General features: G+C 52.4%; 1 protein-coding gene across 10 annotated transcripts; it reads left to right on the forward strand.

Annotated features, from left to right (window-relative positions):
• The first annotated feature begins 3,363 nt into the window (after nt 1–3,363).
• LOC140384430 (cadherin-related family member 5-like) lies at nt 3,364–176,362 on the forward strand. 10 transcript variants are annotated; one of them, XM_072466118.1, is made up of 18 exons: nt 3,365–3,641; nt 3,729–3,901; nt 45,793–45,843; nt 47,147–47,236; nt 62,690–62,776; nt 62,884–62,994; nt 65,608–65,778; nt 65,866–65,956; nt 80,639–80,736; nt 82,697–82,903; nt 104,487–104,606; nt 117,288–117,360; nt 132,305–132,478; nt 145,702–145,983; nt 150,744–151,028; nt 165,545–165,826; nt 169,786–169,967; nt 174,305–176,362. In XM_072466118.1, exons 1-18 carry the CDS (start codon nt 3,539–3,541, stop codon nt 174,794–174,796), a joined length of 3,072 nt encoding a protein of 1,023 aa, XP_072322219.1. In that variant the 5' UTR covers nt 3,365–3,538; the 3' UTR covers nt 174,797–176,362. The 10 variants fall into 10 exon arrangements, with proteins under 10 accessions (XP_072322222.1, XP_072322219.1, XP_072322221.1 ...); XM_072466121.1 differs by lacking the exon at nt 165,545–165,826 and having other exon boundaries at nt 3,364–3,641; XM_072466120.1 differs by lacking the exon at nt 145,702–145,983.
• The last annotated feature ends 111,996 nt before the right edge of the window (nt 176,363–288,358 follow it).

Genomic DNA, 288,358 nt, shown 5'->3' on the forward strand with positions numbered 1-288,358 from the left:
CGCCCGCGGATTGGTGGACCCCGATCGCGGGCCAGGCCACCGTGGGGCCGCCCCCCGGGGTCAGATCTCCTCGCGCCCCCCCCGAGGCCTCCGCCGGCCACCCGCAGAGTCAGATCCCATCAGTAAGGACCTTGTTTGATTTACGCCGGCGGGACTGGCCGAAAACGGGTGGCCACTCGACCCATCGCGGAGCGGAGAATCGGTGGGGGGGGGGGCCCACTGCCACCAGCCCCCGACCAACGCAACGCGATTCCTGCCCCCGCAGAAAAACCGGCGCCGGAGAATCCGGCAACTGGCGTCTGGGATTCACGCCGCGCCCCGGCGATTCTCCGGCCCGGCGGGGGGTCGGAGAATCCTGCCCAGGATCCCGTAATTCTGGCCAGCGGGAAAAGCTTTGCCGGAGTCGCCCACCGCTGTACTTCATCTCAGAATGGGAGAATTCCGCTTATAGATCCCGCAGGAATGAGGGTTCACACTACCTGCGTACTTCGATGGGTAGTTTATCTGATCCAACATGTGCGTGAAAGGAGCTTTCTGCTGACTATGGGATGTATTGTGAGAGCAAGCATTAGGAGAATACGGAACCCATGGACTGTGTAAAATCCACATTTTGAGATTTCAAGCACATGGTGCTGCCTTTTGATATGTAGACCCAGAAGAGTTAGGGAGCTTGTCAGGAGAAATCTTCCTTTAGTCAAAGGTTTTAGTCCTCTTTGGGTTACAGACTGACTTGCAGATGCAACACAGGCAGAAAGGAGAAGAAGAGAGGGAGGTTGAAGAACTGTGGAAGACTGAACGAGGACAAGAAGGTTATTTAGCCCACTGAGCCTATTGCACCATTCAGTGAGATCATGGCTGATCTGCAACACATCTCCAGATCCTAGCCTTTGGCCCACGTCACTACGTATCTTTGAACAACAAAAATCTATCAATCTAACGATTACATTTTACAATTGACCTTGCATGAAATGCCTCTTGCAGGGGAGAATTTCAAGCTCCCACACTTGGGGTGAAATCTTCCAGTCCCACTGACGCCGCACTCGCGCCATGGGTTTCCCGGCAGCGTGAAGTGGATTTCGTGGGAAATCACGCCAAAAAAGCCCACCGACGAGAAACATGCTGCAAGGAGGCAGCAGAGAATCTCGCCTTTGGTGCCCAGAGGCATTGCCATCAATGAACCAGCACTATCAACATCCTGGGGGTTACCAATGACCAGAAACTGAACTGGACCAGCCATATAAATACTGTGGCTACAAGAGCAGGTCAGTGGCTGGGAATCCTGCAGTGAGCAACTCATCTCCGGACTCCCCAAAGCTTGTCCAACCTTTACAAGGCACAAGTCAGGAGTGTAATGGAATACTCTCCACTTGCCTGGATGAGGGCAACTCCAACACTCAAGAAGCTCAACACCATCCAGGACAAAGTAGCCTTCTTTATTGGCACCCCTACCACAAACATTCATTTCCTCCAGCACCGACGCACAGTGGCAGCCGTGTGTAAGATCTGCAAGAGGCACCGCAGGAACTCACCAAGACTCTTTAGGCAGCACCTTCCAAACCCATGACCACTACCACCTAGAAGGACAAAGACAGCTCACCACACCTTCCTGGGTACTAGGGATTGGTAATAAATGCTGGCCTAGTCAGTAAAGCCCGCATCCGTGGAATGAATAAAACAACATTTCTAATTTCACTCCTGATGGGTCTGGTTCTAATTCTTAGACCAGAAGCCTAGTCCTAGATACCTAGTCAGCAGAAATAATTTCTCTTTATCTACCCAATTTGGAAGAGGTGACACCTTAACAATCCTAGCAATCGATTGAAAGACAGATTGCTGGACTGTTTTCAGGCTTTGAAAGCCCCTTTGAGCATTGGTATCCCCAGCCATAATGGCAGCAGTCTGAGCTCGCATATCAACAAGTTCAGCTTTCATCAAAACAAGCATGACTCTGATAACTGTGACACCAGGCGACTTCTACTTGTTCTGCAGTGGAAGCCAAGGCAGTGACCATAGAGACTGCTTCATGGTTGGGTCCTCAAGTGCTGTAATGGAGTTGATGGCACTTCCTTGTTGGAAAGGATAGGCTTCAAGCACAGCTCCAAACTTGGTGTCTAAGTTCATACCTGAAACTTCTAGCTCTAATTTTTAGGCAAGAACCCTAGTCCTAGATTCCTCAATCAGCAGAAATAGTTTATCTCTACCTACCCGATTTGGAAGAAGTGGAGAAGGAACAAAGAAGACCTGTGCCAGATTGGGGTCAGTTTTTAAAAATTAATGCATGGGATCTGGACATCCTGGCAAGACCAGCATTTTGCTTTCAAGAAGATGACGATGAGCTGATTACTCGAACCGCTGCAGCCTGTGTGGTGTAGGCACACTCACAGTGCTCTTCGGGAGGGGTTCCAGGATACAGTCAGTGACAGTAAAGGGAATATTTTCAAGTTAAAATGGGAGCGGCTATGGGTTAGGAAGATGCTGTCCTTTATGCTTTTTAACAGTGACAACTGGCTCTGTGACAGGCCTGCCAGTATACCCAGCGTCCCAGGGTGCGTGCCTTTTCCTTTACAACTCCTCATTCAAGTCTTCATCTAAGACCCCCTTGCTGCAGGATTTGCTGTGCTCTCAACCTCTGATGAATTAACAGATGAATCATTGTTTCCTGTAGGCCTGGCTGCAGCCTGCTACAGCCTAGTGACTCACTAAGTTCCACTCTAACTCTATACTACCCTCTCACATTCACAACGATAGCTGAACTAGAGGGGAATGCCAGAACAAGTCATTGAGATTCATCATGGCATGTCCAGAACCCTTCTTCATGAGGCTGCACGAGCCCTCCAGATGGCAGTTCTTGGGCAAGCGAAAGTGGAAAGGTGCCCATTTGTGAGGCTCTCCAAATCCCCCAGCCTGCAAAAAGGCGACTGGTGTTCCCAAAACACGTGGCTAAGGCATCCTCGCTCTTGGTAAATATCACAGGCAGTGGGAGTTGGTCCTTAAGTGGCTAACTATGGGTCGCCTGCCAACCCTCTCCCAGGGAAGGTTTGGGGTAAAAATTCTCCCCATGGAAACAGTATACACTGCACAAGTTTGAGGTCAATCAAGGGAGAAGATCCCACTTTTGGTGAGATATTCGTTGCTTTGACCAGAGGAATTTGTCGGGAATATATCAGGAAATGTGGCTTTCAGATTAGGCAACTGTTCGAGAAGTGTTTCTCTCTGGAAGAGAGGCTGAATCTCATTACCCTTTAACCGGCAGCCGGTGTTGTGTTAAAGAGGAATGCAGAACACGTAATCAGCTTTTATGACTTTCCAAGGTGGGGATTTGACTGTGACTGGATAAGAGGTTGAGAGTAATAAAGTGATAAGTACATGAAGCAAAGGTTGGGACAACAAGGAGATTAGCACCAATACCCGCTTCCCTCCCAACATTTGGATTCAGGTTGTTCCCAAGGCACTATCAGTAACAAGCAGTTGAGGCTGGGTGGGTTTGGGTTCAGTGACTGGGACTGTTGACCCTTTACGTTCTGGTGCTGGCGAGACAATGGATTCAAGCCTCACATTGTCTGTTCCTCGCAATGTGCTGTTCATTTTGTTGGCAGCCCTTCAGCTGAATAGTGCTGCGGAAGTATGCTCCTTCGAACGAGGTAAGCTGTACTTTTCACAAAACATGCGACCAACTGTTTTGTTTGTACGTTATTTGTACTAAAAAGGTTATTTCTCTCTTCCTTTAGCTTGTTGTGTTCCAGAAAAACATGTACGCGTGGATGAGAATAACCGAGTGGGCTTTGTCGTCAGTACTATAACCATAAATCAGGAACCTGTTCGAATATCAAATCCAGCTAATACACCAGATGTTGCTGTAGTCGGACAGTCTTTGCTTCTCACAAAATCAATTGATTTTGAGGTAAGTATCTGACAGTAAAAAGCCATTTGTTTTGGCGGAACCATTCTTGCCCCTGAGTGAGACGATGCAGAGCTCGAAACACAATCCAGACAACCCAAACAGACGAAAACTCCAGACAGTCCCATAGAACCAGGGGTCCAGGCAGTGTGAGAGAGAAAGGAGTTCCAGACAGTCTCATGGTGACAGAAGTTCCTGACAGGAGTTCCAGACAGTCTGAGAGAGGCGGGTGTTCCAGACAGTCTCAGGGAGACAGGGGTTCCAGACAACGTGAGAGTGACAGGAGTTCCAGACAGTCTGAGAGAGGCAGGAGTTCCAGAGAGTCTCGGGGAGACAGGAGTTCCAGACAGTCTGAGGGAGACAGGAGTTCCAGACAGTCTCAGGGAGTCAGGTGTTCCAGACAGTCTTGGGAAGACAGGAGTTCCAGACACTTTTGGGAAGACAGGAGTTCCAGACAGCCTCAGGGAGACCGGGGTTCCAGACAACCTGAGAGTGACAGGAGTTCCAGACAGACTGAGAGAGGTGGGCGTTCCAGACAGTCTCAGGGAGACAGGAGTTCCAGACAGTCTGAGGGAGACAGGAGTTCCAGAGAGTCTCGGGGAGACAGGAGATCCAGACAGTCTCAGGGAGACAGGAGTTCCAGACAGTCTCAGGGAGACAGGAGGTCCAGACAGTCGCAGGGAGACAGGAGTTCCAGACAGTCTGAGGGAGACAGGAGTTCCAGACAGACTGAGGGAGACAGGAGTTCCAGACAGACTCAGGGAGACCGGGGTTCCAGACAACCTGAGAGTGACAGGAGTTCCAGACAGACTGAGAGAGGCGGGAGTTCCAGACAGTCTCAGGGGGACAGGAGTTCCAGACAGTCTCAGGGAGACAGGAGTTCCAGAGAGTCTCGGGGAGACAGGAGTTCCAGACAGTCTGAGGGAGACAGGAGTTCCAGACAGTCTCAGGGAGTCAGGTGTTCCAGACAGTCTTGGGAAGACAGGAGTTCCAGACACTTTTGGGAAGACAGGAGTTCCAGACAGCCTCAGGGAGGCAGGAGTTCCAGACAGCCTCTGGGAGACAGGAGTTCCAGACAGACTGAGAGAGGCGGGAGTTCCAGACAGTCTCAGGGAGACAGGGGTTCCAGACTGTCTCGGGGAGACATGAGTTCCAGACAGTCTCGGGCAGACAGGAGTTCCAGACAGTCTCAGGGGGACAGGAGTTCCAGACAGTCTCAGGGAGACAGGAGTTCCAGACAGTCTCGGGGAGACAGGAGTTCCAGACAGACTGAGAGAGGCGGGAGTTCCAGACAGTCTCAGGGGGACAGGAGTTCCAGACAGTCTCAGGGAGACAGGAGTTCCAGACAGTCTCGGGGAGACAGGAGTTCCAGACAGTCTCGGGGAGACAGGAGTTCCAGACAGTCTCGGGGAGACAGGAGTTCCAGACAGTCTCGGGGAGACAGGAGTTCCAGACAGTCTGAGGGAGACAGGGGTTCCAGACTGTCTCGGGGAGACATGAGTTCCAGACAGTCTCGGGCAGACAGGAGTTCCAGACAGTCTTGGGGAGACAGGAGTTCCAGACAGTCTGAGGGAGACAGGAGTTCCAGACAGTCTCAGGGAGACAGGGGTTCCAGACAGTCTGAGAGAGACAGGAGTTCCAGACAGTCTCAGGGAGACAGGAGTTCCAGACAGTCTCGGGGAGACAGGGGTTCCAGACAGTCTGAGAGAGACAGGAGTTCCAGACAGTCTCAGGGGGACAGGAGTTCCAGACAGTCTCAGGGAGACAGGAGTTCCAGACAGTCTCGGGGAGACAGGGGTTCCAGACAGTCTGAGAGAGACAGGAGTTCCAGACAGTCTCGGGGAGACAGGAGTTCCAGACAGTCTCGGGGAGACAGGAGTTCCAGACTGTCTCAGGGAGACAGGAGTTCCAGACAGTCTCGGGGAGACAGGAGTTCCAGACAGTCTGAGAGAGGCAGGAGTTCCAGACAGTCTCGGGGAGACAGGAGTTCCAGACTGTCTCAGGGAGACAGGAGTTCCAGACAGTCTCGGGGAGACAGGAGTTCCAGACAGTCTCGGAGAGACAGGAGTCCCAGACAGTCTCAGGGAGACAGGAGTTCCAGACAGTCTCGGGGAGACAGGAGTTCCAGACAGTCTCGGGGAGACAGGAGTTCCAGACAGTCTCGGGGAGATAGGAGTTCCAGACAGTCTCGGGGAGACAGGAGTTCCAGACTGTCTCAGGGAGACAGGGGTTCCAGACAGTCTCGGGGAGACAGGAGTTCCAGACAGTCTCAGGGAGACAGGAGTTCCAGACTGTCTCAGGGAGACAGGGGTTCCAGACAGTCTCGGGGAGACAGGAGTTCCAGACAGTCTCAGGGAGACAGGAGCTCCAGACCATCTCAGGGAGACAGAAGTTCCAGACAGTCTCGGGGAGACAGGAGTTCCAGACCATCTCAGGGAGACAGGAGTTCCAGACAGTCTCGGGGAGACAGGAGTTCCAGACAGTCTCGGGGAGACAGGAGTTCCAGACCATCTCGGGGAGACAGGAGTTCCAGACCATCTCAGGGAGACAGGAGTTCCAGACCATCTCAGTGAGACAGGAGTTCCAGACAGACTGAGGGAGACAGGAGGTCCAGACAGTCGCAGGTAGACAGGAGTTCCAGACAGTCTGAGGGAGACAGGAGTTCCAGACAGACTGAGGGAGACAGGAGTTCCAGACAGTCTCAGGGAGACAGGAGTTCCAGACAGTCTCAGGGAGACAGGGGTTCCAGACAACCTGAGAGAGGCGGGAGTTCCAGACAGTCTCAGGGGGACAGGAGTTCCAGACAGTCTCAGGGAGACAGGAGTTCCAGACAGTCTCGGGGAGACAGGAGTTCCAGACAGTCTCATGGAGACAGGAGTTCCAGACAGTCTCGGGGAGACAGGAGTTCCAGACAGTCTCGGGGAGACAGGAGTTCCAGACAGTCTGAGGGAGACAGGGGTTCCAGACTGTCTCGGGGAGACAGGAGTTCCAGACAGTCTCGGGGAGACAGGAGTTCCAGACAGTCTTGGGGAGACAGGAGTTCCAGACAGTCTGAGGGAGACAGGAGTTCCAGACAGTCTCAGGGAGACAGGGGTTCCAGACAGTCTGAGAGAGACAGGAGTTCCAGACAGTCTCGGGGAGACAGGAGTTCCAGACAGTCTTGGGGAGACAGGGGTTCCAGACAGTCTGAGAGAGACAGGAGTTCCAGACTGTCTCGGGGAGACAGGAGTTCCAGACATGTCTGAGAGAGACAGGGGTTCCAGAGAGTCTCGGGGAGACAGGAGTTCCAGACAGTCTCAGGGGGACAGGAGTTCCAGACAGTCTCAGGGAGACAGGAGTTCCAGACAGTCTCGGGGAGACAGGGGTTCCAGACAGTCTGAGAGAGACAGGAGTTCCAGACAGTCTCGGGGAGACAGGAGTTCCAGACAGTCTCGGGGAGACAGGAGTTCCAGACAGTCTCGGGGAGACAGGAGTTCCAGACTGTCTCAGGGAGACAGGAGTTCCAGACAGTCTCGGGGAGACAGGAGTTCCAGACAGTCTGAGAGAGACAGGAGTTCCAGACAGTCTGAGAGATACAGGAGTTCCAGACAGTCTCGGGGAGACAGGAGTTCCAGACTGTCTCAGGGAGACAGGAGTTCCAGACAGTCTCGGGGAGACAGGAGTTCCAGACAGTCTCGGAGAGACAGGAGTTCCAGACAGTCTCAGGGAGACAGGAGTTCCAGACAGTCTCGGGGAGACAGGAGTTCCAGACAGTCTCGGGGAGACAGGAGTTCCAGACAGTCTCGGGGAGACAGGAGTTCCAGACAGTCTCGGGGAGACAGGAGTTCCAGACTGTCTCAGGGAGACAGGGGTTCCAGACAGTCTCGGGGAGACAGGAGTTCCAGACAGTCTCAGGGAGACAGGAATTCCAGACAGTCTCGGGGAGACAGGAGTTCCAGACAGTCTCGGGGAGACAGGAATTCCAGACAGTCTCGGGGAGACAGGAGTTCCAGACTGTCTCAGGGAGACAGGGGTTCCAGACAGTCTCGGGGAGACAGGAGTTCCAGACAGTCTCAGGGAGACAGGAGTTCCAGACAGTCTAAGAGAGACAGGAGTTCCAGACTGTCTCAGGGAGACAGGGGTTCCAGACAGTCTCAGGGAGACAGGGGTTCCAGACAGTCTCGGGGAGACAGGAGTTCCAGACTGTCTCAGGGAGACAGGGGTTCCAGACAGTCTCGGGGAGACAGGAGTTCCAGACAGTCTCAGGGAGACAGGAGTTCCAGACAGTCTAAGAGAGACAGGAGTTCCAGACTGTCTCAGGGAGACAGGGGTTCCAGACAGTCTCAGGGAGACAGGGGTTCCAGACAGTCTCAGGGAGACAGGAGTTCCAGACAGTCTCAGGGAGACAGGGGTTCCAGACCATCTCAGGGAGACAGGAGTTCCAGACAGACTGAGGGAGACAGGAGTTCCAGACAGTCTTGGGGAGACAGGAGTTCCAGACCATCTCAGGGAGACAGGAGTTCCAGACAGTCTCGGGGAGACAGGGGTTCCAGACCATCTCAGGGAGACAGGAGTTCCAGACAGTCTCGGGGAGACAGGAGTTCCAGACCATCTCAGGGAGACAGGAGTTCCAGACAGTCTCAGGGATACAGGAGTTCCAGACCAGCTCAGGGAGACAGGAGTTCCAGACCATCTCAGTGAGACAGGAGTTCCAGACAGACTGAGGGAGACAGGAGTTCCAGACAGACTGAGGGAGACAGGAGTTCCAGACAGTCTAAGAGAGACAGGAGTTCGAGACCATCTCAGGGCGACAGGAGTTCCAGACAGACTGAGGGAGACAGGAGTTCCAGACAGTCAAAGAGAGACAGGAGTTCCAGACAGTCTCGGGGAGACAGGAGTTCCAGACAGTCTCGGGGAGACAGGAGTTCCAGACAGTCTCGGGGAGACAGGAGTTCCAGACAGTCTGAGGGAGACAGGAGTTCCAGACAGTTTCGGGGAGACAAGGGTTCCAGACAGTCTGAGAGAGACAGGAGTTCCAGACCATCTCAGGGAGACAGGAGTTCCAGACAGTCTGAGAGAGACAGGAGTTCCAGACAGTCTCGGGGAGACAGGAGTTCCAGACAGTCTCGGGGAGACAGGAGTTCCAGACAGTCTGAGGGAGACAGGAGTTCCAGTCAGTCTCAGGGAGACAGGAGTTCCAGACAGTCTAAGAGAGACTGGAGTTCCAGACAGTCTAAGAGAGACTGGAGTTCCAGACAGTCTCGGGGAGACAGGAGTTCCAGACAGTCTCGGGGAGACAGGAGTTCCAGACAGTCTCGGGGAGACAGGAGTTCCAGACAGTCTCAGGGAGACAGGAGTTCCAGACAGTCTAAGAGAGACTGGAGTTCCAGACAGTCTCGGGGAGACAGGAGTTCCAGACAGTCTCGGGGAGACAGGGGTTCCAGACAGTCTCGGGGAGACAGGAGTTCCAGACAGTCTCGGGGAGACAGGAGTTCCAGACAGTCTTAGGGAGACAGGAGTTCCAGACAGTCTCGGGGAGACAGGAGTTCCAGACAGTCTCGGGGAGACAGGAGTTCCAGGCAGTCTCGGGGAGACAGGAGTTCCAGACAGTCTAAGAGAGACAGGAGTTCCAGACAGTCTCGGGGAGACAGGAGTTCCAGACCATCTCAGGGAGACAGGAGTTCCAGACAGTCTGAGGGAGACAGGAGTTCCAGACAGTTTCGGGGAGACAGGAGTTCCAGACAGTCTAAGAGAGACAGGAGTTCCAGACAGTCTGAGGGAGACAGGAGTTCCAGACAGTTTCGGGGAGACAGGGGTTCCAGACAGTCTGAGAGAGACAGGAGTTCCAGACCATCTCAGGGAGACAGGAGTTCCAGACAGTCTGAGAGAGACAGGAGTTCCAGACAGTCTCGGGGAGACAGGAGTTCCAGACAGTCTCAGGGAGACAGGAGTTCCAGACCAGCTCAGGGAGACAGGAGTTCCAGATCATCTCAGTGAGACAGGAGTTCCAGACAGACTGAGGGAGACAGGAGTTCCAGACAGACTGAGGGAGACAGGAGTTCCAGACAGTCTAAGAGAGACAGGAGTTCCAGACAGTCTCGGGGAGACAGGAGTTCCAGACAGTCTCGGGGAGACAGGAGTTCCAGACAGTCTCGGGGAGACAGGAGTTCCAGACAGTCTGAGGGAGACAGGAGTTCCAGACAGTTTCGGGGAGACAAGGGTTCCAGACAGTCTGAGAGAGACAGGAGTTCCAGACCATCTCAGGGAGACAGGAGTTCCAGACAGTCTGAGAGAGACAGGAGTTCCAGACAGTCTCGGGGAGACAGGAGTTCCAGACAGTCTCGGGGAGACAGGAGTTCCAGACAGTCTGAGGGAGACAGGAGTTCCAGACAGTTTCGGGGAGACAGGGGTTCCAGACAGTCTCGGGGAGACAGGAGTTCCAGACCGTCTGAGGGAGACAGGAGTTCCAGACAGTCTCGGGGAGACAGGAGTTCCAGACAGTCTCAGGGAGACAGGAGTTCCAGACAGTCTAAGAGAGACAGGAGTTCCAGACAGTCTCGGGGAGACAGAAGTTCCAGGCAGTCTCGGGGAGACAGGAGTTCCAGACAGTCTCGGGGAGACAGGAGTTCCAGACAGTCTCGGGGAGACAGGAGTTCCAGACAGTCTCGGGGAGACAGGAGTTCCAGACAGTCTCGGGGAGACAGGAGTTCCAGACAGTCTTAGGGAGACAGGAGTTCCAGACAGTCTCGGGGAGACAGGAGTTCCAGACAGTCTCGGGGAGACAGGAGTTCCAGACAGTCTCGGGGAGACAGGAGTTCCAGACAGTCTCAGGGAGACAGGAGTTCCAGACAGTCTCGGGGAGACAGGAGTTCCAGACTGTCTCAGGGAGACAGGAGTTCCAGACAGTCTGAGAGAGGCAGGAGTTCCAGACAGTCACAGGGAGACAGGCGTTCCAGACTGTCTCAGGGAGACAGGGGTTCCAGAGAGTCTCGGGGAGACAGGAGATCCAGACAGTCTCGGGGAGACAGGAGTTCCAGACAGTCTCAGGGAGACAGGAGTTCCAGACAGTCTCAGGGAGACAGGAGTTCCAGACAGTCTGAGAGAGGCAGGAGTTCCAGACAGTCTCAGGGAGACAGGAGTTCCAGACAGTCTCAGGGAGACAGGAGTTCCAGACAGTCTCAGGGAGACAGGAGTTCCAGACAGTCTGAGAGAGACAGGAGTTCCAGACAGTCTCAGGGAGACAGGAGTTCCAGACAGTCTCAGGGAGACAGGAGTTCCAGACAGTCTCAGGGAGACAGGAGTTCCAGACAGTCTGAGAGAGGCAGGAGTTCCAGACAGTCTCAGGGAGACAGGAGTTCCAGACAGTCTCAGGGAGACAGGAGTTCCAGACAGTCTGAGAGAGACAGGAGTTCCAGACAGTCTCGGAGAGACAGGAGTTCCAGACAGTCTCAGGGAGACAGGAGTTCCAGACAGTCTGAGGGAGACAGGAGTTCCAGACAGTCTGAGGGAGACAGGAGTTCCAGACAGTCTCAGGGAGACAGGAGTTCCAGACAGTCTCAGGGAGACAGGAGTTCCAGACAGTCTGAGAGAGACAGGAGTTCCAGACAGTCTCGGAGAGACAGGAGTTCCAGACAGTCTGAGAGAGACAGGAGTTCCAGACAGTCTCAGGGAGACAGGAGTTCCAGACAGTCTCAGGGAGACAGGAGTTCCAGACAGTCTCAGGGAGACAGGAGTTACAGACAGTCTCGGGGAGACAGGAGTTCCAGACAGTCTCAGGGAGACAGGAGTTCCAGACAGTCTCAGGGAGACAGGAGTTACAGACAGTCTCGGGGAGACAGGAGTTCCAGACAGTCTCGGGGAGACAGGAGTTCCAGACAGTCTCGGGGAGACAGGAGTTCCAGACAGTCTCAGGGAGACAGGAGTTCCAGACAGTCTCAGGGAGACAGGAGTTCCAGACCATCTCAGGGAGACAGGAGTTCCAGACAGTCTCAGGGAGACAGGAGTTCCAGACAGTCTCAGGGAGACAGGAGTTCCAGACAGTCTCAGGGAGACAGGAGTTCCAGACAGTCTCAGGGAGACAGGGGTTCCAGACCATCTCGGGGAGACAGGAGTTCCAGACAGACTGAGGGAGACAGGAGTTCCAGACAGTTTCGGGGAGACAGGAGTTCCAGACAGTCTCGGGGAGACAGGAGTTCCAGGCAGTCTCGGGGAGACAGGAGTTCCAGACAGTCTAAGAGAGACAGGAGTTCCAGACAGTCTCGGGGAGACAGGAGTTCCAGACCATCTCAGGGAGACAGGAGTTCCAGACAGTCTGAGGGAGACAGGAGTTCCAGACAGTTTCGGGGAGACAGGAGTTCCAGACAGTCTAAGAGAGACAGGAGTTCCAGACAGTCTGAGGGAGACAGGAGTTCCAGACAGTTTCGGGGAGACAGGGGTTCCAGACAGTCTGAGAGAGACAGGAGTTCCAGACCATCTCAGGGAGACAGGAGTTCCAGACAGTCTGAGAGAGACAGGAGTTCCAGACAGTCTCGGGGAGACAGGAGTTCCAGACAGTCTCGGGGAGACAGGAGTTCCAGACAGTCTCGGGGAGACAGGAGTTCCAGACAGTTTCGGGGAGACAGGGGTTCCAGACAGTCTCGGGGAGACAGGAGTTCCAGACAGTCTGAGGGAGACAGGAGTTCCAGACAGTCTCGGGGAGACAGGAGTTCCAGACAGTCTCAGGGAGACAGGAGTTCCAGACAGTCTAAGAGAGACAGGAGTTCCAGACAGTCTCGGGGAGACAGGAGTTCCAGACAGTCTAAGAGAGACTGGAGTTCCAGACAGTCTCGGGGAGACAGGAGTTCCAGACAGTCTCGGGGAGACAGGAGTTCCAGACAGTCTCGGGGAGACAGGAGTTCCAGACAGTCTCGGGGAGACAGGAGTTCCAGACAGTCTCTTGGGAGAGAGGAGTTCCAGACAGTCTCGGGGAGACAGGAGTTCCAACAGTCTCGGGGAGACAGGAGTTCCAGACAGTCTCAGGGAGACAGGAGTTCCAGACAACCTGAAAGTGACCGGAGTTCCAGACAGTCTGAGAGAGGCAGGAGTTCCAGACAGTCACAGGGAGACAGGAGTTCCGGACTGTCTCAGGGAGACAGGGGTTCCAGAGAGTCTCGGGGAGACAGGCGTTCCAGACAGTCTCAGGGAGACAGGAGTTCCAGACAGTCTCAGGGAGACAGCAGTTCCAGACAGTCAGGGAGAGGCAGGAGTTCCAGACAGACTCAGGGAGACAGGAGTTCCCGACAGTCTCAGGGAGACAGGAGTTCCAGACAGTCTAAGAGAGACAGGAGTTCCAGACAGTCTCGGGGAGACAGGAGTTCCAGACCATCTCAGGGAGACAGGAGTTCCAGACAGTCTCAGGGAGACAGGAGTTCCAGACAGTCTCAGGGAGACAGGAGTTCCAGACAGTCTCAGGGAGACAGGAGTTCCAGACAGTCTCAGGGAGACAGGAGTTCCAGACAGTCTCAGGGAGACAGGAGTTCCAGACAGTCTAAGATAGACAGGAGTTCCAGACAGTCTCGGGGAGACAGGAGTTCCAGACAGTCTCAGGGAGACAGGAGATCCAGACAGTCTCAGGGAGACAGGAGTTCCAGACAGACTGAGGGAGACAGGAGTTCCAGACAGTCTCGGGGAGACAGGAGTTCCAGACAGACTGAGGGAGACAGGAGTTCCAGACAGTCTCGGGGAGACAGGAGTTCCAGACAGTCTCGGGGAGACAGGAGTTCCAGACAGTCTAAGAGAGACAGGAGTTCCAGACAGTCTCGGGGAGACAGGAGTTCCAGACAGTCTAAGAGAGACAGGAGTTCCAGACAGTCTCAGGGAGACAGGAGTTCCAGACAGTCTGAGAGAGACAGGAGTTCCAGACAGTCTCGGGGAGACAGGAGTTCCAGACAGTCTCGGGGAGACAGGAGTTCCAGACAGTCTCGGGGAGACAGGAGTTCCAGACAGTCTCGGGGAGACAGGAGTTCCAGACAGTCTCGGGAAGACAGGAGTTCCAGACAGTCTGAGAGAGACAGGAGTTCCAGACAGTCTAAGAGAGACAGGAGTTCCAGACAGTCTCGGGGAGACAGGGGTTCCAGACAGTCTCGGGGAGACAGGAGTTCCAGACAATCTGAGAGAGACAGGAGTTCCAGACAGTCTAAGAGAGACAGGAGTTCCAGACAGTCTGAGAGATACAGGATTTCCAGACACTCTCAGGGAGACAGGAGTACCAGACAGTCTAAGAGAGACAGGAGTTCCAGACAGTCTGAGGGAGACAGGAATTCCAGACAGTCTCAGGGAGACAGGAGTTCCCGACAGTCTCAGGGAGACAGGAGTTCCAGACAGTCTAAGAGAGACAGGAGTTCCAGACAGTCTCGGGGAGACAGGAGTTCCAGACCATCTCAGGGAGACAGGAGTTCCAGACAGTCTCAGGGAGACAGGAGTTCCAGACAGTCTCAGGGAGACAGGAGTTCCAGACAGTCTCAGGGAGACAGGAGGTCCAGACAGTCTCAGGGAGACAGGAGTTCCAGACAGTCTAAGAGAGACAGGAGTTCCAGACAGTCTCGGGGAGACAGGAGTTCCAGACAGTCTCAGGGAGACAGGAGTTCCAGACAGTCTCAGGGAGACAGGAGTTCCAGACAGTCTCAGGGAGACAGGGGTTCCAGACCATCTCAGGGAGACAGGAGTTCCAGACAGACTGAGGGAGACAGGAGTTCCAGACAGTCTCGGGGAGACAGGAGTTCCAGACAGTCTCGGGGAGACAGGAGTTCCAGACAGTCTAAGAGAGACAGGAGTTCCAGACAGTCTCGGGGAGACAGGAGTTCCAGACAGTCTAAGAGAGACAGGAGTTCCAGACAGTCTCAGGGAGACAGGAGTTCCAGACAGTCTGAGAGAGACAGGAGTTCCAGACAGTCTCGGGGAGACAGGAGTTCCAGACAGTCTCGGGGAGACAGGAGTTCCAGACAGTCTCGGGGAGACAGGAGTTCCAGACAGTCTCGGGAAGACAGGAGTTCCAGACAGTCTCGGGGAGACAGGAGTTCCAGACAGTCTCGGGAAGACAGGAGTTCCAGACAGTCTGAGAGAGACAGGAGTTCCAGACAGTCTAAGAGAGACAGGAGTTCCAGACAGTCTCGGGGAGACAGGGGTTCCAGACAGTCTCGGGGAGACAGGAGTTCCAGACAATCTGAGAGAGACAGGAGTTCCAGACAGTCTGAGAGAGACAGGAGTTCCAGACAGTCTCAGGGAGACAGGAGTTCCAGACAGTCTAAGAGAGACAGGAGTTCCAGACAGTCTGAGAGATACAGGATTTCCAGACACTCTCAGGGAGACAGGAGTACCAGACAGTCTAAGAGAGACAGGAGTTCCAGACAGTCTGAGGGAGACAGGAATTCCAGACAGTCTCGGGGAGACAGGAGTTCCAGACAGTCTCGGGGCGACAGGAGTTCCAGACAGTCTCGGGGAGACAGGAGTTCCAGACAGTCTCAGGGAGACATGAGTTCCAGACAGTCTCGGGAAGACAGGAGTTCCAGACAATCTCAAGGAGAAAGGAGTTCCAGACAGTCTCGGGGAGACAGGCGTTCCAGACAGTCTGAGAGAGGCGGGAGTTCCAGACAGTCACAGGGAGACAGGCGTTCCAGACAACCTGAGAGTGACAGGAGTTCCGAGAGTCTCGGGGAGACAGGAGTTCCAGACAGTCTGAGAGAGGCGGGAGTTCCAGACAGTCACAGGGAGACAGGCGTTCCAGACAGTATCAGGGAGACAGGAGTTCCAGACAGTCTCAGGGAGACAGGAGTTCCAGACAGTCTGAGGGAGACAGGGGTTCCAGACAGTCTCAGGTAGACAGGAGTTCCAGACTGTCTCGGGTAGACAGGAGTTCCAGACAGTCTCAGGGAGACAGGAGTTCCAGACAGTCTCGGGGCGACAGGAGTTCCAGACAGTCTCGGGGAGACAGGGTTCCAGACAGTCTCGGGTAGACAGAAGTTCCAGACAGTCTCGGGTAGACAGGAGTTCCAGACAGTCTCAGGGAGACAGGGGTTCCAGACAGTCTCGGGTAGACAGGAGTTCCAGACAGTCTCGGGTAGACAGGAGTTCCAGACAGTCTCAGGGAGACAGGAGTTCCAGACCGTCTCAGGGAGACAGGAGTTCCAGACAGTCTCAGGGAGACAGGAGTTCCAGACAGTCTGAGGGAGACAGGGGTTCCAGACAGTCTCAGGGAGAAAGGAGTTCCAGACAGTCTTGGGGAGACAGGAGTTCCAGACAGTCTCGGGGAGACAGGAGTTCCAGACAGTCTAAGAGAGACAGGAGTTCCAGACAGTCTAAGAGAGACAGGAGTTCCAGACAGTCTCAGGGAGACATGAGTTCCAGACAGTCTCGGGAAGACAGGAGTTCCAGACAGTCTCAGGGAGACAGGAGTTCCAGACAGTCTGAGGGAGACAGGGGTTCCAGACAGTCTCAGGGAGAAAGGAGTTCCAGACAGTCTTGGGGAGACAGGAGTTCCAGACAGTCTCGGGGAGACAGGAGTTCCAGACAGTCTAAGAGAGACAGGAGTTCCAGACAGTCTAAGAGAGACAGGAGTTCCAGACAGTCTCGGGGAGACAGGAGTTCCAGACAGTCTCGGGGAGACAGGAGTTCCAGACAGTCTCGGGGAGACAGTAGTTCCAGACAGTCACAGGGAGACAGGAGTTCCAGACAGTCTCAGGGAGACAGGAGTTCCAGACAGTCTCGGGGAGACAGGAGTTCCAGACAGTCACAGGGAGACAGGAGTTCCAGACAGTCTCGGGGAGACAGGAGTTCCAGACAGTCTCGGGTAGACAGGAGGTCCAGACAGTCTCGGGGAGACAGGAGTTCCAGACAGTCTCGGGGAGACAGGAGTTCCAGACAGTCTTGGTAGACAGGAGTTCCGGACAGTCTCGGGGAGACAGGAGTTCCAGACAGTCTGAGGGAGACAGGAGTTCCAGACAGTCTGAGAGAGACAGGAGTTCCAGACAGTCTGAGAGAGACAGGAGTTCCAGACAGTCTCAGGGAGACAGGGGTTCCAGACAGTCTGAGAGAGACAGGAGTTCCAGACAGTCTCAGGGAGACAGGTGTTCCAGACAGTCTCGGGGAGACAGGAGTTCCAGACAGTCTTGGGTAGACAGGAGTTCCGGACAGTCTCGGGGAGACAGGAGTTCCAGACAGTCTGAGGGAGACAGGAGTTCCAGACAGTCTCAGTGAGACAGTAGTTCCAGACAGTCTGAGAGAGACAGGAGTTCCAGACAGTCTCAGGGAGACAGGAGTTCCAGACAGTCTGAGAGAGACAGGAGTTCCAGACAGTCTCAGGGAGACAGGTGTTCCAGACAGTCTCGGGGAGACAGGAGGTCCAGACAGTCTCGGGGAGACAGGAGTTCCAGACAGTCTTGGGTAGACAGGAATTCCGGACAGTCTCGGGGAGACAGGAGTTCCAGACAGTCTCGGGGAGACAGGAGTTCCAGACAGTGTGAGGGAGACAGGAGTTCCAGACAGTCTGAGAGAGACAAGAGTTCCAGACAGTCTCAGGGAGACAGGAGTTCCAGACAGTCTGAGAGAGACAGGAGTTCCAGACAGTCTCAGGGAGACAGGTGTTCCAGACAGTCTCGGGGAGACAGGAGTTCCAGACAGTCTCAGGGAGACAGGAGTTCCAGACAGTCTCAGGGAGACAGTAGTTCCAGACAGTCTCGGGGAGACAGGAGTTCCAGACAGTCTCGGGGAGACAGGAGTTCCAGACAGTCTCGGGGAGACAGGAGTTCCAGACAGTCACAGGGAGACAGGAGTTCCAGACAGTCTCAGGGAGACAGGAGTTCCAGACAGTCTCGGGTAGACAGGAGTTCCAGACAGTCTCGGGGAGACAGGAGTTCCAGACAGTCTCGGGGAGACAGGAGTTCCAGACAGTCTCGGGTAGACAGGAGTTCCAGACAGTCTCAGGGAGACAGGAGTTCCAGACAGTCTCAGGGAGACAGGAGTTCCAGACAGTCTCGGGGAGACAGGAGTTCCAGACAGTCTCGGGGAAACAGGAGTTCCAGACATTCTCAGGGAGACAGGAGTTCCAGACAGTCTCGGGGAGACAGGAGTTCCAGACAGTCTCGGGGAAACAGGAGTTCCAGACATTCTCGGGGAGACAGGAGTTCCAGGCAGTCTCAGGGAGACAGGAGTTCCAGACAGCCTCGGAGAGACAGGAGTTCCAGACAGGCTCAGGGAGACAGGAGTTCCAGACTGTCTCAGGGAGACAGGAGTTCCAGACAGTCTGAGTGAGACAGGAGTTCCAGACAGTCTCAGGGAGACAGGAGTTCCAGACAGTCTCAGGGAGACAGGAGTTCCAGACAGTCTCGGGGAGACAGGAGTTCCAGACAGTCTGAGAGAGACAGGAGTGCCAGACAGTCTCGGGGAGACAGGGGTTCCAGACAGTCTCGGGGAGACAGGAGTTCCAGACAGTCTGAGAGAGACAGGAGTTCCAGGCAGTCTCGGGGAGACAGGGGTTCCAGACAGTCTCAGGGAGACAGGAGTTCCAGACTGCCTCGGGGAGACAGGAGTTCCAGACAGTCTGAGAGAGACAGGAGTTCCAGACAGTCTCGGGGAGACAGGAGTTCCAGACTGCCTCAGGGAGACAGTAGTTCCAGGCAGTCTCGGGGAGACAGGAGTTCCAGACAGTCTCGGGGAGACAGGAGTTTCAGACAGTCTCGGGGAGACAGGGGTTCCAGACAGTCTCAGGGAGACAGGAGTTCCAGGCATTCTCGGGGAGACAGGATTTCCAGACAGACTCGGGGAGACAGGGGTTCCAGACAGTCTGAGAGAGACAGGAGCTCCAGACAGGCTCAGGGAGACAGGAGTTCCAGACAGTCTCAGGGAGACAGGAGTTCCAGACAGTCTCGGGGAGACAGGAGTTCCAGACAGTCTCAGGGAGACAGGAGTTCCAGACAGTCTGAGAGAGACGGTGGGCAGCACGGTAGCACAAGTGGATAGCACTGTGGCTTCACAGCGCCAGGGTCCCAGGTTCGATTCCCCGCTGGGTCACTGTCTGTGCGGAGTCTGCACGTTCTCCCCGTGTCTGCGTGGGTTTCCTCCGGGTGCTCCGGTTTCCTCCCACAGTCCAAAGACGTGCAGGTTAGGTGGATTGGCCATGCTAAAAAAAAAATTGCCCGTAGTGTCCATAAGGGTTGGGAGGGGTTATTGGGTTGCGGGGATAGGGTGGAAGTGAGGGATTAATGTGGGTCGGTGCAGACTCGATGGGCCGAATGGCCTCCTTCTGCACTGTATGTTCTATGTAATCTATGTAATCTATGAGACAGGAGTTCCAGACAGTCTCAGGGAGACAGGAGTTCCAGACAGTCTGAGAGAGACAGGAGTTCCAGACTGCCTCAGGGAGATAGGAGTTCCAGACAGTCTCGGGGAGACAGGAGTTCCAGGCAGTCTCGGGGAGACAGGAGTTCCAGACAGTCTCGGGGAGACAGGAGTTCCAGACAGTCTCGGGGAGACAGTAGTTCCAGACAGTCTCAGGGAGACAGGGGTTCCAGTCAGTCTGAGAGAGACAGGAGCTCCAGACAGGCTCAGGGAGACAGGAGTTCCAGACAGTCTCGGGAAGACAGAGGTTCCAGACAGTCTCAAGGAGAAAGGAGTTCCAGACAGTCACAGGGAGACAGGCGTTCCAGACAGTCTGAGAGAGGCGGGAGTTCCAGACAGTCACAGGGAGACAGGCGTTCCAGACAACCTGAGAGTGTCAGGAGTTCCAGACAGTCTGAGAGAGGCGGGAGTTCCAGAGAGTCTTGGGGAGACAGGAGTTCCAGACAGTCTGAGAGAGGCGGGAGTTCCAGACAGTCACAGGGAGACAGGCGTTCCAGACAATCTGAGGGAGACAGGAGTTCCAGACTGTCCCAAGGAGAAAGGAGTTCCAGACAGTCATAGGGAGACAGGCATTCCAGACAATCTGAGGGAGACAGGAGTTCCAGACAGTCTGAGAGAGACAGGAGTTCCAGACAGTCTCGGGGAGACAGGAGTTCCAGACAGTCTCAGGGAGACAGGAGTTCCAGACAGTCTCAGGGAGTCAGGAGTTCCAGACAGTCTTGGGGCGACAGTAGTTCCAGACAGTCTGCGAGAGACAGGCGTTCCAGACAGTCTCAGGGAGACAGGATTTCCAGACAATCTTAAAGAGGCTTGTTCTCACTGGAACGAAGGAGGTTGAGGGGAGACCTGATAGAGGTCTACAAAACTATGAGGGGCATAGACAGAGTGGATAGTCAGAGGCTTTTTCCCAGGGTAGAGGGGTCAATTACTGGGGGGCATAGGTTTAAGGTGAGAGGGGCAAGGTTTAGAGTAGATGTACGAGGCAAGTTTTTTACGCAGAGGGTAGTGGGTGCCTGGAACTCGCTACCGGAGGAGGTGGTGGACGCAGGGACGATAGGGACATTTAAGGGGCATCTTGACAAATACATGAATAGGATGGGAATAGAGGGAGACGGACCCAGGAAGTGTAGAAGATTGTAGTTTAGTCGGGCAGCATGGTCGGCACGGGCTTGGAGGGCCGAAGGGCCTGTTCCTGTGCTGTACATTTCTTTGTTCTTTGAGGCAGGTGTTCCAGACAGTCTTGGGGAGACAGGAGTTCCAGACTGTCTCAGGGAGACAGGAGTTCCAGACAGTCTAAGAGAGACAGGAGTTCCAGACAGTCTCAGGGGGACAGGAGTTCCAGACAGTCTAAGAGAGACAGGAGTTCCAGACAGTCTCAGGGGGACAGGAGTTCCAGACAGTCTGAGAGAGACAGGAGTTCCAGACAGTCTCGGGGAGACAGGAGTTCCAGACAGTCTCAGGGGGACAGGAGTTCCAGACAGTCTCGGGGAGTCAGGAGTCCAGACAGTCTCAAGGACAAAAGGAGTTCCAGACAGTCACAGGGAGACAGGCGTTCCAGACAATCTGAGGGAGACAGGAGTTCCAGACAGTTTCAAGGGGAAAGAAGTTCCAGACAGTCACAGGGAGACAGGCGTTCCAGACAATCTGAGGGAGACAGGAGTTCCAGACAGTCTGAGAGAGACAGGAGTTCCAGACAGTCTCGGGGAGACAGGAGTTCCAGACAGTCTCAGGGGGACAGGGGTTCCAGACAGTCTCGGGGAGTCAGGAGTCCAGACAGTCTCAAGGACAAAAGGAGTTCCAGACAGTCACAGGGAGACAGGCGTTCCAGACAATCTGAGGGAGACAGGAGTTCCAGACAGTTTCAAGGGGAAAGAAGTTCCAGACAGTCACAGGGAGACAGGCGTTCCAGACAATCTGAGGGAGACAGGAGTTCCAGACAGTTTCTAGGGGAAAGAAGTTCCAGACAGTCACAGGGAGACAGGCGTTCCAGACAATCTGAGGGAGGCAGGAGTTCCAGACAGTCTCAGGGAGACAGGAGTTCCAAACAGTCTGAGAGAGACAGGCTTTCCAGTAAATCTGAGGGAGACAGGAGTTCCAGACAGTCTCGGGGAGACAGGAGTTCCAGACAGTCTCGGGGAGACAGGAGTTCCAGACAGTCTCAGGGAGACAAGAGTTCCAGACTGCCTCAGGGAGACAGGAGTTCCAGACAGTCTCGGGGAGACAGGAGTTCCAGACAGTCTCGGGGAGACAGGAGTTCCAGACAGTCTCAGGGAGACAAGAGTTCCAGACAGTCTCAGGGAGACAGGAGTTCTAGATAGTCTTGGGGAGACAGGAGTTCCAGACAGTCTCAGGGAGACAGGAGTTCCAGACAGTCTCAGGGAGACAGGAGTTCCAGACAGTCTCGGGTAGACAGGAGTTCCAAACAGTTTGAGAGAGACAGGCTTTCCAGAAAATCTGAGGGCGACAGGAGTTCCAGACAGTCTCAGGGAGACAGGAGTTCCAGACAGTCTCAGGGAGACAGGAGTTCCAAACAGTCTGAGAGAGACAGGAGTTCCAGACAGTCTCAGGGAGACAGGAGTTCCAGACAGTCTCAGGGAGACAGGAGTTCCAGACAGTCTGAGAGAGACAGGTGTTCCAGACAGTCTGAGAGAGACAGGAGTTCCAAACAGTCTTGGGGAGATGGGGCCTCAAGTCAATCCAACGGCGAACGGGGCTCCAGACTGTACCAGGTAGACTGGGCCTCCAGATTATGCTGGCCAGTGAATTCTGGGTTTGTACCCAAAGGGCTGCCTATATGATACCACTGACCCCCTCTGGGGTTTGGTTCCCCCTGCACTGGCAGACTCGCCTAAAGGTGGTGTGTATCGATGATGTGAAGGTGACAGGTAATCGGATGTCAGAGTTACGACGCAGAATTTTCCCAAGTCCCCACTAGCAGGTTTAATGGCAGGCCTGGGGGCAGTATAAGGCTGGAGACCCAGAAATTGGTTTCACACCTGGATCTCTCACAAGTGCCTGCCATAGTGGGTCCGCAATCCTGCCAGCGGCCAGCGTGAAATTAATTTGCATCCTGTTAATAGAATGCAGATGGAGGCTCACCTGCAATTGCCCACCCATTTAAAAAACATTTTTAGAGTATCGAATTTGTTTTCCAATTATGGGGCAATCTAGTGTGGCCAATCCACCTACCCTTGGGTTGTGGGGGTGAGACCCACACAGTCACGGGGAGAATGTGCAAACTCCACACAGACAGAACCCCAGGGCAGGGATCAAACACGTGGGGCGTCATTCTCCGACCCCCCGCCGGGTTGGAGAATCGCCGGGGGCTGCCGTGAATCCCGCCCCCGCCGGTTGCCGAAGTCTCCGGTACCGGATATTCGGCGGGGGCGGGAATCGTGCCGCGCCGGTTGGCGGGCCCCGCCGCTCGATTCTCCGGCCCGGATGGGCCGAAGTCCCGCCGATAAATTGCCTGTCCAGCCGGTGTGGATTAAACCACCTTTTGAACAGCGGGACAAGGCGGCGTGGGCGGGCTCCGGGGTCCTGGGGGGGAGGGCGCGGGGCGATCTGGCCCCGGGGGGGTGCCCCCACGGTGTCCTGGCCCGCGATCGGGGCCCACCGATCCGCGGGCGGGCCTGTGCCGTGGGGGCACTCTTTCCCTTCCGCCTTCGCCACGGTCTCCACCATGGCGGAGGCGGAAGAGACTTCCTCCACTGCGCATGTGTGGGAAACTGTCAGCGGCCGCTGACGCTCCCGCGCATGCGCCGCCTGGGGATGTCATTTCCCCACCAGCTGGCGGGGCAACAAAGGCCGTTTCCGCCAGCTGGCGGGGCGGAAATTCCTCCGGCGTCGGCCTAGCCCCTCAATGTTGGGGCTCGGCCCCCAAAGATGCGGAGCATTCCGCACCTTTGGGGCGGCGCGATGCCCGTCTGATTGGCGCCGTTTTGGGCGCCAGTTGGCGGAGATCGCGCCGTTTCGGGAGAATTTCGCCCCAAGTCCTCGGCGCCATGAGGTAGCAGTGCTAACCACTGTAATCTCTCACCCATGCCCGATTTTCCATGACACACGCGGGAAAACACACCAACACGAAACATGTTTGGAGAAATGTGGAGTTCAGATGTCGCGAATCACCTGAACAAAACCTGGGGTTTCCTCCTGAATTCAGGATGGAGGTAAATGGCAATCCCAGCCCCTGCAACACCACAGCTTTCGGTGGTGCTGCTGACCGCCAGCTGAACAGGATTCTATGGCGGGCAATCAGGGAGGCACAGGCAAGGGCTTCCACCCTCCTCCCCAGGAATAGATCTGGCTGGTCTGATACCGCGAAGACCACCACTTTCGGGCATGACTCCATCCTCATCCCCACCACTTTGGACATTGCCGCGAAGAAGGCTGGGACAAGACCAGAACATGTGGGCGTGGTTGGCCGAGCCTCCTTGGCACCGCTCACATCTATCCTCCACCTCCGGGCAGTCTACTCATACGGGTTCTTGTTAAGTGGGCTCTGTGTACCACTTTTAGTTGTGTCAGGCTGAGCCTTGTGCACGTGGAGGTGGAATTGACCCTATGCAGTGCTTCGCTCCAGAGTCCCCACCCTATCTCAATCCCCAGGTCCTCCTCCCATTTCCTTGTTGCATCCAGTACGATGTCGGCCCTTTCTACCAGTCGGTCGTACATGTCGCTACAGTTCCCTTTATCTAGGATGCTTGCGTCCAGTAACTCCCCGGAGGGAGGTCCCCGTGCAGGAGGCCTCTTCCGCGCGCACCCACTCGGCTTCTGGCTCCTTGATCCATCCCCTTATTCGCTCGGCCTTCGGCGCCCAGTGGTAGAATTGTAGGTTTGAGTGGGCTAGCCCCCCCCGGATTTTGTTTTTTGTCGGACCTTCTTTGGGATCCTAGCATTCTTCCCCTCCATACGAACACCATGATTAGTTTGGCTAGTGCTTTGAAAAAGGCCTTGGGGATGTAGATCGGAATGGATCTAAGCAGGAATAGGTACCTGGGCAGCACGTTCATTTTTATTATCTGGACTCTCCCCGCGAGGGAGAGTGGGAGTGCGTTCCATCTTTACAGGTCCTTTTTTACTTCCTCTGTCAGACTGGTGAGGTTCCATTTGTGGATCCCTTTCCAGTCATGGGCTATTTGGATCCCCAGGTAACGGAATTTGTGTCGGGCTTGTTTAAACGGCAGTCCCGTTAGTGTTGCCCCCCCCCCTTGTGTACCGGGAAGATCTTGCTTTTGCTCATGTCTGGTGCCCCTGTGCAGCTGGAAGTATTGGGAGTTGGTGTTATTGGTCCGTACGCTCGCCATGGGAGCATTGTATAGGAGCTTTACCGAGAAGGTGAACCCTGTTCCAAGCCCGAACCGCTCCAGTACCTCTATGAGGTATTTCCATTCGACCCTGTCGAAGGCCTTTTCTGCATCTTGGGAGACGTTCACCTCTGGTGTTCTCTCCCCGGGGGGGATCATTATCACGTTCAGCAGGCGCCTGATGTTCGAGGTAAGCTGTCTACCTTTGACAAAGCCCGTCTGGTCCTCTGCGACCACCTCAGGTACACAGCCTTCTAGCCTTTTGGCCAGGATTTTGGCCAGTATTTTGGCGTCTGCATTCAGCAGTGAGATGGGTCTGTATGATCCACATTCCGTTGGGTCTTTACCTTTCTTAGGTATCAGCATGATTGAGGCCTGGGTCTGTGCTAGCGTGGGCGGCAGTGTGCCCCTCGCTAGCGAGTCTGTGAACACCTCCCGCAGGTGCGGGGCCAGTGCTGTCGCAAATTTTTTGTTGAAGTCCGCCAGGAACCCCTCTGGTCCCGGGCCTTCCCCACCTGCATGGAGCTAATGCATGATCTCTCCCAGTGCTAGTGGTGCTTCCAGGCCCTGTTTTCTGCCCTCCCCCACAACTGGTATGTCCAGTCCATCAAGGAACCGTTTCATCCAGGCCTCCCTGATTGACTCCCCGATTGGGGGCTCTTTGGTAGAAGGCCTTGAAGGTTTTGTTAATTTTTTCCGGTTCTGTTTCTAGCATGCCTCTGGTATCCCTGATTTGTACAATTTCTCTGGTGGCTGCCTGCTTTCTCAGCTGGTGTGCCAACAGACGGCTGGCTTTGTCTCCGTGTTCATATAGGGTCCCACGATTCTGGCGGAGTTGGTGCACTGCTTTCGTGGTAGATAGCAGATCAAAGTTCCTTTGTAGCTCTTTCCTCTCCGCCAGGAGCTCTACGGTTTGGGCCTCGGAGTATTTACGGTTCTACCTCCAGTATGGCGTCGACCAGCTGCTGCCTAGCCGCCCTTTCCACCCTATCTCTTCGAGCTTTGAAAGCGATAATTTCCCCTCTAACTGCTGCCTTTAGCGCTTCCCAGAACGTGGAGAGTGAGACCTCCCCGTTCTGGTTGTTCTCCGTGTACTCTGCTACGGCTCGTGATATCTTTTCATTGAAGGCCTTGTCTGCTAGAAGGGAAATGTCCAACTGCCATGTGGGGCGATGGGCCCTGCTCGTCTCCAGCCTCACGTCCATGTAGTGTGGAGCATGGTCTGATATCACAATTGCGGAATATTCCACTTTGACTATCCCCGGAAGCACCATTTGCCCCACCACAAAGAAGTCAATTCTGGTGTATACGTTGTGTACTGGGGAGAAGAAGAAGAATTCCTTCTCCCCTGGGTGGGTGAACATCCAGGGGTCCACCGCTCCCAAATGTTCCATAAAGTGACCGAGTTCCGTTGCCATGCTTGAAGTTTCCCCCGTTTTGGAGCTTGATCTGTCTGTCTTTGGGTCCTGTACACAGTTGAAGTCCCCCCCCCCATGATTAGTCGGTGCGTTGCTTTGTCGGGGATTTATGCCATGGTCTTTTTGATGAAGCTCGTGTCGTCCCAGTTGGGTGCGTACACGTTAACTAGTACTGCCGGTGCCCCATCCAGGGCCCCCCGCTGACCATGACATACCGTCCCCCTGGGTCCGTAACCGTCTTTGTCGCACTAAACATCGTCCTCTTGGCGATCAATATCGCCACCCCCCTGGCCCTTGTCCCATAGCAGGAATGGTAGGTCTGTCCCACCCAGCCCTTTTTTACCCGCAGTCGGTCCTGTTCTCTCAGGTGTGTCTCTTGGAGGAAGACTATGTCGGCCCTCATATTTCTTAGGTGGGTGAGGACTCTGGATCTTTTCACTGGGCCGTTGAGTCCCCTTACGTTCCAGATGACTATCCTGGTGGGGGGCTTCTGCCCCCTCGCTCCTGTGGGATTAACCATACTTACCTGGTGGATGCGCCCCTTCCCTCTGGGGTTTCCCTTTGTTAAGGGGGCGTCCAGGATGGCCGCTGTCACTCCTCTCTCTTAGACTGTCTGGAACTCCTTGTCCAGGGGGCACCTGACATGGCTACCCACTGTGTGTCCGCCACGTGGGTAGCCCCTGCACTCTGGAGTCTCCCTTCGCCCAGAGACCATACTGGGTGGATGCTTGCAGCAATTCCTTGTTCCGAGCCTTTGGTTGTGGCACTTTGTAGCTCCATTGTTATTCTCTTTCTAGCCTTGTTTGTCGCTCCTTCCCTATCCCCCCCCCCCCCCTCCGGTCCCTCCCTTCCCCCCCTTTTTCTCCCCTTTTCCGGATACCTTTCTTTTGTCCCTCTTTCCCCTGCTCCTACTCCCGTTTGCTCTCCCGTCTCTGTTGAGTGGTTTCCCCACCCCCCCTGCCAGGCCCTGCTTTGTTGCATGCCTCCGGCGCTAGCTTTCCTGCTACTGTGGTGGCCCCCCTCTCGGGAGTTACTGTCTCGTTTCTCCCTCGCCCGACCTCTACGGTTTTCTGCCTGCTCTTCCCCTATCCTACCCTTCATTCCTCTTGCTTGCTCTCCCTTCTCCGCTACTCTTGTTCCCTTGTGCTGGGGCCTGGTCTCCCACCTGAAGTGGTCCCTTGGGTAATGGTTTGTACATAAGAACATAAGAACTAGGAGCAGGAGTAGGCCATCTGGCCCCTCGAGCCTGCTCCGCCATTTAATGAGATCATGGCTGATCTTTTGTGGACTCAGCTCCACTTTCCGGCCCGAACACCATAACCCTTAATCCCTTTATTCTTCAAAAAACTATCTATCTTTATCTTAAAAACATTTAATGAAGGAGCCTCAACTGCTTCACTGGGCAAGGAATTCCATAGATTCACAACCCTTTGAGTGAAGAAGTTCCTCTTGAATTCAGTCCTAAATCTACTTCCCCTTATTTTGAGGCTATGCCCCCTAGTTCTGCTTTCACCCGCCAGTGGAAACAATCTGCCCGCATCGATCCTATCTATTCCCTTCATAATTTCTCTGTTTCCATAAGATTCCCCCTCATCCTTTTAAATTCCAACGAGTACAGTCCCAGTCTACTCAACCTCTCCTCGTAATCCAACCCCTTCAGCTCTGGGATTAACCTAGTGAATCTCCTCTGCACACCCTCCAGTGCCAGTACGTCCTTTCTCAGGTAAGGAGACCAAAACTGAACATAATATTCCAGGTGTGGCCTCACTAACACCTTATACAATTGCAGCATAACCTCCTTAGTCTTAAACTCCATCACTCTAGCAATGAAGGACAAAATTCCATTTGCCTTCTTAATCACCTGTTGCACCTGTAAACCAACTTTTTGCGACTCATGCGCTAGCACACCCAGGTCTCTCTGCACAGCAGCATGTTTTAATATTTTATCATTTAAATAATAATCCCTTTTGCTCTTATTCCTACCAAAATGGATAACCTCACATTTGTCAACATTGTATTCCATCTGCCAGACCCTAGCCCATTCACTTAACCAATCCAAAATCCCTCTGCAGACTTCCAGTATCCTCTACACTTTTTGCTTTACCACTCATCTTAGTGTCGTCTGCAAACTTGGACACATTGCCATTGGTCCCCAACTCCAAATCATCTAAGTAAATTGTGAACAATTGTGGGCCCAACACTGATCCCTGAGGCACACCACTAGTTACTGATTGCTTTTTGTTCAGGGTGCACTTGCCGTGGCGGGGTGTGGGGGGGCCTTGCGTTGCGTTGCCTCATCCCTCCCCCCTCTCCATTGGCGTGCTGTTGCTCCTTGCCATGGGCCCATTATTTCTACCCTTGCTGTCGGCTTTCCAGCCCGTGTTCCTCAACAAACTTGTTTGATTCGGAGGGGGCTGTGAAGAAGTACTCTCTTTCTTGGTATGTGACCCAGAGTTTCGCTGGGTACAGCATACCAAAACGTACGTCGTTCTTGTGAAGAGCAGCTTTCGCTCTATTGAATTCGGCCCGTCTCCTGGCTAGGTCTGCCCCAATGTCCTCGTACACTCTAATGAAGTGTCATTCCCATTCAGGTTCTGTTTTGCCTGGCCCAGCGCAGGATTGTTCCCCTCTCTTGGTACCGGTGCAATTTAGCTATAACTGCCTCGGATGATCCCCTGCCTTGGGCTTCAGGCGCAGCGACCGGTGTGCTCTGTTCATTTCTGGTGGGTTGGGGAAAGTTTTCCTCCCCACTAAGTTACCCAGCATCTCAGCCACGTAGGCCGTGGGGTTTCTCCCCTCGATCCACTCTGGTAGGCCAACTATCCTGACATTTTGCCTTCTCGAGCGGTTTTCCTCGTCGTCCACTCTGCCCTTCAAGCTCCCCTGCATTGTGACCAGTCTCGCCACCTCCTTCTCCAGGGCCGTGATCCGGTCATTCTTGTCAGTCGCGGCTTTTTCCAGCTCCTTAATGGTCGCCTCTTGGGCTTCCAGTTTCTCCCCTTCGGCTTCCAGTCTCTCCTCTGCTCTACCCAGGGCAAGCTGCACCTCCGTCAGGGCCTTGGCCATTGCTGCCTGCACTGCAGCCTCTATGTCTGCTCTGGTCCCTGCCTTGTTTTCCTGCTGAGGTGCCCTCAGCGCCTCGGTGGAATACTTAATCTTTAATGCCACCAGGCAGTCAAATATATAATGCACTTCCTTGAAAAGACTTTTAAAATAAGCAAATACGCTGACTCAGGATGGCTGCCACAGGCCACCTGACCCATCTGAGGTGAAGTCTTAAACATTACAGGCCTTTTTGGTTTGCTGAAGAAATAGTGTCTGGAGGTTGATGAAGATGGATTTTCAGTATTTTAGCGCGCTTCTCTTGCTTCATTCCAGTCACGTTGCAGTCAAACACCTGGGGCAGGATTCTCCGTTGTCTGACGCTGAAATCGGGAACGACGCGGGTTTGTTGCGATGCTCTGCCCCCTCCAAATCAGCGCCATCGAGCTGCGCGCCGTGTGCAGTCGCAACCCTCTTTGAGTATCATTATCGGGTCCAACCGCGATGCTCCGCCTCCAGTTGGCTGAGTTCCCAACGGTGCGAGCCACGTGTGGTGTCAGTGGTCGTGAGCCTGGCTTGGCAGCTGCGCAGAGAGAGAGAGGGCGTGCGGACAGTGTCCAGCACTGCCATACACTGCCAAGAGCCGTGCCGGTGGCCGGGGGGCGGGGGGGCTTCTGCTAGGGCTGGGGGGAGTAGTGAGGGGTGGTCAGGTGGTGGGGTGGATGATTACACTGTCCAGCACACCGGTGCCATCTTTTCCAGTACGATCAGTGCATGTCTGGGGGGGGGGTAGGTGTACGTGCGGCTGCAGCTTGTCAGCCCTGCTCATGTCCAACACGGACCCAGCATTTCTCCACCATTTTTCATGCATTCCGTGGGTGTTTCTCGTGGCGTCAGTGCTAGCCCCGCACCGGTAGCAGAATCGGTGCAGGTGTGGCGCCCATTATTCCATCACGAAACACCATGGGTCCTCCTTTGGCGTCGGCACTAAGACGCAGGAACGGAGAATCCAGCCCCTGAAAATTTGGTTTGATTTTTCAAATACATAGGTAATCTGAATTATTTGCTACCGATGGATGTTAGAGTATTGTTCCTTTTCTGGTCTCGATCGCTTTCCCCACTGCTCCCCAAAATGTGTCTTCTTGAATGCCCTTATCTGAAAACCTAGTTTCTGTCATGTGACAAAAGTGTCGTTTTTTTCATTGTCCTCAAAAGTATCCACTGATGACTTGGCTGTTATCAAACAACTGCTCCGAGTTTCACCTGTTCACACATCAGTTTGATAGAACAGGGTTTTTTCACCCCTGTTCTTTGGAATTCCACTCCAAAGCTGAGATGTCTTTCAGTAGTATTGTGAACTAGTTCAGTTAACTATTTTGATAAGGGCAGTCATTAATTACGGGGAAGGTCTGTTGCATTTCAGTGATTTCTCAATGAGATATCCCAAACATTTATTTGTAGTTTAATGTTGCGTCCAGATATGAAAGCTAGTTCCAGGCCCTTGTGCAGTTCCATGTATATAATCAGAAAAGAAAAGGTTACCTGACCTCACAACCTGATTTCGTTTTTTAAAAAGTGTCCAATTCCCATTTTGTTTGAAGATAAATGTGTGCATTTTTAATTTATGCTCCATAAATCCATAAATCTACGTTGTGTGAGCATATTAAGAACATAAGAACTAGGAGCAGGAGAAGGCCTTCTGGCCTTCGAACCTGCTCCACCATTCAATGGGATAATGGCTGATCTTTTGTGGACTCAGCTCCACTTCCCTGCCTGTGCTGGCGCTGGAGGGTGTGCAGCGTAGCTGGTGGTGTCCCTCAGGGATCAGTGTTGAGCCCACAATTGTGGTGAACCACTGTAATAGGAGATGTAAGGTAGGACCTGCACTACAGGTTCGCCGGTAGCTCCTGCCGGCTGGCTCCGCCCACGGAGAACTGTATAAATATGCATGACCTTGTGGCACCATCGATAACTCACAAGGCGGGACGTAGTGAACTCAATCGAGGCTTTATTGAGCAGACTTGTTCCCCAGCTGCTCAGTTACAGAATGCGGCTGCTGGGAGAACCTGGATTCTTATACCCACCTTTCTGGGTGGAGCCCAGTAGGCGGCAGATCCAATCAGAACCCAGTATCTATCCACCAATAGCCTCTCGGCATCATGGTGTACCGTATTACCCCTAATACATACCACCACATTCACCCCTTGTTAAAAAGGAACCCGGCGGGGTGTTGGGTCATATGGTGGTAGGGGTTTATAGGGTCGGTATTGTGCCTTAACCATTAACTATGTACAATAATGCCGCTTTTACTGGGCCACTGAATTATTTACATTACTTAAACCGATGAGTCGATGAGTCGAGTGGGTGCCCTGGTTGTCCTTTCCGATCGTCTCAGCCCGGGTGGTGGTGGTGGTGCTGGCTCGGGTCCTGTCGTCTCTGGGAGCGTTGCGTTGTCCGTCCCTGTTTCCTTACACCTGGGCGGGCCTGGGAGGAGAACCGATCCCCCCGGGAAGGGAGTGGCTGTGGGATGCACCGGCGGGAGTGATGGGGTGGTGATTGGTGTTGGGGGGGTGTGGGGAGCTCCGGCGGGCGGCAGGTCCTGCAGGGAGACCGTGTCCTGTCGGCCGTCGGGGTACGCCACGTAGGCGTACTGCAGGTTTGCGTGGAGGAGATGCACCCTTTCCACCAACGGGTCTGATTTGTGCGCCCGCACATGTTTCCGGAGCAGGATGGGTCCCGGGGCTGCCAGCCAGGTCGGAAGTGACGTTCCAGAGGAGGACTTCCTAGGGAAAACAAGGAGGCGCTCGTGAGGCGTTCGGTTAGTCGTGGTGCACAGCAGGGACCGGATAGAGTGAAGGGCATCCGGGAGGACTTCCTGCCAGCGGGAAATTGGGAGACTCCTAGACCGTAGATGGCTAGACGGTCGGTGGTAAACATGCATTTTTCCCTGTTGTAGGTGAGGTTGAGGGCGTTGGCGGTCTGGAGGAATTTGCGAAGGTTGGCGTCGTGGTCCTGCTGGTCGTGGCCGCAGATGGTGAAGTTGTCAAGGTACGGGAATGTGGCCTGTAAACCGTGCTGGTCAACCATTCGGTCCATCTCCCGTTGGAAGACCGAGACTCCGTTCGTGACGCCAAATGGAACCTTTAAAAAGTGGTATAGCTGCCCGTCTGCTTCGAAGGCAGTGTACATGTGGTCACTGGGGCGGATGGGGAGCTGGTGGTAGGCGGACTTAAGGTCCACGGTGGAGAAGACCTTGTATTGTGCAATCCGATTGACCATGTCGGATATGCGGGGGAGAGGGTACGCATCTAGCTGCGTGTACCTATTGATGGTCTGACTATAGTCGATGACCATCCTCTGCTTCTCCCCGGTCTTCACGACTACCACCTGGGCTCTCCAGGGACTATTGCTAGCCTGGATTATGCCTTCCTTCAGCAGTCGCTGGACTTCGGACCGGATAAATGCTCGGTCCTGGGCACTGTACTGTCTGCTTCTAGTGGCGACGGGTTTGCAATCCGGGGTGAGGTTCGCAAACAAGGAAGGCGGTTCAACCTTGAGGTTCGCGAGGCCGCAGACAGTCAGTGGGGGTATAGGGCCGCCAAATTTGAATGTTAAGCTCTGGAGGTTGCATTGGAAATCCAACCCCAGGAGGGTGGGAGCGCAGAGGTGGGGGAGGACATACAGCCGATAATTTTTGAACTCTCTCCCCTGCACCGTTAGGTCTGCGATGCAGAACCCTTTGATTTCAGCGGAGTGGGACCCCGCCGCCAGGAAAATTTTCTGGGTGCTTGGACGAATTACAAGGGAACAGCGTCTTACCGTGTCCGGATGAATAAAACTCTCCGTGCTCCCCGAGTCGATCAAACACAGCGTCTCGTACCCGTTCACCAGCACTTTCGTCATTGCTGTCTGGAGCGTCCGGGGCCGCGACTGGTCCAGGGTCACCGATGCCAAACATGGTTGCTGCATCTGGTCATTGTCTTCAGGCAGCGTGGAGCAGTCCATGCTGGGGTCCTTGCCTGTCAGCCAAGATGGCGGCGTCCATGGATCGCAGGCGGTGGGGGGTGGACAAAATGGCTGCTCCCATGGATCGCACGTAGCCTGCAGGTAACAAGGTGCCGGCACCCATCCCCCCCTCGTGGCGTCCGGGGTCCAAAATGGCAGCGTCCGTTGGCCGCACATGGGTCGCTGGGGGGGGTTGAGTCCGTGGTCCCGTTTCTTCTGCGGAGATGGCAGCGACCCCCCCCCCCGGGACTGGCACACCGCTGCGTAGTGCCCCTTTTTGTCGCAGCTTTTACAGGTGGTCAAGCGGGCCGGGCAGCGCTGCCGGGGGTGTTTCGGCTGCCTGCAAAAATAGCAGCGGGGCCCACCCGGGTGGTCTGTGGTTCTGGCCGCGCAGGCTTGCGGGGGGGAGGGGGTGCCGGGGAGTCGATCGCGGCGGGTGTCCACGGAGTCCAAGGGGCTGTAGTGCGGTCGGGGGTGTAGGTGCGGGCGTTTTGCGAGGCCACATCGAGGGAGGCCGTCAGGGCCCGAGCCTCCGTGAGTCCGAGAGAGTCTTTTTCTAAAAGTCTCTGACGAATTTGCGATGATGCCAAACCTGCTACATACGCGTCTCTGATCAGGAGCTCCGTGTGCTCGTTCGCCGTTACTGCCGTGCAGTTACAGTTTCCTCCCAGAATCAGTAGAGCACTGTAGAAATCGTCCAGCGATTCCCCGGGGATTTGTTGTCTCGTCGCGAGCTGGTGGCGTGCATAGACCTGGTTGACGGGCCGAATGTAGGTCTCTCTCAGCAAGGTGATCGCCGCTTGGAAATCTTCCGCGTCCTCGATGAGCGAGTAGATCTCGGGACTCACCCTGGAATGTAGGACCTGCACCTTCTGGTCTTCTGTTGGTCTGTCGGGGGCCGTTCGGAGGTATCCCTCAAAGCACTCCAGCCAGTGCTTAAACGCCGATGTTGAGTTAGCTGCTTGGGGGCCGATTCGCAGGCACTCCGGGGCGATCCGGAGCGCCATATTCCTTTTTAAGTGCGCTCAATAAATTGTGGCACCATCGATAACACACAAGGCGAGACGTAGTAAACTCAATCGAGGCTTTATTGAGCAGACTTGTTCCCCAGCAGCTCAGTTACAGAATGCGGCCGTTGGGAGAACCTGAGTTCTTATACCCGACTTTCTGGGTGGAGCCCAGTAGGTGGCAGATCCAATCAGGACCCAGTATCTATCCACCAATAGCCTCTCGGCATCATGGTGTACTGTATTACCCCTAATACATACCACCACAGACCTCCAGTGCCCTGCCATTTCGTCAGCTGCAGCAGGAGGCCACGCATCTGACTGTAATAAAACCACAGTTGAACCCAACTTTAGTCTTTGTGCAATTGATTGTGCATCAATTTATTAGTCAGATTTTCCACAGAATGGATATCAGAATTAAGCCCGATCGCCTGCAGCTGGATCCGCACTCGCCCGACGCCAGAAAAAACTTTACTCACTGGCTAGCATGTTTTGAGGCCTACATCAAGGCTGCGGACCCCGAGCCAACGGAGGCTCAGAAGATAAACGTCCTGTACTCCAGACTGAGCTCCAGCGTATTCCCGTTGATCCAAGATGCCACGAATTACACAAAAGCAATGGAACTCCTTAAGGAACACTACACGCAGAAGGCGAACACGCTCTTCGCCAGGCATGTACTCGTCACCCGCTCGCAACTACCTGGTGAGTCTATCGAAGACTTCTGGCGGGCACTAATTCCACTCGTCCGGGACTGTGACTGTCAGGCCGTTACGGCTGGCGAACACGCGAATCCCCTCATGCGCGATGCCTTTGTGACGGGGATTGCGTCGCATCCGAGAACGATTACTGGAAGGGACCACGCTCGAACTGGCGGAGACGAAAACCTTGGCGCACTCCATGACGGTCGCATCCCGTAACGTACAATCGTACCTCTCCCGCCGCGCTGCCCACCCTTCTACCCCTTCCTACCCCTCCTGGACCCCACCGACGACCTCCTCAGCGGGGCCCCTGCCTTCCCAATACGCCTGCGCCACACGCCGATCCGCGCACCCCGGGGGTCCCCGCTGCTACTTCTGCGGTCAGCAGAAGCACCCACTCCAACACTGCCCGGCCCGCACTGCAGTTTGTAAAGCCTGCAGTAAAAAAGGCCACTTTGCGGCTGTGTGCCAGGCCCGCGCAGTCGCTGCGATCGCGCCCGCTATCGCCCCTTCCCCCACTCCAGACGCACAATGGGAGCCACCATCTTCTCCTCCCGGGTCCATGTGCGCCCCATGGGCGCCGCCATCTTGTCCCAACCCCGCAATGTGCGCACCATGGGCGCCGCCATCTTGTCCCACACAGGGGGCAGGATTCTCCGACCCCCCGCCAGGTCGGAGAATCACCGGGGCTGGCGTGAATCCTGCCCCCGCCGGTTGCCAAATTCTCCAGCACCAGATATTCGGCGGGAGTGGAAATCGCGCCGCACGGTTGGCGCCCCCCCCCCCCCCCCCTCACCCGCCGATTCTCCAGCCTGCGATGGGCCGAAGTCCCGCTGCTGGAATGCCTGTCCCGCCGGCGAGAATCAAACCACCTCTCTTACCGGTGGGGCAAGGTGGCGCGGGCGGGCTCCGGGGTCCTAGGGGGGGCACGGGCGATCTGGCCCCGGGGGTTGCCCCCACAGTGGCCTGGCCCGGGATTGGGGCCCACCGTTCAGCGGGCGGGCCTGTGCCGTGGGAGCACTCTTTTCCTTCTGCCTTCGCCATGGTCTCCACTACGGCGGAGGTGGAAGAGACCCCCTCCACTGCGCATGCGCGGGGATGCCGTGAGCGGCCACTGACGCTCCCGTGCATGCGCCGCACGGCAAACCCATTTCCGTGCCAGCTGGCAGGGCACCAAAGGCCTTTCCCGCCAGCTGGCGGGGCGGAAATCAGTCCGGCGCGGGCCTAGCCCCTCAAGGTGAGGGCTCGGCCCCTCAAGACGCGGAGAATTCCGCACCTTTGGGGCGGCGCAATGCCGGACTGATTCGCGCCGATTTTGGTGCCGGTCGGTGGTCATCGCGCCGATTGCGGAGAATCCCGCCCAGGGTCTCCGGACATCCCGACATCAGAACCGCACACGCTCACCATCCGAAGCATCCGATAGCTACCCGCAGCTCACTTCGATGACGCTGGACCAATCTTGCCCGCACAACCTGGCCACCGCGTCGACAACGGTTAAAATCAACGGCCACGCGACCTCGTGCCTGCTGGACTCCGGGAACACCGAAAGCTTCGTTCACCCAGATACAGTAAGGTGCTGCTCCCTCGCGGTCCACCCTGCCAATCAAAGGATCTCCCTAGCCTCCGGATCCCACTCCGTCCCGATCCGAGGCTTTTGTACAGTCACCCTCACGGTCCAGGGCGTAGAATTTAGTAACTTCCGCCTCTATGTCCTTCCTAATCTCTGCGCTGCACTCCTGTTGGGCCTGGACTTCCAGTGCAACCTCCAGAGCCTCACACTCAAATTCGGCGGGCCCTTACCCCCCCCTTACCGTTTGCGGCCTCGCGACCCTCAAGGTCAATCCCCCCTCCCTTTTTGCCAATCTAACTGCGGATTGCAAGCCCGTTGCCACTCGGAGTAGACAGTACAGCACCCAGGACAAGACCTTCATCAGGTCCGAAGTCCAGCGGCTGCTTAAGGAGGGTATTATCGAGGCCAGCAACAGCCCCTGGAGAGCCCAAGTGGTAGTGGTTAAAACTGGGGAGAAACACAGGATGGTCGTGGACTACAGCCAGACCATCAATCGGTACACGCAGCTCGACGCGTACCCCCTCCCACGCATATTTGATATGGTCAGTCAGATTGCGCAGTACCAGGTCTTCTCAACAATTGGCCTGAAATCCGCCTACCACCAGCTCCCCATCCGGAAGTCAGACCGGCCATACACTGCCTTTGAGGCGGACGGTCGCCTCTACCACTTCCTTAGGGTCCCTTTCGGTGTCACAAATGGGGTCTCGGTCTTCCAAAGAGAGATGGACCGAATGGTCGATCAGTACGGTTTGCAGGCCACCTTTCCGTTCTTCGATAATGTCACCATCTGCTGCCATGACCAGCAGGACCACGATGCCAACCTCGATAAATTCCTCCGCACTGCCACTCTTCTCAACCTGACCTACAACAAAGAGAAGTGTGAGTTCAGCACGACCCGGTTAGCCATTCCCGGCTATATAGTCCAAAACGGACTTCTCGGGCCCGACCCCGAGCGCATGCGCACCCTCATGGAACTTCCCCTCCCCCACTGCCCCAACGCCCTCAAACGCTGCCTGGGCTTCTTTTCCGACTACGTTCAGTGGGTCCCAAACTATGCGGACAAGGCCCGCCCATTCATTCAGTCCACCCAATTCGAACGCCTCAGCGTGGATTTCAAAGGGCCCCTCCCCTCCGACTGTAACAGTGTGGTCGATGAGTACTCCAGATTCCCCTTAGCCATCCCATGCCCCGATATGATGTCTGCCACCGTCATCAAGGCCCTCAACACCATCTTCGCTCTGTTCGGTTTCCCAGCCTACATCCACAGTGACAGGGGATGGAGTTTAAGACTAGGTAGGTTATGCTGCAACTGTATAAGGTGTTAGTGAGGCCACACCTGGGGTATTGTGTTCAGTTTTGGTCTCCTTACTTGAGAAAGGACGTACTGGCACTGGAGGGTGTGCAGAGGAGATTCACTAGGTTAATCCCAGAGCTGAAGGGGTTGTATTATGAGGAGAGGTTGAGTAGACTGGGACTGTACTCGTTGGAATTTAAAGGATGAGGGGGGATCTTATAGAAACATATAAAATTATGAAGGGAATAGATAGGATAGAAGCGGGCAGGTTGTTTCCACTAGTGCGTGGAAGCAGAACTTGGGGGCATAGCCTTGTTGCTAACTTTCCGGTTGGTTCAATTGCTCTGTTTTATTACCTTTGCTCTCGAGTCGCCAGGTATCTTTATGATACCGCCACGTGGTTCAAGTCCAAGTAATGATCAATGACTCAATACACCGATTAGTAAGATTCAAATCAAAGCACGTTTATTGTACACAGTAATCGCTACTCATGCACAAATTCTACGTCTAAGCTACTTCTACAACTAACAGGCCTATACTTAACTTCGGACTGGCCCACCAGGTCAGGGGAACAAATGGCCTTTCGTTCGGGTTCTGAGTCTGCGGGATTCGAAGTTGGTACGGATTGGTAGCTAGGAGCGCCTATCTCGTAGCGAGCGTTGAATTAAGACTTACTTCTTTCGGTGGTTACTGCACCAGTCACAGTCAAGGTTGGTTCGCGTTGCTGGGTGACCCGGGCAGGACGAAGAGAGCGATTTGAACTTGGGCTTAACTCTTATAGTCCCCAGGAGCTTCCCGCCTTTCGGGGCGGACCCTGTACCTGGTTCCAGGTGATTGGACTTCGTTCCAATCGCTTGGTTCGATTTCTCCAATACTGGAGCGGTTCCCTGATCGATGGGCGGTCTTGAGGTATTCGTTAACCTCTTTTGTGTTGGCTCCTGCTGGCGCCGGGGAGTCTGGCTTAGCTTTGAGTACCTCAGATGTTGCTATTGTTCCCGGGGATTGCTCATCAGTATGTAGATGGCTGCTACATTGTTATGCTGATTGTCGCTGGTATCGATGCTGTCTGGGCTTTTGCAGAGTTAAATACCCAGCAAACCTGCACCTGCTGGTTTCTGTCTGTGTTGGCTGATTTTCCCATCAGCCTTTGCCGTTCGCCATTTTAAATCGGGAGTTGGCCAATTTAAGTGGCTACGCACCCTCCTTGGGATCCTAACGCGAAGCGTGAAGGATCACATAACTGCGTTATAGAAAAATACAGCACAGAACAGGCCCTTCAGCCCACGATGTTGTGCCAAACCTTTGTCCTAGATTAATCATAGATTATCATAGAATTTACAGTGTAGAAGGAGGCCACCCCCCATCGAGTCTGCACCAGCTCTTGGAAAGAGCACCATACCCAAGGTCAACCTCCACCCTATCCCCACAACCCAGCAACCCCACCCAACACCAAGGGCAATTTTGGACACTAAGGGCAATTCATCATGGCCAATCCACCTAACCAGCACATCCCTGGGCTGTGGGAGGAAACCGGAGCACCCGGAGGAAACCCACGCACACACGGGGAGGACATGCAGACTCCGCACAGACAGCGACCCAAGCCGGAATCGAACCAGGGACCCTGGAGCTGTGAAGCAATTGTGCTATCCACAATGCTACCGTGCTGCCCTTAAGAACAAATTAATTTACACTATATCATTCTACCGTAATCTATGTACCTATCCAAGAGCTGCTTGAAGGTCCCTAATGTTTCAGACTCAACTACTTCCTCAGGCAGTGCATTCCATGCCCCCACTACTCTCTGGGTAAAGAACCTACCTCTGACATCCCCCCTATATCTTCCACCATTCACCTTAAATTTATGTCCCCTTGTAATGGTTTGTTTCACCCGGGGAAAAAGTCTCTGACTGTCTACTCTATCTATTCCCCTGATCATCTTATAAACCTCTATCAAGTTGCCCCTCTTCCTTCTCCGTTCTAATGAGAAAAGGCCTAGCACCCTCAACCTTTCCTCGTAGGACCTACTCTCCATTCCAGGCAACATCCTGGTAAACCTCCTTTGCACCTTTTCCAAAGCTTTCACATCCTTCCTAAAATGAGGCGACCAGAACTGTACACAGTACTCCAAATGTGGCCTTACCAAAGTTTTGTACAGCTGCATCATCACCTCACAGCTCTTAAATTCAATCCCTCTGTTAATGAACGCTAGCACATCATAGGCCTTCTTCACAGCTCTATCCACTTGAGTGGCAACTTTCAAAGATGTATGAACATAGACCCCAAGATCTCTCTCTGCTCCTCCACATTGCCAAGAACTCTACCGTTAACCCTATATTCCGCATTCATATTTGTCCTTCCAAAATGGACAACCTCACACTTTTCAGGGTTAAACTCCATCTGCCACTTCTCAGCTCAGCTCTGCATCCTATCTATATCTCTTTGCAGCCGACAACAGCCCTCCTCACTATCCACAACTCCACCAATCTTCGTATCGTCTGCAAATTTACTGACCCACCTTTCAACTCCCTCATCCAAATCATTAATGAAAATCACAAACAGCAGAGGACCCAGAACTGATCCCTGCGGTACGCCACTGGTAACTGGGCTCCAGGCTGAATATTTGCCATCCACCACCACTCTCTGACTTCTATCGGTTAGCCAGTTTGTTATCCAACTGGCCAAATTTCCCACTATCCCATGCCGCCTTACTTTCTGCATAAGCCTACCATGGGGAACCTTATCAAATGCCTTACTAAAATCCATGTACACTACATCCACTGCTTTATCTTCATCCACATGCTTGGTCACCTCCTCAAAGAATTCAATAAGACTTGTAAGGCAAGATCTACCCCTCACAATTCCGCGCTGACTATCCCTAATCAAGCAGTGTCTTTCCCGATGCTCAGAAATCCTATCCTTCAGTACCCTTTCCATTACTTTGCCTACCACCGAAGTAAGACTAACTGGCCTGTAATTCCCAAGGTTTCCCTAGTCCCTTTTTTGAACAGGGGCACGACATTCGCCACTCTCCAATCCCCTGGTACCACCCCTGTTGACAGTGAGGACGAAAAGATCGTTGCCAACGGCTCTACAATTTCATCTCTTGCTTCCCATAGAATCCTTGGATATAACCCGTCAGGCCCGGGGGACTTGTCTATCCTCAAGTTTTTCAAAATGCCCAACACATCTTCCTTCCTAACAAGTATTTCCTCGAGCTTACCAGTCTGTTTCACACTGTCCTCTCCAACAATATGGCCCCTCTCATTTGTAAATACTGAAGAAAAGTACTCGTTCAAGACCTCTCTTATCTCTTCAGACTCAATACACAATCTCCCGCTACTGTCCTTGATCGGACTTACCCTCGCTCTAGTCATTCTCATATTTCTCACATATGTGTAAAAGGCCTTGGGGTTTTCCTTGATCCTACCCGCCAAAGATTGTTCATGCCCTCTCTTAGCTCTCCTAATCCCTTTCTTCAGTTCCCTCCTGGCTATCTTGTATCCCTCCAGCGCCATGTCTGAACCTTGTGTCCTCAGCCTTACATAAGTCTCCTTCTTCCTCTTAACAAGACATTCAACCTCTCTTGTCAACCATGGTTCCCTCACTCGACCATCTCTTCCCTGCCTGACAGGGACATACAAATCAAGGACACATAGTACCCGTTCCTTGAACAAGTTCCACATTTCACTTGTGTCCTTCCCTGACAGCCTATGTTCCCAACTTATGCCCTTCGATTCTTGTCTGACAACATCGTATTTACCCTTCCCCCAATTGTAAACCTTGCCCTGTTGCACGCACCTATCCCTCTCCATTGCTAAAGTGAAAGTCACAGAATTGTGGTCACTATCTCCAAAATGCTCCCCCACTAACAAATCTATCACTTGCCCTGGTTCATTACCAAGTACCAAATCCAATATGGCCTCCCCTCTGGTCGGACAATCTACATACTGTGTTAGAAAAGCTTCCTGGACACACTGCACAAATACCACGCCATCCAAACTATTTGATCTAAAGAGTTTCCACTCAATGTTTGGGAAGTTGAAGTCACCCATGACTACTACCCTGTGACTTCTGCACCTTTCCAAAATCTGTTTCCCAATCTGTTCCTCCACATCTCTGCTACTATTTGGGGGCCTATAGAAAACTCCTAACAAGGTGACTGCTCCTTTCCTATTTCTGACTTCCACCCATACTACCTCAGTAGGCTGATACTCCTCGAACTGCCTTTCTGCAGCTGTTGTACTATCTCTAATTAACAATGCCAACCCCCCACCTCGTTTACCACCCTCCCTAATCTTATTGAACCATCTATAACCAGGGACCTCCAACAACCATTTCTGCCCCTCTTCTATCCAAGTTTCCGTGATGGCCACCACACCGTAGTCCCAAGTACCGATGCATGCCTTTCGTTCACCCATCTTATTCCTGATGCTTCTTGCGTTGAAGTATACACACTTCAACCCATCTCTGTGCCTGCAAGTACTCTCCTTTGTCAGTGTTCCCTTCCCCACGGCCTCACTACACGCTTTGGCGTCCTGAATATTGGCTACCTTAGTTGCTGGACTACAAATCTGGTTCCCATTCCCCTGCCTGCGTTGTTTTCATTCCCTGACCCAGTGAGCACTTCTTTCATGGCCTCTACACTGACCATAACTATGCAAAAAATGTTTTACTGACAATTCTAAGGGGCGCTATGTCAAACAGGGACATGCATTACAAAACAAGAAAATGGGAACCTCTAACTATCCTTAATACACTACACTCACTTAAACATTTCTAACTTCCTCAACCATACAAACAAAATCATAGCAGTTTATACACATGTTTCCTGGCTTGGCAGTCAAGCTCAGGATCGTACAATTGCTCATGAACATTTCTTTCTTTATAACAAAAACACAAACGAATGCTCTTTATTATAAATCGCGGGGGTCGGGGGTCTGGTCGTATCCGAAAATAGGGGATCTGATCCTATATACCAGGTTGCGAGCGCGGTAGGTTCTCCTTCTCCATATCCTTAGACGCATAGTCTGCACGATGCAGCAGAGTATCGCCAATACCAATCGGGATTCTATCAAGTAGGACAGGGAGTACCAGGTTATAAACCTGGCACACCAAGATGGTGTGGTGTCGCTGGTGACTGGGCTCTGGGTGCTGTGGGGAAGTGAATCATTAATGGCTGGGGGGGGGGGGGTTGAGGTCAGGGGATTCGGGTTCACGCGCAACCAAATGTCCATTATAACGATGAACCACGCGGAGGATGTCCTCATGGTTCTTCTTCTTTCACTTCTCTTCTCTTCTCCGGTCCTGGAGCTTCTGGAGTTCTGTGTGAACAAGCATAGTATCTGTTACTATCTTGGTTTAACATCTCGTATGATAGCCTGTCTGTCCTTTCGTGCCAATTACTCCTTTTATAATTGGTCACTATGTGTGACTCCCTCATTTGTTTTCAAAAACCGAATTTTAGGACAAGACACACTTTCAAATAATGAACCAGTGCGAGCCGTCTCGCAGACTGTGCAATTTACCATCCAAATGTTTCAGGATGTAAATAGCATATGGTAGGCAACCTGAGGGTTACCTGAAACAAAACAAAACTTTTTGAACTAAAACTTTCCAAAATGAGGTGCGTATGGGCCGCGACGGGTATGATTTGGATGGAGTCCCCGGGTAGGACGGCGACCAATGCCGTGTCTCCCCTACCCGAGAGTCGCTGATCAGAGGGGGGTTCCCAGGCAGGGCGGGTCCCAAGCCATTGCTCCACTGCCTGGGCAACCGGCAAGAACGGGCAAGAAATGTAGTCATCGTGGGGGGGTTGCCGTATTGGTTCTACCTTTGAACCAGAAGGGCAGTTATGAACGGGGGTGTGGTATCTGTCGACAGACGAGTTCCGCTGAACTGGCATCTGGGACCTTAACAAGTCTCTACAGACAAACTAGTTCCGCTGAACTAGCGTCTGGCCAATAGCAAATCTCTGTGGGCAAGTCCTCAGAGGGTTCGGCAGAAAAGGCGTGGGGCCGTGAAATTTTTTTTTCCAGTCTAACATACAACATTTAACAAAACACTAGAAACAACATAAAACATGCTGCAGGTTCCATCAGAAAGGACACCGTTTTCTCCCAAGCGGCTCCTTTTTAAACATAATCTGGACACCTCAGTTATCGGTTGCGAACAGGGTCGCAAAGGGGTTCTCTTTTTGGGAGTCAGACTCAAGGTCGTCATCTTCTCCCGGATGCCAAGCTCTTGAATGTATCAGGGTTGATAGGGCTGCTTGGTATGATTTTGGATCGCTCTCGTCATTCCGGACGAGTCTGAACGAATTGTCTCTGTGCCAATAGGTGGTGTCTAGTTGTGTGGGGACGGAATCGGGGTCGTCATTGTAGGTCGGTGGTCGGTGGTGGGGTTTGTTTAGGAAAGTGATCATGAAGGGATCACTTGAATCGTGGTCAGATGCGCTGGGTGTGGGTCCTGTTGCATGGGGATAGTAGGGAGGCGTGCTGTGGCTATCGTCCGAGTCACAGTCGCTGTCTCTGCTGCTGCAGTCTGTGGGCGTTCCGGGGTGGAGTGTATATTTCGGGGGTGGAGTCGAGGTTGAGTCCATGGCTGGGCTGGACGTGTTGGGGGATGGTAGGGTTACGTTGGCTGTGGGCGGGGTGTGGTGTGCTGCGTCGAGCATGATGTGGTGTGCGTGGTTAGACTGTGTTCCATATGCCTTCAGCTGGTTGATATGGAACCACGCAGTCTTTCCACTGGGGTACTTTATCTTGTGGACGGAAGGGCTTACTTTGTCCGCAATGGAGTACGGACCCGAGTACTTTGGTGACAGGAATGTGCTGGGGTTGTATACGGAGAGCATGACTTTCTGTCCTACACTGTACTCAGTCGCATGCACTGTCTTGTCGAAACAAGCCTTGCTCTGTTTCTTTCTTGTGCCCAATTTCACTGCGGCTGCTAGCTGAGCCGTTTTAACATTCTCTACTAATTGTTTGACTGCGTTCTCGTGTATGAGGGCCGTCACTTCGGGGCTGGTCAAGTCTAAACCTAATAAAAATTATGTGCCTTTTATGGGGCGTCCGGTCATGAGAGTGTGTGGGGTGTAACCTGTGGATGTGGTTTCTGCAAAAACATCAGCGAAACTGTGTTTCGCAAAAAAATCAGCGCAAAAGGGAGGACTGAGTCCCAGTGGTGTTCTGCTGGACCATTTTTCTGAGGGTGGATTTTAGGGTCTGATTCATGCGCTCCACGATACCACTCGACTGTGGGTGGTATGCAATGTGGAATTTTGGGGTAATGCCAAATATCGTGAGGACGTTCTTCATGACACGTCCCGTAAAATGGGAACCATGGTCGGATTCAATGCTGCGGGGGAGTCCCCATCTTGTAAAGATGTGGTGGGTCAAAATCTTGGCTGTGGTCTTTGCCGTATTAGTTCTGGATGGGAATGCTTCCACCCATTTTGTAAACGTGTCTATCACCACGAGTACATATTTGTAACCATTCCTGCAAGGGGGCAATGGTCCTATGAAATCAATCTGGAGGTTAGTCCAGGGGCCATTAACGGGTCGGGTGTGACTAAGCTCAGCCTTTTTGGCATATTCTGGGCACAGATAAGACAATTCTCGATGTAGTGATTTACATCATCCTTTAAATTCGGCCACCAACCAAGCTGCCTGAGGTGGGCTGTAGTGGGATCGATTCCCTGATGTCCATGACCGTCATGGAACAAACAAATCAGTTGATTCCTGTCCTGGTCAGGAACCACATAAAGGGTGTCTTTTAACACCACACCATCATGTGTGGTCAGAGCATTTTTAAACCTCTCGTAGGGTGCTGGATAGTTTCCTTTTAAAATCTCCCTGAGATTGCTGTCCTGCTTCTGGGCCTGCACTTCTTCAAAAAACTATCTATCTTTACCTTGAAAACATTTAATGTAGGAGCCTCAACTGCTTCACCGGGCAGGGAATTCCATAGATTCACAACCCTTTGGGTGAAGAAGTTCCTCTTAAGCTCCATCCTAAATCTACTTCCCCTTATTTTGAGGCTATGCCCTTTTAAATTTTTGTGAACACTTTCTCTGTAAAAACATTCTCTCAAACTGTCATCCTGTGTGTTAGTAACCACTTTTTTTTTGTAATTATATATGAAGTTAAGGATAATAAAATAACAGTATTTATAGTTTGACACTGATGTGCACAATGTTGTTTGACAGAATTTGAAGAGCCCCGTCATGCTGGTCTTATTACAATGTGGGCCTGCGCAGGTAAGTGAAATTATTTCATGATCTATTGAATTTCTGATTGAATTCAGCAGCCTGCAATGATCAATATTTTTATTCTCATTGAATGATATTTAATGCCCATGCCAACTCTTTGAATGGACTATCCAATATGACCAACCCCTGCTCTTTCCCCACAACCTGGCAAATACTTGTTTTCAAGTATTTCTCCAATTCCCTGTTGAAAGTTATTTTTCATTTTTGTTCCCAATTAAGGAACAATTTAGTGTGGCCAATTCACCTACCCTGCACATTTTGTAGATTGTGGGGGAGAGATCAACATGGGGAGAATGTGCGAACTCCACACGGATAATGACCTAGGGCCGGGATCGAACCCAGGTCCTCAGCGCTGTGAGACAGCAGTGCTAACCACTGCGCACCGTGCCCCCCCCCCCTGTCAAAAGGCCGAGTCTGCTTACACTGCCCTTTCAGGCAGCGCATCCCAGCTCATAGCAACTCGCTGTGTGGGAATGTTCTCTCATGAGGGGCTGGTTTAGCACACTGGGCTAAATCACTGGCTTTTAAAGCAGACCAAGGCAGGCCAGCAGCACGGTTTAATTCCCGTACCAGCCTCCCCGAACAGTTGCCGGAATGTGGCGACTAGGGTTTTTCACAGTAACTTCATTGAAGCCTACTTGTGACAATAAGCGATTTTCATTTCATTTCATTTTCATTTCATGTCCCACTTGGTTCTTCTTAAATCTGTGCCCTCTAGTTACTGCCTGCTACACCACAGGGACCAATTTCTCCACATTTATCCAATCAAAAATAGTTCATAATTTTGAACACCTCAGTCAAAGTTCCCCTTAACCAATTTCTCCAATCTCTACACATAACCGGAGCTCCTCATCCATGGTCAATCTTCTCTGCATCCTCTTCAAGGCCTCGTCATCATTTCCCAAAGTGTGCTGTCCACAACTGAACATCCAGCTCAGGGTGAACCGGAATTTTATGAAGTTTAGCATAGTTTCCCTTGTTTTTATACTCCATGCCTTTCTTTATAAAGCCAAATATCCTGCATGCCCCCTTTTTTTAAAAAATAGCCTTCTCTACTTGTCTTGCCACCTTGAATGATTTATGTAAACATTCCCCCCTGGCCTGTCTATTCCTGCACCCCGTTTAAGATCAAGCCATATGCTTGATGTATGTTGCACATGAGCACCTGGGTTACAAGCTTTAATTATCCAGTTAATGCCAAACATTTCAAAGATTATTATTGACAAGACACATACAAATGCCAAAGCCTTTGTTTGATTGATATGATTTTATAATTCGTTCTCATTTGTAGCAAACTCTGGAGATTGTTATTCAGATCATCAACGTCAATGACAATCCTGCCACGTTCCCACAGAGCGTATTGAATTTCACCATCAGTGAGGTAAGATGAGTATTTCATTTATTTTTCCATTTAGTCTAATGTAATATTTGTACGTGATCAATGTAATGTCCAATATGGTGATCAAGGTGCACTCAACCCACTCAGTATCCTTGGAATCATTCTCACAAATCTTTTCTGCATCATCTCTAATGCTTTCACATCCTTCTTAAAGTGTGCTGCCCCGTATGGAACCCAATTTGGTGGAGGCCAGATCAGTGTTTTCTAAAAGTCATCATAACTTCCTTGCTTATTTATCGAATAGGAAAATCCAGCATGTTGTATGCTTTGTTGAATGCTTTCTTAGCCTTCAATGATTTGGGCAGATGTATCCCCAGGACCATCTGGTCTTGCAGCCTCGCCCAATTGTATTCTCTAGTCTATGCTGCCTCTCCTTGTTCTTCCGACCAAGATGTATCGCTTCACGTTTCCCTGCGTTAAATTTAATCTCTCGTGTGTCTGCTAGTTCCACCAACCTGCCTACGACCTCTTGAAGACTTTCACTAGCCTTCTCACAGTTCACAATATTCCCAAGATTTGTTGCAGATTTTTAAATTGAGCCCTGCGCGGCCAAGTCTCGATCACTAATATACACAGATATCAAGAAATTCATTGGTCTAATACCCATTCCTGGAGATCCCCACTGCAAGTTTTCCTCCAGTCCAAAAAACAATCATTCAACTCAACTCTTTGTTTCCTGTCACAAAGTCAACTTCATCTCCATGCTGCTGACAAATCTGCTGACAAGACTTTAACATTGCACTCAAATGTTTTTTGAAAGTACACATAGACCACATCAACTGAATTATGCACATTAACTGCAACCAATTTGTAGAACAGGATGTTAGGGAAAGGTCCCAGTTCAACGGGGAACCAGAGGAAGTGCCCAATCCCACAGAGAATTGGAGGGGTCCAGTTCCACAGGGAACCAGGGTGGTCTCAGTCCCATAGCGAACCAGGAGAAGGTCCAAGTCCAATAGGGCACAGGAGGAAGAGCCCAGTCCCACATAAACCAGGCGAAGGGCCCCGTCGCACAGGGAACCAGGGGAAGGGCCCAGTCCCACAGGGAACCAGGGGAAGGGCCCAGTCCCACAGGGAACCAGGGGAAGGGCCCAGTCCCACAGGGAACCAGGGGAAGGGCCCAGTCCCACAGAGAACCAGGGGAAGGGCCCAGTCCCACAGGGAACCAGGGAAAGGGCCCCATCGCACAAAGAACCAGGGGAAGGGCCCAGTCCCACAGGGAACCAGGGAAAGGGCCCCGTCGCACAGAGAACCAGGGGAAGGGCCCAGTCCCACAGGGAACCAGGGGAAGGGCCCAGTCCCACAGGGAACCAGGGGAAGGGCCCAGTCCCACAGGGAACCAGGGAAAGGGCCCCGTCGCACAGAGAACCAGGGGAAGGGCCCAGTCCCACAGGGAACCAGGGGAAGGGCCCAGTCCCACAGGGAACAAGGGGAAGGGCCCAGTCGCACAGGGAACCAGGGGATGGGCACAGTCCCAGAGGGAACCAGGGGAAGGGCCCAGTCCCACAGGGAACCAGGGGATGGGCCCAGTCCCACAGGGAACCAGGGGAAGGGCCCAGTCCCACAGGGAACCAGGGGATGGGCCCAGTCCCACAGGGAACCAGGGGATGGGCCGAGTCCCACAGGGAACCAGGGGAAGGGCCCAGTCCCACAGGGAACCAGGGGAAGGGCCTAGTCCCACAGGGAACCAGGGGATGGGCCCAGTCCCACAGGGAACGAGAGGAAGAGCCCAGTCCCACAGCGAACTAGGGGAGTAGCCCAGTCCCACATGGAACGTGGGGAAGGGCCCCGCCGCACAGGGAACCAGGGAAAGGTTCCAGTCCCACAGGGAACCAGGGGAAGGGCCCAGACCCACAGTGAACCAGGGGATGGGCCCAGTCCCACAGGGAACCAGGGGAAGGGCCCAGCCCCACAGGGAACCAGGGGAAGGGCCCAGTCCCAGAGGGAACCAGGGGATGGAACCAGGGGATGGGCCCAGTCCCACAGTTCAGCCAGGGGATGGGCCCAGTCCCACAGGGAAACAGGGGATGTGCCCAGTCTGACAGGGACCCATGGAAAGGGCACAGTCCCACAGGGAACCAGGGGAAGGGCTCAGTCCCTCAGGGAAGCAGGGGAAGGCCCCGTCGCACAGGGAACCAGCTGAAGGGCGCAGTCCCACAGGGAAACAGATGGAGGGCCCAGCCCCACTGGGAAACAGGGAAAGGGCCCCGTCGCACAGGGAACCAAGGGGAAGGGCGCAGTCCCACAGGGAAACAGGGAAGGGCCCAGTCCCAGAGGGAACCAGGGAAGGGCCCAGTCCCAGAGGGAACCAGGGGAAGGGCCCAGTCGCACAGGGAACCAGGGAAAGGGCCCAGTCGCACAGGGAACCAGGGAAAGGGCACCGTCGCACAGGGAACCAGGGAAAGGGCCCCGTCGCACAGGGAACCAAGGGAAGGTTCCAGTCGACAGGGAACCAGGGGAAGGGCCCCGTCGCACAGGGAACCAGGGGAAGGTCCCAGTGCCATAGGGAAGCAGGGGAAGGGCCCAATCCCACAGGGAACCAGGGGAATGGCCCAGTCCCACAGGGAACCAGGGGAAGGGCCCAGTCCCACAGGGAACCAGGGGATGGGCCCTGACCCACAGGGAACCAGGGGAAGGGCCCAGTTCCACAGGGAACCAGGGGAAGGGCCCCGTCGCACAGGGAATCAGGAGAAGGGCCCAGTCCCACAGGGAATCAGGGGATGGGCCCAGTCCCACAGGGAACCATGGGAAGGGCCCAGTCCCATAGGGAACCAGGGTAAGGGCCCAGTCCCACAGGGAATCAGGGGAAGGGCGCAGTCCCACAGGGAACGAAGGAAAGGGCCCAGTCCCACAGGGAACCAGGGGATGGGCCCAGTCCCACAGGGAACCAGGAGAAGGGTGCAGTCCCACAGGGAACCAGGGGATGTGCCCAGTCCCACAGGGAACCAGGTGAAGGGCTCAGTCCCAAAGAGGACTGGGGGATGAGCCAAGTACCACAGGGAAGCAGGGGAAGGGCCCAGTCCCACAGGGAACCGGGGGATGGGCCCAGTCCCACAGGGAACCAGGTGATGGGCCCAGTCCCACATGGAACGAGGGGAAGGTTCCAGTCCCACAGGGAACCAGGGGAAGGGCCCAGTCCCACAGGGAACCAGGGGATGGGCCCAGTCCCACAGGGAACCAGGGGAAGGGCCCCATCGCACAGGGAACCAGGGGAAGGTCCCAGTCCCACAGGGAACCAGGGGAAGGGCACAGTCCCACAGGGAACCAGGGGATGGGCCCAGTCCCACGGGGAACAAGGGAAAGGGCTCAGTCCTACAGGGAACCAGGGGATGGACTAAGTCCCACAGGGAACCAGGGAAGGGCCCAGTCCCACAGGGAACCAGGGGATGGGCCCAGTCCCACACGGAACCAGGCGAAGGGCTCAGTCCCAAAGAGGAAACAGGGGAAGGGCCCAGTCCCACAGGGAACCAGGGGAAGGCCCCGTCGCACAGGGAACCTGGGGAAGGGTGCAGTCCCACAGGGAAACAGGGGAAGGGCACAGCCCCACTGGGAACCAGGGGAAGGGCCCGGTCGCACAGGGAACCAGGGGAAGGGCGCAGTCCCACAGGGAAACAAGGGATGGGCCCAGTCCCAGAGGGAACCAGGGGAAGGGCCCAGTCCCACAGGGAACCAGGGGAAGGGCCCCGTTGCACAGGGAACCAGGGGAAGGTTCCAGTCCCACAGGGAACCAGGGTAAGGGCCGCGTCGCACAGGGAACCAGGGGAAGGTCCCAGTCCCACAGGAAATCAGGGGAAGGGCCCCGTCACACAGTGAACCAGTGGAAGGGCCCCGTCGCACAGGGAACCAGGGGAATGTCCCAGTCCCACAGGGAACCAGGGGAAGGGCCCCGTCGCTCAGGGAACCAGGGAAAGGGCCCAGTCCCACAGGGAACCAGGGGATGGGCCAAGTCCCACACGGAACCAGGGTAAGGGCCCCGTCTCACAGGGAACCAGGGGAAGGTCCCAGTCCCACAGGGAACCAGGGGAAGGGCCCAGTTCCACAGGGAACCACGGGATGGGCCCAATCCCACACGGAAGCAGGGGAAGGGCCCCGTCGCACAGGGATCCAGGAAAAGGGGCCAGTCCCACAGGGAACCAGGGGAAGGGCTCAGTCCCACAGGGAACTAGAGGAAGGGCCCAGTCCCACAGGGAACCAGGGGATGGACTAACTCCCACAGGGAACCAGGGAAGGGCCCAGTCCCACAGGGAACCAAGGGGAGGGCCCCGTCGCACAAGGAAACAGGGGAAGGGCCCAGTCCCACAGGGAACCAGAGAAAGGGCCCCGTCGCACAGGGAACCAGCGGAAAGGCCCAGTCCCACACGGAACCAGGGGAAGGGCCCAGTTCCACAGAGAACCAGGGGAAGGGCCCAGTCCCACAGGGAACCAGGGGAAGGGCCCAGCCCCACAGGGAACCAGGGGAAGGGCCCAGTCCCAGAGGGAACCAGGGGATGGAACCAGGGGATGGGCCCAGTCCCATAGTTCAGCCAGGGGATGGGCCCACTCCCACAGGGAAACTGGGGATGTGCCCAGTCTGACAGGGACCCATGGAAAGGGCACAGTCCCACAGGGAACCAGGGGAAGGGCTCAGTCCCTCAGGGAACCAGAGGGACAGCCCAGTCCCACAGGGAACCAGGGGAAGGGCCCAGTCCCACAGGGAACAAGGGGATGGGCCCAGTCCCACACGGAACCAGGCGAAGGGCTCAGTCCCAAAGAGGAAACAGGGGAAGGGCCCAGTCCCACAGGGAACCAGGGGTAGGCCCCGTCGCACAGGGAACCAGGGGAAGGGTGCAGTCCCACAGGGAAACAGGGGAAGGGCACAGCCCCACTGGGAACCAGGGGAAGGGCCCGGTCGCACAGGGAACCAGGGGAAGGGCGCAGTCCCACAGGGAAACAGGGGATGGGCCCAGTCCCAGAGGGAACCAGGGGAAGGGCCCAGTCCCACAGGGAACCAGGGGAAGGGCCCCGTTGCACAGGGAACCAGGGGAAGGGTGCAGTCCCACAGGGAAACAGGGGAAGGGCACAGCCCCACTGGGAACCAGGGGAAGGGCCCGGTCGCACAGGGAACCAGGGGAAGGGCGCAGTCCCAGAGGGAAACAGGGGATGGGCCCAGTCCCAGAGGGAACCAGGGGAAGGGCCCAGTCCCACAGGGAACCAGGGGAAGGGCCCCGTTGCACAGGGAACCAGGGGAAGGGCTCAGTCCCACAGGGAACCAGGGGATGGGCCCAGTCCCACAGGGAACCAGGGGAAGGGCTCAGTCCCACAGGGAACCAGGGGAAGGGCCCAGTCCCACAGGGAACCAGTGGAAGGGCCCCGTCGCACAGGGAACCAAGGGAATGTCCCAGTCCCACAGGGAACCAGGGGAAGGGCCCCGTCGCTCAGGGAACCAGGGAAAGGGCCCAGTCCCACAGGGAACCAGGGGATGGGCCAAGTCCCACACGGAACCAGGGGAAGGGCCCCGTCGCACAGGAACCAGGGGAAGGTCCCAGTCCCAGAGGGAACCAGGGGAAGGGCCCAGTCCCACAGGGAACTAGGGTAAGGGCCCCGTCGCACAAGGCAACAGAGGAAGGGCCCAGTCCCACAGGAAACCAGGGGAAGGGGCCAGTCCCACATGGAACCAGGGGAAGGGCCCCGTCGCACAGGGAACCAGGGGAAGGGCCCAGCCCCACAGGGAACCAGGGAATGGGCCAAGTCCCACACGGAACCAGGGGAAGGGCCCAGTTCCACAGGGCACCAAGGGAAGGGCTCAGTCCCACAGGGAACTAAGGTATGGGCCGAGTCCCATAGGGAATCAGGGTATGGGCCGAGTCCCACAGGGAATCAGGGGAAGGTCCCAGTCCAACAGGGCACTAGGGGAAGGGCCCAATGCCAAAGGGAACCAGGGGAAGGGCCAAGTCCCACAGGGAACCAGGGGAGGAACCCAGTCCCACAGGGAACCAGGGGAGGAACCCAGTCCCACAGGGAACTAGGGGAGGAACCCAGACCCACAGGGAACGAGGGAAAGGGCCCTGTCGCACAGGGAACCAGGCAAAGGTCACAGTCCTGCATCGAACCAGGGGAAGGGCCCAGTCCCACACGGAAGCAGGGGAAGGGCCCCGTCGCACAGGGAACCAGGGAATGGCCCAGTCCCACAGGGAACCAGGGTATGGAACCGGGGGATGGGCCCAGTCCCACAGTTCAGCCAGGGGATGGGCCCACTCCCACAGGGAAACAGGGGATGTGCCCAGTCTGACAGGGACCCATGGAAAGGGCACAGTCCCACAGGGAACCAGGGGAAGGGCCCAGTCCCTCAGGGAACCAGAGGGACAGCCCAGTCCCACAGGGAAACAGGGGAAGGGCCCAGTCCCACAGGGAACCAGGGGATGGGCCCAGTCCCACACGGAACCAGGCGAAGGGCTCAGTCCCAAAGAGGAAACAGGGGAAGGGCCCAGTCCCACAGGGAACCAGGGGAAGGCCCCGTCGCACAGGGAACCTGGGGAAGGGTGCAGTCCCACAGGGAAACAGGGGAAGGGTACAGCCCCACTGGGAACCAGGGGAAGGGCCCGGTCGCACAGGGAACCTGGGGAAGGGCGCAGTCCCACAGGGAAACAAGGGATGGGCCCAGTCCCAGAGGGAACCAGGGGAAGGTTCCAGTCCCACAGGGAACCAGGGGAAGGTCCCAGTCCCACAGGAAGTCAGGGGAAGGGCCCCGTCACACAGTGAACCAGTGGAAGGGCCCCGTCGCACAGGGAACCAGGGGAATGTCCCAGTCCCACAGGGAACCAGGGGAAGGGCCCCGTCGCTCAGGGAACCAGGGAAAGGGCCCAGTCCCACAGGGAACCAGGGGATGGGCCAAGTCCCACACGGAACCAGGGGAAGGGCCCCGTCTCACAGGGAACCAGGGGATGGGCCCAATCCCACACGGAAGCAGGGGAAGGGCCCCGTCGCACAGGGATCCAGGAAAAGGGGCCAGTCCCACAGGGAACCAGGGGATGGGCTCAGTCCCACAGGGAACTAGAGGAAGGGCCCAGTCCCACAGGGAACCAAGGGAAGGGCCCCGTCGCACAAGGAAAGAGGGGAAGGGCCCAGTCCCACAGGGAACCAGAGGAAGGGCCCCGTCGCACAGGGAACCAGCGGAAAGGCCCAGTCCCACACGGAACCAGGGGAAGGGCCCAGTTCCACAGAGAACCAGGGGAAGGGCCCAGTCCCACAGGGAACCAGGGGAAGGGCCCAGCCCCACAGGGAACCAGGGGAAGGGCCCAGTCCCAGAGGGAACCATGGGATGGAACCAGGGGATGGGCCCAGTCCCACAGTTCAGCCAGGGGATGGGCCCACTCCCACAGGGAAACAGGGGATGTGCCCAGTCTGACAGGGACCCATGGAAAGGGCACAGTCCCACAGGGAACCAGGGGAAGGGCTCAGTCCCTCAGGGAACCAGAGGGACAGCCCAGTCCCACAGGGAACCAGGGGATGGACCCAGTCCCACACGGAACCAGGCGAAGGGCTCAGTCCCAAAGAGGAAACACGGGAAGGGCCCAGTCCCACAGGGAACCAGGGGTAGGCCCCGTCGCACAGGGAACCAGGGGAAGGGTGCAGCCCCACAGGGAAACAGGGGAAGGGCACAGCCCCACTGGGAACCAGGGGAAGGGCCCGGTCGCACAGGGAACCAGGGGAAGGGCGCAGTCCCACAGGGAAACAGGGGATGGGCCCAGTCTCAGAGGGAACCAGGGGAAGGGCCCAGTCCCACAGGGAACCAGGGGAAGGGCCCCGTTGCACAGGGAACCAGGGGAAGGGTGCAGTCCCACAGGGAAACAGGGGAAGGGCACAGCCCCACTGGGAACCAGGGGAAGGGCCCGGTCGCACAGGGAACCAGGGGAAGGGCCCCGTTGCACAGGGAACCAGGGGAAGGTTCCAGTCCCACAGGGAACCAGGGGATGGGCCCATTCCCACAGGGAACCAGGGGAAGGGCCCAGTCCCAGAGGGAACCAGGGGAAGGGCCCAGTCCCACAGGGAACCAGGGGAAGGGCCCCGTTGCACAGGGAACCAGGGGAAGGGCGCAGTCCCACAGGGAAACAGGGGATTGGCCCAGTCCCAGAGGGAACCAGGGGAAGGGCCCAGTCCCACAGGGGACCAGGTGAAGGGCCCCGTTGCACAGGGAACCAGGGGAAGGTTCCAGTCCCACAGGGAACCAGGGGATGGGCCCAGTCCCACAGGGAACCAGGGGAAGGGCCCAGTCCCACAGGGAACCAGGGGAAGGGCCCAGTCCCACAGGGAACAAGTGGAAGAGCCCGGTCGCACAAGGAACCAAGGGAATGTCCCAGTCCCACAGGGAACCAGGGGAAGGGCCCCGTCGCTCAGGGAACCAGGGAAAGGGCCCAGTCCCACAGGGAACCAGGGGATGGGCCAAGTCCCACACGGAACCAGGGGAAGGGCCCCGTCGCACAGGAACCAGGGGAAGGTCCCAGTCCCACAGGGAACCAGGTAAAGGGCCCAGTCCCACAGGGAACTAGGGGATGGGCCCTGTCCCACAGGGAACCAGGGGAAAGGCCCAGTTCCACAGGGAACCAGGCGAAGGTCCCCGTCGCACAAGGCAACAGGGGAAGGGCCCAGTCCCACAGGAGACCAGGGGAAGGGGCCAGTCCCACATGGAACCAGTGGAAGGGCCCCGTCACACAGGGAACCAGGGGAAGGGCCCAGACCCACAGGGAACCAGGGAATGGGCCAAGTCCCATAGGGAATCAGGGGAAGGTCCCAGTCCAACAGGGCACCAGGGGAAGGGCCCAATGCCAAAGGGAACCAGGGGAATGGCTGAGTCCCACAGGGAACCAGGGGAGGAACCCAGTCCCACAGGGAACTAGGGGAGGAACCCAGTCCCACAGGTAACGAGGGAAAGGGCCCCGTCGCACAGGGAACCAGGCAAAGGTCACAGTCCTGCATCGAACCAGGGGAAGGGCCCAGTCCCACAGGGAACCAGGGGAAGGGCCCAGTCCCACAGGGAACCAGGGGATGGGCCCAATCCCACACGGAAGCAGGGGAAGGGCCCCGTCGCACAGGGAACCAGGGAAAGTGGCCAGTCCCACAGGGAACCAGGGAAAGGGCCCAGTCCCACAGGGAACCCGGCGAATTGCCCAGTCCCACAGGGAACCATCGGATGGGCCCAGTCCCACAGGAAATCAGGGGAAGGGCCCCTTCACACAGGGAACCAGTGGAAGGGCCCCGTCGCACAGGGAACCAGGGGAATTTCCCAGTCCCACAGGGAACCAGTGAAAGGGCCCCGTCGCTCAGGGAACCAGGGAAAGGGCCCAGTCCCACAGGGAACCAGGGGTTGGGCCAAGTCCCACACGGAACCAGGGGAAGGGCCCCGTCTCACAGGGAACCAGGGGAAGGGCCCAGTCCCAGAGGGAACCAGGGGAAGGGCCCAGTCCCAGAGGGAACCAGGGGAAGGGCCCAGTCCCAGAGGGAACCAGGGGAAGGGCCCAGTCCCAGAGGGAACCAGGGGAAGGGCCCAGTCCCACAGGGAACCAGGGGATGGGCCCAGTCCAACAGGGCACCAGGGGAAGGGCCCAATGCCAAAGGGAACAAGGGGAAGGGCCAAGTCCCACAGGGAACCAGGGGAGGAACCCATTCCCACAGGGAACCAGGGGAGGAACCCAGTCCCACAGGGAACTAGGGGAGGAACCCAGTCCCACAGGGAACGAGGGAAAGGGCCCCGTCGCACAGGGAACCAGGCAAAGGTCACAGTCCTGCATCGAACCAGGGGAAGGGCCCAGTCCCACAGGGAACCAGGGGATGGGTCCAATCCCACACGGAAGCAGGGGAAGGGCCCCGTCGCACAGGGAACCAGGGAAAGGGGCCAGTCCCACAGGGAACCAGGGGAAGGGCCCAGTCCCACAGGGAACCCGGCAAATTGCCCAGTCCCACAGGGAAACATGGGATGGGCCCAGTCCCACAGGAAATCAGGGGAAGGGCCCCGTCACAAAGTGAACCAGTGGAAGGGCCCCGTCGCACAGGGAACCAGGGGAATGTCCCAGTCCCACAGGGAACCAGGGGAAGGGCCCCGTCGCTCAGGGAACCAGGGAAAGGGCCCAGTCCCACCGGGAACCAGGGGATGGGCCAAGTCCCACATGGAACCAGGGGAAGGGCCCCGTCTCACAGGGAACCAGGGGAAGGTCCCAGTCCCACAGGGAACCAGGGGAAGGGCCCAGTTCCACAGGGAACCAGGGGATGGGCCCAATCCCACACGGAAGCAGGGGAAGGGCCCCGTCGCACAAGGATCCAGGGAAAGGGGCCAGTCCGACAGGGAACCAGGGGAAGGGCCCAGTCCCACAGGGAACCCGGGGAATTGCCCAGTCCCACAGGGAACCATGGGATGGGCCCAGTCCCACAGGAAATCACGAGAAGGGCCACGTCACACAGGGAACCAGAGGAAGGTCCCAGTCCCACAGGGAACCAGGGGAAGGGCCCAGTCCCACAGGGAACCAGGGGAAGGGCCCAGTCCCACAGGGAACCAGGAGATGGGCCCAGTCCCACAGGGAACCGGGGGAAGGGCCCAGTCCCACCGGAAACCAGTGGAACGGCCCAGCCCCACAGGGAACCAGGGGATGGGCCCCATCGCACAGGGAACCAGGGGAAGGGCCCAGTCCCACAGGGAACCAGGGGAAGGGCCCAGTCCCACAGGGAACCAGGGAAGGGCCCAGTCCCACAGGGAACCAGTGGAAGGGCCCCGTCGCACAGGGAACCAGGGGAAGGGCCCAGTCCCACAGGGAACCAGGGGAAGGGCCCAGTCCCACAGGGAACCAGGGGAAGGGCCTAGTCCCACAGGCAACCAGTGGAAGGGTCCCGTCGCACAGCGAACCAGGGGAATGTCCCAGTCCCACAGGGAACCAGGGGAAGGGCCCCGTCGCTCAGGGAACCAGGGAAAGGGCCCAGTCCCACAGGGAACCAGGGGATGGGCCCTGTCCCACAGGGAACCAGGGGATGGGCCCTGTCCCACAGGGAACCAGGGGAAGGGCCCAGTTCCACAGGAAACCAGGGGAAGGGCCCCGTCGCACAAGGCAACAGGGGAAGGGCCCAGTCCCACAGGAAACCAGGGGAAGGGCCCAGTCCCACATGGAACCAGGGGACGGGCCCCGTCGAACAGGGAACCAGGGGAAGGGCCCAGCCCCACAGGGAACCAGGGAATGGGCCAAGTCCCACACGGAACCAGGGGAAGGGCCCAGTTCCACAGGGAACCAGGGGAAGGGCCCAGTCCCAGAGGGAACCATGGGAAGAGCCCAGTTCCACAGGGAACCAGGGGAAGTGCCCAGTCCCACAGTGAACCAGGGGATGGTCCCAGCCCCACAGGGCACCAAGTGAAGGGCTCAGTCCCACAGGGAACTAAGGTATGGGCCGAGTCCCACAGGGAATCAGGGAAGGTCCAAGTCCAACAGGGCACCAGGGGAAGGGCCGAGTCCCACAGGGAACCAGGGGAGGAACCCAGTCCCAGAGGGAACTAGGGGAGGAACCCAGTCCCACAGGGAACGAGGGAAAGGGCCCCGTCGCACAGGGAACCAGGCAAATGTCTCAGTCCTGCATCGAACCAGGGGAAGGGCCCAGTCCCACAGGGAACCAGGGGATGGGCCCAATCCCACACGGAAGCAGGGGAAGGGCCCCGTCGCACAGGGAACCAGGGAAAGGGCCCTGTCGCACAGGGAACCAGGGAAAGGGACCAGTCCCACAGGGAACCAGGGGAAGGGCCCAGTCCCACAGGGAACCCGGGGAATTGCCCAGTCCCACAGGGAACCATGGGATGGGCCTAGTCCCACAGGAAACCAGGGGAAGGTCCCAGTCCCACAGTGACCCAGAGGAAGGTCCCAGTCCCACAGGGAACCAGGGGAAGGGCCCAGTCCCACAGGGAACCAGGGGAAGGGCCCAGTCCCACAGGGAACCAGGAGATGGGCCCAGTCCCACAGGGAACCAGGGGAAGGGCCCAGTCCCACAGGAAACCAGTGGAACGGCCCATCCCCACAGGGAACCAGGGGAAGGGCCCCATCGCACAGGGATCCAGGGGAAGGGCCCAGTCCCACAGGAAACCAGTGGAACGGCCCAGCCCCACTGGGAACCAGGGGAAGGGCCCCATCGCACAGGGATCCAGTGGAAGGGCCCAGTCCCACAGGGAACCAGGGGAAGGGCCCAGTCCCACAGGGAACCAGGGGAAGGGCCCAGTCCCACAGGGAACCAGTGGAAGGGCCCAGTCCCACAGGGAACCAGGGGAAGGGCCCAGTCCCACAGGGAACCAGGGGAAAGGCCCAGTCCCACAGGGAACCAATGGAAGGGCCCCGTCGCACAGGGAACCAGGGGAATGTCCCAGTTCCACGGGGAACCATGGGAAGGGCCCAGTCCCACAGGGAACCAGGGGAAGGGCCCCGTCGCACAAGGCAACAGGGGAAGGGCCCCACCCCACAGGGAACCAGGAGATGGGCCCAGTCCCACAGGGAACCAGGGGAAGGGCCCAGCCCCACAGGGAACCAGGGGAAGGGCCACATCGCACAGGGAACCAGGGGAAGGGCCCAGTCCCACAGGGAACCAGGGGAAGGGCCCAGTCCCACACGGAACCAGGGGAAGGGCCCAGTCCCACAGGGAACCAGGGGAAGGGCCCAGTCCCACAGGGAACCAGTGGAAGGGCTCAGTCCCACAGGGAACCAGGGGAAGGTCCCCGTTGCACAGGGAACCAGGGGAATGTCCCAGTCCCACAGGGAACCAGGGGAAGGGCCAAGTCCCACACGGAACCAGGGGAAGGGCCCCGTCGCACAGGGAACCAGTGGATGGGCCCTGTCCCACAGGGAACCAGGGGATGGGCCCTGTCCCACAGGGAACCAGGGGAAGGGCCCAGTTCCACAGGGAACCAGGGGTAGGGCCCCGTCGCACAAGGCAACAGGGGAAGGGCCCAGTCCCACAGGAAACCAGGGGAAGGGCCCAGTCCCACATGGAACCAGGGGAAGGGCCCCGTCGCACAGGGAACCAGGGGAAGGGCCCAGCCCCACAGGGAACCAGGGAATGGGCCAAGTCCCACCCGGAACCAGGTCAAGGGCCCAGTTCCACAGGGAACCAGGGGAAGGGCCCAGTCCCAGAAGGAACCATGGGAAGGGCCCAGTCCCACAGGGAACCCGGGGAAGGGCCCAGCCCCACAGGGAACCCGGGGAAGGGCCCAGTCCCACAGGGAACCAGGGGATGTGCCTAGTCCCACAGGGCACCAAGGGAAGGGCTCAGTCCCACAGGGAATCAGGGGAAGGTCCCAGTCCAACAGGGCACCAGGGGAAGGGCCCAATGCCAAAGGGGACCAGGGGAAGGGCCGAGTCACACAGGGAACCAGGGGAGGAACCCAGTCCCACAGGGAACTAGGGGAGGAACCCAGTCCCACAGGGAACGAGGGAAAGGGCCCCGTCGCACAGTGAACCAGGCAAAGGTCTCAGTCCTGCATCGAACCAGGGGAAGGGCCCCGTCGCACAGGGAACCAGGGAAAGGGACCAGTCCCACAGGGAACCAGGGGAAGGGCCCAGTCCCACAGGGAACCCGGGGAATTGCCCAGTCCCACTGGGAACCATGGGATGGGCCCAGTCCCACAGGAAATCAGGGGATGGGCCCCGTCACACAGGGAACCAGAGGAAGGTCCCAGTCCCACAGGGAACCAGGGGAAGGGCCCAGTCCCACAGGGAACCAGGGGATGGGCCCAGTCCCACAGGGAACCAGGAGATGGGCCCAGTCCCACAGGGAACCAGGGGAAGGGCCCAGTCCCACAGGAAACCAGTGGAACGGCCCAGCCCCACAGGGAACCAGGGGAAGGGCCCCATCGCACAGGGATCCAGGGGAAGGGCCCAGTCCCACAGGGAACCAGGGGAAGGGCCCAGTCCCACAGGGAACCAGGGGAAGGGCCCAGTCCCACAGGGAACTAGGGGAAGGGCCCAGTCCCATAGGGAACCAGGGGAAGGGCCCAGTCCCACAGGGAACCAATGGAAGGGCCCCGTCGCACAGGGAACCAGGGGAATGTCCCAGTCCCACATGAAACCATGGGAAGGGCCCAGTCCCACAGGGAACCAGGGGAAGGGCCCCGTCGCACAAGGCAACAGGGGAAGGGCCCCATCCCACAGGAAACCAGGGGATGGGCCAAGTCCCACACGGAACCAGGGGAAGGGCCCAGCCCCACTGGGAACCAGGAGATGGGCCCAGTCCCATAGGGAACCAGGAGATGGGCCCAGTCCCACAAGGAACCAGAGGAATGGCTCCCAGAGAACCAGGGGGACCTACCGATTCACTGTGCAAGACACAGGGGCGATGGACCCATTCTAACAAGCCACGAGGGGGAGAATCCAGTTCCATTGGAAACAGTTGAATGGACAAGTCGCTCAAGGTCGGTTACCAGATTCACAGTCCTGACATTGAGGAGAAAGATGAATCCAAAGTCTGACCTGGTCATTCCAAACCTGTATTTTAAAAACCTGCAGGTTTGTGTGCAAATTAAAAACTGAGGATGGAGAAGCATAATCTAGCTGGGCGGTACAGTGCTGGATTGGTTAACACTGCTGCCTACGGCGCTGACGACCCGGGTTTGATCCCGGCCTGGGTCACTGTCCGTGTGGAGTTTGCACATTCTCGCTGTGTCTGCATGGGTTTCACCCCCACAACCCAAAGATGTGCAGGTTAGGAGAATTGGCTACGCTGAATTACCCCTCAAGTGGAAAGAAATAAGTGGGTGCTCTAAATTTCATGTGCGGCATGTAGTACATGGGTGGCACGGTAGCACAGTGGTTAGCACTGTTGCTCCACAGCGGCAGGGTCCCAGGTTCAATTCCCACTTGGGCCACTGTCTGTCTGGATTTCCTCCGGGTGCTCCGGTTTCCTCCCACAAGTCCTTAAAGACGTGCTGTTAGGTGAAGTGGACATTCTGAATTCTCCCTCAGTGTACTCGAACAGGTGCCGGAGTGTGGCCACTAGGGGATTTTCACAGTAACTTTGTTGCAGTGTTAATATCAGCCTACTTGTGACAATAATAAATAAAGATTATTTTCGGGAAATTAATGAATTTGTGTGGGTGCTTGTATGATATGTCTAAACTTCTTCATAATGGTGTAGTGTGTAAGGCGCTGAGATCACCAGATTTCGTAATTTTCCAAAAGACATGGGAAACGAGGGCTGAATTATATCAACTGTGATCAAATTGAATGGCAGAACAGACCGGATGGGCAGAATGGTCTTCCCTGTTCTCTTGTGACAGACTTGAGCTGTTGAATGGCCTCCTCATGTTCCGCGAGTGTTCGACAGTGAACTTGGAACTTTGGATGAACAAGAGAGGATTATTACTAAATTACTTCACTCTTGATATAAATGAACTCTTTGATATTTATGCGTCAATTTATTACTCCTTGTTTTCTCTTTCTCCTGAAGTTCTTCCCTGTGAATGAAACTTGGAAAACAGAGAAAGCAAATGATCCTGATGGTGGCCTAATCTTCTACACTTTGGATCCAAACACAGTAAGTGCTGACTCCCAGCTCAGAGGCCACCTCCAGTTACCACACCATATATAGTATTGTACCCATTGCTAACTATATTAATCTATGTAATACTGTGATTTCTGTAGGATGGAGCAGAATACTTCCGCTTAAAGACGGCTAACACACCGGACATTATTCTCAGTAAGGCAATAGATTATGAAAAGACCACGAGTTTGCAGCTGATTCTATCTGCCACGGTGAGATTTTGATGCACATCTCTACATTTTGGAGGATTTGTGAGGTCCTAAGTAGCCTATATGATTGGAATTTGCACATTATGATGTGTTAGCTGTTTCTCAGTGCCTAGTCCCCTCACCACTGAGTCAAAGGTTCACAACTTCAAGCTCAACTCCAGAGGTTTGAACAGAAAATCTATTGATGCTCCCCGTGCAGTGCAGACAGAGCGCTATACTTTCGGAGGTGCAGACAGGGAGTGCTGCATTTTCAGAGGGGCAGTACTTGAGAAGCATTGCACTATGAAAGAATCAAAAAAAATCCCTACAGTGCAGAAGGAGGCCATTCGACCCATCGAGTCTGCACTGACCCCTGGAAAGAGCACCCTACATAAACCCACCCCTCCACCCTGTCCCCGTAACCCAGTAACCCCGTCTATCCTTTTGGACACTAAGGGGCAATTTTTTAACCTGCACATCTTTGGACTGTGGGAGGAAACCAGAACACCCGGAGAAAACCCACGCAGACATGGGGAGAACGTGCAAACTCCACACAGTCACCCAAGGTCGGAATTGAACCCGGGTCCCGGGCGCTGTGAGGCAGAAGTCCTAACCACTGTTCCTTTAATCCATTTCCCAATAAACTGCTGATCACCCAACCTCCCCTCCTGACCCCCATGTTGACTAATATTGTGAATAGTCCTCACTCTTCAGAAGCTGCCCATCTCTCTTTTAATCTGTCATCATCACCCATGTCCTCAGAAAAACAGTCCTTTGCCCCACCATTCTTGCAAATATTCCACAGACAACCTCTCAAAACTCTTCGTAAGTAGTCTGAGAAATTAGCAATGAAAACTAATGCCTTGCTTTTGAATGATGTCAGCAAGGGGAAACACATGGATGAGAAATAGGAGGGGCCCAAGATAGATCCCTGGGGAACATCAGAATAATTCAAGATAAATCCCTGGGGAACATCAGAGTAATTCTCTGGTTACAGTTAAATGTATAAGAATGGGACCAGGTGAGAGAAATCCCACCCGACTGGATGATACTGGAGAGGTGTTGGGGGATAATGTCCTGGTCAGCCATATTAAGGTTATAGAGAGGTCAAGAAGGACAAGGAGGAAGAGTTTACCTTTCTCGTGGTCACATAGAATGGTGGCCGTGACTTGGATAGGGATATTTCGGCATCTGGTGGGGGCAGGAACCTGATTGGAGGGATTCAAGCATGGGGTTGAGGGAACGATAGGATTAGATTTCAGAGACAAGAACTCATTTATCCGACACCCGGTGCTGGATGAACAGGAATTTCCTTCAATTAGATATTGGGAAGACAGGTGCCATTCTTTTTCTAGCCTTGCTCTTCCATAACTACTGACATTTTGCTCGCCTTGGCAACCTGAGATTCGGCTGATCTGATCGCAACCTTACATAGATACATAGAACATGAACATACAGTGCAAAAGGAGGCCATTCGGCCCATCGAGTCTGCACCGACCCACTTAAGCCCTCACTTCCACCCTATCCCTGTAATCCAATCACCCCTCCTAACCTTTTTGGACACTAAGGGCAATTTAGCATGGCAAATCATCTAACCTGCACGTCTTTGGACTGTGGGAGGAAACCGGAGCACCCGGACGAAACCCACACAGTCACGGGGAGAACGTGCAGACTCCGCACAGTAGTGACCCAGCAGGTAATCGAACCTGGGACCCTGGCGCTGTGAAGCCACAGTGCTATCCACTTGTGCTACCTTGATGTCGCATCTGATCGGAGCTGGGTTTCTGAGCTCCTATTCGCTTCCTCGCTATGACGGCTTATTTCCACCTCCATAACATTGTCTAACTTCACTCCTGTCGTAACTCATCCATTTTCTTCATTACCTCTTTACACTCCACTCTTCGCTGGTCCCCCCCATTCTACCCTCCGTAATCTTGACGTCAACTAAAACTCTGCCATCTGTGTCTTAATTTGAAGCAAATCCTGTTCTCCTCTCACCCCTGTGCTCAGGGACCTGTCTTGATATTATAATTCTCACCCTTGCATTTGGTGTGTCCATTACCTTTTTCCTCCCATACCTCTGTAATCTCCTCCAACCCCTAAATCCTCCAAAAACCTGCACTCAACTAATTCTGGCCTTTTGATGATCTCTGATTTTAATTGCTTGACTATTATAGAATGATAGAATTATACAGTGCAGAAGAGGCTCAGATTACCTCTAAACCTCCTGCCTTTCACCGAAAAATCATGCCCCCTCATTATTGGCCCTTCAATGAAGGCAAACAGCTGCGTTCTATCCATCCTCTCCATGCCCCTTATAATCTTATGCACCTCAATCAGGACCCCTCGCATCCTTCTCTGCTCCAAAGAAAACAATCTGAGCTTATCCGGCCTCTCTACATTTCGTGAACATGCCTCAAGTTGTCCCATGCCCGAGCTCTGGAATACCCTCTCTGAAGCTCTCCTCTCTCTTCCAGGCTTTCTTTCTTGAAAACGCTCGTTAAAATCTGTGCCATGCTTCCTTTCCTAAACCTCCTGTGGACTGCCCTGGGACATTTCATTATGTTAAAGGGGCTATATAAATGCAAGTTGCTGTTGTTGTAAAGTGTTTTATTATCTTATCGTCTCACTCCACAGGACAATCAAACTGATCCCAGTCGGACTGATGAACTGACCATTAACATCAGTGTCCTGGATGAAGATAACAAGCCACCAGTGTTTGAACCCTGCTCTCCCGTTCCCGGATCCACTGCAAACATCTGCTTCAATGCAGCCTATACAGGAAACATCACTCAAAACAAGACTGAGGTAGCATTCTGTCACTCGGGACTTTCTAAGCTGCATTCTTGAGCTCACATTTCTCCCATCTCATTTATTTTTCTATACTTATCGCAGACTGGCCCATTGCAATTGGATCCTCAGCAGATTCAAGCAGTTGATGGTGATAAAGGAATCAATGCAACAATTCGATACAGAATAATAGCTGGTGAGTTAGCAGGAAGGGGTCTGTCTTTAACCATGTTATGGATTTAATTCATTACCTTAAATAATTGGTCCAATTTTAAAAGGGTGTGGTAAACAATTGTTAGTATATTATATGTATTGTGGTAAACTGTTACTGTATTACATGTATTGTGGTAAACCACTGCCTGATGGCTCCGCCTCCCCTCGGGCTCGGTATAAAGGTGGCCGACCTCCGGTCCTGCCCCAGTTCGGGATCAGAGGCCAGGAGGCTTTCTGTTTAGCTTATTAAAGCCTCAGTTTCGTTCACTACTCGTCTTGTGTTGATTGATGGCACATCAAAGGGGTGCAGGAAAAAGGAGACCTAGGGGTTGCCTGTATACACATGTTTAAAGGTGATAGGCCAAGTTGATAAGGCTGTTGAAAAAGTTGATAAAGTTCATCTTTATTCGTACAGTGTACAAATCAAGGATGTTACGGTAAACCTTTGTAAAACAGTGGTGAGGCCTCAGCTAGAGTATTGGAATTTAATGTCCTCCCTCACAAGTCATGTTTGCAGGGGGTGAAGGCTCTCAATTGGATGTGAGGATGGCAGGTGGGGACCCCAATACCATCCCACCTCGGCCACAATAGGTAGGGGAGGGAAGGTGTGTGGTCAGCCTTCTCACTCCGCTGTTAATTGAGACCTTCAACTGGGCCATTAATGGCCACTTAAGGGACTCATTCCGCCGCTGCAGTTATGTTGGATCACCCTGCAGGACCCTGTCGTGTTTATTTTGCAGACTCCGGGGGGGAATCCTTCAATGTCAGGCACTCAGAACCTGATGGGGGTCCCGATAGCAGAAAGATGGTGCCGGGCGACTGCGAGCCCCCCCCGCCCCCCACTTTTGCCTTTGCTGCTGGACCTTCTCCTGTGACTCCTACATGACGACTCATTTCGCGTTGTCATTCACCTGTGGTCTGCTGCTGGCCACTTCAGCACCTGAGAAGCACTTAATACAAGTGGGACCCCCCCAAAGGAGGGGATGAGTGGCTCTCACTGGTCTCCAGCCGACAGGCGAGACCCCGGTCATCCATATTAAATGCCACCCATTGTGTCTAATTCTGGGCGCCACCCTTGAGGAAAGATAGGGTGCAGAGGAAATTTGCCAGAAAGTTCTAGGCATGAGTTGTTTGGTTTTTTGGCATGGCCATCTATGATACCATTCTCAGATAAAATAGAGTGACTGTTCCTAGAAGAACAGAACAAATTACTGTCCCCTGTCAGCATTCCACAGGAACCATTCCCTCCAGGATAAACTGGTCCACTCCTCCATCACCTTCAACACCTCACCCTCTTCCGACGGCACCTTCCTATGCAACCGCAGAAGGTGTAACACCTGACCCTTTACCACCCTGCGCACCATTTCAAGCCCTAAAAAGGCTTTTCAAGGGAGGCATCGCTTCACGTGCACCTCCTTCAATCTGGCCTATTGCATTCACTGCTCCCAATGCGGCCTACTCTATATTGGAGGGACTAAACGGAGTTTGGGTGTTGCTTTGCAGAACACCTTTGGTCCGTCTGCAAGCAGGACTCAGACCTCCCTGCCACTTGCCATTTGAACTCACCGTCCGTCTGGCCTTCTGCAATGTTCCAGTGAAGCCCAGCGCAAACTGGAGGAACAGCACCTCATCTTCCGATTAGGCACATTACAGCCTTCCGGACTTAACATTGATTTCAATAACTTCCGACTGTGAACTCTCTCCTCCACCTTCACTCCATTTTTCGTTCTATCAATTTATTTTAATTCCTTCCAGCAATCCATTTTCCTTCACCACTGTCTCCCCTCCCGCCACCTCACCCCACTAGGGCCATGGGCCCCTGTTCCAAGTTGTCCTTTGAAACGCTGATACCGTTGTTTTGCCGTTAACACATTCTGATCTCTTGATGTGTTACTACCAGCACCCTTCTTAGCCATGATGACCACCATTTACATTCCCTTTGGCTTTTTGTCCACAACGTCACCCGGAAGAAACCCAGGCAGACACGGTGAGGACGTGCAGACTCCGCACAGTGACCCAAGCCGGGAATCGAACCTGGACCCTAGCGCTGTGAAGCAACAGTGCTAACCACTGTGCCACCGTGCCGCCCATATTCCACCTATTGCTGAGCCTCTATCCAGCCCCACTGCTCAGCATCCACTCCCCCCCTCAACAACAGTATAAATCTGACCCCATTTCCAGTTCTCTCCAGCTTTGACAAAGAGTCATTCAGACTTGAAAAGTTAGCTCCCTTCTCTCTCCACAGATACTGTCAGATTGGGTTAGGGTTAGATTGTTGAGATTGTCCAGCATTTTCTGTTTTTGTTTTTATTCTATTCTGAGAGATTTCAGTTAGGTGAAGAGACAAGAGTAATCGAATCATATAATCAAAGATGTAATACCCCCCACAGTGTCTTTTTTTTAAATTCCAATTCAGGGGCAGTTTAGTGTGGCCAATTCACCTATAGCCTGCACACCTGTGGATTGTGGGGGTGGGACCCACGCAGACACAGGGAGAATGTACTAACTCCACACAGACTGTGACCTGGGGCCAGGATCGAAGCTGGGTCCTCGGCACCATGAGGCAGCAGTGCTAACCACTGCGCCACCATGCTGCCCCGAGGCAACATACATTTTAAACTACAGAAAGGAATGTTCCCTTTTTATACTTATTACACATCGTATTCTCCACAGAATAACAGTCATTATAACAGTCATGATGTGGGGATGCCGGCGTTGGACTGGGGTGGGCACAGGAAGAAGTCTTACGACACCAGGTTAAAGTCCAGCAGGTTTGTTTCGAATCACTAGCTTTCGGAGCACAGCTGAGGAAGGAGCAGCGGTCCGAAAGTTAGTGATTCGAAAGAAACCTGTTGGACTTTAACCTGGTGTTGTAAGACTTCTTACTTATAACAGTCAACAGTCACCTCCGACTTCCAATCAGTTCACGGTTCCTCTTTCGCTGAGTGGAAACTTCGAGTGACTGTTTCCAGGCACTTCCCTCAGTTTTCGGAGAGTTTCTCAAATCCACTACCAGCCGCTTCAATGATTCTTCTTCCCTCATCACCGTGCCAGGATGAATCTCCCGGGTTCCTTCGATGGCTGCACAATGTGTCACTTCGAATAGCGATTGTCTCCCCCTCCTGCATCCAGCTTCAGTGACTTGCATCTGCAGCACCTTCTCTCCGTGGACAACATCAACTGCTGTTCTTTCCTTCCCTTTCTTTCTTCAGCCCAAGCATTGCTGTGGTTGGCATCCACAAGTATATTTATTATTAACGCAGCTGCCGTTATTTTTTGTTCCCAGGTATGAGAACTTCTCATCTTATCAGCCTTGACTAACCAGACTTGTTGTCAGGCAGACCTCATGACCTATGACCCTCTTCATTTTTACCCAAAATTAAACACACACAGTACAAACCATAATAATGTCATAGAGCTCCTAATTGTACCAACAGAAAGAGCCATTCAGCCCACTGAGTCCATATGGTTCTCTGTTGACCAATCCAGCCATTTTCATACTTCCACTATATTCCTGTCGCCTTTATATTTCTCTCGACAGCCCACGCAATTTTAATTTTAAATCATTGGTCATCTCTCCTTCCATCATGAGGTGAATTAGAACAGAGTAGTAAAGTTTAGGATGAGTTTAAGCTTCTGAAGGGCAGAAGATAAAAGGTCAGTCAGGAGACCATTGGAATAGTCAAATCTGGAGTTAAAAAAGGCAACTAGAGGGGCGGGGCGAACTTTATTAGACAGCAAGTTGTTGTGATCTGCAATGCTCCGTCTGAAAGGGCGGTGAAAGGAGACTCAGCCGTAATTTTCGAAAGAGAATTGGTAAACACTTGAATGTCAAATATTGGCAGGGCTATGGGGATAAAGAGCTGACAGCGGCACAGTCGGCCGAATGGCCTCCTTCTATCAGTATGATTCTATCAGTCTCTTCATTAATGATTCCCACATTAATTCTGGTTTCAATTCCTATCTTACTTTCATTGGAGGAACCCAAATAAAGCGTTAAATTCTGTGGAGAAATGTGCAAGGTGCTGATAACAAGCTGCAGTTTTGAAGGCGAATGGGATGGATAATGGATGTGAAGCGGCTGCACAGTTATGAATCCCTGGAATGGAATATTTAAACAAAAACAAAAATCTCAGAATAGTGAGGAACAAGGGGGAGTGGGTTGGAAGGAGGGGTGGTGGGGAGGAAGGAGGGGGAGTGGGGAGGAAGGAGGGGGAGTGAGGTGGAAGGAGGGGGAGTGGGGTGGAAGGAGGGGGAGTGGGGTGGAAGGAGGGGGAGTGGGAAGGAAGGAGGGGGAGTGGGAAGGAAGGAGGGGGAGTGGGGTGGAAGGAGGGGGAGTGGGGTGGAAGGAGGGGGAGTGGTGAGGAAGGAGGGGGAGTAGGAAGGACGGAGGGGGAGTGGTGAGGAAGGAGGGGGAGTGGGGAGGAAGGAGGGGGAGTAGGAAGGACGGAGGGGGAGTGGTGAGGAAGGAGGGGGAGTGGGGAGGAAGGAGGGGGAGTGGGAAGGACGGAGGGGGAGTGGGGAGGACGGAGGGGGAGTGGTGAGGAAGGAGGGCGAGTGGGAAGGAAGGAAGGGGAGTGGTGAGGAAGGAGGGGGAGTGGTGAGGAAGGAGGGGGAGTGGGGAGGAAGGAGGGGGAGTGGGGAGGAAGGAGGGGGAGTGGGGAGGAAGGAGGGGGAGTGGGGAGGAAGGAGGGGGAGTGGGGAGGAAGGAGGGGGAGTGGGGAGGAAGGAGGGGGAGTGGGAAGGAAGGAGGGGGAGTGGGGTGGAAAGAGGGGGAGTGGTGAGGAAGGAGGGGGAGTGGTGAGGAAGGAGGGGGAGTGGTGAGGAAGGAGGAGGAGTGGGGAGGAAGGAGGGGGAGTGGGAAGGATGGAGGGGGAGTGGTGAGGAAGGAGGGGGACTGGTGAGGAAGGAGGGGGAGTGGTGAGGAAGGAGGGGGAGTGGTGAGGAAGGAGGGGGAGTGGGAAGGAAGGAGGGGGAGTGGGAATAAGGAGGAGGAGTGGGGAGGAAGGAGGGGGAGTGGGAAAGACGGAGGGGGGAGTGGTGAGGAAGGAGGGGGAGTGGGGAGGACGGAGGGGGAGTGGTGAGGAAGGAGGGGGAGTGGTGAGGAAGGAGGGGGAGTGGTGAGGAAGGAGGGGGAGTGGTGAGTAAGGAGGGGGAGTGGGAAGGAAGGAGGGGGAGTGGGGAGGAAGGAGGGGGAGTGGGAAGGATGGAGGGGGAGTGGTGAGGAAGGAGGGGGAGTGGTGAGGAAGGAGGGGGAGTGGTGAGGAAGGAGGGGGAGTGGTGAGGAAGGAGGGGGAGTGGGGTGGAAGGAGAGGGAGTGGTGAGGAAGGAGGGGGAGTGGGAAGGAAGGAGGGGGAGTGGGAAGGAAGGAGGGGGAGTGGGGTGGAAGGAGGAGTGGTGGGGAGGAAGGAGGCGGAGTGGGGAGGAAGGAGGGGGAGTGGTGAGGAAGGAGGGGGAGTGGGGTGGAAGGAGGGGGGGTGGAAGGAGGGGGAGTGGGAAGGAAGGAGGGGGAGTGGGAAGGAAGGAGGGGGAGTGGGGTGGAAGGAGGAGTGGTGGGGAGGAAGGAGGCGGAGTGGGGAGGAAGGAGGGGGAGTGGTGAGGAAGGAGGGGGAGTGGGGTGGAAGGAGGGGGGGTGGAAGGAGGGGGAGTGGGGAGGAAGGAGGGGGAGTGGGGTGGAAGGAGGAGTGGTGGGGAGGAAGGAGGGGGAGTGGGGTGGAAGGAGGAGTGGTGGGGAGGAAGGAGGGGGAGTGGGGTGGAAGGAGGGGGAGTGGGGAGGAAGAAGCATCCGGAATGGAGGAAGCCAGGAATATGAAAGGATCAGTAACCACTTTGAAGAACTGGCAGTGAACTTCCCGGGAGATTCTCCATCACCTAAAACTCAGTGCAGAAGTTAGTTAGAAATTCTCCGTCTTGCGATGCTGCAAATGCGAACCGCGATCGGAGAGAATCGGGTGTACAGCTGAAATCGAGGAGTGCGCCGGGCGCCTATTCGAGCACCATTCTCCAATCCCTCGCTGGTAGTGACAACGAGGTTTGCGCCCCGCTCTGGCGGCATGCAAAACCAGCATTTGCATGCATTTAAATATGATTAGCGCGTATGACCCAGTATGCTCTGGGCCTCTGCGATACTCCGCCCCTTTCAGGTGGCAGTCACACGGACGACAAAGACCATTGTCTTCAGTCCCCGCCAGAATCTCCAATCCCAAGTTACCAGCTTCAACCCTCTCACCTTGCAGATGCCTGAGGCGGAATCAGACAATACTGTGGGATTCTCCGTTCCGCCAGCTGCATGTTCCTCGGTGGCGTGTCCTCACTATCTACAAGATTCTCCGTCCAGCCACCTAACAATTAAATTTCCCATTGTGGCCACCTCATATGGGGCTGGTTTCTCCGTTCCTGAGGCTAAGTGCCAACGACGGAGGATCGGTGGTGTTTCACAATGGGAAAATCGGCGTGGAACCGACTCCATTGCCTACCCGTGAGGGGCTCGCACTGGCACCACGTGAAACACCCGCGGAATGCACGGAAAACGGTTGGAGAATTGCCGGGTTCCAGCTGCACATGTGCAGGGCTGACAGGCTGCAGCCGCACGTATGCCTACAACGCCCACATGCGCACCAATCGCACCGGAAAAGATGGCAATGGCCAAGGTGGACCACGTACCCGCCCATCCTGACCCATACCCACCTCCTGGCCACCCCCACCACTCACCCCAGCCCTGGTGGAAGTCCCCTGGCCAGCAGCACGGATCTCAGCCGAGTGAGGCGGTACTGGACACAGTCCGCACGCCCTCTCTCCCTCCCCGCAGCCGGAACGCCAGGCTCCTGACCGCTGGGACCACATGTGGCCCGCGCCTTCGGGAACGCGGCTCATCGGAGGCGGAGCATCGCGGGTGGGCCGGCTAATCACATACCAACGGGGTTGCAACTGCGCATAGCGCGCATCCAGATGACGCCAATTTGGAGGGGGCAGAGCATCATGACCCGGCGTCAAACCACCACCAGCCCCGATTCCGGCGCCGGGAGACATTCTCCGCCCGATCGCTGTTCCCGATTTCAGCACTGGGCTACGGAGAATCCCGCCCAGGGTCTTTGACCTCTTATCTGGCCCCAAGGTTGTTTCCAATTATTTATCTGCACCATCACTGATACCGCCTATTTTGGACTACGAAACCTTACTTGACTCTACCCCTGCCTCAGATCAGCTGCAGCTGAAACCCTCAACCATGTCTTAGCTATTTCCAGACTTTACTAATCCAATGCACTCTTGTTGGCCTCTCATTTTCCACCCTCTGTAAACTTGAGGTTATCCAAAACTCTGCTGCCCATATTCTAACGCCCACCAAGTCCGTTCACGCACTACCCACACAGCCGCTGACCTACATTTGTTCCTGGTTCAACCACGCAATAATTTTAAAATTTCCGTCCTTGTTTTCAAATGCCATGGCTCACCCCTCGCTACCCCTGTAACCTTTCCCAGCTCTACAAACCCCTGAGATATTTGTGCTCCTCTATGATGCACGATCAATAACCACTAAAACGAGGTTGTAGTACAACTGAAGGCTTTAATAAGCTAGAACTGTTCCCCAGCAGCTCAGCTACAGAATGAAGACTGCTGGGATGGCACGGGTTCTTATACCCCGCCTATCAGGGCGGAGCTACTATACTATACAGCCAGTGGTAAACCCCTAGGTTTAACCAATGGTACTTCAGCCTCTCAGGTACCGTAATACCTGATAATACCACATTCACCTCCTGTTAAAAAGATGGTGGTGGCCAGTAACAACAAAATGTGACAACATGGTATGATCAGATATGGAGGTACCGTGATACCTCCTTACAGCGAATATTTCCAAGCATGGCGGGTATATACATTAATTAAAATGAAGCAATCAGTCGGTCGGGTGCACTGGTCGTCCTCTGGGATCGTCTGAGCCTCGGTGGTGAATCCGGTGGGGGCCTGGGCGTCTGCGACTCCGGGAGCGTGGTTTCGGCCTCCATGGCAGCTTTGTCACCCCTAGTGGTGGGAAAAACAGCTGACCTGGGAAGGGGGCGCCTGTAGAGGGCGTCGGTGGGTGGGGGGGCCTAGGCAGGGGCGGCGGGAGGACTGATCTTCCTGTAAGGTGCTGCGGTGAAGGGGAGGGTGGGACTACTGGCTGGGATGTACGTGGGATTCCGGCGGGCGCCATGTCCCGTAGGGAGACTGTATCTTGTCGGCCATCAGGGAACACCACATAGGCGTACTGGGGGTTAGCGTGCAGCAGATGGACTCTCTCGACCAACTGGTCCGACTTGTGCGCCCGCACGTGTTTTCGGAGCAGGATGGGCCCGGGTGCTGCCAGCCACGTCGGGAGGAAGGTCCCGGAGGAGGACTTCCTGGGGAAGACCAGGAGACGTTCGTGAGGTGTCTGATTGGTGGTCTTACAAAGCAGTGACCGGATGGCGTGCGGGGTCTCCGGGAGAACTTCCTACCAGTGGGAGACTGGGCGGTTCCTGGACCATTGGGCCAGTAGAACGGTCTTCCAGACCGTTCCGTTCTCCCTCTCTACCTGTCCGTTTCCCCGGGGGTTGTAACTGGTCATCCTGCTCGAGGCAATGCCCTTGCTGAGCAGTAATTGACGCAGTTCGTCGCTCATAAAGGAAGATCCCTTATCACTGTGTATGAACACGGGGAAACCGAACAGTGCAAAAATGCTATGTAGGGCTTTGATGACGGTGGTTGCGGTCATGTCGAGGCAGGGGATGGCGAAAGGGAACCGGGAGTACTCGTCAACCACGTTCAGGAAGTACGTGTTGCGGTCGGTGGAGGGGAGGGGGCCATGCTGAGGCGTTCAAAGGGACGGGAAGCCTTAATCAGGTGCGCCCTCTCTGGTCGGTAGAAGTGCGGTTTGCACTCCGCGCAGATTTGTCAGTTCCTGGTGGCTGTACTGACCTCCTCGATGGAGTAGGGCATGTTGCGGGTTTTAACAAAATAGAAAAAGCGAGTGACCCCCGGGTGACAGAGGTCCTCGTGGAAGGCTCGGAGGCGGTCCACTTGTGCGGTAGCACATGTGCCGCGGGACAGAGTGTCAGGAGGCTCGTTTAGCTTCCCGGGACGATACAAGATCTCGTAATTGTAGGTGGAGAGTTCGATCCTCCACCGCAAGATCGTGTCGTTTTTTTATCTTGCCCCGCTGTGCATTATCGAACATGAAGGCAACCGACCGTTGGTCAGTGAGGAGAGTGAATCTCCTGCCGGCCAGGTAATGCCTCCAATGTCGCACAGCTTCTACTATGGCCTGGGCCTCCTTTTCGACTGAGGAGTGGCGGATTTTGGAAGCGTGGAGGGTTCGGGAGAAGAAGACCACGGGTCTGCCCGCTTGGTTGAGGGTGGCCACCAGAGCTACGTCGGGAGCATCGCTCTCGACCTGGAAGGGGAGGGACTCGTCGATGGCATGCATCGTGGCCTTTGCAATGTCTGCTTTGATGCGGCTGAAGGCCTGGTGGGCCTCTATTGACAGGGGGAAAGTTGTGGATTGGATCAGGGGACGGGCTTTGTCTGCGTAGTTGGGGACCCACTGGGCGTAGTAACTGAAAAACCCGAGACAGCGCTTCAGGGCCTTGGGGCAGTGGGGGAGGGGGAACTCCATAAGGGGGCGCATGCTTTCAGGGTCGGGGCCTATAATTCCATTTCGCACTACATAGCCGAGAATGGCTAGACGGTCGGTGCTAAACACGCATTTATCCTTATTGTATGTTAGGTTAAGGATTTTAGCAGTCTGGAGAAATTTTCGGAGGTTGGTGTCGTGGCCGCAGATGGTGACATTATCGAGATACGGGAACGTTGCCCGTAAACCATACCGGTCAACCATTCGGTCCATCTCACGCTGGAAGACCGAGACCCCGTTAGTGACACCGAAGGAAACCCTTAAGAAGTGATAGAGCCGCCCGTCTGCCTCGAAGATAGTGTATTTGCGGTCACTAGTACGGAGGGGTAGCTGGTGGTAGGTGGACTTGAGGTCTACCGTGGAGAAGACCTTATAATGTGCGATCCTGTTTACGAGGTTGGATATGCGGGGGAGAGGGTACGCGTCCAGCTGTGTAAACCTGTTGATGGTCTGACTGTAGTCGATGACCATCCTATGCTTCTCCCCGGTCTTTACCACCACTACATGAGCTCTCCAGGGACTGTTGCTGGCTTCAATGACCCCCCTTCCCTCAGTAACCTTTGGACCTCTGACCTAATAAAGATCCGATCCTGGGCACTGTACCATCTGCCCCTGGTGGCGACGGGTTTGCAATCCGGGGTGAGGTTCGCAAACAGGGAAGGCGGGTCGACCTTAAGGGTTGCGAGGCCGCAGACAGTAAGGGGGGGTATAGGGCCGCCGAATTGGAAGGTCAGACTTTGCAGGTTACACTGGAAGTCTAAACCCAGGAGTGTAGCCGCGCAGAGGTGGGGAAGAACATAAATGCGGAATTTTTTGAATTCCCTTTCCTGGACTGTGAGGTTTGCTAAACAGAACCCCTTTATCTCTACAGAGTGAGAACCAGAGGCAAGGGAGATTCTTTGATTAACAGGGTGGATAAAGAGGGAACAGCGCCTTACTGTGTCGGGGTGTATAAAGCTCTCTGTGCTCCCAGAGTCGATCAGGCAATATGTCTCGTGGCCGTTGATGAAGACGGTCGTCGTTGCTGTTGAGTGTTCGAGGTCGAGTTTGGTCCAGGGTCACCGAGGCCAAACGCAGTAGTTGTGGATTTCGTTCAGGCAGTGCGTGGTCGGCCAAGCTGGGGTCCTGGGGCATCCAAGATGGCGTCTCCCATTGGTGGCACATGGTGGTCGGGGGTGGACAAAATGACGGCGCCCATCCGTCCAGCGTGGTGTCCGAGGGACAAGATGGTGGCGCCCGGGGTCCACATGTGGGCCTGGGATACGGGGGTGGCGGCGACCGCTGGCCGCCCGGGGCCCCTGGAGAAGTTCGCTGTGGCGATCTGGAGTCGCCGCTGGAGACCGCGGCCACCGCTCGTGCCTGGAAGACTCCCACGAAATGGCCCTTTTTGCCGCACCCCCTGCAGATGGATGTGCGGGCCAGGATGCGCTGGCAGGGGTGTTTTCCCTGCCAGCAAAAGAAGCAGCGGGGTCCATCGGGGTTGGCGGGCCGCCTTACAGCGCATGCCTGCGGGGAAGCAGGGAAGGTCTTTGGGGCGGCCGCTGCGGGATTCCACGCTGCCCAGGGGGCCGCCGTGCAGTCGGGCACGTAGGATTGGGCATTCTTGGAGGCAACGTCCATGGACCCTGCAAGGGCCCGTGCCTCCCTAAGTCCCAGGGTGTCTTTCTCTAAAGGACGCTGGCGGATTTCTGAAGAGCTCATACCTGCTACAAAGGCGTCCCGGACTAGGAGTTCCGTGTGCTCGCTCGCCGAAACTTGCGGTCAGCCACAGCTTCTGCCCAGCACCAATAGCGCGCGGTAGAATTCCTCCAACGATTCCTGGGGTTTTGTCGTCTTGTTGCAAGCAGGTGACGAGCATAGACCTGATTTACTGGGCGAATATAGTGTCCTTTTAAAAGTTTGATTGCTGCATCAAAATCTTCCGCCTCCTCGATGAGGGTGTAGATCTCTGGGTTTACTCGAGTGCAGGACATGCAGTTTCTGCTCCCCCGAGGGTTTGCCTCCAGCCGTCTCAAGGTAGCCTTTAAAACACGCCAGCCAGTGCTTAAAAATCGCCGCTGAGTTTGGCGCGTGGGGACTGAGTTGCAGACACCCCGGCTTGATTCGGAGGTCCATTCTTTCTACTTAGTTCTAGCTTATTAAATTGATGCACGATCAATAACTACTAAAACGAGGTTGTAGTACAAGTGAAGGCTTTAATAAGCTAGAACGGTTCCCCAGCAGCTCAGGTACAGAATGAGGACTGCTGGGACGGCATGGGTTCTTATACCCCGCCTATCGGGGCGGAGCTACTATACTATACAGCCAATGGTAAACCCCTAGGTTTAACCAATGGTACTTCAGCCTCTCAGGTACCGTAATACCTGATAATACCACACTCTAATTCTAGCCTCTTAAACAACCCTAGTTTTAATTTCCCCGCCATTGGTGTCGTACCTTCAGCTGCCTGGTTCCTACGCTCGGGCATTCCCTCAAGTTCTCTCAACCTCATCTTTCCCCTCATTTAAGATTCCCTTCTAAATCTACTTCTTGGAGCACCTGTCCGAATATCTCCTGATGTGGCTTGGTCTCATGAAATTGGTTCTGTAATGCTCCTGTGAAGTGTTTTGAGAATTTCATTATGTTAACGGGCGTGATCTTTCCAAAAGGGAACAGTTTCCTAGCGAGCACGTTTAGCCGCGTGTTTCCCGGCCAAGAAACACGTGGCTATTCAAAGCTACTCGTGGTGAATAAGGAGCTTAAACTGGAAACGGGTGACCGAGGCCACACATAGCCCAGGGCTGGATTCTCCGCCGGCGGGATGCTCCGTTTTGCCGGTGCCCGGGGGTTTCCCAACGGCTTGGGGCTGCCCCACAATGGGAAACCCCATTGACCAGCCGGCGAAATGGAGCATCTGCCGGCGTGCTGAACCAGAAATCTGGCGCGGCTGGGCGGAGAATCCAGCCCCCGGTTTTTACAACAGGGAGCTCCGCTCGCCAGAATTCCCCGTTGGAGCGAGAGATCGGGACGCCATTTTTAAATGGCATCCTGATCTCCGAGGTCCACAGAAATACCCCCGACCTCCCCCCAGCCCAAATACAACATGAGAGGGTCCCCCGCCCGGTCCCCCGCCCCCCCCCCCCCCTCGCACCCTCCAACACCCACAGTGGGTAACCCCAGCCTGATTGCACACGTGCAAAATATGCCAGCTTGGCACCTTGGAAATGCCAACCAGGCACCATGGCAGTGTCCCTGCAACTGCCACTTGGGCACCTTGGCAGTGTCAGGCTAGCACACAGGTGGCACTGCCTAGGTGGCAGGCTGGCACTCCCAGGGTGCCCAGGTGGCACCAGCAGTGTCAGGCCACCACCCTGTCCAAAGACATGCAGTTGGGGGCTTCCGATCCCCTTGGGGACCCCCACAGGTGCCGTTCCAACTTGTTCCCATTTGTGGAGACTAGCACCAAACGGTGCTCGCCCAAAGGGATTAAATCAAAGCCACAGGTACCTTCGGAATCTGCATATTTTAGTTAGGCTAGCTACTTCGCTCTAATATGCAATGTAATGACATGTCTATATGTTGATAACTAAAGGGTTAATTATCACATCTAACTGTAACACAACCACTAGAGGGCACCACTGGATCCCACTATAAATACCAACATCTGGAAGATCTTGGTCTCTTTCCAACCAGGAGTGACTAGACAACAGTAGTGTATGAGAGATAGATCACAGCATAGTTAGCATGTGTAGTTTGAATTAGTCAATACGTTAGTATTAAATACTTCATTACTAATTATAGTTCTGTAGAGTGTGCAAACTCAATGTTAACCAATCGTTACTCAATAAATTAGTTTGCTCTAAGTTAAATACTTGTGGTTTCTCCAGGATCACACCATCAGATCATTCTGGATGAAAAGCAAAGAGTAACGAGATATATTACTAAAAGAGTAATATAACATACAGATTTGCCAAAAAGCGATCTCACCCATTATGGGCGGGATTCTCCTTGCAATGTCTCGCGAGATTGCGTTGAATCTCGAGAGGTGTTGCGAGCCGGGTGGATCACGGGAACGGGTCTCTCGGCTTTCATGCGCCGCACCGAGATGCTTTTCTGGCGCAGCGTGGCTGGAAGATCGCACCCTTTATAAATGTAGGTTGCTGCTCTTGAACCCCTTCTAACTTTCCTTAAGGAAACAAATCCCAGTAGTTTCTTTTGTCTCTTCCTATAACTAATTCCTGTCACCCCTAGGTCCTCTGGACTTACCTCTTTCACAGCCTCACCAAGACCTTGATCATAGAATCATAGAATTTACAGTGCAGAAGGAGGCCATTCGGCCCATCGAGTCTGCACTGGTCCTTACAAAGAGCACCCTACTCAAGCTTACGTCTCTACCCTATCACTGTAACCCAGTAACCCCCACTTAACCTTTTTTGGACACTGAGGGCAATTTAGCATGGCTAATCCACCTAACCCGCACATCTTTGAACTGTGGGAGGAAACCGGAGCATCCAGAGGAAACCCACGCAGACACCGGGAGAGCGTGCAGACTCCGCACAGACAGTGACCCAGCGGGGAATCGAACCTGGGACCCTGGAGCTGTGAAGCAACTGTGCTAACCACTATGCTACCGTGCTGCCCCATATACCTTTCCTAAAATGCTATGCCAGAAACTGAACAGAATATTCTACATGTGGCCTAATTAGTGGTCTGTATAGATTTAACATTATCTGTTTGCTGTTGCATTCTGTGACCCTTCTTATATAAACTTAGAATCCCGTCTACTTTGTCTCCCGCGCTTCTCACTTTTAAAGATTTGCTGACCCAGTTTTGCCCAATGGTGTTTATCCTTTTGGAATTCCCCCAGATGGATTAATGCTGGAAATTCTGTTTTCCATGTCTGTTCCTCTCGTTCAATCAGGACTTTGATTCCAGAAATTCTGTGCCCTTGGACTCAGCGATATTTAACATTGGATGGTGAAATGTTGTCGACTAAATTGTCTGCGACCTTAGATTTCATTTCTCATTTTCATTTTCTAGGGGATCACGAGAATGCTTTCATAATGAATCCAAACACTGGAGCCATAACGATGACTAAAGTTGCAACAAGTCTAAATCTAATTGTACTAACAGTCATGGTATGTACACCACCTCTTACGTTTTCAAGTTCAAAGAGCATTTTTTTCTGATTACTAAATTTGCAATAGTGTAATGTGAAAGTTAGTTCCTTTCACTCACTATCACTCAATTAAATCATTTTATAAATTCCTTTTAATATCCTTTGAGGAGAATGTTCACAGCCTTTGACTAATTTTCTAGCTGCTCCTTTGCTGTAGGGATTGCATTTAAATCCATTCGTTGGATGCAAAGTATTGTTGTTGACAAACATAAATGTTATGGTTTAGGGGTATCCTGGTGAAATCCCATTCTTGGTAAGCAAACAATCCCACGCAAATTCGAAACAGGGAATTTTGACTGCACTCCCCAGGATTTTCCATCCGATGGGAATATGGAGGCAATTGGTCGCACAAGGTGACCCTCTCCACCGCATAACCAGGTGCCACCCTGCTGGCGGGATAACACAAGGCCCACCCAATGATTTGATGGGCCAAATGGCCTCCTTCTGCACTGTAAATTCTATAATTCTATGATTCTATGATTGAATGAAGACACCCACATTAGGCCCCACTGGGAGAAGGACACGGACAGCAGAGCCTATCGCTGGCATGGGTTACAGCAGCCACTGGTACCCCTGTTGACAGGGATGGATGGTGAGGATAAGCTCCCCAGTGCCACTCACTGATGGGGACACGGGTGCAGTGTGGAAGGCAACATGTCGGAGGGGAATGGCTGAGAGGTGGGTGTGGGTTTGGGGGGTTGACACTTGGGAGGGTGGAACTGAAATGCAACTCAGGGTCACCGTGTCGTCTGTTGGATTTGGATAGACAAGGGAATACTCATCTTGCTGACTTGTCTTCTCTTTTCCCTGCCTGTGGAGAAAGGGCGATGCGGTGGCACAGTGGTTAGCACTTCTGCCTCACAGCACCATGGACTCGGATTCAATTCCGGCCTTGGGTCATTGTCTGTGTGGAGTTTGTACATTCTTCCCGTGTCTGCGTGGGTTTCCACCGGGTGCTCCCGTTTCCTCCTGCAGTCCAAAGATGTGCAGGTTAGGGAGATTGGCCATTCTAAATTGCCCCTTAGTGTCCAGAGATGTGCAGGTTAGGGGATAGGGCAGGGTGGACATGGGTCGAGTGCTTGTTTGAAGGGTCGATGCAGATTCGATGGGCTGAATGGCCTCCTTCTGCACTGTAAGGATTCGATAATTTGGTGGGCCCTATTCCCTCCACAAAGCCTTCCTTAATGGGAATGTAGATTGAAGGATTGGGCATATCTTTTTCTTGGGTAGTTAGGGATGGACAATAAATTCTGGCCGAACCAGTGATGCCCACATTGCCAAAAATGAAAATAAAGTCTCAATTGACTAAAAGGTGGAAAGTGCCAATCTCTATACCCAGTCCCTGTGCTTCATTCCTATTGTGCACTCGATGCAAAACTGTCCCTAATATCTCTATGAAATAATAGACATAGACAGCTGTGCTGGAGAGGGAAATAACACCTGGACTATTCAGCCAGATGTTTGTGATGCCTTCGGTATTAGGATTCAAATACTCCCTGCCTAAAAAGATTTACTTGAGAAAGAAGAAGAAAATAGGCAAATAAGCGGGTCAATTATTAGGGATAAATCCAGAAATCCCTTCTTCAACCTGTCTGATTGAAACTCATCCAGAAGATCACAAGTAACCTGGAGAATGTTATTAGTCCCAAGAGACCCCACTGACCCTAAGTGGCTCCACTGGCCCCCAGAGACCTCACTGACCCTGAGGGATTGCACTGACCCCAAGAGACAACGCTGGCATTGAGACACCCCCTTGATCCCAAGCCACCCACTGATCCAAAGAGATCCCATTGACCCTTAGATATTCCATTACTGATCCCAAGGGATTCCATTGACCTTCTGAAATCTCACTGACCCTGGCAGACTACAATATTGAGTGTGACTGCCTAAGATTATAATCACCTGATTTTATTCCACAGGCTTATCAGGAAAATGATCATTACAAATTCAGCACAACCACTGTTAGCCTCAAAGTTTTGAGAGTAAACCAGTGTCGACCGAAATTTACAAGGGAAATCTACAATGGAAATATACAAGAAAATTCAGAAGCCAAGAGCATTGTCATAGGACAAGGTACAACAACAAAACCGCTAGAAATTCAAGCTGAGGATTGTGACTTTCCTGATGTAAGTAAAATAAAGGATGGGGTTTGTTTGTGGAGCAACTGAAATTCTTTAGGCTGGATTCTCCGTTTCAGCGGCTAAGTGCCGGCTCAAACGGAGGATTCGCGGGCGTTTTATGATGCCAAAATCGATGCTGAACCCTCACCGATTCCGGGACTGGTGAGGGGCTAGCAGCGGCGCCAGGTGGAACTCCCAGTTCCCAAACTGAAAATGGCCAAAGAATGGCCAGGTTCCTGGCAGCACATGCGCAGGGTGACGATCTGAAGCGGACCCGACCCGCCATCCGCGAACCCACAGGCAACCCCCTGGCCATCCTCCACCATCGCCCAGCCCTCACGGATTGCACCTCCCCCAGACAGCGGCACGGATCCCGGCAGAGTGTGGCGGTGCTGGACACGTACGGTTCTGGTCGGTTCCTGACCGTTCAGACCACATGTCAACCGCACAGTCGGGAACTCGGACCATCGGGGGTGGAGCATCACAGGAGGGCCTGCCGATGACGCGTCAATGCCGTTGCAATGGCGTACGGCGCGTGACGTCATTACGCTGCTTCTGAGGGGTGGAGTATGGCACACCGGAGTCAAACCGGTGCCGGCCCCGATTTCGGAGTCGGAGTGGATTCTTCGCCTGATTGCCGATTATGATATCGGCGTAAGCCAATGGAGAATCCTGCCCTTTATGTAATTAATCAGCACAACCTAACACAGTGAGTCTCAGAAATACTGGCCATTCCTGTGATACCACACTCTGTCCATCAATATTCTCTCTGTTCATGAATACCCCCTCTCTGTTCATCAATACCCTCTCTGTTCATCAATACCCTCTCTGTTCATCAATACCCCCTCTCTGTTCATCAATACCCTCTCTGTTCATCAATACTCCCACTGTTCATCAATACCCGCTCTCTGTTCATCAATACCCTCTCTGTTCATTAATACTCTCTCTGTTCATCAATACCACCTTTCTGTTCACCAATAACCCCTCTCTGTTCATCAATACTCTCTGTTCATCAATACTGCCTCTCTGTTCATCTATACCCCCTCTCTGTTCATCAATACGCTCTCTGTTCATCAATACTCTCTCTGTTCATCAATACCGCCTCTCTGTTCATCAATACCCCCTCTCTGTTCATCAATACCCTCTCTGTTCATCAATACTCTCTGCTCATCAATATCCCCTTTCTGTTCAGCAATACCCCCTCTCTGTTCATCAATACCCTCTATGTTCATCAATACTCTCTCTGTTCATCAATACTCTCTGATCATCAATATCCCCTTTCTGTTCATCAATACCCCCTCTCTGTTCATCAATACCCTCTCTGTTCATCAATACCCTCTCTGTTCATCAATACCCCCTCTCTGTTCATCAATACCCTCTCTGTTCATCAATACTCCCACTGTTCATCAATACCCGCTCTCTGTTCATCAATACCCTCTCTGTTCATTAATACTCTCTCTGTTCATCAATACCACCTTTCTGTTCACCAATAACCCCTCTCTGTTCATCAATACTCTCTGTTCATCAATACTGCCTCTCTGTTCATCTATACCCCCTCTCTGTTCATCAATACGCTCTCTGTTCATCAATACTCTCTCTGTTCATCAATACCGCCTCTCTGTTCATCAATACCCCCTCTCTGTTCATCAATACCCTCTCTGTTCATCAATACTCTCTGCTCATCAATATCCCCTTTCTGTTCATCAATACCCCCTCTCTGTTCATCAATACCCTCTATGTTCATCAATACTCTCTCTGTTCATCAATACTCTCTGATCATCAATATCCCCTTTCTGTTCATCAATACCCCCTCTCTGTTCATCAATACCCTCTCTGTTCATCAATACCCTCTCTGTTCATCAATACCCTCTCTGTTCATCAATACCCTCTCTTTTCATCAATATTCTCTCTGTTCATGAATACCCCCTCTCTGTTCATCAATACTCTCTCTGTTCATCAATACCCTCTCTGTTCATCAATACCCTCTCTGTTCATCAATACCCTCTCTGTTCATCAATACCCTCTCTGTTCATCAATACCCCCTCTCTGTTCATCAATACCCCCTCTCTGTTCATCAATACCCCCTCTCTGTTCATCAATACCCCCTCTCTGTTCATCAATACCCCCTCTCTGTTCATCAATACCCCCTCTCTGTTCATCAATACCCCCTCTCTGTTCATCAATACTCTCTCTGTTCATCAATACCCCCTCTCTGTTCATCAATACTCTCTCTGTTCATCAATACTCTCTCTGTTCATCAATACTCTGTTCATCAATACTCTCTCTGTTCATCAATACTCTCTCTGTTCATCAGTACTCTCTGTTCATCAGTACCCCCTCTCTGTTCATCAATACCCCCTCTCTGTTCATCAATACCCCCTCTCTGTTCATCAATACCCCCTCTCTGTTCATCAATACCCTCTCTGTTCATTAATACTCTCTCTGTTCATCAATACCACCTTTCTGTTCACCAATAACCCCTCTCTGTTCATCAATACTCTCTGTTCATCAATACTGCCTCTCTGTTCATCTATACCCCCTCTCTGTTCATCAATACGCTCTCTGTTCATCAATACTCTCTCTGTTCATCAATACCGCCTCTCTGTTCATCAATACCCCCTCTCTGTTCATCAATACCCTCTCTGTTCATCAATACTCTCTGCTCATCAATATCCCCTTTCTGTTCAGCAATACCCCCTCTCTGTTCATCAATACCCTCTATGTTCATCAATACTCTCTCTGTTCATCAATACTCTCTGATCATCAATATCCCCTTTCTGTTCATCAATACCCCCTCTCTGTTCATCAATACCCTCTCTGTTCATCAATACCCTCTCTGTTCATCAATACCCTCTCTGTTCATCAATACCCTCTCTTTTCATCAATATTCTCTCTGTTCATGAATACCCCCTCTCTGTTCATCAATACTCTCTCTGTTCATCAATACCCTCTCTGTTCATCAATACCCTCTCTGTTCATCAATACCCTCTCTGTTCATCAATACCCTCTCTGTTCATCAATACCCCCTCTCTGTTCATCAATACCCCCTCTCTGTTCATCAATACCCCCTCTCTGTTCATCAATACCCCCTCTCTGTTCATCAATACCCCCTCTCTGTTCATCAATACCCCCTCTCTGTTCATCAATACCCCCTCTCTGTTCATCAATACTCTCTCTGTTCATCAATACCCCCTCTCTGTTCATCAATACTCTCTCTGTTCATCAATACTCTCTCTGTTCATCAATACTCTGTTCATCAATACTCTCTCTGTTCATCAATACTCTCTCTGTTCATCAGTACTCTCTGTTCATCAGTACCCCCTCTCTGTTCATCAATACCCCCTCTCTGTTCATCAATACCCCCTCTCTGTTCATCAATACCCCCTCTCTGTTCATCAATACCCCCTCTCTGTTCATCAATACCCCCTCTCTGTTCATCAATACCCCCTCTCTGTTCATCAATACCCCCTCTCTATTCATCAATACTCTCTCTGTTCATCAATACCCTCTCTGTTCATCAATACTCTCTCTCTTCATCAATACTCTCTCTGTTCATCAACACCCCCTCTCTTTCATTAATACTCTCTCTGTTCATCAATACCCCCTTTCTGTTCATCAATAACCCCTCTCTGTTCATCAATACTCTCTCTGTTCATCAATACTGCCTCTCTGTTCATCTATACCCCCTCTCTGTTCATCAATACGCTCTCTGTTCATCAATACTCTCTCTGTTCATCAATACTCTCTCTGTTCATCAATACTCTCTCTGTTCATCAATACCCCCTCTCTGTTCATCAATACCCCCTCTCTGTTCATCAATACCCTCTCTGTTCATCAATACTCTCTGCTCATCAATATCCCCTTTCTGTTCATCAATACCCCCTCTCTGTTCATCAATACCCCCTCTCTGTTCATCAATACCCTTTATGTTCATCAATACTCTCTCTGTTCATCAATACTCTCTGTTCATCAATATCCCCTTACTGTACATCAATATCCCGTCTCTGTTCATCAACACCACCTCTCGGACTTCCGGGTGCGGCGATGACCAGCTGAGTCGCACGTTTCGGCAGCTCCCGGTGAAACGGACTTTTGGGCTCTTGATAGGAGCCCCAACGGCAATTGTGACGGCTAAAAACACTGTGCGGTAAACCAGAAGGGAATCCCCCCTGGTTACGGATGAAAAAAGGAGGAGAAAGTGGCCGGATTGCGGTGGATCCTTTAGAACAGCGGCAAGGAAGGCAAGCAAAAACCAAGATGGCGTCGGAAGGTGGCAGTTTAACATGGGGCCCTGAACAACAAGAGTTCTTGAAATGCTGTGTGGAAGAGCTCAAAAAGGAAATGAAGAAAGAGCTGTTGGCCCCGATACTACAGGCAATCGAAGGGCTAAAGGAGGAACAAAAGACCCAGGAGCGGGAGCTTCGGGTCGTGAAGGCAAAGGCAGCCGAGAATGAGGACGACATACAGGGCCTGGTGGTGAAGACGGAGATGCATGAGGCACATCAGAAACGATGTGTGGAAAGGTTGGAGGCACTGGAGAACAACGCAAGGAGGAACAACCTGAGGATTCTTGGTCTTCCTGAAGGTGTGGAGGGAGCAGACGTCGGGGCATATGTGAGCACGATGCTGCACTCGTTAATGGGAGCGGAGGCCCCGGCGGGTCCGTTGGAGGTGGAGGGAGCATACCGAGTGATGGCGCGAGGGCCGAGAGCAGGAGAAATTCCCAGAGCCATAGTGGTGAGATTCCTCCGTTTTAAGGATAGAGAAATGGTCCTTAGATGGGCAAAGAAAACTCGGAGCAGTAAATGGGAGAACGTGGTGATCCGCGTTTATCAAGACTGGAGTGCGGAGGTGGCGAGAAGGAGGGCGAGCTTTAATCGGGCCAAGGCGGTGCTTCATAAAAAGAAGATAAAATTTGGAATGCTGCAACCGGCAAGACTGTGGGTCACATATCGAGGGAGGCACCACTACTTTGAGACGGCGGATGAAGCGTGGACTTTTATTGTGGAAGAAAAACTGGAATGAGCGGGTTATTAAAAAGAACGTTTGAACAAAGTGGTGGGGCGAATGTGGGGGGCAAAGAGGGAGGTTAAAAAGGGGGGAAAGAGGAGTTTTATGTACTAATCCTGCGATGTGGTAACTTTTCTCTCTTCCACAGGTGGTGATGGGGGGAGGAGGGGAGGTGGAGGAGATGGGGCGTTGGCCATTGGGGGCGGGGCCAAGGGAGAAGCGCGGGCTTGGTTCCCGCGCTATGATAATCATGGCGGGAATAGAGAAGCAGGAAGGAAGGGGCGTCGCACGGTGCGAGCCGAGATCACGGGGGGAAGCCGAGGTCGGCCAGAGTTTGCTGACTTCTGGGAGCAACATGGGGGGTGTAATTACGCTAGCGGGGGTTCTAGCGGGGGGGGATGGGAGGGGGGAATTACTGGGTTGCTGCTGCTGGGGAGAGGGGGGAGCTGGTATGGGAGGGGATGGGCGGGGGGGCGCCGCCTGGGGGAGATACAGCTGCGTGGGAACCGGGTGAGGAGCTGGAAAAAGGTGATGGCTAATCGACAAGGGGGGGGGGTGGTAGGAAGCCCCCCCAACCCGGCTGATCACGTGGAACGTGAGAGGGCTGAACGGGCCGATAAAGAGGGCACGGGTACTCGCACACCTTAAGAAACTTAAGGCAGATGTGGTTATGTTACAGGAAACGCACCTGAAACTGATAGACCAGGTTAGGCTACGCAAAGGATGGGTGGGGCAGGTGTTCCATTCGGGGCTAGATGCGAAAAACAGGGGGGTGGCTATATTAGTGGAGAAGCGGGTAATGTTCGAGGCAAAGACTATAGTGGCGGATAACGGGGGCAGATACGTGATGGTGAGTGGCAAACTACAGGGGGAGACGGTGGTTTTGGTAAACGTATATGCCCCGAACTGGGATGATGCCAATTTTATGAGGCGGATGCTAGGACGCATTCCGGACCTAGAGATGGGAAAGCTGATAATGGGGGGAGATTTTAATACGGTGTTGGAACCAGGGCTGGATAGGTCGAAGTCCAGGACTGGAAGGAGGCCGGCAGCAGCCAAGGTACTTAAAGATTTTATGGAGCAGATGGGAGGTGTAGACCCGTGGAGATTTAGCAGACCTAGGAGTAAGGAGTTCTCCTTTTTCTCCTATGTCCATAAAGTCTACTCGCGAATAGACTTTTTTGTGCTGGGAAGGGCGTTGATCCCGAAGGTGAGGGGAACGGAGTATACGGCTATAGCCATTTCGGATCACGCTCCACACTGGGTAGACTTGGAGATAGGGGAGGAAACAGGAGGGCGCCCACCCTGGAGAATGGACATGGGACTAATGGCAGATGAGGGTGTGTGTCTGAGGGTGAGGGGGTGCATTGAAAAGTACTTGGAACTCAATGATAATGGGGAGGTCCAGGTGGGAGTGGTCTGGGAGGCGTTGAAGGCGGTGGTTAGAGGGGAGCTGATATCAATAAGGGCACATAAAGGGAAGCAGGAGAGTAAGGAACGGGAGCGGTTGCTGCAAGAACTTTTGAGGGTGGACAGACAATATGCGGAAGCACCGGAGGAGGGACTGTACAGGGAAAGGCAAAGGCTACATGTAGAATTTGACTTGCTGACTACGGGTACTGCAGAGGCACAATGGAGGAAGGCACAGGGTGTACAGTACGAATATGGGGAGAAGGCGAGCAGGTTGCTGGCACACCAATTGAGGAAAAGGGGAGCAGCGAGGGAAATAGGGGGAGTGAGGGATGAGGAAGGAGAGATGGAGTGGGGAGCAGAGAGAGTGAATGGAGTGGTCAAGACATTTTATAAAAAATTATATGAAGCTCAACCCCCGGATGGGAGGGAGAGAAGATGGGCTTCTTGGATCGGCTGGAATTTCCCAAGGTGGAAGAGCAGGAAAGGGTGGGACTGGGAGCACAGATCGAGGTAGAAGAAGTGGTGAAAGGAATTAGGAGCATGCAGGCAGGAAAGGCCCCGGGACCGGATGGATTCCCAGTCGAATTCTATAGAAAATATGTGGACTTGCTCGCCCCGGTATTGACGAGGACCTTTAATGAGGCAAAGGGAAGGGGACAACTGCCCCCGACTATGTCTGAAGCAACGATATCGCTTCTCTTAAAGAAGCAAAAGGACCCCCTATAATGCGGGTCCTATAGACCTATTTCCCTCCTAAATGTAGATGCCAAGATCCTGGCCAAGGTAATGGCAATGAGAATAGAGGAATGTGTCCCGGGGGTGGTCCACGAGGACCAAACTGGGTTTGTGAAGGGGAGACAGCTGAACACGAATATACGGAGGCTGTTAGGGGTAATGATGATGGCCCCACCAGAGGGGGAAACGGAGATAGTAGTGGCGATGGATGCCGAGAAAGCATTTGATAGAGTGGAGTGGGATTATGTGTGGGAGGTGTTGAGGAGATTCGGTTTTGGAGAGGGGTATGTTAGATGGGTGCAGCTGTTGTATAGGGCCCCGATGGTGAGCGTGGTCGCGAATGGACGGGGATCTGCATATTTGCGGCTCCATAGATGGACAAGGCAGGGATGCCCTCTGTCCCCATTATTGTTTGCACTGGCGATTGAGCCCCTGGCGATAGCGTTGAGGGGTTCCAAGAAGCGGAGGGGAGTACTTAGAGGAGGAGAAGAACACCGGGTATCTTTGTATGCGAACGATTTGCTACTATACGTGGCAGACCCGGCAGAGGGGATGCCAGAAATAATGCGGATACTTGGGGAGTTTGGGGATTTTTCAGGGTATAAATTGAACATGGAGAAAAGTGAGTTGTTTGTGGTGCATCCAGGGGAGCAGAGTAGAGAAATAGAGGACCTACCGTTGAGGAAGGTAACAGGGGACTTTCGTTACCTGGGGATCCAGATAGCCAAGAATTGGGGCACATTGCATAGGTTAAATTTAACGCGGTTGGTGGAACAAATGGAGGAGGATTTTAAGAGATGGGATATGGTATCCCTGTCACGGGCAGGGAGGGTGCAGGCGGTTAAGATGGTGGTCCTCCCGAGATTCCTCTTTGTGTTTCAGTGCCTCCCGGTGGTGATCACGAAGGCTTTTTTTAAAAGGATTGAAAAGAGCATCATGGGTTTTGTGTGGGCCGGGAAGACCCCGAGAGTGAGGAAGGGATTCTTACAGCGTAGCAGGGATGTGGGGGGGGCTGGCACTACCGAGCCTAAGTGAGTATTATTGGGCCGCTAATATTTCAATGGTGAGTAAGTGGATGGGAGAGGAGGAGGGAGCGGCGTGGAAGAGATTAGAGAGGGAGTCCTGTAGGGGGACTAGCCTACAGGCTATGGTGACAGCCCCATTGCCGTTCTCACCGAGGAACTACACCACAAGGTGGTGGCTACACTGAAGATTTGGGGACAGTGGAGACGGCATAGGGGAAAGACTGGAGCCTTGGGGGGGGTCCCCGATAAGAAACAACCATAGGTTTGCCCCGGGGGGAATGGATGGGGGATATGGAATGTGGCAAAGAGCAGGAATAACGCAACTGAAAGATCTGTTTGTAGATGGGAAGTTCGCGAGTCTGGGAGCGCTGACCGAGAAATATGGGTTGCCCCAAGGGAATGCATTCAGGTAGATGCAACTGAGGGCTTTTGCGAGGAAACAGGTGAGGGAATTCCCACAGCTCCCAACACAAGAGGTGCAGGACAGAGTGATCTCAAAGATACGGGTGGGTGATGGTAAGGTGTCAGATATATATAGGGAAATGAGGGACGAAGGGGAGACTACGGTAGATGAACTAAAAGGGAAATGGGAAGAAGAGCTGGGGGAGGAGATCGAGGAGGGGCTGTGGGCAGATGCCCTAAGCAGGGTAAACACGTCGTCCTCGTGTGCCAGGCTAAGCCTGATTCAGTTTAAGGTATTACACAGGGCGCATATGACTGGAGCACGGCTCAGTAAATTTTTTGGGGTGGAGGATAGGTGTGCGAGGTGCTCGAGAAGCCCAGCGAATCATACCCATATGTTTTGGTCATGCCCGGCACTACAGGGGTTTTGGATGGGGGTGACAAAGGTGCTTTCAAAAGTAGTGGGGGTCCGGGTCGAACCAAGCTGGGGGTTGGCTATATTTGGGGTTGCACAAGAGCCGGGAGTGCAGGAGGCGAGAGAGGCCGATGTTTTGGCCTTTGCGTCCCTAGTAGCCCGGCGCAGGATATTGTTAATGTGGAAAGAAGCCAAGCCCCCGGGGGTGGAGACCTGGATAAATGACATGGCAGGGTTTATAAAGCTAGAGCGGATTAAATTCGTTCTAAGGGGGTCGGCTCAAGGGTTCACCAGGCGGTGGCAACCGTTCGTCGAATACCTCGCAGAAAGATAGATGGAATGGAAAAAAGAAGGCAGCAGCAGCAGCCCAGGATCCGGGAAAGGGGGAGGGGGTGGAGGGGGGAGGAGGAACCAGAAGGATTCTCAGGGTTGTAAATATATACTGTATAATATGTATAGGTCGTTGCGACAGATAATTATATATTGGACTGTTAAATTATATTTTTGGAGAGTGTTACTTGTGATAAGGCAGTTGCCAATTAGGGTTAGTTTTCATTTTTGTTATTTATTATTTATTCATTTTTTGTTTATAAAATAGGTCATTGTTATTTGTGTTGTTATAATGTTGTGTAAAGGATGCACAATGTACTGTGTTGGTTGACCAAAAATTTTCAATAAAATATTTATTTAAAAAAAAAATCAATACCACCTCTCTGTTCATCAATACCCTCTCAGTTCATCAATACCCTCTCTGTTCATCAATACCACCTCTCTGTTCATCAATGCGTTCTCTGTTCATCAACACTCTCTCTGTTCATCAATACCCCCTCTCTGTTCATTAATACTCCCTCTCTGTTCATCAATACCCCCTCTCTGTTCATCAATACCCCCTCTCTTTCATTAATACTCTCTCTGTTCATCAATACCCCCTCTCTGTTCATCAATACCCTCTCTGTTCATCAACACCCCTTCTCTTTCATTAAAACTCTCTCTGTTCATCAATACCCTCTTTCTGTTCATCAATACTCTCTCTGTTCATCAATACCGCCTCTCTGTTCATCAATACCCTCTCTGTGCATCAATACCCTCTCTGTGCATCAATACCCTCTCTGTTCATCAATTACCCCTCTCTGTTCATCAATTACCCCTCTCTGTTCAGCAATACCCCCTCTCTGTTCATCAATACCCCCTCGCTGTTCATTAATACTCCCTCTCTGTTCATCAATACCCCCTCTCTTTCATTAATACTCTCTCTGTTCATCAATACCCCCTCTCTGTTCATCAATACCCTCTCTGTTCATCAATTACCCCTCTCTGTTCAGCAATACCCCCTCTCTGTTCATCAATACCCCCTCTCTGTTCATTAATACTCCCTCTCTGTTCATCAATACCCCCTCTCTGTTCATCAATACCCCCTCTCTTTCATTAATACTCTCTCTGTTCATCAATACCCCCTCTCTGTTCATCAATACCCTCTCTGTTCATCAGCACCCCTTCTCTTTCATTAATACTCTCTCTGTTCATGAATACCCCCTCTCTGTTCATGAATACCCCCTCTCTGTTCATCAATACCCTCTCTGTTCATCAATACCCTCTCTGTTCATCAATACCCTCTCTGTTCATCAATACCCTCTCAGTTCATCAATACCCCCTCTCAGTTCATCAATACCCCCTCTCTGTTCTTCAATACCCTCTCTCTGTTCATCAATACCCTCTCTCTGTTCATCAATACCAACACTCTGTTCATCAATACACTCTCTGTTCATCAATACTCTCTGCTCATCAATATCCCCTTTGTGTTCATCAATACCCTCTCTATTTTCATCAATACCCCCTCTCTGTTCATCAATGGCCTCTCTGTTCATCAATATCCCCTTTCTGTTCATCAATACCCCCTCTGTGTTCATCAATACCCTCTCTCTGTTCATCAATAACACCTCTCTGTTCATCAATACCCTCTATGTTCATCAATACTCTCTGCTCATCAATATCTCCTTTCTGTTCATCAATACCCCCTCTCTGTTCATCAATACCCCCTCTCTGTTCATCAATACCCCCTCTCTGTTCATCAATACCCCCTCTCTGTTCATCAATACCCCCTCTCTGTTCATCAATACCCCCTCTCTGTTCATCAATACCCCCTCTCTGTTCATCAATACCCCCTCTCTGTTCATCAATACCCCCTCTCTGTTCATCAATACCCCCTCTCTGTTCATCAATACCCCCTCTCTGTTCATCAATACCCCCCCTCTGTTCATCAATACCCCCTCTCTGTTCATCAATACCCCCTCTCTGTTCATCAATACCCCCTCTCTGTTCATCAATACCCCCTCTCTGTTCATCAATACCCTTTCTGTTCATCAATACCCTTTCTGTTCATCAATACTCTCTCTGTTCATCAATACCCCCTCTCTGTTCATCAATACACTCTCTGTGCATCAATATCTCCTCTCTATTCATCAATACTCTCTCTATTCATCAATACTCTCTCTATTCATCAATACTCTCTCTATTCATCAATACTCTCACTATTCATCAATACTCTCTCTGTTCATCAATACTCTCTCTGTTCATCAATACTCCCTCTCTGTTCATCAATACTCCCTCTGTTCATCAATACTCTCTCTGTTCATCACTACCCTCACTGATCATCAATACCCCCTCTGTTCATCAATAGTCTCTCTGTCCATCAATACTCTCTCTGTTCATCAATATACTCTCTCTGATCATCAATATCCCCTCTCTATTCATTAATATGCCCTCTTTATTCAACAATACTCTCTCTGTTCATCAATACCCACTCTGTTTATCAATACCCCTCTCTGTTCATCAATACCCTCCCTGTTCATCAATACCCCCTCTCTGTTCATCAATACCACCTCTCTGTTCATCAATTCCCCCTCTCTGTTCATCAATACTCTCCCTGTTCATCAATACCCCCTCTCTGTTCATCAATACCCGCTCTCTGTTCATGAATACTCTCTCTGTTCATCAATACTCTCACTGTCCATCAATACTCTCTCTGTTCATCAATCCCCTCTCTGGTCATCAATACCCCCTCTCTGTTCATGAATACTCTATCTGTTCATCAATACCCCCTCACTGTTCATAAATACTCTCACTGTTCATCAATACCCCCTCTCTGTTCATCAATACCCCCTCTCTGTTCATCAATACCCCCTCTCTGTTCATCAATACCCCCTCTCTGTTCATCAATACCCCCTCTCTGTTCATCAATACCCCCTCTCTGTTCATCAATACCCCCTCTCTGTTCATCAATACCCTCTGTTCATCAATACTCTCTCTGTTCATCAATACCCCCTTTCTGTTCATCAATACCCCCTCTCTGTTCATCAATACTCTCACTGTTCATCAATACCCCCTCTCTGTTCATCAATACTCTCACTGTTCATCATCCCCCTCTCTGGTCATCAATACCCCCTCTCTGTTCATGAATACTCTCTCTGTTCATCAATTCCCTCTCTGTTCATCAATACTCTCACTGTTCATCAATGCTCTCACTGTTCATCAATGCTCTCACTGTTCATCAGTACTCTCTGTTCATCAATACCCTCTCTGTTCATCAATACTCTCTCTGTCCATCAATACTCTCTCTGTCCATCAATATACTCTCTCTGTTCATCAATATCCCCTCTCTATTCATTAATATGCCCTCTTTATTCAACAATACTCTCTCTGTTCATCAATACCGACTCTGTTTATCAATACCCCTCTCTGTTCATCAATACCCTCCCTGTTCATCAATACCCTCCCTGTTCATCAATACCCCCTCTCTGTTCATCAATACCCCCTCTCTGTTCATCAATACCCCCTCTCTGTTCATCAATACCCCCTCTCTGTTCATCAATACTCTCCCTGTTCATCAATACCCCTTCTCTGTTTATCAATACCCGCTCTCTGTTCATCAATACCCCCTCTCTGTTCATGAATACTCTCACTGTTCATAAATACTCTCACTGTTCATCAATACCCACTCTCTGTTCATCAATACCCCCTCTCTGTTCATCAATACCCCCTCTCTGTTCATCAATACCCCCTCTCTGTTCATCAATACCCTCTGTTCATCAATACTCTCTCTTCATCAATACCCCCTTTCTGTTCATCAATACCCCCTCTCTGTTCATCAATACTCTCACTGTTCATCAATACCCCCTCTCTGTTCATCAATACTCTCACTGTTCATCAATACTCTCTCTGTTCATCATCTCCCTCTCTGGTCATCAATACCCCCTCTCTGTTCATGAATACTCTCTCTGTTCATCAATTCCCTCTCTGTTCATCAATACTCTCACTGTTCATCAATGCTCTCACTGTTCATCAGTACTCTGTTCATCAATACTTTCTGTTCATCAATACTCTCACTGTTCATCAATATTCTCACTGTTCAACAGAACTCTCCGTTCATCAATACCCTTTCTGTTCATCAATACTCTCTGTTCATCAATACTCTCACTGTTCATCAATCTCCTCTCTGTTCATCAATACTCTCTCTGTTCATGAATACCTTCTCTGTTCATTAATACCCCCTCTCTGTTCATCAATACGCTCTCTGTTCATCAATACCCTCTCTGTTCATCAATACCCCCTCTCTGTTCATCAATACGCCCTCTCTGTCCATCAATACCCCCTCTCTGTTCATCAATTCCCCCCGTCTGTTCATCAATACCTCCCTCTGTTCATCAATACCCTCTCTGTTCATCAATACCCCCTCTCTGTTCATCAATACTCTCACTGTTCATCAATACTCACACTGTTCATCAATACCCCCTCTCTGTTCATCAATACCCTCTCTGTTCATCAATAGTCTCACTGTTCAGCAATACCCTCTCTCTGTTCATCAATACTCTCTCTGTTCAACAATACTCTCTCTGTTCATCAATACTCTCTCTGTTCATCAATACTCTCTCTGTTCATCAATACCCCCTCTCTGTTCATCAATGCCCCCTCTCTGTTCATCAATGCCCCCTCTCTGTTCATCAATGCCCCCTCTCTGTTCATCAATACTCTCACTGTTTATCAATACTCTCACTGTTCATCAATACCCCCTCTCTGTTCATCAATACCCCCTCTCTGTTCATGAATACTCTCTCTGTTCATCAATTCCCTCTCTGTTCATCAATACTCTCTCTGTTCATGAATACTCTCTCTGTTCATGAATACTCTCTCTGTTCATCAGTACTCTCTGTTCATCAATACTCTTACTGTTCATCAATACTCTCACTGTACTTCAATATTCTCACTGTTCATCAGTACTCTCACTGTTCATCAATATTCTCCCTGTTCAACAGAACTCTCTGTTCATCAATACCCTCTCTGTTCTTCAATCCCCTCTCTGTTCATCAATACTCTCTGTTCATCAATACTCCCACTGTTCATCAGTACTCTCTGTTCATCAATACCCTCTCTGTTCATCAATACTCTCTCTGTTCATCAATACCCCCTCTCTGTTCATCAATACTCTCTCTGTTCATCAATACGCTCTCTGTTCATCAATACCCCCTCTCTGTTCATCAACACTCTCACTGTACATCAAATCTCTCTCTGTTCATCAATCCCCTCTCTGTTCATCAATACTCTCACTGTTCATCAGTACTCTCTGTTCATCAATACTCTTACTGTTCACCAATACTCTCTGTTCATCAATACTCTCACTGTTCATCCATATTCTCACTGTTCATCAGTACTCTCTGTTCATCAATACCCTCTCTGTTCATCAATACTCTCTCTGTTCATCAATACCCTCTCTGTTCATCAATACTCTCTCTGTTCATCAATACCCTCTCTGTTCATCAATACTCTCTCTGTTCATCAAAACTCTCACTGTTCATCAATACCACCTCTCTGTTCATCAATACCCTCTCTCTGTTCACCAATGCTCTCACTGTTCATCAATACCCTCTCTGTTCATCAATACTCTCTGTTCATCAATACTCTCACTGTTCATCAATATTCTCACTGTTCAACAGAACTCTCTGTTCATCAATACCCTTTCTGTTCATCAATACTCTCTGTTCACCAATACTCTCACTGTTCATCAATCTCCTCTCTGTTCATCAATACTCTCTCTGTTCATGAATACCTTCTCTGTTCATCAATACCCCCTCTCTGTTCATCAATACGCTCTCTGTTCATCAATACCCTCTCTGTTCATCAATACCCCCTCTCTGTTCATCAATACGCCCTCTCTGTTCATCAATACCCCTTCTCTGTTCATCAATTCCGACTGTCTGTTCATCAATACCTCCCTCTGTTCATCAATACCCTCTCTGTTCATCAATACCCCCTCTCTGTTCATCAATACCCCCTCTCTGTTCATCAATACCCTCTCTGTTCATCAATACTCTCTCTGTTCATCAAAACTCTCACTGTTCATCAATACTCTCTCTGTTCATCAATCCCCTCTCTGCTCATCAATACCACCTCTCTGTTCATCAATACCCTCTCTCTGTTCACCAATGCTCTCACTGTTCATCAATACCCTCTCTGTTCATCAATACTCTCTGTTCATCAATACTCTCACTGTTCATCAATATTCTCATTGTTCAACAGAACTCTCTGTTCATCAATACCCTTTCTGTTCATCAATACTCTCTGTTCATCAATACTCTCACTGTTCATCAATCTCCTCTCTGTTCATCAATACTCTCTCTGTTCATGAATACCTTCTCTGTTCATTAATACCCCCTCTCTGTTCATCAATACGCTCTCTGTTCATCAATACCCTCTCTGTTCATCAATACCCCCTCTCTGTTCATCAATACGCCCTCTCTGTTCATCAATACCCCCTCTCTGTTCATCAATTCCCCCCGTCTGTTCATCAATACCTCCCTCTGTTCATCAATACCCTCTCTGTTCATCAATACCCCCTCTCTGTTCATCAATACTCTCACTGTTCATCAATACTCACACTGTTCATCAATAACCCCTCTCTGTTCATCAATACCCTCTCTGTTCATCAATAGTCTCACTGTTCAGCAATACCCTCTCTCTGTTCATCAATACTCTCTCTGTTCAACAATACTCTCTCTGTTCATCAATACTCTCTCTGTTCATCAATACTCTCTCTGTTCATCAATACTCTCTCTGTTCATCAATACCCCCTCTCTGTTCATCAATGCCCCCTCTCTGTTCATCAATGCCCCCTCTCTGTTCATCAATGCCCCCTCTCTGTTCATCAATGCCCCCTCTCTGTTCATCAATACTCTCACTGTTGATCAATACTCTCACTGTTCATCAATACCCCCTCTCTGTTCATCAATACCCCCTCTCTGTTCATGAATACTCTCTCTGTTCATCAATTCCCTCTCTGTTCATCAATACTCTCTCTGTTCATGAATACTCTCTCTGTTCATGAATACTCTCTCTGTTCATCAGTACTCTCTGTTCATCAATACTCTTACTGTTCATCAATACTCTCACTGTACTTCAATATTCTCACTGTTCATCAGTACTCTCACTGTTCATCAATATTCTCACTTTTCAACAGAACTCTCTGTTCATCAATACCCTCTCTTTTCATCAATACCCTCTCTGTTCTTCAATCCCCTCTCTGTTCATCAATACTCTCTGTTCATCAATACTCTCTGTTCATCAATACTCCCACTGTTCATCAGTACTCTCTGTTCATCAATACCCTCTCTGTTCATCAATACTCTCTCTGTTCATCAATACCCCCTCTCTGTTCATCAATACTCTCTCTGTTCATCAATACGCTCTCTGTTCATCAATACCCCCTCTCTGTTCATCAACACTCTCACTGTACATCAAATCTCTCTCTGTTCATCAATCCCCTCTCTGTTTATCAATACTCTCACTGTTCATCAGTACTCTCTGTTCATCAATACTCTTACTGTTCACCAATACTCTCTGTTCATCAATACTCTCACTGTTCATCCATATTCTCACTGTTCATCAGTACTCTCTGTTCATCAATACCCTCTCTGTTCTTCAATACTCTCTCTGTTCATCAATACCCTCTCTGTTCATCAATACTCTCTCTGTTCATCAATACCCTCTCTGTTCATCAATACTCTCTCTGTTCATCAAAACTCTCACTGTTCATCAATACCACCTCTCTGTTCATCAATACCCTCTCTCTGTTCACCAATGCTCTCACTGTTCATCAATACCCTCTCTGTTCATCAATACTCTCTGTTCACCAATACTCTCACTGTTCATCAATATTCTCACTGTTCAACAGAACTCTCTGTTCATCAATACCCTTTCTGTTCATCAATACTCTCTGTTCACCAATACTCTCACTGTTCATCAATCTCCTCTCTGTTCATCAATACTCTCTCTGTTCATGAATACCTTCTCTGTTCATCAATACCCCCTCTCTGTTCATCAATACGCTCTCTGTTCATCAATACCCTCTCTGTTCATCAATACCCCCTCTCTGTTCATCAATACGCCCTCTCTGTTCATCAATACCCCCTCTCTGTTCATCAATTCCCCCTGTCTGTTCATCAATACCTCCCTCTGTTCATCAATACCCTCTCTGTTCATCAATACCCCCTCTCTGTTCATCAATACCCCCTCTCTGTTCATCAATACTCTCTCTGTTCATCAAAACTCTCACTGTTCATCAATACTCTCTCTGTTCATCAATCCCCTCTCTGCTCATCAATACCACCTCTCTGTTCATCAATACCCTCTCTCTGTTCACCAATGCTCCCTCTCTGTTCATCAATGCCCCCTCTCTGTTCATCAATGCCCCCTCTCTGTTCATCAATACTCTCACTGTTTATCAATACTCTCACTGTTCATCAATACCCCCTCTCTGTTCATCAATACCCCCTCTCTGTTCATGAATACTCTCTCTGTTCATCAATACCCTCTCTGTTCATCAATACTCTCTCTGTTCATGAATACTCTCTCTGTTCATGAATACTCTCTCTGTTCATCAGTACTCTCTGTTCATCAATACTCTTACTGTTCATCAATACTCTCACTGTACTTCAATATTCTCACTGTTTATCAGTACTCTCACTGTTCATCAATATTCTCACTGTTCATCAGTACTCTCTGTTCATCAATACCCTCTCTTTTCATCAATACTCTCACTGTTCATCAATATTCTCACTGTTCATCAGTACTCTCTGTTCATCAATACCGTCTCTGTTCATCAATACTCTCTCTGTTCATCAATCCCCTCTCTGTTCATCAATACTCTCTCTGTTCATGAATACCTTCTCTGTTCATCAATACCCCCTCTCTGTTCATCAATACCCCCTCTCTGTTCATCAATACCCCCTCTCTGTTCATCAATACTCTAACTGTTCATCAATACTCTCTCTGTTCATCAATACTCTCTCTGTTCATCAATCCCCTCTCTGTTCATCAATACTCTCTCTGTTCATGAATACCTTCTCTGTTCATCAATACCCCCTCTCTGTTCATCAATACTCTCACTGTTCATCAATACCCTCTCTGTTCATCAATACCCTCTCTGTTCATCAATACCCTCTCTGTTCATCAATACTCTCTCTGTTCATCAATACTCTCTCTGTTCATCAATACTCTCTCTGTTCATCAATACTCTCTCTGTTCATCAATACTCTCTGTTCATCAATACTCTCACTGTTCATCAGTACTCTCTGTTCATCAATATCCTCTCTGTTCATCAATACTCTCTCTGTTCATCAATACTCTCTCTGTTCATCGATTCCCTCTCTGTTCATCAATACTCTCTCTGTTCATGAATACCTTCTCTGTTCATCAATACCTCCACTCTGTTCATCAATTCCCCCTCTCTGTTCATCAATATCCCCTCTCTGTTCATCAATACTCTCTGTTCATCAATACCCCCTCTCTTTTCATCAATACTGTCTCTTTTCATCAAGACGCTCTCTGTTCATCAATACCCCCTTTCTGTTCATCACTACCCTCACTGTTCATCAATACCCCCTTTCTGTTCATCACTACCCTCACTGTTCATCAATACCCTCTCTGTTCATCAATACCCGCTCTCTGTTCATGAATACTCTCTCTGTTCGTCAATCCCCTCTCTGGTCATCAATACCCCCTGTCTTCATTAATATTCTCTCTGTTCATCAATAACCTCTCTGTTCATCAATACTCTCTCTGTTCATCAATACCCGCTCTCTGTTCATCAATTCCCGCTCTCTGTTCATGAATACTCTCTCTGTTCATGAATACTCTCTCTGTTGATCAATTCCCTCTCTGTTAATCAATGCTCTTACTGTTCATCAATACTCTCTGGTCATCAATATCCTCTCTGTTCATCAATCCTCTCTCTGTTCATCAATCCCCTCTCTGTTCATCAATACCCCCTCTCTGTTCATCAGTACCACCTCTCTGTTCATCAATGCCCTCTCTATTGATCAATAGCCCCTCTCTGTTCATCTATATGACCTCTCTGTTCATCAATACTCTCTCAGTTCATCAATACTCTCTCTGTTCATCAATCCCTTCTCTGTTCATCAATACTCTCACTGTTCATCAATCCCCCCTCTCTGTTCATCAATCCCCCCTCTCTGTTCATCAATACCCCCTCTCTGTTCATCAATACCCCCTCTCTGTTCATCAATACCCCCTCTCTGTTCATCAATACCCCCTCTCTGTTCATCAATACCCCCTCTCTGTTCATGAATACTCTATCTGTTCATCAATACCCCCTCTCTGTTCATCAATACTCTCTCTGTTCATCAATACCCCCTCTCTGTTCATCAATACTCTCTCTGTTCATCAATACCCCCTCTCTGTTCATCAATACCCTCTCTGTTCATCAAAACCCCCATCTGTTCATCAATACCCCCTCTCTGTTCATCAATACCCCCTCTCTGTTCATGAATACTCTATCTGTTCATCAATACCCCCTCTCTGTTCATCAATACTCTCTCTGTTCATCAATACCCCCTCTCTGTTCATCAATACTCTCTCTGTTCATCAATACCCTCTCTGTTCATCAATACCCCCTTTCTGTTCATCAATACTCTCTCTGTTCATCAATATACCCTCTCTGTTCATCAATACTCTCTCTGTTCATCAATACTCTCTCTGTTCATCAATACTCTCTCTGTTCATTAATACCCCCTCTCTGTTCATCAATACTGTCTCTGTTCATCACTACCCTCACTGTTCATCAATACCCTCTCTGTTCATCAATACCCTTTCTGTTCATCAATACCCATCCCTGTTCATCAATACCCCCTTTCTGTTCATCACTACCCTCACTGTTCATCAATACCCCCTTTCTGTTCATCACTACCCTCACTGTTCATCAATACCCTCTCTGTTCATCAATACCCGCTCTCTGTTCATGAATACTCTCTCTGTTCATCAATCCCCTCTCTGGTCATCAATACCCCCTGTCTTCATTAATACTCTCTCTGTTCATCAATAACCTTTCTGTTCATCAATACTCTCTCTGTTCATCAATACTCTCTCTGTTCGTCAATTCCCTCTCTGTTCATCAATATCCCCTCTCTGTTCATGAATACTCTCTCTGTTCATCAATGCCCCCTCTCTGTTCGTCAATACTCTCACTGTTCATCAATACACCCTCTCTGGTCATCAATACCCCCTCTCTGGTCATCACTACCCCCATGGTGTTCATCTCTAATATCAATATCCCGAGTGGTCAATATCCTCTTTGTTATGTTGTTTTCTGCTCCAGGGTAGCATTGTTTTCTCCACATCCTCCTCAAACCCGTACACCAGGTCCTGTTCACAATCACGATCCTCACCTAATTTCCCCCGTTGTAAACTCAAATTGAAAATATTAGATCCTAGATATTAGATATTGGAATGTTAGATTGATTATGATTGGCAAGGACATTGACTTGTGCATGTTCAGAATCTGGGGCGAAATTCTCCGGTATCGGCGCGATGTCCGCCGACTGGCGCCCAAAACGGCGCAAATCAGTCGGGCATCGCGCCGCCCCAAAGGTGCGGAATGCTCCGCATCTTGGGGGGCCGAGCCCCAACCTTAAGGGGCTCGGCCCCCGCCAGCCGAATTTCTGCCCCGCCAGCTGGCGGAAAAGGCCTTTGGTGCCCCGCCAGCTGGCGCGGAAATTGCATCTCCGGGCAGCGCATGCACGGGAGCGTTAGCGGCCGCTGATGGCATTCCCGCGCATGCGCAGTGGAGGGAGTCTCTTCCGCCTCCGCCATGGTGGAGACCGTGGCGAAGGTGGAAGGAAAAGAGTGCCCCAACGGCACAGGCCCGATTGCGGGCCAGGCCACCGTGGGGACACCCCCCGGGGCCAGATCCCCCCGCGCCCCCCCAGGACCCCGGAGCCCGCCCGCGCCGCCTTGTCCCACCGGTAAGGTATGTGGTTTAATTTACGCCGACGGGACAGGCATTTTAGCAGCGGGACTTCGGCCCATCCAGGTCAGAGAATCACGGGGGGTGGGGAGCCGCCAACCGGCGTGGCGCGATTCCCGCCTCCGTTGAATATCCGGTGCCGGAGAATTCGGCAACCGGCGGGGATGGGATTCACGCCAGCCCCCAGCGATTCTCCGGCCCGGCGGGGGGTCGGAGAATCTCGCCCCTGATTCAGTTTATATTCTTTTATCTCATCTAATTATCATTTCTTTTTTACAGAAAATTAACCCTTCAATAAAATATGAAATTACTCCAAACGATATTTTCACTATAAACAGAGATGGATTGATTTTGACTAAGACTGAAATCCCAGCTGGGTTCAGGCTGTATGAGTTAATGGTAAGACTGCTCACCCTTCATTTATAATAATAATCTTTATTGTCACAAGTAGGCTTACATTAACACTGCAATGAAGTTACTGTGAAAATCCCCCAGTCACCACACTCTGGCGCCTGTTCGGATACATAGAACATAGAACAATACAGCGTAGTACAGGCCCTTCGGCCCACGATGTTGCACCGAAACAAAAGCCATCTAACCTACACTATGCCATTATCATCCATATGTTTATCCAATAAACTTTTAAATGCCCTCAATGTTGGTGCGTTCACTACTGTAGCAGGTAGGGCATTCCACGGCCTCACTACTCTTTGCGTAAAGAACCTACCTCTGACCTCTGTCCTATATCTATTACCCCTCAGTTTAAAGTTATGTCCCCTCGTGCCAGCCATATCCATCCGCGGGAGAAGGCTCTCACTGTCCACCCTATCCAACCCCCTGATCATTTTGTATGCCTCTATTAAGTCTCCTCTTAACCTTCTTCTCTCCAACGAAAACAACCTCAAGTCCATCAGCCTTTCCTCATAAGATTTTCCCTCCATACCAGGCAACATCCTGGTAAATCTCCTCTGCACCCGCTCCAAAGCCTCCACGTCCTTCCTATAATGCGGTGACCAGAACTGTACGCAATACTCCAAATGCGGCCGTACCAGAGTTCTGTACAGCTGCAACATGACCTCCCGACTCCGGAACTCAATCCCTCTACCAATAAAGGCCAACACTCCATAGGCCTTCTTCACAACCCTATCAACCTGGGTGGCAACTTTCAGGGCTCTATGTACATGGACACCTAGATCCCTCTGCTCATCCACACTTTCAAGAACTTTACCATTAGCCAAATATTCCGCATTCCTGTTATTCCTTTCAAAGTGAATCACCTCACACTTCTCTACATTAAACTCCATTTGCCACCTCTCAGCCCAGCTCTGCAGCTTATCTATATCCCTCTGTAACCTGCTACATCCTTCCACACTATCGACAACACCACCGACTTTAGTATCGTCTGCAAATTTACTCACCCACCCTTCTGCGCCTTCCTCTAGGTCATTGATAAAAATGACAAACAGCAACGGCCCTAGAACAGATCCTTGTGGTACTCCACTTGTGACTGTACTCCATTCTGAACATTTCCCATCAACCACCACCCTCTGTCTTCTTTCAGCTAGCCAATTTCTGATCCACATCTCTAAATCACCCTCAATCCCCAGCCTCCGTATTTTTGCAATAGCCTACCGTGGGGAACCTTATCAAACGCTTTGCTGAAATCCATATACACCACATCAACTGCTCTACCCTCGTCTACCTGTTCAGTCACCTTCTCAAAGAACTCAATAAGGTTTGTGAGGCATGACCTACCCTTCACAAAGCCATGCTGACTATCCCTGATCATATTATTCCTATCTAGATGATTATAAATCTTGTCTCTTATAATCCCCTCCAAGACTTTACCCACTACAGACGTGAGGCTCACTGGTCTATAGTTGCCGGGGTTGTCTCTGCTCCCCTTTTTGAACAAATGGACCACATTTGCTGTCCTCCAGTCCTCTGGCACTATTCCTGTAGCCAATGATGACATAAAAATCAAAGCCAAAGGTCCAGCAATCTCTTCCCTGGCCTCCCAGAGAATCCTAGGATAAATCCCATCAGGTCCCGGGGACTTATCTATTTTCAGCCTGTCCAGAATTGCCAACACCTCTTCCCTACGTACCTCAATGCCATCTATTCTATTAGCCTGGGGCTCAGCATTCTCCTCCACAACATTATCTTTTTCCTGAGTGAATACTGACGAAAAATATTCATTAGTATCTCGCCTATCTCTTCAGACTCCACACACAATTTCCCATCCCTGTCCTTGACTGGTCCTACTCTTTCCCTAGTCATTCGCTTATTCCTGACATACCTATAGAAGGCTTTTGGGTTTTCCTTGATCCTTCCTGCCAAATACTTCTCATGTCCCCTCCTTGCTCGTCTTAGCTCTCTCTTTAGATCCTTCCTCGCTACCTTGTAACTATCCATCGCCCCAACCGAAACTTCACACTTCATCTTCACATAGGCCTCCTTCTTCCTCTTAACAAGAGATTCCACTTCCTTGGTAAACCACGGTTCCCTTGCTCGACGCCTTCCTCCCTGTCTGACCGGTACATACTTATCAAGAACACGCAGTAGCTGATCCTTGAACAAGCCCCACTTATCCAGTGTGCCCAACACTTGCAGCCTACTTCTCCACCTTATCCCCCCCAAGTCACGTCTAATGGCATCATAATTGCCCTTCCCCCAGCTATAACTCTTGCCCTGCGGTGGATACTTATCCCTTTCCATCATTAACGTAAATGTCACCGAATTGTGGTCACTGTCCCCAAAGTGCTCTCCTACCTCCAAATCCAACACCTGGCCTGGTTCATTACCCAAAACCAAATCCAACGTGGCCTCGCCTCTTGTTGGCCTGTCAACATATTGTTTCAGGAAACCCTCCTGCACACACTGTACAAAAAACGACCCATCTATTGTACTCGAACTATATCTTTTCCAGTCAATATTTGGAAAGTTAAAGTCTCCCATAATAACTACCCTGTTACTTTCGCTCATATCCAGAATCATCTTCGCCATCCTTTCCTCTACATCCCTAGAACTATTAGGAGGCCTATAAAAAACTCCCAACAGGGTGACCTCTCCTTTCCTGTTTCTAACTTCAGCCCATACTACCTCGGAAGAAGAGTCCCCATCTAGCATCCTCTCCGCCACCGTAATACTGCTCTTGACTAGCAGCGCCACACCTCCCCCTCTTTTGCCTCCTTCTCTGAGCTTACTAAAACACCTAAACCCCGGAACCTGCAACATCCATTCCTGTCCCTGCTCTATCCATGTCTCCGAAATGGCCACAACATCGAAGTCCCAGGTACCAACCCATGTTGCCAGTTCCCCTACCTTGTTTCGTATACTCCTGGCATTGAAGTAGACACACTTCAAACCACCTACCTGAACACTGGCCCCCTCCTGCGACGTCAAATCTGTGCTCCTGACCTCTATACTCTCATTCTCCCTTACCCTAAAACTACAATCCAGGTTCCCATGCCCCTGCTGCATTAGTTTAAACCCCCCCAAAGAGCACTAACAAATCTCCCCCCCAGGATATTTGTGCCCCTCAGGTTCAGATGTAGACCATCCTGTCTGTAGAGGTCCCACCTTCCCCAGAAAGAGCCCCAGTTATCCAGAAATCTGAATCCCTCCCGCCTGCACCATCCCTGTAGCCACGTGTTTAAATGCTCTCTCTCCCTATTCCTCATCTCACTATCACGTGGCACGGGCAACAACCCAGAGATAACAACTCTGTTTGTTCTAGTTCTGAGCTTCCATCCTAGCTCCCTGAAAGCCTGCCTGACGTCCTTGTCCCCTTTCCAACCTATGTCGTTAGTGCCAATGTGGACCACGACTTGGGGCTGCTCCCCCTCCCCCCTAAGGACCCGGAAAACACGATCCGAGACATCACGTACCCTTGCACCTGGGAGGCAACATACCAAACGTGAGTCTCTCACGCTCCCACAAAATCTCCTATCTGTGCCCCTGACTATAGAGTCCCCAATTACTAATGCTCTGCTCCTCTCCCCCCTTCCCTTCTGAGCAACAGGGACAGACTCCGTGCCAGAGGCCCGTACCTCATGGCTTACCCCTGGTAAGTCCCCCCCCCCACAAGTATCCAAAGCGGTATACTTGTTTCTCAGGGGAACGACCGCAGGGGATCCCTGCACTGGCTGCTTTTTCACAGTCCCTCTTACAGTTACCCACCTATCTCCAATCTTTGGTGTAACTAATTCCCTGAAGCTGCTATCTATGACCCCTTCTGCCTCCCGAATGATCCGAAGTTCTTCCAACTCCAGCTCCAGTTCCCTAACTCGGTCTTGGAGGAGCTGGAGATGGCAGCACTTCCTGCAGGTAAAATCAGCAGGGACACTAACTGCATCCCTCACCTCAAACATCCTGCAGGAGGAACATTGCACTCCCTTCCCTGCCATTCCTCTTACTTTCTACCAAGATCTGGCTAACAACTAAATTCAATTTTTATAAAAAATAATAATAATATAATAAAATATGGTACTTACCTCAGACCAATGGGTTTTATTATTAGATTAGAGGAGGAGGGCGGGTGGGAGACACTACACGTGTAGTGTCTCGGGTTTCCTCTCCACCAGAATTTATTGGTGAGGGTCTTCCCAGACGTCCGCGGGTCGACTTCCTGTTCCCGCCTAAAAAACTAATTTAAAAAAAAAGAAAAATTCTCAGCTCCTGCTGAAATTGACTAACCAGCCAGCTCTACTCCCGCCGAAATCGACTGGCCTGCCCCTGCAAAGACAAGTGCTTTTAAAGGACAGACTTACCTCTCCACCAGAATTTATTGGTGAGGGTCTTCCCAGACGTCCGCGGGTCGACTTCCTGTTCCCGCCTAAAAAACTAATTTAAAAAAAAAGAAAAATTCTCAGCTCCTGCTGAAATTGACTAACCAGCCAGCTCTACTCCCGCCGAAATCGACTGGCCTGCCCCTGCAAAGACAAGTGCTTTTAAAGGACAGACTTACCTCCCAACAACCACTTCCGCAATGCTCCCGCTGAAACTGACTCACCAGCTGTTCTCACGCCGAAATCGACTGGCCTGCCCCTGCAAAGACAAGTGCTTTTAAAGGTTGACTTACCTCCCAGCAGCCACTTCCGCAATGCTCCCGCTGAAACTGACTCACCAGCTGATTCTCCTGCCGAAATCGACTGGCCTGCCCCTGCAAAGACAAGTGCTTTTAAAGGACAGACTTACCTCCCAGCAACCACTTCCGCAATGCTCCCGCTGAAACTGACTCACCAGCTGTTCTCACGCCAAAATCGACTGGCCTGCCCCTGCAAAGACAAGTGCTTTTAAAGGTTGACTTACCTCCCAGCAGCCACTTCCGCAATGCTCCCGCTGAAACTGACTCACCAGCTGATTCTCCCGCCGAAATCGACTGGCCTGCCCCTGCAAAGACAAGTGCTTTTAAAGGACAGACTTGCCTCCCAGCAACCACTTCCGCAATGCTCCCGCTGAAACTGACTCACCAGCTGTTCTCACGCCGAAATCGACTGGCCTGCCCCTGCAAAGACCAAGTGCTTTTAAAGGTTGACTTACCTCCCAGCAGCCACTTCCGCAATGCTCCCGCTGAAACTGACTCACCAGCTGATTCTCCCGCCGAAATTGACTCAAAACATACACTGAGGGAGAATTCAGAATGTCCAATTCACCTAACAGCATGTCTTTCGGGACTTGTGGGAGGAAACTGGAGCGCCCGGAGGAAACCCACGCTGAGACGGGGAGAACGTGCAGACTCCACACAGACAGTGACCCAAGCTGGGAATCGAACCTGGGACTCTGGAGCTGTGAACCGACAGTGCTAACCACTGTGCTACCATGCCGCCCTTAGTTATACTGAAGTATACAACCATTTGCCGTTAATCTAGCCAATGCCTTTGATCAGTGCAGATCTCAATAGATAATTGAAGGTGTCTCGTGTTTCCTTTCCCACTTCGGATGGAGGTAGATGTGGACAATGCCTCAGCATCATTGGGCAGGGAAAGGAAACAACAGCCAGCAGGGTTTCTACTGCAGAGTGCTCCTGTTTGATTTTGAGTGAAGGCCTGGTTATGGTGCCAATCGATGTTCAAGATTTTCCCACATTAAATAAAGGATGGATGCAACTGCTCTGTGGCACTTGGCGCCTCAGGACAGAGTGGGTGAAGGAAAACCTTGACTAAAAACTAACTTTATTTCCATTCACTCAGAAAAACATTTCATTCCGAGCCCACAGCACAGGTTGTAGAGTGGAGAAAAAAATGAGGGAGGTTTGTGCTTGTCACGGGAGGGTAGACTGAGGGAATATGATAGTCCTTAGTGCAATGAAGGAATTGGAAGTAGGAGACAGTGCGATGACTGTACAATGGTACTGGCAATTTGGGTAGAATCTCAGAATTACTAGAGTGCAGAAGGAAGCCATTCGGCCCATCGAGTCTGCACTGGCCCTGAAAGAACACTCCACCCAGGCCCACTTCCCCCACCCTATCCCAATAACCCCTTAGCTAACCTACACATCATTGGAGACTAAGGGGCAATTTAGCATGGTCAATCCACCTAACCTGTACATCTTTGGACTGTGGGAGGAAACCGGAGCACCCGGAGGAAACCCACGTAGACACGGGCAGAATGCCACTCAAGTGTCAGACAGTCACTCAAGACAGGATTTGAACCCGGGTCCCTTGCGATCTGAGGCAGTAGCACTAGCCCCCCCCGATGCCATCAAACAGACAACAAGCACTTCTGTCAGCCTTGTAACCTGCCAATCACACAGTGCTGCGTACTGTATGCATACTGAGATTGGGATGGTTCGAAAGAACCTGCTAGCATTGACATTATTTACATAGAGGTTGCTGGGAGTTTGATTGGCCTTTAGATAAAGGAGATTCCATCAACACAAAATGGAATATGCCATCTTTTACTTGCAGATAATTTGAATATAGATTTCAGCCAGAGGGCACAGAGCACCCTCTCAGGCAGCCTGACATGTCCCCTCTTTCTTCTCTCTGGACTACCCCCTCCACCCACTCGTTTCCACCTCTTCCTCACTCTTTCTACTCCTCCCTCCATCGATGTTATCGCATCCTCCTTGCCTTTTCCCCTCCTCCCTCTTCTGTCTTTCCCTCTGTGCTCCCTCCTCCTCCTCCACCTCAACAAAGTTATTCTCAAACTTTATCACAGGTTAGGCATCAGTTGAAGTCATGTCTTACGTTGGACACCACAAAGTCAAGGCCTTAGAAAAAGCAGAAAGGAATTTAGTAGGTTTGAGGGATTTCAGTTATCATTGAATCGTAGAATTTACAGTGCAGAAGGAGGCCATTCGGTCTATCGAGTCTGCACTGGCCCCTGAAAGAGCACCCTACTGAAGCCCACACCTTGACCCCCATCCCTACAACCCAGAAACCCCACCCAACCTTTGGACACTAAGGAGCAATTTAGTGTGGCAATCCACCTAACCTGCATATCTTTGGACTGTGGACAGATTGGAGGAGTTGGGATTGTTCTTTTGAGTAAAAGTACAGGGAACATAGAAACTGACTGTAAAAGCTTCAATAAATATGTGAAGAGAAAAAGATTAGTAAAGACAAAGTAGGTCCCTGACAGTCAGAAGCTAGGGAAATTAAATTGGGGAACAAAGAAATAGCAGAAGAATTGGACACGTACTTTAGTTCTGTCTTCACAAAAGAGGGTCCAAAAAATCTCCCAGAAATGTTAAGGAACCAAGGGTCTGGTGAGAGAGCGGAATTGAAGGAAATCAGTATTAGTAAGAAAATGGTGCTGGAGGAATTAATGGGGTTAAAGGCTGACAAATTCAGCAGGGGCTTATTTCCTGTGTTAAAGGAAGTGACCCTGGAAATATTGGACACATTGGTGGTCATCCTCCAAAATTCGATAGATTCTGAGGCAGTTCCTACAGGTTGGAGGGTGGTAAATGTAACCCCACTATTTCAAAAGGGAGGGAGAGAAAAATGAAAAACTTACAGACCAGGGGCGAGATTCTCCGACCCCCCGCCGGGTCAGAGAATCGCCGGGGGCTGGCGTGAATCCCGCCCCCGCCGTTTGCCGAAGTCTCCGGCACCGGAGATTCGGCGGGGGCGGGAATCGTGCCGCGCCAGTTGGCGGGCCCCCCCCCCCGCTCGATTCTCCTGCCCGGATGGGCTGAAGTCCTGCCGCTAAAATGCCTGTCCCGCCAGCGTAAATTAAACCACCTACCTTACCGGTGGGACAAGGCGGCGCGGGCGGGCTCCGGGGTCCTGGGGGGGGGGGGGGGGGTGCGGGGCGATCTGGCCCCGGGGGGTGCCCCCACGGTGGCCTGGCCCGCGATCGGGGCCCACCGATCCGCGGGCGGGCCTGTGCCGTGGGGGCACTCTTTCCCTTCCGCCTCCGCCACAGTCTCCACCATGGCGGAGGCAGAAGAGACTCCCTCCACTGCGCATGTGTGGGAAACTGTCAGCGGCCGCTGACGCTCCCGCGCATGCACCGCTTGGAGATGTCATTTCCGCGCCAGCTGGCGGGGCACCAAAGGCCTTTTCCGGCAGCTGGCAGGGCGGAAATTCGTCCAGTGCCGACCTAGCCCCTCAAGGTTGGGGCTCGGCCCCCAAAGATGCGGAGCATTCCGCACCTTTGGGGCGGCGTGATGCCCATCTGATTTGCACCGTTTTGGGCACCAGTCGGCGGACATCGCGCCGTTTCCGGAGAATTTCGCCCCAGTTGTCCAGAAATTCATATGGGGAAGATGCTAGAGTTGATTATAAAAGACATGGATCTTGGTTTAACCCCGAAACGTCCGGCGTGGATCCGGGTGTGATCGGTGAATTGCGCGCGATTCCCAAATCGGGTTCCCCACCGGACGCTGGATGCCAGGCCAATCGCAAGTCACCCGACTCGCTCCACCCAGCGCGATCTGGATCTCAACCTCCTGAGCGAAATCCAGATCTGATTATTTAAACGAGCCAATGGTCCATTTAAATACCCAGACATCGGCGCAGAATATACTTCAAAGTCCATTACCAAGAGTGGCTCTGTACCACCACAGACCGAGCTGGACAGATCCTAAAGGATATAGCTGTTAGGCTGGAACTGCAGCACGTGGTGAGGGAACCTACAAGAGAGAAAAACATATTTGACCTCATCCTCACTAACCTGCCTGTCGCAGATGCATCTGTCCTTGACCACCGTACAGTCCTTGTGGAGACAAAGTTCGGTCTTCACATTGAGGATTCCCTCCATCATGTTGTGTGGCACGACCACCGTGCTAAATGGATAAATTTCAAACAGATCTAGCAACTCAAGACTGGGCATCCATGAGGTGCTGTGGGCCATTAGCAGCAGCAGAATTATATTCAACCACAATCTACAACCTCGTGGCCTGGCATATCCCCCACTCTACCATTACCACCAAGCCAGGGGATCAACCCTGGTTCAATGAAGAGTACAGGAGAGCACGCCAGGAGCAACACCCAGGCATACCAAAAAATGTGGTGTCAACCTGGTGAAGCTACAACACAGGACTACCTGTGTGCTAAACAGCATAAGCAGCAAATAACAGCTAGAGCTAAGCGATTCCACAACAAATGCATCAGATCTAAGCTCGGTAGTCATGCCACATGAACAATTAATCAACTTACTGGAAGAGGAGGCTCCATAAATATCCCCATCCTCAATGATGGAGGAGCCTAGCTCATCTGTGCAAAAGACAAGGCTGAGGCATTAGCAACAATCTTCAGTCAGAAGGGCTGAGTGGATGATCCATCTCTGTCCCCTCCTGAGTTACCCAGCATCACAGATGTCAGTCTTCAGCGAATACGATTCACTCCACTTGATATCAAGAAACGGCTGAAGGCACTGGATACTGCAAAGGCTATGGGCCCTGACAATATTCCAGCAATAGAACTGAAGACTTGCGCTCCAGAACTTGCAGCACCCCTAGCCAAGCTGTTCCAGTACAGCTACTACACTGGCATCTACCCGACAATATGGAAATTTGCCTAGGTGTGTCCCGTACACAAGAAACAGGACAAATGCAATCCAACCAATTTCCACCCGATCCGTCCACTCCCCATCATCAGCAAAGTGATGGAAGGAATTGTCAACAGCGCTATCAAGCGGCACTTACTCACCAATAACCTACTCACGGACGTTCAGTTTGGGTTCCACCAGGGTCACTCAGCTCCTGATCTCATCACAGCCTTGGTGAAATCTGGACCAAAGAGCTGAATGCTAGATGAGAGTGACTGCCCTTGTCATCAAGGTAGCATTTGACTGAGTATGGCATCAAGGAGCCCTAGCAAAACTGGAGTCAATGGGAAACAGGGGGAAATCTCTCCACTGATTGGAGTCATTCCTGGCACAAAGGAAGATGGTTGTGATGGCTGGAGGTCAATCATCTCAGCTCCAGGACATCACTGCAGGAGTTCCTCAGTGTAGTGTCTGCAGTGATATCAATGGTTGTGTTGTAATTCACTGACTGACCACTAGGAGTCTCATGAGTATATAAGTGAATGTTAGAGTCAGGTGACCTCAGACTGACTGGAGAGCAGGGAAGAGATAGGTTGCTTGTGCATATTAATACTATTATTCATCTGTTGTTTTGTATATAGTTGACCCACAGTTAATATTAATAAATTGTTTATAGCTTTAGCTACAAATGTTCTTGTAATATAAATCAGGAAATCCGACAAGAACATTACAGTGTCTTAGGCCCAACCATCTTCAGCTCCTTCATCAATGACCTTCCTTCCAACATAAGGTCAGAAGTGGGGATGTTCGCAGAAGACTGCACAATGTACAGCACCATTCGCGACATCCTCAGATAATGAAGCAGTCCATATCCAAATGCAGCAAGACCTGGTCAATATCCAGGCTTGGGCTGACAAGTGGCAAGTTACATTCGCACAACACAAGTGCCAGGCAATGACTATCTCCTAAATGAGAGGGTCTGATCATCACCCATTGACATTCAATGGCATTACCATTGCTGAATCCGCTACAATTAACATTCTGGGGTTACCATTGATCAGAAAGTAAACTAGACAGGTCATATTAATACTGTGGCTACCAGAGCAGGTCAAATGTGAGGAATCATACAATGAGTAACTCACCTCCTGACCCCCATAGCCTGTCCACCATCTACAAGTCAAGAGTGTGATGGAATATTCTCCACTTACCTGGATGAGTGCAGCTCAAACAACACTCAAGAAGCTCAACACCAACCAGGAGAAAGCAGCCCACTTGGTTGCTCCTTCTTCCACAAACACTCAATCCATCCACCACCGACGAACAGTGGCAGTCTTGTGTAATATTTACAAGATGCACTGCAGTAACTTGCCAAGGTTTCTTAGACAGCATTTCCAAACCCATGACCACTACCATCTAGAAGGACAAGAGCAGCAGATATCTGAGAACCCCACCACCTTCCAAGTGACTCACCGCTTGGAAATATATCGCTGTTCCATCACTGTCAATAAGTCAAAGTCCTGGAACCCCTCCTTAACAGCACCGGGAGCTCACCTACACCTCAGGGACTGCAGCAGTTCAGGAAAGCATCTCACCACCACCTTCTCAAGGGCAACTAAGCATGGGCAGTAAATGCCAGCCTCCGCAGAGATGCCCACATCCCGCAAATGAATAAAGAAAAATAGTATCTTAAGGCTTTACTAATAGGGGAATTGAGTACAAGAGTAAGTTTGGTCATGTTGAACTTGTGTAACTCACTAGTTAGGCCTCATTTGGAGTAATGTGTTTAGTTCTGGATGCCATAGTTGAGGAAGGATGTGACAATGTTGGAAAGAGTACAATGGAGATTTACAAGAATAATTCCAGGGATATAAAGCTATCGCTATAAAATAGATTAGAATGTTTGGGACTGTTTTCTTTGGAATAAAGAAGGCTGAGATGAGACTTGATCGGCTCAAGATCCTGTTGGCTATGGACAGGGTAAATAGTGAGAAACTATTCCCTTTTCTTCTCATGTACTTAATGAGCTGCTCGCAGAAAAATACTTTTCACTGTACCTCGGTACACGTGACAATAAACAAATCCAATCCAATCCACTTAAGTAAACATCTTAAACGAGGGGGCACAAATTCAAAACAATCGGCAAAATGAATAAAAACGATGTGAGATTATTTTCATCTAGAGGATGTTTGGAGTCTGGAATGAACTTGCTGAGCGATAGAGGCAGATTCAATAAGGTATGCAAAAGGGAATTGGATTAGTATCTGAAAAGAAAGAATGTCCAAGGTTACGGGGATAAGTCAGGAGAGTGGGAATAGGTAAAATGCTCTTTGAGAGAGCCAGTGCTGACTCAATGGACCAAATGGCCTCCTTCTGTACCGTAAAGATTCAGTAGTTCATAATTGTGTTCACATCTCTTGAAAAAAATATCAGAAACTATGAACTCCAACTTTAAAAAACGTTATTAGGTCACCCGTTCATCTTATATTCGAGGAAATACAAGTCTAGTTTCTGAAAACTGTCCTTGTATTTTAACCCCTTTAACTCCTGCAATACCTGTAAATCTGCACTGCAACCCCTCTAAGGCCATTATATCTTCCCGGAGTTGTGCTGCCCAGAATTGAATGCATTTACCCCCGATGGGGCTGGAACCAGAACAATGCACAATTATAGAATCAGTTCCACCCTTTTGTATTCCATCCCCTTCGCGATGGAAGAGTAACAATCCATTTGGTTCTTCCATTTTTTTTTTTTTTGACCTGTCCATTAGTTTCTATTGATTTAAGCACACAGACCCCTCAATCTCTCTACTCCTCCCCAGTTACACCATCTAGAAAATACTCCAATCAATCTTTCCCAGATTGGATAATGACCTACTTCCCCACATTGAGCCCCATCAGCCACAGTTTTATACCAGTCACATGCATCCCTTTCAATCCCACCCACACCAGTTAATGAACCTCCTAAATTAGTATCATGGTTACGCATCATGCTGTGCAGTTCCAGTATTGTTGAGTTTATCTCCTGATTGGTTTATCATGTGAAAGCATTACTCATCTCACCTGATTAAATAGAAGGATAATCTCTCTCTTTATGGTGCCCAGTGTTAATGTCTGATCTCTGCCTGCTGTATTTGGACAGGTAACAGCTACAGATGGCGAGAATGGAGAAACTGCAGCAGCAAAAGTCAATGTGCAAGTCATCAGCAGTAACGGTAAAAGGCTTTTGTTATATATAGACAGCTGGTTTATTAGATTGAAGTGGATGCATCGGAAAGGGCGGTGCAGTTGTGGACTGCCCTGGCTTGCAGTTTTCCCTGTGAAATTAGTTATAGATATGATTTGAACATTTAAAATCTTTGACACCTCTCCAACGGGTTGCCACCACGCTTACTGAGGGTGATTTCCTGAGTTTGTATCCCTGGGAAGAATCCTCATCTGCTGGGAGTGACCATAAGAGATGAAGTAGGCCATTTGGCCCTTCAAATCTGCTCCGCCATTCAATGGCTGATCTGAGATGATAATCCTGCATTCCATTTTCCCATCTTATCTCCATGACCCTTGATTCCCTTGCTGATTAAAAATCTGTCCACCTCAGCCTTGAACAGACTTAACGATGAGTGAGTGAGTACAGGGATGTCTAGCCCAATCACTCAACAGCAGTATTCGGAAAAAGTAATTGCATTCCTGCGAATGGAGAGAATAGAAGAACAGCTGGAAACAAAATATACAATAATGAATATTTGACATGGATTTCAAAATCGAAAATCTTATTTGAACAACCTTATTGAATTCTTTTTTGGAAATAGCAGAGGCGTTGACAAAGATAATACAGAATTTATCTGCCAGAAGGTGGGAAGTGGTTTTCAACATGGATCAGTTCTGGGATCACTCCTGTGTTCCCAATTTACATTAATAATTTTGACTTTGGAATGAAAAATACCGGGGGTGATTCTCCGAGCCCTGCGCCGGGCCGGAGCATCGCCGCAACCGCGCCACGGCGCCCCAACACTGGCGCGTGATTCTCCGAGGTATGGAGAATCGGCGCCATTTGCGCTGGCGCGTTTGGTGTGGCGCCGGCTGCGGGCCGCTGGAATCGGCGGGGCCGCCGATTCTCCGGCCCGGATGGGCAGAGCGGCCGCGCGGATACGACAGAGTCCCGCCGGCGCCGTTCACCCCTGGTCGTTGCCGGCGGGAACTCTGCGCGAACAGTCGGGGGGTGGCCTGTGGGAGGGGAAGGGGGGCTCCTGCTCCGGGGGTGGCCTCCGATGGGGTCTGGCCCGCGATCAGGGCCCACCGATCGGCGGGCCAGCCTCTCCCCACCTCTTCCCTGCGCAGCCGGCCCCTGAACACCGACGCCATGTTGAGTTGGGGCCGGCACGCTAAAGAAGTCCCCGGCGCATGAGCAGGTTGACGCGGCCCAACTCTGCATGCGCGGGTTGCCGCGACGCCCATTTGGCGCCAGGAAAAGAGGCTGGAGCGCCGTGGGGGACAGAATAGGTCGTACCCGGGCCCGGTTCGCGCAGTCGTGAAACGCGACGGCATTCACGATGGCACGAACACTTGGGCTCCATTTGGGAGAATCGCCCCCATAATTTCTAAATTTGCAGATGACAATAAATTTGTGGGGGGGGGGATGGGTGGCGGATTATCAAGTGTTGAGCACTGCAACAGATTACAGGAGGAGATGAGTAAACTCGCAGAACGGGCAAATAATTGGCAAATAAAGTTCAATATAGACACACATGAGGGAGTTGCGTTTTGGTAGGAAGAATAGGGAGGTCACGGGTTACAAGGAAGGTGGGGTAGAGGTTGAAAGAAATCTTGAAATTCAAATGCATCAATCACTAAAAAATTCAGCCACAGGTTAGCAAGGGCATAATAAAAATGGGATAAAATTGAAATCTAGTGAAGTTATGTCAACCTGAATTGGACTTTACTTAGTCCACACATATGTGTAATTCTGGTCACTATATTAACAAAGCATATAGAGGCACTGGGAGAGGGTGTAATTCTGCTCCTGTGTCTTGTGGTCTTATGACAGCTTGTAAGAATGTTTTGTCAATGTTGTTCTTGTGCTTTGGAAATTGCTGGAAAGGCTGATATTAATTAACTATCCCTACTGGGGAAGTGCGATGTGCGTCCTTCAAACTCCAGTGGTTTTTATAAATCAGCGATCTGGACCTTTGAGGGCAGTACTTTAACTGGCAGGGGAAAGGCGTTCTGGTGAAGGAAGAGGTTTGGAGCCCTGAAAACTGGTGTGTCGGCTCAGAAAGTTGACATGATCCCGGAGTGTGGGGGAAAGCCACGTGGAGCTGTTAGGTAAGTTATCAAAATAAACCTGGAGTTCTGGCCCAAAGCAAACTCCTGGACAGTGTTCCTGAGCTGTGTGAAACTCATCAAGGTCAACCAGGTGAGAACACAGCAGCGAGACAAGGCCAGTGAAGCTGACAGGCTGAAAAAAGCTTTTCAAGAGTGCAAAAAGAAAGAGCTGCATTTATAAAGCACCTTTTAGACTTCCGGGTGCGGCGATGACCAGCTGAGTCGCACGTTTCGGCAGCTCCCTGTGAAATGGACTTTTGGGCTCTTGATAGGAGCCCCAACGGCAATTTTGACGGCTAAAAACACTGTGCGGTAAACCAGAAGGGAATCCCCCCTGGATACGGATGGAAAAAGGAGGAGAAAGTGGCCAGATTGCAGTGGATCCTTTAGAACAGCGGCAAGGAAGGCAAGCAAAAACCAAGATGGCGTCGGAAGGTGGCAGTTTAACATGGGGCCCTGAACAACAAGAGTTCTTGAAATGCTGTGTGGAAGAGATCAAAAAGGAAATGAAGAAAGAGCTGTTGGCCCTGATACTACAGGCGATCGAAGGGCTAAAGGAGGAACAAAAGACCCAGGAGCGGGAGCTTTGGGTCGTGAAGGCAAAGGCAGCCGAGAATGAGGACGACATACAGGGCCTGGTGGTGAAGACGGAGACGCAGGAGGCACATCAGAAACGATGTGTGGAAAGGTTGGAGGCACTGGAAAACAACGCAAGGAGGAACAACCTGAGGATTCTTGGTCTTCCTGAAGGTGTGGAGGGAGCGGACGTCGGGGCATATGTGAGCACGATGCTGCACTCGTTAATGGGAGCGGAGGCCCCGGCGGGTCCGTTGGAGGTGGAGGGAGCATACCGAGTGATGGCGCGAGGACCGAGAGCAGGAGAAATTCCCAGAGCCATAGTGGTGAGATTCCTCCGTTTTAAGGATAGAGAAATGGTCCTTAGATGGGCGAAGAAAACTCGGAGCAGTAAATGGGAGAACGCGGTGATCCGCGTTTATCAAGACTGGAGTGCGGAGGTGGCGAGAAGGAGGGCGAGCTTTAATCGGGCCAAGGCGGTGCTTCATAAAAAGAAGATAAAATTTGGAATGCTGCAACCGGCAAGACTGTGGGTCACATATCGAGGGAGGCACCACTACTTTGAGACGGCGGATGAAGCGTGGACTTTTATTGTGGAAGAAAAACTGGAATGAGCGGGTTATTAAAAAGAACGTTCGAACAAAGTGGTGGGGCGAATGTGGGGGGCAAAGAGGGGTTTTATGTACTAATCCTGCGATGTGGTAACTTTTCTCTCTCCCACAGGTGGTGATGAGGGGAGGTGGAGGAGATGGGGCGTTGGCCATTGGGGGCGGGGCCAAGGGAGAAGCGCGGGCTTGGTTCCCGCGCTATGATAATCATGGCGGGAAGAGAAGCAGGAAGGAGGGGGCGTCGCACGGTGCGAGCCGAGGTCACTGGGGGAAGCCGAGGTCAGCCAGAGTTTGCTGACTTCTGGGAGCAACATGGGGGGAGTAATTACGCTAGCGGGGGATCTAGCGGGGGGGGTGGGAGGGGGGAATTACTGGGTTGCTGCTGCTGGGGAGAGGGGGGAGCTGGTATGGGAGAGGATGGGCGGGGGGGGCACCGCCTGGGGGAGATACAGCTGCGTGGGAACCGGGTGAGGAGCTGGAAAAAGGTGATGGCTAATCGACAAGGGGGGGGGGGGGGGGGGGGGGGTAGGAAGCCCCCCAACTCGGCTGACCACGTGGAACGTGAGAGGGCTGAACGGGCCGATAAAGAGGGCACGGGTACTCGCACACCTTAAGAAACTTAAGGCAGATGTGGTTATGTTACAGGAAACGCACCTGAAACTGATAGACCAGGTTAGGCTACGCAAAGGATGGGTGGGGCAGGTGTTCCATTCGGGGCTAGATGCGAAAAACAGGGGGGTGGCTATATTAGTGGGGAAGCGGGTAATGTTCGAGGCAAAGACTATAGTGGCGGATAACGGGGGCAGATACGTGATGGTGAGTGGCAAACTACAGGGGGAGACGGTGGTTTTGGTAAACGTATATGCCCCGAACTGGGATGATGCCAATTTTATGAGGCGGATGCTAGGACGCATTCCGGACCTAGAGATGGGAAAGCTGATAATGGGGGGAGATTTTAATACGGTGTTGGAACCAGGGCTGGATAGGTCGAAGTCCAGGACTGTAAGGAGGCCGGCAGCAGCCAAGGTACTTAAAGATTTTATGGAGCAGATGGGAGGTGTAGACCCGTGGAGATTTAGCAGACCTAGGAGTAAGGAGTTCTCGTTTTTCTCCTATGTCCATAAAGTCTACTCGCGAATAGACTTTTTTGTGCTGGGTAGGGCATTGATCCCGAAGGTGAGGGGAACGGAGTATACGGCTATAGCCATTTCGGATCACGCTCCACACTGGGTGGACTTGGAGATAGGAGAGGAAACAGGAGGGCGCCCACCCTGGAGAATGGACATGGGACTAATGGCAGATGAGGGGGTGTGTCTAAGGGTGAGGGGGTGCATTGAAAAGTACTTGGAACTCAATGATAATGGGGAGGTCCAGGTGGGAGTGGTCTGGGAGGCGTTGAAGGCGGTGGTTAGAGGGGAGCTGATATCAATAAGGGCACATAAAGGGAAGCAGGAGAGTAAGGAACGGGAGCGGTTGCTGCAAGAACTTTTGAGGGTGGACAGACAATATGCGGAAGCACCGGAGGAGGGACTGTACAGGGAAAGGCAAAGGCTACATGTAGAATTTGACTTGCTGACTACAGGCACTGCAGAGGCACAATGGAGGAAGGCACAGGGTGTACAGTACGAATATGGGGAGAAGGCGAGCAGGTTGCTGGCACACCAATTGAGGAAAAGGGGAGCAGCGAGGGAAATAGGGGGAGTGAGGGATGAGGAAGGAGAGATGGAGCGGGGAGCGGAGAGAGTGAATGGAGTGTTGAAGACATTTTATAAAAAATTATATGAAGCTCAACCCCCGGATGGGAGGGAGCGAATGATGGGCTTCTTGGATCGGCTGGAATTTCCCAAGGTGGAAGAGCAGGAAAGGGTGGGACTGGGAGCACAGATCGAGGTAGAAGAAGCATGCAGGCGGGAAAGGCCCCGGGACCGGATGGATTCCCAGTCGAATTCTATAGAAAATATGTGGACTTGCTCGCCCCGGTACTGACGAGGACCTTTAATGAGGCAAAGGAAAGGGGACAACTGCCCCCGACTATGTCTGAAGCAACGATATCGCTTCTCTTAAAGAAGGAAAAGGACCCGCTACAATGCGGGTCCTATAGCCCTATTTCCCTCCTAAATGTAGATGCCAAGGTAATGGCAATGAGAATAGAGGAATGTGTCCCGGGGGTGGTCCACGAGGACCAAACTGGGTTTGTGAAGGGGAGACAGCTGAACACGAATATACGGAGGTTGTTAGGGGTAATGATGATGGCCCCACCAGAGGGAGAAACGGAGATAGTAGTGGCGATGGATGCCGAGAAAGCATTTGATAGAGTGGAGTGGGATTATTTGTGGGAGGTTTTGAGGAGATTTGGTTTTGGAGAGGGGTATGTTAGATGGGTGCAGCTGTTGTATAGGGCCCCAGTGGCGAGCGTGGTCACGAATGGACGGGGATCTGCATATTTTCGGCTCCATAGAGGGACAAGGCAGGGATGCCCTCTGTCCCCATTATTGTTTGCACTGGCGATTGAGCCCCTGGCGATAGCGTTGAGGGGTTCCAAGAAGTGGAGGGGAGTACTTAGGGGAGGAGAAGAGCACCGGGTATCTTTGTATGCGGACGATTTGCTACTATACGTGGCGGACCCGGCGGAGGGGATGCCAGAAATAATGCGGATACTTGGGGAGTTTGGGGATTTTTCAGGGTATAAATTGAACATGGGGAAAAGTGAGTTGTTTGTGGTGCATCCAGGGGAGCAGAGCAGAGAAATAGAGGACCTACCGTTGAGGAAGGTAACAAGGGACTTTCGTTACCTGGGGATCCAGATAGCTAAGAATTGGGGCACATTGCATAGGTTAAATTTAACGCGGTTGGTGGAACAGATGGAGGAGGATTTCAAGAGATGGGATATGGTATCCCTGTCACTGGCAGGGAGGGTGCAGGCGGTTAAGATGGTGGTCCTCCCGAGATTCCTCTTTGTGTTTCAGTGCCTCCCAGTGGTGATCACGAAGGCTTTTTTTAAAAGGATTGAAAAGAGCATCATGGGTTTTGTGTGGGCCGGGAAGACCCCGAGAGTGAGGAAGGGATTCTTACAGCGTAGCAGGGATAGGGGGGGGGCTGGCACTACCGAGCCTAAGTGAGTATTATTGGGCTGCTAATATTTCAATGGTGAGTAAGTGGATGGGAGAGGAGGAGGGAGCGGCGTGGAAGAGATTAGAGAGGGCGTCCTGTAGGGGGACTAGCCTACAGGCTATGGTGACAGCCCCATTGCCGTTCTCACCGAAGAACTACACCACAAGCCCGGTGGTGGTGTCTACACTGAAGATTTGGGGACAGTGGAGACGGCATAGGGGAAAGACTGGAGCCTTGGGGGGGTCCCCGATGAGAAACAATCATAGGTCTGCCCTGGGGGGAATGGATGGGGGATATGGAATGTGGCAAAGAGCAGGAATAACGCAACTGAAAGATCTGTTTGTGGATGGGAAGTTCGCGAGTCTGGGAGCGCTGACCGAGAAATATGGGTTGCCCCAAGGGAATGCATTCAGGTATATGCAACTGAGGGCTTTTGCGAGGCAACAGGTGAGGGAATTCCCGCAGCTCCCGACACAAGAGGTGCAGGACAGAGTGATCTCAAAGACATGGGTGGGGGATGGTAAGGTGTCAGATATATATAGGGAAATGAGGGACGAAGGGGAGACTATGGTAGATGAACTAAAAGGGAAATGGGAAGAAGAGCTGGGGGAGGAGATCGAGGAGGGGCTGTGGGCAGATGCCCTAAGCAGGGTAAACTCGTCGTCCTCGTGTGCCAGGCTAAGCCTGATTCAGTTTAAGGTATTACACAGGGCACATATGACTGGAGCACGGCTCAGTAAATTTTTTGGGGTGGAGGATAGGTGTGCGAGGTGCTCGAGAAGCCCAGCGAATCACACCCATATGTTTTGGTCATGCCCGGCACTACAGGGGTTTTGGATGGGGGTGCCAAAGGTGCTTTCAAAAGTAGTAGGAGTCCGGGTCGAACCAAGCTGGGGGTTGGCTATATTTGGGGTTGCACAAGAGCCGGGAGTGCAGGAGATGAGAGAGGCCGATGTTTTGGCCTTTGCGTCCCGAGTAGCCCGGCGCAGGATATTGCTAATGTGGAAAGAAGCCAAGCCCCCGGGGGTGGAGACCTGGATAAATGACATGGTGGGGTTTATAAAGCTAGAGCGGATTAAATTCGTCCTGAGGGGGTCGGCTCAAGGGTTCACCAGGCGGTGGCAACCGTTCGTCGAATACCTCGCAGAAAGATAGACGGAATGGGAAAAAGAAGGCAGCAGCAGCCCAGGGGAGGGGGGGAGGGGAAGGAGGAACCAGAAGGACTCTCAGGGTTGTTAATATATACTGTATAGTATGTATAGGTCGTTGCTACAGATAATTTATATATTGGACTGTTAAATTATATTTTTGGAGAGTGTTACTTGTGACAAGGCAGTTGCCAATTAGGGCTAGTTTTCATTTTTGTTATTTATTATTTATTCATTTTTTGTTTATAAAATAGGTCATTGTTATTTGTGTTGTTATAATATTGTGTAAAGGATGCACAATGTACTGTGTTGGTTGACCAAAAATTTTCAATAAAATATTTAATTAAAAAAATAAATAAAAATAAAGCACCTTTTAAGAACACCAGGGGTGGGATTCTCCATTCCCCGATTCGTAATCAGCGATTGAGCGGAGAATCCCTTTTTACGACCGAATTGAGGGCAGCGCCTGGTTTTGGATGCTCCGCCCCCTCCAAAACAGCATCATCGGGGAGTGCGGCGCACGTCGTTGGGACGATCTCAGGACGTTACCGGAAGGCCCTCCCCTGATGCTCCACCCCCGATGGGCAAGTTCACAACAGAGCGGGGCACATGTGCACTCAGTTTTCCTGAACCTGGCATGGCGGCTGCGGACTGTGTCCAGCACCGCCACAGTCGGGGGGGGGGGCGCGGGCGCGGGGGGAGCCGTGCTGCTGTCCGGGGGGACTTCGCGAAGGTTGGGGGGGACTGGTACGGAGGTGGCCCAGGAGTGGCGAGGTGGTGTCCATGGGGGCACTATCTGATCTGGCAGGTCAGGTCCGTGTGCGGCTCGCCCCATGTTGTATGGCACGACCGCTGCGGGTTGTCGCTGTGCGCATGTGCGGCCACGGACCTGATAATTCTCCGGCTGTTTATTTCATAAAGGCCGTGTGTTTTACGTGCCACAGCTGCTGGCCCCTCACTGGTAAGAGGCTCGGTGCTGGGGACTCGCCGATTATTTTTCATCGTAGAACTAGACACTTCCTCCGGACATAGCCTCAGAATCGGAGAGTCCAGCCCCAGATGTCACAAAGTACTTTACAGCCAATTAAGTGTGGCTGCTTTTGTGTAAAATGCCTTGAAGGTGCAGCAACATGACACCACTCGGGGGGAAGTGTGTCATGTAATCCAGTTTTAGCTTCACTTTTACCTGTGAGCAGAAGACAGAACTGTTCTGATGTTTTCAGGCTTTTTATCCATGTATATCTATTTATCCATGTAGATCTATTTATCCATGTATATCTATGTTCAACGTGCATGTCCAATCCTTGCTGAGTGATTGGTACCTTTATATCATTATAACAACACAACATGGTGATCAGCAATGGTCAAACAGTGTGGCAGCATGATTTAAGTACAGGTACAGCATAGTGAAGGGCTTGAGATGGCATCAGACGACCCTTGGCATTCTGTCCAGACAACAACAAAGCTGCAACATTGTGTTGAAACTGTAGTGTGCTGACTGCGCAGAAAAACTTTCAAGACACAGTGACGGGATGGTGCTCAAACAAACTGACCCCACATGCTGAGGTTGCAATGCACAGTCTGTCAATTCAGTGGCTGGGACAGCATGTCAAGAGGACCAACACCGGAGTATCTCAATCGGGAAAGGTGTGGGGGAGAGTCGATCAAAAAAAACCTTCATAGTAACCGGGCCAGAGAAGGTTGTGATTATAATGGGCGGAGCTTTGGAAAAGTGCACGAAAGCAGTTACAGCAACACTCATCCCAGGTACCATAGGAGAAAGAGTGTCAAAGGCCTATTGTCAGAATATGCACAAATCACCCCAGTTTGAATTGGGATGTCAGCTGACCCTACTATTGGATTTTAAAATGTTTAAAAGGCACACAGCATGAAGGTATCTGATACAGGTGTGTCTGAACCAGACAAGCAAGCCATAATGATTCACCAAACAATTGGGAATGAAGGTCTACACAGACTGAACACATTAACAGCAGAGGAGCTCCCCAAGATATTTGGGGTGCGATTTAATGGGACAAAAACAGAGTCCCGCTTTCAGGTGCGTTCAGCAGGATTTTTCTCGGCGCCTGCACCGCCGAGGACGACACCGCTATTTAACCGTGCTTTGCCGTCTTTTCTTGTCTCGGAGGGGAATGCCCTGCCAAGGCCACATTTGCATCATTTCCTGCAGTGATGAGTTCAGCCTGCCAGTGCAGGAAGAATACCAATGGATCCGGGTGCCATGTTTCAACCCCCTCAGCCACGCCACCGTTGGCTCCGGACCCCCATCCCACTGCGCCAGCATACCTCTTACATGGTCCTTGAAACCCCCCCCCCCCCCCCCCCGCCTCTTAAGGGCAAGGCACCCCTGGGTCTGATCCCTGGCATGGGCAACCTGGAACCTTGGCACTGACAGCTTGGCACTCTGTGTCAGTATGGCCAGATGGCAGTGCCAAAGTGCCAGGCTGGCAGTGACTGGATGCCTGGGTGGCAGTGTAAAAGTGCCAGACTGGCATGTCAAGGTGCCCGGGTGCCAGCGGGAGCGCCAGGGTACCACCCTGTCCACAGTCCGGCTACCCGAGGGTCTCTAATGGCCTGGGAGACCCTCCCCAGGTGCTGTTACACCTGGTCCACCTTTTATGGAAGCCAGTGTTAAATGGCGCCCCAGTGAGATCTCCCAGGCAAGACAGTTAGTTCCTGGGTGCCGCGAGAATCTGGTACATATTTAAATGAGCCTAATGACTCACTTAAATATGCTAATCTGGATCACCCAGATTCCATTGAATCTTGCAAGACGTTTTGAGCACCGAGAATCTCGTGAGAGGCCTCTTGCGAGATTCAGCGGCCTTGTCGCGTCACCAAGGCGGGAGTGATGAGTCCGTTAAATCGCGCCCATGGATTTACTTGAAAGACCTAAATCAGGTTAAACCTCCATATTTATTGCGAGGGGATTTGAGCGCAGGAATAAGGAAGTCTTGCAGCAGTTGTATAGAGCCTGCTGGAAAAATACCTCCTTCGCTGTGGACTGGTGGGCATACTTTGTCAGTGTCCCTAAAAGTGGCTATCAATTGAGGGCCAATCACGGTTCACACGTGGGACGACAACCCACTCCTTTCCATTCCTGCGGTTGTTTCATTCTTTGTCAAACCCAGGCTCAAAATGTTCGCTCTGTTCTCTCTCCACAGATGCTGTCAGGCCTGCTAAGATTGTCCAACATTTTCTGTTTTTATTTCATAGTTACTATACTTGATGTTAGCCCACAATTCATCAGAGATTTATTACACTCACTTTCCTATATTGCCTTTGAACTCCCAACCTTTTTATCATTCAGAGTTTACGCTCCAATAGTTTGCTGCGGTCTGATTATACTGGGTACGGTTTTAATTTGTTTGGGATTAATGATTTACAAAAGAAAGAAAAAAACATGACCAGTAGAATGATAACCAGGGTCTTCATCGTAGCACTGAAATGGGCTGACGGTGCCCATCAAGATAGCAGAGGGGAAGAACTGGTGGAAATTTGAAATCTCTCTCCTTATTTACCAAGCAAATAAACAATTGTTAATTTTAAATCTCAGATTGATACTCGTTTGCCCACGAAATGTACAAAGGGATATGGGGAAAGGCCGGCTATGTGAAGTTAGGCCGGAGGTCAGCCAGGGGCAGAACTTTCTGGAGACTAAGTCCAAAGGCGGGAGGGGAAGTCGGAGTGACTTCCGCTGGAGAGCGGGATGGCTGAACATGTGAGATTTTGCTCTGTTCAGCGAATTAATTATGCAACTGTGAGGAGAATGACGGTTCTCATGGCAACGCGGGCAGGAAGTGGCCTGCCCCCACCACTACCTTATGGATTCCAATATCCGGGTGCCATGTTTAAGTGCCAGCCACCCATTCACTCTTCTACTCTTCTCCTCGACTCCGCAATACCCACCAAACCCTACCTCGGGTCGCCCCTCTCTTGTGCTCCGCCTTGCCCCAGAGTGTGCAATGGGAACCTGATATCTCTCAGTGATGGAGTTTAAAGGAAGTTTCTACTGATCCCAAAGTTGAAGGCGACGTCTGCCTTGCCTGGTGCATGCCATTTATGTACAGCCGTAAAAGCAAACACTCTAAATTCCGGCTGGCAAAGCACTTAATTTGGAGGGGGGAACAAGATTCCAGTGTAGCCTCTTAACGAGCATTCATGAGAGGTAACTGCCTTTCCCGACAGAGATCAACAAAGAACAAAGAACAAAGAAATGTACAGCACAGGAACAGGCCCTTCGGCCCTCCAAGCCCGTGCCGACCATACTGCCCGACTAAACTACAATCTTCTACACTTCCTGGGTCCGTATCCTTCTATTCCCATCCTATTCATATATTTGTCAAGATGCCCCTTAAATGTCCCTATCGTCCCTGCCTCCACTACCTCCTCCGGTAGCGAGTTCCAGGCACCCACTACCCTCTGCGTAAAAAACTTGCCTCGTACATCTACTCTAAACTTTGCCCCTCTCACCTTAAACCTATGCCCCCTAGTAATTGACCCCTCTACCCTGGGGAAAAGCCAGTGGGACTCTCCTGCCTGTAAGCTGCCATAAAGGTCTAGAGAACAAACTAATTTCCCGCCATCGGGAAACTGAATTCTGCCCACCTTCCAAATCTTGCTGTCCCGCCCACCATGCTTCCCGTTGCTGGTGGAAGCGGAACATTCTGCCCCGTCATCTCATGGAATGGTGAAAGAGGCTCAAGAGGTTTCTGCTCTTCCCATGTTCCTAAAAGAATCAGCGAGGTGAACAATACCTTTGTTGAGATCTGGAACGTGCTGTCTGAAAGGACAGTGGAGCGGATTCAAAATTTCAAAAGTGCATTGAATAATAGCATAAAATCATAGAATGATACTCCCTCCCCTCCCGCCCCTCCCGCCCCCTCCCCCTGAAAGATTGTGTCCGCGGCTGCTCTCTTCAGCTATCCAATTAATCTTCCCCCATAATCCTATAAATCTTTCCTTTCCATATTGTCCTTTGCCTTAAATCTTTACCCAAGAATTGATGGGAATGTGTAATTCCTTTTAACCGGTTTACCCACAATTAATCCCAGTTTTCGAATCAAAACTGTCCTCAACATTGATTTGGTTTCCATAATTCATTGATCATATCTCATTATCCAATATATAAATTTATATTATTCATTCATAAATTGTATAAATGCATTCACAGGCTTCCATTATTCATTCTGGGCATGTGAGTGTCACTGTCATGTTCAGCATTCATTATCCATCCCTAGTTGCCCTGAGAAGGTGGTAAAGAGCTGCCTTCTTGAACCACTGCAGTGGAATTGAACGAGACCTCATGGTGATAAAAGCAAAATACCGCAGATGCTGCACAAACTCAGCAAGCCTGTCTGCATCTGTGGAGAGAGAAAGAGAGTTAACATTTTGAGTGTTGGCAGATCACGGCTGTTGGTGTTGTGTGACACGGAGAGCAGGAAAGAATAGAAATAGAAGATACATTGAATGAAGGGGGCAAGTGCATGAGCACAGCGAGGCTGGAATTCAAAGTGCAGCCTCAGCCTGGCTACAGGTCCCTGTCAAGAATGTAAACTCAAAAATTCAATCCTCAGCGAGGACTGCTCACAGCCTCTGTCAACGCCACAATTTCTCTGACTGAATCTGACAGCGGTCTCCAGGATTGAGGCCCTGGTCAGAGATTGCAGGGCTGACAAAAGGAGTTGGCAGGAGAGTCTACCCTTTCACTGGGTCAGGCCCCCAGTGTTGGTGGAATCTCATGAATCTTGGGGTATGCTAGTTGCCCAGAATCTCCCTGCTCTGTTCTACCTCTAAAACCTGCCTCCTGCGGATGGGCGATGGTGGGTCTGTGCCAGGCTCGAGTCTCCTCATGTAGGATGGAATAAAAGTTCGGCCCTTTTAAAGGCAGTTCAGAAATTCCAGGGAATGGCAGAGTTCCAAAATGCCAATTTGTTGCTGTTCCTGTGGATGGTCCTCCCCGGCACAGTTACAATGAGAGGACGTCGGGTTCCCTCATGGACATTATAAATTGCCCACTATTATCCATAGTTTAACTGTCAAGCTCACAAATTTCTAATTCAGACCCAACCATCATAGCAAGAACAACAACACAAGTCACTGGACCAACCCATTGACTAAACCTGCAGGGACAGGATCAACTAGCACTTAGGCAAAGACTCCAACAAAGGCCCCACCAACCAACAGGTATACTGAGTAGCAGCAGCCACTCACCTGGGCATCAACAGAGGAAGGAAGCCCTCACTGTCAAAAATATCAGTTCACCATTTGTCAGCGATTTCACCATCTCTGCAATCTCCTCCAGCCCAATCATCCTTTGTACTCCTCCAAATCTGGCCTCCTGCCCATCCCGGAGTTTCATCGTTTGGTCTGGGGTCTAAGCTCTGGGGTTCCCTCCCTAAATCTCTCCCTCTCTATTTCTCTTTCCTCCTTGAAGACACTCTTGAAGACTTATCTATTAGACAACCTGTGTGCAGTTTTGGTCTCCTTATTTGAGAAAGGGTGCACTGGTGGGTGTGCAGAGGAGATTCACTAGGTTGATTCCGGAGTTGAGGGGAAAAGTTCATGAGGAGAGACAGAATAGACTGGGACTATACTCATTGGAATTTGGAAAAATGAGGGGGGATCTTATGGAAACATATAAAATTATGAACAGAATAGATAGGATAGAAACAGGAGGGTTGTTTCCACTGGCGGGTGAAGCTGGAACTAGAGGGCATAGCCTCAAAATAAGGGGGAGCAGAATTAGGACTGAGTTGAGGAGGAACTTCTTCACCCAAAGGGTTGTCAATCTGTGGAATTTACTGCCCAGTGAAGCAGTTGAAGCTACCTCATTAAAAGTTTGAAAGGCAAAGGGAGATATATTTTTGAACAGTAAAGGAATAAAAGGTTATGGTGAGCGGGTGGGTATGTGGAGCTGAGTCCACAAAAAGATCAGCCATGATCTTATTAAATGGCGGAGCAGGCTCGAGGGGCCAGATGGCCTACTCCTGTTCCTAGCTCGTATGGTCTTATGTTAATCTTGTCCTGTCCTATTAGCTCCTTATGTGGCACTGTGTCCGTTGTTGTTTATTCTCCAGTGAGATGTTGCACTACTTTAAATGGGCTATAAGAATTCAAGGTGCTGTTGTTATTTTGAGACTGATATGAAGACTTTGAACGACTTTGAGTTTTGACGATTTGCAATATTTTGACATTTACAGGCTGTGGGCTGTTGTAGCACGGCAAATACCTGCCTGGGATCAGAGAGAGTTCATTAGTATCGTTCTGAGTGGAAACCATTCTCTAAATGGCTAGACACCAATTGATTACTGATTACCTTCTGTTCAATTGCTTTTCTTTTCCTGACTGTTAAAATGAGCTCATTTTTAAACCAGCGCCAACAACGGTGAAAACAACAACCCATGGAAGTGGAACACCAAAACCACCGACTAAACCTCCCGGGACTGGGCCAACCATCAGTGGGGCATCGACTCCGTCCAAGGCCCCTCCTGGACCCCCAGGATCCACCACAGCAACGTCCTCCAGACCTGGGAGTGGGCATACTACAGGTAGGTTGATGGGGCCGAACAATGCAACCATCCACCCAACTAAACTCTCCAATAGTCACCACAAAACCAGACACCAAACCTCGTGTTACTGGATTAGTAACTAGGCGGTCGTTAACTGGCCGCTGAAGAGCCTCAACTGTCGGCAAGGCCAGAAGGAAAGCCATGGGCCATCCTGTCCGGAACTTATTTCAAGTGGAGATGGGAAGGTATCAGGTATCGATCCCAATGCCAATTCGCCAAATTCTCAAACCCACCTGCCTCCTTTCTCACCTCCTGTGGGGCAGAATATTCATGCGTTGTCGTGACCGTGACGGCTCTCTGCAAGAATAATTCACCTCATGTCACTCCCCTGCCTATTTCTCGTAGCCCTGCAAATATCTTCTCTTCAAATAACGTCTCTTTTGAAAGCCATGGTTGATACTGCCTCCACCACAATATCAGGCAGTGAATTCCAGATCCTAACCATTGGTTGCATTTGTCAATCACCTTAAATCGGGATCCTCAGGTTCTTGATCTGTCTGGCAATGGAAACAATTTCTCTCTATCTACTCTGTCCAGGCCCCTCATGATCCTGCCAATGCACACCAATGACAGGTGGGAAGAGCTGGAGAAACTCTGGTCTCAGTCATTACCCGACATTAAATGTTGTCTGCCACCTCTCGGCCCACTTCACTAACCATCCATATCCTCTTGAAGTTTGACACCATCCACCTGATAGTTCACAATACTTCCAAGTTTCATGATACATATTTTGTAGCTAAATGGCTAGAGATGATAATTTGTTTAATTTTAAATGCATTGTGGTTGGGTTTTGTTCACCAAAGATCTGAAGGGATATGGGGCAAAGTGGGTGTACATGGAGTTAGATCACTGTGGTGGTATGTATTAGGGTTAATACGGTACTCCATGAATGCTGAGGAGCTATTGGAGGACAGATGCTGGATCCCGATTGGATCTGCCGCCTACTGGGCTCCACCCAGATAGGCGGGGTATAAGAACCCGGTTTACTCCCCGCAGTTGCATTCTGTGACTGAGCTGCTGGGGAACAAGTCTGAACAAGTCTGCTCAATAAAGCCTCGATTAAAGTTCTCTATGTCTCACCTCGTGTGTGATCGATGGTGCTACAATTTATTGAGCAGACTTAAAAAGGAATATGGAGCTCCGGATCGCCCCGGAGTGCCTGCGAATCGGCCCCCAAGCAGCTAATGCAACATCGGCGTTTAAGCACTGGCTGGCGTGCTTTGAGGGATACCTCCGAACGGCCCCCGACAGACCAACAGAAGACCAGAAGATGCAGGTCCTGCATTCCAGGGTGAGTCCCGAAATCTACTCACTCATCGAGGACGCGGAAGAATTCCCAGCGGCGATCAACTTGCTGAAGGAGATCTACATTAGGCCCGTCAATCAGGTCTACGCACGCTACTAGCTCGCGACGAGACGACAAATCCCCGGGGAATCGCTAGACAAATTCTTCAATGCTCTAACGATCCTGGGAAGAAACTGCGAATGCCCAGCGGTAACGGCGAATGAACATACGGACCTCCTGATCAGAGACACTGACGTAGCAGGTTTGGCATCGTCGCAAATTCGCCAGAGACTTTTAGAGAAAGACTCTCTCGGACTCACAGAGGTACGGGCCCTTGCAGCCTCCCTTGACGTGGCCTCCCAAAACGCCCGTGCCTATGCCCCCGACCGCGCTGCAGCCCCTTGGGCTCCGTGGACCCTCGCCGCGAACGACCCCACCCCGGCACCCCCCACCCCTCTGCAAGCGTGCGCAGCCAGAATCCCAGACCACCCGGGGGGGGCCCCGCTGCTATTTATGCGGGCAGCCAAAACACCCCCCGCCATCACTGCCTGGCCTGCTCGGCCACCTGCAAAAGCTGCGGTAAAAAGGGGCCCTACGCAGCAGGGTGCCAGTCCTGTGGGATCGCCGCTATCTCCGGGGAAGAAACGGGACCACGGACTCAACCCCCCCCAGCGACCACGGGTGGCCAACGGGTGCCGCCATTTTGGGCCCGGACACCACGAGGGGGGGACTGGCGCCGCCATCTTACTACCCACGGGCTGCGTGCGATCCATGGGAGCAGCCATTTTGTCCAACCCCGGCCGCGTGCGACCCATGGGAGTGCCCATTTTGTCCAACCCCGACCGCGTGCAATCCATGGACGCCGCCATCTTGGCTGACAGGCAAGGACCCCAGCGTGGACGGCTCCACACTGCCTGAAGACAACGATCTGATGCACCAACCACGTTTGGCATCGGTGAACCTTGACCAGTCGCGGCCCTGGACGCTCCAGACGACAACGACAAAGGTGCTGGTGAACGGGCACGAGACGCCGTGGTTGATCGACTCGGGGAGCATGGAGAGTTTTATTCACCCGGTCACGGTAAGATGCTGTTCCCTTGTAATTTGGCCAAGCACCCAAAAATGTTTCCTGGCGGCGGTGTCCCACCCCGTTGCAATCAAAGGGCTCTGTATCGCAAACCTAATGGTGCAGGGGAGAGAGTTCAAAAATTACCGGCTGTATGTCCTTCCCCACCTCTACGCTCCCACCCTCCTGGGGTTGGACTTCCAATGCAACCTCCAGAGCTTAACATTCAAATTTGGCGGCCCTATACCCCCACTGACTATCTGCGGCCTCGCGGCACCCAAGGTCGAAGCGCCCTCCTTGTTTGCGAACCTCACCCCGGATTGCAAACCCGTCGCCACTAGGAGCAGACGGTACAGCACCCAGGACCGGACGTTTATCAGGTCCAAAGTCCAGTGGCTGCTGAAGGAAGGCATAATCCAGGCCAGCAATAGTCCTTGGAGAGCCCAGATAGTAGTAGTGAAGACCGGGGAGACGCAAAGGATGGTCGTAGACTATAGTCAGACCATCAACAGGTACACGCAGCTAGATGCATACCCTCTCCCCCGCATATCCGACATGGTCAATCGGATTGCACAGTACAAGGTCTTCTCCACCATGGACCTTAGGTCCGCCTACCACCAGCTCCCCATTCGCCCCGGTGACCGCCAGTTACACTGCCTTCGAAGCAGACGAGCGGCTATACCACTTCTGAAGGGTTCCATTCGGCGTCACGAATGGAGTCTCGGTCTTCCAACGGGAGATGGACTGAATGGTTGACCAGCACGGTTTATGGGCCACGTTCCCGTACCTCGACAATGTCACCATCTGCGGCCACGACCAGCAGGACCACGACGCCAACCTCCGCAAATTCCTCCAGACCGCTAACGCCCTCAACCTCACCTACAACGAGGAAAAATGCGTGTTTAGCACCGACCGTCTAGCCATCCTTGGCTATGTAGTGCGTAATGGAGTGATAGGCCCCGACCCTGAACGCATGCGCCCCCTTATGGAGTTCCCTCTCCCCCACTGTGCTAAAGCCCTGAAACGCTGCCTGGGCTTCTTTTCTTATTACGCCCAGTGGGTTCCTCAATACGCAGACAAGGCCCGCCCACTAATCCAGTCCACTACCTTTCCCCTGTCGACAGAGGCCCGCCAGGCCTTCAGCCGCATCAAAGTGGATATCGCAAAGGCCACGATGCGCGCCATCGACGAGTCCCTCCCCTTCCAGGTCGAGAGCGACGCCTCCGACGTAGCTCTAGCGGCCACCCTTAACCAAGCGGGCAGACCCGTGGCCTTTTTCTCCCGAACCCTCCACGCTTCAGAAATCCGCCACTCCTCAGTGGAAAAGGAGGCCCAAGCCATAGTGGAAGCTGTGCGGCATTGGAGGCATTACCTGGCCGGTAGGAGATTCACTCTCTTCACTGACTAACGGTCGGTAGCCTTCATGTTCGATAATGCGCAGAGGGCAAGATAAAAAACGACAAGATCCTGCGGTGGAGGATCGAACTCTCCACCTACAATTATATGAGATCTTGTATCGTCCCGGAAAGCTGAACGAGCCGTCCGATGCCCTATCTCGCGGCACATGTGCCAACGCACAAGTGGACCGTCTCCAAGCCCTCCACGAGGACCTCTGCTACCCGGGGATCACTCATTTCTACCACTTCATAAAGGCCCGCAACCTCCCGTACTCCGTCGAGGAGGTCCAAACAGTCACCAGGAACTGCCAAATCGGCGCAGAATGCAAACCGCATTTTTTCAGGCCAGATAGAGCGCACCAGATAAAGGCTTCCCGTCCCTTTGAACGCCTCAGTTTGGACTTCAAAGGCCCCCTCCCCTCCACTGATCGCAGCACGTACTTTCTTAACGTCATTGACGAATACTCCCGTTTCCCCTTCGCCATCCCCTGCCCCGACATGACCGCGGCCACAGTCATTAAAGCCCTCTGCACCATCTTTACACTGTTCGGTTTCCCCGCCTACATCCATAGCGATAGGGGGTCCTCCTTCGTGAGTGACGAGCTGCGTCAATTCCTGCTCAGTAAAGGCATAGCCTCGAGCAGGACGACAAGCTACAACCCCAGGGAGAACGGGCAGGTAGAGAGGGAGAATGGAAGGGTCTGGAAGACCGTCCTACTGGCCCTACGGTCTAGGAGCCTCCCAACTTCCCGCTGGCAGGAAGTACTCCCGGATGCCCTTCATTCTATCCGGTCCCTGCTGTGTACCACCACTAACCAAACGTCTCATGAGTGCTTCCTTGTCTTCCCTCGGAAGTCCGCTTCTGGAACGTCACGTCCGACCTGGCTGGCAGCCATGGGACCCATCCTGCTCCGGAAACATGTGCGGGCGCACAAATCAGACCCACTGGTGGAGAAGGTACATCTACTCCACGCAAACCCGCAGTACGCCTACGTGGCGTACCCAGACGGCCGACAGGACACGGTCGCTCTGCGGGACCTGTCGCCCGCCGGAGCTCCCCACACCCCCCCAACACCAATCACCACCCCATCACTCCCGCCGGTGCACCCCACAGCCACCCCCTTCCCGGGGGGATCGGTTCTCCTCCCAGGCCCATCCAGGAGTAAGGAAACCGAGGGGGACAGCGCAATGCTCCCAGAGTCGACCAGACCCGAGCCAGCACCACCACCACCACCCGGGCTGAGATGATCGGAAAGGGCGCCAGAGCACCATCTCGACTCATCGAATCGACTTAAGATGTATATAATTCAGTGGCCCAGTAAAGCGGCATTGTTGTAAATAGTTAACACTGCAAATCGGGTAAAATGTGAATAATTCAGTGGCCCAGTAAAGCGGCATTCTTGTATATAGTTCAATGGTTAAGGCACCGACCCTGTAAACCCCTCCCACCATACCACACACCACCCCGCCGGGTTCTTTTTTAACAAGGGGAGAATGTGGTGGTATGTTTTAGGGGTAATACGGTACACCATGAATGCCGAGGTGCTATTGGAGGACAGATGCTGGGTCCCGATTGGATCTGCCGCCTACCTGGGCTCCACCCAGATAGGCTGGGTATAAGAACCCGGTTTACTCCCCGCAGCTGCATTCTGTGACTGAGCTGCTGGGGAACAAATCAGAACAGGTCTGTTTAATAAAGCCTCGATTAAAGTTCTCTACGTCTCGCCTCGTGTGTGATCGATGGTGCTACAATCACAAATCAATCATGCTCTCAATGAATAGTGGACCAAGTTCAAAGGCCTTCTCGGTTTTTAATGTTTCTATGATGGTAATGCTGAGACCATGGAAAGATTTCCACCAGATGGTGGTTGAGGAAAAGACCACTGCATCTTTGAGGGGAAAATTGAATAGATGTTTAAAACAGAGAATGCTGGAAAGCAGGGCAGTGGGGTTAATTTGGGATTGACACAGGACTATGGTGTGAAGGTGGGGCAGTAGAGTCAATGTTTAAAAATTCTTTTAGGGATGTGAACATCGCTGGTTAGACCAGCAATTATTGCCCATCCCTAGTTGCTCTTCAGAAAGTGATGGTGAGCTGCCTTCTTAAACCGCTGCAGTCCTTGCAGTGTAGGTACACCCAGTGTGCGTTAAGGAGGGAGTTCCAAGATATTGTCCCAGCGACAGTGAAGGAGCACCAAGTCAGGGTGGTGAGTGACTTGGAGGGGAACCTCCAGGTGGTGGTGTTCCCAGATATCTGCTGCTCTTATTCTTCTAGATGGTAGTGTGTTTGGAAGGTGCTGCCGAAGGAACCTTGGTGAATTACTTGTAGAAGGTACACATGGCTGCCACTGTTCGTCAGTGCTGGAGGGTTTGAATGTTTGTGAATGGGGAGTAATCAAGAGGGCTGCTTTGTCCTGGATGGTGTTGACCCTCTTGAATGATGTTAGAGCTGCACTCATTAAGGCAAACAGAGAGTATTCCATTACACTCCTGACTTGTGCCTTGTAGATGGTGGACCAGGCTTTGGGAGGTCAGGAGGTGAGTTACTTGCCATAGGATTCCTACCTTTGACCTGCCCTGGGTACCACAGTATTAATGTGGCTAGTCTAGTTCACTTTCTGATCAATGGTAACCCCAGGATGTTGTTTGTGGGGGTTTCAGCGATGGTAATGCCATTGAATGTCAAGGGGCGATGATTAAATCCCCTGTTGTAGGAGATGGTCATTGCCTGGCACTTGTGTGTTGCGAATATAACTTGCCACTATCAGCCCAAGCCTGGATATTGTCCAGGTCTTACAGCATTTGGACGTGGATTATCTGAGGAGTCGTGAATGGTGCTGAACATTGTGCAGTCACCGGCAAACATCCTCATTTCTGACCTTATGATGGAAGGGAGGTCACTGATGAAGCAGCTGAAGATGATTGGGCCTAGGACACTACCCTGAGGAACTCCTGCAGTGATGTCAAGTAACTGAGATGATTGACCTCCAACCGCCACAATCATCTTTCTTTGTGCCAGGTATGAATAGGATGGGAATAGAGGGATACGGACCCAGGAAGTGTAGAAGATTGTAGTTTAGTTGGGCAGCATGGTCGGCACGGGCTTGGAGGGCCGGAGGGCCTGTTCCTGTGCTGTACTTTTCTTTGTATGACTCCAAACAATGGTGGGTTTTCCCCCAGATTCCCATTGACTCCAGTTTTGCAAGGGCTCATTGGTGCCATACTTTGTCAAATGCTGCCTTGATGTCAAGTGCAGGCACTCTCATCTCACCTCTGGCATTCAACTTTTTTGTCCATGTTTGGTGATGTTTGATATGACCAGACACCCCAATTAATGCTTTGTGCCAATTATCTCAAGTCTGCTCCCACCATTCCTTCTCAGCAGTTAGTTCGAGGTGGATAATACTTTTGACCTTGCCCCTTTCCAGCTTTGCAAAGCACCTGTGATGACAGACAAAGCATAAGTAGCACACTCCCGAATCCTGAACTCTAGCCCCACAGCTCCAGTCAGAGCTAACACTGGCAGTATGGACCTATCGACCTTCTTTTATGCTGTCGTTGCTGAATAACTTCTCCAAATTACTAACAGTAAACAGGTTGATAGATAACAGTAAAACATCTCCTGTGTGCTTATACCTGATGCTGTGGTTACAGAATCCAATCATGCTGTAGTCCTGCTTATTATGTTGATAGATACTATTATCTGCCAGACGCAATCTTGATGGTGAAAGTGCTGAGTGAATTGTGGACACACATGATAAATTTTGTACCATCTGATCTGTAAACTCCTAAGTATCAGGTCCTGTTGGTAAAAGAGGCCCCCACCAGGAGAAGCTGGCCTGCCGATCGGTAGGCCCCGATCGCGGGCCAGGCCACGGTGGAGCACCCCCCTCCGCCCGCCAGGGTTGGATCGCCCCTCCACCCACCAGGCCGCCCCCCCCCCCCCCCCCCCCCCCCCCCCCCGCAGGGTGTATGCCGAGGTCCCGCCGGGTAGGACCATATGTGAACGGCGCCGGCGGGACTCGGCCTATCTCGATAGCCATTTGGCCCATCCCACGTGGAGAATCGCCGGGGGGGGCGGCGGTGGCGCGCCGACCTCGCCAGTGCCAATGGCGCCGATTCTCTGGTCACTGGAGAATCGGTGGACCGGCGTCGGAGCAGCGTCGCGTGAATCGTGCCCCATCGGAGAATCCCGCCCACAGTTTAAACAAAACAATAAGCGGGAAACAAATTGACCCATTAAAAATACATAGGAAAGGTATATACAAATTTGAGGCCTGTTGGCATTAGGCCCCCAGTAATCAGTTATCACAACCGTACTGTTTATACATGTGGCTCCATGGTATTAAAACATACCAGGGGCTTATTTGAGGTCACCCAGGTGCGCCCTCTTGTTGCTGCCATGGCCACTCCCCTTGGGTTCTCCGTCCTTCAGTGCTCTTAGGTCCCTCTGCCCTGCTTCTGCTGTGCTCTGGGTGATGTGCCCCCCCCCCCCTTCTCTGGTCTATCCCCTCCACCCCCCTCTCCTTTTTGTCTGTTTCAGGTCCCCGCCCCTTTCCCCTGCTCCTTCCCCCCTCCTCCCTTTATTGGTTGCTGGTCACGAACAGCTTGGTGAATTGCTTCCATGTACTGCGGAAGCCCTCCTCCGACCCCCTGGTGAATTTTATCTTTTCCAATTTAAGGAATTCTGCGAAGTAGGCCAATGACTTTATGGCCTTGGTTGCCACTGCGGATCTCCAGTCGAGCAGCAGTCTCCAGCGGGCGATTAAGAGGCAAAGGCGAGGTGTTTGCCCCTCTCCCCATAATGAGTTCTGGCTGCTCCGATACCCCGAAGACTGCCACCTGCGGGCACGGCTCCACCCTCACCCCCACAACCTTGGACTTGGTCTCAAAAAGCGCAGGCCTCGAAAAATGCAGTCCAGTACCCAACAAGTCTGGGACATGACCAGATCAGCTGGGCACAGTTGACTAGGCCTCCCTGGCACCACTCACATTTGTCCTCCACCTCTGGAAAGAACCTGTTCATGCATGTTCTGGTCAAGTGTGCCCTGTGCACTACCTTTAGCTGCATTTAGCTCAGCCCTGCGCATGAGGAGGTGGAGTTCACCCTAGGAGGTGCTTCGCTCCAGAGTCCTCTCCCTATCTCAATGCTTAGTTCTTCCTCCCACTTCTTCCGTGTTTCATCCCATGGTGACCATACCTCCTCAGTAGCCGCCCATACATGTCAGCGCAGTTACCGTCCTCTAATTCACCCGTGGTTAGAAGTCTATCCAGCAGTGAGTGTCCTGTAGCTGGGGGGGGAATGTTGCTGAATCTTTGTGGAGAAAGTTCCTTCGTTGCATATATCGCAACTCATTCCCTTTTGGCAGCTGCAGCTTGTCCGTCAGAACCCCCAGGGTCACTATCCTGCCGTCTGTGTATAGGTCCCCTACCACCAGTGTCCCCTCGTCCTGTCTCCACCTTTTAAAGGAGGTGTCTAATGTTGCTGGAGTGAATTCATGGTTCTTGCAAATGGGGGCCGTGGCGGACATTGCTACCAGTCTGTACTGGTGCCTGAGTTGGTTCCACACTCTAAGTGTGCCCACCTGGGTTTTTTGAGTACTTGGCTTCGGGGGAATGGGAGTGTGGCCAGGGCCAATGCCTAGAGGGATGTCCCTGTACAGGAGCTCTCTTCCATTTTTACCCATTCCGATCCCAGCTCCTTGAACCATCCCCATACTCTCTCTGCAGTGGTTGCCCAGTGGTAGAGTTAGAAGTTCGGGATGGCCAGCCCCCCCCCCCCCCCCACCATGTTTCTCCTTTTTTGTAGGACCCTCTTGTGGATCCTAAGATTCCTCCCCCCCCCCCCCCCCCCCCCCCCCCCCATACTCAAACACCATGAATGATTTGTCTAACTTAGTGAAGAAGCCCTTCGGGATGAAGATTGGAGAGATCTGAACAGGAAGAGGAACATGTGCAGTAAATTCATCTTGCTTGTCTGCACTCTCCCCGCCAGGGAGAACAGGAGTGAGTCCCACCTCCGCAGGTCCCTCTTTAACTCCTCCATGAGGCTCAACAGGTTCCATTGTGGATCCATGTCCAGTCATGGGTTAAGTATTGTTGGGCCAGCTTGAACGACATGTTTTCCAGCTCATAGCCCTTAATATCTTTACTTAACAGAAATCTATCTCAGATTTAAAATTAACAACTGATCAAGCTTCACCTGTTGTTTGTGTGAGAGATTCCAAACCTTTACCACCCTTTGAGTGAAGAAGTTCTCTCGAACATCTCTCCTGAATGGTTCAGGCTCTAATTTCACCAATTTTCACCAGCTTCAACTTGAAAATTTGAATTATCCCCTCAAGTCCACAGAAGCTTCACACTGTCTTATATCTGGAATTACTGAGCAATCTATGCGTTGGGTGTACTTTGAACACAGATCAGATTAACCATGTTAAGAAAAAGTTGCACTATTTTGTTTGAAACATTTCTTTGTTGGCTGTTCATAAAACTGTGAGCAACTTGCATGAAGGCAACAACACCTATTGAACATTGACCCAGATGTAAACCTTCTGATGAGCTGTCAAGGATCAAAGCTTGCTGAAGTCTTTCAGCTCCGAAAGTTACTTCCTTGTTTTATATCGACTGTGAGTGGTTGAAGTCACTGAGGCATCTGATATGTAGCAGAAGTTCTAAATGCTTTAAGAAGAATTTAGTCTCCGAGACATGGAGTAAATTTGGTAGGAAGATTAGAAAAGGTTAACTTTTGTCATGATATTCAAGTGAACATCACAGCACATACACACATACATATTGATAGACAGAGCAACGGGCCAATTAGCACACAAAGCACGACAGCCAATCACAGACAAGAGCATACACAGTACAAAACAAGAAACACGACACTTCCTGGGCAGTCCATCAGGAGACAGCACAGGGCAAGGACCTCAAAGCCAGACACTCACACAGTCACCACGTGCTGAGTACCGAGTTTGTTATATAAATAGCTTAAAGGAATAAAACTGCGTTGTACCAATTGCAACCGTGTTGGTTCGTCTGTATCTCAGAGAACCCTACACTTCAACTTTCCCTCAAGTTTTCAATATGCTGCCCATTTTCATAAAGACATTGGTCACAAGTTTTTCCCGCTGGAGATACCAAGGGGCGGGATTCTCTGACCCTGGTGCCGGGTCAGACCACCGGAGAATCTGTGCTGTTGGCGCCGGCGCCCCTGCCGATTCTCTGCCCAGGATGGGCCGAGTGGCCGCCAAGAAAGCCCGAATCCTGCCGGCGCCGTTCACATGTGGTCTTACCCGGCGTCCATCCTGCGGGGGGTGGCCTGGTGAGGGGGGGATCCAACCCCAGGGGGGCCTCCACCGTGGCCTGACCCGCGATCGGGGCCTACCGATCGGCGGGACAGCCTCTCCTGGTGGGGCTTCTTTTTCTCTGTGCTGGCCCCTGTAGCTCTCCACCGTGTTGCGCGGAGAAGGAAGCTAGCGCGCATGTGCAAGTTCACGACGGCCGCAGGGCGCATGTGCAAGTTCGCGACGGCCGCAGCGCGCATGCACGAGTTCGCGACGGCCGCAGCGGCATGCGCAAGTTCGCGATGGCCGCATCGCGCATGCACGAGTTCACGACGGCCGCAGCGCGCATGCGCAGACCCGCGGCGCCCGTTTGATGCCGGTATCGGCACTGGAGCTGCATGAGTCACTCCAGTGCCGTGCTGGCCCCCTGTAGGGCTCAGGATCGCTGCTCCTGGGGCTGTTGTAATACACTCTGGTTTTTACGACGGTGTCAACACTTAGCCGCTGAATCAGAGAATCCCGCCCCAGGTTTATCAATCTCACCATCAAGCAGCTAACAGGTCTAATGTTTGCTCACCCCAGTTTCCTCAGATATCCAGATAGTGCCTGATTAGTGCCTGATTAACACTATGTTTCTTGGTCTCTCATATTCTGTTAATTAGCCGATAGAAGCACAGTGGCCTCACTGGAGATATTGCTTCCCTCTTAAATGACGATGATATCCTGCTTTGAAATGAAAAATGGGTCATTAATTATGTCCTAATTGGAACCCCAGCTTTTAATAATCTATAGATCGATTGATTGCTGAATGTCAAGTTTACATTATCATCTGTTCAATTATTCCTGGAGTAATCAAATGAGGGACTTCAATTATGTGGAGAGACTGGGGAAGCTGGCCTTTTATATAAAAGCAAATTACTGCGGATGCTGGAATCTGAAACAAAAACAGAAAATACTGGACAATCTCAGCAGGTCTGACAGCATCTGTAGAGAGAGAAGAGAGCTAATGTTTCGAGTCTGGATGACTCTTTGTCAAAGCTTCTTCAGGGTCCGCATTCCTGGGAGTGGTAATTGTCAAAAAAAAAGAGGAGGGGTGAGAATTTTTTTTTATTACACGGCGGGTTGTTCTGAATTGCAATGTTTTGCCCAGAAAAGGTGCAGGAAGCCGATCTTGGGCGGGATTCTCCGACCTCCCCCCCCCCCCCCCCCCCCCCCCCCCCCCGGGCCGGGTCGGAGATTCTCCTCTACCCGGTGAAGGAATCCTCCGCATCCTCAGGGGCTAGGCCAGCAGGGTTGGCGCCGTGCCAGCCGGCGCGGAAGGGCTTGGCGTTGCGCCAACCGGCACCGAAGGGCCTCCGCCCGCCGGCGCGAGTTGGCGCATGCGCGGGAGCGCCAGCGTGTGCTGGAGTCATCCCAGTGCATGCGCAGGGGGGGTCTTCTTCGCGCAGGTCATGGCGGAGGTTGACAGCAGCCGGCGCGGAGGGAAAGTGTGCCCCCATGGCACAGGCCCGCCCGCGGATCGGTGGGCCCCGATCGGGGGCCGGGGCAGCCCCCAGGGCCAGATCCCCCCCCCCCCCCCCAGCGCCCCCCGAGGACTCTGCAGGCCGCCCGCAGAGGCAGGTCCTGCCGATACGGACCAGGTTTGATTTACGCCGGTGGGACTGGCCAAAAACGGGCAGCCGCTCGGCCCATCGCGGGGCGAAGAATCGCCACTGCCAACGGCCAGCGACAGGCACGGCGTGATTCCCGCCCCCGCCAAAACATCGGCGCCGGAGAATTCGGCAGCCGGCGTTGGAGCGACGGGGCAGGATTCACGCCCCCTCCCCCCCCCCCACACAACTTTTAAAAGAATCCCGCCCCACAACTTTTAAAAGATAATTGGATAAATACTTCAGAAGGAAAAAAAAAAATTCACAATGCTTTGGGGAAAGAATGGGAGAGTCAAACTAATTCAATAGCTCTTTCAAAGAATCAGCCAAATCTTTGAAGGAACAAGAATTTGCAAGACTATGGGGAAAGAACAGGGTGGCGGATGGCAGGTGGTAGGTATTGTGGAGGCAAATAAGATCTTTCAAAGAGCTGGCACAGATATGATGGGCTGAAAGGCCTCTTTATGAAGTCTATGATTCTGTGATTTCCTGGCTGCTAAAATGAGCTAATTTTTAATCCAGCACCAACAACTGTGAAAACAACAACAACAGCTCATGGATCAGGAACACCAAAACCACCGCCTAAACCCCCCGGGACTGGGCCAACCACCACTGGGGCATCAACTCCATCAAAGGCCCCTCCAGGTCCCCCAGGATCCACCACAACAAAGTCCCCTGGAACCGGGCCAACAACCACCAAACCTCAAGTCACTGGGTCAATAACTACAAATGATCCTGGGCCTCCAGGGTCAATACCTCCATCCGGCAATCCACCCGATGGACCAGGAACTGGACCAACAACAAGTAAGCCAGCTGATCTCCCACCATGTCAGCTCCACATCATCGTTGTCACTTACTGATCATCGGTGATCACACTGAAAAACCTCTACATTGATTTTAATTCTTGTCTACTCTCACCTTTCTGTTCCCCGCCTCTCTCTTCTCTGGTGCATAGGAAATTTTCCCAAATGATACCGGGGATGTGGGATTTTAGTTACAAGGTTAATTTGAAGAAGCTGGATCTGTTCTCTCTCCTTCGAGTAAAAGAGATTTGGCTGAGGTGTACAAGATTATTACGGTTTGTAGATGGTCGACAAAGAAAAGATTTTCCATTAGTTGTGGTACAAGGACCAGGAGGGCACAGCTTTAAGGTTTTGAGCACGTGATACAGTGGGAATGTGAGGAGAACCTTTCATATGCAGCAAGTGGGAATAACCTGAACCTCGCTGTCTATAAGGATGGTGGAAGTGGAGATGATGAATGATTTCAAAAGGAAATTGGATGAACATTTGAGGGGGATGGATTGGAAGAATGGGACTGACTGGATTGCTCGACAGATAGCTAACAGGGAATTGATGGTCTAAGTGGCCTCCATTCTGTGCCATACTGATTCCAGGACAGTATGATAGATTTTTTTTTAACTAAAGGTAATAAGGGATATGAGGCAAAGGTGGGAATTATTAGGTCAAAGATCAGCTGTGATCTTTTTGAACGGCAGAACAGGTTTGAGGAGATAAATAATCTATTCCTTCTTTGTCGCCTTTATCTCATTATTAATCAGTGAAATGTTTTCCCATTGAGCTTTGATAACTTTAATATTGGCGTATTTTTAATTCTACTTCTATCTTTATATTTTGTGGCCGCATGTCTGATATACAATAGAAATTAATGTCATTTCTGCTGCTATTGCTGCTGAGTGTCTTGTTCCAATTTTCTGTCACACTAAAGATGACTCCGAGGGTTATTCTATATTCACCCCACCATCCAGGACAAGGCAGTCCATTTTTTTTAAATAAACATTTTATTGAGGTATTTTTGGTATTATAACAACAAAATAAACAATGTACATGAAACTATAAACATAGTGCAAAATCTGTCTCCCTTCCTTACAGGTCCCACCTTTATTAACTCCCTACTCTAAGCTAAATAAACTCCTCCCCCCCCCTTTGCTGACAATTAATTTTTTGCGAAAAAGTTGACGAACGGTTGCCACCTCCGGGTGAACCCTAACAGTGAACCTCTCAAGGCAAACTTGATTTTCTCCAAACAGAGAAAGCTAGCCATGTCCAATAGCCAGGTCTCCGACTTCGGGGGCTTTGAGTCCCTCCAAGCTAATGGTATCCAACTCCGGGCTACCAGGAAAGCAAAGGCCAGAACATCTGTCTCTTTCTCCTCCTGGACTCCCGGGTCTTCCGACACCCTGAAAATCGCCACCTCTGGACTCAGCGCCAACCTTGTTTTTAACACCGTGGACATGACATCTGCAAACCCCTGCCAAAATCCCCTAAGCTTCGGACATGCCCAGAACATGTGGACATGGTTCGCTGGTCCTTCCACACATTTTGCACCCCAAAGAATCTGCTCATCCAGGCCACTGTCATGTGAGCCCGATGAACGACCTTGAATTGTATTAGGCTGAGCCTGGCACATGTTGTGGACGCATTGACTCTACTCAATGCGTCTGCCCATAGACCATCCTCTATCTCTCCTCCCAGCTCCTCCTCCTACTTGCACTTCAGCTCCTCGGTCTGCGTCTCCTCTGACCCCATAAGTTCCTTGTAAATGTCAGAGACGCTCCCTTCTCCTACCCACACTCTGGAAACTACCCTGTCCTGAATCCCCCTTAGCGGTAGGAGCGGGAAGGTTGACATCTGTTTACGTAGGAAGTCCCGCACCTGTTTCCCCTCGCCAAACCAAACTTCTCCTCCAGCGCCCTCATACTCGGAAAGCTCCCCTCTATAAACATATCCCCCATCCTCTCAATCCCTGCTCTCCACCATATCCGGAACCCCCCATCCATACTTCCCGGGGAAAACCGGTGATTGTTACAGATTGGGGACCAGACCGATGCTCCCTCTGCTCCCACATGTCTCCTCCATTGCCCCCAGACTCTCAGGACTGTCACCACCATGGGGCTGGTGGAGTACCGTGCCGGTGGGAACGGCAGAGGCGCAGTTACCAACGCCCCCAGACTGGTGAACTTGCATGAAGCCGCCTCCATACGCTCCCATGCCGACCCCTCCCCCATCACCCACTTCCTGATCATGGCTATATTCGCTGCCCAGTAATAGTTACTAAAATTTGGCAGCGCAGCCCGCCCTCTCCCCGACTCTGCTCAAGCATTACCTTCCTTACTCGCGGGGAAGGCAGTCCATTTGACCAGCGCCTCATTCCCCACCTAAACATCCTGTCCCTCCACCATCGGTGCGCAGTCGCTATGTACCATCTTCCCAACCTCCTTCACCAGACTTTCAATCACCTGATTTGGCTGATTATAGTCCATGGGATGTTTTAGTTTGTTAAAGATGCTGTAGGAATGCAGGTTGTTGTTATTTTTCTGATTCCAAGTTCCCACTCGTGGGATTAATTGGAAAATTCTTACAAAGAGACAGCACAGGTGCAATGGACCAAATGGCCTCTGATAGGGTGTAGTGTGCAATGTGGTTGTTGGCACAAATGGATCTTTTTCCCCCCCCCCCCCCCTTTTTTTATAATCTTTATTGTAACAAGCAGGCTTACATTAACACTGCAATGAAGTTACTGTGAAAAGCCCCTAGTCGCCACATTCCGGCACCTGTTCGGGTACGCAGAGGAAGAATTCAGAATGTCCAAATTACCTAATAGCACTTCTTTCGGGACTTGCGGGAGAAAACCGGAGCACCCGGAAGACACTGGGAGAACGTGCAGACTCCGCACAGACAGTGACCCAAGCCGGGAATCGAACCTGGGACCCTGGCGCTGTGAAGCCATAGTGCTAAATACTGTGCTACTCTCACAATTCACTACAGAGGGGATTATTGGAGGCTGTTAGAGATGACTGATTGAAGAGCTTAGGACAAAGAGACATCAGAAGGAGAGAGTCCGGGCTAGCAATGGAGGGGGAAGGCAATTCGGCCCATCTTAAATCATCATTTTTGAGGCTCCTGATCTCCCAATTGCAGTATCCAATTGCTTCTTGAATGATTCTAGGATCTTTGTTTTTAGTTCTTTATGGGAGTTCAATTTTTTTTTTAAATTATTATTACACATGTTGATCACTCTGTCTCTCTATCAACTTGCTAACATCAGTCTTATAATCGTTTTTCACCAGTTGAGCTTGTGCTCCTCCCAGACTTTAAAGTAAAATTCTGGCGTGGCTTTCACTTTATCCTTAGCAATGATATCTCCTTCTGAAAGATCACCTCTCTGACGTCACCCCACTTTCCAATCTTTATAGTCAATGTCTTTCTCAGGTAGCTCCGACTGGAAATCAGGCACACTGCTTCTCTCTGCACTGGCTCCAGCAGTGGACTATTTCCCTTGTTTCATGCAGACCAGAAATGGTCCCAGAACTGTGGTCTGATCAGAGAGCCCCGATTAATCATTATCCCTCTTGACATTTGTTCCACCATCCTGGCCTCTGATTGATTTTGCTCGTTGCCCAGGAAATGTTTTTCAGTGTGCGATGAAACTCTGAGTTCCTGTCTCTGCCTAATTCTGTTCTCTGCTCCACCAATCGTTTAGTAGCATCCCATCAACCACCTGGATGATTTGACTGTGAAACTATTGGCAGCCTCTCCAATAGCCCATAGAAATAATTGCACCTGATGTACCCACAAATCCTTCTTGCTCATTGGACTGGTATGATCTCACTTCTCTGTGATACAAGGAACTGTGCTGGTGCCCCTCTCTAGCCAAACCACCAGGGGAGGAGCTACCCATTCTGCCCCCACAGGATCCAATCTCATTCCTCTCAAGACTGCCAACTACAGTGAGCATCCAGAATAGTTCTTTTGAATATCTGTCCCTGGCTAGAATTAAATAATACCAGAAAGTGGGTCGATATTAGGCTACTTTTGCACTTTTGGTATTATAAGACATCTTCTTGTGGTCCGCCATAGGAAGAATGTGGCGGCACAGGGCGGCACGGTGGCACAATGTTTAGCACTGCTGTCTCACAGCACCAGGGATACGGGTTCAATTCCGGCCTTGGGTGATCGCCTGTGTGGAGTTTGTATGTTCTCCCCATGTCTGCGTGGTTTTCCTCCGAGTGTTCCAGTTTCCTCTTACAGTCCAAAAATGTGCAGGTTAGGTGGATTGGCCATGTTAAATTGCCCCTTAGTGTCCAGGGATGTGCAGGTTAGGTTATGGGGTTACTGGGATAGGGTGGGGTGGGCAGCTGAGTGGGCATGGGTAGAGTGCTCATTCGAAGGACTGGTGCAGACTCAATGGGCCGAATGGCCTCCTTCTGTATTTTAGGGATTCTGTGAATCTTTTACAACTTGCATTCATCTAGCATCTTTCACATCCTCAAAACATCTCCAGGCACATTATAGTCACTATGTGTCCAATATCTAATGTGTCTCAGTGACCTTGTGGCAATGTCCAGCTAAATCCTCAAAGGAAAAAAAAGTCACATGGCCATAGGGAAAGAGCAGGGTGGGTGGTGGGTGTTGCATCTACAGGGGGACAACTAAGCTCTTTCAAAGGGCTGGTGCTGCTACAATGGGCTGAACGGCCTCTTTCTATGAGATCTATAATTCTGTGATTTCCTGGCCGCTAAAATGAGCTAATTTTTAATCCAGCACCAACAACTGTGAAAACAACAACAACAACAGCTCATGGATCAGGAACACCAAAACCACCGCCTAAGCCCCCCGGGACTGGGCCAACCACCACTGGGGCATCAACTCCGTCAAAGGCCTCTCCAGGACCCCCAGGATCCACCACAACAAAGTCCCCTGGAACCGGGCCAACAACCACCAAACCTCAAGTCACTGGGTCAATAACTACAAATGATCCTGGGCCTCCAGGGTCAATACCTCCATCCGGCAATCCACCCGATGGATCAGGAACTGGACCAACAACAAGTAAGCCAGCTGATCTCCCACCATGTCAGCTCCACATCATCGTTGTCACTTACTGATCATCGGTGATCACACTGAAAAACCTCTACATTGATTTTAATTCTTGTCCACTCTCACCTTTCTGTTCCCTGCCTCTCTCTTCTCTGGTGCATAGGAAATTTACCCAAATGATGCCGGGGATGTGGGATTTTAGTTACAAGGATAGTTTGAAGAAGCTGGATCTGTTCTCTCTCCTTCGAGTAAAAGAGATTTGACCGAGGTGTACAAGATTATTACGGTTTGTAGAAGGTCGACAAAGAAAAGTATTTCCCATTAGTTGGTGGTACAAGGACCAGGGAGGCACAGTTTTAAGGTTTTGGGCACGTGAGTTTTGGGCACATGATACAGTGGGAATGTGAGGAGAACCTTTCTCATGTAGCAAGTGGGAATAACCTGGACCTCACTGTCTATAAGGAAGGTAGCCATGATGTGGAAATGCCAGCGTTGGACTGGGGTGGGCACAGTAAGAAGTCTTACAACACCAGGTTAAAGTCCAACAGGTTTGTTTCAAATCACTAGCTTTCGGAGCACTGCTCCTTCCTCAGGTGAATGAAGAGGTATGTTCCAGAAACATATAGATAGACAAAGTCAAAGATGCAAGACGACACTTTGAATGCGAGCATTTGCAAGTAATTAAATCTTTACAGATCCAGAGAGAGGGGTAACCCCAGGTTAAAGAGGTGTGAATTGTTCTCAAGCCAGAACAGTTGGTAGGATTTTGCAGGTCAGATGGTGGGGGGGTGAATGTAATGCGACATGAATCCCAGGTCCCGGTTGAGGCCGCACTCATGTGTGCGGAACTTGGCTATAAGTTTCTGCTCAGCGATTCTGCGTTGTCGCGCGTCCTGAAAGCTGCCTTGGAGAACGCTTACCCAGAGATCAGAGGCTGAATGCCCTTGACTGCTGAAGTGTTCCCCGACTGGAAGGGCACATTCCTGCCTGACAATCGGCAGGCAGGAATGTGCCCTTCCAGTCGGCTAACCCTAATCTGGCTAGAATGAAAATAATAGCAGTCCGTGATTAGAATATATTCACACTTCTAGTAAAAAATAATACCAACTTGTGGTCCAGAAAGAATATGACCACACAGGGAGGCACGGTGGTATAGTGGTTAGCACTGCTGCTTCACAGCACCAGGGATCCGTTTTAAATTCCAGCCTTGGATGACTGTGCGGAGTCTGCACATCCTCCCCGTGTGTGCGTGGGTTTCCTCCAAGTGCTCCGGTTTCATCCCACAGTCCAAAGATGTGCAGGTTAGGTGGATTGGTCATGCTAAATTGGCCCTTAGTGTCCAGGGATATGCAGGTTAGGCTATGGGGTTATGGGGATAGGGTGGGGTGGACAGGGGAGTGGACGTGATAGAGTGCTCATTCGAAGAGTCAGTGCAGACTCGTTGGACTGAATGGCCTCCTTCTGCACTGTAGGGATTCTATGATTCTTATACAACTTGCATTCATCTAGCACCTTTTGCATCCTCAAAACATCTCAAGGGACATTCTAGTCACTATGTGCCCAATATCCAGGTCTCAATGACCTGCCTGGCAATGCCCAGCTATATCCTCAAAGTTGCACCACGGTTGGTGCTGTTACAGAGGTGAGGAATAAAAAGTGTGAAAATGCAATAGTTATAGTGATTCAATTGTAAGGGGAATAGATAGGCATTTCTGTGGCCACAAACAAGTCCATGATAGTGCCTCCATGGTGCTAGGGTCAAGGATGTCTCGGAGTGGTTACAGGACATTCTGGAGGGTGAACAGCCAGTGGTTGTGGTAGACATCGGTCCAACGCCATACTTAAAAAATGGGATGAGGTCCTAAAAGCAGAATATAAGGAGTAAGGAAGAAAGTTGAGAGGCCGGACCTCTAAGTTGGTGACCTCCGGATTACTACCAATGCCACGTGCTTGAGTCGAAATAGCAGGATGTACTGGATAAATACATGGCTGAAGAGATGTTGTGAGGGGGGGGGTTCAGATTCCTGGGGCATTGGGACCGGTTCTGGGGGAGGTGGGACCAGTACAAACTGGGCTGGTTACACCTGGGCAGGACTGGGACTGATGTCCTATGTAGGGGGAGTATTTGCTAGAGCGGTTTGGGAGGGTTTAAACTAATATGGCAGGGGGGTGGGAACCTATGCAAGAAGTCCGAGGAGGAGGAAATAAGGAAAAAAATAAAAGACAGAAAGGGGAGTAAGGAAAGTGATAGGCAGATAAACCAGGAGCCAGATTCAAACAGGGGCGCAGTGAAAAATATTGGAAACGGGACGAGTAATGTTAAAAAGACAAGTTTAATGGCTTTGTGCCTTAATGCACGGAGCATTTGCAATACCCGCACAAATAGTGCACTTTACCTGAATGCTCGTAGTATTCGGAATAAGGTAAATGAGTTGATGGCGCAAATCATCGTGAATGACTATGATTTAGTGGCCATTACTGAACCATGGTTAAAGGATGGTCACGAGACACTTCCGGTTGCGGCAGGGATGAGCTAGCCGCATGTTTCGGCGGCTCCAGCTCCGACGGAACTTTGGGCTCTTTTAAGAGCCCCAACGGGGACTTTGACTGCCGAAAAACCCGGCGCGAGGGAAGGGAGTCCCCCCCCCCGAACGACGGAGGGAAAAACCGGTGGCGGCTGCAGCCCAAAGAATCTGCAGCCAGAAGGTCAGAGGGAGTGGAACAAAATGGCGGCGGAGAAACCACAGGTGACATGGGGACCTGAGCAGGACGAGGTGGTGAGACGGTGCGTGGACCTGCTGAAGAAGGAGGTAATGACCCCGTTGTTACAGGCAATTGAGGGGCTTAAGGAGACTTTAAAGACCCAGGAGACTGAACTTTGTGTGGTGGAGCAGAAGGTGTCAGGTATTGAGGACGAGGTCCTGGGCCTGGCGGTCAAGACTCAGACGCACGAGGCACTTCATAAAAAGTGTGCTGACAGGATTGAGGCCCTTGAAAATGGAGCGCGAAGGAAGAACCTTAGGATACTAGGTCTCCCGGAGGGTGTGGAAGGAGTGGACTGTGGAGCGTACGCAAGTAAGATGCTGAGCTCACTGATGGGTGCTGGGGCCCCTGCGGGCTCCATGGAGGTGGAGTGGGCAAATCGGATCCCGGCGAGAAGACCAAAAGCGATTCTACCGCCTTAAGGACAGAGAAGAGGTCCTGAGATGGGCTAAAAAGGTGCGGAGTAGCAGATTGGAGAATGCGGTGGTAAGGATCTACCAGGATTGGAGTGCGGAGGTGGCGAGAAGGAGGGCGAGCTTCAACCGAGCCAAAGAGGTTTTGCACAAAAGGAAGGTGAAGTTTGGGATGCTGCAGCCGGCAAGACTATGGGTCACGCATCAGGAGAGACACTATTATTTCGAGACGGCGGAGGAAGCATGGTCCTTCATCAATGAAGAGAAACTGGACCGGAACTGAGGGACTGATGCTGCAGGGAACTGTTATTGTTGTTATTATTGTTTTTGTTAATGGGATGGTGAAAGTTAATCGGGAAGTAAACAGGGAAGGGGGGGACACTGGGGAAATGTGGGCGCCGGTGAGGGGGGAGAGGCGGGACATAGTCGGAGAATGGGGAAGGAGAGGGGGAGGGGAAAGGGAGCTGCGCCATAAGAGGCGGGTCAGGTAAAGCGATGTTCCCGCACCAGAAAGAATAAGGCGGGAAAACAGGCGCAAGGCGGATGGGAGTTCCCTCACACCGGGGGGGTCGAGGAGCGAGCAGGAGTAGCCGGGGTCAGTTGAAGTCAGCTGACTTACGGAAGTGATATGGGGGGAGCAATCAAGCTAGATAGGGATCTAGTGGGAGGGGGACAACTGGGTTGCTGCTGTGGAAATCCAAAAGGAAATGGCTAAAGAGAGGGGGGGCGGAATGCGACGCTGGGGGAGCGAGCGGGAGCGCGGAGGAGGGATATGGGTCTGGCCTAGAGAAGGTAATGGCTAGTCAACACTGGAGGGGGGCAGGTAGCCCCCCAGTGAGGCTGATCACGTGGAACGTGAGAGGCCTGAATGGACCGATAAAAAGGGCCCGAGCGCTCGCGCATTTGAAAGGACTAAGGGCAGACGTGGTTATGCTCCAAGAGACGCACCTAAAGGTGGCGGACCAAGTTAGGCTAAGGAAAGGATGGGTGGGACAGGTGTTCCACTCAGGACTGGACGCAAAGAACAGAGGGGTGGCCATTTTGGTGAGGAAACGGGTAGCATTTGAAGCAAAGAACATCGTAGCAGATAGTGGAGGTAGATATGTAATGGTGAGTGGTAGGCTGGAGGGAATGGAGGTCGTGTTGGTTAATGTGTATGCCCCAAATTGGGACAATGCGGGGTTCATGAGACGGATGCTGGGGCGTATTCCGGACCTGGAGGCAGGAAATTTGATTTTAAGAGGGGACTTCAATACGGTGCTGGACCCGGGGCTAGATAGATCCAGCTCAAGGACTGGAAGAAGGCCGGCGGCGGCCAAGGTACTTAAGGGGTTTATGGACCAAATGGGGGGAGTGGATCCATGGCGATTTCTTAGACCCAGGGCTAGGGAGTATTCCTTCTCCCACGTCCATAAAGTGTACTCCCGGATAGATTTTTTTGTTTTAGGAAGTTCGTTGATCTATAGGGTGGGAGAAGCTGAATACTCAGCCATAGCGGTTTCGGATCATGCCCCACATTGGGTGGACCTGGAAGTAGGAGAGGACAGGGAGCAGAGAACACTCTGGCGATTAGATGTGGGACTGATGACGGATGAGGGAGTGTGTGCAAGAGTGAGGGGGTGTATCGAGAGATACCTGGAGGTCAATGACGACGGCGAGGTCCCTGTGGGAGTGGTCTGGGAAGCACTAAAAGCGGTGGTCAGAGGAGAGCTGATTTCTATTGGGGCCCACAAAAGGAAAACAGAGGCCAAGGAAAGGGATAGATTACTGGGGGAGATTTTAAGGGTGGACAGGGAATTTGCAGAGACCCCGGAGGAGGAGCTGTACAGGGAGAGGAAACGACTCCAGACCGAGTTTGACCTTCCGACCACCAGAAAGGCGGAGGTACTGTGGAGGAAGGCACAGGGGAGGAGGTATGAATATGGGGAAAAGGCTAGTCGCCTGTTGGCGCACCAACTGCGAAAGAGGGCAGCAGCGAGGGAGATAGCAGGAATTAGGGATGAAAGGGGAGACACTGTGCGAAGGGCAGGAAAGATAAATGAGGTGTTTCAGACCTTTTATGAAGAACTGTATAGGTCTCAGCCCCCAGAGGGAGAGGAGGGGATGCGGCAGTTCCTGAACCAGTTGAGGTTCCCGAAAGTGGAGGAGCAGGCGGTGGCAGGCCTGGGGGCGCCGATTGAGGTGGACGAGGTTATTAAGGGACTGGGAAGCATGCAAGCAGGGAAGGCCCCGGGGCCGGATGGGTTCCCGGTGGAATTCTACAGAAAATATGTGGACTTGTTGGCCCCGTTGTTGGCGAGGACGTTCAATGAGGCCAGGGAAGGGGGGACACTACACCCGACAATGTCGGAGGCGACGATATCACTAATTTTGAAGAGGGACAAAGATCCGATGCAGTGTGGGTCCTATAGACCTATTTCACTATTGAACGTGGACGTCAAACTGCTAGCAAAGGTGCTGGCATCGAGGATAGAGGACTGTGTCCCAGGGGTGGTGCACGAAGACCAGACCGGGTTCGTAAAAGGGAGAGAATTGAATGTTAACGTGCGACGGCTATTAGGGGTGATAATGATGCCCTCAGTGGAGGGGGAGGCAGAGATCGTGGCGGCAATGGACGCAGAGAAGGCATTTGATAGGGTGGAGTGGGAGTATTTATGGGAAGTGTTAAGGAGGTTTGGGTTTGGGAACGGATTTATTCGCTGGGTTAGACTACTTTATGGGGCACCAACGGCAAGCGTAGTTACAGGTCGACATAGATCGGAGTATTTCCGATCATATAGGGGAACAAGACAGGGATGCCCGCTGTCTCCATTGTTGTTTGCGCTGGCAATTGAACCTCTGGCCATGGCGCTGAGAGACTCCAGGAAATGGAGAGGGGTGACTAGAGGGGGAGAAGAACACCGAGTCTCGTTATACGCGGATGACCTACTGCTATACGTGTCGGACCCAGCGGGGGGGGGGATGATAGAGGTTATGCGAATCTTGAGGAGGTTCGGGGAATTTTCGGGGTATAGGTTAAACATGGGGAAGAGTAAATTATATGTGATACATCCAGGGGACCAGAGTAGAGAGATAGAAGGCTTACCGCTAAGGAAAGTGGAAAGAAACTTCCGATACTTGGGGATTCAGATCGCTAGGAACTGGGGAACCTTGCACAGACTTAATCTGACACGGCTGGTAGAACAAATGGAGGAGGACTTTAAGAGGTGGGACATGCAGCCTTTATCGCTGGCGGGCAGGGTGCAAGCAATTAAGATGATGGTCCTCCCGAGGTTCTTATTTGTATTTCAATGTCTCCCTATTTTAATCACCAGGACCTTTTTTAATAAAATAGATAGGAGCATTACGAGCTTTGTGTGGGCGGGGAAAGTTCCGAGAGTAAGGAGGGGGTTGCTTCAGCGCAGTTGGGACAGAGGAGGACTGGCACTACCGAACTTGGGAGATTATTATTGGGCCGCCAATGTGGCAATGATACGTAGATGGATGATGGAGGGTGAGGGAGCGGCATGGAAAAGGCTGGAGAGAAGGTCCTGTAAAGGGACGAGTCTAGAGGCGCTGGTGACGGCGCCGCTACCGTTCTCACCGAAAAAGTACACCACAAACCCGGTGGTGGCGGCAACACTGAACATATGGGGACAGTGGAGGCGACAGAGAGGGGTGCGGGGAGCCCTGGTGGGATCCCCTATCAGGAACAACCATAGGTTCGCCCCAGGAAGAATGGATGGAGGATTTCAGAGCTGGTACCAGTTGGGAATTAGGAAGGTGGGAGATTTATTCATAGATGGGACTTTTGCGAGCTTGGGAGCACTGGAGGAAAAGTATAAGTTACCCCAGGGGAATTTCTTGAGATATATGCAGGTGAGGGCGTTTACTAGACAACAGGTGAGGGAATTTCCGCGGCTCCCGACACAGGGGATACAGGACAGGGTGCTTTCAGGGGTGTGGGTCGGAGAGGGCAAGGTGTCAGAGATTTATAGAGAGATGAGGGAAGAGGGGGAGGAGTCGGTGGGCGAACTGAAAAGAAAGTGGGAAGAAGAATTAGGGGAGGAGATAGAGGAGGGTATGTGGGCTGATGCCCTAAATAGGGTAAATTCCTCTTCCTCATGTGCCAGGCTTAGCCTGATTCAATTTAAGGTGCTTCATAGAGCACACATAACGGGCGCAAGATTGAGCAGGTTCTTTGGAGTGGAGGACAAATGTGGGAGGTGTGGCGGGAGCCTGGCAAACCACGCACATATGTTTTGGGCGTGCCCGGCACTGGAAGGGTATTGGAAGGGAGTGACGGGAGTGATTTCGCAGGTGGTGAAGGCCCGGGTCAAACCAGGCTGAGGGTTAGCTCTATTTGGAGTTGAGGAAGAGCCGGGAGTGCAGGAGGCGAAAGAGGCCGATGTCGTGGCCTTTGCGTCCCTCGTAGCCCGGCGCAGGATCCTACTCATGTGGAAGGAGGCGAAACCCCCCGGACTGGAGGCCTGGGTAAATGATATGGCGGGGTTTATTAAACTGGAGCAGATAAAGTTTGCCCTGAGAGGATCGGCTCAAGGGTTCACCAGGCGGTGGCAGCCATTTCTCGACTACCTAGGGGAACGTTAGAGGGAAGACAGATGACCAGCAGCAGCAACCCAGGGGGGAGGGGGGGGGAGGGGGGGAGGAGGCTTAGTTGAGTATAGGTCAATAGAGTACGAGGTTTTGTTACTTGTATATTATTATTATTACTACTATTGTTAAAAAGTTAAAAAATTTCTGTTTTGTTATTGTTATCGTTTCGCTTGTTTTGTAAGCGGGAAAAATGTTGCTCAGGGAAAAAAAAATTCAATAAAATATATTTTTTAAAAAAGGATGGTCACGACTGGGAGTTAAATATCCGACGGTATCAAACTTTTCGGAAGGACAGAGTGGATGGTAAGGGAGGTGGTGTAGCTCTGTTATTTAAGGATGACATCCGGGCAACAGTAAGGGATGACATCGGTGCTACGGAGGATAAGGTTGAATCCATTTGGGTGGAAATCAGGAATAGTAAGGCGAAAAAGTCACTGATAGGAGTAATCTATAGACCACTTTCGACCACCAAATAGTAACATTATGGTGGGGCAGGCAATAAACAAAGAAATAACTGATGCATGTAGAAATGGTACAGCAGTTATCATGGGGGATTTTAATCTACATGTTGATTGGTTTAACCAGGTCGGTCAAGGAGGAGTTTATAGAATGTATCGGCGATAGTTTCCTAGAACAGTATGTAATGGAACCTACGAGGGAACAAGCGGTCCTAGATCTGGTCCTGTGTAATGAGACAGGATTGATTCAGGATCTCCTAGTTAGGGATCCTCTCGGAAGGAGCGATCACAATATGGTGGAATTTAAAATACAGACTGAGGGTGAGAAGGTAAAGTCAAGCACTGGTGTTTTGTGCTTAAACAAAGGAGATTACAATGGGATGAGAGAAGAACTAGCTAAGGTAGACTGGGAGCAAAGACTTTATAGTGAAACAGTTGAGGAACAGTGGAGAACCTTCCAAGTGATTTTTCACAGTGCTCAGCAAAGGTTTAGACCAACTAAAAGGAAGGACGGTAAAAAGAGGGAAAATCGACCATGGATATCTAAGGAAATAAGGGAGAGTATCAAATTGAAGGAAAAAACATACAAAGTAGCAAAGATCAGTGGGAGACTAGAGGACTGGGAAATCTTTAGGGGGCAACAGAAAGCTACTAAAAAAGCTATAAAGAAGAGTAAGATAGATTATGAGAGTAAACTTGCTCAGAATATAAAAACCGATAGTAAAAGTTTCTACAAATACATAAAACAAAAAAGAGTGACTAAGGTAAATGTTGGTCCTTTAGAGGATGAGAAAGAAGATTTAATAATGGGAGATGAGGAAATGGCTGAGGAACTGAACAGGTTTTTTGGGTCGGTCTTCACAGTGGAAGACACAAATAACATGCCAGTGACTGATGGAAATGAGGCTATGACAGGTGAGGACCTTGAGAGGATTGTTATCACCAAGGAGGTAGTGATGGGCAAGCTAATGGGGCTAAAGATAGACCAGTCTCCTGGACCTGATGGAATGCATCCCAGAGTGCTAAAAGAGATGGCTAGGGAAATTGTAAATGCACTAGTGATAATTTACCAAAATTCACCAGACTCTGGGATGGTCCCGGCGGATTGGAAATTAGCAAACGTGACACCACTGTTTAAAAAAGGAGGTATGCAGAAAGCGGGTAATTATAGGCCAGTGAGCTTAACTTCGGTAGTAGGGAAGATGCTGGAATCTTCGGTAGTAGGGAAGATGCTGGAATCTATCATCAAGGAAGAAATAGCGAGGCATCTGGCTGGAAATTGTCCCATTGGGCGGACGCAGCATGGGTTCATAAAGGGCAGGTCGTGCCTAACTAATTTAGTGGAATTTTTTGAGGACATTAACAGTGCGGTAGATAACAGGGAGCCAATGGATGTGGTATATCTGGATTTCCAGAAAGCCTTTGACAAGGTGCCACACAAAAGGTTGTTGCATAAGATAAAGATGCATGGCATTAAGGGGAAAGTAGTAGCATGGATAGAGAATGGGGATTAATGGGTGTTTCTCTGGTTGGCAATCAGTAGCTAGTGGTGTCCCTCAGGGATCAGTGTTGGGCCCACAACTGTTCACAATTTACATAGATGATTTGGAGTTGGGGACCAAGGGCAATGTGTCCAAGTTTGCAAACGACACTAAGATAAGTGGTAAAGCAAAAAGGGCAGAGGATACTGAAAGTCTGCAGAGGGATTTGGATAGGCAAAGTGAATGGGCTAGGGTCTGGCAGATGGAATACAATGTTGACAAATGTGAGGTTATCCATTTTGGTAGGAATAATAGCAAAAGGGATTATTATTTAAATGATAAAATATTAAAACCTGCTGCTGTGCAGAGAGACCTGGGTGTGCTAGTGCATGAGTCGCAAAAAGCTGGTTTACAGGTGCAACAGGTGATTAAGAAGGCAAATGGAATTTTGTCCTTCATTGCTAGGGGGATGGAGTTTAAGACTAGGGAGGTTCTGCTGCAATTGTATAAGGTGTTAGTGAGGCCACACCTGGAGTATTGTGTTCAGTTTTGGTCTCCTTACTTGAGAAAGGACGTACTGGCACTGGAGGGTGTGCAGAGGAGATTCACTAGGTTAATCCCAGAGCTGAAGGGGTTGGATTACGAGGAGAGGTTGAGTAGACTGGGACTGTACTCGTTGGAATTTCGAAGGATGAGGGGGGATCTTATAGAAACATATAAGATTATGAAGGGAATAGATAGGATAAATGCGGGCAGGTTGTTTCCACTGGCGGGTGAAAGCAGAACTAGGGGGCATAGCCTTAAAATAAGGGGAAGTAGATTTAGGACTGAGTTTAGGAGGAACTTCTTCACCTAAAGGGTTGTGAATCTATGGAATTCCTTGCCCAGTGAAGCAGTAGAGGCTCCTTCATTAAATGTTTGTAATATAAAGATAGATAGTTTTTTGAAGAATAAAGGGATTAAGGGTTATGGTGCTCGGGCCGGAAAGTGGAGCTGAGTCCACAAAAGATCAGCCATGATCTCATTGAATGGTGGAGCAGGCTCGAGGGGCCAGATGGCCTACTCCTGCTCCTAGTTCTTATGTTCTTATGTTCTAATAGACGTGAACGGGTATGATATAGTTGGGATTACGGAGACACTGCTGCAGGGTGACCAAGGATGGGAACTGAATGCCCATGGGTATTCAGTATTTAAGAAAGACAGACAGAAAGGAAAAAGTGGTGGGATTGCATTGCTGGTCAAGGAGGAAATTAATCGTGAGGTAGGATGTTAACTCCAACAATGCGGAATCTGTATGGGTAGAGCTGAGAAACAGCAAGGGGCAAAAAATGTTGGGCATCATATATAGACCCCAAAACTGCAGTGATATTGTTGGGTATGGTATTAAACAGGAAATTAGAGATGCATGTGATAAATGAACAACTGTAATTATGGGTGATTTTAATCTGCATATAGATTGGGAAAATCAAATTAGTCACAATACCATAGAGGAGGAATTCCTGGAGTGTATGCAGGATGGTTATGTGGATCAATATGTTGAGGAGCCAACTAGAGAACAGGCCATGCCAGACTGGATGTTGTGTGATGAGAACGGAATCATTGTCAATCTAGTTGTGCGAGACCCCTTGGGGATGAGCGACCATAACATGATAGAATTTTTCATCAAGATGGAGAGTGAAGTAGTTGATTCTGAGATTAAGGTCCTGAATCTTAACAAAGGAAACTACAGTAAAATGAGACGTGAGTTGGCTATGACCAATTGGGGAATGTTACTTAAAGGGATGACAGTGGATAGGCAATAGCAAACATTCAAAGAGCACTTGGAGGAACTGCAACAATTGTTTATTCCTGTCTGGCAAAAAAGTAAAACGGGAAAGGTGGCCAATCCATTGCTTACAAAGGAAGTTGGGGATAGTATTTGATCCAAGGAAGTAGCATACAAATTGGCCAAGAAAAATAACAGGTCTGAGGATTGGGAGCTGATTAGAATTCAACAAAGAAGGACCAAGTGATTGATTAAGAAGCGGTAAATAGAGTATGAAAGTAAGCTTGCAGGGAACATAAAAAATAGTTGTAAAAGTTTCTATAGGTACGTGAAGAGAAAACGATTAGTGAAGACAAATGTAGGTCCCTTACAGTCAGAAACAGGGGAATATATTATAGGGGACAAAGAAATGGCTGAGCAGCTAAATACATACTTTGGTTCTGTATTCACAAATGAGGACACAAATAAGATACCAGAAATGTTGGGGAATTTAGGGTTTAATGATGGGGAGGAACTGAAGGTGATCAATATTAGCAGAGAAATGGTGTTGGGGAAATTGATGGGATTGAAGGCTGATAAATCCCCAGGGCCTGATAATCTACATACCAGGGTACTGAAGGAGGTGGTTCTAGAAATAGTGGATGCATTGGTGGTCATCTTCCAGGTCTAATCTTCCAGATTAGAGGGTAGCTAATGTAACTCCACTATTTAAAAAGGGAGGGAGCGAGAAAGCAGGGAATAATAGACCAATCAGCCTGATATCAGTAGTGGGGGAAAATCTTGAATCCATTATCAAAGATTTTATAGCAGAGCCCTTAGAAAACAGTGGCAGGAATGGACAGAGTCAGCATGGATTTATGAAGGGGAAATCATGCTTGACATAGCTACTGGAATTCTTCGAGGATGTAACTAGTAGATTTGATGAAGGGGAGCCAGTGGATCTGGTGTATTTGGACTTTCAGAAGGCTTTTGACAAAGTCCCGCATAAAAGATTAGCGTGTAAAATTAAAGCACATGGGATTGGGGGTAGTGTATCGCGATGGATAGAAAACTGGTTGGCAGACAAAAAACAAAGAGTAGGAATTAACAGATCTTTTTCAAATTGGCACGCAGTGACTAGTGGGGTACCGCAAGGGATCTGTGCTAAGACCCCACTGTGCTAAGACCCCAGCTATTCACAATATATGTTAATGATTTAGATGAGGGAACAAAATGTCATATCTCCAAATTTACAGAAAACACCAAGTTGGGTGGGAGGGTGAGGAGAATGCAGAGATCCTTCAGTGTGATTTGGAAAAGTTGAGTGAGTGGGCAAATGAATGGCAGATGTAGTATAATTTGGATAAATGCGAGGTTACCCACTTTGGTAGCAAAAACAAGAAAGCAGACTATTATCTGAATGGCCAAAAATCAGGAGAGTGGAACGTGCAACGTGACCTGGATGTCCTTGTGCACCAGTCACTTGAAGGTAAGCATGCAGGTGCAGCAGGAGGTAAAGAAGGCAAATGGTATGCTGGTCTTCATTGCGCGAGGATTTGAGTACAGGAGCAGGGATGTCTTTGCTGCAATTATACAGGGCCTTGGTGAGGCCAGACCTGGAATCTTGTGTGCAGTTTTGGTCTCCTTATCTGAGGAGGGATGTTCTAACAAGAGAGGGAGTGCAGCGAAGGTTTCCCAGACAGATTCCAGGGATGGCAGTACTGACAGTTTCTCTTTAGCACAGGGCTAAATCGCTGGCTGTGAAAGCAGACCAAGGCAGGTCAGCAGCACGGTTCAATTCCCGTACCAGCCTCCCCGAACAGGCGCCGGAATGTGGCGACTAGGGGCTTTTCACAGTAACTTCATTTGAAGCCTACTTGTGACAATAAGTCATTTTCATTTTTCACATATGAGGAGAGATTGAATCGGCTAGGATTGTATTCACTGGAGTTCAGAAGAATGATCTCATAGAAACTTATAAAATTCTAACAGGACTGGACAGGTTGATGCAGAAAGAATGTTCCCGATGGTGGGTGTGTCCAGAGCCAGGGTGTGGTAATCATAGAATTTACAGTGCAGAAGGAGGCCATTCGGCCCATCGAGTCTTCACCGGCTCTTGGAAAGAGCACCGTACCCAAGGTCAACCCCTCCACCCTATCCCCATAACCCACTAACCCTACCCAACACTAAGGGCAATTTTGGACACGAAGGGCAATTTATCATGACCAATCCACCTAACCTGCACATCTTTGGACTGTGGGAGGAAACCGGAGCACCCGGAGGAAACCCACGCACACACGGGGAGGATGTGTAGACTCCGCACAGACAGTGACCCAAGCTGGTATCGAACCTGGGACCCTGGAGCTGTGAAGCAATTGTGCTATCCACAATGCTACCGTGCTGCCCGGTAATACCAGGTATTGCGGTACCAGAGAGAGGAATAACCATTGGCTAGACCGCGGGGTCTACCATTGAGCAATGTACATAGCCCTGCCCTGAAAGGCGGGGTATAAGAACCAGTGCCGACCCCAGCAGCCTTCACTTCTGTAACTTTGCTGCTGGGTACAGTTCTGCAATCAGATTGAAGCTGAATCGATATGACTCCACGTGGACTCGAGCGTATTTATTGTGCATCAAAGGGGTCATAGTCTGAGGATACAGGGTAGACCATTTAGGGCAGAGATGAGGAGAAATGTCTTCATACAAAGAGTGGTGAGCTTGTGGAATTCGGTACCACAGGAAGTAGTTGAGTCCAAAACATTGTATGGTTTCAAGAAACAGTTAGATATAGCACTTGGGGTGAATGTGATCAAAGGATATGGGGGAAAGCGGGATTAGGCTATTGAGTTGGATGCTCAACCATGGTGGAGCGGCTTGAAGGGCCATATGGCCTCCTTTTGCTTCTATTTTTTCTATGTTTTCTATGTTACCATGAAAAAGAAGTCACATGGCCATGGGGAAAGACGGTGGGTGATGGGTGTTGTGAATATATGATGGGCTGAAAGGCCTCTTTCTATGAGGTCTGTGGTTCTGTGATTTCCTGGCTGCTAAAATGAGCTATTTTTTAACCCAGCCCCAACAACTGTGAAAACAACAACAACAGCTCATGGATCAGGAACACCAAAACCACCGCCTAAACCCCCCGGGACTGGGCCAACCACCACTGGGGCATCAACTCCATCAAAGGCTCCTCCAGGTCCCCCAGGATCCACCACAACAAAGTCCCCTGGAACCGGGCCAACAACCACCAAACCTCAAGTCACTGGGTCAATAACTACAAATGATCCTGGGCCTCCAGGGTCAATACCTCCATCCGGCAATCCACCCGATGGACCAGGAACTGGACCAACAACAAGTAAGCCAGCTGATCTCATACCCTCACTTACTGATCCCCCCCCACCAACCCGATTGCTCCCAATGAGTGAGCTGTTGTACGGGGCCCACTTAAACTGAGCTGTAGCCATTATACTGGCAAATCGATTAGCTGGGGTAATAGACGGGGCTTTAAACTAAAAAGGGAGGCAGAGGTTTCAAACTGAGGGTAAATTTATAAATCTGAAGGAAATGCGAATGTCACAGAGCAGAGTAACAATTGGTGTAAATATATGCAGAATTGATAAGAAGGAATAAACATTTAAATAGTAATCGTGTGCTAGTGAAGAAATCAAGTGAAAACTGTGAAAAGTTCAATTAAAGACACTTCATCGAAAGCACAAAGAACTTATAACAAGATAGAAAAAAGTTGGTAATACAAATAGAGATCAATGGGTTCAATCTAACAGTCATCACAGAAGCAATTAACTGGATATAATGCATCAGTTGCAGAGTGAACCATGATGGCAGGGCCCACTGCTCTTGGGAAAGACACCCTGTGTCAGCCTCCAGGAGGCAGGAGAACCTATTCAACCGGGGGACAAAATGGGCTGACACATAAAGCTGGATTCTCCGGACGCCAAAATCACGTTCGGCGATCAGCTGGAGCATCAAAGTTCCCGACCAATCGGGGACGGCGTCGCTTTCGTGATGCTCCGCCCCCTCCAAAGCGGCAAACTCCGGGAGTACGCCACACGATATATTCAGTGTCCTCGTTGCGCTCGAGCGAGAGCGCGACGAGGCCGTTAAATGGCAGGAGAGGCCAAAAGCGAGAACCACTAGGTGAAATCGTAGCATGGTGAGAAACCAATCCATTCAGACCGTGATGCCTGGACACTCTGGGAGGCAATGCAGCCAACATCCGAACACCCATGGGATGGGTCCCAGCCCTGGGGACATGTCCACGGCTGGGGGATGAGTGAGTGCGACGGGGCCGGGACCTGTGCCAAGTCCAGGTAACTTTTATGTGCAGGTGTCTGGGGTGCAGGGTTGGGGTCTGGTGAATTAGGGCCCCGCTGCAGCTGGGGGTGAGAGGACGGGGTTTGCTGGGGGGGGGGGGGGGGGAGGAGGAGGAGTGCAATGGGGGTGATGCGCAATCAATTGCACTCAAGGCGAAGTGATTTCATAACTGAAGGCTTTAATCTGCTTGAACTTGTTCCCCAGCAGCTTCGGTACAGAAAGTGAAGGCTGCTGGGACGGCACCGTTTCTTATACTCCGCCTGTCAGGGCGGAGCTACGTAACAACAGCCAATGGTAAACTCCTGGGTCTAACCAATGGTCATCAGCCTCTTGGGTACCGCAATACCTGGTACTACCACGGGGGGGAGTTGAGGGTATGGGGTGGAAGGCACCGGTGGCTGTCAGCCTCACACCCGTTCCAATTCCTAACAGATATCAAACGGCATGGACGATACTCTGGACCCCGCGGAACTTGTCCTAGGGGTGCCACTGGCAGGCTGGGTGGCTAGATGCCAGGGAAGGAGGCGGCAGCAGCAGCGTTCACAGGAGACTCGAGGCAGCGGCCCATGTGCAGGGCCCTGCCCCACACACTGAGGACCAGGTTGTCCATCAGGCCAGGGTGAGACCCAGAGGGGGAGGCCGGCGACGGCCCAAGGTGTACAAGCGTCGAACAAATGACGGACATTGCATGACGCAGGAAGCTCCACCTGAACAAGCAGATGGTGCGGCACCTGGGCTATGCTCTCGCGGACTTGGCAACACATGGAGGAGGAGGACACCCGCTAACGATGGCCGTCAAGGTTACCGCAGTCAGGAATTTCTACGCCTCAGGATCATTCCAGGGCTCGAGCGGGGACTTGTGCGGCATCTCACACAACCCACAGGTGCATCCCACAGGTCACAGATGCCGTTTGCCGGGGCAGCCAACGACATAAACCTCAACACGGACCAAGCCCAACAGAATGCCCAGGCAGCAAGATTCTCCGCCATCGACAGGATGGTTCAGGTCCAGGAGCTAATAGATGGCAAGCATGTCGCCTTGCGCTGCTCAGGCCATCTGGTTTAGGGGCTGGTTTAGCACAGTGGGCTAAACAGTTGGCTTGTAATGTAGAAAAGACCAGCAGCGCGGTTTCAATTCCCATACCAGCCTCCCCGAACAGGCGGCGGAATGTGCCCGATATCAACAGGAAGGGGTCCCACTCCCTGAACATCCAGCTCGTGTGTGACCAGCAGATGAAGATCTTACATGTGTGTGCATGCCTCCCAGGGAGTGTGCACGGCAGTTACATCCTGGGGCAGTCAGACATTCCTGACCTCTTCGAGGGACACCCCAGGACGGCCAGTTGGGTCTTGGGGGATAAGGGGTACCTGGCTAATGACCCAGTACGGAGGCCGGAGACCAGTGCGAAGACCCGATAACATGAGGCCATGAGCCACCCAGTCTGTCATTGAGCGGTGCATCAGACTGCTGAAAATGCGGTTCCGATGTCTTGAACACTCCAGTGGTGCCCTGCAGTACATCGCCCGGAAGGTCGCCCACTTTGTGGTGGTCTGCTGTGTCCTCCACAACCTGGCACAGCAGCGGGGCAACATGCTGAAGGTGGAGGGGGAGGAACATGTGGCCATCTCTGAGGAGGAGGGTGACGAGGTGGCACCGGACCAGCAGGGGCTGGAGGAATGGTCCCAGGGAACGAGAGGACCAGCTGGAGGACAGGCGGTAGTGGTGAGGGTCTGGCAAACCCGGAGGGCCAGGGAGGCCCTCCTACTTGCCTGCTTCACATAGGACATGGCCTAGTCCATCATCCCATCCCCTCCCACCTCCCGCCTTCCCACTCCCCTTATCTCCCCCACCCCTCTGCACCCCCCCCCCCCCACCTTCACCATCTCCCTTCTCCCACCGCTCCCCCCCCCCCCTCCCCCATTGTTACATCAATCCAGGGTGCTGTGACTGTGTCGGCACTGACGGCGGGTTTTCATCGAGGGCAGGGGAGTGATGACAACCTGCAGAGAGCTGAGCTTCTATGACATAGTCTGACCCCTGCCTGTATGCTGCGTGCTCGCTTACACGCATCACCTGCACACAGTGTACCGGGGGGTGCGCGAGGGGTCCAGGACCCCCATGTCTGGGGAGATGGGGCACGGGATTGGGGGTCGGCCCGTGTTGCAGAAGGAAGTGCCAGAGGCGTCATACTGGTTGTGGTGAAGATTATTTAATGTCGCTCACATAAGTGTCCCCCACTCTCCCCACTAGTCCCTCCCCCTCCTCCCACCCCTCTCCCCAATGCTCACTCCCCCTCCCCATACCTGCTACCTACAGCCTTCTACTTCCCCGCCCCCAGTGCCCTCTCGGTGATCCTCGACCTGCTCTACCGCTGTGTCTTGGCGTTTCCCCAGGATGCACACCCCTGCTGCCAGCCTGGCAGTGCCAAGGTACCTATGTTCCAGGAAAGGGCCAGGGATCCACCTTGCCCTGTCCCTGGCCTCCAAAGGGTTTCCGACCGTCCGGGAGAGCCCCACCCCCCCCGGTGAGATTCTACCTAGTCCACATTTGTGTGGACCAGTGCAGAACAGCGCCTGGCTGGGGTCTCCCTGGGGAGGCCATTGGACGCCAGGAATCTGGTAGATCCTGAGTCAGCATGCCTAAGTGGGTTTAAAACCGACTTAGGTGTGCGAGGCTTGGTCACGCCCATTGTCGGCAGGATACTGATCACCACACCTCGCGAGATCTGGGTAGATCTCACAAGGTGTACAGTCTACTGGGATGCCCGTGGGAGATGTCTGCTGGCATCTAGAGGAATTTCACAGTAACTTCATTGCAGTGTTAACGTAAGCCTACTTGTGACAATAGGGATTATTATTATTACTGGCCACATCGCGCTCCCATTCGGGCGGGACACGGCCATGAGATCGCACACGTTATCTAAGAGTTGTTGTCACAGAGATTCAATAAACCATCTGATTAAATAAAATTTTGTTTTCCAGGTTTACCAGCAGTAAACCCAAGGCTGATATACGAAGCCAAACACATGGCAGCCCTCGGAGTTCCCTTAGGCATTCTGCTGATCATTTGTTTTGTCATCATTGGAATTCTTCTCCACAAAATCCATCGGTGGAACATGGAATGGGAACAAATAACTGATGGATCAGTGACAAAGTTAAAAGCTGTGAGTGGCCGAATCATGTGTTACTTGGACATAGAAACCCAACTTTATGATTGGGCAAAGCTTTAAAAAAGGCAGTTCCAGAAGTAGAGGTTTATGATGGCATTTAGTGGGATATAATGGGATATAATTTGATATGATGGGATTTGATGGAATATGATGAGATTTGGTGGGATTCAATGGGATATGAGGGGATTTGATGGGATATGATTGGATATGATGGGATTTGGTGGGATATGATGGGATATGATGGGATATGATGGGAATTGATGGGATATAATGGGGCATGCTGGGATTTGATGGGATATGAGGGGGTTTGATGGGCGGTACGGTGGCACTGTTCAATTATGGCTCTGGGTGACTGTCTGTGCGGAGTCTGCACGTTCTCCCCGTGTGTGCGTGGGTTTCCCCTGGGTGCTCCGGTTTCCTCTCACAGTCCAAAAATGTGTAGGTTAGGTCTATTGTCCATGCTAAATTTCCCCTTAGTATCCACAGCTTAGGTGGGGTTACTGGGTTGCGGGGATGATGTGTTGGGTGTTCTGGATCACATACAGGTCACCAACACTTGAAGTAGTGCAACACTATTTTATTAAAAGGTTAACTATTTAAACATACTTGAACTGTGGGTAAATACGATACTAGCTTTAACTGAAGACTTTTGCCTTGTCCTAACCAGTTGATGGACTCAGCACATGGTGAATGTCTGTGTTGCAGGCTGTGAGCTCTGTGCTCCTAGCTAGCTGCTACTCGAATGAGCGGGAACTCTGATGCCCCCTGTCTTTATAGTGCGTGTGCTCTCACTGGTGATTGGCTGCGGTGTTGTGTATGTTGATTGGTCCCACTGTGTGTCCATCAGTGTGTGTCTGCACCATGATATACTGGTGTATATTATGACAGGGGATAGGGCGGGGGAGTGGGCGTGGGTGGGGTGCTCTTTTGGAGGGTTGATGCATACTCGTTGGACCAAACGGCCTCCTTCTGCACTGTGGGGATTCTATGGATTCAATGGACAAGGAGATTCTGAGGGGCATGATACAATTTTGGGGGATTTAATACACAATGATGACTGACATTTGGGCATCATTCATAGTTTGCAAGATGACCCAAAACTTTGAAATGTGGTAAACCATGAGGAGGATGGTAACAGGCTTGAGGAGGACCTTGACAGAGTGGTAAAATAGAGAGATCGCAGATGCCATTTAATGCAGGAAGGTGTGAACGGATACATTTTGGTAGAAGAAAGAGGAAAGACAATGTAAAATATATGGTACAATTTTAAAGAGCACAGTACGAAGTCTTACAACACCAGGTTAAAGTCCAACAGGTTTGTTTCGATGTCACTAGCTTTCGGAGCGCTGCTCCTTCCTCGGGTGAATGAAGAGGTATGTTCCAGAAACACATATATAGACAAATTCAAAGATGCCAAACAATGCTTGGAATGCGACCATTAGCAGGTGATTAAATCTTTACAGATCCAGAGATGGGGTAACCCCAGGTTAAAGAGGTGTGAATTGTATCAAGCCAGGACAGTTGGTAGGATTACGCAGGCCAGATGGTGGGGGATGAATGTAATGTGACATGAATCCCAGGTCCCGGTTGAGGCCGCACTCGTGTGCGGAACTTGGCTATAAGTTTCTGCTCGGCGATTCTGCGTTGCCGCGCGTCCTGAAGGCCGCAATTTTAAAGAGAACAGAGAGACCTGGGGGTGTGCGTGTACCCAAATCTTAGAAGGTGACTTAACAAGTTGAGAGGGCTTTTTTATAAATGGATCCTTTGCTTTATAAAGATAGGCACAGAGTACAAAAGCAAGGAAGGTATTCATTTTTTAAAAAATGTATTTACGGGTGTGGCCGTCGCTGGCTAGGCCCGCATTTATTGCCCATCCTTGGTTGTCCTTCAGAAGATGGTGGTGAGCTGCCATCTTGAACCGCTGCAGTCCCTGAGGTGTAGGTACACCCACAGTGCTGTTCGGGAGGGAATTCTAGGATTTTGACCCAGCAACAGTGAAGGAAAGGCGATAAAGTTCCAAGCTGGGATAGTGAGTGACTTGGAGGAGAACCTCCAGGTGGTGGAGTTCCCAGGTATCTGCTGCTCTTATCCCTCTAGATGGTATTGGTCATGGCTTTGGAAGATGCTGTCAAAGGAACCTTGGTGAGTTACTGTAGTGCATCTTGTAGATGGTACACACGGCTGCCGCTGTTTGTCGGTGGTGGAGGGATTGAATGTTTGTGGAAAGGGGAGCAATCAAGCGGGCTGCTTTGTCCTGGATGGGGTAGAGCTTCTTGAGTGTTGTTTTAGCTGCACTCATCCAGGCAAGTGGAGAGTATTCCATTGCACTCCTGGCTTGTGCCTTGTAGATGGTGGACAGGCTTTTGGGGGGACAGCAGTTGAGTTACTCATCGTAGGATTCCTAGCCTTTGACCTGCTCTATTAATCACAGTATTAATATCGCTACTCCAGTTCAGTTTCTGATCAATGATAACTGCCAGGATGTTGATTATGGGGATTCAGCGATAGTAATGCTATTGAATGTCAGGGGCGATGGTTAGATCCTCTCTTGTAGGATCTGGTCATTGTCTGGCACTTGTGTGGCGCGAATATAACTTTCCTGGATATTGTCCAGATCTTGTTGCATTTGTCATCTCCGCACATCCCTACTTCTGACCTTATGATGGAAAGGAGGTAATTGATGAAGCAGCTGAAGATGGTTGGCCGAGGACACTACCCTGAGGAACTCCTGCAGTGATGTCCTGGAGCTGAGATGGTTGACCTCCAACCACCACAACCATTTTCCTTTGTGGAGAGTTTCCCCCCTGATTCCCTGAACCTTTATAAATCACTGATTCAACCTCAGCTGAATTCTGGGCCCTGCACTTCTGGAAGTTTGCCAAGGCCTTAGGGAGGGTGTAGAGGAGATTAGCCAGAATGGTAGCAGGAGTGAAGGGTATTGTTTACATGTAGAGATTGGAGTAGCTGGGATTGTTCTCCTTAGAGCAGAGAAGCTTAAGAAAAGATTTCAAAGAGTTGTTCAAAATCATGGACTGTTTTGATAGAGTAAATAGGGAGTAACGGTATGCACTGGCAGGAGGAGACAGATTTAGGGTGATTAGCAAAAGCAGCAGAAGTGACATGAGGAAACATTTTACACAATGAACTGCCTTGATCTGCAACCCGTTGCCTGAAAGGGCAGTGGAAGCAGATTCAATAATCACCTTAAAAAATTAATTTGATAAATATTTGAAGGGAAAATATTTACAGGGCTATGTGTCCTGGAGTGAGGCTAATTAGATAGTTCTCTTAAAAAGACCCACACAGGCAATATGGGTCAAATGGCTTCCTTCGTTGATAGGCAGTCTCTGAGGGAAGATGGGATGTAGCCCAGCTGCGTGATTCTCATTGCAGTTTCATCCTCCGAATTCTCATCTACATGTTGCTCCTCAGCGACATCGTTAGTATAATGGTTAGTATCCCCGCCTGTCACGCGGGAGACCGGAGTTCAATTCCCCGACGGGGAGCGTTTGTACCTTCCCACAAAAACAACGGGAATCATCTGAAGCCATGACATCTATTTCTACAGGCGTGCCAGCTACACCCATGTCCATGGGCGGCACGGGTGCACAGCCATTAGCACTGTTGCTTCACAGCGCCAGGGACCCGGGTTCGATTTCCGGCTTGGATTGATGTCTGTGTGGAGTCTGCACATTCTCCCCGTGTCTGCGTGGGTTTCCTCCAGGTGCTCCGGTTTCCTCCAAGTCCCGAAAGACGGGCTTGTTAGGTAAATTGGACATTCTGAATTCTCCCTCTGTGTACCCGAACAGGCGCCGGAGTGTGGTGACTAGGGGCTTTTCACAGTAACGTCATTGCAGTGTTAATGTAAGCCTACTTGTGACAACAAAGATTACTATTATTATGCCGCCGTTATCTCTCGCAAAGGAACATGACAAGGCCATTCAGCCCCTTCAGTTTGTTCCACTATTCTATAAGATCATGGCTGATCTGTACTTCAGGCCCATTTGCCGATCTTTGCTCCATATTGTTTAATACCTGTACACGCACCCCCCATAAAAGATTTTGTGATCTTTCAGGGGGAGAGTTCCAGATTTGCCCTGCCTGTTTCTGACTGTCTGCAGGTTTTATAGAGCAGTACTCTCTTTCCCCCTCTTATCTCAACTATCAATCACAATGGGAATAACCTGTAATATTCATAAAGATCTAGCACTATGATATCATAAAAGTATTCTTTATGTACTAGTGGAATTGATGTGTATAATTGACATTTGCCTCATCCTTTACTACCAAATGGGATTAAATAATTCCATGAAACATTTTCTTCATTGCAGCTTTCCAGAGGTTTATTTTCATCAGAGAATGACAAGTTGCAGTTTTCAAATGAAGGCTACCAGGAGGAAGAGACCTCAGAAAATGCCCAGAAATCCAGCTGGCCACGACTGGATAATCCTGTCGTAGAATCCGTTGCTCTGGCTGCTATCCTCGACCCGACAGTGGAAAACAGTGATCCAACAGGATCTTCGGGAAACCACACTGACCCCGTATCTCAAAGGAGCAAAGCTGCTGCCACAAACCAGGAGGATCACAAGGCATCTGGTTCCTTCAGCGAGACAGATACTGACACGGAGGTTAAATCCATCCTCACCAAAGAGAGGAAGTCTGACGAAGGCTACAAGTCCGTGTGGTTTAAGGAAGATATCGAGCTGGAAGCGAATGAAGAGCATGTCATAGAGAGGCATGATGGTGAGGAAAATGATGACAACGACAGAGACAAGTCTTTTGTACAGTTGGAGTCGGATGATCAATGTTCTATTAATCTTTAGGTCCACAAACTCTGACCCTCTAAAATAATAATGAATCGCCAATTATTTTTGTAAATCAATGCATCTTCTGAGCTGCATTTTCCAGGATATTTGGAGATGTCCAGAGCTGGTATCTGTGGCACACTGTAGGTATCTCAAAGACCATGATGCCCACAGCAAGTCGCTCTGCACTGTACAATCCAAGTACCCACATGTACCAATGGTTATTAACCCTAACTCGCTTCACCCAATTCCTCAATGACAATTGCCAGTTGATCATCCTAACTCACAGAAACCGTTATTATCTTCCTTTGTGTTGAATCCAAATTTCCAAATGATCTTACAAGTCGATTAATTGCGCAGCAATTTATCTGTATGAAACTTTGACAAAGTTTTAACAACGTCTGCTGGTTAATTGCCCGAGAAGTCCCAAACTAATCCCTCTGCCCCGAGGCAGCCCATAGCCCTGTATCAATCCCAATCTAATCCCACTGCCCCATTATCTTCCCGGAGGCTTGTTTCAAAGATTTATCCTTTTCTCCCCTTGAAAGATAGTGGTCTCAAGGAAAATTAGGCATGGTCAATAAATGCAGGCCACGCCAGCAGATTTGCATTGCATGGATGAATAAAAAATGGTCTGTGTCTATCACTCCCTGCGGTAAAGAATTCTGTGCTCAAACAAACCCCTGTGTAAAGACATTTCTCCTAACGTGTCTCCTCATTCTTTTACTGACAATCGACAGCTCCCATCCTTGATTTCCCAGAATAAATCCAAACACATGTGACCCTCCTCCACCCCATCTCTGCTTCCTCTCCGTCACCCACATTTTGGGCAGCACGGTAGCATAGTGGTTAGCACAATTGCTTCACAGCTCCAGGGTCCCAGGTTCGATTCTGGCTTGGGTCACTGTCTGTGCGGAGTCTGCACGTCCTCCCCGTGTCTGCGTGGGTTTCCTCTGGGTGCTCCGGTTTCCTCCCACAGTCCAAAGATGTGCAGGTTAGGTGGATTGCCCATGATAAATTGCCCTTGGTGTCCAAAATTGCCCTTAGTGTTGGGTTGGGTTATGGGGATAGGGTGGAGGTGTTGACCTTGGGTAGGGTGCTCTTTCCAAGAGCCGGTGCAGACTCGATGGGCCGAATGGCCTCCTTCTGCACTGTAAATTCTATGATAATCCTAAGTGGGATTCTCCGGAATCGGCGCGATGGCCCGATGCCGGCGTCAAAAATGGCGCGAACCACTCCGGCGTTGGGCCGACTGGAAGTAGCGGAATCCCCCGCACTTCCGGGGGCTAGGTGGATGCTGGAGGGGTTAGCGCTGCGCCAGCCGGCGCCAAAGGGACTGAGCGAGTCCGCGCATGCGCCAAAGGGCCGGCGTGATCCCGTGTATGCGCGGAACCGCCGGCATATTCTGCCGCATGTGCAGGGGGGTGTCCTCTCCGCGCCAGCCATGGCGGAGTCCTACAGGGCCGGCGCGGAAGGCAGGAGTACCCCCACGGCATAGGCCCGCCCACAGATCGGTGGGTCCCGGTCGCAGAGCAGGCCACCATGGGGCCCCCCCCCGGGGTCGGATCCGCATGCGCCCCCCCCCCCCCCCCCCCCCCCCCCCCGAGGACCGCCCCAGCCGACTTACCTGCCAGGTCCCACCGTGTGGGACCATGTCTAATCCACGTCGGCAGGACTGGCCAAAAACCGACGGCCGCTCAGCCAATCGGGGCCCGGAGAATTGCCGGAGGGGCCACAGCCAAATGGCCCCCGACCGGCGTGGCGTGAACCCCACCCCCGCCTGAAAACCGGCACCGGAGAATACAGCAGCCGGCGTCGGTGCGGTGGGGCGGGATTCGAGCCGCCCCCTGGGGATTCTCCGACCCGGCGGAGGGTCAGAGAATCCCGCCCATTATGTTTAAAAGAAAAACTTTCATTTCTATAGCACCTTCTCTGACTGTGCAACCAATGAAGCACTTCTGAAGTACTATCGTAATGAAACAAATGCAGGAAACAATTTTCACACAGCTAGTTCGCACAAACAGCAAGCCAGAGAATCTGATTGTATGATTTAACCGAGGGATAAATGTTAGACAGGCCACAAGATAGAGCTCCCTATTCTTCTTCAAGATAATGCTATTCGATCCTTTACATCTGCCTTTCGGGGAAGGCGGGGCCTAACATTTTAGCTGAAAGACCGCACCTTCAGCAGTGCAGCATTCCCTCGGCACTACACTGGAGAGTGAACCTAGATTTTTGCATTCAGATCCTGGGATGAGCGACAAAATTCTACATTTTAACTCGGTCTGTGGGAGAGGGAGGAGGATAGTGGAGGGACTGGGGTGAGTGACAAGCTCATACATTGAAGCCCAGAGAGATTCTGACCCTACAGGCATCATAGCAACAGACCCTGGCGGCCAGGTGGGTCCAGAGGCGATTGCAATCGGGGAAGGGACGGGTGATGCGTGAAGTGGAGGGGGGGGGGGGGGGGGGGGGAAAGAGAGATGTGGTTTGTGGGATCTTGCTGTGGATAAGTTGGCTGTCACATCTCCTACATTACAACAGTGCCTATTCCTCAAAAGGTACTTCATTGGCTATAAAATGTTTTAGGGTGCCCTGAGGTTGTGAAAGGTGCAAAAAAAACACAAGAAGTTCTCTGTTAGCTGGGAGAGATATTAATGTTTCCCTTGGGGAAACAATAAGGAAGTAATCTATCAGTGAACTCCGATAACATAATGAACCATGGACCTTGAGGCATTTATGAGCGTGACGTTAGATTAGAGGCTGTCGCTGTTTTACTCATGAGATTTTCCAGATCTATTCAGCTTGGGATAAATATTTTATGTGGGCAGTGTCTCCTAGTGCGTCGCCAAACTAATGTTTTACTCGGCACCTCAATAGACATTGTGTCATAACCACAAGAGGTCTTTAGTAAATTCTCAGGAAATTTCAAGGTTCTTAAGTATTTGTGAGGTAGAGAGAGAGTCATCCCTCATCTCCCTCAGTGCCCATTGATGAAGTTGATAAGATGACCTTGTTAATCCCCACCCGGTTTCACTGGACCAGTAACCGTAATTCCTATGTTCGGGAAAATAGGAGGGAAAACAGGGCAAGGGTTGAGTTAGGGCCTATTCCAAGAAATATTCTCTCGGACAATTCCTGTTGGTCCCTAAGGCTGGCCACATAAGACAGCAGTAATCCAAATTTCAGCGAGACATTTTGAGGGTGATGAACCTATGTGTCTGGTGAATCAACAACTCCTGGGTCAGAGACTTCCATCATATCAGGATTCCTGAGTTCACTGTGTTAGGAGTATTCCCAATGAACAACACTGGGCTTGTGCCTGGAGTAGACAGGGATCAAAACAGAATGATGTTAGCCTTCAGGCTCAACTACTGACCCAGGGAAGAAGAAACCTGGAATCACTGGTGTACCTGGGGAAACAGCCAAGGCTTTTGAGGCTACAACAAAATATTCTTTATTATCACCCTTCTGCCATTAACCTCCCGCCCCTTCCACCCCCCCCCCCCAAGCCATTCACCTTCCCCAACACATCACAGCCTCCCCAATTTTCTCTCCACTGCCCCTCACCCCCACTTCACCTCAACACCCACTCCTGTCCCCCTCCTCCCCCCCCCCCCCCCCCCCCTCCCCAAAACTCGCCCTCACTCACAACCTCAACAATGCCAGAAGCGATGAGTGTCGCTGATTCCTGTACCACATCTCGGTCTCTGGAACAAAGTGAGCAAGTGGCTCAGAATGGGGGCAAATAATCATCCCCATCCCTTCGCAGAACCAGCACTCCTCAGATAAGCTGTTTGGGGGGAAAAAAACATGCTGGTAGTTTAACTCCTGAACCAATTGTGTTTGTGGTGCTCTGGAACTCTGTTGATGCCCCATCAGCATTGTTTGTGTTGGAGCCAAGAGGGAGAGAACTTGATCCTCACTGTAAACTCCAAGACTCATCAAACCAGTGCCACGTGTGCTATGCCGTTCCTTGCCAAACAGACAGCAGAAACCTTTCCAGTGCTTTTAGCTGTCCCAACTCATACTAAAGGAACTTGACTATTCCGAATCTATGCAATCAAGGTCTCCAGCTAAAAGGGATCCATGCTTACAGGAAACAGTAAATTGCAGGAACTGTCATAATGTGGGGTTTTCAGTACCACAATTCAATTTGTGGGAAACAGAAGGCAAACACAGTTTATATTCCATTCTGCAAACAACTGAAATGTGCAATAGAATTATCTATCTCTGTATTTAATATAAATTGCTTTGTTACATCGCTACTGAATATTGTAATTTTAATTTGTGCTCACAAAATGTGTCTATTTCTTTAATAAATGTTCCCAATGAATTAAGTGTACTGAGATATTGATGTAATAACTTCAAAGATTAGTTTAAATCGCATTATAATTTGAGGGAGTTTATTGTGCACAAATTGGCTGCCATGTTTCCTACCTAAAACAGTGACAACTCTTCTATATTTCATTGGTTGTGAAACACTGTGGGATATCCTGAGCTTACAGAAAGGACATGCCGTTCTTTCTTACTAAATTTTTGGATGTCATGAACACAAAAATATTGAACTGGTTGAAGTCTTGTTGAACACAGTGCAATGAAGAGACATGGGGTGCGATTTAACGGGACAAGTTCTAAGTGCCGTAGCCGTCGTGTTGGGTGTTCCGATACAGAAACAAACCAACACGGTTGTAGATGGTACAACTCTGTTTTATTATTCTGTATAATAATAACTATTAACTTCTGGCTGTGGTTCGTACTTCACCAGCTAACCTGTGGACCCAGCCCTAGCACTATCTTAGTGAGGCACTCAGCACATGGTCTATGTCTGAGTGGCACGCTGTGAGCTCTGTGCTCTGAGCTATCTCCTGGTAGAAAATGAGCGGGAACTGTGGTGTTCCCTGTTTTATAGTGCGTGTGCTCTCACTGGTGATTGGCTGTGATGTTGTGTGTGTGTTGGTTGGTCCATCTACCTGTCCATCAATGTGTGTGTGTGATTGCACCATGATATGTTAATGTGGATATCATGACAGTAGCGAGCAAGCATTCCTGCGAGTTCCTCGATGGCCGCGTTGGCGAGCTCCTGACCACTTTCGAACAGTAATTAGTCACTATTTGGGCCGTAGCGAGTTCCTCTCCGGGCAAGCCCACACTTAGCACTGCAGAGCTGAGCTCGCTAACCAGACCGACTCCTCAGAGATTGGGCTGCCATTTTGGAAGGGAACCCCCCGATCTCTAAATGAACTTCAGGGTCATGCAATCCCCCCTCCATCCACGGGCAGTATCACCCCCACTGCCCCCCGCACATATGGGCGTTACCTCACACCGCAACCCCCAGTGAGGACACCCCACCATGGGGTCGCTGAAGGGCCCCCTTTTCAGTGCACCCTGCACCCTCTTTCAGCCTCCTTCTTTCCAGGACGCCCATCCTGCACCTCCCAACATTCCGGAGGCCACCCATGTCCGACCTTCAACCCCTGTCCTCCATGCTCCCTCAACCCTGCTCTCGCAGCGTGGGCATCGATCACCTTAGGCCTGGAACCTTGACAGTGCCACTCAGGCACCTGGCACCCTGGCACTGACACTCTGACACCCTGTCAGTGCTCTTTCCAGCCTGACAGTGCCACGCTAGCTTCTTGGCAGTGCCAGGGTGTGGTGCAAAGGTGTCCAGGTGCCAGGGTGAGAGCCAGGGTACTACCCTGCCCTGTCCCTGACCATCCATGGGCCTCCAACGGCTTGGGGGACCCCCAGGTCCTGTCCTTCATTTGTGTGGGCCAGTACTAATCGTCGTTTGCGGGACGCCTTGCTGGAGAGCTCATTCGATCCCAGGAGGCCGTTGGATTGAGCAAGTGGGACCAGCTTAGTGATAGAAACTGGGTGGCATGGATAAGCTAGGCCGAAGGGCCTGTTTCTATACTGTAAACATCTATGACTCTATCTGCAGTATTTTGCTTTTATGCAACATATTTTGAATGGACTGGAGTCAGCCACAGCTTATTTGCAAGATTCCAGCACAAAAGCTGGGCAAAGATAAGCAGAGCTACTGCTGAGATACAGGAAGTGGTGCAACCATGGCATCTTAGCGCAGAAACGGAGACACGTGGTGCTTTGTGTACACAATCTTTGAAGGTTAGGTAGGAAGGTCATTCTGCTAAACAAGTGAGTGAGTGAGTGATCTATCATCCTTCCATCTACCAGAAATGGTGGATATGCGCAAACTATCTGTTTGGGCAGGGTGTATTCATTTGGTGCACCTCTGCTGACACATTCCTGATTCTGTCCTGCAGACAATATAAATGCAAATTGTTGGGCTTCTTTACTGGTAACTGTAAACTGTAAATCATCCATGTTTCACAGCCACACAACAAGGTGCTGAGAACTCAGCTTGGCTCTAAGGATCACATGTGTGTTTAGTGAGTTGGCCAAAGATGGTAGGTGCTTTCCCTATTCGTATCGATCTCTGCATCAAGAGATAATTTACCTTTCACTTTGGACCCAAGATAGCAGAATCTGTTTACTACTTCTAGTGGGGTGTTTACTGTGATCAGGAGTGAAAAGGCAACACCTTGTCCCATGACTACAGTTTTCTTGACACTTCCAGTCAGGGAGAACAAGCTACAGGCATGGGAGAGACAGTCCCATGAGTCTTTGCAGCTGAGTTTCTGTGTAGCGACTGTTATGTGTCAGAGTGTGGTAAACACCACTGCAAACACATTGCATGTATTACGGTACTGCCACTGTATTACAGGTACCGCAGTAAATCCCAGCCTGCTGGCTCCTCCCAGCAGGCGGCGTATAAAAGTGTAAGCTCTCCTGCGCTGCTCCCATTCTGGTTCCAGCTGCAGGAGGCACAACATCTTGTGCAATAAAGCCTCGATTGTTTCACCATTCTCGTCTCGTGGCAATTTATTGCACAAGATTTTAAAAGATGGACTTCCTCATCAAGCCTGATCACCTGGAGCTGAGCCCTCATGCAGCCAACGCCATGTCCACCTTCGACCACTGGCTAGCCTGCTTCGAAGGCTACCTCAGAGCAACCACTGAAGAGCTCTCGGGCCCACAGAAGCTCCAAGTCCTCTACTCACGGGTGAGACCTGAAATTTTTCCCCTCATCCGGGATGCGCCCACCTACACAGAAGCGATGACACTACTGAAGGGACAGTTCATTAAGTCAGTGAATCAAGTGTACGCCAGGCACCTCCTGGTCACGAGACGGCAACTCCCGGGGGAATCTCTGGATGATTTCTTGCGGGCTCTACAGATTCTCGGTAGGAACTGTGACTGCCAGGCAGTTTTGGCAGTCCAACACACCGAACTATTAATCAGAGACGCTTATGTCACGGGCATTAAGTCTACGTACGTTCGCCAGCGGCTATTGGAAGGGGGTACGATCGATCTTGCAGAGGCTGTGCAGCTTGCCAATTCCCTGGAAGTGGTCTCCCGTAATCTGGAGGCCTTCACCTCCGACCGCGTGGCACCCTCGTGGGCATCGTGGGAACCACCAGCTGCCGACTCGAGTGCACCGCAAGCCTGTGCCGCGCGGCAGCCAGCCAACTCTGGGGGGCCCAAATGATATTTTTGTGGCCAGAGCAAACATCCCAGGCAGCGCTGCCCGGCGCGGAGCGCGACCTGCAACGGGTGTGGGAAGAAGGGCCACTTTGTTTCCGTTTGCCAGGCCCGGTCGGTCGTCGCTATTTCCAGGCCCGGCATTACTACACCCCTCACGTGTGATCCAGGGACGCCCCCATCTTCTCCACCACAAGCTACGTGCGGCCCGTGGGCACCGCCATCTTTGACGCCGCCCGCCATGTGCGCCCCATGGGCGCCGCCATCTTCGCCGCCATTTTGGACCGTGCCTCAGGACCCCTGCTCGTCAGGCCGTTCGCTGCCCGCTGATACCTCCGCCACCGCTGATCAGCCCAGGACCTCCCAACATCTTCCGCAGTTCGCCTCCATCACTCTGGATCAGTCTCGGCCCCGCAACCTTGCGACCGCTACGATGACGGTAAAGATCAACGGGCACGAGACGACCTGCCTCTTTGACTCCGGGAGCATAGAGAGTTTCATCCACCCTGCTACGGTAAGGCGCTGCTCCCTCCCGGTACTCCCCGTCACCCAGAAAATCTCCCTGGCCTCCGGATCCCATTCCGTGGAAATCCGGGGGTACTGTGTCGCGGCCTTCACCGTTCAGGGCGTAGAGTTCAGCAACTTCAGGCTCTACGACCTCCCCCATCTCTGCGCTGCCCTGTTACTAGGTCTTGACTTTCAGTGCCACCTCCAAAGCCCTACTCTGAAATTCGGCGGACCCCTGCCCCCCTCACCGTCTGCGGCCTCACGACCCTGAAGGTCGATCCACCCTCGCTGTTTGCGAACCTCACCCCGGACTGCAAGCCCATCGCCACTAGGAGCAGACGGTACAGTGCGCAGGACAGGGCCTTTATCAAGTCGGAGGTCCAACGGCTTCTGCGGGAGGGGATCATTGAGGCCAGTAACAGCCCCTGGAGAGCTCAAGTTGTGTTAGTGAAGACTGGGGAGAAGCACAGGATGGTCATTGACTACTGTAAGACCATCAATCGATACACGCAGCTCAACACCTACGCCCTCCCACGCATATCTGACATGGTCAATCAGATTGCGCAGTATCGAGTCTTCTCCACAATAGACTTGATGTCCGCCTACCACCAGCTCCCCATCCGCCTGGAGGACCGCCAATACACTGCATTCGAAGCAGATGGCCGCCTCTATCATTTCCTTAGAGTTCCCTTCGGCGTCACCAATGGGGGTCTCGGTCTTCCAGCGAGAGATGGACCGAATGGTTGACCAGTACGGGCTGCGGGCCACATTCCCGTACCTAGATAATGTCACCACCTGCGGCCTCGATCAGCAGGACCAAGACACAAACCTCCAAAAATTCCTCCATACCAGCAAACTCCTTAACCCAACCTATAATAAGGAGAAATGCGTGTTCACACCAACCGCTTAGCCATCCTTGGCTATGTCGTGGAAAATGGAGTCCTAGTGCCCGATCCCGACCCCATGCGCCCCCTCCTGGAACTCCCACTCCCATACTGCCCCAAGGCCCTGAAACGATGCCTGGGGTTCTTTACCTACTATGCCCAGTGGGTCCCTAATTATGCGGACAAGGCCCGCCCACCCATTCAGTCCACAGTTTTTCCCGTGACGGCTGAGGGCCGCCAGGCCATCAACCACATCAAGGTGGACATCGCCAAGGCTACGATGCACGCAGGCGACGAGACCCTCCCCTTTCAGGTGGAGAGCGATGCATCAGACTTAACTCTGGCCGCCACCCTCAACTAGGCGGGCAGACCCGTGGCTTTCCATGCGTCTGAAATTCGGCACTTCTCTGTCGAAAAGGAGGCCCAAGCCATTGTGGAAGCTGTGCAACATTGGCGGCATTAACTGGCTGGCAGGAGATTCACTCTCCTCACTGACCAACGGTCGGTTGCCTTCATGTTTAACAATACGCAGCGGGGCAAGATCAAAAATGACAAGATCTTGAGGTGGAGGATCGAGCTCTCCACCTATAACAATGAGATCTTGTATCGCCCTGGGAAGCTCAATGAGCCCCCTGATGCCCTATCCCATGGTACATGTGACAGCGCACAAGTGGACCGATACTGGGCTCTCCACAATGACCTCTACCACCCGGTTCTTCCATTTTGTCAAGGCCTGCATTCTGCATACTCCATTGAAGAGGTCAGGACCATAACCAGAGACTGCCAGGTCTGCGCAGAGTGCAACCCGCACTACTACCGGCCAGATAGAGCGCGCCTGGTGAAGGTCTCCCGCCCCTTGGAGCGCCTCAGCATGGACTTCAAAGGGCCCCTCCCCTCCACCGACCGCAACGTATACTTCCTCAATGTAATTGATGAGTACTCCCGGTTCCCTTTTGCCATCCCATGCCCCGACATGACTTCTGCCACGGTCATCAAAGCCCTACACAGCATCTTCACCTTGTTCGGTTTCCCTACCTACATCCACAGCGATCGGGGATCCTCCTTCATGAGTGATGAGCTGCGTCAGTTCTTGCTCAGCAAGGACATCGCCTCGAGCAGGACGACCAGCTACAACCCCCGGGGAAACGGGCAAGTGGAGAGGGAGAGCGGGACGGTCTGGAAGGCCGTCCTGCTGGCCCTTCGGTCTAGAAATCTCCCGGTCTCCCACTGGCAGAAGGTCCTCCCCAACGTGCTCCACTCCATCCGGTTGCTCCATGCACCGCTACTAATGAGACCCCTCACGAACTTGTGTTTGCCTTCCCTAGGAGGTACACCTCCAGGGTCTCGCTCCCAACATGGCTGACAGTTCCTGTGCAGAGCCATAAATCGGATCCCTTGGTTGAGAAAGTCGACCTCCTACATGCAAACCCGCAGTACGCCTACGTGGCACACCCCGACGGGCGACAAGACACAGTCTCCCTCCGGGACCTGGCACCCGCTGGGTCCCCACCCACAACCCCTGACCTGATACCGCTCCTCCCACCGGTTGCCTCATTCACCCCTGCGCCACCCAAGCGAACCTCACCGCAGCCCCCATCCCAGCAGGATCCGTCCCCTAACTGGATCCACTCAGGGGTGACGAAGACGAGGATAACACCCTCCCGGAGTCGCAGGTGACCACGTCGGCGCCCACATCACCACCAGGACTGAGACGATCGTAGCGGAGGGTCAAAGCCCCCGACAGACTCAATCTGTAATGTTTTTCTTCACCCCCGCCGGACTCTTTTTTTTTTTAACACTGGGTGAATGTGGTAAACACCACTGGTAACACATTGCATGTATTACGGTACTGCCACTGTATTACAGGTACCGCAGTAAATCCCAGCCTGCTGGCTCCTCCCAGCAGGCGGCGTATAAAAGTGCCTGCTCTCCTGCGCTGCTCCCATTCTAGTTCCAGCTGCAGGAGGCACAACATCTTGTGTCATAAAGCCTCGATTGTTTCACCATTCTCGTCTCGTGGCAATTGACGGTACATCACAGAGTAACCCCATTGGCTGATGTAATGTCACATGTTACACAATTATGTCATCAGTGCGTTTCGCGGGCTTTTGTGGAGTTCACCATTGTACCCTGTTTGAGCAGCACCTTGTAAATAAACCCTTACACTAGGTTACACAAACTCGACGTGTCACACCCGATTCTTTCTCTTTTTAAAATAATAATATTTTTATGAAGGCATTTATAAATACATACATGAAACAACAATCCAAAACCAAGAAAAAGAGAGTAAACAGAAAGTCACAAAGCCAATAAATAACACCCCACCCCCTCTGCCATTCCCCTCCACCCACCCTGCCTCCCCCGCATTAACCCCCTAAAAAACCCCTCCCCCCCCCCGCTGCTGATGTCTTAACTGCCTTGACAGCATACCCTCCCAACTCCTGTTTTCGACACTACCTTGTCTTGCAGCCCCGGAGGTGGTAGATCGGGAAAGGAAGACACCTGCTTCCTAGTAGAATGCTGTAGCTGTAAGTACCGGACCCCAGTCCCGCTGGGCTGCTCATATTCCTCTTCCAGTTCCTTTAAGCTTGGAAAGCTGCCCCCACAAATTGGTCCCAAAACCGTTCGATCCCCGCCCACCACCACCACCAGAACCCCGCATCCAGCACCCATCCACCCCCCCCCCCCCTCCCCAGGGGCAAACCTGTGATTCCCGTAAACCGGTGCCCAAACCGAGGCACTCTCCAACCCCAGGTGCTGCCTCCACATTCCCCACAGCCTCAGGGCTGCCACCACCACCGGGCTCGTGGAGTACCTGGCTGGCGAAAACGGCAGGAGCATTGTCAACAGTGCCCGAAGCTCGTGCCCTTACAAGAAGCTGCCTTCAGCCGCTCCCACACCGACCCTCCCCCACTACCCACTTCCTGACCATGGCTATATTTGCTGCCCAATAGTAGTTTGTTAAATTTGTCAAGGATCCCCCCCCCACCCCCTCCCCCCACCCCCCCCCCACCCTCCCACCCCACGCCCCTGCTCCAGCAGCACCTTCTTTACCCGGGGGGATTTCCCCACCCAATCAAACCCCAAAATCAGGGCGTTAACTTTCCCAAAAAAGGCCTTTGGTATAAAAATCAGGAGCTTCTGAAAAACGTACAGGAACGTCGGAAGCACCGTCATTTTCACGGTTTGCACTCGCCCTCAAGTGACAGCGGGAGCACATCCCACCTCTTAAAATCCCCCTTCATCTGCACAACCAGCCACGCCCGGTTCAATTGAAAAAATGAAATGAAATGAAAATCGCTTATTGTCACGAGTAGACTTCAATGAAGTTACTGTGAAAAGCCCCTAGTCGCCACATTCCAGCGCCTGTTCGGGGAGGCTGGTATGGGAATTGAACTGTGCTGCTGGCCTGCCTTGGTCTGCTTTAAAAGCCAGCGATTTAGCCCAGTGAGCTAAGCCAGCCCCACGTGGGGGGGGGGGCCTTGACAAATTTGTGCAAATGCTCCCATCCCCGCGCCACTTGAATGCCCAAGTATCTAAAGTTCACCCCCACCACTTTAAACGGCAGCTCGCCCAGCCTCCCCTCCTGCCCCCTTGTTTGAATCGGGAAAACCTCACTCTTCCCCATGTTTAATTTTTTCCTGGAAAACCGGCTGAACTCCTCCAAGATGTTAATAATACGAAATGTTAAGGAGTAAATCGTCGACATATAACAAAACTCTATGTTCCATGTTGCTACTCCCTCCACCTCCGTACAATCCCTTTCCAGCTCCTGGACGCTCTAAGTGCTCTAACACCACGGCAAAAAGTAACAGGGAGAGTGAGTATCCCTGCCTTGTCCCACGATGTAGTCCGAAATACCCCGAGCTCACCCGATTTGCCCTTACACTTGCTACCGACGCCTATTCAGCAACCGGACCCAATCCACAAACCCAAATGCCCGAACACGAATCATTCCAAAACTTCCCACAAATATTCCCATTCTACACGATCAAAGATTTCCTCCGCATCCATAACGACCGTAACGACCACCACCTCCACCTCCTATCCCATCATTACCACATTTAATAACTGCCTGATGTTTGCCGACAAATAACTCCCCTTTACAAATCCCGTCTGGTCCTCCCCTATCACTCCCGGTACACAGTCCCCAGCATGTGAGGCCAAGATCTTTGCCAGCTGTTTGGCGTCCACATTTAGCAGCGAGTTCGGGCGACAAGACCCAAACTCCTCAGGTGTGCGAACATGCGCGACCGTTTATCTGGCCCATTCAGCCCCTTACATTCCACGTGCCCAGCCTGGTCAGGGGGCATCCTGCCCCCATCCCCTGCCGATCAACCCGAACCCTTCTAGGTCTTCTGGCCCATGTCCCGCAGCCCGCCAGGCCCGCCCTCGGATGTCCACCAGCACCAAATACCTCTTTATTGCGCTTCAACTGCCACACCCCTGTCAGCACCCCCCTGAACAAAACAACAATCCCATCCTCCTCTAAAACTCTAACCACCTGCGGCTATGCAGAGCTATGTCGCACATTCGGCAGTTCCCGCTTGGAACGGACTTTTGGGCTCTTTTCAGTGCCCCCAATGGCATTTTTTCGGCATTTCCCGGTGTGGGAAGAAGACTACAACATTCCCCCGGCAGTGTATGGCTTGGACCAGGAAGGGGGCGACTAAAAAAGTGGTGGTGAACCCAAAGAAAGTGCGAGGGAAGAAGAGCAAGATGGCGGCAGGCGGGGACCAGGCAGCGTGGATGCAGTGGGCGCAGGAGCAGCAGGAGGTTATCCAGCGCTGCTTCAGGGAGCTCAAAGCGGACCGATGAAGTCTTCTATTGATAAGCGGCTGGAGACCCAGACAGCCCAGGGAGTGGCGATCGCGAGGTCCGACAAAAGATCTCAGATAACGAGGACGAGATCTTAGGCCTGGCGGTAAAGGTGGAGGCACACGAGGTGCTCTACAAGAAATGGCAGGAACGGTTCGAGGAGATGGAGAATCAGTCGAGGAGGAAGAATCTGCGGATCCTGGGCCTCCCGGAGGGGCTGGAGGGGTCGGACGTGGGGGCCTATGTGGTCACCATGTTAAACACGCTGATGGGAGCGGGGTCCTTCCAGGGGCCCCTGGAGCTGGAAGGGGGCCATAGAGTGCTGGCGAGGAGGCCCAAGGCTAACGAGCCTCCGCGGGCGGTGCTGGTGCGGTTCCATCGGTTCGTCGATCGGGAGTGTGTGCTCAGGTGGGCCAAGAAGGAGAGGAGCAGCAGGTGGGTGAACGCGGAGATTTGAATATATCAGGACTGGAGTGCGGAAGTGGCGAAGAAGAGGGCCGGGTACAATCGAGCGAAGGCGGTGTTGCACAGGAAGGGGGTGAAGTTTGGCATGCTGCAGCCGGCACGACTGTGGGTCACCTACAAGGACCGGCACCATTATTTTGAGTCCCCGGAGGAGGCGTGGGCCTTTGTTCAGGCCAAGAAGCTGGACACAAACTGAGGGTCGGGATGGGGGGTCGGGCGTGGGGATGGTCGGGGATTGTTGTTGTATTACATTTTGAGGGGGGGTTCTTTGTTCTTGTTTATTTTTGATTCGGTGTGGGTGGTTAGGATGGGTTGGGCACTGTTTTGGTTGGGTCTGTCGGGTGGGCTCTTGGAGGGGGATAAGTAAACGGAGTAGGGCGTGGATGGCCGGTAGGGGGGATGGGGCCCCGCGGGGGAGGGTGAGGCCCGAGTCGGGGGTGAGGGGACTGGGCCTGTAAAAGGAGCTGCGCCAGAGGAGGCGGGGCCGGGCAGGTGGAAAGCGCGGGCTTTTTCCCGCGCTGAAGTCTGGAGGGGGCGGGGCCGAGGTGGGGAAGCGGGGCCGGGAGTTCGCGCACCTGAAGGGGCTCAAGGCGGATGTGGTCATGCTCCAGGAGACACACCTGAAGGTGGCAGACCAGTTAAGATTGAGGAAGCGGTGGGTAGGTCAGGTGTTTCATTCGGGGCTGGATGCCAAAAATAGGGGGGTGGCGATCTTGTTTGGAAAGAGGGTGTCGTTCGAGGCGTCGAGCATTGTGACAGACAATGGCGGCAGGTACGTAATGGTAAGTGGTAATCTGCAAGGGGAGAGGGTGGTGCTGGTCAATGTGTATGCCCCGAACTGGGACGATGCGGGTTTTATGCGGCGCATGTTGGGTCGGATCCCGGACTTGGAAGTGGGGGGCCTGATAATGGGGGGGGACTTTAACACGGTGTTGGATCCGGCACTGGACCGCTCCAGGTCTAGGACAGGTAGGAGGCCGGCGGCGGCTAAAGTGCTGAGGGGGTTTATGGACCAGATGGGAGGGGTAGACCCTTGGAAATTTGCAAGGCTGGGGGCTAGGGAATTTTCATTCTTCTTGCACGTTCATAAGGCCTATTCCCGGATCGACTTTTTTGTTATGAGCAGGGTGCTGATAGCGAGAGTAGAGGATACCGAGTACTCGGCGATAGCCATTTCGGATCACGCCCCGCATTGTGTAGGCCTAGAGCTGGAGGAGGAGAGGGACCAGCGCCCGTTGTGGCGCTTGGAGGTGGGGCTGTTGGCGGACGAGGAGGTGAGCGAGCGGGTCCGAGGAAGCATAGAGAGATACCTGGAGGCCAACGATAACGGGGAGGTCTGAGTGGGGATGGTCTGGGAGGCGCTGAAGGCGGTGGTTAGGGGAGAGCTGATCTCCATTAGTGCCCACAAGGAGAGAAGAGAGCAGAGGGAGAGGGAGAGGCTGGTGGGGGAGATGATGAGGGTAGACAGGAGGTACGCGGAGGTACTGGAGGAGGGACTGTTGAGGGAGAGGCATAGCCTCCCGGCCGAATGTGACCTGTTGACCACCAGGAAGGCGGAGGTGCAGTGGAGGAAGGCCCAGGGGGCGGTCTATGAGTATGGGGAAAAGGCAAGCCGGATGCTGGCGCATCAGCTTCGGAAGCGGGACGCAGCTAGGGAGATCGGGGGAGTTAAGGATAGGGGAGGGAGTGTGGTGCGGAGTGGGGTTGGCATCAATGGGGTCTTCAGGGACTTCTATGAGGAACTGTATCGGTCCGAGCCCCCACTGGAGGAGGGATGGGCCGCTTTCTGGACCAAGTGAGGTTTCCGAAGGTGGAGGAGGGACTGGTGGCGGGATTAGGGGCCCCGATTAGGCTGGAGGAGCTGGCCAAAGGGATAGGGAGCATGCAGGCGAGGAAATCACCGGGGCCGGACGGTTTCCCGGTCGAATTCTACAAAAAATATGTGGACCTGTTGGGCCCGTTGCTGGTTAGGACGTTCAATGAGGCAAGGGAGGGGGGTGCTCTGCCTCCGACGATCTCCCGGGTACTGATCTCTTTGATCCTGAAGCGGGACAAGGATCCCCTGCAGTGTGGGTCTTACAGGCCGATTTTGTTGTTAAATGTAGATGCCAAGGTGCTGGCGAAGGTCTGAGCCATGAGAATTGAGGATTGGGTGCCGCAGGTTATCCACGAAGACCAGACGGGGTTTGTGAAGGGGAGGCAGTTGAACGCGAATGTGCAGAGGCTCCTGAACGTTATTATGATGCCGGCGAGGGAGGGGGAGGCGGAGATAGTGGTGGCGATGGACACTGAGAAGGCTTTCGATAGGGTAGAGTGGGGATACCTGTGGGAGGTGCTGAAGAGGTTTGGGTTTGGGGAGGGCTCGTCAGGTGGGTTAGGCTGTTGTACGAGGTCCCAATGGCGAGTGTGGCCATGAACAAGGGGAGGTCTGAGTACTTTCGGTTGCATCGAGGGACAAGGCAGAGGTGTCCCCTGTCCCCCCTGCTCTTCACACTGGCGATTGAACCCCTGGCTATGGCACTGAGGGAGTCGAGGAACTGGAGGGGGTTGGTGCGGGGTGGGGAGGAGCATAGGGTGTCACTCTATGCGGATGACTTGCTGTTATATGTGGCGGACCCAGTGGGAGGAATGCCGGAGGTAATGAGGATCCTCAGGGAGTTCGGGGATTTCTCAGGGTACAAGCTCAACATGGGGAAGAGCGAATTGTTCGTGGTTCACCCAGGGGACCAGGAGAGGGGGATTGGTGAGCTCCCACTAAAAAGGCGGAGAGGAGCTTCAGGTATCTGGGAGTCCAGGAGCTGGGGGGCCCTGCATAGGCTTAATTTCACAAGGCTGGTGGAGCAAATGGAGGAGGAGTTTAAGAGGCGGGACTCGTTGCCGCTGTCCCTGGCGGGTAGGGTGCAGTCAGCTAAGATGACGGTGCTCCCAAGGATTTTGTTCCTGTTCCAGTGCCTCCCATTCTTATCCCGAAGGCCTTCTTTAGGCGGGTCAACAGGAGCATAACGGGGTTTGTGTGGGCGCGAGGGACTCCGAGGGTGAGAAGGGTGTTCCTGGAGCGAAGTAGGGATGGGGGGGGGGGGGCTGGTGCTGCCCAACCTCTGTGGGTACTACTGGGCTGCCAATGCGGCGATGGTGCACAAGTGGGTGATGGAGGGGGAGGGGGCTGCATGGAAGAGGCTGGAGACGGTGTCTTGTGAGGGTACGAGTCTGGAGGCGCTGGCAACGGTGCCGCTGCCGCTCCCTCCAATGAGGTATACCACGAGCCCGGTGGTGGCCGGTACCCTCAAAATCTGGGGGCAATGGAGGCGGCACAGGGGGGAAGTGGTGGCCTTGGTGTGGACCCTGATACGGGGGAACCACCGGTTTGTTCCAGGGAGAATAGATGGAGGGTTTTCGGGGTGGCGCAGGGCAGGGATAAGAAGATTGGGGGACCTGTTTGTGGATGGGAAGTTCGCGAGCCTGGGTGAGATGGAGGAGTACGGGCTCCCCCCGGAGAACACCTTTAGGTATCTACAGGTAAGGGCGTTTGCCAGGCGGCAAGTGGTGGAATTCCCGCTGCTGCTGCCACGCACAGTACAGGATACGATGTTCTTGGGGGTGTGGGTTGGAGAGGGGAATATCTCGGCAACATACCAGGTGATGCAGGAGGAGGAGGCCTCGGTGGAGGAGCTGAGAGGTAAGTGGGAGGAGGGGTTGGGGGAGGAGATTGAGGAGGGGACATGGGCAGATGCCCTAGGGAGGGTGAACTCTTCCTCTTTGTGCGCGAGGCTCAGCCTCATACAGTTTACGATGCTGCACAGGGCACACATGACCGGGACAAGGCTGAGTCGGCTCTTTGGGGGTGAGGACAGGTGTGTTAGGTGCTCAGGGAGCCCAGCAATTCACACCCATCTGTTCTGGGCATGCCCAGCGCTGGAGGAATTTTGGAAGGGCGTAGCGAGGACGGTATCGAGGGTGGTAGGATCCAGGGTCAAACCGGGTTGGGGGCTCGCAATATTTGGGGTTGCAGAGGAGCCGGGAGTGCAGGAGGTGAAAGAGGCCGGAATTCTGGCCTTTGCGTCCCTGGTAGCCCGGCGAAGGATTCTTCTTCAGTGGAAGGATGCGCGGCCCCCAAGCGTGGAATCCTGGATCAGCGATATGGCGGGGTGGGGGAGGTTCTATTTTATTTTGGTTTGTCTATACTGGGGGATCTGGGGGGGGGTGTATATATTTGCTATGTTTGCTATGTGTTTATTCGGGGTGTTAATTTATTATTTATGTATGGGGGGAGGGGGGCACGAGGTTGTTTTGTTTTGTTTTGTATTTAATTCTATTGGGTTCCTTTTACATTTTGTTGTTGATATTTTGTGAAAACTTTAATAAAAATATATTTTTAAAAAACTCTAACCACCTGATTGCCCCCTACTGCGCTCCCGTGAACTAGCTCGCCCAGCTAGCCTTGCAGCCCCCGCCCATGGCGCCAAACATCCTACCCCCACTGATTCCCCTCCCCCTGCTTGCATTCCACCATGGTGCAAACAACAGTAACACTATAAAGCAGGAAAACAAAGGTGCACTCACCCTCCACCATCCTCCGCCCTCCCACCAAACCACCCCATGAAAGAGCTAAACAGCCCCTAAAAAAGAAACGTTCTCCCCTGGCCATCACACAAGACAAAATGACCCAGCACAATACAACAAGAGAAGGGCAGGGTGAACCAACATCACCTCACATTCCTTCTAAAGTTCAATGTCCTCCCTCTCCTGCCAGTTCTCTGTCTCTCAAGAACTCCATTGCCTCCTCTGGTGTTCCAAAGTAGTACTTGTGGCCGTTGTGGGTCACTCAAAGGCGGGCTGGGTACAGCATCCTGAACTTCACCCCCTTCTTAAAGAGGGCAGCGGTTGAATCCAGCTCTCTTCTTTGCCAGTTCTGCGCTCAGGTCCTGAAGCGCTTTGCTTTCCCAGGTACATCTCCTCGTCTGCCTGGCTCACTACAAGATCTCCTCTTTGTCCAGAAACCAGTGTAGCGTCACCACCATCACTCTCAGTGGCTCATTTGCCTGCAGCTTCCTCATAAGCGCCCTATGTGCCCGATCGATCTCCAGGGGCCGGTCGAAGGCCCCCTCTTCAACAGCTTGGCCACATAAGAATCTGAATCCGGTCCCTCGATGCCCTCCGGCATTCCCACTGTGGCGATTGCCTGTGCAGTTTTGTATATAGTTATCTATCAATATATATAGTTACGATACAACCTCCAACCAGCAGGTGGCGATAGAGGTCTACTTGAGATATCCAGCAGTTGGCAGTATGCTGTACAAAAGGATAGTTGCACTGGAGGTAGCTCCAGGAGAATTCACTGAATTCATTAATTTTGTTACAGTTTGTATCATAATTTGTTAGTTATCTTTCCATGTGTTCATCTTGTTAGTAAAACTATCTTACTAGTCAAAGAACTAGATGTTCTGTGTGCACCTGTACCACGGCCACAACAAAGAACATAACATGGTATCAGGTGTGTGGAACAATTGAAGATAACAACGGAGAAGATGGAATGAAACAGGCTGAAGAAAGAAAAAATAAAATTCTTCCACCTACCTGGTAAACTATGGGCAACTGGAACTCAACGCAAGGGACGACTGTGAAGTTAGAGATGGAAGGTTTGAAGGCACACCACCAGCTTCAAGTCACCGGTAATGTAGATGGGAATTGGCGTGTTTGTCAGCAGCAATTCAGACTCTATGTTGTAGCCCTTGGCCTGCAGGCGCAGCCTATCGAGATGCGCATTGCATTGCTGCTCATTGTAGCAGGTCCTCAAGCAATAGAAATTTATAACACCTTCGTGTTCAACAGCGAAGAGGAAAGCAAGAGCTTTGATGAAGTAATAAAGTACTTTTTTTTAAACAAACTTAGAGTACCCAATTATTTTTTACCAATTAAGGGGCAATTTAGCGTGGCTAATCCACCTAACCTGCACATCTTTGGGTTGTGGGGGTGAAACCCACGGAGACATGGGGAGAATGTGCAAACTCCACACGGACAGTGACCCAGGGCCGGGATTCAAACCCGGGTCCTCAGCGCCATAGGCAGCAATACTAACCATTGTGCCACGTGCCACCCTGTAATAAAGTACTTTGATCGGCATTGCTCTCTGAAGAAAAATGAAACGTTTGAATGATCTATATTTTGTCTGCATACCCATAGATTATCATAGAATCTACAGTGCAGAAGGAGGCCAATCGGCCTATCGAGTCTGCACCGACTCTTGGAAAGAGCACCCCACCCAAGCCCACACCTCGTAACCCCGTAACCCCACCTAACCTAAGGGCAATTTAGCATGGCCAATCCACCAAACCTGCACATCTTTGGACTGTGGGAGGAAACCGGAGCACCCGGAGGAAACCCACGCACACACGGGGAGAATGTGCAGACTCCGCACAGACAGTGACCCAGCGGGGAATCGAACTTGAGACCCTGGCGCTGTGAAGTAACTGTGCTATCCACTGTGCTACCGTGCCGCCCCAGAAGGCAGGCAAATATTTTGATATTTTTTTAACCGACTTGCAGTTGAATGCGCAGTTGTGCAATTTTGGTACGTTAAAGTCATCAATGATCCCCGATCAGTGGACCAAACAGGATCAGTCAACGCAGAGGCTGAAAGTGAGATTGCAACAACAGACAAATTAGCTGGGAGAAAATCAACTGTGAACAGCCAACTGGTAACTGAAGAAATAACCCCCATTTTGGAGACATTGGCTCCAGAGAAGTCTGATGAATTATCCCGTGCCCACAGAATTGTTCCTGCAGTGGATTACCAAGTACTCGAGGCCAGTCCATCAAAAAACTTGCAGGAAGAACAGATGGATACATATTCGTGTAGTTGTCCAACAAAAGACAAAGCATGTACTGTTCTATCAGATGAGGATGAGCCACTAGTTGAGGCTGAAACACAAAATGAAGGAGCAACGCCTAATGTTGAGGACATAGATCCAGCTAAGATACCGGAATGCGAATGTGTACCGAACATTCCTGAAGTCGCATACTTGCCTGCAACCGCGAAAAGATCCAAAAATATGTCGATACCGGATACCTCACCAGTTGCTGGGCATGCAGTTCAGCGTTCGAGCGCCAGCACCATGGATCAACCAACGCTCCTCAATCCAGCAAAGGCTCCAGAATCAGCTATGGTGGAAAAAGAGCCAGAAGCAGTTTGCTCAGCAGACCATCCAAAAGCAGTTCCTACGACAATAGCACCAGAAGCAACTAATCCCTTGGCCGAGACCAGTAGCAAGGATGATGACACATAAGCCAAGCAGAAAAGGAGTCGCAGCGAGCGGCTTATTCAAATGGGAAGGAAGGGGCAGAGACGAAGAGTTGAGGACACGGTTGGTTGACTGGGTAGCACCCGCGACAGTGAAGACACAAGCTTCGGCAATAAGGCCGCTTTGCAAGTAAACACACGGAGACGGAGTAGAAAGCATCACTTCAAAAGGCTAAAAAAGTTGGTGACACAAGAAAGACCTGCCAGAAGACCGGTCTGCCAAGAGTTGAAGCAAGATCGAGTATCCGGTCAAGGTTCAGGAGACCAACGGGCCGATGTCGTTTTGAACGTGTAATGAACTGTGCACAAGGGATATGTTTAAGATGATCACGCATATCATGTTTTATAAATCAGGTTCTGCCTCCGGCAGCGGTTCTCCAAATCGTCCACTTACTCCTTGAGCCACTTCTGAGTCTCCCTCAACATCCCAACTTCGGCCGTCAACGAGGTAAGCTGTTCCTCGTGCTTTCCCACCGCCTCCTCCACCTTCTGGATCGCCTGGCTATAGGCCTCCAGTCACAGCTCCACACGCTCGATGCCCGGTTTCAGCGTGTTTACCACCTTCGCAAGGCCCTCCTGAGTCTCCCTCCTCTGTTGGCTGAACTTTTTGTTCAGAAAGCCAACCAACTGCTCCGCTGACCATTGGGGCTGGTGGGGCCGACCCTTTACCCTCCATATTCTTCCCCTGTGTCGCACAAAGAGTTTCTAGCTGCTGCAGCTCCTTTCTTCCAGACTCACTTCTGGTCCACGGTTCCATCCACCAACCTCACCAGAGCTTTCCTCCACCACCTCCACACCTTCTTCCTCCAAAACATCCGCCCGGCAACCAGGGAAAAGGACCAAAAAAAACTCAAGCAGGAGCTGTCAAATGTGCGAGCACTCACACCATGGCCGCCACTGGAAGTGCCTATGATTCTTTCTCTTTGTGGCTACAACAAAGAACATAACAAAAGAGAAACTGATGACGAGATCTGGGCTGTAAAAAGAATTGGAGAAAAACAACTCTTGACGATGAATTTGTGAGTCAGTGGAGGGAATTATCGCCGGAGATCCAGGTCCATATACCATCAGGAGTGAGGTCGGGAGAAATATCGTCAACTACCAAGGCAAAATCATAGTTGTGGTAGGTAAAAGCAACAACTCTCCTGTAAATGATCTGCCTTCCACCAGCATACAGCCACCTTGCAAAATGGACAGCGACCGCCCGCCACCGCCGCTCCGCGTCACCGGTAACCTAGGGGCCAACTGGAAGATATTCAAACAACGCTTCCAGCTCTACCTTGAAACCACAGACCGGGAAGATGCCTCAGACACCAGGAAGATCACTCGCTTCCTATCCACGGCCGGGGAACATGCCATCCACATTTTCAATTCCCTCACCTTTGCTGATGGTGAAAATAAATCAAAATGCAAGACGGTCCTCCTTAAGTTTAACACTCACTGCAACATCGAGGTGAATGAAAGTTTCGAGCGCTGTGTATTCCAACAGCGTTTGCAGAGTAAGGATGAACCTTTCCAGTCCTTTCTCACCCACCTCCGCATCCTTGAACAGTCCTGTAATTACGGGCCCACCTCCGACTCCATGATACGCGACCAGATCATTTTCGGTGTTCAGTCAGACCCCCTACGCCAGCAGCTCCTCAAGGTAAAGCAGCTCACCCTAGTGACTGCCATCGAGACCTGCGTGCTACACGAACACGCCACTAGTCGGTATTCCCACATCCAAGCGGCTGAAACGGCGCGGCAAGGTCCCCATGAGGCAGAACAGGTCCAAGCAATCGAGCAACTCCAGGGCCTCAGCCTGGATGTGGGCGGCCATTTCGCGTGCTTTTTGCGGACTCCCGCGCTTGTGCGCACCAAATGAGGGGATGGCGACGTCGACGAATGTACTGCGCAGGCGCGCACCACGTATGGCCGCGCCACGCATGTGCGGTGGCGCAGCGAGCGTACTGACGCTACAACGTGTGGCAACTGTGGCTCCGCCTACTTAAAGTGGCAATGTCCTGCCAAATCCCGACGATGCCGGAGATGTGGCAAACTTGGCCACTATGCTGCTTTATGCAGAGCAGCTCAGCCTGCCAACTATTCTCGCTCCAGCCAGCCTCGCAGGAATGTCCGGGCCATTCAACCCATGATCACCGAGCCCGATTCGGACCCACTACCCGATATTGACACCGAGGACCTGAAGGCGCCTTTTCGAGTCGGTATCATTACAAAAAATAAGGCTGTCCCCGAAGCAAAGAATCCAGCCTCTATCGGTATACAGCATCGATCCAGACGATGAGTGGTGTGCCACCCTTACGGTCAACCGGTCCAAAATACGATTCCGCCTGGACACTGGTGCCTCCAACGACTTTGTGTCAAATCAGCCATCCTGCCATCAGCTTGCCAGTTATTAGATTATAATGGCAATGCCATTGCTGCCAGCGGCTCATGCCAACTTGAAGTGACGCACAGTGTGGCGCACAAAGACTCCGTGAGACGAATAGAGTGAAGTCGATGAGGCTTTATTAAGCGTGTCTGTTCCCCAGCAGCCCGATAGTAAACTGGCCTGCGGGGGAAGGCACCGGCTTCTTATACTTCGCCTTCAGGGCGGAGTATGAGGTCAACGGCCAACCAGGACCCGGGATCTGTCAGCCAATGACATTAGGGCTTCCAGTCCCACATGACCCCCAATACATACTACCACACACAGGTCACACAAAGCCATCCTTCCCTTTGAAATCGTGGGCTCCTCGAAAGCCTCCTGGCTTGGCGCGCAGGCATGCAAGCTGTTGAATCTAGTTCAGAGAGTTAATTCTCTCTCTCCTGATGACACGTCTGCCTTTCAGGACACTGACTTCAGGGCGCAGCTCGACGCCATTATCAACCAGTACCACGACGTCTTCGAGGGCATGGGCACGCTCCCATACACCTACAAGATTTTATGAAAACTGAATGCCACGCCTGTGGTGCACGCACCTCGCAGGGTCCCAGCACCCCTTAAGGACCGCCTCAAGCAGCAGCTGCAGGACCTCCCGAACCAAGGAGTGATTTCCAAAGTCACGGAACCGACCGACTGGGTCAGATCCATGGTATGTGTAAAAAGGCCTTCCGGCGAATTGAGAATTTGCATTGATCCCAAGGATCTAAATCGCAATATTATGAGAGAGCACTATCCAATTCCCAAGCGCGAAGAGCTCACATGTGAGATGGCTCGCGCCAAGCTCTTGACCAAACTCAATGCCTCAAAAGGATTCTGGCAAATCCAGCTCGACAAATCCAGCAGGAAACTTTGCACATTTAATACCCCCTTTGGCAGATATTGTTACAACAGGATGCCGTTTGGGATCATATCTGCTTCAAAAATGTTCCATAGGGTTATGGAACAAATGATGGAAGGTATTGAAGGTGTTCGCGTCTATGTCGATGACATAATCATTTGGTCCACCACCCCACAGGAGCATGTTAGTCGCCTCCAGCGCGTATTCAGACGTATACATGAGCATGGCCTCCACCTCAACAGGCCAAATGCTCTTTTGGTCAGACAGAACTTAAGTTCCTCGGGGAACTTGGCGGGCCCCCCCCCCCCTGTGATTCTCCGGTCCGGATGGGCCGAAGTCCCGCCGCTAAAATGCCTGTCCCGCCGGCGTAAATTAAACCACCTACCTTACCGGCAGGACAAGGCGGCGCGGGCGGGCTCCGGGGTCCTGGGGAGGGTGCGGGGCGATCTGGCCCCGGGGGGTGCCCCCACGGTGGCCTGGCCCGCGATCGGGGCCCACCGATCCGCGGGTGGGCCTGTGCCGTGGGGCACTCGTTCCCTTCCGCCTTCACCACAGTCTCCACCGTGGCGGAGGCGGATAAGACTCCCTCCACTGCGCATGCGCAGGAATGCCGTCAGCGGCCGCTGACGCTCCCGCGGCATGCGCCGCCCGGAGATATCATTTCCGCGCCAGCTGGCGGGGCACCAAAGGCCTTTTCCGCCAGCTGGCGGGGCGGAAATTCGTCCGGAGCGGGCCTAGCCCCTTAAGGTTGGGGCTCGGCCCCCAAAGGTGCGGAGCATTCTGCACCTTTGGGGCTGCGGGATGCCCGACTGATTTGTGCAGTTTTGGGCGCCAGTCGGCGGACATCGCACCGATACCGGAGAATTTCGCCACACATCTCCCAATTAGGTGTGCAGCCGGATGCGGACAAGGTAGCTGCCATCACAGCTATGAAAACACCAGAGGGCAAGAAGGTGGTCCTCCGATTTCTGGGCATGGTCAATTTTTTAGGGAAATTCATCCCTAACCTCGCCTCTCATACCACAGCTCTCAGGAACCTGGCCAGGAAGACGATAGACTTCCAATGGCTCCCTGCCCACGAGCACGAATGGAGAGAACTCAAGGCAAAACTGACCACGGCCCCGGTCTTAGCTTTCTTTGATCCAGCAAAGGAGACCAAAATTTTGACCGATGCCAGTCAATCCGGCATTGGGGCAGTGCTCCTTCAACGTGATAAGATCTCATCATGGGCCCCCGTTGCATATGTGTCACGTGCGATGACCCCCACGGAGCAGCGCTACGCGCAGATAGAAAAGGAGTGCCTGGGCCTTCTGACCGATGTTAAGTTTCACGATTATGTCTACGGACTTCCTCAATTCACCGTCGATACCGACCATCGCCCGCTGGTCAATATAATACAGAAAGATTTGAACGACATGACGCCTTTGTAGCCATGTAAAATGGCTAACTCCCGATTAGAATGGCCAAACCCCGATTTAAAATGGCGAACGGAAGAGGCCTCGCAATGCTGCTGCGCACCGACCCGACACGTCCTCTTCTGACGCGTCATCAGCCTCGTGCGAATCATGGGAGCGGCCATCTGGTCGACGGCCATCTTCTCGACCCGACACGTGCGACCAACGGCAGCGGCCATTTTACGACTCCGACTACCCGTGACTGGGTGCGATCACCCTCGATCAAACTCGGCCAAAACACCTGCAGAACTCCATGATGCAGGTCCAGGTCAACGGGCACGACACTGCATGCCTCTTCGACTCCGGGAGCACGGAGAGCTTTATCCACCCTGAAACGGTAAGGCGCTGCTCCCTACGCACCCATCCCACATCCCAAACCATAGCCCTCGCATCTGGGTCCCACTCGGTACAAGTATGCGGACAAAGCCCGCCCACTCCTAAAGACCACCACTTTTCCCCTCTCGGCTGAGGCCCAATTGGCCTTCAACCGCATCAAGGCCGACATCATCAAGGCCGCCATGCACGCGGTGGACGAAACCATCCCTTTCCAGGTAGAGAGCGATGCATCAGACATCGCCCTGGCTGCTACCCTCAATCAAGGAGGCAGACCAGTAGCGTTCTTCTCCCGAACCCTCACCGCTTCCGAGATTCAACACTCTGCAGTCGAAAAGGAGGCACAAGCCATTGTGGAGGCTGTGCGGTGCTGGAGACACTACCTCGCCGGTAGGAGGTTTACCCTCGTCACCGACCAACAGTCGGTCGCCTATATGTTCGATAACACGCAACGGGGCAAAATAATAAACAATAAAATTTTGAGGTGGAGGATCGAACTCTCCACCTACTCGTACGATATCAAGTATCGTCCAGGGGAGCTCAACGAGCCCCCAGATGCCCTGTCCCACGGCACATGCGCCAACGCGCAGGAGGACCGCCTGCAAGCCATCCACAATGACCTCTGCCACCCGGGGGTTACCCGGCTCGTCCATTTCCGCAACCTACCTTACTCAACCAAGGAGGTCAAGGCCATGGTCAGGGCCTGCCAGGTCTGTGCGGAGTGCAAACCGCACTTCTATCGGCCAGACAAGGTTCGGCTCGTGAAGGCCTCGGGCCCCTTTGAGCGACTGAGCGTGGACTTCAAGAGGCCCCTCCCGTCCACCAACCGTTATGCCTATTTCCTCACCGTGATCGATGAGTTCTCCCATTTCCCATTCGCCATTCCCTGCACCGACATGACCTCAGCCACGGTGATTAAGGTACTGCACAGCATCTTCACCCTGTTCGGTTTCCCTGCTTATATCCACAGCGACCGGGGTACATCGTTCATGAGCGATGAACTGCGTCAGTATCTGCTCAGCAAAGGCATCGCCTCGAGCAGAACGACCAGCTATAACCCACAGGGAAACGGGCAGGTGGAGAGGGAGAACGCGACTGTGTGGAAGGCTGTCCTTCTGGCCCTGCGGTCAAGAAATCTCCCAAACACCCGCTGGCAGGAGGTCCTACCCGAAGCCCTACACTCCATTAGGTCACTCCTCTGCACGGCCACAAATGAGACCCCTCATGACCGATTGTTTCTCTTCCCCAGGAAGTCTACCTCTGGGGTCTCGCTTCCAACTTGGCTGACGGCTCCGGGACCTGTTCTTCTCCAGAGGCACGCGAGGAGCCATAAAACGGACCCCCTAGTTGAAAAGGTCCGACTGCTCCACGCCAACCCCAGTTACGCCTATGTGGAGTACTCCGACGGCAGGCAAGATATGGTTTCCCTCCGGGATCTGGCGCCCGTTGGATCCTCCACCACAGACGCCCCTTCCCGCGCCGCTCCCCTGCAGGACCCATCGCCCCCTACAACACACGCCCTACCACCCGTTGGTGAGCTCCTACCATGCACCCCCCCTTGCGCCCCCCCCTTTACACACCCCGCCGGTGCCGGCTCCGCTACCCCCGGCCCTGCCTAATTCCTCTGCCCCCACCCGGACCGAAGCTCCGACCGCTGTGCTCCCGGATGTGCCCTCAACCGGGACGTCCGTGCCCGCCGCACCACCGCCCGAATTGAGGAGATCGAGGAGGACGATCCGGCCGCCGAGACGGATGGACCTATGATGGCACTTCACCCCCGCCGGACTCCTTTTTAAACAGGGGGTGAATGTGATGAACGGTTACTGCCTTATCATCATGTAAGGTGATGTCCCCTTTAAGACCAGGCTTGAAACCCTGGGGACTCCGCCTCTGGCTCCGCCCATCTGGGAGCCATACATAAAGGCCTGCCTCATGGTCTGTATAGCAGTCAGCTCTCGTCCAAATCTGTAGCATAGTTATTAGCCTAATAAAGCCTTCTTTACAGTTTAATCTCTAAGCATCATTATTGAGGGTACCTCAAGGCTGATGGGAAAATCAGCCAACAGGACTCAAACAGACAGCTGCAGGTAAAACAGTGTATTCGTCTCTGGGGAAGCCAGACCGAATCGATACCTGCAGCCATCAACATAACAACACCCCAGCCATCTGCATATTAAGCAGCAATCCCCGGGAACAATTGATACAAAATAGACACACAAAGCCGACCCAGACCTTTCGGCGCCAGCAGGAGCTGACACAAAGAGAGGTAAACGACCACCCCTCGATCAAGGAATCGCTCCAGCATTGGAGAATATCGAACCAAGTGATTGGGACCAAGTCCAATCACTTGGAACCAGGTACAAGGTCTGCCCCTAGAGGCGGGAAGCCCCTGGGGACCATAAGAATAGGGGCCAAGTTCAAATCGACCCTTCTTCTCCTCCCGGCTGCACCCTTCTTCTCCTCTCTGCACCCTTCGAGACCCTTCTGCAGAGAACGTAAGTTTTACTCCAGCGATCGCTACCAGATAGGCACTCATGAAATCGACCTGTACCAGCTTTTGAATCCCGCAGGCTCAGAACCCATTCGAAAGGCCATTTGTTTCCCTGACCTGCTGGGCCATTTCCAAAGTTAAGTATTGGCCTGTTAGTTGTAGGAAGTAGCTTAGAAGTAGAATTAATGTCTAAGTATTAATTGCTGTATATAATAAATGAGCGTTGATTTAACTCTTACTAAGCGGTGTGTTGGATTATTAATCATTACTCGGACTGGAACCACGTGGCGGTATCAGAAAGATACCTGGCGACTCAAGAGCAAAGGTGACAGAATTAGAGCAAATAAACTTAGGCTAAAACGAGCAACATTTTGGCGACTCTAGTGGGACCCGATCTAGAAGTGGAAAACCACTCCGGGAGAACCCAAGAAATTTGAATTAGAAACCCAATTGGAAACAGAAAACCACAAGTGTTCAAGCGGTTCTGATCAATCGTCATAATTCGGAAGTGTGTGTATGCATGCGTAACTAACAGGGCTGTAAGGTAAAACTGATAGATTTTGTTGCGACAAAACTGTCGGAAGTCTGTATGTTCGGAAAATAGCGAAAGCCGTACCTGCATCTACAACACCGCCTTAGCCCCCTGTTCCAAATTTTAAAGAAGCAGTCGGATAGGAGAGATGGCCATGCAGGCAATGCAGCGTCTCATCAACCCTGTGGAATTTGCGGTCGCAGTGACCAGCAGCAGTAGAGTGGGACAGTGTCCCAATTGGGAAGAGGAAATCCGGAAATATCTCAAGGGCAAAGGATGGCCCCTGTGGAATGATTTCTGCGATAACGGTGAATCAGGTCCCGGAAGTATAGGGCATACTTGGTGGGAGAACCTGAGCGAGATACATGAAAAGTGCTTGGGAAAAGCTCGCAAGCTGATGGCAATTGTGTCCTGTCTGGCACAATTGCGAGGCACAGAGGAGGTCGTCAGGATGCTCCGCAAAGAAGTTGAGGGCATACATCGGATGAGTAAAGTCGATGTAAGCGAAGTTGAGAAAGAGAATTCAGAGTTAAGGAGGAAATTGTCAGCAAAGGATGAAGAGGTGGCTGACGCCAAACGGGGTCACCAGTCTTGTCTGGCGCATTTAAGCAGTTTCCAGTCACAGTATGAAAAGGCTTATCAGGACACGCAACGTGCAGTCCTGGTAAGAAAAGAGACAGAAAAACAGGTAGAGACGCTACAGAAACAGTGTAGTGATCTCAAGGCAGCCTTAAGAGCACTCCACGCTGCCACCACAGAACAAAGACAGAGCACAATATATCATGCAAAGTGCCGGAAGCAGATTGCAGAGCTGCAATCACTGCTTTCTGTTCAGAAAGGTTTTCAGGAAACCTTTGGGGAAAAGTTAGACCAGGAAGACGGCCCTGATTGGGGAGAGTTACAAGAAACAGCGCAGAGATATGTTCAGGGAACATGTGCGCAGGGGCTGCTGGGCTGGGGCAGGAAGAGGATTTGTTTCCGCAGATGGGAAACCCCTCCCCTCAGCCCCATTACTCCGCTATATTTTAGAAAAAGCCCAGAACAGGGCTTTTGGCATCATAAAAGTCCACAGCCACCATCGTTCCTCCCCCCCTGGAAATGTAAAAGCCGACGCACTGGCTAAGGCAGGTTCCAGACATGGGTATTTTTGGAAACCCCCCCGAAAGCGCGCCAGTGAGTGCAGTTCAGGTCACGCAGACTAGAATCGAGGATCTAGTAGAGGCCCAGAAGCAGAACAGCAATCTCTCGGAGATTGTAAAAGGAAAGTATCCCGCCTCCTACGAGAGGTTCAGAAACACACTGACCACACATGACAGTGTGGTGTTAAAGGACACCCTTTATGTGGTTCCTGAACAGGACAGGAACCAATTGATTTGTTTGTTCCATGACGGTCATGGACATCAGGGAATCGATCCCACTACAGCCCACCTCAAACAGCTTTGTTGGTGGCCAAATTTAAAGGAAGATGTAAGCCATTACATAGAAAATTGTCTTATCTGTGCGCAGAATAACCCCGACAGATATGCCAAAAAGGCCCAACTCAGCCACACCCGACCCGTTAATGGCCCCTGGACTAACCTCCAGATTGATTTTATAGGTCCATTGCCCCCTTGCAGGAATGGCTATCAATATGTTCTGGTGGTCATAGACACTTTTACAAAATGGGTGGAAGCATTTCCATCCCGCACAAACACTGCAAAAACCACAGCCAAGATTCTAACTCACCACATCTTTACAAGATGGGGACTCCCCCGCAGCATTGAATCGGACCAAGGTTCCCATTTTACGGGACGGGTCATGCTTTACGTCCTCACGATATTTGGCATCACCCAAAAATTCCACATTGCATACCACCCACAGTCGAGTGGTATCGTGGAGCGCATGAATCGGACCCTAAAAACCACCCTCAGAAAAATGGTCCAGCAGAACACCACTGGGACTCAGTCCTCCCTTTTGCGCTGTTGTTTTTGCGTAACACTATTTCTACCTCCACAGGTTACACCCCACACACTCTCATGACCGGACGCCCCATGAAAGGGACAGAATACTTGTTAGGTTTAGACCAGCCCCGCAGTCACGGCCCTCACACACGAGAAAGCCGTGGAGCAATTAGTTGCAAATGTTAAAACGGCTCAGTTAGCAGCCACAGTAAAATTGGGCACCAAAAAGAAACAGAGCAAGGCTTGTTTCGACAAGACAGTGCATGCAATGGAGTATGATATCGGCCAGCAAGTGATGCTTTCCGTATATAACCCCAGCACATTCCTGTCACCTAAATACTCGGGTCCTTATTCTATTACGGACAAAGTAAGCCCATCCGTTTACAAAATAAAGTACCCCAATGGTAAGACTGCGTGGTTTCATATAAACCAGTTAAAGGCTTATGGAACACAGTCGAACCACGCACACCACATCATGCTTGACGCAGCAGACCACACCCCGCCCACAGCCAACGTAACCCGACCAACCCCCACCACGTCCAGCCCAGCCACGGACTCGACCTCGACTCTACCCCCGAAATATACACTCCACCCCGGAACGCCCACAGACTGCAGCAGCAGAGACAGCGACTGTGACTCGGACGATAGCCACAGCACGCCTCCCTACTATCCCCATGCAACCAGACCCACACCCAGCGACTCCGACTACGATCCCAGTGATCCCTTCATGATCACTTTTCTGAAAAAACCCCACCACCGACCACCGAACCACACTGACGACCCCGATTTTGTCCCCACACAACTAGACACCAATTACTGGCACCGTGACAACTCCTACAGACTCGTCCGCAACGACGAAAGCGACCCCAACTCACACCATGCAGCCCGTTCAGCCCTAATCCACTCCAGAGTTTGGCACCCGGGAGAAGGTGACGACCTAGAGTCTGACTCCCAAGCCGCCAACCCCTTTGCGACCCTGTTCGCAACCGAGAGCTGAAGTGTCCAGATGGTGTTTTAAAGGAACCGCTTGGGAAAAGTGTTGTCCTTCCTGAGGGAACCTGCAGGATGTTTTATGTTGTTCGTACGTTTGTTTAGTGTTGTATGTCCGACAGGAGAATTTTTCCAGACGCTTGTTCAGCGGAACTAACTTACCTGCAGATACCTGGTCAACAGACCACACGCTTGTTCAGAGGAACTAGCTTTTCTGCTGATACTTGTTCAGGTATCAGACGCCCGATCGTAACTGCCCTTCTGGTTCGAAGGATAGAACCACTACGGCAGTCCCAACACGATGACTACATTTTTGCCCGTTCTTGTCGGTTGCTCAGGTAGTGGAGAAACAGCGTGAGACCCGCCCTGCCTGAGGACCGCCCCCCCCCGCCCCCCCCACCCTGGTCAATCACGCTCGGGTTGGGGAGATACGGCAATGGTAGCCGTCCTACCCTGGGACTCCATCCAAATCTTACCCGTCGCGGCCCATACGCACCTCATTTGACATTTTTCATTTCAAAACGTTTTGTTTGTTTAGGGAACCTTTAGGTTGCCCGCCATCTGCTATTTACATGCTGGAACATTCGGATGGTAAATCAGCACTGGTCCGTCATTGGGAAGTGTGCCGTGTCCTAAAATTTGTTTTTTGAAAAAAAAATGAGGGAGTCACACTAAGTGACCAATTATAAAGGGAATAATTGGCACCAAAGGACAGACACACTAGCATACCATATATTAAACAAAGATAGTTACAGACACTATGCTTGTTTCTACAGAACTCCAAAGATGTGCAGGTTAGGTGGATTGGCCATGATAAATTGCCCTTAGTGTCCAAAATTGCCCTTAGTGTTGGGAGGATTACTGGGTTATGGGGATAGGGTGGGGGTGTTGACCTTGGGTAGGGTGCTCTTTCCAAGAGCCGGTGCAGACTCGATGGGCCGAATGGCCTCCTTCTGCACTGTAAATTTTATGATAATCTATGAACTCCAGAAGCTCCAGGACCGGAGAAAATAAAGAGAACACAAAGAAAGAAAAGGACCAAGAACTGCCATGAGGACCTCCTTCAAGTGGATCACCCTTGTGTTTATGGACATTTGGTTGCGCGTGAACGTGAACCCCATGACTTCAAACCTCCCAGCCATTAATGTTTCACTGCCCCGCAGTACCCAGAGCCCAGTCACCAGCGACACTACATCTTCCTGGTGTGACAGGTTCATAACCTGGTACTCCCTGTCCTATGTGATCGAAACACTGTTAGTGTTGGCGATACTCTGCTGTGTAGTGCAGACTATGCGCCTACGTAAATGGAGAAAGAGAGCCTACCGCGCTCGAACCCCGGTATATAGGATCAGATCCCCTATATTCGGTTACGACCAGACCCCCGACCCCCGCACTCTATAATAAAATAATAAAGTGCATTCACCTGCGTTTATTGTTGTTGTTGTAAATAAAGAAATGTACAAAAACCTTTTCATGAGCAAAAATTGTATGATCTTGAGCTTGACTGCCAAGCCAGGAAAGATTATATGAAATGCTGTGATTTTGCTGTATGCTTGAGGAAGGTAGGATAATGGACTGTTTAGAGAGTGTAGTATACTAAGGATAAGTTAGAGGTTCCAAGTTTGTTATTTTGTAATGCATGTCCCTGTCTGACATAGCGCCCTTAGAATTGTTAGTTAAAAATTTTTGTGCATAGCTATAGTCAGTGCAGAGACCATGTAGGAGGTGTCCTCCCCGGTCAGGGAATGGAAAGTAACAATCATGCTGTGATCCTTCACGCTTCGCGTTAGGATCACAAGGAGGGAATGTAGCCATGTAAAATGGCTAACTCCCGATTAGAATGGCCAAACCCCGATTTAAAATGGCGAACGGAAGAGGCTGAGGGGAAAATCAGCCAACAGGACTCAAACAGACAGCTGCAGGTAAAACAGTGTATTCGTCTCTGGGGAAGCCAGACCGAATCGATACCTGCAGCCGTCAACATAACAACACCCCAGCCATCTGCATATTAATCAGCAATCCCCGGGAACAATTGATACAAAATAGACACACAAAGCCAACCCAGACCTTTCGGCGCCAGCAGGAGCTGACACAAAGAGAGGTAAACGACCACCCCTCGATCAAGGAATCGCTCCAGCATTGGAGAATATCGAACCAAGTGATTGGGACCAAGTCCAATCACTTGGAACTAGGTACAAGGTCCGCCCCGAGAGGCGGGAAGCCCCTGGGGACTATAAGAATAGGGGCCAAGTTCAAATCGACCCTTTTTCTCCTCCTGGCTGCACCCTTCTTCTCCTCTCCTTCGAGACCCTTCTGCAGAGAACGTAAGTTTTACTCCAACGATCGCTATGAGATAGGCACTCCTGACTATCGACCTGTACCAGCTTTTGAATCCCGCAGGCTCAGAACCCATTCGAAAGGCCATTCGTTTCCCTGACCTGGTGGGCCATTTCCAAAGTTAAGTATTGGCCTGTTAGTTGTAGGAAGTAGCTTAGAAGTAGAATTAATGTATAAGTATTAATTGCTGTATATAATAAATGAGCGTTGATTTAACTCTTACTAAGCTGTGTGTTGGATTATTCGGACTGGAACCACGTGGCGGTATCAGAAAGATACCTGGCGACTCAAGAGCAAAGGTGACAGAATTAGAGCAAATAAACTAAGGCTAAAACGAGCAACACCTTGCCTCCAGAGTATTCTTCTCAAGCTCCGGCGATCCGACTTATAGCTGGTATACACCCCAGGCAAGGACCTCATCATTGCTGATGCTCTCTCCAGGGCAGTCAACACTCCATGTGACCCAGCGGGATTTGTCTGCCAGGTTGACGCCCATGTGGCATTTGTGGCCTCCAATCTACCTGCCACGGATGAACGCCTCATCTAAATTTGCCACGAGAGGGTGGCGGACCCCTTGCTACAGCGTGTCATGCACCACCTAACGGACGGGTGGCTCAAGGGCCAATGCCCTCAATTCTACAATGTCAGAGATGATCTGGCGGTAGTAGACGGGGTTCTTCTAAAACTGGACCGCATTGTCATCCCGCATATCATGCGCCAGCTTGTCCTGGAACAACTACACGAGGGCCACCTTGGCGTGGAAAAGTGCCGCCGACGGGCCCGAGAGGCAGTGTACTGGCCCAGCATTAATGAGGACATAGCCAACACAGTGCTCAACTGCCCCACTTGTCAGTGCTTCCAGCCGGCCCAACCACGTGAGACCCTGCAGCCCCATGAGTTGGTCACGTCACCATGGACCAAGGTGGGCATCGACCTGTTCCACGCGCTGGGTAGAGACTATGTCCTGATCGTGGACTACTTTTCGAATTACCTGGAGGCGATACGGTTGCACGACCTCACCTCGCCTGCAGTCATTCGTGCATGTAAAGAAACCTTTGCTCGACACGGCATCCCGCACACGGTTATGTTGGACAATGGCCCCTGCTTCGCCAGCCAAGAATGGTCCAACTTTGCCAGGCAGTACAATTTTGCCCACGTGACGTCCAGTCCCCTGTACCCCCAATCCAACGGCAAAGCAGAGAAGGGAGTACATATAGTCAAACGGCTCCTATGCAAGGCTGCCGATGCTGGGTCTGATTTCTACCTTGCCTTGCTGGCCTATCGCTCCGCTCCACTGTCCACTGGCCTGTCGCCAGCCCAGTTACTCATGAGTCGCACCCTGAGAACGACGGTGCCGTCCATCCATGTCCCAGACCTCGACCACGTTCCAGTCCTTCGCCGGATGCAGCTGTCTCGTGCACAGCACAAGGCGGCTCATGACTCCCGTGCAGCTGATCTCCCTGCTCTGGCTCCAGATGACAACGTCCGCGTCCATCTTCCGGATGGTGGCTGGTCTGAAACCGCTGTTGTCCTTCGGCAGGTGGTCCCCTGCTCGTTCCTGGTTCGTCTACTGGATGGCTCCATTCTGCTCCACAATCTACGCGCCCTTCGTCTCGTTCCACGCTCGCCACGTGATCCTCCAGTGTTGCCTCGCCCTCCTGCTGACCCTGCCATGGATATGCCGAGTTCCCTGTCACTCTGCCTCCCCCTGACTTTGACGCAGTCCAGCCCGCTCCTGAACCGGCGGCTCTCGACCCACCCTTGAGGTGGTCAACCAGAATTCGTCGCCACCTCAGAGACTAAATTTATGAACTTATCGAATTTATGGACTCTCTGAATTGTTTCGTTGCTGTGTTTGATCGTTTCCCTGGTTTGTATATAGTGTTGATCTCGTTACTCTTGTTGCATACTGCTTCTCTGCACCAGGCACCTTCCCATGTAAATAGCTTAGTTCTCATGTACGTAGTCCTGTAAATATGTCTTCGCACCCTACACGTAGTCAGGAACATTCTCACCACACATTATTTATTGCCACACACATACATTTTTTTATAAAAGGGGGGATGTCATAATATACACCAGTATATCATGGTGCAGACACACACTGATGGACACACAGCAAGACCAATCAACACACACAACACCATAGCCAATCACCAGTTAGAGCACAATCACTATATAGACAGAGGGCATCAGAGTTCCCGCTAATTCGGGATGCAGCCTCTCAGAAGGACAGAGCTCACAGCTTCCAGCGCAGATCTTCACCATGTGCTGAGTGCATAGACTGGTTAGGACAGGCATAGGTCTTTAGTTTAATCTAACATCGTGTTAACCCACAGTGAAAGTATGTTCAAAAGTTTCTAACTTAATAAAATAGTGTTGCACTATTTTAAGTGTTGGTGGCCTGTATGTGTTCCACGGATCCAGAGCACCCAACACGTCAGTCTCAATGGTATTATCTCTTCAGTATAAGTCCTCAAGATTACATCTGCTGGTTTTCAAGGCAGGTGGTTAAGTTTCCATTCGTGGATGGTCCTAGATGCAAACAATAATTCAGAATTTGAGAGTAAAGACTGAATAAATAATGAGCTGCCTCAGCTAAATATGAACTTCCCTGACAGGGATAAATTAATAATCCTTTAAATTGAATAAAGGGCGCATTGCTGCCTCACAGCGCCGAGGACACTGGTTTGATCCCGGCCCCAGGTCATTGTCCATGTGGAGTTTGCACATTCTCCCCGTGTCTGCGTGGGTCTCACCCCCACAACCCAAAGATGTGCAGGGTAGGTGGATTGGTGATGCTAAATTGCCCCTTAATTGGAAAATCATTTTTTATAATGTTGAGTAAATAATTAAGCCGCTATCTGGAGATGTGATCATGAACTATCTTTAAGAAGTAGTTAATTGTCTGACTAAATAAACATTAAAATCTAGTAAATTGCAAGAATACTCGCGATCATGTTCAGCTGTCTGTCTAATTCATTCTCCTTTTAGTAATCAGTTACTTTTCAGTTTAACTGGGCGACTCAAGGTTAAATCTCCTGTGCTCACTGAACCCTAGGTGGGGAGAGGTTTTGCAGCAATTCCCCTTCCTGGTTCTGTTCTTACTCCTTGTGAGAGGCATGAATTATGACACTCACAAACTCAACCATTATTGAACACTTTATTTACACCTCCCCAACAGAGAAGGCCCCACACTACAGGGCCCATACTATTTAGGCACTCTTTGGCACATGAATTCACACCTTGTAGATCTCCCTCAGTACTGCCACTCTCAGTGAATGGTGCTTCTTAAGTACTACCCCTCCAACAGTGCTCAATAATGCCATCTTTGACAGTCTGACACTCACACAGTACTGCCCCTCTGATAGTGCAGCACTGCTTTAGTATTGGCCCTCTGACAGTGCAGCACTCCCTCAGTATTCCCCTTCTGGCATTTCAACAACCTTGCAGAGTACCCTCAATATTGCCATCTAACAGAGCAGTATTCCCACAATATTTTCCCTCCAACAGTGTTTGTCTCCCACAGTACTGACCTCTAAAATGAAATGAAAATCGCTTATTGTCACAAGTAGGCTTCAATGAAGTTATTGTGAAAAGCCCCTAGTCGCCATATTCCGGCGCCTGTTCGGGAAGGCTGGTACGGGAATTGAACCCGCACTGCTGACCTGCCTTGGTCTGCTTCAAAAGCCAGCTATTTAGCCCTGTGCTAAACCAGCCCCTGACAGTGCAGCCCTCCTTCTGCACTAACTCTCCACTCCCTCAACACTGCAGCTCTATCTATGTTGTGCTCCCTCTGTACTGACCCTCCAACAGCCCCGCACTCTTTCAGTACTGACCCTCCAACAGCCCAGTACTCATTCAGTACTGACCCTCCAATAGTGAAGCCGGTAGTGTAGCACTCTCTCTGTACTGACTGTCTGACAGTGCAGTGCCTCCTCAGTCCTGTCCCTCTGACAGTGGAGCACTCTCAGTGCAGCCCCTCTGACAATGCAGCAGTCCCTCAGTACTGACCCTCTTACAGTTCAGCACCTCAGTACTGACCGTCCTAACAGTGCAGCAGTCCCTCAGTACTGACCCTCTGACAGTGCAGCACTCCCTCAGTACTGACCCTCTGATGGTTCAACACTCCCTCAGTACTGTCCCTCTGACAGTGCAGCACTCCTTCAGTGCTGACTCTTTGACGGTTCAGCACTCCCACAGTACTGTCCCTCTGAATGCAGCTCTCCCTCAGTACTGTCCCTCTGACAGTGCAGCTCTCACTCAGCACTGACCCTCTGACAGTGCAGGACTCCCTCAGCACTGACCCTCTGACAGTGCAGCACTCCCTGAGTACTGACCCTCTGACAGTGCAGTACCCTCAGTCCTGACCCTCTGACGGTGCAGCTCTCCCTCAGCACTGACCCTCTGACAGTGCAGCCCTCCCTCAGCACTGACCCTCTGACAGTGCAGCACTCCCTCAGTGCTGATCTTCCGACAGTGCAGCACTCCTTCAGTACTGACCCTCTGACAGTGCATCATTCCCTGCGTACTGACCCTCTGACAGTGCAGCACTCCCTGCGTACTGACCCTCTGACAGTGCAGCACTCCCTGCGTACTGACCCTCTGACATTTAGCTCTCCCCCAGGACTGTGCTGGGAGTGTCACCCTGGGTTATGTGCTCAAGCCTCTTAAATCCCCAACTTGTTGACTCCGAAAGGGGAATGCACTGAATTGAGAGTCATGCACATGGGCTTTTTTCATATGTCGCCTCAAAGGAAGTGAGGAAGTCCGGCTTCCTTCCCTAAAGAACATTAGCGAACCAGTTGAGTATTTTGCAACAATCTGACACTTCCATCGATTCTTTTGCTGAGACCAGCTTTTTATTTTTAGGCACATTAAATTGAATTAAAATCATCAAAATCTCAGTGGGATTGAAATTCCCATTCACTGGGATGTAAGTTGCGAAACCCAAAGAATGAAGAGTGGGCTTCTCTCAGCCCAGGGAGGAGTGGGCCCTGGAGGTGACTGCAGTGGCTGAGGACAGGGCGGTCACCCATAAGGAGGTCGGAGCATGTTACAGAGGTGAGGATCCACCGGGCTCCACCTGGAGGATCTGTTAAACGCGAGTTGTTATTGCTATACGGATTGACCCTCCGTCCCACTGACCACATGTCCATTCTCCCGCAGGTCCTCCAGCCAACGGCGCCTGTCAATCCCGGGAGACCTCCTCTCCAGCCTCCAGGAGACCACCTTGGAGGAGAGCTCCAAGGAAGGCACGATTGAGGCATTACAGCTGTCATCCCAGCCCTCCACCAGTGCAGATATACCATCTTTGGTGGGAAATGTCAGTGGTCAGGTTTCTGGGGCACAATCTGGTGAGCACCACACTGCTGCTGATGCACATCAGGTGGAGACAGGAACCCTCAGGAGAGACAGCAGTCAGTGGTCTGCTGGATCCCAGGACCCAGCTGAGTCCCAGCCTGATGCTGAGTCCCAGCCTGATGCTGAGTCTCTGGAAGAGGTATACCCGGAGCTGATGGAGATGATAGGGAGCGGTCGGGCCATTCAGAGAGGGATGTCAGCGACACTCCAGCAGATCCATAGCCGATTGGAGTCCCAGACACTACGGGCACAGGGGATGTTGCTGACAATACGTGGCACCGAGACCAACACTGCCAGGGTGGTGGCCACAGTGGGGAACCTGGTGCACAACGTCGGCACCATGAGTGAAAGTGTCCAAGGCATCGTGCAGTCGGTGACGGTCATGGCTGAAGGTCTCATCAGAATGTCCGACTTGCTGGGAGATGTCACTCAGTACCGGGCTGACCTTGATGAGGTTCTGCGAGACATGTCCTGCTCTCAGATGGGAATGGCCAAGGCGTTGCGGAGCTTGTCCCAGTCGCAGGTGGGTATTGTCGAAGCTTTGCAGTGCATGGCCCAGTCACTGAGGAGCATTGCCGAGGGTGTCAACATGATGGCACAGGCATCGCTGAGCTGCCAGCTGCCCTCCATCCCAAGGTGAACCCCAGGGTAATATGGGCACCGAGTGGGAGGAGGGGATGCTGGGTGGCAACCTGGACCCGCCACCAGTTCTCCCGAATTCTACCCCTCTGATGAGGCCGCATGTCTCAGCCAGCACAGGGCCATACAGCTGCACGTGTGCTGCCGGCATGTGTGCTGCATTCCTCCGGCCCCAGAGCCCCCAGAGGTTGCCCGCATCAAATGGCTGCCTCCACCTCAGATGTGCACCCAGGAAGCACACCTTCATGTAGAGGTAGAGCTAGGAGGGCCAAGGACATCGAGGATCACTGAGGGCACCAGGGGAGGGGGCAGAGAGTGAGGGGGGGGGGGGTAGAGCATTGAGGCGGGATGGGGCAGCACCATCGGGATCGTGGGGAATTGTAAAACACAATAAACACCCTGTAGCACAAGCAATCTGACGCCTCTGTCACGTTCTTCCGCAATGGGACCCGACTTCCAAACACTTGGCCCATCTCTCCAGGCATCTCCATGCAGTCCCCCCCGCCCCCCCTCCGCCCCGTAGCACTCACCCACCCTCCAGCCATGGACATTTCCCCCTGGAGTTCTGCCCTATCCCCTGGGTACTCGGATGTTGGCTGCTGCGAGTGTGGTGTTGCCTCCCGCAGTGTTCAAACACAGTGTCCAGGCATCAAGGTGTGATTGGGATTCTGGGCAATGACTCCTACATGCTACATGGTCCCCCACCCATGGAAAACCACTTGGGTTGTGCTCACTTAACCACGATTGCCAATTCCCTGTTAGCAATAGCCTTCAGCTGCACGGCCAGAGTCCTCAGCAGTTGGTAGGGTTTATGGGTGGTCAGGTGGGGCAGACGGGCAGGGGCTAGGATTGCCCCCAGAATGAGTACTCATGATCCAGGGGTTGGCATGGTGGTGCCGCAAGCGGTTGCCTCCAGCACCCCCCTTTCCCATGGCGGCCCACCCCCCTGGAGGGTAACCCTCCCATCCAGCCGAGGATTCTCCACGCCCGCCGAGCAATGGGGCAGTATACCCCAATGTTCCTGGGGCTCTTTGCCTGCGGGCAAAGATGGCAACTCGGCTCCTTGGCTACCCAAAGAAGCCCTTCCACCAGGTTCACGTTTTTAAAAAGGAGTACTAATCGACGCCAGCGTGGTCACTTTCCGGGGAGGCCGCTGAATGACAGGAGGCCATTGGATATGGGTGGCACCCGTTAGGGTATGGCGAGATCCCAATTTCGCTTATGGGAGCAGGCCGGTTACATCACAAACTCTTTGGCGCCTGGTGTGGTTCTTGTTTTCGGCCTCTCCCGCTATTCACCGACCTCGTTTTGCTCGAGCGAGTGCGCCACGAGGCCGGAGAATCGCGGCCATCAATTCACCTAAAGTAACATGGCTTGTGATAGATTATTAAAAGTCTGATGGATAACTCCCTTGAAATAAGCTACACTAACAGTATTGAATAACTACAGGCGAGCAATTGTTTAAACTTGCTACAAGAGGGCAGTCTTGTACATGTTACAAACTGCGAGCAGGGAATGTATACAGGTATAGACCTCAGCGCAGAACACTGTATCACGGCTGTTCAACATCAATAACCTTCCCTAAGTGGTTATGAGCAAGGGATGGAGCACAGTATGGGGGGAAAGTTTTTTTTACTGGATAATAACTAAATATCAATGGCACGGTATGTATTAGATGTATTTAAATGCACAAAGCTCACAATATTTCAGCAGTTCAGAATGACAATTTCAGCCCCATCCCAAACACACACACACATTCGGCGTCAGGCGCATCGGTCATGTCTTCTCATAAGGGTCTTTATATTAAAGACGGAGCAGTTCAGATTTTTTTCCAGGGTTAATAGATATCTCGTATTAAATCTCTGCCTTTAAACTGAATTAATTTCATTTATTTTCTAGTGTATGTACCTAGTTGGCTTAGACTCTTGGGCCGTACTGAGAGAGTGCTGCACAGTTGGCGGGTCAGTGCAAAGTTATTTATTCCTACTCGATGTGGACTCCCCGTGTCCTTATTAAACTTCTCCTTATTAAACCTATGAAAGGTTTGTGAGATGTAAAGGTTTCTTATCACCTCTGAATTCCCTTTTGAAATTCAAAGGCTGACACACAAACTCACTCGCTCACGATCTCACACTGCAAATTTTAGCTCCAAACTATTTACTTGCAATTCAAATTCACTGTAATCTCTCATTACAAATAACACCTTTAACATTTCATCCGATAGCCCTCACAGAAAACCTCTCTTGTAACCTTCGCCCTGTTTAAACAACCCTGGATTCACAGCTTTTTTTTACTTGCACAGAATGCCAACATAATTCCTCCAACCCCGCCTCCCCCCCCCAAAAAAAATACATCTCCCATCACATCAGGTTTAAACTACAATTTCCCTAATGTCAGGGTGAAGTGAAATCTGATGTGCTGTCTTTGAGGTGCTACTTTTAGTGCTGATTAGTGAGTTGGGGGTTACTATTATACATGTTTAAGTCAGTGATCTACCTCCCAGAACCCCAAACTAATGTAGCAGCAATACAAATCACAGTAACATATTAATTTCTGTGAACCCAGAGGAATACAGAAGGAAATTAACTTACATAAATCTCTGAAAATTGCCATTTCCTTAATTTAGTTTTACTTCATATTACAAGCAGATAGAAACTTAAACAGATTAAGTCTCTGCTGTTGGTTCAAGGGGATTTTATTTGAGCCAAATCTGACTGAAGTGTTTCCTGCCTTCAATTCCTCAGTTCTCCAGGACCGAGCTGTTGGCTGGCCAGGGGTGATCTTTATTTTCATGTGAGCGATCACAGCTTGAATGCCCTTTTATGTGTTAGGCCAGCATTTATTACCCATCCCTAATTGCCCTTGAGAAGGAGGTGGTGAGTTGCTTCTAGAATTTCAGCAATCCCTGTGTTGTAGGTACACTCACAATGCTGTCAGGAAGGCAGTCCCAGGATTTTGACCCTGCGACAGTGAAGGAACGCCGATACATTTCCAAGCCAAGATGATGTGTGGTTTGGAGGGGAATTTGCAGGTGGTGGTATTCCCATGTGTGGTGTTGGGTTCTCTGGTGCACAGATGAGCCAACACAGTTGTATGTGGTACAACTCTATTTTATTTTAACTCTTATATACAGTTCGTTCTGGATACTCTGCACGTGCTGTCTCCTGAGTGTGTCGTGTAGCAGGTCTGTCCTGGTCCTCGTCTCCAGCTAATACTGACCACCAGGTGTCGTGTTTGTGCTTTTATATCTTTCTGTGATTGGTTGTGGTGTTGTGTGTTCTGATTTGTCTGTTGGTGTGTCTATCATGATGTGTGTGTTTGAATATCATGACATCCCCCCTTTTTACAAAGATATGTGCCTACGTGGTTATAAATATAATCATGTCGTGAGTGCATCTAAGAGTGTGTGTGTGTGTTGTGTACAGCGTGTGTATATGACGTAACTATTTACATGGGGCGATGTCGGGTGCGTCACACTAACAAGGTTGTACCATAACAAAACATGAATGCGAGAAAAAAAAACAACTTGAACAGTGGTCCGGTCAGACGATATCTGGAACGATAAACAACAACAGGTTATAATACAGAAGTGTTTGACTTTTTGAACGTATGAACAGCGTTATAAGTCCAGTCTAATGGGTGACCGCCTCAAGAATAGGCTGGTCCTCAAGCCGGTTCAGCTGTGGAGATTTGGGTTCACACTGGTTCACCTTGGACTGTTGGAGGTGATGCTGCTGCTGAAGTCTCTACTTTTCCATTTGTTGTACTTCGTGCAGTGCTTGGTTTTTCATTCGTGCAAATATAACATTCAACATCTTTGTTAGTGTTGCCTTGGCTGTGGTTTGGTTCTGGTGGCGATGGAAGGGGCATGATCCGTGGCATCTCCACGAAGTCATCCTTGGGAACCAGTGGAGGATCCGGCGTGTGCGTACGGTTCAGTTGCGAGCGTGGAAGGCGGCGCAAAGCTCGCTGATTGCGCCTACGCACCAATCCATCCGCCCTGCATGCCAGGAACAAGGTGGAGTCTTTTTTCTTTTTATGTTTGTGGTGGACGGCATCTTGTAGCCGATGGGTCGTTGCCATCGAAGAAGCACCATCACTAATATCATGCAAGGCGATGACTGTGCCAGATGTGGAAGTTGGCCGAGACCGTGCACGCTGGTTCCGGCCACCTGCTGTGTCGGAAGTGCGGCTCCGCAGAGAAACGTCGAAGCATGTCGCCTTGGAGAGAGAATTGTTGCTCGCATCAACGTCTGGCGATGGCGCGAATTGGTGTGTCCGTCTTGGACCGCCGGTGCTGGTCGCCACTGCCGACCCAGTGGGACTGCCACGCGATCCATTACCTGTCGCCGTGGCATCCGCCGTCACCCTGAGCGTGCCATCACCGAGGCCACGACACCGCCCGTGCGGAGCAAGGTCTGGCGTGCGCGAATCAGAGTCGGCGCTTGGCTGCTCCCCATCTGGAGTCCAGTCTGCCTTCTGTCGATGCTCCCCGTCTGGAGTCCCAACAGGTTCACTGGAGGCAGCCGAGATTCCCTGAAGCTGCACTTCTGGAGTCGGAACATGCAGGAATGCACCGACCAGTGGAGAGGCTCGAGCCATCGAGGGTGGAAGCGGTGCGCCGCCACCGCACTCGCTGTCTTCAGGGGATGTCCCGGAGGACTGGAGAATAGCCAATGTTGTTCCTCTGTTTAAGAAGGGTGGCAGGGATAATCCCGGGAACTACAGGCTGGTGAGCCTTACTTCAGTGGTAGGGAAATTACTGGAGAGAATTCTTCGAGACAGGATCTACTCCCATTTGGAAGCAAATGGACGTATTAGTGAGAGGCAGCACGGTTTTGTGAAGGGGAGGTCGTGTCTCACTAACTTGATAGAGTTTTTCGAGGAGGTCACTAAGATGATTGATGCAGGTAGGGCAGTAGATGTTGTCTATATGGACTTCAGTAAGGCCTTTGACAAGGTCCCTCATGGTAGACTAGTACAAAAGGTGAAGTCACACGGGATCAGGGGTGAACTGGCAAGGTGGATACAGAACTGGCTAGGCCATAGAAGGCAGAGGGTAGCAATGGAGGGATGCTTTTCTAATTGGAGGGCTGTGACCAGTGGTGTTCCACAGGGATCAGTGCTGGGACCTTTGCTCTTTGTAGTATATATAAATGATTTGGAGGAAAATGTAACTGGTCTGATTAGTAAGTTTGCAGACGACACAAAGGTTGGTGGAATTGCGGATAGCGATGAGGACTGTCTGAGGATACAGCAGGATTTAGATTGTCTGGAGACTTGGGCGGAGAGATGGCAGATGGAGTTTAACCTGGACAAATGTGAGGTAATGCATTTTGGAAGGGCTAATGCAGGTAGGGAATATACAGTGAATGGTAGAACCCTCAAGAGTATTGAAAGTCAAAGAGATCTAGGAGTACAGGTCCACAGATCACTGAAAGGGGCTACACAGGTGGAGAAGGTAGTCAAGAAGGCATACGGCATGCTTGCCTTCATTGGCCGGGGCATTGAGTATAAGAATTGGCAAGTCATGTTGCAGCTGTATAGAACCTTAGTTAGGCCACACTTGGAGTATAGTATTCAATTCTGGTCGCCACACTACCAGAAGGATGTGGAGGCTTTAGAGAGGGTGCAGAAGAGATTTACCAGAATGTTGCCTGGTATGGAGGGCATAAGCTATGAGGAGCGATTGAATAAACTCGGTTTGTTCTCACTGGAACGAAGGAGGTTGAGGGGCGACCTGATAGAGGTATACAAAATTATGAGGGGCATAGACAGAGTGGATAGTCAGAGGCTTTTCCCCAGGGTAGAGGGGTCAATTACTAGGGGGCATAGGTTTAAGGTGAGAGGGGCAAAGTTTAGAGTAGATGTACGAGGCAAGTTTTTTACGCAGAGGGTAGTGGGTGCCTGGAACTCACTACCGGAGGAGGTAGTGGAGGCAGGGACGATAGGGACATTTAAGGGGCATCTTGACAAATATATGAATAGGATGGGAATAGAAGGATACGGACCCAGGAAGTGTAGAAGATTGTAGTTTAGTCGGGCAGTATGGTCGGCACGGGCTTGGAGGGCCGAAGGGCCTGTTCCTGTGCTGTACATTTCTTTGTTCTTTGTTTGTTTGTTGTCAGTGGTCCCACCGTGATCGTCGAGTGCCTCGGTACGCACTAGGCGAGGTCTGTCACCTTGCACCTTTTGCATGGGAAGTGGGATGCTGTCGTCACTCGTCTCACATCCCGTGGATAGATCCTCATTAGCAGCTTGCTGTTCACTAGGGTTGGGTAAATTGTCAGAGTTTTCATCTGGTGGTGCACACCATGTCGGTGGACTGTCATTGTCTTGTCGTTGTCCTTCATTTGGGCTTTTCTTCTTTGGAATTTTAAATCTTCCCCCAGACATTGCAGAACCTTGTTTATTACCCCCAAATTCTCCCATATGTATGGTCTCGAATATAGGATCCAATGTTTCTATCGACATTGTACTATTTTCCAAAGAACATTCCGTTTCACTTTTCTTCTCAGGTACCTCATATGTATCTTTGTCTAATGTACATGCCTTCATGGTCTCTGGGTCTGATTTTGCTGGGACTGGCATGGTCACAGTCTCTCTTTTACTGTTCTCAATTGCCCACATTATACTCCCCATACATAACTGCTTAATCACTGGGGTTAGTGTGGTACAATGGATAATCGGGTCGACCTTATCTGCATCTTCACCATTAGTGGAAAGCACACTTGGTTCACTTGAAACTGCTGCGGGTTTTAAATTCGTTATCTGGCTACTCGATGTCGGTGTCCTCAGGATTCTTGCTCCAATGTTCTGCTCATTTATCAGTGGAGTGTGTATAGGTTCAATGCAATTAATGTTCCCCTCCAGGTTTGAAGAGTCATTACTGACTAACTGCTGGTCTCCGAAGTTGGGACTATGCGGCGTTGTGTTGAAGGGAGACATTTGTCCCTGCTGTAGATATGATTCAGGTTGTGTTATTTCCATTACCTGAGGATCAATGTCTTGTCCATTTTTTCGATCCGTACTAAAACACTGGCAATTCTCAGTCTGCTCCTTGCAAGTTAAACATTCAATTAATTTCTTTAGCAAATCCTCAGCATCCTTCTGTGACCGTGCAGCATTATTAATCTCTGTTCGGCTATAATGACCCTGAAGGTCAGCGCATAAACCTTTTTTCTTCGGGCTTGGAAGAGGCGATTCCTTTGGCTTGTCTTCAGTTGGGCTGGAACAATCTTCAGCGCTGTGCCCTTCATTGTAGCATGAGAGACCGTCATGGTCATGCTGCTGTGTAGTGGAGCATGGTAGGCTGTTATAGCCTTCTTGCTGTTCACGTGAGCATGGCAGACTTGCATCGTCTGCCGCTGGTTGGTCAGGAGAGGTTGCTAGACCCTCATGGTCTTGTTCCTGCAAGGACCGCACATTGGAGTCTTGCGTTGCTTCTATCGTGGAGGCTGTCCACGAGCTCTCTGTGGAGGCTTGTGACACTGGAGTCACTTCTTGTTCGTGCAAGGACTGCGCTCTGGAGTCTTGCGTTTCTGCAATTGTGGAGGCTGTCCACGAGCTCTGTGTGGAGGCTTGTGACTCTGGAGTCACTTCTTGTTCATGCAAGGACTGCGCTCTGGAGTCTTGCGTTGCTTCTATAGTGGAGGCTGTCCACGAGCTCTCTGTGGAGGCTTGTGACACTGGAGTCACTTCTTGTTCGTGCAAGGACTGCGCTCTGGAGTCTTGCGTTTCTGCAATTGTGGAGTCTGTCCACGAGCTTGCTGTGGAGGCTTGTGACTCTGGAGTCACTTCTGGTTCATGCGAGGACTGCGCTCTGGAGTCTTGCATGTCTTCTTTCATAGAGTCGGGAACGTTGAGCGGGACGTGGACCACGCTCTGTGTGGCAGCAGGGCGCTCTCCGTGTGCTTGCACCGCTCCCTGTCTGTTAATGTCAGGCTGCAGCATCATCCGGTACTGATAAGTTGGGACGTCATATCTGCTGGGTTGAAGATCCTCAAATCCGAAAAATGAATCCGCATCTGCGTCGGATTCAATGTGGGGGCCGCCAATGTGCAACATGAAAGGTTCGTCCGAGTCATAGTCGTATAGGACCATGGAGCTATCATTGGGCTCGCGAGGTCCGGAAACACTGTAAAGATCGTCATCGAAGTATTCGAGGTCGGAATCATCGGCTTGTGCGTAGGTAACTGCTTGTCGGAGGGTTCTTCGGAGGTCAAATTCATCTCCTGGGTCAATTTGCGGCAATGTGCTGTCATTCCAGGTGAGGGAAGGTTGTTTTACAGCTTTAACAGATTTTTGTTTTTTTGATTTGGGACGTTTCCCTTTTAAATTGGATTTGGGACGTTTCCCCTTTAAATTGGTGCGATCTGGGGCCTCTGACATCCTGACGCTCGGTATGTAGCACGTAGGAAGCGACTGCGCATGCTCAGATCGCTGTTCCTTTACCAATGGCCGTTTTCTTGACTGCGCATGCGCAGCATCTCACGCATGCGCAAACGAAACTTCCGGTTCTGCGCACTGCTCGCGCAACTGTGCTAGCGTGATACCTTTAGCAAGATGGTCGTCGACCTCGACCCAGCCCTCTCTCAGGCCCAGGATTTCGGCCTCTGGGAATTCGGGCTCCGGGATCCCGGCCACGAGGTGAGTACTGCCGCTTTTCTTACCTTTACTTGCCGATTGGATTGCGTTTTCTTCACAGTACTTGGAGAATTTGTCCAGGACTGCCTGGTAATTGTACCTTTGCTGCCTCCTGAAGAACCTGAACCTTGTGAATATTTCTCTTGCCCTTGCACCGGCGATGGTGAGGAGAAATTCAATTTTTTCGCTATCATCCAGGTCTTGGAGTTCAGCTGCCACCAGGAACAATTCGAACACTTGCCGGAATCGCCGCCAGTTTTCGCGGAGATCGCCGTGGCACTGGAGCGGCTGCGGAACCGGGAGCTCTATCATTTTGCCTGGGCACTGCTGGTTGTCTGTGTACACTGAGGTATGCCGGCAGGTATCGATCCACTCCTGTACCATGTGGTGTTGGGTTCTCTGGTGCACAGATGAGCCAACACAGTTGTATGTGGTACAACTCTATTTTATTTTAACTCTTATAAAGAGTTCATTCTGGATACTCTGCACGTGCTGTCTCCCTGAGTGTGTCGTGTAGCAGGTCTGTCCTGGTCCTCGTCTCCAGCTAATACTGACCACCAGGTGTCGTGTTTGTGCTTTTATATCTTTCTGTGATTGGTTGTGGTGTTGTGTGTTCTGATTTGTCTGTTGGTGTGTCTATCATGATGTGTGTGCTTGAATATCATGATACCATGCATCTGCTGCCCTTGTCCTTCTAAACATAGAAACCAGAAGCAGGATTAGGCCATTCGGCCTTTCAAACCTACTCTGCCATTCAATATCATGGCCGATCATATATCCCAATGCCATACTTACACTTGCCCCATACCTCTTGATGCCTTTAGAGTGTAGGAATCCATAGCCTTCCGGGATACTTAATTCCACAGGTTCACCACCCTCTGTTTGAAGAAGCTTTTCCTCATCTCTGTCCTAAATGGTCCGCCCCGTATCCGTAGATTGTGACCCCAGCCAGAGGAAGTAACATCCCTGCATCCAATCTGTCCAGCCTTGGCAGGATTTTACACATTTCAATGAGATCCCCTCTCATTCGACGAAACCCATTAAATACAGGCTCAGTCTCCCGCAATCCCTCCACACTCCACAATCCTGCCTTCCCATGAATCAGCCTGGAGACCGAAACCCACACGATATTCCAGGTGTGGTCTCACCAGGGCCCTGCACAGCTGCAGCAATATGTCCCTGCTTCTGTACTCAAGTCCTCTTGCAATGAAGGCCAATCTACCATTTGCCCTCCTAACTGCTTGCTGCACCTGCATACTTGCTGTCAGTGACTGGTGTACAAAGGCATTCAGGTACCTATGCCCATCAACGTTTCCCAATCTATCACCGGTTAAATAACACTCTGCCATTCTGTTTTACCTAACTGGTAGAGGTCGAGGGTTTGGAAGGCCCTGTTGGCATGTTGCTGCATCTGGTAGGTGGCACACGCAGCTGCCACTGTGTGCCAATGGTGAAGGAATTGAATGTCAATGAATCAAACATACCGAGGAAATCTTTATCTACTTTGATCCACTCATTGGAACTTCAAGTGGGATTCTACCTGTGATTTTCTGCCCTCTTATCCTACTTTGAATGTGTGAGCAACGATGGGCAAAACATATGCAAATTTCCTGTTCCCAGCAAATTACCATTTTTCCCAGGATGATACAAACACATGGAAATCACCCTCATTACTTAACAGTCTTGGCCTGCCACTGGGATAGCTCGCTGGATTAAAGATTTTAATAGTTCCAATCAACTCCAGAACTAACATCACAGGGAAAAGTCAGGACTGGAGTGGTCCCATCACATTGCGTACAACCCTGTCAGATTAAGGGTCGTCGGTCTGCTCTTGATGGCCTTCGAGATGGCGGAGAGTGTAGGTTCTGCTGCTGCTGATACAGTGCCCAGCCTGTAATATCAGATTGCAGGCTGTTTCTTCCTCGCCATTACTAATCCACTGTCAACAATCAGCAGCCGATTTAAGTCAAGGCCTTTGATCGTGAGAAGTTTAAGAACAAATGCCTCAACTCTCTCTCTCTCTGAACCCAGCTTTCCTGGAAAGGAACTTTAGATTTTGTTTGTGAACTATAATTAGCGAGCTCTGCTCTCATTCATCTGAAAAAGAGAACTGAGAGTTTTCAAACCCTGATTGATTATTTCAAGACCGAAGTGGTGGGGGGGTGGTGGGGGGGGGTGGTGATGGTGGGTGGGGGGAAGGGGGTGGTGTTGATGTGAGGGGATTTATTGAAGCAGTATTATTTTGTAGAATTTACAATGCAGAAAGAGGCCATTCGGCTTGAGTCTACACTGGTTCTTGAAAGAGCATCCTAAGCCCATGCCTCCACCCTATTACCCCCGTTATCCCAGCTAACCTTTTTGGACACTAAGGGGCAATTTAGCATGGCCAATCCACCTAACCTGCGTATCTTTGGACTGTGGGTGGAAACCGGAGCACCCGGAGGAAACCCACACAGGCACGGGGAGGATGTGCAGACTCCACACAGACAGTCACCTGAGGCTGGAATTAAACCCAGGTCCCTGGAGCTGTGAGGCAGCAATGCTAACCACTGTGACACCGTGCTGGCCATCAAGCAGCTAAGAGTGGCATTTTTCAACATGGATCACATTAGAGAAATCAAAAGAAGATGCTCAGGGTTGAGATTAGCACACTTACCTCTGAGCCGACTTGCCTTTCCAGCTGCCTTGAAACTATTTTTTAATCTGAGTTCAGTCTATATTTTACATCCCATCAATAAAGTAACAATGACATTTATGGGCAAATATGATCATACCAATTAATTTAAGTAGACAACCAGTATTAACATTATATCTGCAGCCAAAAATCATCAGCGATTCCAATTTCTCGTGCTCTGCAGGGATCATCTCATAAGTTACTTACCACAGAACAGTTTAAAAGGGTTCAGCAGAGAGTGCTGTGAATTTTCTTTTACTGAATAATGGACAACGGAGGGATAATTGTTTAGAAATTCCAAACTAACCTTACTGACAGAATAAAGATTACCGTCCTGCCTGGCTCTGTCGCTGTGTCACAGCTCCCAAACTTTGTCCCACCATCTGATGGTCTTGTACCTTTATTGTTTCCACATTTAACTGTCCATTTGTATCCTGATACAAAATGGCCAAGCGAGGAAAGGCCTGATGGGAAATGTGGCTAACTAAGACAGGAAAAATTGACCAATGTGATTTACCACAAATGTCTTTGATTTTACGACCGGCCATAAAGAGTCAGCAGGATACTGGACAGTAAATGCCTTCAAAGGAAAGACTGACCAAGATGAATTAGCAGGATGGAAAGCAATATATCCCTGAGAATAAACTTATCCTAATCGATCAAATGGACAGGAAGAGGGAAGAAAATATTAAAATAATCAAGGATAACTGGCCCTAAGGTCAGACATCCTGCAATAAGCTAATTTAAATAGAGACACGTACCTATGTGTCGTGCTCCGGCGAAGAAATACGACCCCTGAGTGAGTCACGATTCTTTGAGCATTCACGACCTGAGAGTTCAGTGATTGATTTGTGCTGACTTGTGAGTTCTGTAGCCATCGGGGATGGCCACTTCCAACTAGGTACGGAGTAACTCGCAAAGACTGATGGGTAAAATGGACAAACCAAGAATCAGGCAGGCTCAGAGCCTGAAATGCATATTTGTCAGCAAAGTCCAGACGGCATCGAAACTCCGTCCCATTAGCATGTTAATCAGGCCGATTAGCGGGTGATGACCCATCTTCCCCAAAACAAAGGACTGGTACTCCAGCAACCGGGACAGTCCCAGACATTTCAGTGCCACTCCCTGTCCAACGGAAATGCAAACAACGGGGTCAATGACCGCTTGGGACACACCCAGTCATCCAGATCCCCGCCCATTTATTGGCTAAGGAATCGAACAGAGTGATCAGGGATCACCCAATTAGTAAGGCCCAAATCGAAGGACCACCCAATAGAGCGCGAAAACCCCCCGAGTATAAAGGAAGAGTTTGCCATATGTTCGCTCTCTTTTGGCCTTGGTACCCCGGTCACGGCCATTGCCAACTGCAGCAACACCAGAAGCAAGTTCGAGTTCAACGCCCACTACCAAATTGGTGAGCCCAGCTGAGCAGCAGTTACCACTTCGAACCCAAGAGATCCAGAATTGAACAGCGGCCACTGTTTCCTGACCTAAGCCGGGTGCCCGAAGTTAAGTAAAGGTTGTCTTAGTAATAGGTGTAGTTGACGAGTAGTGTTTATGTTGCATGACTGATTGTATGTAAATAAAGTAGCCTTGACCTTGAACTAACTCACTGGTGTTTGGCTCTTTGATCGATAGCCGGTTGAAACTTGTGGTGGTATCATTCTATACCTGGCGACTCTAAGCATTCGGACATAGACAATATAGAAAGAAGGCAAATTCACTGATTGCCCTAATTGGAACAGAGCCACAGAAAAGACCAAGTAGTAGAGAAAACGCACAACAGTTATTGGCGACTCTGGTGGGACTCGACCCAAAAGTGACCGTGTCACTCCGAGAGAACCCACAAAAGCATTTGAATTAGAATCCAAATTGGCAAAGTAATGAAACCACAAGCAAAACCAGTATCGATCAAACCTCCAGAATTCGGATGTGTGTAATTTGCATGCGTGCTAACAAAGGGATATAAGGTAAACACAATAGATTTTGTTGCGTGAAACTTTCGGGAGTTGCGTAAACCGGAAAATAGCTTAAGCCGCACCCGTGTTTGCACCACCGCTTTATTCCCCCTTGTTCCAAATTCCCGGGATCCCAGAAGTATTTGTAGGGATGGCCATGAAGGCAATGGAACGCCTAATGCATCCACAAGAGCCCGAGGTCGCAGCGACCAATAGATCAGAACAGTGTCCCGTATGGGAGGAAGAGATCAGGAAGTACCTAAAGGGGAAAGGATGGCCACTATGGTCTGAGTTTTACGCGAATGAAGAGACAGGTCCTGGCAGCATAGGACAGACTTGGTGGGACAGCCTGACCGAGGTCCATAAAAAGAGTTTGACTAAGGTTCGTAAGCCGATGGCAATCATGTCCTGTCTGGCACAATTGCGAGGCACAGAGGAGGTCGTGAAGACGCTCCGCAAGCAGCTAGAGGAGAAAGAGAAAAGTAGAGAGGGAAATTTAAGTGAATGCGAGAGATTAAATGTACAGCTCCGGGAGCAGTTAGCAGCGAAGGACAAGGAAATGGATGATGTCAAGAGGGCATATCAATCCTGTTTCGCCCACCTTAGCAGCTTCCAAATCCGATATGATAAGGACTACCAGGACACACAGCGTGCTCTACTGGTAAGAGAAGAGACAGAGAATCAGATCCAGCAGCTAAGGAAACAACGTGAGGGCCTAAAAGCAGCCCTCCGAGCACTCCACAGTTCCACCACGGAACAGAGGCAGAGTTCGGTGGACCATGCCAAATGCAGGCAGCAAATTGAAAGGTTGCAATCCCTGCTATCAGTTCAAAATGGGTTTAGAGACACCTCTGGCCCACAGCTGGACCAGGAAGACGGCCCCGATTGGCAGGAACTCAGTGAAACGGCCCAACGGTACGTAAGTGAGACCGAGAATCAAAATAGAGCCCCCCAGGCCCCGAAGAGAAAAGCATCCGCACCTCCGACTGCACAGGCAGCACCCAACCCAATGAACCCCATTACCACACAGCGCAGGGTGACCACGGAAGACCAACCCGATTTTGTGTACACCACCCCATTATCGATCACCCAGTTACGAGATGCCCGCGAGAAGGTAGATACTTTCCACCCCACATCAGACCCACATCACTTTTTCGAGTTAGTAAAACAGCAAACCCTCATGTATGGTTCAGACGAGCCGGAGCAGGTTAAGCTCATAGTTATGTGCTTAGACCCGTCAGTTAGTTCAGCCCTTCCCGACCCACAAAATGTAGGAGGAGGTAGCCTCCAAGAAATGAAAACGGCCATTTTAGACGCCATAGGGTATAACAGAGGAGATCCGGTAGACGGACTCAACCGGTGCAGGCAGAGAAAGGGAGAGCATCCAACAGCGTTTGCTGGATGCCTTTGGATCCATTTCACTGCGGTATTCGGTGAGTTAGCCCGCGCCCATTTATCAGCAGACAATACGGCCAAATGGACCCGTACATTAGTGTCCCACGCCACAGGGGCAGGACAGAAAGCTTGCACCAATTATGACCCCTCAGACCCAGCGCACAATGAAGTGTGGGTTCTGAAATGATTGTCAAGAGCTTGGGAACAATCGATACAGAAAAAGACAGAATATGAGAGAGTAGACGCCACCATGAACCCTGTAAAGGCACATCAAGACCCCGCATAGGTAAATGAAGGCAGAGGTACAGCACAGCACCCCAAGACACAGGAATGCTATAATTGTGGACAGAAAGGACATTACGTGCGAGACTGTCAAGTCCCCCCGAAACAGCAACGGAATCAGCCCACAAATGCCCCTCCAAACCAGCAACGACAGCAACAGCCCAACCCCCCATCCAGGGAACCATACCCAAGGGAGCAATACCCCAGAGAGCCTGCTCCAGCTGACGTGCCCCAGGGGTCATGTTACAACTGTGGGCAGTCAGGACACTTCGCCCGAAATTGCAGGAGACCCCCCACCACCAGCTAGACTAGCCCCCAGATATGAAAGAGAGCACCATCCACAGCAGCTACAAGGTTCCAGCTGCCCCATGCAAACTGCGAGCGCTTACCCGCCACTTCTCATGGCAGGGACACCTCAGCAATGCCGCTTCATTTTTGTTTCTCTCCTCCTTCCTCTCTTCTTCGGTCACACTACACTGACTCCATATGCTAGTTACGCCCCAGGCCAAATGTGATTTACGGTGTCCTGTACCCCAATGGAGCCTTATCGCTTTTCTTTCTTGAATTTGTTTTTTTTTTACATGTTGAATGTTTGTTCTTTGTGCAACTATGCGTGTCGACCTCACTGAATTTCTTGATACAGTTTATTCTTTCGGCCTCATACCAAGGTTCTTGATGCAGCCATAATTACTCGCCTGACGCCACATGGCAGTTAGTGAAACAAGTGTGTCTGGAATCCATATTGTTACAAATTTGTTCCGCTCTTGGAAGGTCACTCAGGCAGTGGAGTAATGGCACTGATCCCCGCCCTGCCTGGGGCCCCCTATACATTTGATCAGCCAAGCTCGGGTAGTGGAGCAAAGGCAATGATCACCGCCCTACCCGGGGATCCCACGCATTCTTGCCCTGCTGCCGATCATACGCACCACCCCATTCGACTACTTGGTTTCAAAACTCTTTTTCTGGGTTTTTTTCGAGTCCTGTGGTTTAAAGAATGCTCTTTGTCACTACTTTTGCCCTTCCCAGCAACCCTTCGGTTGCTATCCCCCCACATACTATTTACATGTAAGAAACACTTGGTTGGAAAAACAAGTTTGCAGAGGACGGAGAAATTGTCCGCCCACTCAGCTCATCGACCACAGGCTGCGAGAGTGCTCGAGCTGTGACACAGAATTTTCCTTGGGATGTCTCGTCTCCGCAAATGGTTGTTTAAAAAAAAAATGAGAGAGTCACATATGGTGACGATTATAATGGGAAAATTGACGTTAAGGAGACACAGACGGACATATGAGATGTTAAACAACTCGATGATAACAGACACTATGCTTGTTCCCTTAGAGAGATACGAAGACACTCGACGGTGAAGGAAAACCAAAACAAGATGAAGACGACCCTGATAATCGGCATCATGATCGTCGCTGGAACAGTCCAGTTGTGTGCGTTACCCACTTCTACCCCCCTCACCACACAGGCCCCAAACACGACCACCCAACACAACACCCCCAGTCCGGACACTACACCGCACACACACCCAGCCACCGATACCCCTACATGGTGTGAGAACCTCATCAAGTGGTATTCACTGTCCTACACAGTGGAGGCCTTACTAGTAATAACCATATTGTACTGTGTCATTCAGACAATCAGATTGCGGAAATGGAGACGGAGAGCCTCCCGCCCCCCAGTATATACATTCAGAGCCACTTTCCTCGGACTCCAGCAAACCCCACACTCCTTCTCAGCTTTTTTCTTTAATAAATTCCGCGGTTGTTGTTGTTTGTGAATAAAGTTTATTTTTCTGTGTATGTGTCAGCGATAGGCAGAAATGTGTTGCTGTTATCGGATATTTTTTGTATTGTAAGATAAGTTTTGGATTGTAAATAGCAGCATGAGTATGGTCTAGTTAGAGACAGTTAGAGGTTCCCCTTTTACTGACTGTTAAATGGCCCCCTAGGAATTGTTAGATATGTGTTGTTAGGGAAATTAGGTAAATGTTTTTGGACCCATCGGACAGAGTAGAGTAGAACCTGTCCTTGGTTAAGGGTACCTGGCATCCCAAGAGAACAATGAAGACCCAGTATTGTGATCCTTCACGCTTCGCGTTGAGGATCAAGAGGACGGAGTGCAGCCATCTGGGATGGCCACTTCCAATTAAGCACAGAGCAACTCGCAAAGACTGATGGGTAAAATGGACAAGCCAAGAGTCAGGCAGGCTCAGAGCCTGAAAAGCATATTTGTCAGCAAAGTCCAGACGGCATCGAAACTCCGTCCCATTAGCATGTTAATCTGATCTGGCCGATTAGCAGGGGATGGCCCATCTTCCCTAAATCAAAGGACTGGTACTCCAGCAACCGGGACAGTCCCAGATATTTCGGCACCACTCCCTGTCCAAGGGAAACACAAATAACGGGGTCAGTGACCGCTTGGGACATGCCCAGCCATCCAAATCCCCGTCCACTTATTGGTTTTCGAACGGAGTGATCAGGATCACCCAATTAGTAAGGCCCAAATCAAAGGACCGCCCAAAAGAGCGCGAAAGGCCCCGAGAAGAAAAGGAAGAGTTCGCCATATGTTCACTCTCTTTTGGCCATGGTACCCCGGTCACGGCCATCGCCAACTGCAGCAACACCAGAAGCAAGTTCGAGTTCAACGCCCGCTACCAGACGGATGAGCCCAGCTGAGCAGCAGTTACCACTTCAAACCCAAGAGATCCAGAATTGAACAGCAGCCACTGTTTCCTGACTTAAGCTGGGTGCCCGAAGTTAAGTAAAGGTTGTCTTAGTAATAGGTGTAGTTAACAAGTAGTGTTTATGTTGCATGACTGATTGTATGTAAATAAAATAACCTTGACCTTGAATGAACTAATCGGTGTTTGGCTCTTTGATCGATAGCCGGTGCATTGGAGCGACTCTCGCCACTTTGCTGCTGATCCCGGCGTCAACTGGGCGCCGCGGGGTCCGCGCATGTGGAGTGGCACCGGCGCCAATGCGCGCATGCGCAGTGGCTCCCTTCTCCGCGCCAGCCCCGGCGCAACATGGCGTAGGGCTACAGGGGCCGGCGCAGAAGTAAGGAGGACCCCAGCACGAGAGGCCGGCCCGCCAATTGGTGGGCCCCGATCGCGGGCCAGGCCACAAGAGAGGCCCCCCCCCTGGGGTTGGAACCCCCTCCCCCCAACAGGCCACCCCCTGACCGTTCCACGCCGAGGTCCCGTCTGCTAAGAGCAGGTTAGAACGGCGCCGGCGGGACTCGGGCTTTTTGTTGCGGCCGCTCGGCCCATCCCGGACCGTAGAGCGGCCCCCGGCTGGCGCCAATGCCAATTTTCCGCTCAGCCGGGGCGGCGAGGTGCGATTCGCGCCGGTCGCGGCAACTCTCCGGCCCGGCCCCGGGCTGAGAGAATCCCGCCCATTTTCTTTTATATTATATGCTTCAAATAAAATTGAAGTAAGTCTTGCATTTTGAACTCAACTTTCCTCAGCGCGGCTCCATCGACAGTGCGGCATTCCCTCAGCGCTGCTCCATCGACAGTGCGGCATTCCCTCAGCGCTGCTCCATCGACAGTGCAACATTCCCTCAGCGCTGCTCCATCGACAGTGCGGCATTCCCTCAGCGCTGCTACATCGACAGTGCGGCATTCCCTCAGCGCTGCTCCATCGACAGTGCAACATTCCCTCAGCGCTGCTCCATCGACAGTGCAACATTCCCTCAGCGCTGCTCAATCGACAGTGCAGCACTCCCTCAGCGCTGTTCCACCGACAGTGCAACATTCCCTCAGCGCTGCTCCATCAACAGTTCAGCACTCCCTCAGCACTGCGACATCAACAGTGCAGCATTCTCTCTGCGCTGCGCCACCAACAGTGCAACATTCCCTCAGCAGTGCTCCATCGACAGTGCAACATTCCCGCAGCGCTGCTCCATCGACAGTGCAATATTCCCTCAGCGCTGCTCCATCGACAGTGCAGCATTCCCTCAGCGCTGCTCCACTGACAGTGCAAAATTCCCTCAGCGATGATCCATCGACAGTGTGGCTTAACCTCAGCTCTGCTCCCTCGACAGTTCAACATTCCCTCAGCGCTGCTCCATCGACAGTGCAGCATTCTCTCAGTGCTGCTCCATTGACAGCGCAACATTACCTCAGCGCTGCTCCACTGACAGTTCAACATTCCATCAGCGCTGCTCCATCGACACTGCGGCATTCCCTCAGCTCTGCTCCCTCGACAGTGCAACATTCCCTCAGCGCTGCTCCATCGACAGTGCAACATTCCCTCAGCTCTGCTCCATCGACAGTGCAACATTCCCTCAGTGCTGCTCTATCGACAGCGCAACATTACCTCAGCTCTGCTCCCTCGACAGTGCAACATTCCCTCAGTGCTGCTCCACTGACAGTGCAACATTCCCTCAGCGCTGCACCATCGACAGTGCAGCATTCCCTCAGCTCTGCTCCCTCGACAGTGCAACATTCCCTCAGCGCTGCTCCAGCGACAGTGTGGCATTCCCTCAGCACTGCTCCATCGACAGTGCAACATTCCCTCAGCGCTGCTCCATCGACAGTGCAACATTCCCTCAGCGCTGCTCCAGCGACAGTGCGGCATTCCCTCAGCGCTGCTCCATCGACAGTGCAACATTCCCTCAGCGCTGCTCCAACGACAGTGCAACATTCCCTCAGCTCTGCTCCATCGATAGTGCAACATTCCCTCAGCACTGCTCCAGCGACAGTGCAACATTCCCTCAGCTCTGCTCCATCGACAGTGCAACATTCCCTCAGCTCTGCTCCATCGACAGTGCAACATTCCCTCAGCTCTGCTCCATCGACAGTGCAACATTCCCTCAGCTCTGCTCCATCAACAGTGCAACATTACCTCAGCGCTGCTCCACCGACAGTGCAACATTCCTTAGGCGTTGCTCCACCGACAGTGCGGCATTCCCTCAGCGTTGCTCCACCGACAGTGCGGCATTCCCTCAGCGCTGCTCCACCGACAGTGCAATATCTCCTCAGCGCTGCTCCACCGACAGTGCAGCATTCTCTCAGCGCTGCTCCAACGACAGTGCAGCATTCCCTCAGCGCTGCTCCACTGACAGTGCAACATTCCCTCAGCGCTGCTCCATCGACAGTGCGGCATTCCCTCAGCTCTGCTCCCTCGACAGTGCAACATTCCCTCAGCGCTGCTCCACTGACAGTGCAACATTCCCTCAGCGCTGCTCCATCGACAGTGCGGCATTCCCTCAGCTCTGCCCCCTCGACAGTGCAACATTCCCTCAGCGCTGCTCCATCAGCAGTGCAACATTACCTCAGCGCTGCTCCATCGACAGTGCAATATTCCCTCAGCGTTGCTCCAGCGACAGTGCGGCATTCCCTCAGCGCTGCTCCATCGACAGTGCAACATTCCCTCAGCGCTGCTCCAGCGATAGTGCAACATTCCCTCAGCTCTGCTCCATCGACAGTGCAATGTTCCCTCAGCGCTGCTCCAGCGACAGTGCAACATTCCGTCAGCACTGCTGCATCGACAGTGCGGCATTCCCACAGCCCTGCTCCACCGACAGTGCAGCATTCCCTCAGCGCTGCTCCATCGTCAGTGCAACATTCCCTCAGCGCTGCTCCATCGACAGTGCAGCATTCTCTCAGCGCTGCTCCAACGACAGTGCAGCATTCCCTCAGCGCTGCTCCATCGACACTGCGGCATTCCCTCAGCCCTGCTCCACCGACAGTGCAACATTCCCTCAGCTCTGCTCCATCGACAGTGCAACATTCCCTCAGCTCTGCTCCCTCGACAGTGCAACATTCCCTCAGCGCTGCTCCATCGACAGCGCAACATTACCTCAGCTCTGCTCCCTCGACAGTGCAACATTCCCTCAGTGCTGCTCCACTGACAGTGCAACATTCCCTCAGCGCTGCACCATCGACAGTGCAACATTCTCTCAGCGCTGCTCCATCGGCAGTGCAACATTCCCTCAACTCTGCTCCATCGATGGTACAACACTCCCTCATCGCTGTTCCACCGACAGTGCAGCATTCTCTCAGCGCTGCACCAGCAACAGTGCAGCATTCCCTCAGCTCTGCTCCATTGACAGTGCAACATTCCCACTGCGCTGCTCCAGCGACAGTGCTACATTACCTCAGCTCTGCGCCATCGACAGTGCAACATTCCCTCAACTCTGCTCCAGCGACAGTGCAGCATTCTCTCAGCGCTGCACCAACAACAGTGCAGCATTCCCTCAGCTCTGCTCCATTGACAGTGCAACATTCCCACTGCGCTGCTCCAGCGACAGTGCTACATTACCTCAGCTCTGCGCCATCGACAGTGCAGCATTCCCTCAACTCTGCTCCACCGACAGTGCAGCATGCCGTCAGCGCTGCTCCATTGACAGTGCAAAATTCCCACAGCGCTGCTCCACTGACAGTGCAGCACTCCCTCAGCGCTGCTCCATCGACATTGCAACATTCTCTCAGCGCTCCTCCACCGACAGTGCGGGATTCCCTCAGCGCTGCTCCACCGACAGTGCGTCATTCCCTCAGCGCTGCTCCATCGACAGTGCAGCATTCCCTTAACGCTGCTCCACCGATAGTGCAGCATTCCCTCAGCGCTGCTCCACCGACAGTGCAATATTTCCTCAGCGCTGCTCCACCGACAGTGCGGCATTCCCTCAGCCCTGCTCCACTCAAAGTGCAACATTCCCTCAGCGCTGCTCCAAAGACAGTGCAGCATTCCCTCAGCGCTGCTCCATCGACATTGCAACATTCTCTCAGCGCTCCTCCACCGACAGTGCGGGATTCCCTCAGCGCTGCTCCACCGACAGTGCAGCATTCCCTTAACGCTGCTCCACCGATAGTGCAGCATTCCCTCAGCGCTGCTCCATCGACAGTGCAACATTCCCTCAACTCTGCTCCATCGACAGTGCAGCACTCCCTCATCGCTGTTCCACCGACAGTGCAGCATTTTCTCAGCGCTGCACCAACAACAGTGCAGCATTCCCTCAACTCTGCTCCACCGACAGTGCAGCATGCCCTCAGCGCTGCTCCACCGACAGTGCGGCATTCCCTCAGCGCTGCTCCATCGACAGTGCAACATTCCCTCAGCACTGCTCCATCGACAGTGCACATTCCCTCAGCTCTACTCCATCGACAGTGGAACATTCCCTCAGCGCTGCTCCACTGACATTGCAACATTCCCTCAGCGCTGCTCCACCGACAGTGCGGCATGCCCTCAGCGCTGCTCCATCGAAAATGCAACATTCCCTCAGCCCTGCTCCACCGACAGTGCGGCATGCCCTCAGCGCTGCTCCATCGAAAATGCAACATTCCCTCAGCCCTGCTCCACCGACAGTGCGGCATTCCCTCAGCACTGTTCCATCGACAGTGCAACATTCCCTCAGCGCTGCTCCATCGACAGTGCAGCATTCCGTCAGCTCCGCTCCAGCGACAGTGCAACATTCCCTCAGCGCTGCTCCACTGACAGTGCGGCATTCCCTCAGCGCTGCTCTAGCGACAGTGCAGCATGCCATGAGCGCTGCTCCATTGACAGTGCAACACTCCCTCAGCACTGCTCCACCGTCAGTGCAACATTCCCTCAGCGCTACTCCACCGACAGTGCAACATTCCCTCAGCGCTGCTCCATTGACAGTGCAACACTCCCTCAGCACTGCTGCATCGACAGTGTGGCATTCCCTCAGCGCTACTCCACCGACAGTGCGGCATTCCCTCAGCGCTGCTCCACCGACAGTGCAATATTTCCTCAGCGTTGCTCCACCGACAGTGCGGCATTCCCTCAGCCCTGCTCCACTCACTGTGCAACATTCCCTCAGCGCTGCTCCAAAGACAGAGCAGCATTCCCTCAACGCTGCTCCATCGACATTGCAACATTCCCTCAGCATTGCTACACCGACAGTGCGGCATTCCCTCAGCCCTGCTCCACTCACAGTGCAACATTCCCTCAGCCCTGCTCCACCGACAGTGCGGGATTCCCTCAGCGCTGCTCCACCGACAGTGCAGCATTCCCTTAACGCTGCTCCACCGATAGTGCAGCATTCCCTCAACTCTGCTCCATAGACAGTGCAGCACTCCCTCATCGCTGTTCCACCGACAGTGCAGCATTTTCTCAGCGCTGCACCAACAACAGTGCAGCATTCCCTCAGCTCTGCTCCACCGACAGTGCAGCATTCCCTCAACTCTGCTCCACCGACAGTGCAGCATGCCCTCAGCGCTGCTCCATTGACAGTGCAACATTCCCACAGCGCTGCTCCACTGACAGTGCAACACTCCCTCAGCACTGCTCCATCGACATTGCAACATTCCCTCAGCGCTGCTCCACCGACAGTGCGGCATTCCCTCAGCGCTGCTCCATCGACAATGCAACATTCCCTCAGCACTGCTCCATCGACAGTGCACATTCCCTCAGCTCTGCTCCATCGACAGTGGAACATTCCCTCAGCGCTGCTCCATCGAAAATGCAACATTCCCTCAGCCCTGCTCCACCGACAGTGCGGCATTCCCTCAGCTCTGCTCCACCGACAGTGCAGCATTCCCTCAGCGCTGCTCTACCGACAGTGCAGTATTCACTCAGCTCTGTTCCATCGACAGTGCAACGTACCCTCAGCTCTGCTCCACCGACAGTGCAGCATTCCCTCAGCGCTGTTCCATCGACAGTGCGGCATTCCCTCAGCTCTGTTCCATCGACAGTGCAACATTCCCTCAGCACTGTTCCATCCACAGTGCAACATTCCCACAGCGCTACTCCATTGACAGTGCAGCACTCCCTCAGTACTGCTGCATTGACAGTACGGCATTCCCTCAGCGCTGCTCCACCGAGAGTGCGGCATTCCCTCAGCACTGCTCCACCGACAGTGCAATATTTCCTCAGCACTGCTCCACCGACAGTGCAACATTCCCTCAGCGCTGCTCCATTGACAGTGCAACACTCCCTCAGCACTGCTGCATCGACAGTGTGGCATTCCCTCAGCGCGACACCACCGACAGTGCGGCATTCCCTAAGCGCTGCTCCACCGACAGTGCAACATTCCCTCAGCGCTGCTCCATCGACAGTGCAATATTTCCTCAGCGCTGCTCCACCGACAGTGCGGCATTCCCTCAGCCCTGCTCCATCGACAGTGCAACATTCCCTCAGCGCTGCTCCACTGACAGTGCAACATTCCCTCAGCGCTGCTCCAAAGACAGTGCAGCATTCCCTCAGCGCTGCTCCATCGACAGTGCAATATTCCCTCAGCCCTGCTCCACTCAAAGTGCAACATTCCCTCAGCGCTGCTCCAAAGACAGTGCAGCATTCCCTCAGCGCTGCTCCATCGACATTGCAACATTCTCTCAGCGCTCCTCCACCGACAGTGCGGGATTCCCTCAGCGCTGCTCCACCGACAGTGCAGCATTCCCTTAACGCTGCTCCACCGATAGTGCAGCATTCCCTCAGCGCTGCTCCATCGACAGTGCAACATTCCCTCAACTCTGCTCCATCGACAGTGCAGCACTCCCTCATCGCTGTTCCACCGACAGTGCAGCATTTTCTCAGCGCTGCACCAACAACAGTGCAGCATTCCCTCAACTCTGCTCCACCGACAGTGCAGCATGCCCTCAGCGCTGCTCCACCGACAGTGCGGCATTCCCTCAGCGCTGCTCCATCGACAGTGCAACATTCCCTCAGCACTGCTCCATCGACAGTGCACATTCCCTCAGCTCTACTCCATCGACAGTGGAACATTCCCTCAGCGCTGCTCCACTGACATTGCAACATTCCCTCAGCGCTGCTCCACCGACAGTGCGGCATTCCCTCAGCGCTGCTCCATCGACAATGCAACATTCCCTCAGCACTGCTCCATCGACAGTGCACATTCCCTCAGCTCTGCTCCATCGACAGTGGAACATTCCCTCAGCGCTGCTCCATCGAAAATGCAACATTCCCTCAGCCCTGCTCCACCGACAGTGCGGCATTCCCTCAGCACTGTTCCATCGACAGTGCAACATTCCCTCAGCGCTGCTCCATCGACAGTGCAGCATTCCGTCAGCTCCGCTCCAGCGACAGTGCAACATTCCCTCAGCGCTGCTCCACTGACAGTGCAACATTCCCTCAGCTCTGCTCCATCGACAGTGCGGCATTCCCTCAGCGCTACTCCACCGACAGTGCAGTATTCACTCAGCTCTGTTCCATCGACAGTGCGGCATTCCCTCAGCGCTGCTCTAGCGACAGTGCAGCATGCCATGAGCGCTGCTCCATTGACAGTGCAACACTCCCTCAGCACTGCTCCACCGACAGTGCAACATTCCCTCAGCGCTACTCCACCGACAGTGCAACATTCCCTCAGCGCTGCTCCATTGACAGTGCAACACTCCCTCAGCACTGCTGCATCGACAGTGTGGCATTCCCTCAGCGCTACTCCACCGACAGTGCGGCATTCCCTCAGCGCTGCTCCACCGACAGTGCAATATTTCCTCAGCGTTGCTCCACCGACAGTGCGGCATTCCCTCAGCCCTGCTCCACTCACAGTGCAACATTCCCTCAGCGCTGCTCCAAAGACAGAGCAGCATTCCCTCAGCGCTGCTCCATCGACATTGCAACATTCCCTCAGCATTGCTACACCGACAGTGCGGCATTCCCTCAGCCCTGCTCCACTCACAGTGCAACATTCCCTCAGCCCTGCTCCACCGACAGTGCGGGATTCCCTCAGCGCTGCTCCACCGACAGTGCAGCATTCCCTTAACGCTGCTCCACCGATAGTGCAGCATTCCCTCAACTCTGCTCCATAGACAGTGCAGCACTCCCTCATCGCTGTTCCACCGACAGTGCAGCATTTTCTCAGCGCTGCACCAACAACAGTGCAGCATTCCCTCAGCTCTGCTCCACCGACAGTGCAGCATTCCCTCAACTCTGCTCCACCGACAGTGCAGCATGCCCTCAGCGCTGCTCCATTGACAGTGCAACATTCCCACAGCGCTGCTCCACTGACAGTGCAACACTCCCTCAGCACTGCTCCATCGACAATGCAACATTCCCTCAGCGCTGCTCCACTGACATTGCAACATTCCCTCAGCGCTGCTCCACCGACAGTGCGGCATTCCCTCAGCGCTGCTCCATCGACAATGCAACATTCCCTCAGCACTGCTCCATCGACAGTGCACATTCCCTCAGCTCTGCTCCATCGACAGTGGAACATTCCCTCAGCGCTGCTCCATCGAAAATGCAACATTCCCTCAGCCCTGCTCCACCGACAGTGCGGCATTCCCTCAGCTCTGCTCCACCGACAGTGCAGCATTCCCTCAGCGCTGCTCTACCGACAGTGCAGTATTCACTCAGCTCTGTTCCATCGACAGTGCAACGTACCCTCAGCTCTGCTCCACCGACAGTGCAGCATGCCCTCAGCGCTGCTCCACCGACAGTGCGGCATTCCCTCAGGGCTGCTCCATCGACAGTGCAACATTCCCTCAGCACTGCTCCATCGACAGTGCACATTCCCTCAGCTCTACTCCATCGACAGTGGAACATTCCCTCAGCGCTGCTCCACTGACATTGCAACATTCCCTCAGCGCTGCTCCACCGACAGTGCGGCATTCCCTCAGCGCTGCTCCATCGACAATGCAACATTCCCTCAGCACTGCTCCATCGACAGTGCACATTCCCTCAGCTCTGCTCCATCGACAGTGGAACATTCCCTCAGCGCTGCTCCATCGAAAATGCAACATTCCCTCAGCCCTGCTCCACCGACAGTGCGGCATTCCCTCAGCACTGTTCCATCGACAGTGCAACATTCCCTCAGCGCTGCTCCATCGACAGTGCAGCATTCCGTCAGCTCCGCTCCAGCGACAGTGCAACATTCCCTCAGCGCTGCTCCACTGACAGTGCAACATTCCCTCAGCTCTGCTCCATCGACAGTGCGGCATTCCCTCAGCGCTACTCCACCGACAGTGCAGTATTCACTCAGCTCTGTTCCATCGACAGTGCGGCATTCCCTCAGCGCTGCTCTAGCGACAGTGCAGCATGCCATGAGCGCTGCTCCATTGACAGTGCAACACTCCCTCAGCACTGCTGCATCGACAGTGTGGCATTCCCTCAGCGCTACTCCACCGACAGTGCGGCATTCCCTCAGCGCTGCTCCACCGACAGTGCAATATTTCCTCAGCGTTGCTCCACCGACAGTGCGGCATTCCCTCAGCCCTGCTCCACTCACTGTGCAACATTCCCTCAGCGCTGCTCCAAAGACTGAGCAGCATTCCCTCAGCGCTGCTCCATCGACATTGCAACATTCCCTCAGCATTGCTACACCGACAGTGCGGCATTCCCTCAGCCCTGCTCCACTCACAGTGAAACATTCCCTCAGCCCTGCTCCACCGACAGTGCGGGATTCCCTCAGCGCTGCTCCACCGACAGTGCAGCATTCCCTTAACGCTGCTCCACCGATAGTGCAGCATTCCCTCAACTCTGCTCCATAGACAGTGCAGCACTCCCTCATCGCTGTTCCACCGACAGTGCAGCATTTTCTCAGCGCTGCACCAACAACAGTGCAGCATTCCCTCAGCTCTGCTCCACCGACAGTGCAGCATTCCCTCAACTCTGCTCCACCGACAGTGCAGCATGCCCTCAGCGCTGCTCCATTGACAGTGCAACATTCCCACAGCGCTGCTCCACTGACAGTGCAACACTCCCTCAGCACTGCTCCATCGACATTGCAACATTCCCTCAGCGCTGCTCCACCGACAGTGCGGCATTCCCTCAGCGCTGCTCCATCGACAATGCAACATTCCCTCAGCACTGCTCCATCGACAGTGCACATTCCCTCAGCTCTGCTCCATCGACAGTGGAACATTCCCTCAGCGCTGCTCCATCGAAAATGCAACATTCCCTCAGCCCTGCTCCACCGACAGTGCGGCATTCCCTCAGCTCTGCTCCACCGACAGTGCAGCATTCCCTCAGCGCTGCTCTACCGACAGTGCAGTATTCACTCAGCTCTGTTCCATCGACAGTGCAACGTACCCTCAGCTCTGCTCCACCGACAGTGCAGCATTCCCTCAGCGCTGTTCCATCGACAGTGCGGCATTCCCTCAGCTCTGTTCCATCGACAGTGCAACATTCCCTCAGCACTGTTCCATCCACAGTGCAACATTCCCACAGCGCTACTCCATTGACAGTGCAGCACTCCCTCAGTACTGCTGCATTGACAGTACGGCATTCCCTCAGCGCTGCTCCACCGAGAGTGCGGCATTCCCTCAGCACTGCTCCACCGACAGTGCAATATTTCCTCAGCACTGCTCCACCGACAGTGCAACATTCCCTCAGCGCTGCTCCATTGACAGTGCAACACTCCCTCAGCACTGCTGCATCGACAGTGTGGCATTCCCTCAGCGCGACACCACCGACAGTGCGGCATTCCCTAAGCGCTGCTCCACCGACAGTGCAACATTCCCTCAGCGCTGCTCCATCGACAGTGCAATATTTCCTCAGCGCTGCTCCACCGACAGTGCGGCATTCCCTCAGCCCTGCTCCATCGACAGTGCAACATTCCCTCAGCGCTGCTCCACTGACAGTGCAACATTCCCTCAGCGCTGCTCCAAAGACAGTGCAGCATTCCCTCAGCGCTGCTCCATCGACAGTGCAATATTTCCTCAGCGCTGCTCGATCGACAGTGCAACATTCCCTCAGCGCTGCTCCATTGACAGTGCAACATTCTCTCAGCGCTGCTCCACTGACAGTGCAACATTCCCTCAGCGCTGCTCCATTGACAGTGCAACATTCTCTCAGCGCTGCTCCACTGACAGTGCAACATTCCCTCAGCGCTGCTCCATCGACAGTGCAATATTCCCTCAGCCCTGCTCCACTCAATGTGCAACATTCCCTCAGCGCTGCTCCAAAGACAGTGCAGCATTCCCTCAGCGCTGCTCCATCGACATTGCAACATTCTCTCAGCGCTCCTCCACCGACAGTGCGGGATTCCCTCAGCGCTGCTCCACCGACAGTGCAGCATTCCCTTAACGCTGCTCCACCGATAGTGCAGCATTCCCTCAGCGCTGCTCCATCGACAGTGCAACATTCCCTCAACTCTGCTCCATCGACAGTGCAGCACTCCCTCATCGCTGTTCCACCGACAGTGCAGCATTTTCTCAGCGCTGCACCAACAACAGTGCAGCATTCCCTCAACTCTGCTCCACCGACAGTGCAGCATGCCCTCAGCGCTGCTCCACCGACAGTGCGGCATTCCCTCAGCGCTGCTCCATCGACAGTGCAACATTCCCTCAGCACTGCTCCATCGACAGTGCACATTCCCTCAGCTCTACTCCATCGACAGTGGAACATTCCCTCAGCGCTGCTCCACTGACATTGCAACATTCCCTCAGCGCTGCTCCACCGACAGTGCGGCATTCCCTCAGCGCTGCTCCATCGACAATGCAACATTCCCTCAGCACTGCTCCATCGACAGTGCACATTCCCTCAGCTCTGCTCCATCGACAGTGGAACATTCCCTCAGCGCTGCTCCATCGAAAATGCAACATTCCCTCAGCCCTGCTCCACCGACAGTGCGGCATTCCCTCAGCACTGTTCCATCGACAGTGCAACATTCCCTCAGCGCTGCTCCATCGACAGTGCAGCATTCCGTCAGCTCCGCTCCAGTGACAGTGCAACATTCCCTCAGCGCTGCTCCACTGACAGTGCAACATTCCCTCAGCTCTGCTCCATCGACAGTGCGGCATTCCCTCAGCGCTACTCCACCGACAGTGCAGTATTCACTCAGCTCTGTTCCATCGACAGTGCGGCATTCCCTCAGCGCTGCTCTAGCGACAGTGCAGCATGCCATGAGCGCTGCTCCATTGACAGTGCAACACTCCCTCAGCACTGCTGCATCGACAGTGTGGCATTCCCTCAGCGCTACTCCACCGACAGTGCGGCATTCCCTCAGCGCTGCTCCACCGACAGTGCAATATTTCCTCAGCGTTGCTCCACCGACAGTGCGGCATTCCCTCAGCCCTGCTCCACTCACAGTGCAACATTCCCTCAGCGCTGCTCCAAAGACAGAGCAGCATTCCCTCAACGCTGCTCCATCGACATTGCAACATTCCCTCAGCATTGCTACACCGACAGTGCGGGATTCCCTCAGCGCTGCTCCACCGACAGTGCAGCATTCCCTTAACGCTGCTCCACCGATAGTGCAGCATTCCCTCAACTCTGCTCCATAGACAGTGCAGCACTCCCTCATCGCTGTTCCACCGACAGTGCAGCATTTTCTCAGCGCTGCACCAACAACAGTGCAGCATTCCCTCAGCTCTGCTCCACCGACAGTGCAGCATTCCCTCAACTCTGCTCCACCGACAGTGCAGCATGCCCTCAGCGCTGCTCCATTGACAGTGCAACATTCCCACAGCGCTGCTCCACTGACAGTGCAACACTCCCTCAGCACTGCTCCATCGACAATGCAACATTCCCTCAGCGCTGCTCCACTGACATTGCAACATTCCCTCAGCGCTGCTCCACCGACAGTGCGGCATTCCCTCAGCGCTGCTCCATCGACAATGCAACATTCCCTCAGCACTGCTCCATCGACAGTGCACATTCCCTCAGCTCTGCTCCATCGACAGTGGAACATTCCCTCAGCGCTGCTCCATCGAAAATGCAACATTCCCTCAGCCCTGCTCCACCGACAGTGCGGCATTCCCTCAGCTCTGCTCCACCGACAGTGCAGCATTCCCCCAGCGCTGCTCTACCGACAGTGCAGTATTCACTCAGCTCTGTTCCATCGACAGTGCAACGTACCCTCAGCTCTGCTCCACCGACAGTGCAGCATTCCCTCAGCGCTGTTCCATCGACAGTGCGGCATTCCCTCAGCTCTGTTCCATCGACAGTGCAACATTCCCTCAGCGCTGTTCCATCCACAGTGCAACATTCCCACAGCGCTACTCCATTGACAGTGCAGCACTCCCTCAGTACTGCTGCATTGACAGTACGGCATTCCCTCAGCGCTGCTCCACCGAGAGTGCGGCATTCCCTCAGCACTGCTCCACCGACAGTGCAATATTTCTGCAGCACTGCTCCACCGACAGTGCAACATTCCCTCAGCGCTGCTCCATTGACAGTGCAACACTCCCTCAGCACTGCTGCATCGACAGTGTGGCATTCCCTCAGCGCGACACCACCGACAGTGCGGCATTCCCTAAGCGCTGCTCCACCGACAGTGCAACATTCCCTCAGCGCTGCTCCATCGACAGTGCAATATTTCCTCAGCGCTGCTCCACCGACAGTGCGGCATTCCCTCAGCCCTGCTCCATCGACAGTGCAACATTCCCTCAGCGCTGCTCCACTGACAGTGCAACATTCCCTCAGCGCTGCTCCAAAGACAGTGCAGCATTCCCTCAGCGCTGCTCCATCGACAGTGCAATATTTCCTCAGCGCTGCTCCATCGACAGTGCAACATTCCCTCAGCGCTGCTCCACTGACAGTGCAACATTCTCTCAGCGCTGCTCCACTGACAGTGCAACATTCCCTCAGTGCTGCTCCAAAGACAGTGCAGCATTCCCTCAGCGCTGCTCCATCGACAGTGCAATATTTCCTCAGCGCTGCTCCATCGACAGTGCAACATTCCCTCAGCGCTGCTCCACTGACAGTGCAACATTCCCTCAGCGCTGCTCCAAAGACAGTGCAGCATTCCCTCAGCGCTGCTCCATCGACAGTGCAACATTCCCTCAACTCTGCTCCATCGACAGTGCAGCATTCCCTCATCGCTGTTCCACCGACAGTGCAACATTTTCTCAGCGCTGCACCAACAACAGTGCAGCATTCCCTCAGCTCTGCTCCATTGACGGTGCAACATTCCCACAGCGCTGCTCCTGCGACAGTGCAACATTACCTCAGCTCTGCTCCATCGACAGTGCAACATTCTCTCAGCGCTGCTCCACCAACAGTGCAACATTCCCTCAGCTCTGCGCCATCGACAGTGCAACATTTCCCTCAGCACTGCTCCACCGACAGTGCAGCATTCCCTCAGCGCTGCTCCATCGAAAATGCAACATTCCCTCAGCCCTGCTCCACCGACAGTGCGGCATTCCCTCAGCTCTGCTCCACCGACAGTGCAGCATTCCCTCAGCGCTACTCTACCGACAGTGCAGTATTCACTCAGCTATGTTCCATCGACAGTGCAACATACCCTCAGCTCTGCTCCACCGACAGTGCAGCATTCCCTCAGCGCTGTTCCATCGACATTGCAACATTCCCTCAGCGCTGCTCCACCGACAGTGCGGCATTCCCTCAGCGCTGCTCCATCGACAATGCAACATTCCCTCAGCACTGCTCCATCGACAGTGCACATTCCCTCAGCTCTGCTCCATCGACAGTGGAACATTCCCTCAGCGCTGCTCCATCGAAAATGCAACATTCCCTCAGCCCTGCTCCACCGACAGTGCGGCATTCCCTCAGCTCTGCTCCACCGACAGTGCAGCATTCCCTCAGCGCTGCTCTACCGACAGTGCAGTATTCACTCAGCTCTGTTCCATCGACAGTGCAACGTACCCTCAGCTCTGCTCCACCGACAGTGCAGCATTCCCTCGGCGCTGTTCCATCGACAGTGCGGCATTCCCTCAGCTCTGTTCCATCGACAGTGCAACATTCCCTCAGCACTGTTCCATCCACAGTGCAACATTCCCACAGCGCTACTCCATTGACAGTGCAGCACTCCCTCAGTACTGCTGCATTGACAGTACGGCATTCCCTCAGCCCTGCTCCACCGAGAGTGCGGCATTCCCTCAGCACTGCTCCACCGACAGTGCAATATTTCCTCAGCACTGCTCCACCGACAGTGCAACATTCCCTCAGCGCTGCTCCATTGACAGTGCAACACTCCCTCAGCACTGCTGCATCGACAGTGTGGCATTCCCTCAGCGCGACACCACCGACAGTACGGCATTCCCTAAGCGCTGCTCCACCGACAGTGCAACATTCCCTCAGCGCTGCTCCATCGACAGTGCAATATTTCCTCAGCGCTGCTCCACCGACAGTGCAACATTCCCTCAGCGCTGCTCCATTGACAGTGCAACACTCCCTCAGCACTGCTGCATCGACAGTGTGGCATTCCCTCAGCGCGATACCACCGACAGTGCAACATTCCCTCAGCGCTGCTCCATCGACAGTGCAATATTTCCTCAGCGCTGCTCCACCGACAGTGCGGCATTCCCTCAGCCCTGCTCCATCGACAGTGCAACATTCCCTCAGCGCTGCTCCACTGACAGTGCAACATTCCCTCAGCGCTGCTCCAAAGACAGTGCAGCATTCCCTCAGCGCTGCTCCATCGACAGTGCAATATTTCCTCAGCGCTGCTCCATCGACAGTGCAACATTCCCTCAGCGCTGCTCCACTGACAGTGCAACATTCCCTCAGCGTTGCTCCAAAGACAGTGCAGCATTCCCTCAGCGCTGTTCCATCGACATTGCAACATTCCCTCAGCGCTGCTCCATCGACAATGCAGGATTCCCTCAGCGCTGCTCCACCGACAGTGCAGCATTCCCTTAACGCTGCTCCACCGATAGTGCAGCATTCCCTCAGCGCTGCTCCATCGACAGTGCAACATTCCCTCAACTCTGCTCCATCGACAGTGCAGCATTCCCTCATCGCTGTTCCACCGACAGTGCAGCATTTTCTCACGCTGCACCAACAACAGTGCAGCATTCCCTCAGCTCTGCTCCATTGACAGTGCAACATTCCCACAGCGCTGCTCCAGCAACAGTGCAACATTACCTCAGCTCTGCTCCATCGACAGTGCAACATTCTCTCAGCGCTGCTCCACCAACAGTGCAACATTCCCTCAGCTCTGCGCCATCGACAGTGCAACATTTCCCTCAACGCTGCTCCACCGACAGTGCAGCATTCCCTCAGCGCTGCTCCATCGAAAATGCAACATTCCCTCAGCCCTGCTCCACCGACAGTGCGGCATTCCCTCAGCTCTGTTCCATCGACAGTGCAACATTCCCTCAGCGCTGCTCCATCGGCAGTGCAGCATTCCCTCAGCTCTGCTCCAGCGACAGTGCAACATTCCCTCAGCGCTGCTCCACCGACAGTGCAGCATTCCCTGGGCTCTGTTCCATTGACTGTGCGGCATTCCCTCAGCGCTGCTCCATTGACAGTGCAGCATTCCCTCAGCTTTGTTCCGTCAACAGTGCAACATACCCTCAGCGCTGCCCCGCCAACAGTGCAGCATTCTCTCAGTGCTGCTCCATCGACAGTGCGGCAATCCCTCAGTGCTGCTCGCCCGACAGTGCGGCATTCCCTCAGCGCTGCTCCATCGACAGTGCAACATTCCCTCAGCGTTGCTCCACCGACAGTGCAGCATTCCCTCAGCACTGCTGCTCCAACAGTGCACCACTCACTCGGCGCTTTTCCTCTGGCCTTTTAGCACTCACTGACATCTTACAAACAGTAATTAATCACCATCAAAACTGTGACATTATATTTGAGGACTGGAGAGAGAATTCATTGAGCACCTTCTTTTACTGTGGAATATTATTCGATATCCTATAGATATGCAGTATAATGAGGGCCAGACACTCAGAATACCAATGTGAGGAATGTAATGAGGATCAGCGACTGAGAATAGCAATGTGAGGAATGTAATGAGGATCAGTGACTGGGAATAACAATGTGAGGAATGTAATGAGGATCAGCGACTGAGAATAGCAATGTGAGGAACGTAATGAGGATCAGTGACTGGGAATAACAATGTGAGGAATGTAATGAGGATCAGCAACTGGGAATAACAATGTGAGGAATGTAATGAGGGTCTGCAACTGGGAATAACAATGTGAGGAATGTAATGAGGATCAGTGACTGGGAATAACAATGTGAGGAATGTAATGAGGATCAGCGACTGAGAATAGCAATGTGAGGAATGTAATGAGGATCCGCAACTGGGAATAACAATGTGAGGAATGTAATGAGGGTCTGCAACTGGGAATAACAATGTGAGGAATGTAATGAGGATCAGTGACTGGGAATAACAATGTGAGGAATGTAATGAGGATCAGCGACTGAGAATAGCAATGAGAGGAATGTAATGAGGATCAGCGACTGAGAATAGCAATGTGAGGAATGTAATGAGGATCAGCGACTGGGAATAGCAATGTGAGGAATGTAATGAAGATCAGCGACTGAGAATACCAATGTGAGGAATGTAATGAGGATCAGCGACTGAGAATACCAATGTGAGGAATGTAATGAGGATCAACGACTGAGAATACCAATGTGAGGAATGTAATGAGGATCAGCAACTGTGAATAACAATTTGAGGAATGTAATGAGGATCAGCGACTGAGAATAGCAATGTGAGGAATGTAATGAGGATCAGTGACTGAGATTAGCAATGTGAGGAATGTAATGAAGATCAGCAACTGAGAATAGCAATGTGAGGAATGTAATGAGGATCAGCAACCGTGAATAACAATGTGAGGAATGTAATGAGGATCAGCGACTGGGAATAGCAATGTGAGGAATGTAATGAGGATCAGCGACTGAGAATACCAATGTGAGGAATGTAATGAAGATCAGCGACTGAGAATACCAATGTGAGGAATGTAATGAGGATCAGCGACTGAGAATATCAATGTGAGGAATATAATGAGGATCAGCAACTAGGAATAGCAATGTGAAGAATGTAATAAGGATCAGTGATTCAAAGAAGTATGCAGTTGTCCTTCTTTCTGTATATCTTCTCAATTGGCATTTAAATTGTTTTTCCTGTGATACTTAATTGGCGGCATGGTAACACAATGGTTAGCACTGTTGCTTCACAGCTCCAGGGACCCAGGTTCGATTCCTGGCTTCGGTCACTGTCTGTGTGGAGTCTGCACGTTCTCTCCGTGTCTGCGTGGGTTTCCTCCGAGTGCTCCGGTTTCCTCCAACAAGTCCCGAAAGATGTGCTGTTAGGTAATTTGGACATTCTGAATTCTCCCTCTGTGTAGCCGAACAGGCGCTGGAATGTGGTGACTAGGGGCTTTTCGCAGTAACTTCATTGCAGGGTTAATGTAAGCTTACTTGTGACAATAAAGATTATTTTTATTAATTGTAACATTTTCCATGCTGCACAGAGGGATCTTCACTTCATATTGTGCAAAATTATCAATAGGCTAGAAATTGGATTAATATTAAGAAAGACATTGGACACTAACATCCTGCCGCGATCTAGCAACAGCATCAATGTCTTACACTCTGCGTTTTTTCTGTAAGACTAGGATCACCTTATATTTTATATGAGTCAGTGAGAGAATGTGGGCACATTAAAGAAAGATGCTAACAGCTCCATCTGCCAGTACATTCAAAACAGGTCAGGCAGCATCTGTGCAGAGGGAAACCGAGTTAACTTTTCAGGTCCCTGGCTTTTCAACAGAATTGGGTAATGTTCGAGATGCATGAGGGTTAGAACAAATGCAGAAGGGAGGAGGGAAACGGAAAAAGGAAAGGCTGAGATATGGTGAAGACAGGAGGGGCTAGATTTCAAAAGGGATGAAAAAAATCCCAAAGATTGACATTTATATAGCATCTTTCACAACCTCAGGATGTAATAATGGACGGTTAGTATTTTTAGTATATGTTAGTAAAAAGCCTTTATTTTATTGGGTTAGTTTGAGCTGTCACCACTCAGTTTGATTGGTGAAACACAATCTTTCAGGTAACATCCCCATCTGTGACTAATGTTTATGTGCGATGAGGTAATTCTGCTGAAAGCACAGTCAAGGCCAGAGTAAACATTACCCAGGTCGCGATGGGAGGAGTCGGAGGAACACACAAGGGCTGTTGAAGCGGACGGAAATTGCAAAGGGACTTTTGGCAATTCATTTTAAAAGATACATACAGATGTTAAACGTAACCCTGTAATTTCCCCTCATTAGAGGATGACATAATAAGATTGTTAAAGAGGGGGAGACGGGGGAGAGCAGAGAAGGACGCATGCGACGCGGAGAAGCAAACGGGGAAGGGGGGGAGGAGATGAGGAGGGAACTCAAGGGAGTCACAGAGAGAAACATGGGGGAAAAGGGAGGAGTGGAGGGGGCAGGAAGCTCCCCCCCCCCCCCCCCCCCCCCAATTCCACAAAGGCAACAACAAAAAATGCTGAAAAGAGGAGCGGAGCTCAGCAGTATGACACCCAAGGCGGAAGAGGGGACTGCCTATGACGGGGGGCTGTGGGGCGCGGGGGGGGGGGGGGGGGGGGGGTGGGGAAGGTTAGAGGGGAGAATATATGTTAAGAAGTATGTAAATAAGAAACTGTACAACATGCAAATATGAGGTGTACTATTCGTTAAATTGTTATTCTATAAAAGTTGTAAAATGCCAATAAAAATATTTTTTTTAAAATAAGATTGTCCCAATTGGATCCAATTGCAATGTTCCCATGGTCAGAAAGAAGAAATGACGTGCATTTATTTAGCCCTTTTCACATCCACCAGGTGTTTCAAGGTGCTTCACAGCATTGGAGTATCATCCTGCTTGTAGTGTCGGAAACTAGGCAGCGGGTGAGCGCACAGCAGACAGCAGATTCCCATCTACAGCAGTGTGACAACAACCAGATATTCTGTTTGTTCTGCTGTTCCCGCCGTGGATCGCCACCTTGATGTGGTGGAGAGGGTCGTGGGCTCTGGTGATGCCCTGCACGGTGCCAACGGGAGCTTATTTCTCCTGGCTGGGCCACCCATGGCAGCAAGGTTGTTGGAGGTGCCAAACAAAGTGCGGTCCAAAATTTCGTCAATGGCGAAACAGATGAAGAAAGACTGCGCATCACACTGTGCTCTGAAGAAGAGTCGTAAGGACTTGAAACATTAACTCGCTTTCTCCACAGATGCTGCCAGACCTGCTGAGATTTTCCAGCATTTTCTATTTTTATTTGTACATCTGACCAGCTCCAGAGGCAGAAGAAGGCGACCAAGACAATGTTATCCTGGTTGTTATGGTACACCACCGAAACCTGACTGCCAACTCGTCGCAACCATGTGGAAAAGACGGTCCTTTTGTAATTATCTTTGAGAAGGGAGCTAAATCATGCTGTGGAAAATCTAGAGGCATTTCCCTCTTGTCCAAAGCAGGGAAAATACATAAACGCACGCCCCTGAATCGCCTACTTCCTGTGGCTGAGGAAATCCTCCTAGAGGCACAGTGTGGTTTTAGGTCTTCCAGGGGAATCGCTAACATTGGATTTCTAGACAAATCCAGGAAAAATGTCGATAATAAGACCTGAATCTCTCATTGAGCTGACCAAAATATTTAAATCACAAGGCTCTGTGGATTGCACTCCAAAGATTTTGATATCCAAGAAAATTAACCACAATCCTTCATGATGCTATGACTAACATGCCTTGAGTGGCGATCAGAATCAGTCCCCTTCAAAACCTGGAGTAGATCATGCAAGGCTGTGTGATAGCTCCCATACCATTTACAATCCTGACAGTAGCCATTCACCTCATAGGTCACCTGCCCTCTGGTGTCAGTATTAAATACCATATAGATGGAAAACTCTTTAACCTCAGTCGTCACCGAGCCAAATTTAAACTAACTACCTCAGGTATGCCTGACGTACAGTTTGCAGATGGCTGCAGTGTCAATGCCAACCGTGTACCGGATTTACAAGCCAATCCTTATCTCTTCAATTCTGCATACAGAAACTTGGCCTTTCCTTGAAGGTTGCCAAACAAAACTCATATCAAATCACTCCAAATATTCCACCTCCCATATGTTTGATGGACTCTGGAATATGTTGAGAACTTCCCACACTGTGACAGCCAGCTCTCTCAAAAGGCCATCATTGATGAGGAGATCGAACATCAGGGGCGGGGGGGGCGGAGAATCGCCGGGAGCTGGCGTGAATCCCGGCCCCGCTGGTTGCCGAATTCTCCGGCACCGGATATTCGGCGGGGGCTGGAATCGCGGCGGTCGGCAGGCCCCCCCCCCCGGCGATTCTCCGGGCCACGATGGACCGAAGTCCCGCTGCTGGAATGCCAGTCCCACCGGCGAGAATCAAACCACCTCTCTTACCGGTGGGACTAGGCGGCGCGGGCAGGCTCTGGTGTCCTGGGGGGGGGGGGGGGGGCGCAGGGCTATCTGGCCGCAGGGGGTGCCCCCGGTGGCCTGGCCCGCGATCGGGGCCCACCGATCCGCGGGCAGGTCTGTGCCGTGGGGGCACTCTTTTCTCTCACAGCCTTCACCATGGTCGACGCGTAAGACACACACCCCCTGCACATGCGCGGGGATGACATCAGCAGCCGCTGACGCTCCCGCGCATGTGCGGACGTCCGCCGGCCGGCGAAGTCCTTTGGGCCCCGGCTGGCGTGGCGCCAAAGGCCTTTCCCGCCAGCCGGCGGTGCGCCAACCACTCCGGCGCGGGCCTAGCCCCTCAAGGTGAGGGCTTGGCCCCTAAAGGTGCAGAGAAATCCGCACCTTTGGGGCGGCCCGACGCCGGAGTGGTTCCCGCCACTCCATCCCGCCGGGACCCCCGCCCCGCCGGGTAGGGGAGAATCCCGGCCCAAATGTGCCGCCTGAGCCTTCTCCAATCAAAAGCAGCAAGTGTTTGCCAACAGAAACAATCGCAATTAAAAAAAGTCCCGTGTACTTAGCAGTTGTTATCACCGCAATGTTGGATGGCAATGAGGCCTGGGCTGTGCATCAGTTTATCCACCTTCACTATCTCCTCCTCCTTTGTATCCTCCACCATGTGCATTCACCTTCCCACATACCCTCGCTCCCCATATCCTTCCTATATTGCAAACTTGTGCAAAGTACAGTCTGAAGATCGAATGTGGCCCACGCATCTGCTCGGTGCAGGCCCTGGAGCCAGTTTAGAAAATGCTGCTCAAACAGATTGTTCAGGGGAAGCTCCTCCAATCACAGGCTGTTCCTTCCCCACATTTGCGGATGATAGGCTTGGTTGAGCCTATCAGAAGCAATTGTAAGAGAGCAACCATCAATGGTTGGAGGAGATGAGCGGCGGGGAATTCGAACCTGGGGAAACAGTGAACCGGAGAGTGGGGCGAGGGGAACAACGAGCCGGAGAGCAGGGCCCAGGTAAACAGTGATGCATGATCAATTGCACAAAGACTAAAGTTGGATACAACTGTGGCTTTATTACAGTCAGATGTGTGGCCTCCTGCTGCAGCTGGCGAAATGGCAGGGTACTGGAGGTCATCCATATTTACACAGTTCTCCGTGGGCGGAGCCAGCCGGCAGGAGCTACCAGCGAACCTGTAGTGCAAGTCCTACCTTACATCTCCTATTACAGTGGTTCACCACATTCACCCCCTGTTAAAATGAGTCCAGCGGGGGTGACGTGAAACTATATACAATTAGTGCTATTATGTACAGTGGTAGGAAAAGAAAAGTCCATGTTGACGGTCCGGAGTCCGTCAAAGGTTCAGCCGGTCCGGTGCCTTGGTGCTTCGTTGGGAGCGGCGTAACGGTGGCGGTGAAGTCGGTGCTGGCAGTGGTGGAGGTGGCACCGAAGGCGGTGGTGGCGGTGCTGATGCTGGCCAGTCATCGGGGAACTCCGGAAGCTTGCAGAAGTCCTCTTCGTCCTCTTGTGCGGAAAAGGGGAGGGGGGTGTGGTCTGGTGGGGTCAATATTGGTGGCGCGGTGGGAGATGGGGGGGGGGGGCGCATTGGTGGGGGTGTGTGTTGGGGTGGAACCTGACGGTGCCAGGTCCCTGAGTGAGACAGTATCTTGGCGGCCGTCGGGGAACTCGGCGTAGGCATATTGAGGGTTGGCGAGGAACAGGTGAACCCTGTCCACCAAGGGGTCCGCCTTGTGGAATCGAACGTGCCTACGGAGAAGGACCGGTCCTGGAGCAGCGAGCCAAGTCGGGAGCGACACCCCGGATGTGGACTTCCTGGGGAAGGTAAAGACACGTTCATGGGGTGTGTTATTAGTGGCGGTGCACAATAGTGACCAGATGGAGTGTAGAGCGTCAGGGAGGACCTCCTGTCAGCGAGAAGCTGGGAGGTTCCTGGACCGTAGGGCCAGCTGGACGGCCCTCCAAACCGTCCCATTCTCCCGTTCTACTTGCCCGTTTCCCCGGGGGTTGTAGCTGGTCGTCCTGCTGGAGGCTATACCCGTGCTGAGCAGGAACTGACGCAGCTCATCGCTCATGAATGAGGATCCCCTGTCACTGCGGATGTAGGCGGGGAAACTGAATAGGGCGAAGATGGTGCTGAGGGCCTTGATGACGGTGGCAGATGTCATATCGTGGCATGGGATGGCGAAGGGGAATCTGGAGTACTCGTCGACCACACTGAGGAGGTACGTGTTACGGTCGGTGGAGGGGAGGGGCCTTTTGAAATCCACGCTGAGGCGTTGAAAGGGGCGGGAAGCCTTCACCAGGCGCGCACGGTCCGGCCGGTAGAAGTGCGGCTTGCACTCAGCACAGACCTGGCAGTCCCTGGTGACTGTCCTTACTTCCTCGACGGAGTAGGGCAGATTGCGAGGTTTGACCAGATGGTACAATTGAGTGACCCCCGGGTGACAAAGGCTGTCGTGTAAGGCCCGGAGTTGGTCCACTTGTGCCCTGGCACATGTACCTCGTGAGAGGGCGTCTGGGGGCTCGTTGAGTTTACCGGGGCGATACAAGATCTCGTAATTATAGGTGGAGAGCTCGATTCTCCACCGCAAAATTTTATCATTTTGATCTTGCCCCGCTGTGTGTTATTGAACATGAAGGCTACCGACCGTTGGTCCATAAGGTGAGTGGATCTCTTACCGGCCAGGTAATGCCTCCAATGCCGCACAGCTTCAACAATAGCTTGGGCCTCCTTTTTGACAGATGAGTGCCGAATCTCAGAGGCATGAAGGGTGCTGGAAAAGAATGCCACGGGTCTGCCTGCCTGGTTTAGAGTGGCGGCAAGGGCGACGTCTGAAGTGTCGCTTTCTACTTGGAAAGGCAGTGACTCGTCCACTGCGCGCATCCCGGCCTTGGCGATATCTGCTCTGATGCGGGCGAAAGCCTCGGCCGCGAGGGGGAATTGGGTGGACTGAATGAGTGGGCGGGCATTGTCCGCATAGTTTGGGACCCACTGAGCGTAGTAGGAAAAGAACCCCAGGCAGCATTTGAGGGCCTTGAGGCAGTGGGGGAGTGGACGTTCCATGAGGGGGAGCATGCGGTCGAGGTCGGGCCCGAGAAGTCCGTTTTGGACTATATAGCCGAGAATGGCTAACCGGGTCGTGCTGAACACACACTTCTCTTTGTTATAGGTCAGGTTGAGAAGAGTGGCAGTGCGGAGGAATTTATCGAGGTTGGCATCGTGGTCCTGCTGGTCATGGCCGCAGATGGTGACATTATCTAAGCCCGCAAACCGTACTGGTCGATCATTCGGGCCATCTGTCTTTGGAAGACCGAGACCCCATTTGTGACACCGAAAGGGACTCTAAGGAAGTGATAGAGGCAACCGTCCGCCTCGAAGGCCGTGTATGGCCGGTCCGACTTCCGGATGGGGAGCTGGTGGTAAGCGGATTTCAGGTCAATTGTCGAGAAGACCCGGTACTGCGCAATCTGATTGACCATATCAGATATGTGTGGGAGGGGGTACGAGTCGAGCTGCGTGTACCGATTGATGGTCTGGCTGTAGTCCACGACCATCCTGTGTTTCTCCCCAGTTTTAACCACTACCACTTGGGCTCTCCAGGGGCTGTTGCTGACCTCGATAATACCCTCCTTAAGCAGCCGCTGGACTTCGGACCTGATGAAGGTCTTGTCCTGGGTGCTGTACCGTCTGCTCCTCGTGGCAACGGGCTTGCAATCCGCAGTTAGATTTGCAAAAAGCGAGGGGGGGTCGACCTGGAGGGCCGCGAGGCCGCAAATGGTAAGGGGGGGGTAAGGGCCCACAGAATTTGAGGGTGAGGCTCTGGAGATTGCACTGGAAGTCCAGGCCCAACAGGAGTGCAGCGCAGAGATTAGGAAGGACATAGAGGCGGAAGTTACTAAATTCTGGACCGTGTGGGTTGTCATAATATACACCAGTACATCATGGTGCAGACACACACACTGATGGACATGCAGTGGGACCAATCAGCATACACAACACCGCAGCCAATCGCCAGTGAGAGCACACGCACTATAAAGACAGTGGACAGGAGAGTTCCCGCTCATTCTAGTAGCAGCCAGCTCGGAGCACAGAGCTCACAGCCTGCAACATAGACATTCACCATGCGCTGAGTGCATCACCTGGTTAGGACTAGGCAAGGGTCAACAGTTAAAGCTGGTATTGCATTTACCCACAGTTCAAGTATGTTAATATAGTTAACCTTATAATAAAATCGAGTTGCACCACTTCCAGTGTTGGTGACCTGTTTGCGATCCAGAACACCCAACACATCACGGGTGACTGTGCAAAAGCCTCGGATCGGGACAGAGTGGGATCCGGAGGCTAGGGAGATCCTTTGATTGGCAGGGTGGACCGCGAGGGAACAGCGCCTTACCGTATCTGGGTGAACGAAGCTTTCGGTGCTCCCGGAGTCCAGCAGGCACGAGGTCGCGTGGCCGTTGATTTTAACCGTCGTCGACGCGGTGGCCAGGTTGTGCGGGCGAGATTGGTCCAGCGTTATCGAAGCGAGCTGCGGATAGCTATCGGCTGCTTCGGGTGGCGAGCGTGTGCGGTTCTGATGTTGGGTTGTCCGGAGACCCTGTGGGGGACAAGATGGCCGCGCCCATGGTGCGCACATTGCGGGGGTCGGGACAAGATGGCGGTGCCCATGGTGCGCACATTGCGGGTGTCGGGACAAGATGGCGGTGCCCATGGTGCGCACATTGCGGGGTCGGGACAAGGTGGCGCCGCCCATGGAGCGCACATTGCGGGGTCGGGAAAAGATGGCGTCACCCGTTGGTCGCACATGGACCCGGGAGGAGAAGGTGGTGGCTCCCATTGTGCGTCTGGCATGGGGGAGGGGGCGTTAGCGGGCACGATCGCATCGACTGCGCGGGCCTCGCACACAGCCACGAAGTGGCCCTTTTTACTGCAGGCTTTACAAACTGCAGTGCGGGCCGGGCAGTGTTGGCGGGGGTGCTTCTGCTGACCGCAGAAGTAGCAGCGGGGACCCCGGGGGTGCGCGGATCGGTGTGCAGCGCAGGCGTATTGGGAAGGCAGGGCCCCGGCTGAGGTGGTCGTCGGCGGGGTCCAGGAGGGGTAAGAAGGAGCAGGAGGGTGGGCAGCGCGGCGGGAGGGGTACGATTGCACGGTGCAGGATGTGACCGTCATTGAGAGCACCAAGGTTTTCATCTCCGCCAGTTCGAGCGTGGCCCCTTCCAGTAATCGTTCTCGGATGCGACGCAATCCCCGTCACGAAGGCATTGCGCATGAGGAGATTTGCGTGTTCGGCGGCCGTAACGGCCTGACAGTCACAGTCCCGGAGGAGTGGAATTAGGGCCTGCCAGCAGTCTTCAGCGCGTAGTGTTCCTTAAGGAGTTCCATTGCTTTTGTGTAATTCGTGGCTTCTTGGATCAACGGGAACACGCTGGAGCTCAGTCTGGATTACAGGACATTTATCTTCTGAGCCTCTCTTGGCGCGGGATCCGCCACATTGATGTAGGACACAAAATATGCTAGCCAGGGAGTAAAGTCTTTCCTGGCGTTGGGCGAGTGATGATCCAGCTGCAGGCGATCGGGCTTAATTCTGATATCCATTCTGTGGAAAATCTGACAGTAATAAATTGATGCACGATCAATTGCACAAAGACTAAAGTTGGGTACAACTGTGGCTTTATTACAGTCAGATGCGTGGCCTCCTGCTGCAGCTGACGAAATGGCAGGGCACTGGAGGTCATGCATATTTATACAGTTCTCCGTGGGAGGAGCCAGCCGGGATGAGCTGCCGGCGAACCTGTAGTGCAGGTCCTACCTTACATCTCCTATTACAGTGGTTCACCACAAACAGTGAGCCAGAAAGCGGGGCGTGAGAGAAACAGTGTGCCAGAGAGTAGGGCCCAGGTAAAGAGTGAGCCAGAAAGCGGGGCCCGAGGAAAAAAGTGAGCCAGAGAGCAGGGCCCAGGTGAACAGTGAGCCAGAGAGCAGGGCCCAGGTGAACAGTGAGCAAAGAGCAGGGCCCAGGTGAACAATGAGCCAGAGAGCAGGGCCCAGGTGAACAATGAGCCAGGGAGCAGGGCCCAGGTGAACGGTGAACCAGAGAGCAGGGCCAAGGTGAACAATGAGCCAGAGAGCAGGGCCCAGGTGAACAATGAGCCGGAGAACGGGGCCCAGGTGAACGGTGAGCCAGAGAGCAGGGCCCAGGTGAACGGTGAGCCAGAGAGCAGGGCCCTGGTGAACAGTAGGCCGGAGAGCAGGGCCCAGGTGAACAGTGAGCCGTAGAGCAGGGCCCAGGTGAACAGTGAGCCGGAGAGCAGGGCCCAGGTGAACAGTGAGCCAGAGAACAGGGCCCAGGTGAACAGTGAGCCAGAGAGTGGGACCCAGGTGAACAGTGAACCGGAGAGCAGGGCCCAGGTGAACATTGAGCCGGAGAATGAGGGCCCAGGTCAACAGTGAGCCAGAGAGCAGGGCCCAGCTAAAAAGTGAACCAGACAGCAGGGCCCAGGTGAACAGTGAGCCAGAGAGCAGGGCCCAGGTGAAAAGTGAGCCGAAGACCAGGGCCCAGGTGAACAGTGAGCCAGAGAACGGGGCCCACGAGAGCAGTGACCCGGAGGAGGGCCCAGGTGAACAGTGAGCCAGAGAATGGGGCCCAGGTGAACAGTGAGCCAGAGAGCAGGGCCCAGGTGAGCAGTGAGCCGGAGAGAAGGGCCCAGGTGAACAGTGAGCCAGAGAGCAGGGCCCAGGTGAACAATGAGCCAGGGAGCAGGGCCCAGGTGAACAATGAGCCAGAGAGCAGGGCCCAGGTGAACAGTGAGCCGGAGAGCAGGGCCCAGGTGAACGGTGAACCAGAGAGCAGGGCCCAGGTGAACAGTGAGCCAGAGAGCAGGGCCCAGGTGAACAATGAGCCAGAGAGCTGGGCCCAGGTGAACAGTGAGCCAGAGAGCAGGGCCCAGATGAACAATGTGCCAGAGAGCAGAGCCCAGGTGAACAGTGAGCCAGAGAGCAGGGCCCAGGTGAACGGTGAACCAGAGAGCAGGGCCCAGGTGAACAGTGAGCCAGAGAGCAGGGCCCAGGTGAACAATGAGACGGAGAACGGGGACCAGGTGAACGGTGAGCCAGAGAGCAGGGCCCAGGTGAACAGTGAGCCAGAGAGCAGGGCCCAGGTGAACGGTGAGCCGGAGAGCAGGGCCCAGGTGAACAGTGAGCCGGAGAGCAGGGCCCAGTTGAACAGTGAGCCGGAGAGCAGGGCCCAGGTGAACAGTGAACAGGAGAGCAGGGCCCAGGTGAACATTGAGCCGAGAACGGGGGCCAGGTGAACAGTGAGCCAGAGAGCAGGGGCCAGATGAAGAGTCAGCCGGCGAACGGGGCCCAGGTGAACGGTGAACCAGAGAGCAGGGCCCAGGTGAACGGTGAGCCAGAGAGCAGGGCCCAGGTGAACAGTGAGCCGGAGAAAGGGACCCAGGTGAATGGTGAGCCAGAGAGCAGGGCCCAGGTGAACAGTGAGCCAGAGAACGGGGCCCAGGTGAACGGTGAACCAGAGAGCAGGGCACAGGAGAACGGTGAGCCAGAGAGCAGGGCCAAGGTGAACAGTGAGCCAGAGAGCAGGGCCCAGGTGAACAGTGAGCCAGAGAGCAGGGCCCTGGTGAGCAGTGAGGCGGAGAGAAGGGCCCGGTGAACAGTGAGCCGGAGAGTAGGCCCAGGTGAACAGTGAGCCAGAGAGTAGGGCCTAGGTGAGCAGTGAGACAGAGAACGGGGCCCAGGTGAACAGTGAGCCAGAGAGCAGGGTACAGGTGAGCAGTGAGCCAGAGAGCAGGGCCCAGGTGAACAATGAGCCAGAGAGCAGGGCCCAGGTGAACAATGACCCAGAGAGCAGGGCCCAGGTGAACGGTGAACCAGAGAGCAGGTCCCAGGTGAACGGTGAGCCAGAGAGCAGGGCCCAGGTGAACAGTGAGCCAGAGAGCAGGGCCCAGGTGAACGGTGAGCCAGAGAGCAGGGCCCTGGTGAACAGTGGGCCGAAGAGCAGGGCCCAGATGAACAGTGAGCTGGAGAGCAGGGCCCAGGTGAACAGTGAGCCAGAGAACAGGGCCCAGGTGAATAGTGAGCCAGGGAGTGGGGCCCGGGGAACAGTGAGCCAGAGACAAGGGCCCAAGTGAACAGTGAGCCAGAGAGTGGGACCCAGGTGAACAGTGAGCCAGAGCGTGGGACCCAGGTGAACAGTGAACCGGAGAGCAGTGCCCAGGTGAACATTGAGCGAGAGAACGGGGGCCAGGTGAACAGTCAGCCGGAGAGTGGTACCCAGGTGAACAATGAGCCGGAGAAATGGACCCAGGTGAAAGGTGAGCCAGAGAGCAGGGGCCCAGGTGAAAAGTGAACCAGACAGCAGGGCCCAGGTGAACAGTGAGCCGGAGAGCAGAGCTCAGGTGAACAGTGAGCCAGAGAGCAGGGCCCAGGTGAAAAGTGAGCCGGAGAGCAGGGCCCAGGTGAACAGTGAGCAAGAGAACGGGGCCCACGTGAGCAGTGAGCCGGAGAGAATGGCCCAGGTCAACAGTGAGCCGGAGAGCAGGGCCCAGGTGAACAGTGAGCCAAAGAACGGGGCCCACGTGAGCAATGAGCCGGAGAGAAGGGCCCAGGTGAACAGTGAGCCAGAGAGCAGGGCCCAGGTGAACAGTGAGCCAGAGAACGGGGCCCAGGTGAGCAGTGAGCCGGAGAGAAGGGCCCGGTGAACAGTGAGCCGGTGAGCAGGGCCCAGGTGAACAGTGAGCCATATAGCAGGGCCCAAGTGAACAGTGAGCAGGAGAGCAGGGCGCAGGTGAACAGTGAGCCAGAGAGCAGGGCCCAGGTGAAAAGTGAGCCGGAGAGCAGGGCCCAGGTGAACAGTGAGCCAGAGAACGGGGCCCACGTGAGCAGTGAGCCGGAGAGAAGGGCCCAGGTGAACAGTGAGCCGGAGAGCAGGGCCCAGGTGAACAGTGAGCCAAAGAACGGGGCCCACGTGAGCAATGAGCCAGAGAGAAGGGCCCAGGTGAACAGTGAGCCAGAGAGCAGGGCCCAGGTGAACAGTGAGCCAGAGAACGGGGCCCAGGTGAGCAGTGAGCCGGAGAGAAGGGCCCGGTGAACAGTGAGCCGGTGAGCAGGGCCCAGGTGAACAGTGAGCCAGAGAGCAGGGCCCAGGTGAACAGTGAGCCGGAGAGCAGCGCCCAGGTGAACAGTGAGCCAGAGAACGGGGCCAAGGTGAGCAGTGAGCCGTAGAGAAGGGCCCAGATGAACAGTGATCAGGAGCGCAGGGCCCAGGTGAACAGTGAGCCAGAGAGCAGGGCCCAGGTGAACGGTGAGCCGGAGAGCAGGGCCCAGGTGAACAGTGAGCCGGAGAGCAGGGCCATGTTGAACAGTGAGCCGGAGAGCAGGGCACAGGTGAACAGTGAACAGGAGAGCAGGGCCCAGGTGAACATTGAGCCGAGAACGGGGGCCAGGTGAACAGTGAGCCAGAGAGCAGGGGCCAGATGAAGAGTCAGCCGGCGAACGGGGCCCAGGTGAACGGTGAACCAGAGAGCAGGGCCCAGGTGAACGGTGAGCCAGAGAGCAGGGCCCAGGTTATCAGTGAGCCGGAGAAAGGGACCCAGGTGAATGGTGAGCCAGAGAGCAGGGCCCAGGTGAACAGTGAGCCAGAGAACGGGGCCCAGGTGAACGGTGAACCAGAGAGCAGGGCACAGGAGAACGGTGAGCCAGAGAGCAGGGCCAAGGTGAACAGTGAGCCAGAGAGCAGGGCCCAGGTGAACAGTGAGCCAGAGAGCAGGGCCCTGGTGAGCAGTGAGGCGGAGAGAAGGGCCCGGTGAACAGTGAGCCGGAGAGTAGGCCCAGGTGAACAGTGAGCCAGAGAGTAGGGCCTAGGTGAGCAGTGAGACAGAGAACGGGGCCCAGGTGAACAGTGAGCCAGAGAGCAGGGTACAGGTGAGCAGTGAGCCAGAGAGCAGGGCCCAGGTGAACAATGAGCCAGAGAGCAGGGCCCAGGTGAACAATGACCCAGAGAGCAGGGCCCAGGTGAACGGTGAACCAGAGAGCAGGTCCCAGGTGAACGGTGAGCCAGAGAGCAGGGCCCAGGTGAACAGTGAGCCAGAGAGCAGGGCCCAGGTGAACGGTGAGCCAGAGAGCAGGGCCCTGGTGAACAGTGGCCCGGAGAGCAGGGCCCAGATGAACAGTGAGCTGGAGAGGAGGGCCCAGGTGAACAGTGAGCCAGAGAACAGGGCCCAGGTGAATAGTGAGCCAGGGAGTGGGGCCCGGGGAACAGTGAGCCAGAGACAAGGGCCCAAGTGAACAGTGAGCCAGAGAGTGGGACCCAGGTGAACAGTGAGCCATAGAGTGGGACCCAGGTGAACAGTGAACCGGAGAGCAGTGCCCAGGTGAACATTGAGCCAGAGAACGGGGGCCAGGTGAACAGTCAGCCGGAGAGTGGTACCCAGGTGAACAATGAGCCGGAGAAAGGGACCCAGTTGAAAGGTGAGCCAGAGAGCAGGGGCCCAGGTGAAAAGTGAACCAGACAGCAGGGCCCAGGTGAACAGTGAGCCGGAGAGCAGAGCTCAGGTGAACAGTGAGCCAGAGAGCAGGGCCCAGGTGAAAAGTGAACGGAGAGCAGGGTCCAGGTGAACAGTGAGCAAGAGAACGGGGCCCACGTGAGCAGTGAGCCGGAGAGAATGGCCCAGGTCAACAGTGAGCCGGAGAGCAGGGCCCAGGTGAACAGTGAGCCAAAGAACGGGGCCCACGTGAGCAATGAGCCGGAGAGAAGGGCCCAGGTGAACAGTGAGCCAGAGAGCAGGGCCCAGGTGAACAGTGAGCCAGAGAACGGGGCCCAGGTGAGCAGTGAGCCGGAGAGCAGGGCGCAGGTGAACAGTGAGCCAGAGAGCAGGGCCCAGGTGAAAAGTGAGCCGGAGAGCAGGGCCCAGGTGAACAGTGAGCCAGAGAACGGGGCCCACGTGAGCAGTGAGCTGGAGAGAAGGGCCCAGGTGAACAGTGAGCCGGAGAGCAGGGCCCAGGTGAACAGTGAGCCAAAGAACGGGGCCCACATGAGCAATGAGCCAGAGAGCAGGGCCCAGGTGAACAGTGAGCCAGAGAACGGGGCCCAGGTGAGCAGTGAGCCGGAGAGAAGAGCCCGGTGAACAGTGAGCCGGTGAGCAGGGCCCAGGTGAACAGTGAGCCAGAGAGCAGGGCCCAGGTGAACAGTGAGCCGGAGAGCAGGGCGCAGGTGAACAGTGAGCCAGAGAGCAGGGCCCAGGTGAACAGTGAGCCAGAGAACGGGGCCAAGGTGAGCAGTGAGCCGGAGAGAAGGGCCCAGATGAACAGTGATCAGGAGCGCAGGGCCCAGGTGAACAGTGAGCCAGAGAGCAGGGCCCAGGTGAACGGTGAGCCGGAGAGCAGGGCCCAGGTGAACAGTGAGCCGGAGAGCAGGGCCCAGTTGAACAGTGAGCCGGAGAGCAGGGCCCAGGTGAACAGTGAACAGGAGAGCAGGGCCCAGGTGAACATTGAGCCGAGAACGGGGGCCAGGTGAACAGTGAGCCAGAGAGCAGGGGCCAGATGAAGAGTCAGCCGGCGAACGGGGCCCAGGTGAACGGTGAACCAGAGAGCAGGGCCCAGGTGAACGGTGAGCCAGAGAGCAGGGCCCAGGTGAACAGTGAGCCGGAGAAAGGGACCCAGGTGAATGGTGAGCCAGAGAGCAGGGCCCAGGTGAACAGTGAGCCAGAGAACGGGGCCCAGGTGAACGGTGAACCAGAGAGCAGGGCACAGGAGAACGGTGAGCCAGAGAGCAGGGCCAAGGTGAACAGTGAGTCAGAGAGCAGGGCCCAGGTGAACAGTGAGCCAGAGAGCAGGGCCCTGGTGAGCAGTGAGGCGGAGAGAAGGGCCCGGTGAACAGTGAGCCGGAGAGTAGGCCCAGGTGTACAGTGAGCCAGAGAGTAGGGCCTAGGTGAGCAGTGAGACAGAGAACGGGGCCCAGGTGAACGGTGACCAGAGAGCAGGTCCCAGGTGAACGGTGAGCCAGAGAGCAGGGCCCAGGTGAACAGTGAGCCAGAGAGCAGGGCCCAGGTGAACGGTGAGCCAGAGAGCAGGGCCCTGGTGAACAGTGGGCCGGAGAGCAGGGCCCAGATGAACAGTGAGCTGGAGAGCAGGGCCCAGGTGAACAGTGAGCCAGGGAGTGGGGCCCGGGGAACAGTGAGCCAGAGACAAGGGCCCAAGTGAACAGTGAGCCAGAGAGTGGGACCCAGGTGAACAGTGAACCGGAGAGCAGTGCCCAGGTGAACATTGAGCCAGAGAACGGGGGCCAGGTGAACAGTCAGCCGGAGAGTGGTACCCAGGTGAACAATGAGCCGGAGAAAGGGACCCAGGTGAAAGGTGAGCCAGAGAGTAGGGGCCCAGGTGAAAAGTGAACCAGACAGCAGGGCCCAGGTGAACAGTGAGCCGGAGAGCAGAGCTCAGGTGAACAGTGAGCCAGAGAGCAGGGCCCAGGTGAAAAGTGAGCCGGAGAGCAGGGCCCAGGTGAACAGTGAGCAAGAGAACGGGGCCCACGTGAGCAGTGAGCCGGAGAGAAGGGCCCAGATGAACAGTGATCAGGAGCGCAGGGCCCAGGTGAACAGTGAGCCAGAGAGCAGGGCCCAGGTGAACAGTGAGCCAGAGAGCAGGGCCCAGGTGAACAGTGAGTCGGAGAGCAGGGCCCAGGTGAACAGTGAGCCAGAGAGCAGGGCCCAGGTGAACAGTGAGCCAGAGAGCAGGGCCCAGGTGAACAGTGAGCCAGAGAGCAGGGCGCAGGTGAATGGTGAGCCAGAGAGCAGGGCCCAGGTGAACAGTGAGCCAGAGAGCAGGGCCCAGGTGAACAGTGAGCCAGAGAGCGGGGTCCAGGTGAACAATGGGCCGGAGAGCAGGGCCCAGGTGAACAGTAAGGCAGAGAGCAGGGCCCTGGTGAACAGTGAACCGGAGAGCAGGGCCCAGGTGAACAGTGAGCCAGAGAGCAGGGCTCAGTTGAACAGTGAGCCAGAGAGCAGGGCCCAGGTGAACAGTGAGCCAGAGAACGGGGCTCAGGTGAACAGTGAGCAGGAGAGAAGGGCCCAGGTGAACAGTGAGCCAGAGAACGGGGCCCAGGTGAGCAGTGAGCCGGAGAGAAGGGCCCAGGTGAACAGTGAGCGAGAGAGCAGGGCCCAGGTGAACAGTGAGCCAGAGAACGGGGCCCAGGTGAACAGTAAGCCAGAGAGCAGTGCCCAGGTGAGCAGTGAGCCGGAGAGGGGGGCCCAGGTGAACAGTGAGCCAGACAGCAGTGCCCAGGTGAACAGTAAGGCAGAGAGCAGGGCCCAGTGGAACAGTGAGCTGGAGAGCAGGGCCCAGGTGAACAGTGAACCAGAGAACGGGGCCCACGTGAGCAGTGAGCCGGAGAGAAGGGCCCATGTGAACAGTGAGCCAGAGAGCAGCGCCAAGGTGAACAGTGAGCCAGAGAACGGGGCGCAGGTGATCAGTGAGCCGGGGAGAAGGGCCCGGTGAACAGTGAACCGGAGAGCAGGGCCCAGGTGAACAGTGAGCCAGAGAACGGGGCCAAGGTGAGCAGTGAGCCGGAGAGAAGGACCCAGATGAACAGTGATCAGGAGCGCAGGGCCCAAGTGAACAGTGAGCCTGAGAGCAGGGCCCAGGTGAACAGTGAGCCAGAGAGCAAGGCCCAGGTGAGCAGTGAGCCAGAGAGCACAGCCCAGGTGAAGAGTGAGCCAGAGAACGGGGCCCAGGTGAACAGAGAGCAGGGCCCAGGTAAGCAGTGAGCCGGAGAGAAGGGCCCAGGTGAACAGTGAGCCATAGAGCAGGGCCCAGGTGAACAGTGAGCCAGAGAGCAGGGCCCAAGTGATCAGTGAGCCAGAGAGCAGGGCCCAAATGAACAGTGAGCCAGAGAGCAGGGCTCAGGTGAATAGTGAGCCAGAGAGCAGGGCCCAGGTGAACAGAAAGGCAGAGAAAAGGGCCCAGGTGAACAGTGAGCAAGAGAGCAGGCCCCAGTTGAACAGTGAGCCATAGAGCAGGGCCCAGGTGAACAGTGAGCCAGAGAACGGGGCTCAGGTGAACAGTGAGCAGGAGAGCAGGGCCCAGGTGAACAGTGAGCCAGAGAACGGGGCCCAGGTGAGCAGTGAGCCGGAGAGAAGGGCCCAGGTGAACAGTGAGCCAGACAGCAGGGCCCAGGTGAACAGTGAGCCAGAGAGCAGGGCCCAGATGAACAGTGAGCCGGAGAGCAGGGCCAAGGTGAACAGTGAGCCAGAGAACGGGGCGCAGGTGAGCAGTGAGCCGGAGAGAAGGGCCCGGTGAACAGTGAACCGGAGAGCAGGGCCCAGGTGAACAGTGAGCCAGAGAACGGGGCCAAGGTGAGCAGTGAGCCGGAGAGAAGGACCCAGATGAACAGTGATCAGGAGCGCAGGGCCCAGGTGAACAGTGAGCCAGAGAGCAGGGCCCAGGTGAACAGTGAGACAGAGAGCAGGGCCCAGGTGAACAGTGAGTCGGAGAGCAGGGCCCAGGTGAACAGTGAGCCAGAGAGCAGGGCCCAGGTGAACAGTGAGCCAGAGAGTAGGGCCCAGGTGAACAGTGAGCCAGAGAGCAGGGCGCAGGTGAATGGTGAGCCAGAGAGCAGGGCCCAGGTGAACAGTGAGCCAGAGAGCAGGGCCTAGGTGAACAGTGAGCCAGAGAGCAGGGCCCAGGTGAACAGTGAGCCAGAGAGCGGGGCCCAGGTGAACAATGGGCCGGAGAGCAGGGCCCAGGTGAACAGTAAGGCAGAGAGCAGGGCCCTGGTGAACAGTGAACCGGAGAGCAGGGCCCAGGTGAACAGTGAGCCAGAGAATGGGGTCCAGGTGAACAGTGATCCGGAGAGCAGGGCCCAGGAGAACAGTGAGCCAGAGAGCAGGGCCCAGGTGAACAGTGAGCAGGGCCCAGGTGAACAGTGAGCCGGAGAGCAGGGCCCAGGTGAACATTGAGCCAGACAGCAGGGCCCAGGTGAACAGTAAGGCAGAGAGCAGACCTCAGGTGAACAGTGAGCCAGATAGCAGGGCCCAGGTGAACAGTGAGCCAGACAGCATTGCCCAGGTGAACGGTGAGCCAGAGAGCAGGGCCCAGGTGAGCAGTGGGCCGGAGTGAAGGGCCCAGGTGAACAGTGGGTCAGAGAATGGGGTCCAGGTGAACAGTGAGTCGGAGAGCTGGCCCAGGTGAACAGTGAGCCAGAGAGCAGGGCCCAGGTGAACAGTGAGCCAGAGAGCAGGGCCCAGGTGAACAATGAGACAGAGAATAGGGCCCAGGTGAACAGTGAGCCAGAGACCAGGGCCCAGGTGAACAGTGAGCCGGAGAGTGGGGCCCAGGTGAACAGTGAGCCAGAGAGCAGGGCTCAGGTGAACAGTGAGCCAGAGAGCAGGGCCCAGGTGAACAGTGAGCCAGAGAGCAGGGCCCAGGTGAACAGTGAGCCAGAGAGCAGGGCCCAGGTGAACAATGAGCCAGAGAGCACGGCCCAGGTGAACAGTGAGCCAGAGAGCGGAGCCCAGGTGAACAGTGAGTCGGAGAGCAGAACCCAGGTGAACAGTGAGCCAGAGAGCAGGGCCCAGGTGAACAGTGAGCCAGAGAGCAGGGCCCAGGTGAACAGTAAGGCAGAGAGCAGGGCCCAGGTGAACAGTGAGCCAGAGAGCAGGGCCCAGGTGAACAGTGAGTCGGAGAGCAGAACCCAGGTGAACAGTGAGCCAGAGAGCAGGGCCCAGGTGAACAGTGAGCCAGAGAACGGGGCCCAGGTGAGCAGTGAGCCGGAGAGAAGGACCCAGGTGAACAGTGAGCGAGAGAGCAGGGCCCAGGTGAACAGTGAGCCAGAGAACGGGGCCCAGGTGAACAGTAAGCCAGAGAGCAGTGCCCAGGTGAGCAGTGAGCCGGAGAGGGGGGCCCAGGTGAACAGTGAGCCAGACAGCAGGGCCCAGGTGAACAGTGAGCCAGAGAGCAGGGCCCAGATGAACAGTGAGCCAGAGAGCAGGGCCCAGGTGGACAGTGAGCCAGAGAGGAGGGCCCAGGTGAACAGTAAGGCAAAGAGCAGGGCCCAGGTGAACAGTGAGCCGGAGAGCAGGGCCAAGGTGAACAGTGAGCCAGAGAACGGGGCGCAGGTGAGCAGTGAGCCGGAGAGAAGGGCCCGGTGAACAGTGAACCGGAGAGCAGGGCCCAGGTGAACAGTGAGCCAGAGAACGGGGCCAAGGTGAGCAGTGAGCCGGAGAGAAGGACCCAGATGAACAGTGATCAGGAGCGCAGGGCCCAGGTGAACAGTGAGCCAGAGAGCAGGGCCCAGGTGAACAGTGAGCCAGAGAGCAGGGCCCAGGTGAACAGTGAGCCAGAGAGCAGGGCGCAGGTGAATGGTGAGCCAGAGAGCAGGGCCCAGGTGAACAGTGAGCCAGAGAGCAGGGCCTAGGTGAACAGTGAGCCAGAGAGCGGGGCCCAGGTGAACAATGGGCCGGAGAGCAGGGCCCAGGTGAACAGTAAGGCAGAGAGCAGGGCCCTGGTGAACAGTGAACCGGAGAGCAGGGCCCAGGTGAACAGTGAGCCAGAGAATGGGGTCCAGGTGAACAGTGATCCGGAGAGTAGGGCCCAGGAGAACAGTGAGCCAGAGAGCAGGGCCCAGGTGAACAGTGAGCAGGGCCCAGGTGAACAGTGAGCCGGAGAGCAGGGCCCAAGTGAACATTGAGCCAGACAGCAGGGCCCAGGTGAACAGTAAGGCAGAGAGCAGACCTCAGGTGAACAGTGAGCCAGGTAGCAGGGCCCAGGTGAACAGTGAGCTGGAGAAAGGGACCCAGGTGAACAGTGAGCCAGACAGCATGGCCCAGGTGAACAGTGAGCCAGAGAGCAGGGCCCAGGTGAGCAGTGGGCCGGAGTGAAGGGCACAGGTGAACAGTGGGCCAGAGAATGGGGTCCAGGTGAACAGTGAGTCGGAGAGCCGGGCCCAGGTGAACAGTGAGCCAGAGAGCAGGGCCCAGGTGAACAGTGAGCCAGAGAGCAGGGCCCAGGTGAACAATGAGACAGAGAATAGGGCCCAGGTGAACAGTGAGCCAGAGACCAGGGCCCAGGTGAACAGTGAGCCGGAGAGTGGGGCCCAGGTGAACAGTGAGCCAGAGAGCAGGGCTCAGGTGAACAGTGAGCCAGAGAGCAGGGCCCAGGTGAACAGTGAGACAGAGAGCAGGGCCCAGGTGAACAGTGAGCCAGAGAGCAGGGCCCAGGTGAACAGTGAGCCAGAGAGCACGGCCCAGGTGAACAGTGAGCCAGAGAGCGGGGCCCAGGTGATCAATGGGCCGGAGAGCAGGGCCCAGGTGAACAGTAAGGCAGAGAGCAGGGCCCAGGTGAACAGTGAGCCAGAGAGCAGGGCCCAGGTGAACAGTGAGTCGGAGAGCAGGACCCAGGTGAACAGTGAGTCAGAGAGCAGGGCCCAGGTGAACAGTGAGCCAGAGAGCAGGACCCAGGTCAATGGTGAGCCAGAGAGCAGGGCCCAGGTGAACAGTGAGCAGGAGAGCAGGGCCCAGGTGAACAGTGAGCCGGAGAGCGGGGCCCGCGGAGAACAGTGAGCCAGAGAGCAGGGCTCAGGTGAACACTAAGGCAGAGAGCAGTGCCCAGGTGAACAGTGAGCCAGAGAGCGGGGCCCAGGTGAACAGTGAGCCGGAGAGCAGGGCCCAGGTGAACAGTGAGCCGGAGAGTGGGGCCCAAGTGAACAGTGAGCCAGAGAGCAGGGCCCAGGTGAACAGTGAGTCGGAGAGCAGGACCCAGGTGAACAGTGAGCCAGAGACCAGGGCCCAGGTGAACAGTGAGCCAGAGAGCAGGGCCCAGGTGAATGGTGAGCCAGAGAGCAGGGCCCAGGTGAACAGTGAGCAGGAGAGCAGGGCCCAGGTGAACAATGAGCCGGAGAGCGGGGCCCGCGGAGAACAGTGAGCCAAAGAGCAGGGCTCAGGTGAACACTAAGGCAGAGAGCAGGGCCCGTGGGGAACAGTGAGCCGGAGAGCAGGGCCCAGGTGAACAGTGAGCCAGAGAGCAGGGCCCAGGTGAACAGTGAGCCGGATATGGGGCCCAGGTGAACAGTGAGCCGGAGAGCGGGACCCAGGTGAACAGTGAGCCAGAGAGTAGGGCCCAGGTGAACAGTGAGTCGGAGAGCAGGACCCAGGTGAACAGTGAGCCAGAGACCAGGGCCCAGGTGAACAGTGAGCCAGAGAGCAGGGCCCAGGTGAATGGTGAGCCAGAGAGCAGGGCCCAGGTGAACAGTGAGCAGGAGAGCAGGGCCCAGGTGAACAATGAGCCGGAGAGCGGGGCCCGCGGAGAACAGTGAGCCAAAGAGCAGGGCTCAGGTGAACACTAAGGCAGAGAGCAGGGCCCGTGGGGAACAGTGAGCCGGAGAGCAGGGCCCAGGTGAACAGTGAGCCAGAGAGCAGGGCCCAGGTGAACAGTGAGCCGGATATGGGGCCCAGGTGAACAGTGAGCCGGAGAGCGGGACCCAGGTGAACAGTGAGCCAGAGAGTAGGGCCCAGGTGAACAGCGCGTCGGAGAGTAGGGCCCAGGTGAACAATGAGCCAGAGAGCAGGGCCCAGGTGAACAGTGAGCCAGAGAGCGGGGCCCAGGTGAACAGTGAGCCAGAGACCAGGGCCCAGGTGAACAGTGAGCCAGAGAGCAGGGCCGATGTGAACAGTGAGCCGGAGAGCAGGGCCCAGGTGAACAGTGAGCCGGAGAGCAGGGCCCAGGTGAACAGTGAGCTGGAGAGCAAGGCCCAGGTGAACAATGAGCCAGAGAGCAGGGCCCAGGTGAACAGTGAGCCAGAGAGCAGGGCCCAGGTGAACAGAGAGCCAGAGAGCGGGGTCCAGGTGAACAGTGAGCCAGATAGCAGGGCCCAGGTGAACAGTGAGCCAGAGAGCAGGGCCCAGGTGAACAGAGAGCCAGAGAGCGGGGTCCAGGTGAACAGTGAGCCAGAGAGCAGGGCCCAGGTGAACAGAGAGCCAGAGAGCGGGGTCCAGGTGAACAGTGAGCCAGATAGCAGGGCCCAGGTGAACAGTGAGCCAGAGAGCAGGGCCCAGGTGAACAGTGAGCCAGAGAGCAGGGCCCAGGTGAACAGTGAGCCGGAGAGCAGGGCCCAGGTGAACAGTGAGTCGGAGAGCAGGGCCCAGGTCTGCGCATGCGCAGGGACATGCCGGCCGGTCTGTGCATGCACAGGAACATGCCGACCGGTCTGCGCATGCGCAGGAACCTGCCGGCCGGTCTGCGCATGCACAGGAACATGCCGGCCGGTCTGCGCATGCGCAGGAACATGCCGGTCGGTCTGCGCATGCACAGGAACACGCCGGCCGGTCTGCGCATGCGCCAACTCGCGCCGGCCCTTCGCCGCCGGTTGGCAGGGCGGAAACTGCTGCGGCTCCAGCCTAGCCCCAGGAAGTGCGGGAAATTCCGCAACTTCTGGTTTGCCCGACGCCGCAGTGGTTCACACCGTTCTTGGCGCCGGCTTCGGGCCATCCTGCCAATTGTGGGAGAATTCTGCCGAATGTGTGGGTGAGAGAGAGAGTGTGTGTGGGTGAGAGAGAGAGTGTGTGTGGGGGAGAGAGAGTGTGTGTGGGTGAGAGAGAGTGTGTGTGGGTGAGAGAGAGTGTGTGTGGGTGAGAGAGAGAGTGTGTGTGGGTGAGAGAGAGTGTGTGTGGGTGAGAGAGAGAGTGTGTGTGGGTGAGAGAGAGAGTGTGTGTGGGTGAGAGAGAGTGTGTGGGTGAGAGAGAGTGTGTGTGGGTGAGAGAGAGAGTGTGTGTGGGTGAGAGAGAGTGTGTGTGGGTGAGAGAGAGTGTGTGGGTGAGAGAGAGTGTGTGTGGGTGAGAGAGAGAGTGTGTGTGGGTGAGAGAGAGTGTGTGTGGGTGAGAGAGAGAGAGTGTGTGTGGGTGAGAGAGAGTGTGTGTGGGTGAGAGAGAGTGTGTGTGTGGGTGAGAGAGAGAGTGTGTGTGGGTGAGAGAGAGTGTGTGTGGGTGAGAGAGAGAGTGTGTGTGGTTGAGAGAGAGTGTGTGTGTGGGTGAGAGAGAGTGTGTGTGTGGGTGAGAGAGAGAGAGAGTGTGTGTGGGTGAGAGAGAGAGAGAGTGTGTGTGGGTGAGAGAGAGAGAGAGTGTGTGTGGGTGAGAGAGAGTGTGTGTGTGGGTGAGAGAGAGTGTGTGTGTGGGTGAGAGAGAGTGTGTGTGTGGGTGAGAGAGAGAGTGTGTGTGGGTGAGAGAGAGTGTGTGTGTGGGTGAGAGAGAGAGAGTGTGTGTGTGGGTGAGAGAGAGAGAGAGTGTGTGTGGGTGAGAGAGAGAGAGAGTGTGTGTGGGTGAGAGAGAGTGTGTGTGTGGGTGAGAGAGAGTGTGTGTGTGGGTGAGAGAGAGAGTGTGTGTGGGTGAGAGAGTGTGTGTGTGGGTGAGAGAGAGAGTGTGTGTGGGTGAGAGAGAGTGTGTGTGGGTGAGAGAGAGTGTGTGTGGGTGAGAGAGAGTGTGTGTGGGTGAGAGAGAGAGTGTGTGTGGGTGAGAGAGAGTGTGTGTGGGTGAGAGAGAGTGTGTGTGTGGGTGAGAGAGAGAGTGTGTGTGGGTGAGAGAGAGTGTGTGTGGGTGAGAGAGAGAGTGTGTGTGGTTGAGAGAGAGTGTGTGTGTGGGTGAGAGAGAGTGTGTGTGGGTGAGAGAGAGTGTGTGTGTGGGTGAGAGAGAGAGTGTGTGTGGGTGAGAGAGAGTGTGTGTGGGTGAGAGAGAGAGTGTGTGTGGGTGAGAGAGAGAGTGTGTGTGGGTGAGAGAGAGTGTGTGTGGGTGAGAGAGAGAGTGTGTGTGGGTGAGAGAGAGAGTGTGTGTGGGTGAGAGAGAGTGTGTGTGGGTGAGAGAGAGAGTGTGTGTGGTTGAGAGAGAGTGTGTGTGTGGGTGAGAGAGAGTGTGTGTGGGTGAGAGAGAGTGTGTGTGTGGTTGAGAGAGAGAGAGTGTGTGTGTGGGTGAGAGAGAGTGTGTGTGTGGGTGAGAGAGAGAGTGTGTGTGGGTGAGAGAGAGTGTGTGTGTGGGTGAGAGAGAGAGTGTGTGTGGGTGAGAGAGAGAGTGTGTGTGGGTGAGAGAGAGTGTGTGTGTGGGTGAGAGAGAGAGTGTGTGTGGGTGAGAGAGAGTGTGTGTGGGTGAGAGAGAGTGTGTGTGTGGTTGAGAGAGAGTGTGTGTGTGGGTGAGAGAGAGTGTGTGTGTGGGTGAGAGAGTGTGTGTGTGGGTGAGAGAGAGAGTGTGTGGGTGAGAGAGAGTGTGTGTGGGTGAGAGAGTGTGTGTGTGGGTGAGAGAGCGAGAGTGTGTGTGGTTGAGAGAGAGAGAGTGTGTGGGTGAGAGAGAGAGTGTGTGTGGGTGAGAGAGCGAGAGTGTGTGTGTGGGTGAGAGAGAGAGTGTGTGTGGGTGAGAGACAGTGTGTGTGTGGGTGAGAGAGAGTGTGTGTGTGGGTGAGAGAGAGTGTGTGGGTGAGAGAGAGTGTGTGTGGGTGAGAGAGAGAGTGTGTGTGGCTGAGAGAGAGAGTGTGTGTGGTTGAGAGAGAGAGAGTGTGTGTGGTTGAGAGAGAGAGTGTGTGTGGTTGAGAGAGAGAGAGTGTGTGTGTGGGTGAGAGAGAGTGTGTGTGTGGGTGAGAGAGAGTGTGTGTGTGGGTGAGAGAGAGAGTGTGTGTGGGTGAGAGAGAGTGTGTGTGTGGGTGAGAGAGAGAGTGTGTGTGGGTGAGAGAGAGTGTGTGTGTGGGTGAGAGAGTGTGTGTGGGTGAGAGAGCGAGAGTGTGTGTGGTTGAGAGAGAGAGAGTGTGTGGGTGAGAGAGAGAGTGTGTGTGGGTGAGAGAGCGAGAGAGTGTGTGTGGGTGAGAGAGAGAGAGTGTGTGGGTGAGAGAGAGAGTGTGTGGGTGAGAGAGAGTGTGTATGGGTGAGAGAGAGAGTGTGTGTGGGTGTGTGAGAGAGAGTGTGTGTGGGAGAGAGAGAGAGTGTGTGTGGGTGAGAGAGAGTGTGTGTGGGTGAGAGAGAGTGTGTGTGTGGGTGAGAGAGAGTGTGTGTGTGGGTGAGAGAGCGAGAGTGTGTGTGGTTGAGAGAGAGAGAGTGTGTGGGTGAGAGAGAGAGTGTGTGTGGGTGAGAGAGCGAGAGAGTGTGTGTGGGTGAGAGAGAGAGAGTGTGTGGGTGAGAGAGAGTGTGTATGGGTGAGAGAGAGAGTGTGTGTGGGTGTGTGAGAGAGAGTGTGTGTGGGAGAGAGAGAGAGTGTGTGTGGGTGAGAGAGAGAGTGTGTGTGGGTGAGAGAGCGAGAGAATGTGTGTGGGTGAGAGAGAGAGTGTGTGGGTGAGAGAGAGTGTGTGTGGGTGATAGAGAGAGAGTGTGTGTGGGTGAGAGAGAGAGTGTGTGTGGTTGAGAGAGAGAGAGTGTGTGTGGTTGAGAGAGAGAGTGTGTGTGGTTGAGAGAGAGAGAGTGTGTGTGGGTGAGAGAGAGTGTGTGTGTGGGTGAGAGAGAGTGTGTGTGTGGGTGAGAGAGAGAGTGTGTGTGGGTGAGAGAGAGTGTGTGTGTGGGTGAGAGAGAGAGTGTGTGTGGGTGAGAGAGAGTGTGTGTGTGGGTGAGAGAGTGTGTGTGGGTGAGAGAGCGAGAGTGTGTGTGGTTGAGAGAGAGAGAGTGTGTGGGTGAGAGAGAGAGTGTGTGTGGGTGAGAGAGCGAGAGAGTGTGTGTGGGTGAGAGAGAGAGAGTGTGTGGGTGAGAGAGAGAGTGTGTGGGTGAGAGAGAGTGTGTATGGGTGAGAGAGAGAGTGTGTGTGGGTGTGTGAGAGAGAGTGTGTGTGGGAGAGAGAGAGTGTGTGTGGGTGAGAGAGAGTGTGTGTGTGGGTGAGAGAGAGTGTGTGTGGGTGAGAGAGAGTGTGTGTGTGGGTGAGAGAGAGTGTGTGTGTGGGTGAGAGAGCGAGAGTGTGTGTGGTTGAGAGAGAGAGTGTGTGGGTGAGAGAGAGAGTGTGTGTGGGTGAGAGAGCGAGAGAGTGTGTGTGGGTGAGAGAGAGAGAGTGTGTGGGTGAGAGAGAGAGTGTGTGGGTGAGAGAGTGTGTATGGGTGAGAGAGAGAGTGTGTGTGGGTGTGTGAGAGAGAGTGTGTGTGGGAGAGAGAGAGTGTGTGTGGGTGAGAGAGAGAGTGTGTGTGGGTGAGAGAGAGAGTGTGTGTGGGTGAGAGAGCGAGAGAATGTGTGTGGGTGAGAGAGAGAGAGTGTGTGGGTGAGAGAGAGAGTGTGTGGGTGAGAGAGAGTGTGTATGGGTGAGAGAGAGAGTGTGTGTGGGTGAGAGAGCGAGAGAATGTGTGTGGGTGAGAGAGAGAGAGTGTGTGGGTGACAGAGAGTGTGTGTGGGTGAGAGAGAGTGTGTATGGGTGAGAGAGAGTGTGTGTGTGTGTGTGTGTGTGTGAGAGAGAGAGAGTGTGTGTGGGTGTGTGAGAGAGTGTGTGTGGGTGTGTGAGAGAGAGTGTGTGTGGGTGAGAGAGCGAGAGTGTGTGTGGGTGAGAGAGCGAGAGTGTGTGTGGGTGAGAGAGAGAGAGTGTGTGTGGGTGAGAGAGAGAGTGCGTGTGGGTGAGAGAGCGAGAGAGTGTGTGTGGGTGAGAGAGAGTGTGTGGGTGAGAGAGAGTGTGTATGGGTGAGAGAGAGAGTGTCTGTGGGAGTGTGAGAGAGAGTGTGTGTGGGTGAGAGAGAGAGAGTGTGTGTGGGTGAGAGAGAGTGTGTGTGGGTGAGAGAGCGAGAGAGTGTGTGTGGGTGAGAGAGAGAGTGTGTGGGTGAGAGAGAGAGTGTGTGGGCGAGAGAGAGTGTGTATGGGTGAGAGAGAGAGAGTGTGTGGGTGAGAGAGAGAGTGTGTGTGGGTGTGAGAGAGAGAGTGTGTGTGGGTGTGTGAGAGAGAGTGTGTGTGGGTGAGAGAGCGAGAGAGTGTGTGTGGGTGAGAGAGTGTGTGTGGGTGAGAGAGAGAGTGTGTGGGTGAGAGAGAGTATGTGTGGGTGAGAGAGAGTGTGTATGGGTGAGAGAGAGTGTGTGTGGGTGTGTGAGAGAGTGTGTGTGGGTGAGAGAGAGAGAGTGTGTATGGGTGAGAGAGAGTGTGTGTGGGTGAGAGAGTGAGAGAGTGTGTGTGGGTGAGAGAGAGATAGTGTGTGGGTGAGAGAGAGAGTGTGTGGGTGAGAGAGAGTGTGTATGGGTGAGAGAGAGAGTGTGTGTGGGTGTGAGAGAGAGAGTGTGTGGGCGAGAGAGTGAGAGTGTGTATGGGTGAGAGAGTGTGTGTGTGTGTGTGTGTGAGAGAGAGTGTGTGTGGGTGTGTGAGAGAGAGTGTGTATGGGTGAGAGAGAGTGTGTGTGGGTGAGAGAGAGAGTGTGTGTGGGTGAGAGAGAGAGAGAGAGTGTGTGGGTGAGAGAGCGAGAGAGTGTGTGTGGGTGAGAGAGAGAGAGTGTGTGGGTGAGAGAGAGTGTGTGGGTGAGAGAGAGTGTGTATGGGTGAGAGAGAGTGTGTGTGGGTGTGTGAGAGACAGAGTGTGTGGGTGAGAGAGTGAGAGTGTGTATGGGTGAGAGAGAGTGTGTGTGTGTGTGTGTGAGAGAGAGAGTGTGTGTGGGTGTGTGAGAGAGAGTGTGTGTGGGTGTGAGAGAGAGTGTGTGTGGGTGAGAGAGAGAGTGTGTGTGGGTGAGAGAGCGAGAGAGTGTGTGTGTGTGAGAGAGAGTGTGTGTGGGTGAGAGAGTGTGTGTGGGTGAGAGAGAGTGTGTATGGGTGAGAGAGAGAGTGTGTGTGGGTGTGTGAGAGAGACTGTGTGTGGGTGAGAGAGAGAGTGTGTGTGGGTGAGAGAGTGTGTGTGGGTGAGAGAGAGTGTGTGTGGGTGAGAGAGAGAGAGGGTGTGTGGGTGAGAGAGAGAGTGTGTGTGGGTGAGAGAGCGAGAGAGTGTGTGTGGGTGAGAGAGAGAGAGTGTGTGGGTGAGAGAGAGAGTGTGTGGGTGAGAGAGAGTGTGTGTGGGTGAGAGAGAGTGTGTATGGGTGAGAGAGAGAGTGTGTGTGGGTGTGTGAGAGAGAGTGTGTGTGGGTGAGAGAGAGAGAGTGTGTATGGGTGAGAGAGAGCGTGTGTGTGGGTGAGAGAGCGAGAGAGTGTGTGTGGGTGAGAGAGAGATAGTGTGTGGGTGAGAGAGAGAGTGTGTGGGTGAGAGAGAGTGTGTATGGGTGAGAGAGAGAGTGTGTGTGGGTGTGAGAGAGAGAGTGTGTGGGTGAGAGAGTGAGAGTGTGTATGGGTGAGAGAGTGTGTGTGTGTGTGTGAGAGAGAGAGTGTGTGTGGGTGAGAGAGAGAGTGTGTGTGGCTGAGAGAGAGAGAGAGAGTGTGTGGGTGAGAGAGAGAGTGTGTGTGGGTGAGAGAGCGAGAGAGTGTGTGTGGGTGAGAGAGTGTGTGTGTGTGTGTGTGTGTGTGTGAGAGAGAGAGTGTGTGGGTGTGTGAGAGAGAGTGTGTGTGGGTGTGTGAGAGAGAGTGTGTGTGGGTGAGAGAGAGAGTGTGTGTGGGTGAGAGAGCGAGAGAGTGTGTGTGGGTGAGAGAGAGTGTGTGTGGGTGAGAGAGAGTGTGTATGGGTGAGAGAGAGAGTGTGTGTGGGTGTGTGAGAGAGAGTGTGTGTGGGTGAGAGAGAGAGAGAGTGTGTATGGGTGAGAGAGAGTGTGTGTGGGTGAGAGAGCGAGAGAGTGTGTGTGTGTGAGAGAGAGATAGTGTGTGGGTGAGAGAGAGAGTGTGTGGGTGAGAGAGAGTGTGTATGGGTGAGAGAGAGAGTGTGTGTGGGTGTGAGAGAGAGAGTGTGTGGGTGAGAGAGTGAGAGTGTGTATGGGTGAGAGAGTGTGTGTGAGAGAGAGAGTGTGTGTGGGTGTGTGAGAGAGAGTGTGTATGGGTGAGAGAGTGAGAGTGTGTGTGGGTGAGAGAGAGAGTGTGTGTGGGTGAGAGAGAGTGTGTGTGGGTGAGAGAGAGAGAGAGTGTGTGGGTGAGAGAGAGTGTGTGTGGGTGAGAGAGCGAGAGTGTGTGTGGGTGAGAGAGAGAGAGTGTGTGGGTGAGAGAGAGAGTGTGTGGGTGAGAGAGAGTGTGTATGGGTGAGAGAGAGAGTGTGTGTGGGTGTGTGAGAGAGAGAGTGTGGGTGAGAGAGTGAGAGTGTGTATGGGTGAGAGAGAGTGTGTGTGTGTGTGTGTGTGAGAGAGAGAGTGTGTGTGGGTGTGTGAGAGAGAGTGTGTGTGGGCGTGTGAGAGAGAGTGTGTGTGGGTGAGAGAGAGTGTGAGTGGGTGAGAGAGCGAGAGAGTGTGTGTGGGTGAGAGAGCGAGAGTGTGTGTGGGTGAGAGAGCGAGAGTGTGTGTGGGTGAGAGAGAGAGAGTGTGTGGGTGAGAGAGAGAGTGTGTGGGTGAGAGTGCGAGAGAGTGTGTGTGGGTGAGAGAGTGTGTGGGTGAGAGAGTGTGTGTGGGTGAGAGAGAGAGTGTGTATGGGTGAGAGAGAGAGTGTGTGTGGGTGTGTGAGAGAGAGTGTGTGTGGGTGAGAGAGAGAGAGTGTGTATGGGTGAGAGAGAGAGTGTGTGTGGGTGAGAGAGCGAGAGAGTGTGTGTGGGTGAGAGAGAGATAGTGTGTGGGTGAGAGAGAGAGTGTGTGGGTGAGAGAGAGTGTGTATGGGTGAGAGAGAGAGTGTGTGTGGGTGTGAGAGAGAGAGTGTGTGGGTGAGAGAGTGAGAGTGTATGGGTGAGAGAGTGTGTGTGTGTGTGTGTGTGTATGTGAGAGAGAGTGTGTGTGGGTGTGTGAGAGAGAGTGTGTATGGGTGAGAGAGTGAGAGTGTGTGTGGGTGAGAGAGAGAGTGTGTGTGGGTGAGAGAGAGTGTGTGTGGGTGAGAGAGAGAGAGTGTGTGGGTGAGAGAGAGAGTTGTGTGTGGGTGAGAGAGCGAGAGAGTGTGTGTGGGTGAGAGAGAGAGAGTGTGTGGGTGAGAGAGAGAGTGTGTGGGTGAGAGAGAGTGTGTATGGGTGAGAGAGAGATTGTGTGTGGGTGTGAGAGAGAGAGTGTGTGGGTGAGAGAGTGAGAGTGTGTATGGGTGAGAGAGAGTGTGTGTGTATGTTAGTGTGAGAGAGAGAGTGTGTGTGGGTGTGTGAGAGAGTGTGTGTGGGTGTGTGAGAGAGAGTGTGTGTGGGTGAGAGAGAGAGTGTGTGTGGGTGAGAGAGCGAGAGAGTGTGTGTGGGTGAGAGAGCGAGAGTGTGTGTGGGTGAGAGAGCGAGAGTGTGTGTGGGTGAGAGAGTGTGTGTGGGTGAGAGAGAGAGTGTGTGTGGGTGAGAGTGCGAGAGAGTGTGTGTGGGTGAGAGAGTGTGTGGGTGGGAGAGAGTGTGTGGGTGAGAGAGAGTGTGTATGGGTGAGAGAGAGAGTGTGTGTGGGTGTGTGAGAGAGAGTGTGTGTGGGTGAGAGAGAGAGAGTGTGTGTGGGTGAGAGAGCGAGAGAATGTGTGTGGGTGAGAGAGAGAGAGTGTGTGGGTGAGAGAGAGAGTGTGTGGGTGAGAGAGAGTGTGTATGGGTGAGAGAGAGAGTGTGTGTGGGTGTGTGAGAGAGAGAGTGTATGGGTGAGAGAGTGTGTGTGTGTGTGTGTGTGAGAGAGAGAGTGTGTGTGGGTGTGTGAGAGAGAGTGTTTGTGGGTGAGAGAGAGAGTGTGTGTGGGTGAGAGAGAGAGTGTGTGTGGGTGAGAGAGAGAGAGAGTGTGTGGGTGAGAGAGTGTGTGTGGGTGAGAGAGAGAGTGTGTGTGGGTGAGAGAGAGAGAGAGTGTGTGGGTGAGAGAGAGTGTGTGTGTGTGGGTGAGAGAGCGAGAGAGTGTGTGTGAGTGAGAGAGAACGAGTGTTTGTGGGTGAGAGGGGGAGTGAGTGTGGGTGAGAGGGAGTGTGTGTGAGTGAGAGAGTGAGCGTGGGTGAGAGGGAGAGAGTGTGTGGGTGAGAGAGAGAGAATGTGTGGATGAGAGAGAGAGAGTGTGGTTGAGAGAGAATGTGTGGTTGAGGAGAGTCAGAGTGAGTGAGAAAGTGAGGGTGTCGGTGAGAGAGAGTGAAAATGAGAGAATGTTTGAGTGTGCGTGAGAGAGGGAAAGTGTGTGTGGGTGAGAGGGAGAGTGTGTGTGGGTGAGAGAGTGTGTGGGTGAGCGAGAGAGAGTGTGAGTGAGAGAGAGATCGATGGTGTGAGTGAGAGAAGGGGAATGAATAAAGATAGAGAGAGGGAGAGTGTGAGTGAGGGAAAGTGTGAGTGAGTGAGTGGATGGGTGACTGTGAATCTGTCTTACGCCCAGTCTTTGGTTTCCATCTCTCACCCCCACACACCAAGATATACACACGCACCCAGTCACTCACTCTCCCCCACCCACATTTACTGATCCTCTCACACGCTGAGTATTTTTTTATTACTTACTCTTTTCAAATTAACCATTTATTGCTCTTGCGTTGCTTTATTTTTACTCAGAAATTGTTTCTTTCCTTAAAACCCCAACATTATTTTTGAAATTCGGTTTATTGTTCTGCCAAATGTCTTTCTGAAAAGAATGCAATTAGAGTGAGGATAACATGCAAATATAGCCTCCCAAGCAAAACGTTTGGATAAACCAGTGTGTCCTTCTTCCGATGTATCCACCCTCCCACATATCCCATCTCTCCAGTGTATCTCCATCCTGCATAACTCCCTCCTGCATAACCTCCTCCTGCATAACTCCCTCCTGCATAACCCCCTCCTGCATAACTCCCTCCTGCATACCTCCCTCCTGCATGACTCCCTCCTGCATATCTCCCTCCTGCATAACTCCCTCCTGTATGACTCCCTCCTGCATAACCTCCTCCTGCATATCCCTCCTGCACAACTCCCTCCTGTATATCCCTTCTGCATAACTCCCTCCTACATAACCTCCTCCTGCATAACTCCCTCCTGCATATCTCCCTCCTGCATAACTCCCTCCTGCTTAACTCCCTCCTGCATATCTCCCTCCTGCATAACTCCCTCCTGCTTAACTCCCTCCTGCATATCCCTCCTGCATAACTCCCTCCTGCATAACTCCTTCCCGCATATCCCTCCTGCATAACTCCCTCCTACATATCCCTCCTGCATAACTCCCTCCTGCATAACTCCCTCCTGCATAACCTCCTCCTGCATAACTCCCTCCTGCATATCTCCCTCCTGCATAACTCCCTCCTGTATGACTCCCTCCTGCATAACCTCCTCCTGCATATCCCTCCTGCACAACTCCCTCCTGTATATCCCTTCTGCATAACTCCCTCCTACATAACCTCCTCCTGTATAACTCCCTCCTGCATATCTCCCTCCTGCATAACTCCCTCCTGCTTAACTCCCTCCTGCATATCCCTCCTGCATAACTCCCTTCTGCATAACTCCCTCCTGCATAACCTCCTCCTGCACATCCCTCCTGCATAACTCCCTCCTGCATAACCTCCTCCTGCATATCTCCCTCCTGCATAACTCCCTCCTGCATACCTCCCTCCTGCATGACTCCCTCCTGCATATCTCCCTCCTGCATAACTCCCTCCTGTATGATTCCCTCCTGCATAACCTCCTGCATATCCCTCCTGCACAACTCCCTCCTGTATATCCCTTCTGCATAACTCCCTCCTACATAACCTCCTCCTGCATAACTCCCTCCTGCATATCTCCCTCCTGCATAACTCCCTCCTGCTTATCTCCCTCCTGCATATCTCCCTCCTGCATAACTCCCTCCTGCTTAACTCCCTCCTGCATATCCCTCCTGCATAACTCCCTCCTGCATAACTCCCTCCTGCATAACTCCCTCCTGCATAACTCCCTCCTGCATAACTCCTTCCTGCATAACTCCCTCCTACATATCCCTCCTGCATAACTCCCTCCTGCATAACTCCCTCCTGCATAACCTCCTCCTGCATAACTCCCTCCTGCATATCTCCCTCCTGCATAACTCCCTCCTGTATGACTCCCTCCTGCATAACCTCCTCCTGCATATCCCTCCTGCACAACTCCTTCCTGTATACACCTTCTGCATAACTCCCTCCTACATAACCTCCTCCTGCATAACTCCCTCCTGCATATCTCCCTCCTGCATAACTCCCTCCTGCTTAACTCCCTCCTGCATATCCCTCCTGCATATCCCTCCTGCATAGCTCCCTTCTGCATAACTCCCTCCTGCATAACCTCCTCCTGCATATCCCTCCTGCGTAACTCCCTCCTGCATAACTCCCTCCTACATATCCCTCCTGCATAATTCCTGCATAACTCCCTCCTGCATAACTCCCTCCTGCATAACTCCCTCCTACATATCCCTTCTGCATAACTCCCTCCTGCATTACCTCCTCCTGCATAACTCCCTCCTGCATATCTCCCTCCTGCATAACTCCCTCCTGCATAACTCCCTTCTGCATAACTCCCTCCTGCTTAACTCCCTCCTGCATATCCCTCCTGCATAACTCCCTTCTGCATAACTCCCTCCTGCATAACCTCCTCCTGCACATCCCTCCTGCATAACTCCCTCCTGCATAACCTCCTCCTGCATATCTCCCTCCTGCATAACTCCCTCCTGCATACCTCCCTCCTGCATGACTCCCTCCTGCATATCTCCCTCCTGCATAACTCCTTCCTGTATAACTCCCTCCTGCATAACCTCCTCCTGCATATCCCTCCTGCACAACTCCCTCCTGTATATCCCTTCTGCATAAAACCCTCCTACATAACCTCCTCCTGCATAACTCCCTCCTGCATATCTCCCTCCTGCATAACTCCCTCCTGCATAACTCCTTCCTGCATAACTCCCTCCTGCATATCTCCCTCCTGCATAACTCCCTCCTGCATATCCCTCCTGCATAACTCCCTCCTGAATAACTCCCTCCTGCATAATCTCCTCCTGCATATCTCCCTCCTGCATAACTCCCTCCTGCATACATCCCTCCTGCATGACTCCCTCCTGCATATCTCCCTCCTGCATAACTCCCTCCTGTATGACTCCCTCCTGCATAACCTCCTCCTGCATATCCCTCCTGCACAACTCCCTCCTGTATATCCCTTCTGCATAACTCCCTCCTACATAACCTCCTCCTGCATAACTCCCTCCTGCATATCTCCCTCCTGCATAACTCCCTCCTGCTTAACTCCCTCCTGCATATCTTCCTCCTGCATAACTCCCTCCTGCTTAACTCCCTCCTGCATATCCCTCCTGCATAACTCCCTCCTGCATAACTCCCTCCTGCATAACTCCCTCCTGCATAACTCCCTCCTGCATAACTCCCTCCTGCATAACTCCTTCCTACATATCCCTCCTGCATAACTCCCTCCTGCATAACTCCCTCCTGCATAACCTCCTACTGCATAACTCCCTCCTGCATATCTCCCTCCTGCATAACTCCCTCCTGTATGACTCCCTCCTGCATAACCTCCTCCTGCATATCCCTCCTACACAACTCCTTCCTGTATACACCTTCTGCATAACTCCCTCCTACATAACCTCCTCCTGCATAACTCCCTCCTGCATAACTCCCTCCTGCTTAACTCCCTCCTGCATATCCCTCCTGCATAGCTCCCTTCTGCATAACTCCCTCCTGCATAACCTCCTCCTGCATATCCCTCCTGCGTAACTCCCTCCTGCATAACTCCCTCCTACATATCCCTCCTGCATAACTCTCTCCTGCATAACTCCCTCCTGCATAACTCCCTCCTGCATAACTCCCTCCTACATATCCCTCCTGCATAACTCCCTCCTGCATTACCTCCTCCTGCATAACTCCCTCCTGCATATCTCCCTCCTGCATAACTCCCTTCTGCATAACTCCCTCCTGCATAACTCCCCACTGTTGTATCTGCCTCCTGTCGTGTCTCCCTTGTCGTATCTTCCTCCTGTGTGTTCTCCCTCCTGCGCATCTCCTTCCTGTTAAATCTCCCTAGTGTGTATTCTCCATCTTGCTTATCTCCACCCTGGATATCCTACATATATCTCTCCTGAGTATCTCCCACCAATGTACCCTCCCTCCTGCATAACTCCCTCCTGTTGTATCTCCCCCCTGTTGTATCCCCCGACCTGCATATCTCCCGCTTGTATTCCTCCTGTGTATATCCCTCCTACATATCCTCCCTCCTACATATCCTCCCCCTGCGTATATCCCTCCTGCGGATCCTCCCTCCTGCATATCGCTCTCCTGTCATATCTCCCTTGTCGTATCTTCCTCTTGCGTGTCCTTCCTCCTGCGCATCTCCTTCCTGCTGTATCTCCCTCCCATGTATTTTCCATCTTGCTTATCACCATCCTGGGTATCCTCCCTCCTGCATATCTCCTTCCTGCGTATCATCCTCCTGTGTATCCTCACTCTAATGTACCCTCACTCCCAAATACCATCCTCCAGTGCATTCTCGCTCCTGATATCGGCCCTCCTATAAAACCTCCCTGCAGTGTATCTCGCCTCAAGTGTATCTTTACTCGAGTGTATTTTCCCTCCAGTGTATGCTCCATCCTGCATACCCTGTCTTTTGTGTATCTTTTCTTCTACGTATCCTCCCTCGAGTGTATCCATCTCCAGCATCTCCTCCTCCTGCATATCTCTCTCCTGTGCATCCCCATTCTTGGTAGATTATTCCCGTGTATCCTTCAGTCGCTTATCCTCTCGCCCATGTATTCTCCCTCCCATATATCTCTCTCTCTTCTGGGTATCCTCCTCTTGTGCATCCTCCTCCTGTAAATCCATTCCCTTGGTATTCTGCCTTGCATGAATCCCCCTTCTGGGTAGCCTGCTGCAATGTATCTTCTCTTTAGATGCAGTCACAGCCTGTGGGAGAGAATGGTGAAAGACATAAAATAAAGTTGGTCTGTGATACCAACCACGTGATAAAGTGAAATCTTGCCAAATGCTTTGTTAGTTAATATTCTTGACTCTCTTTCCTTTGCAAACACAGTCTGTGCCTCATGGAGGAAGTCACATTGTCGGTTTTAAATTTAGATATTTCTACAATGGCATCACACCAATTGCAATGACGCTCTCAGCCTCAACCGTTGCCTGTGGCATTAAGTTCCACATTCTTACCACTCTCAGTGGAAACTAATTTATCCTAACCCATTATTCATTCTATTAATGATGAGTTTCTATTTCTGCCCTGAGTTCTGAACTCACACACAAGCAGAAATGTTCTCTCTACGTATACCTATCGAAATATTCCCTAATTTTAAAGTTGTCTCTCATGTCTCCCCTCAGCCTTCTCTTTTTCCAGTGTAAAGAATCTCAGCCTGTTCAAACAGACGTATTTATGGCGCAGAAGAAAGCTATTTGCTCTATCAGGTCCACGCCAGCTCTCTCTACTGCTGCCTCACAGCTCCAGGGACCCGGGTTCGATTCCGACCTCGGGTGACTGTCTGTTTGGAATTTGCACTTTCTCCCCGTGTCTGCTCTGGTTTCCTCCCACAGTCCAAAGATGTGCAGGTTAGGTGGATTGGCGTTGCTAAATTGCCCCTTCGTGTCCAAGGATATGAAGTTAGGTTACAGGGATAGGGTGGAGTGGGTGGGGGAGTGGACCTGGGTGAGGACTCTTTCGGTGAGTCGGTGCAGACTTGATGGGCTGTATGGCTTCCTTGTGTACTGTAGGGATTCTATGATACTGCAATCCAGTCAACCCCGATCTCCTGCTCTATCCCTGTCGTAACCTGCAAGTTTATTTGCTTCAACTGCTCATTCTATATCCTTTTGAAATCACGTATTGTCTACACTGTCATGATATTCAAGTGAACATCACAGCACATACACACATACATAATG

The sequence above is a fragment of the Scyliorhinus torazame genome, chromosome 10 (genome assembly GCF_047496885.1).
Source record: "Scyliorhinus torazame isolate Kashiwa2021f chromosome 10, sScyTor2.1, whole genome shotgun sequence".
Taxonomy (NCBI): Eukaryota; Metazoa; Chordata; class Chondrichthyes; order Carcharhiniformes; family Scyliorhinidae; genus Scyliorhinus; species Scyliorhinus torazame.

Excerpts from the sequence above, each read along its gene's own strand:
- LOC140384430 (XM_072466118.1), top strand. The coding sequence starts at position 3,539 with ATGGATTCAAGCCTCACATTGTCTGTTCCTCGCAATGTGCTGTTCATT. Across the intron at positions 62,777-62,883 it reads ACACTTTGGATCCAAACACA|GATGGAGCAGAATACTTCCG; the intron begins GTAAGTGCTGAC and ends TGATTTCTGTAG. Across the intron at positions 117,361-132,304 it reads GCAAGTCATCAGCAGTAACG|CGCCAACAACGGTGAAAACA; the intron begins GTAAAAGGCTTT and ends TTTTTAAACCAG.